Source organism: Amphiura filiformis, chromosome 15 (genome assembly GCF_039555335.1).
Source record: "Amphiura filiformis chromosome 15, Afil_fr2py, whole genome shotgun sequence".
Taxonomy (NCBI): domain Eukaryota; kingdom Metazoa; phylum Echinodermata; class Ophiuroidea; order Amphilepidida; family Amphiuridae; genus Amphiura; species Amphiura filiformis.
Genome location: NC_092642.1, coordinates 15,167,827 through 15,456,184, shown reverse-complemented (window position 1 = coordinate 15,456,184; position 288,358 = coordinate 15,167,827). Strand labels below are relative to the sequence as shown.

Here is a 288,358-nt window from a genome sequence, read left to right as displayed (position 1 = left end):
GTCAAAAAAAAAAAAAAAGGGGGGCGCCTTGAAATTTTTGAGATCTCGAAAGGGGGGCCCCGAAAAATTTTCGTGATGAAATTTTTTTGTATCAGCCCCCCCAACAAGTGTTTATGAATGGTACCTAATGATCCAGAGGTTTTTCTTTGTGATTAAGGTTACGTAATGTTTTGACGAAATCTGTCCTCAAATTTGATACTAGTAGATAGGCCCTACATTCAAAATCTTCTGGAAATAAATATCGTAGGCAGAAAATTCACAGTGCATCTTAAAGGTCTAAGTATTCTTATTTTAGTAATCGTTTTATTCTGAGCCAAATGGAAACATTTGTTGCCAGTCCATTTTTTGTATTAAGCACCGTGTCTTTTTTAAATTTTGGAAAGATTTTACTATCAACGGATTTCATTTAAATTACGGACACGCGTTGCTAACACATTAGAGAAATAATGCTGACATGTAAAATGGGAATAAGCGGTTCCTGATTTCTTTTATGACTTCATAAACTTCGTGATTTCATATCCCTGGTGATTGTCAGTGCTTCACACTTATCAAAAAGGAATTGGTTAAAATGCTTCTATTTTCAATGTTGAGTTAACTTGTGTACTTTTAAGGGGGTACTATACCCATTTCATTTTGATGTACCACTTTTTGGCTTCTACCTTTAAAAACATGCCACCAATAGAATGAGATTTGCCCCTTCATTTTGCATACCACTTTGTCCAATTTTTTTCTCATTTCTTCACAAAATGCAACAACAACAAAAAAAAGCAATGGGTGTAGTACCCCCTTAACCATCGACATCATTTCAATGAAACCTAATCAAGCCACGGGTAAAAATTAAGTACTAAGATGGTTTAAAAACACTTTGCAGGTGTTTTTATATATTTTTTAATTATATGGGTGAAGAACATATTAATGTACTTCATACATTTGCCAGAAAAATAGAAGATATATTGATGAAAATCATGTTATCCGGTAACCTTAATGCTGCAAATTATCGGTTCAGTTGCTCTAGATGCTACATTCTGTCACCATGGTTACAATCATCAGTTTGTGTTTTCATTTAAGAACATTGGGGCTTAATTTATTGCTTTGTTGGAAATTGACTCTATTTTGAAAATATGAAAGCATCTAAACATCCAAGATCTAAACATGCTGTCTAACTTTTACATCAATAAAACATTTTATAGATAATATCTATTTAATTATGGAAAATATTGAGACCATTCATTATATCTAGAACCAAATACAAGGAGGATCTTCCTATGGTGTATGAACTAAGAATGGATTAGATTCTTATGTTTATATTCACATTTAGGATTCTTTGCCTAGAAAATCGGCTACATTCAGGGTTATGACTTTTTTTTTTAGTCTTGGAAATAAATGTCTTTTGTTTCAATCCTTGAAAATAAATTGGTTTCAAAACAAACTAAGAACCGGTGTCTAAATTGATTGAATGCATACATGTAGTGGTATTGAGCTGTTGCAATCCATACACCACATATGGAAGACTTAACCATAATCTTAAACAGGGAGTGTGAACTTCAAATGGGGTTACCTGATGGGCAACTACATTTGAAATTCACACTCCCTGTGTGGAGGATTAAGGTCATGTCTTCCATAGGGAGAATCAAAATCACATGCACACAGGCGTATCTCTTCTCCAATTTCTCTTCTATTTTTGATACCCGGGGGTGCGTGCCCGTTTAAAAAGGGCTGTATACGCCACTGAAAAGCACAGAGTGCACAGGTGTATTTTTGCTTACCAACCAAGATAAATACAAAACTGACAAATGATCAGTCAACAAACTGTTATACCAAGGGAAAGCTTTTGCATTTATTACAGATTACAGACAAAATATTACGCCTCCTTAACGGAGACACACAATCTTTTCTTCTTTATAATAATAATACGATACAACAATAATATTCCAAGTCAGGCACAAAGAACATACCTTACAATGTATCTAAAAGTGCCCAGTAAAAGTAAGAACAATGAATGAAAACCACTATACAAACAATTTACATGACACACAGCCGTGCACTGTTCAAGCAAAAAACCATGAACATATCTATTTATAATAAGTATCATCTTTTCTCTTATCAAAGTGAACTACTTGAATGTTACACTATGCATGGACTATTCCTGCGTTTAAAAAAACAAACGGAATGATCCTAAATAATTTTATCGCTATCATCTTCAAACCACATATTAGAAGCAATTAATTAATAATTATCTTATGAAAAGTTTGGATATTTAATCCCCTTTTCTATTTCTTCTTATTATAATACAAGCGTATGGCAATCACATGTTATCTGAGAGAATATATAACAGCTCTGTGAGCTACAAAAAAATTGCTCCATCCCTCCACAAGCTACTTTTAATACTTTCTTGACCTTTTTATATATATATTTTTTTGACACAACAAACAAGTTTTTTTAATTTTAATAATAATGATAATAATAACTACACATATTATCTACATGTACAATAATATCTAGCAAGTAGATTAATCAAATGGCATTGACTGGGTCATCATTTTTGTCTATCAAGGATATTTGCCTTTGCTCTGGCTATTGTCAAACAGCAGAGTCCGACAAAATATGTTGAATTCTTTTTCTTATGGCCAAGAAGCTATGCCTCTAAAAAGCAATATGTGACCGTCACTTAATTTTTTCTTTGAAAAACCAAGCTTAAAGTACCAAATATTTCAAATACAGGTTCAGATGCAACAGTTATTGATGCCTTCAAAAAGCAACTGCCGGTGCCATGTCAGAACGACGACACTGCTGTCAGAACCGCCGGTTTAACCATGCTCCATTGTTCTGAACAACAGAAACCAGGCTCACTTGCCGGTTCTGTCCTGGCAGTCGACCGGCGATTGGGTTTTGAAGCTACCCCTAACCACATGATTACATTCCTAACAAACGGACATTATTCAACTGCAGGCACCGCAAGCACAAACAAAGAACCTTTACATCGGAACTATTGAATCATTATCTTAGACAGGCACAACTCTGGCCACACAATGGGCTTATCCAGTTGATATGCATGCACCTTATGGAAGACATGATCTTCATCTTGCACAAAGGGGTGTAGATTTCAAATTTCACCCATTCAGGTATACACCCTTTGAAATTCACACTCCCTGTGTGGGAGATTAAGGTCATGTCTTCCATATGGGGTGTATGGATTTCAACTTGAATAGCCCAATGTTTGCATGTTACTCATGGAAGGAGGTAGCATACATCCAGATTACATGTATACATGGAATAGCAACTATATACTGATAAGATGTGTTCAAATGTCACCAAGTCCAGTAGAGTATTCTTTTATATATTACAGCTCTGCAGGTCTTCAGATTATTCATTTCTGATCACAAATACACCAAGAACAATAATCTTCCAAATGCAGACCAATATTTCAATAACCAGAAGCCCTTCTAGTCCAGTATTTGTGAACCTTAGAATATGAACTGTAAACTTCAATAAATAATGTTTCACTTTACAGGGTGGCCTAGTAAAAGCCCTTTTAACTCTACTGTTCCTTGGAACATTTTCACACTTCTCTATCACAGTTCATTTAAGAATTCTTACTATTAAAAAAACACCTTGCAGAAACTTGACACAAACATGATGAAACCAGTCAATGCCATTTTTTAAAGCTTAAATGCTTTGATTCAAAGCTGGTTTGATGAGGAGACATTGAATGAGGTATTATGTGATACAGAAAAAGATGACATAATGTACAGATGAAGTGTGAGTGAGCTAATACTAAACTTGGTGTACTGGCTTATCTTTGCAATGTTGCTATGTAACCAAACCCTCAGAGCAAGACAGCCCCTTTTGACATTCCAGTTTAAATCCATGCACCCCCTATGGAAGACATGATTTGAATCTTTCACACAGGGAGTGTGGATTTCAAACGTAGTCACCCATTCAGGCAACCCCATTTGAAATTCACACTCCCTGTACGGGAGATTAAGGTTATGTCTTCCATAGGGGTACAGATTTTAACTGGAATAATCCACTGGGACCAGTTCTTGTGATATTCTTTGACTAATCCATTCCATTAAATTCATGGGTACATGGAATGACCACAGAAGATACCATGAAATGAATGCTATAATAATATTTGTGAAACCTTTTCTTTATAATCAAAAACAAAATTAAAAAGACTAGTTTGCATCTGACGTCAGGGCAAAGGTGCAGCGTGATTGATTGCTGACCTGTGCAATACAGCATTTTTAGTCTGGTTGACAGGACATCATACGCCAACTAGTCCTTTTAAATTGGTCTCAAATTATACCAATCACTACAATTAAAACCAAGAATTGAAATTAAAGTGAGTCAATGACACAAACCAATAATAAAAAGTGTGACCTCAAAATGTATTATACATCCAATATCTTAAAAAATGTGTTTCAGTACAACTTAAATGGGTGCAGACACCGACCCTCATGAATATGCAAAAATTCTCTATGCATACAAAACATGGGGACTTTGCCTGTTAGGGCCTTATCTGTGGCCCTTTAATCTATGGACATACATGCACTTTCTGATGGAATATAATTTAAAACATGCCTTAAATTAATGAACAGTGATTAGAAACACTCCGGAGGTGGTGTGCAACACAATTCTTTAAATGTATTTCTACTATGTGCACCAATTGAAGACAATGAACCCAAAGAATATGGTGAAAATAGAAACATGGTAAGTGATTCAAGAATTAAACCACAAAATTATCATTATTGTGCTCCAACAGTTTCAGAGAGAATTCACATCACATTAGTACACCACATTTTCATTACATAACAATCATGTATTGTTTTGAATTATTTCTAAAATGTTATGATATAATAGCTGCTGATAAATAGAAGCTAAGAGAAAAAGTCTCATGTTTTATGAAACATATCCTTCATGCCACATAGCAACAGTACAAACATAAACCAGTATTATGAAATGACACACACCAGCCACGATGTTAAAGTTAGAGAGAACACATGCTATACTCCGTGTACTAAAGTGAAGAGGAAGAGTTTCACACCAATAATTCCCAGAATGGTGAACTTTCACCTTTGCCCTCAAAGTGTGACCTTATATAAATTACATCTTTATTTTGGATTATAAAATCACTACTAATTATTTAAAAAAATATTATGGCACTTATTTTTTCTGATCAGCTCAAATGACCCTTTTTGGGATATCCCATAATCCTTTGCGAGCGATTGAACCATTAACATATGTCTTGTTGATGTGTGCATCGTTACAGCGTAACACAGTGTGATCTGCGCAGTAGCAATGTTCGCTAACAATTAGAGCATTGGCGTGACGTAAATGTGATTCCAACGTAAAGACTGATGGGATGTAGCGAAAAGGTCAAGGGGACTAGAGGACCCCTTGTTATGCTATGAGAATTAACACGACCACATCTTATACAGAATAAATATCTCTCAAGAAGCATACTTTTCTTTTTCAAATTTTCACAGAAAGCATTTTTTGGTATTCAAATATTACTAAGTGCATATATTAACTCCCATGTGTTTCCTCTAAGTTTAATACTTCCTGAAAAACTCACACAAATTTATATTTCAGCATATAGAACACAAACAGCTGTTTACGCAGTACAAATGAAATCACGCCGCTTGCGACAGTTTGATTGTATTTGATAAGAAACAATGATACATGCAATTACTAGATACTAAACCTTACACCGGTATCCTTTGCCAATAATTTGGACTGACTATGGGTACATAGAAAATGTTACTAATACCCGCAACAGACTGATGTTTGATGAGCCCAACTGGTATTACGATCACATTATTCTTTTCCTAACTTAGTTGGAAGAGAAATAGTCATCCTTGACAGGGATTTGAACCTGGGACCAATCAGGACTCTTGCCATAAAGCATCAGCACACATGATCAATGACACCATCATAAATGTTTAAATGGGTTATTCCAGTTGTAATCCATACATCCCTATAGAACAGATGACCTAACCTTCCACACAGAGTGTTCATCTCCAATGGGATTACCTGAACAGGTGACTCCCATTTGAAATCTACACCCCCTGTGTGAGCGATTGAAGGTCATGTCTTTCAAGAGGGTGTATGGATTTCAACTGGAATAGCCCAATGCTTGTACACTGACCATGCACCTGACACTTTCTGTATTCAATTGTCATTGCACCTGTAAGGTGGTACGATGATCAAAGGAACCGGCGTACTATAACTTAGCGCTAGGCAGCTCATACATAAACTAACACCATGATCGTACACAATCTCTAACTAGAGTACACATTCTATTTGTAATGGTATCGACAAATTCATCACAAATTGATTTGGAGTCGTCGTTATTTTGGATTATGCACACAGCAAACACTGCATCTGGTGAGTAGGTAGGTATATAGTGCTATCAATATTATCATTGGATTAGAAGTTTGGTTTTACTATAGATAGCTTGTACCAATTATTAAGTCATTCAATGACTGCAAGGCTACATGTGACCCGTTACAGGAAAAAGATGTGCCCAAAGTCGGTCATGACTAGTCCAGATTAATTTAGTCCCAGAACAAAATATTCATTTGCTGATATAATCATGTTCTGGGCCTGAACTGGTTAGCTTCTAAATGCTGATGGCAAACTGGATAAAAGAAGCACATGGAAATACTTCACAGCTTTTTTTAATTCATGTGGCTGTGAATCATTCTATTGTGGATCATCCTTCTGACACTTTGAGTGTTTGGATAACTAGAACTGCTGACAGGTCTTTTGTCTACCTCTCTGTTTGTAAACAGACGAGGCCAACAAAAATTGTATTCCTAGCCAAATAGGAAAAAGATGAGGTTTGCACATCCACTTAGCCATGACATACAATCATTTCCAATATACCTGTCCACAAATTCCAGGCTGTCAGAATAGCATTTACGGATTCTTTTGTTCAGGTTTACTTACGTACCAAGACAAAATACCACACTTTTCCACGCTGACATACGGTACTTTTTGCTATAAGGGGTCACATAATGATTAATATTTCAAATCTTCGAGTTCTATTCACAATACATCATTTGTATTCAAAATGGGAAAAACTGCACTTGCCCAATTTGCATTACAATAACAACCATATTCTCCTTGTTCCATGTCTTGCAGGCATGAATGAAGATCCACAAATAAGTTCATCAAGATTGTCAATTACATAAATTTTCCAAGAATTGGTGTACAAATCCGAAATGTGACGTTATGAAACCCTCATTGAGGTACGTAACATCAACTTTTGTATTTGTACAAGAGAATCTTGCAATATTCACAAATAAGACTTTTTATTAAAAAAAAAAAACTTTGTTCAAATTTCAGTTGTGACGATGCTTTAGTTATGATACCTACTGTTAGACAGGTTATTTGATTTTTTGGTTCTGAATAAATGTGGACATGGACTGGCCCACATAGTTAGATACATCACACTCATAATATAAATACATTGTGAAATGCCTACACACACATTAGCACACTAGCTTAACAAGTTACTTGTACCAAAGTTACTCAAAAACACTAACAAATCAAAAGCAATAGATGTGGAGCAACATGTAGTGGCTTGTTGAGACCAACACTTGTGATTCATAAGCATGGCCTGCATATCACTCTTACAACAAAATTTCACATCTAGAAAAGTGGCATTCATTCCACTATTCTATAATATTAGTATACTTCCTAATTTGGCAACAATTTTTAAAAATAATTTATCCACCACGGAGCATTCTTTCAGTTCATGCTTTTGAACTCACAAATTTCGGTCCCAATCAAAAAATATGTACCATCACAAATCTTCATACTATCATTTGTAAAGAGAATTGATGGATAAATTTGACCACTTAGGCCCAACATTTACAAGCATGCAACACATCATGAAGCGCTCACACACATCTGTCTCGTAATTCCAAGTTATGATGAATATCCCACAATGCACTTGGCCCAATTTTAGTCCGGTAATATCTTACAATAGGCCATTCCAGTTGAAATCCACCCACCCCCTAATGGAAGACTTGACCTTAATCTCCTACACAGGGGGTGTAGACTTCAACTAGAGTCGCCCACTCAGGTTACCCAATTTGAAAATCACAATATGTGTGAAAGATTAAGGCCATGCTTTTCATTAGACTGCTGCAATCAGTCGTCAATCGTGTGGATTGACGACTGAGAAAACTACATGGAAAAAAAATGACGGATTTTGCAACAGGATTCCTGTGGCATAGAGCATGCGCAATTGTGTCCAAATCGCACAACCAAAGTCGCATTGAATAGTTTTCAGAAGTCCGTCATGATATGGACCGTAAGATAATCAGTCGTCACTACGAAGCATACACAGTACATGCGAAGTGTAGACGGCTAATTGGAATTAGTCTATGCTTTTCATATGGGGTGTATAGATTTCACCTGAATTCACAATACAGGATTGTTTTCAAGTTGTGTAAAATTTGTTTACACAAAACTGCATCTTGCTTTTTTGTTGATTTCCCATCTGCTTTGATGTTAGAAAAGTCAAATTACAGCATAAAATAGAAGCACCTGGAAAAAATTGTGTTGAGAAATCCCCCTTTGACGACAGACGACCGTGTGATGTGTACGAGTCTTTACAATGCAATGCTGGTGTAGAAATCATGCTAAGATATTCAAAGATTTGTAATGTCACAGATAACCAGTTCATCATAAGCTTACTGTCAGTATATTGGTTTATATCATGCATAAATTATGCAAATCTGTGTAAAAAAATTAATATTCATATAAACCTATCACAAGAACAGGAAGAACAAACGGGCTATTCCAGTTGAAATCCATACACCCCCTGTGGAAGACATGATCTTAATCTTCCACACAGGGGTGGAATGGAATCACCCATTCAAAATTAAGGTCACATCTTCCAGGGTGTATGGATGGAATATCCCAATACTCTGGAATCACCAAACCACATGATATGTCAGTAAATTTATGATGCACCATTTTGAACAACAAAAATTTACACTATGCGAAGGCAAGCATTTTCTTTGTTTTGTTCTACCTCACTAGACATAAAATTAACAACGACAACAGCACAAGTAGATCATTATTATCATTAAGAGCAGAGAATTAATTACTATGTTACACAGTGTCCCACAAAGAATTGGCTTTGTTTCTCCATTTCAAGGCGATGTACAAAAAAAAAATGTTCTGTCGTGATTGGACTTGTGAACTACAAACAGTTTTTGGGTGAAGTGTATGAATTTAAAAAGTGCTATACAAAAGTACAGAACCTAAGTAATTGCAACAGACATATATTACATTTGGCCTCAATTTTCTTTCTGGGACATTATGTAGTCAAGTTTGTTCAGCATTTATCTACTATGTTATTTGGGAACATTCCACCAAACATGGTATCACCCCATTCCTTACTGTTAACCAGTAAGAGGGGATTGATGCTATGCATGGCGTACTGCGTTCACCAACATAACAAACTGGATTAAACATGATTTAATGAAGATCCTTTTTAAATAAAAACTCCAGCAGCTGGATCTAGTTTAGGTTGCACTCCAGTAAGACGGGGCGTAAGTCTGCTTGTTGGTCTGCTTAGCCGGGCCGCTTGTACCTTGTGAGCGTTGGCTAGTTCCGGCGTGCGAGTCTCCCTGTAAGTGTTGGGGTAAGATGCCAGCTGCCGCAGCATTGTGATGTTGCATCACGGGGACAAATGGATGTTGCGGATATCCCGTCGCTGCTGGGTTCATGGGACCCGAAGGGGTGCCGCTGGCAAGGCTTGCAAAGTTGAACGGCGGCGGCGTGCCGTGCCCACCGTGGTAACTCTGCTTGTCGGGAAAGGAGGGCGTGTGAGTTTTGCTACTGTATGACGATCCAGAAATATCAGCTGCCCCTACCACGCTGGCCGATGCCGCTGACGTTCCCGCCACTGAAAGAGAGATGCGAAATTTGTTAAGTTTTGAGCAAAATGACCAACTTGAAAGATGTGAATATGTTTAGAATATGTATGATCAACTTGACAAATTATTTTTTTAATATTAAATAGTTTTATTTCATTTAAATATCATTTAACTGAATTGTTAATCAAACAGCAGGACCTTCTTAAGATTAACTAAATGTTAACATTGTTTCACGACATATCAGAATGTTAATGCAACTTCAAGAAATGAGAAAAAAATCACCTCACAACCAAAATATTAACTAGTGTTACACCAAATCCATGCACGCACACTCAATATGGTGCTGAGGACTATTTCTAATGATATGCTAATCAGATGGTTATCTATCTCATTCATAAATGCACAGTTGAGTACTATCCATCCATGCACTAATAATAATGAGAAGCACATGTTTGGGGATGATGTTTGGTGGGAAAGTAATTTGGCTCCAATCCTCTTATATTTTACTTGTGATACTTTTGATTAACTTGCTGTGCAAGCACAAACACTTGCTTATTTGTTTACATTTCTCTTGTGTTTTTACTCTGGTAAAGGTGTTATTGCATACACTGCTTCAAATATATGTCAAACTACCAATTCTGCTGTGTGGATCATGTTGAAGATTAACAGAACAAACCAAAGATTGATGATGCCCTAAGAAACTAGTTGTTAGACCCCATCCATCCCTGCCCAAAAAACCTTGTTGTAAAATGTTGGAAATCCACCTTTTCTGGTCATTATTTTACCTTTCTATTACTTTTTGACTCTACCCTAGTAAAATTAGTTTCATTTTATAGGATGTCATTGATCTTTTGGTTTGTTCTCTAAGAAACCCTGACGGTGATATTTCATAAAGACTTGTATTGAATTAACAAGTGCCTGACTGTCCAACTATTGTAATGGCTATACCTAGGCTTAGAGAGAAAACGCATCTCGCTTTTTAGTGCTTTCTCGCTTTTAAAAGATTCATTTCTACCACGAAAATCTATTTCTGTGGTGCATGGTTGCATAATTCGACAACCATTGCAACTAAAAAAGCTTAAGTTTGACCTGATTTTCCAGCCTGAATTTGCATCCATTTTCTGGCACATCCAAGCAACATTACAAGTGATATCCTTTATTTACTACACAAATCATTCAGTACATTGACATTTTAAGCTGATTTATGAAGATATATTTGTATATTTTTGGTCACCCGCCAGCATCAGTTCTGCTCAAGCAATGCAATGGTGAAACTCAGAAACAGAGGGCAGTATTTTATTCAGTTATTTTTAATTTCGCCAATTTGGGGGCCTAAATCTTTTTCTTGCATTTTGCAGTTCCCATCTCGCATTTTTTGGTCAAAAAATTGAATTTTTTCTCTAAGCCTAGTTACACCACACTCCTCAATTCAGATTGAAATGCTAGCAATGCCAAATACTACCAGTAATGCATGTCCAGAACATGTAACTCCCAACTTTTCTGATCAATGAGCCTCTTTGTAAATGTAATGAATAATTATCCAAGTTCATATTGCCCAAGCTTCATTGCTTTTAAGGTCAAAGTTATCAAATTGCTGATAAAGTTGAGTATGGGGTCTGTTGATTATCGCTGGCGTATATAGTTTTGACATCACATATGCAAATCCAGCAGTCTCTTTGAGCCCTTAGTTTAGGAGTCTGGAATAGCCATGAAGTCTCCACACTTAAATGAATGTGTGTGTTGTTTAAGAGATTAGTTTAGTTAGAACACTTGCAGTACAATGGTGGCCTTTGTGAAATTTCAACCCCTAATGTTAATGTGTATTACCTGAGTTTCGACTTGCTATATCCACACACGATGATTGGTGTAAAGGAGGAAGGGAAGGGGATTCAAGGGTGCAGAGGAAGGAAGGGAGAAAAGAGAGAACAGTCATTAAGTGATATGCACACACAGCAAACTATGAGAAATAAATAACAATGGTGATGTTGTAAATAATGTCATTTTTGTTTTAGTAATGAGGTAGCAAGTATTGAAGTAGTCACGCTAGAAATTCGACATAGGCACAGAACACAGCCTCATCTCAAGAGAATATACAACTTACACCCAACATGCACTAACAAATAATACTAAGTGAATTGATGTGTTGTGCTTTCTCAGCATACATTTAGTGAATGGAGGGTACAAGATATTTCATTTGGAGTTCAAAATATGATTGAGTTTTCGCAACAAATTTCTGCGAGTGATTTCTGAAAACGCCATCTTGTATTATAATCAGTCGTTGTCAATGGTGACTGTACAAACTGGATTCTACATAATTTGGCCCTAAAACAATGATCTCTGCATCTTTTGGAATAGACCATAATAGTAGTTCAATTATTCTTCTGACGAATATTAATGTTTCAGTCACAATCTGTGAATATATTTGCTTTCCTTTCCCAAGACAATAACTTTTTCAGTGACATAAATGCATCTACTGCTTAAAAATCTGTCTAATATAATTCTCTTATTTTCACTTCAGATCTGCAATCAAAAAGCAGTCTATAGAAAGATTTCTTCTCAGCAACAACCGGAGGTAGTTGAACAGTGCAAAGATAAATGCTAAAGTAAAGCATTAATAGACAGAAATTTGTTTGGTAGAAATCATTTCGTACTTGGTTGATTTACATCAGGATGCAAGAAAACTATATTATTCTACTATGTGGTAGTGTTATATATGACATCATAAATGATTAAGCTCCCGCAAAAATCTTCTACTTAATTAAATTTAATAAAAGTGTGTGATGATTTTGGGGTTGTTAAAATTCAAAACAATTCCCTGGAGAAAAACTAAGGTGATACTAATAGATCAATCGGCAATCAAAAGTCACTTGTGTATAGTTCTTATATGTTTGGTCAACACAGCATTCAAGTTATTGTTAAGGGTGTTTTGTAAAAATGGTTTGTGGTATACCTTACAAGATCAAAATTGAAAAGGAAAGTTGTTGTTTTGCATATCTAATTCCGCTGTAGAAAGAAAAACAAGGCCAAAAATCATACAATTTTTGAGTGCTACTGCTACAAATAAAAAAAAAAGTTTTTGTACTTGTCAAAAATACATTTTTTCTGATTTCTACAACAAAAGATGCATGAGTGGTTATTGTGTTAATTGATACATGCAATGTCCTTCATACTTAGATGTGATCATGTACATATAATTAAAGACAGAGATAAAAACAATTTATCGCGTCTGATGTCACTGTCAATTACGATCCTTGATTGGTTTATACAGGTTAATCAGCGCGCAGAAAGGAAGACCGATCTATCTGGTGCTGATCGGAGAAAAGGAATAGCAGCAAATGGCTAAAAAGTTCGTACTTTTACGAGGCAAAAAGCAGCTTTTCTAGGCATTGTGGACATGGTGCCTTCACCAAAGAAAGTTTCCTACTATAAAGACCTAACTTTGGGGATGGTTTGCATGTCGAAAGGTGCAAAATCAACAATAAGGCGCCCGGTTATAAATCCGCGTTCAGCAAGTCATCATCACGACACTTGTAAACAAACCGTGCTCGAGTTTGATTGACAGGTGACGTCAGACGCGATAAATTGTCTTTATCTTTGTCTTTCATTATAGTCAAAACCAAATTGAGTTGCAGAATTAAAATGCGACATCATGATATAAAGACATAATGTATATGTCCAAATCTTCAATATTAATTTATGATTTGTTCCAAAAGCCAATCAGTTGAAATATTAATGTCTCCTCACTGATTTTCATCATCAGTAGAACGAAAGTGTTACACATCATCTTGGCTTTTTTTTTGCAACATATTCAATAAAAATTCCTGTTTCAAGGAATCACTCCTTTCCTGAAGACAAGGGACAGAATGCATATATACTCCACAAAAAATGAACAAAGTGTTCTTTTTAGTGTTGAGTTATGGTCAATTTATCCATGCAATACCAGTGTTACTACATAAAAACAAAACTATGATAAACAAATTGTATACAATTCAGTCATTAATCAAATAGCACAATATGTACAGTTCTTCCTTAATAGAAGTCAAAATAAGTGGAGAACCGGTGGAATTTCATCATCTATGAAGTCGTATTGACTACTTCCAAGTGCAAGTTCCATACAATGCTGCCATTTTTACTAGGGCATCAACACCCCATGTTTACTGTTAAAAGAGGATGATCATGCACACAATTAACCATGTGCGGACTGTGCCTGGGCTTTGTATATCTGCACTGAGATCTGAGAACATTTCCTAACTTGTTTTGTGCCAAAACTTTTTAGCACCAAGTACTGTCGTGTGTCATATATTACAGATACCACCCAATTCCAAACATGCATCTTCAGATGCCCACTTATTTCGACCCCTGGATTTCTACAAAAATCTATGTACAAATGAGTCAAGGCTATTTAGGATAAACTCAACATCACAAAACCTTTGCACTTGCTGACGTCCTTATTATAATTACGCTGACAGTCAATCAGGTACTCGCACGTTTACACACTTTAGCGCAACATCAGCAGAGTGCACAAGAGTTTTGAGGGGAGTCAAGGCATGCACTTGACTAATTCAGAATACACAAACAAACAAAAGTAATCAAAGTTGTGCATCCAGTCCAATGTGTCATACCATGCATTTCATTTGAGAATTTAAATACTGATCCAACAGATTTGGTGCTATTGTTACTTATTCTGTGGTTGGGTACAATTTTGGATGTATTAACATTAACGGCAGTGCTACATTCAAACAAGTTGCCCCCTCCCCTCAAAGGTTCATCTCTCAATTTATGGAAATGATACATTGGTATGGACAGAATTTTGCACTGTTATTTCAATTCCATGCTTATGTCAAGTGGCAATAAATTGTGAGTGCAAACATATTTTAGACCAATTTTGAAATTAGAAATCATTTTAGTAATATCCTACTATATCAAAAAATGAAATCAGGTCTCATCCCTGCCAACAAAGCCACATGTTTTGCTTAAGTTTTTCTATGCACCACATCAAGCAAAGCGTCTTCTATTATGGTTTCTCACAAGCAATACAGAAATGTTTATTAGTTGACAGAATGACTCTGGTTAACATTATGACCTCTATGACTCTGGGTCAAATATGACAATGAGTCATAAGTTGACTTATGCCTTTTGAGTCATGACTCAAAATAATTATTGGTCAGCTGAAATTGACTTGCCACTTTGAATGTAACCCAATGGTCACATTGTCGCATGGAATTAAAATCACTCATCAACACAACAATTCAGAAAACTTACCAACGCCTACACCAACGCCAACACCACCTGCTCCTGCTGCCGTCTTCTGTGTTTGCGACACACCGGAATAGCCGCTTTTGCTAAAGTCTTGTGTTTGTGTTAAATCATCATACCCTGTATGTGTGGATGCAGAGTATGAGAAGTGATTACTCACATTATTTACAACATGTACTCATTATTTGGATTTGACTAGTTACTATTTTTGTGATCCGATGAAGCTAAATAATTTTTAAATTTTTTGTTAAATATTCTTGTCTGACCCAGGTGACAACAACAACCTATCAGAATTATGGGTTTTGGTCTTCAATGTTCTCCTCGGTAGAACGAAAGTGTTAAACATCATCTTGGCTGTTGTTGCCTCCTCCCCCACCTACAAATAACAAACTTGATACTTCTTGCCCAATTATTTTTTTATGAGTAGTGATGGATTTGATGGGGTCCAAATTGCTACAAGCACCAAATACAATCCTTGTCAATGACACTTTTGATGTCAATGATGTCATTTTAAAATCAGCATTTGAGTTCTATTTGCCTTGGTGCCCTCTTAAAACATATGAAATAGCGTCATCCATAGCAGCAAAGGTACTTTATTGGACAGACTTTATTTAACAGATAATTATGGAATTCCGTGCAAGTTGGCCCTATCTGTAATAGCTGCCAGGTGTCATATGGGTACAGAATCTGTCAAATGTCTACAGGGCAGCTATTGCCTTCTTGCGCTACCTACTGACCTGTATAAGCACCGTGTGATCCATATGCATTCTGTTGGAATCCAGAATGTAGTGTTGTCACTGGCTGAGACCTGTTAGTTGGCTGCACCTGTCAGGGATAAAATGAAGCAGAGACTTGTTAATTGTCTGCACCTGTCAGGGATTGAATTAAGGTACAGTAAAATAAACTTATAGCTATTTAATTAGCACCCTCCTCTAATAAGTGCCTCAGTGAGCCAATCAGTTGAAATATTAATGTCTCCTCACTGATTTTCATCATCAGTAGAACGAAAGTGTTACACATCATCTTGGCTTGCTTGCATCATATCAATGTTACATTTGGAAAAAGCAGACTTTTCAATAAACTTCAATAGTGACGGGTATCATTTTGATACACTCTAATTTAACTACCCTGACTAAGATAGTATGATTTAAGAAATAAAGGGTAATGATGAATCCATTGGACCAAAATAATGTGTCTGGGGCAGTACAAACATAAATAATGGGTGACACATAGTCAAACCCATTATTTAAACATTTTTACTGCCTCAGACACATTATTTTGGTGCAAAGGAGAAGGCAGCAACTTTTATTTCTATTCTTTTACCACAAAATCAGGGAATAAAAGAGAAAATATCACTTTCCCCCCGAATATTAATAAAAAATAAGTTGTTTACATTAAGGTAAAGGGATATGTGTATCCTCTGTGCCAAGTGACAGCGCGCATCACAGAAATTTTGTACACATAATGCTTTGTGTAGAATGTGTTACGGTGCTATACCCATTATTGCAGAATAAAGGGCATGTGTTTTAAAACAAATCAGAGAGTGCAATTCTGAATAATGGGTTGTCGGCGTAACAGAATATCAAATCAAATACAACAGGGGTGTGAGAGGCCTCAGACCAAAAAAGAGGAAAATTACAAAAACGCTGAAAAAATGCATAAAATCAGGGTAAAAATGCCAAATATGGGCTGAAATAAAAGAAAACACATAAATTTTGGCAAAGAAAAAAAGAGGAAATCAGCTGAAAAGAGGAACTCTCACACCCCTGATACAAAATGATGCCCTTACCGTTGAGACAGATGGGAATACAGCTGCAGCAGCAGGGTTATATTGCAGTCCTGGTGCTGGTATAATACCTGCAGGACCAGCTGAATAGTATGGAAGAGCTCCGTATCCATAGCCTGGTGGGGCTGTAGGGTTAAATAATGCTGCCTGTTGCTGGGCTTGTGGTGTGTGATGACTGCCAGTTGCATGTTGGGCTGAAATCAAAATACACATGCTAAAAATTTACAAACATGCAAATAAAACCTGTTATCTGACCTTGCAAATTTGCAACCTGCTGTTGTTTTTCCCTGTATTTTTTTTTCAATACTGGTCCAAATTTGGCTCAAAAATTCCTCAAATCGACTATTTGTAATACAGAATTGCACATTCTACTTTTCACTGGACCAAAATCGTGACATATGGCTTCTGAGTTCACACTTTTTATGCCATGTATTTAGTGCTGCCAAACCTTTTCATTGCCAAGGCGCAGCGAATTGGCTCGCAAGGCTGCGGTGACTTACTATCAAGTAGTCCAATTTTTAAGACTCCAAAGAAGCACTCAATATACCGGATACATGGGAGGTTTTACCCAAATTTAGAATGCAAATCACAAAGTTGGGCAGAAAAGCACTTGAAAACCCAAATTTCTGGTACTTCATGGTAAGTTACCGACTGATCAATAATTGGTCAAAAACCAATTGTTATTTCAGTTTGAAGCTTCAGAGACCCAAAAACTTTTACAGGAGGAAAATATGTAAAATTACTGCAACAGCTCAACACTTGTAAACCAGCTGTGAAGGAGGATAAATATTGATGTTGCTCACTCCAAATTCAATTTCGGAAAACCAACACTTGACCATGGAATTTAATTGTCAGTTTGTCAGTATATTTAACGATAAAAAGTATGTAACTTCCACTCTACAGACTTTGAAACTTGTTTGATTCCACTGACTATTTGCAATCAAAATTAACACAACACCAATGAAAGAAATCATCACCAAAAAATTGAACCAAGGACTTGTTTTCACTTGACCATGAGTCGCATCATCAACCGGAAGTGACATGGCACGGACCGACAGAATAGCAGTAAGTGATTGCTAAATAGCCCAATTTCGCACCCAAGGCATCACTGCATGAATTGGTGAAATATTAATGAATTGTGTTGCCAAACCTTCATTGGCAGTGGTAACTACCGAAATCAATAAGCTTACCAGGTTGCTGCGTTGGTTGCTGCGCTGTTAACGATGATGCTGCTACCGGCGATGACGCATCTCCTCTTGTAAACTTGCTTGCTTCCGGTACCGAATAAGGTGTTGTTGAGAGCGACGATACATCCCTGCCTGCGTTGAGAGTGGTTGCCGGCTGTTGGAACTGTTGAAGATCGTATGGATAGCCCTATTGAATTAACCGTACAAGAGAGACATATTACTATTATCTAACCTCCCTCAGGGAATGAACCAATCAAGTGCTTTGTGTCACACAACAGAAACCACTACATCAAATAGTTCCTGCAAATTCCATGTTAGTATATTAGTATAAACCAGGACCGTAACCAGGATTTTTTTGGGGAGGGGGGAAATTTTGAAAAAGTGGACATGGGGTGACAGATTTTGAATGAGTGGACTTTTTTCAAAATTTGGCACAAAATACCTCCATTTTTTTGCTCACTACGCTCGAAAAGGGGATTTTTGGGATGGCCCTCCTAGTTACCGGCCCGAGTATAAATATCAATAAATGTAGGTACAGAAAACCTTTACTACGGTGCAAGCAAACATTCCTTTCAACTAAAAATTCCTATTACACTGTCTTTTTAAAAGGCTACAACATCAAATAGTGTCTGGAAATCATTTCAAATGCCATGTTAGTATAATTTCAAATTAGGTGCAAAGACTTCCAATTTTGGTGCATGCAAACATTCCTTTTAACTAAATTAGGTTTAAGTCAAATATTGACAGAAATCAGCTATCTACTCAAAATTCTTACTACATAAGTTAATATCCCTCTATTCCTCCACGGCAGCATCACTTCAAACCAAATATGCATGTTTTACTAAGATTTTGCAACTTAAAAAACAATCCCACTGCAACACACCAAATAATCCTATCGCTATTAGATATTTAAAGCATCTTGCTTCATTTCATTAAATACACTGTATTATATGTAATAAATGCTGTGGGGTGGGGCGTGTGTGACATTTTCAAGGGGGGCGTGGGGTGTGTGTAACATTTTCAAGGGGGGCATTTATCAGAAGTGAACTTTGGATGAAACAAAAAATGGTGTTTATGTAAGCTTAAATCAGCAAAAAGCAGGTCACTTCTATCACCAATGACTTCAGTCTGCCGCTGTGGGGGGGGGGGTGGGCGGGGGCATTTATTAGAGGGGAAGCGTTTATTACAGACAATATGGTATATTTGTATGGCCAGTTGCATCTCTGATTAGCCAGAGATAGTTACCATAGCTGTAGCAGCAGCTTGTGGCATCCTTGACAGCTGCATGTGGAAATCTTCAAAATTATAGAATGGTTGATGAGCCTGTAAACAAACAAACAGAAAACAAACATTAAACATGGCAACTTATAACGTTTTGACAAGTAATTGGCCAATCAGATTACTGCGTCGGTTGTTATGATTGTCAGATGATTAAATCAGTCAATCAGAACCCCACTTCTGTGTTTACGCTGTGCACTCTCAAAATGTAAACAAGTTTCATTCTTCTTTGGCAGAAACTGTAACACTTACCCTAATATAATTCCTAAGACCCCTAATCCTAATTATCCGGGCTAATTAAACGTAAAATGCCCTAAAACCTAACCCTTTTTAGATTAATGACCCTTGGAACTAAAGGGCTGTTCCCTCTTACATTGACATCAACTCAACATTCTTAAACAAATGGTCAATATACTAAGACAAATGCATTCAAAATAATCATCCAATACTGCCCCCCCTTTCCCTTAAATTGATAACTACTTTCATACTACTGTGGTAATTTTTTAGCGTACAATTATTTTAGCGATTTGGCGTGAGAGAGACAATTTATTGGGAATTTGTTATTTTTGTGATTGCTCAATCATGCCCTATATTTCATATCCACAATTATGTATTACATTACTATATATTATTATTATTACCGTACTGACGCGAGTATAGTCCCACCTTCGAGTGAAGTCCCACCCCCAAATTTTCGAAAAAGTTCAGAAATTAAAAAACAAAACAAAAAAAAAAAACAACCATTTTTTGGTGTTTTTTTTGTGTTTTTTTACAAGTTATTTATTTTTTCGCTTTGGAGTGTCCCAGGGTCTGGACCTAAATGCTAGGATCATTCATGGTTGACCTAAAAAAAAAAAAAAAAAAAAAAAAATTCCAAGATGTTTTGTATTTTTAATATGAAACTTGATATTTTGTATTCATGTCATACTCTCTTCATGATATTAAAATGCTTTCAAATTCATTGCCTTTTTATATCATTAATAGAGTATGACATGAATACAAAATATTAATTTTCATGTTAAAAATACAAAACATCTTGAAATTTTTTTTTTTTTAGGTCAACCATGAATGATCCTAACATTTAGGTCTAGGTCCAGGGACACTACAAAGCCGAAAAAATAAAAAACAAAAAATTTTTTTTTTTTTTTTTTTGAAATTGAGTATAGTCCCACCCCCAATTTTGAAAAATGTTCACCCAAAACGGGTGGGACTATACTCAGGCAATCAGTACGGTAATATAAAACCCTTGCAAAAATTACCACAGTATACAAATATTGACTGCTACAAGGAGCATGGTTATATTATAGACCTAATGTGATTCAAAACCATGTTATGACCAGAGGCAGATACTTGAAATATATTTGACAATTTCAGAAAAAGCGAAGTACCGGTAGTTTAAAAAACGTAAAATCGCGACAAATTGCATGCGCAAAATTTACCACTTATAACAGTAGTGCTCTGCCAGTAAATCAAAGTGCCAGCGTATTCTAGTTTTAAATCTGAAGTACAATACAGGTACTTACATATGCGGCAAGGGGCACACCTGCATGACCCATGATATACTGCTGCTGACTGGGAATAAAAGACATTCCTGGGGGTGCCGTGGGAACTTTGGCTGCAAAGACAAAATTACACAACACCACCAATTAGCATCAGATATGAAGAACGTAATACAACTTTGTAATAAAAAAGTGTAAAATTAGACAATAATAATTGCGCACCATCTATTTTGAGGTCATTGTGTGAAATCAGAGGGTTTTGTTTTGGGCAGAGGTATTTTTAGTTGAAATTTATTAAAAATTGCTATTTATGGGAGGCGCCATTTTCAAACACCGTCAGGTAAAGGTGACATCATGATGACCATGCGTCATACATTGAGTAGCTGTACAGTGTACATCCAATTTAACGACAAAGCATTCACCTGAATATGCACTGCCATGAATGGACAATTGACCCATGTGCAAGGCCACAGTGACATCACATGGGATGAACAAGATTATACGGAAAAAATTAATTTAATTGTCTACATATGGTGTGATGTCCTACTGTTATCATTGATAGGCTTGCCCTTTTAAACATCCCATTTAGGTAGGTGCTTGACCTGCGGTCATATTAAGAACCTGTAGATTATTTTAAAGCTTAATATGAAAGCTTGTTCTTCAATTTCAAGTAAAGCATGAGACACACTCACTGTTTGATGCCATTGTTCCCCTGATAGGCGTTGACGTTGTTGTTGTCGTCGTCAGAGCTGCATTGATTGCCGTAGAACTAAATCCAAGTGATGCAGACACTGGTTGTGAGCCTGTATATGATGTCGTCAGCGACGTGGACGCTGTTGATGGGTGGGATGATGCACTGCTCAGACCAGATGGGAGTGACGACTGATGAGCGTTGTGGTCTAATACATGCTGTGGGGAGACAAAGTGAGATAAGTTTGCAAAAACGTCTACTTACCTACACCACCTTTTACTTATTGGGTTGACGCAGCATTCATCACAGTCTAACCTCTTATTCGGTTAAGATGGCCCCAAGTATTGGCTGGAGAAGTTAATTGTGTGTCATTTCGAATTTGGTACGTCCAAGATTAGGTCTGCAACAGACTCTTGAGTATTTGACATAGAATATTTGATACATATCTACGTTATTCACTATTTCCAGTAATGTTTAAGTTAAAATCAATAATATGTTACATACAATATCTAGCAGAAATATATTACCGATTTTACGTCATCAAACATTCGTTAGAACTTAAACATTACTGGAAATAGTATGGGAATAGATTAAATAACATAGATATGTCACAATTTATGTCAAATATTCTATGTGGAATAAAAAGTCTGTAGGGTCACTTATTCAATTATAGGGTAATAACACTTAATGATGGTGATTGAGTGCTGAATGCAACATCAGTTTGTCCTTCTATATACTTCAGAGCATATAATTACGGTGTCAAAGCATAAAAACATGTTTTTCTACAAAGATTACACATCGGATAACAGCGAGATCCGAATTAAAGAGGTCCAGATAGTTTGGAAGTAACAACTGCTAACTCTTGGTAAATAGAAATACAACATTTTGAATGGATTTACTCTGCAAATGGGTTATTCTAGTGTAAATCTATATATCCCTTTTGGAAGACATGACCTTAATTGCCCACACAGGGGGTGTAGACTTCATATGGAGATATCCATTTAGGTAACCCCATTTGAAATTTACACTCCCTGTGTGGAAGAATAATTAAGATCATGTCTTCCATAGGTGGTGTATGGATTTTAATTGGATTAGCCCATTAATGTTGGTGTTTGTGACATGCTTTGACAGTGGAAGCTTCAATTTCACAATGTTTACAATGCGCAATGTAAAATTGCCTTCATAATCCTTTAGCACTTGGAAGAGTTTGTATGTAAAAGGCGATATACGCCATTTCAAACTTTTTGCATTAAGGCAGTCAAAATGTGCCATATAATGCAGCACCCTACTTACAAAAATCCAATGTATGTTTTTGAAAATATGATCAAAAACATATATTATGCACTTTATATCTGACGAGTTAAATTTGCCTATATCTCAAATCGAGCAAATGGATTTATCGGTTTTTGCTCTTCACTGGGTACAAAGACATTGTATTTGTATCATGCAAGGTAACATTGTGAAAACTGGCGATTTCAAAGTCAAATGAGAAGTCGACTATTTCCATACTTGGGACGTTTCTACACAATCTGTGAAACTAATAGCATTATTTCTGACTTCTTTGGAGCAATTTTCCAAGATAATCAGTTGTAAAATGAAAGCTAACAAACACAAAAAGTACACCTTCTGGTCGTAGCTAGCCATCCGCTATACAATTGCAATAAACACAAAAAGAAAGTCCTCTGAGGGGTTAATAATAGTTGCTACAAATGGCTGAATACTATTAGTAATTAGGTTCAGCGTCGGTATAGTACGGGAAATTATCACACTTGAAGTGTCATTTCTTTTGGCTGAACCCAGTAATCCAGTATGACACCGAACACACAATAATTTCCCGTACCAAACCGATGCTGAACCTAATAACAAATTTATCATACCATTAAGTCATTCTAGACATTGAAATAAGTTTTTAAACATTTTAATTTTTGCCAAAACGGGAAAACATTACTAAAATTTAATGACTGTTCCATGTATTACGTCTCACATGCATTTTACATGTGCGGTATATGCGAATCGCCATGCATGTATCTCGCCATATACGTGTATCGTGCTTTCTCAATTGACAATATGTTCTCACCGACTAGATATAAAGCATAAATACGCACTCACAGCCTAGATACGAAAATATATCATGTTAGCCGTGTTCTTTGATGTTTCGCTAAGTGGTATGATAAAACATACAATTGGTAGAAACATGTGTAGAATTTACAAGCTACAGATTGATACCACACAATTGTCAAAAGAAATCCAAATCTTCAGATTTTATGAAAATGGGTGTGATTGCAACATCTGTGAAAAGTATACCCTTTAGTGGGTGTCAACCTTGCACAATGCTCTACAATTTGAAGTGACCAGTCTTTACAGATCGACGAATCCAATTGACTGCTGCTCACTCCAGGCGAGTGTAACATCCGAGGAGTAGCAATTTTACACCTTGTAATGTTTGAATTTGTAACTTTGCCAATCGCATCCATTTTGTAAAGTCAAGATTTCAAATTTGTTTGCCTCAAGTGAGGTATTAATCTGTAATCACGAAATTCCTCATATGTTTTTACATTGTTCTGTATTTAATCAATTGTATCAAATGTTATGACCCCTCAAAGTGATGACTTTCTATTTGTACCATGTTTAATAACGCTGCGCATGAATACAAACCCACACAAGGAAAATAAACAGAAGAATGTTGAGGTAACATTCTTCAACATGATCTTCAATACTATGTATTTGAATAGAGTAACACTAATGGTAGCTTCTTATCCATCTATTGCCTGTAATAATCCTAGTAAATTGATGACAAACTGGATGACTGGTTGAAACTACATCACTGCTGCAAGTCAACATTCCATAAATCAACAATCTTTGATCATTATGTCGACTTTACAAAATTTCAGAGCATTCCACCGATTATATACATATTATCAAACCAGGCACACATTTAATTACCTGGTTGACGCCTGGATGTATCCTATTGTCCAATCCTCCTAATTTGCCTTGGGTCAAAGGTGAAGTCTGTACACTAGTATGTGTGGAATGCGAATTACTACTCGGTGTAGCGCCACCAAGTCCTGCAGAGTTCAAGCTCCCCGAACGGCTATTAGGCGGATGACCGCTATTTTGAAGTTGCACACTACCACCGGCAAGCTGTGAGCTACTGGGCAGTTGGCCTCCTGCCGAGTGCTGTGTCGCGCCCGAAAGCTGCGAGCTGTTCGTAAGTTGTGACCCGCTTGATAATTGAGAGCCACCTTGTAACTGACCACTGGTCAATTGTCCCGAATTGGACAGTTGTCCACCTGATGATAGAACACTTTGGCCGCCCGATGATAGAGCGTTTATTGAGCTTTGGCTACTACTGGACAGTCCGGTTGAGGAATGCGTGCTGGGAACGCCGAGATTTGAATGTACTGATGCGTACACACTGGACGGGTGACTAACTGTGGGGTTGCTGGTACCGTAAACGCCGCTACTGGCTCCTGCATGCACCGTGGATGGGATAGATGCACTAGTTGGCCCATGATATGAGTTTGGTGTCTGCAAAGAATGAAAAAGGAAAAAAAAATGCTTGCTGTTTAAGATCAAACCAGATATGAAAAGTTACACTTAGTTTCGAGTTCCATGAAAAAAAACACTAATAAATACTAACGTTGATGGAAGATATAAATTATCTAAGTGAAAATTGCAGAAAAAGGACATTTCCCATATTTTGCAGGCAAATAACATGAAATGTTCATATGGAAACATGCTTTCCAATTGAATAACTTGTCTGAAAAATTACTTTTTCTTTTGAAATTTCGGACAAAATGAGCTTGTCAAGTCGATTCTTGATTTGATATCTGCTAAGTTGCCCTATGACAAGAACAAATCCTGCAGTTGTTTAGAAACAGTACTTGATTCCTGTCAGAGCAATATTATCTGAAATTGATTTTTTTCGCGCACGCTTCACATGCAAATGTCCCGGGGCAAATGTCATAGTAAAATCGATCTTATAGTAGGTCTCCAATTTGTAAACCAAAACTTGGCCCCTTGAGTACACATGCCTTCCTCACAGTGAGTTTGGGGCCTCCACATTTTGGCCTGGCCCAGGGCCCCCAAAAGGTACATCCGCCCTGAATGTGCTATTCAATTTGAAATCTATACACTCCTGTGGAAGACATGATCTTAATATTTCACAAAGGGAGCATCTATTTCAAATTGAGTTACCTGCATGACTTTCAAGTTTGCACACCGTGTTATGAAAGATTAAGGTCATGTCTTCCATAGGGAGTGTATAGATTTCAACTGGAACAGCGCAATGTGACCCATTTATTAATTTCTAGAGTCACAACAAAGACCTTGTTATACCCAATTCTAAGACAAGAAAGTCCTACCTGTCTTGATGACCCTAGAGATTGCGACGGATGACCAGCTCCATGAGACGATAATCCCATCTGTGAATGAAGACCGCTGTTAGATGACATTCCGCTAGATGATAACGATGATGCAAGACTGGATGGATGAGACGTCAAAGCTGACATAGGCGTCGTATGACTGGATGAATGTGACATTGGTGCGCTGGATAACTGCTTCTCTGGTTTTGCTGGGGAAGAAAGTCAACAAAGGATATTGGTCATGCTAATCTATTTATATCGACAAAATGTTTAAAAAATAACTCAGTAAATGTTGGCATTTATAGAGTGCCTTTCACTAGTATCAATTTTTTTTCCAAAGCGCTTTTCATTTATTTCACCGTCGTCAGAATAGGTCAAATGCTATACAATACCCACAGCATGCTCATACCTTTGGGCAGCGCTAAATGGACAATATTCATAACAGCCCTCCATTTTACCCCTAGGTAGAGAGAAGCCAGTATGGTAAAAGTGCTTTGCCCAAGAGCATAACATGATGGCACCACCGAGACTTGCCGTACCACTTTTTTCATCTTTAATTGATGAAGTACACTGGCAAATAATTTGAGCCGTGTGCGAGATACGACAGATATGAAAGAGTGGCAAGAGACGGGAGACAGACAGGATGACAAAGAGAATGGGGGAGCAGGTGATAGACTGACAGACAGGTAGGAGAGAAAGAGAGGGAGGGAGATGCAAATTTTTGAACAACATTTGATTCACCACAGTTGAGCTACTCCTGAAGTACACTTCGAGGGTTCAGAAGCAGAAAGCAGTAACTCACTATGACCAGCTCTCACAAAATGAGCAAGTTGGCTCCTTGCTTTGGCCCTCAAACAGTGCTGTACGGTGCGACTATTTTAGGCGCATTGGCGACTAGATATTTTCTGATGCGACTAAATATTCAATCCCTGGCGCCAATGGCGCCCAACTGTTGAAGCTTTTAATCGCCAGCAAATGCAAAACATGTATGTAACGTAGCATTCAAGAGTACGAATGTATGCTATGAATATCCATTTATCATGATGTCTTGATGGGGACTTCCTGGAAAACATATAGGCCTACACTGTACATGCTGAGTATGAAGTATGTAGCGTTCAATGGAAATATGTAGATTGAGTACAGCAGCTATGAACATTCAACACACGTGGCTGTTCAGTTGGCGCCTCAGATTTTTTACCTGGGAGCAAAATATGGGCGCCCAAATTTATAAAGTTAGGAGCCATTGGCGCCTCAATCAGTTTTTGCACCGTACAGCACTGCCCTCAAACATCAATATTTCCTCCACAATGTCTTTTGATTTCTATTGAATTTTGTCAGGATTAATGGACTGTATCTTCTATAGTGCCCTGGTGACTTTGCTCATTTTGTGGGAGAAGGTGATTGTGAGATGAGGCTTTGTGGTTCTCAACCCTCAACTTGACCTTTCCAGAACAATAGAAAAGTGAGTTTGTTAGTACTTACTGTCCATAGGAGTAGGCTTTTGTGTCTGCTGCATATATGTACTTCCTTTCAAATCTTGTGTTGGCAATGGAATGGGATCTGGTGTCATCTGAAATAATCAACAACAAAACATTGTGCTATCGTATATGTGACACCCACATAAACATACATATGTAAGGTTTTCTTTTGGGAGCCCACCGCTGGAGAATGCAGCAAAGTTAGACCAAAGCTTGTGAACATTTTGCCAGGATTGTATACATTTCCTCTGCTAGGACAGAGGTTTTAAAATATCAAGATTTCACACCTCATGATTTGTACAATCTCAAGACTTATACAATCTGATGCAAGACGATGTACAAAGTCATGTATGATAAAATAAAATGTAGTCAAACTATATAAGCCTACCCTATTATTATTGATGAAGTGCAATATATTCCTTTCACATTTTTGTTCTATTTAAATGAGTCTATTTGACAAAATGGACGAAAGGCAGACACCCTCCACAAAAACATTACAATACATTGGTCTCACAAAAATACATGTTTGTACAGCTGCCTGTATCAGTAAGTTTCTCAAACTCTAAGTAATGGTTTTGTGAAGGGTGTCTGCCTTTGGTCTATTCACTAAAAAAACTCATTTAGAGGCAAATATGCTTGTAGAAAAATTTCTACGGTATTTAGTTTACTTTTTGGTGCAGCATTTCTAGAAAGTTGACAAAATTCCTAGAATTGATGAATTTTAGATATTTTTTAGAAAACTGAAACTCACCTGTCTATTCTGTGCATTTTGAGCATACACTGAGCGTGACGTCTGATCTAATGCCGATGATATCGTTGGAGTGCTAGTACTGTTGCCCATCAATGTGCTATTCATACTTTGCGTTGGGTATGATGGCTCGCTCACCTTAGTTGTGTACGACAGATGTGAACCCGATGATGGTGGCGGTTCACTCACACTGAAAAATATGATAGACAATGGGATGTTACAGTGTTGAATTCTTAATTTTTCATTTTATTATGAAAGGAGGATTAACTGAGAATGTGAATTACACTGTATTGTATTATTATTAAAGCCATCAAATACAATTTCAGTCAAACTTAAGTTTTGCCAGGAAGGTTTCCTGGTCATATGAAATACTATTAGTAACAACTTGTCAAATACCTTTGCGTGGAGGCGCGCACTGTCTAATATGACTATCCAATATTGTGTGATATTTACACCTGAAAACCAATCAAATTATGTGGATTCTTTACAAGCCACACCCGCTGAATAAGAATTTGGCTTAAAATGACCAGAAAACTTTCCTGACAGTTGTAACTAATAAAATTTAATATTTGGCAAAGAATAACCAAATTAAAATTTGACCAAAATCGTAATTAAGCCTTTAATAACTAACATATCCATATAAAATCACACATTCAACCTTTTTTGTGTGTCATTTAGAAATTGTTATATTAGGAACCACATCTTCTATGCTCACTACCAGATCTGTACACTGTAGAGTCCAAGGTCAGTATCACTTAAGTGCTAAAGTCCTAGATGTGATTTACAAATCCTGCTTCAGTACAAATCTCACAATTCAAATAATACCCAAGCTGCTTCCTAATTTATACGATACCATAAATATTTATGCATGGCACTCACCTATAAGCATCCGATGACAGTGACACACTGACAGCCAATGATGTACTGGGCACGTTGGCGGATGATATTGTCCCTACTTCAAAGTCTGGTAATGATGGCTCCATGTTAATATCCATAGCACCAAACTGGACATCTAATACTCCTAATCCCCTCGCTGGAACCGGACCGGGCATCTCTACTGCTGAAGCTGGAATCTGTTGTATAATGGGAGGAGAAATGAACATTGTACGAAATCTTCAGCAACTTTATGATTTATTACAAAAAGTCAGTTATAAAGTAGCACCAAACCGTCCACAGGATGCGATAGACAACAGTTGCAACGTAGAGCACCCTTGTCTAGGCGGCACCCTTGTCTAGGCCTGCGTACGTAGCGTGTGCCGATACAAAACGGAACATTTGACTACATTTGTAGATATTAGATGGAAGACTAATAAACACTAGATCATTATGACCTCAAACACTTACGCGTACCTTTGTTGACGGCGGTGGTAGTTTCTTTTTGGATGATTTTGATCCCGCAGATGAGGGAACTCTTTGCTGTACTGGCTGCTGATTGGTTGTCAGTTGAGATACGGGGACTGTCGCTGACGGAGGCTCAGGGGGCACTCCACCAAGCTGAAAAATTGGGCAAAAAAGTCAACATTGATTAAAATGTAGAACCCTGCAGGTTTGCTTGAAAACTTAGTATCCTAAATACCATATTCCCTATGACCCCCCCAATAAATGACCCCACATATTTTTTTTTTTTAAAGTAAAAGTGACTGAAATGCAGATATTGCCATGTCATAGCATGCAGGCAAGCTTAAAACTGCCATTTGTTGGGTGTCACCAAACTGGTAGACCTGAAAGTAATTTACAATAAAATTAAAACCTAAACAAGAAGTGAGAAAGAAAACCCTAAACCAAACTTACTTGTTGCACTTGTCCCAATGGCTTGCTAGGCTCTGACACAGGTGGTGGTGGTTTCAGATCTACATATGCACTGAACACACTGCTGCTAGCTGGTCTCTGACCCAGTCCATCTCCGATACTATTTGAGGTACCTCCTACTCTGTTGGAACCCATTCCAGCTGAGCTCCCGATTGCGCTACCCAGTCCGGTTGAACCGCCCATGTTACCAATTCCAGATGATGTACCGATCGTGCCGGCACTACCGATACCCGCACTCCCTATCCCTGAGGTACCTATACTGGTCACACCTATCCCACCAAGACCACCAGATCCACCGAGGCCCCCTGATCCACCGAGGCCCAAGGGCTGATTGTTGACAGATGGTGCTGAGGATGGTTTGGCAAACAACTCTGCAAGGCTGATTCTGTCAAAGAACAATGAAGAAGAAACAAAGATGTTTACTTTGTGCCCGCATCGGGATAAAATGTCTATATATTATGAAGGATGGCGAGGTGTTTAGGTATATGCCACTGGTATAGGCAACACAGTCCAACCTCTTTTACTTTTGCATAGACCTCTTATCCAGCTGTGTGGTCTTTACAGAAAAACGTTCAAGTGGGTTTAATCACAAAAGGTAGCTACTAATGAAAGTACACAGTGGGAATTTTCCATTCAATGATGCTAATTAACATGATTTATCCAGTAAAAATCGTGCAACTAAAAGTAAATACCTACCCACGAGAAATCTCAGGCATGGACGATGATGGCATCCCAGACGAGGGCATTCCAGACGATGGCATTCCAGATGATGGCATCCCACTTGACGGCATCCCAGATGATGGCATCCCAGACGAGGGCATCCCAGATGGCGGCATTCCAGATGATGGCATACCAGATGATGGCATCCCAGATGATGGCATTCCAGACGAGGGCATCCCAGGCGAGGGCGCCAATCCTGCCGCACCAGCCGACAGGGATGCGCCTGCACTCATGGATACCGGGCATTACCTGTGAGAGATGGCGGAGGCATGGCATTGGATTGGGACTCTATACTATCCAGCGTAATCGGTGTTGTCGAAGGCGGCGTTGATGACGCCATAAATACCTTGCTTTCTGTTAACTGCAAGAGATCAAATATAAAGACATCTGTTATACAAACTTGTGTATCCTGACATTTCATATTTTAAGTCAGGAAACATAGTATTAGTAATTTATCATAATATTCAAAGAGGCCATACAAATCTGTGTTCATTATTACCCTTTCTGAAATGCTGCTCGGTATCACACACAAAAACCTTTTAAAATTTCAAGAAGCCCTTGTACAAGTTGCACTACTATTGGTTTTAATTTTTATATATAGTTCTTTTGAATGGGGAAATAATTTAATAGAGGTCACTTACAGCGGTCATCCAATTCGGCTGCCCTACACCCCCTGCGGCACCTGGCCCTGATGTCGCTAGATCAGTACGCCCCCCGCCGTTCAATGCCGCATCCTACCGGTGATAAAATTGTCAAAAAAAAATCAGTGTTTATTTATGTGATGTGTGGGGTGGGAGAGGATGATTAGGTATATACAGATGGAATTAGGAAGGAGGGATGCTATTGGATGAATTACTTCAGCATTGGTTTATACTGCTCAAAATTCTGCTAAATATTCTCATTACTTTCTAAAGTCTTGACTTTATCCATTTAAGTCAAATTGATGATATTGACAAGATTTCTTTATTTTGAATGCTGCACAAAAAGTTCAACTGGTTTTCAAATGGTTCACTTGTACACTGGACTATGAGCATTGCAACGCAGAAAGCCAAAGATATTGGACATTTTGGACTTACATATACTGCACATGATCAGATGTTTTTCAGTAACAGTATCTCATGTCTGAAATGTTCAATGCCCTTGGCTTTACTTGTACACATTACAAATGCCAGGCCATGCTGTTTGAGGCGAGCAATCGCTCTCGCTCACCATCGCTCGCGCAAACTCAATTTCTGGCGAGCGATTTCCAACTCACCATAGACACTAAATATTGGTCACTGTGAATCTCCCAAAATTATCCAAATTTGCATTCAAGTTTCAGCACTTTTGATCGTAATAAATTAACCTTTATCCCTGGAAATGAAAGCGAGGGTGTGCAGTGCGTAAATGTTTCATATTGATAAGAATGATCTTTCAGACCTACATGAAGAGAGTGATTCGACCACTCGCCTAGCATCTTGCTAGCGAGTGATTCACCACTCACCTTACAATTCTAGACGGCAAGGCCTGAATAGGAGATGAAAAGTCATGTGCTAAAAAAAACCAAAACGCCCAACTGACCGACCATACTTGAAAGGTCCTCAAGTCTGTAGAACAGGGTGGTGGTGTTTTTCATCACTTCATAGGCAAGTGTGTGTGTGACTGATTTGAAAATGCACTTTATGTGCTCTAAGCAGTCAAAATTTGATCTGCTTTTATGATCCCTCTAGGGGTGTGATTTTCGGTAATTTTGTGCCCGGCGCATTTGGTGGTAATCGGGTACTGAAATTGCAAAAAAAAAAAATAAATAAAAAATTTCATACTCTATTAATGATATCAAAATGCATTCAAATTCAATGCATTTTTTTTTTTTTTTTTTTTTTTAAATTCGGATACCCGGGCAGTTAATTTCCTGCCCGGGTAATAGGATTATCGGGCGGGACTCGAATTCCCGGGACTCACTCACACCCTTAGATCCCTCGTTCCTTCCATCTGTTAAAGTAAACACTTGTTTATTTTATATAGTCCATGAGCAGAGGAATAGGACTTATCACATGCTAGTGTCTGTACCTGATGGCTTGTGGTTCCTGCATCACCTCAACAAACATGTTTTACAACAAGCTTGAAATCAACATCTCTGATTTGCCAATTTTACCATCCTATATATTTTACAATAGTTGATTTGGGGTGAATTGGACGTACAGAAGTGAAATTATACTCATAAATCACTGTTGCATACCAGCCGTATCAGAGCTGTAACTAATACTCATAGCATTTCAATGCCAATTCGCATAAAAAAAAAAAAAAAAAGGTGTTAAACATTGACCAGTAAGACATTTCGTCGTATGTATCATTGGCCCCTTAACATGTTTAAAGCAAAACCTCTATGTAACCTGTTGGCAGTTTTGTTTTAAACATGTTCAGGGGCCACATGCACATGGAGGTTTTTCCTGCCCAACGACAATTTGTTTCTCCAGAGCATGACTGTAGATGGTTTGTTTAGGTGATGAAGAAGCTCACAAACCTTTTTGGAATAAACACAACAAAGTTGAATTCAGAGACCTTGCTTTTTATCAAATGTATCCAAGCATGCAGGATATTAATTGAAATTAATTAGGTGTGAAGATTTAAACAGACAGAAAGTATCTATAAACCTCCCAACTAAGCTATAAGAATAAAATATTAAAATATATATACAAAGAACTAAAATTCTGTATAAATCCACAATAAAATGAAACAAATGAGGACAAAAGAGTGAAAAACGAAAGGGTCAATAAATAAGGGTTCGGGTAGACCGCTGATGATACCGCTGTAAGTGTAATGATTAAAACAAAAACTGATAATGGTATTTTACACATAATGATAAATTAAGCAAACTTAGGAAATTGCATGATACATACAAGGAAAAAATGCTTCAAAAAGGTTTAACCTCTTCCCAGAACATATCTGGCCAATTCCTGTCCAGATGTATGTCAGATTGTGAAATGCAGGGAATTCCTGTACAGGCCTCAAATTTAATTTGTTGGGGCAACCATTTTCAATGCCAATGGGCTTAGACAAAAATAGGTACTGAGGCCAGAAGTGATGAAGAATGCTTTGATCAGTTGACAAAGATCTGGGGCACCAAGGCAAAAACTGAAGAGCAGGCAATGGCCTCCCTGAAATTTGAGCCCTGTTCCTGTAACTTACTTGCAGGTGCATCTAGCCCAATTACCAGATGCACACCCAAACTTTTTGGATGTGAAATCACACTGTCATACCATAAGTGGCTTGAGATCAGTCAGAGTGATATGGGCTTTTACAGTTGAAATCCCTATGGACAACATAACCGTCACCTCCCAGACATGGGAGTGTGAATTTCAGATGGGGTTACCTGAATGGGCGACTCCATTTGAAATATACACCCCCTGTATGGGAGATTAAGGTCATGTTGTTCATTGAGGGTGTATGAATTTCAACTGGAATAGCCCCATGTTGACAATATTTTTTAGGAATAATATTTACTCCATTCACTCCCAAGTATCATTAATTTAACCCAAATACCCATTTTGAGAACAGGTGATTTGACCAATTCCATTGGCTTCAATCTGCATTAAACATGATTTTCTTGTACTCCTTAGTTGTACGAGGAAGGGGAAATATTTATCAAATCATAACTTACATCACCACTCCAGTCTTCAGCTCCCCAGTCCTCTGTATTAACCATTGAATTATCCCATGCTGACAAATAGACAAGACAAATAATTAGCATAATAAACACTAGGGGGTGATCATTGATTTGGCAGGTAATTTTGAAGCAAAATTGATGAAAGGCTGTAGAGCAGGTCACCCCATTTTACATTCTTTAAGATCAAATGTTGAGCATACATTTTGAAAACCTGTCAAGCACGTTGATATTGACAGCTCTGAAAACAAAAAACATTCATTTCTCAGGAAATTTCCCTGCCATAATCACTAAAATTTGAAATACTTGTTTCAAAATCAATTCATCAATCACCCTATAGGCTTCTTAATCAATCGGTATGACGTGTGATGATTATGTTGAAATCAAAATGGACTTTAAACATCCCTTTATGCAGAAATCATTAAGTTTCTACAACTGGAGAAGATGTGATGCCACTTTATTACTGACATTTAATATCTACATCCATTTCAAATGTTCAGGGAAGAAAGCTTCTTAAATTTTGAATTCCCTATTTATTGAGAGAGCTTCAATTTGAAACCGGTAACTTACTGTTATTTTCTGTCTCTGCTGGTGGATTGGTCCATACATTATCACCTGGTTTAAACGCATCATCCTCAAAGTTACTCCTACAAAGACACAAAATAGACATATCATTTATATTTTCATATAATATGTGTTACAAAATGTCCCTTTTCATATAATACAAGAGGCATAATCTGCATTTAAACACATTCCTGGGATGCTTTTCAATGTGATCTCCTTTTGTGTGTATACACTGTACACTCAATACATGGTAATTTTCCCAGATGCGGATTGGAACGCCGCTTGATGTGCATCACAGGAGATCGTGATCGAGACATTTTTATGATTATCCCGCTCTTGTGTGCAATCACCTAATATTACATGAACTTCCCATTTTAAGAAGGCCAAAATATGCTCCATTCAAATTGGATGCACCACACCAGATATTTTATGTTCCAGACAGTGAAATATAAAAGAATCTAAACCCATCTTTGAAATATAAAAGTTTAACATCTCGAATAACTGCATCTCACAATTAATTTAAGCAACAATCATTTTGTCTTGCTTGTGTCAGTATATCTTGAGTAGCACACAGTTGCCTTTTTAAATACCTCAGGTCTACATTAAGACTTCTAGTGATTGCCTAAAGTAGATTTCATAATTGTTTAAACTTATCATGCTTCAAGCATATTATGAGAGTGAACGCAGAAGTGAAAAATAATCACGCTGATCAGCAATCATGGCAACAAGGTGATTAACCCACCCGTCATCAAGCGTGTAAAAGGAGAAGGTTAGCAACTATTTTAAACTGTTGCAATTTGGTAGTTCGCAGAATCTTGCGAAAGAAAGTGAGCTTGGCAAAAATTGCATTGATCATTTCATAGAGAGTGTGTAGAAGAATTCATATATACTTTTTATAAGTCCTGTGGTTCTTGAGTTATATTGTAAAGAGGGCTGAAACATTCAACAATACTTTTGTAAAACGTACATAACTCACTAACAACAATAAATCAAGCATGTTTATTACGTATATGATTTGTAGAATGAACTTTTGCAAAACATCAAAGTGTTATTTTTCAACAAGTAGACCGCCTAACGATCGTACGCTATTTTGTGCGGTTTGTATTGCAAGGAGATCACTGGCTTGTGCAACGTTATTTTGTGTGGTTTGCATAATTCATTGACCTACAATTTACTCATAGACTAATTTGCAGTCATTTATAATTTTCTCCAGCCAGGGTCAACAGGATTTTTACGTTTTTTGTTGTTTTTTAAAGGAATTTTTATTCTATAATGATAACGACACAATTATAAATAATGTAATTTAACATTGCATGTAGGGCCTATAATGTTGTGTGAGAGCATGGTTTTTGGCATTCAGGGAGATCAAAATGTACAGAATATGGGGTCATTGGTTGAGAGAGTAGATCCGTTTGGATCTAAATTATGGGGGGGCATTGGGTGAGAATGACTTTTTAATGGGGTCTTTGTGTGAGAGCCTAAAGAAGCCTTGAAAATTTAATTTCTAGTTCTAATTGACTTAAAATGGCTTTGTTATTTCATAGTCTTTGGGTGATAGATCTAAAAGAAAAATATGGGGTCTTTGGTTTACACAGCATGTACTGGTAATGGGGTCTTTTGGTGACAGCGATGGTGAAAAAGGGGGTCTTAACAGCCCTACACATATGCGTCACCTCCACAGTGGGAGTGCCCTCCCCCCTCGGATTTCAGCATCTCACATCAAAGCTCCCATTGGGGGCCCCATTCCATTTTTAAAGGAATTTTTATTCTATAATGATAACGACACAAAGGATACTAAATTGATTGAAAAAATGATACCCCTTGCCCCCCCCCCCAAATTTGACATTGCACGTATAACATTCTATGTTCATCAACTGTGACCATTTAATCTAATGATATTAGTTTTATGAGTGTAGATTAGTGGCTAGACATGGGATTGATGGCATCATATCCCACAATGCAAATTGATTAAAGTGACTTTCTGGTGCAGGTGGTGATTACATTTGGCAAAATATCATTAAAACTCCTACTGCACGATGGGTATTGGGTAGGTGTATTATATATTACAATTTCCCCAACAAATTTGCCTGGCCTAATTGAGTGTATTTTGCTCTCAATTTATTTACTCAGAGTATATTAGTCAAAGACATAACAATAGGTGCTAATAACCTGTACACACAGAGTGTGTACTCAATTGAAAAATCAGGAACAATATACCGTGTTTCTAAATCAATGGTATAGTTTTACAGTTTCTCTCTACTATAAGAAACTTTAACCATTAAAACCAATTAACAAACATAACATCAAAAGTAAAACATAATCCGATATAATTTTTCTGTTAAACAAACTTTAACAAAAACGTCACACAATGATACCAACTCTATTACATTTATTCCTGTTTATAAATAATAGCGACTACAAACCAAATTTGAGAATTTGGATAGGCCTATAATTTTTCACAATGAAGGAAGGACAGACGGACGGATCTTCAGACGGAAGCGTTCTTATAATCTCCATTCCATGGCGTACGATAATAATATATTGATTCAAATAATGAAAATCAATTTTTTTGGCTGTTTCGGCCAACAATACATCGCGTACCCGTAAGTGAGGACACCTCTTCTATGCCATCAATAATCACCATCGCTAACATTTTGGTGTGAATCCACAAAATGTCTGTGTTGCGCAGTTAATTTTTGTCACATTTCAAGTTGTACAAACCAACAAATTTGTTAGAATCAAATGCAAGTGTTTTTGCCAAATCATTGCCCTATGTGACGGAATATTAGTACATTACTTGCCAGCTGATTAACATGTACATGAAGTAAATACGAGCTATGTTGTTCCTCCAATGTGAATCCTTAATTGACAGTGGTAGGGTCTTTGTAATAATAAAAATAAATAAATTTTGGATTGATAAAGTGCCTTTCTCCAGATCTTAGAGGACTCAAAGCGCTGTACTTTCGCTGCAATGGTGAATCATCACAATCAGATCGCATCAACTAGGTTGCTGCCTGAACGGCGCACACCTATCCGCATTTAGATTGTAACATCCACCAATTATCTGTGCAGCTCCCCAAATTCCTTTGGGTGAAGGAAGTTTTTGATAACCAAACAACTAATCACCGATTTTTGCGATACAGGAGGAAACCGGAGATCCCGGAGAAAACCTAGAGCGAGCATGGAATCGGGATAAACCAAGTGCACATGAGTCCTTGGGCGCGCCGGGCTTGAACCCGGGACCTCAGTGGTGCAAAGCGAGGGAACACACGCTGCGCTTAACTCGCCCTACCATATACTCACCCAAATTTAGAATTAGTGAAGGACCTTGGTCCCCTTCCTCGCCTTGATGGGCCATTCATGTGATCTGTAAAAACAACCAATAGAAAGACCACATGTTATCTTCTAGAAATATGCTACACTTTTGTTAAGGATTTGTGTTTGTTAGTCCATATCACAAAGTTTTCAAAACATAGCAAAAGATTTTACAAAAAACATAACAAATAATCCACAGCGGGCCCCTATTATTTATGTTAGTATCAATTACTGAAAAGTGAAAAATCATACACATTTCAGAAACTTTATGCAATTTCATGGCCATGATACAGGCATGAGAATGATCATCATGAGAAAACCTGAAGTGTTTGAAAAAAGCCTGAAAAAGTGTGTGAAATTGGGCTAAAAGGGCCAAAAAACGGGCTGAAATTTAAAGAAAGTGCAGAAATTTGGACAACAAAAAAGCCTGGATTCAGGTTTATACCTGAAAATTCTCATGCCTGATGATATAATAGATCATAAAAACACAGCTCAGACCCAAGATTATGGGCTGTTTAAAAACAAATACAATTTAATGAAAAAAAAATCAATTTATGCAAATGAGCTACCAAATTAGCTTATCTTGAGACAAAACCTAGTAGAATTTAAGACCGCCAATTGTCGCCCCTCCACCAAGTCACATCCCTCCGGGACATCACTACATGTATATGCTTTAACAGTTCTGAGAAATTGCACTCAGGGACATTTATACAAATTAGCTACCATATTAGTATATTTTGCGACGAAAACCTAATGAATGACCGCTAATTGCCACCCCGTCCACCAAATCACATCACCATACGCCTTGCCAGTTGAAATTGCACTTGCAAACTTGGACGGAATGATAGACAGACGGACAACCAGGAAACATAATACATCAGATGAAGGCATAAAAACGATCTGATCAATTCAAAATCATTTGTAAAATCTTCCAATTCACTTTTTTTCCACTGCGGATCCACCATCTCATGTGATACCATTATTTTTGGCGCAGAACCACACATTGTTCTTGAAATAATGGTATAGCCCATGTCATTGTTAGGAGATGACAGATGCATGGCAGAAGCAACCCATTAGTCCAAAAAGGGTTCAAGTTGTGGTTTAGGACATAGGTTAGCATTAGGGTTAGTATTAGGTATGGAGTTAGATTACGGTAAAGCCTAAGTTCTCCGTTTTAAGGAAAAAGAAGAAACTTCATGGAATTCAAAGTAGAAAACAGAAAATGGACTTTTGCAACAAAAAGCAAAATTAAAGCTTATTACAGTCTAATTTTCTATACATTCAACAGAAAGCACAAACCAAAAAACATTTCACTGAAATTTGCTCAAATTTATCATTACTTGACTTCAGGGTCATATATTTACAGTATTTTTTCTTTGCTATATCGTTGTTTTCTCCAGGTCAACATGTGAATTCACCTTTTCGGTAAATCCCATAAGCCTTTGCGAGTACACCTGAGAACTCGTCATTTTGCAATGTGCAGTAATGATGTTCGATAAATGATGTGCGCAACGGTGCAGATCGGTGTGACGTAAAATGACGAGTTCTCAGGTTGTTGACAGTGTTTTTTATATGAAAAAAAAAGGTTTCCCGGAGTAGGTAAATTTTTATGGTGATTTTTAGAAAATGGAAAACAACACTGATTTAAGGTGGTATTACACCCTTGATAAATTTAGACATTTTTGCATTTTCTCAAAAATAATAACACACTGGTAACAAAAGTTATGTATATTATAGGGGCAAGGAATCCAGTTACTACATTTTAATTTCAGTGATTCAAGACAATCGGTACGTTATTTATGATAAGAAAAGAGGTGCCGCTAGATTGTACCTCATTTCTTGACACATATAATGAATCACTGAAATTTCAGTGAAGTCATTGGATTCCTTGCCCCTATAATATACATAACTTTTGTTACCAGCTCCAGTGTGCAGTTATTTTTTGAGAAAAATGCAAAATTAGTCACAAAATTTGTTACCACCTTAACATTTACAAAACAGAGAATTTCGGTCTCTAGGTTATGGTAAGTGTTAGGATTACAGTTAAATTAGGTTATGGCTAGGATGACGTTAAGGTTAGGGTAAGGGTTAGGTTCATAACTCAGGGAACAATCCAAAAGTTTTATGATGTCTTAAATAAAAAACGAAAGTGCTTTTGTTAGGAGGGCGACCTCTCCCTCACTCCCTGAAACTCAAATGTGAAATAATGAAATATTTAAATCATCAAAAGATCCAACTTTGACCAACATTTTACATTTTGCAGTTTTTTATGTAATCAGACTTTTTTTACCCCTCCCCTAACAAAAAGACTTTTGTTTATAAGACATCATTAAACTTTTGGCTTTTTCCTTAAGTTACCGGGTTTTCAAATTCATATTTTCGGAATAATGAATATTGACCCTTCTGACAATTGACCTGTAACTGTAAGCACTACAAAAACAATCTTTAAAGGCACAATCAGTGATCCTTGCGAAAGCATTCAAATCTTGGAAATAGCGTCAAAATGAAAGAAAAGTCTATAAAATCATCACTTGGTGTTGTTTTCATATGAAATTTGTTCAAAAAACGGGAAAAAACAGAAGCGCTGAAAACATTTTAATTGCATTTCCCTGTCAGTGTCTGCACGGACAGACTCAAACATTGACAAAAAGATCAAATTTTATCCGTATCAGATTGATTTTGGTCATATCACTTTCAAGGTATATTAGCACACAAAATTGATTTCTAAATGATTTTTTAGATTTTCTGATTAAGCGAATCACCGATAGTACCTTTAATACCTTTATTCTCTAATTGTAAATCATTGTGAAATCCACCTAACGCACTGCCTGTAAAATATAAGATAAAAAGCTTTACAATGACGGTTTCACCAACGACCAAGAACAGGTAACAAGCAAATTAACTGAACTGCTTTAAATCACTCTCCTATGTAACAATATTTTGTTTTTCCTTCCTTATGCCACTATCCTTCCAATTTCTTTCATTCTTTTCCCATCATACTTCTCAGATATGGCCTTAGGCCAGTATATAGTCTCAAATTTTTCCCGTTGCGACAGACAATACGTTATCGGTCGTATACTGCTACAATTGTTGATGTTTATTATGGTTTTCGGTTCATGGCAAAGATTTTCCTCCTTAACGATTAGAATTGTTTGAGACCTTTGTTCTCCATCTCAAAGTTTTTACGCTGCCGCAAATTATTACTACAGCAGCAAAATTGCCTCTGTCGCAACGACCAAATGCACAAAAAATGCTGGACTATATTCTGGCCTACAAAGGGTGTGATATATTGCTACATTAACTCACCAAATCCCCTTCTTCCTCTCCCTCTGCCAGACTCTCCTCCATCCCATCGATTTCTTTCATTCTTTTCCCTTTCTCTGTCTCGGCTGCTGGATTCATTATCACGACCACGCCCTGGGTTAATACAAAATATACAATCGTCCTTGGTTTTAGCATGCTGAAAAGTCATACATTTCAATTTTGAAGTAAACTGGCTATTTTCATACAGCCCAAAAAAAGCATTTAAAATCCTTTATTTTTACCTGCTACAGAATGCATATTGGCAAATCAAACATAAGTAAAGCAGTGAAAATCTATTAACTCAGTGTTCTAAACTGAGTACAAAGTCCTAACGTGATCAATAGCAACTAAAGGGAAGCTTGCAACAGACAGTTGAGTCAATACTACCTGGTCAGGGTATGTTGTCTGTCACTCAGTAAGTTTGGACATTGGTAAGTTAATTGCTCACCAGGTTGGGGTAGAAACATTCAAATAATGCTGCCCCACTTCAAGAAAAATATATAAAATTCTACTTCAATGGTAAATTGATCACACACTGGCTACAGGTCCGTTCATACTACGCCGCACTTGCTTTGAGATGCTTTGCCGATATATCGAGTACTTTTAGCCGCAACTCAATGCAGCTCGTCGCATTTCCAAGTTAAAATGTATTTCACTTTGTTGCGATACAGTGCAGCAACGCATCGCAATTGCGGCATAGTATGAACGGACCTTAAGTATTTCAAATTCAGATGGGGGACATTTGAATTGTGCTGCTAAGCTTCCTGAAAGTGATGAGAAAGAGTACTGTAGTAATTGATGCATTTTGGTATTTCCTGCCAACAGACCTCAGAGGTGGTAGTAGTAGTAGTGTCATCAAAATGGGTTGAGGCATTCAACTATTCTCAAACGTACATCATTGGCCAAAAAGCAGAAATACAAAAGGCATGTTACAATATATTACTCATTTCGATGTCAGGTTTGATTTTGCAAGCATATAATTAGGGATTTGAAGTACTTTACTGTATAATTTGTAAACAAAGCCAAGTGAAGTACAGAAGTGTCTCCCTTTAGGGCGTTTCCTTCAAGTAAGGCATGCAGAGTCACACCAGGGTAAAGGCTTATTAGAGGGATTACACAGAATAAAGCTTATGACTTCACACTAGATCAGTTTGGATGACTTCTTACATTATAAAGGAGTATTCTCCTTTGGTTTGGCAATGAAGGCAAAGTGTTCCATTTTTTCAGTACAAATTACAAGCCAATACTTACCTCTGGCCATCCTGGGAGGTAACTGTCCTCTGTTATTTCTTCCTCGTCCTCTACCACCACCACCAAATCCACCCCTCTCCCTTTCACCATCTCTTTCTCTACCACCGGAATCTCGGAATCCAAATCCATCTCTGTCCTTATCTTTGTCTTTGCCGTCTCTGTCCTTATTGCCCCTGTTATCCCTTCTTTCTCGTCCACCCATGTCTTTATCTGGACCGTTGTCTTTGTTGCTGGTAATAAGATCGGAATTATTTCTGAAGCCTCCCGTCGACACGCCACCACGCTGTTTACTTTTTTTTTGCTACTTACTGTTGCCCATTCTCCCTGCTGTGCAGAAGATAAATTGATAATAAATGTTACAAGTTAGGCATGGATTCACTTTGGGGACAAATTGATAGCTAGTACTAAGGAAACAGTAGTGTTCAATAATTACAATGTAATAATCTTACATTTAGGAACAACCCACCGAAGAACAAACCCAGAATTGTTGCTTACAAAATTTTAAAAGCTGTGAAAGAGCATTGTAGTAATTGATGCATTTTAGTATTTTCTGCCAATAGACCTCAGAGGTGGTAGTAGGTGTTATCAAAATGGGTTGAAGCATTCAACTATTCTCAAACGTACATCATCGGCCAAAAGCATAAATACAAAAGGCATGTTACAAGATACTCATTTCAATATTGATTTGGCTGACTCTGCAAGTATTGTGTTTTACCAAAAGCAACACATTATGGGAAATTATCTGATTTGCTTAGATATCTATACCATCAATAGATAACAATGAATAGACTCGTCTACTGGAAGGCTAGCTTCTTGGGAGTTGATATTCCTTCCATCTCTTTTTCAGGCACATCCCAGTCACAATGGGGGGGGGGGGGCAGAAATTACCATTCTTTGGTGCCACTTTTCTTCTGTCCCAGTTCTCTATGTCCTATGCAGTTACAGAAATGTCCCAAATTTATTGTGAAATTAGGTCTACAGCATTATCCAGCAATTATGCCAAGAGTTTGATTGGTACACATGCAATTATGTGACAGATGCCCCATTACAGCTAAGTTGGCAACATATTTCTTCTCACATTGGTGCGGTGCAAGCAATGAAGCAGCACCCCTAACAAGCAATGAATCAGCACCCCACATTGCCAAACCTGACAATTACTTGTGCAGCCATGATCCTGGAACTTAGCAATGATATTACTAGTTGGTTTCCATGTCACTTACTGCTATTCAAAGTTAGTATAGTATAGCTTTTAGATGCTAATGATTAATCAATAGGGGTGGTTTCATAACTCAACCACTGGCGCCCTGAAGGTCAGGCTGAAGTAGGGTCCGATTCTATCGTTCAGGCAGAACAACATAATGCGGCTAAACAGTCGGATCAACCAGGGTGCTGGCAGTTAGGTTTTGAATCCATAGGGAGAAACATGATCCAATTATGTCAAGTGGTACACTCTTGGTGTCATGGGCTTGGCCATCAGTTAAACTGTTCTCTCACAAGGGTCAACCCATAATTATATGAAGAATACAAACCCAGAATTGTTGCTTACAAAAATGTGAAAGAGCATTAGCTCGAGATACTCTAGCTAAAATACAGGTTTACATTTACTATCTTACATTATCTTGCTGTATTTCAGCTAGAGCTCCAAACGACAAGCTTCCGGGTTTTTTTTGAGAACAATACTGTTACGTAAGATGAAGAAGAAACCCGCCTGGAGCCCGCCCTACTCATTATTTCATTGTACTTATTGCAATTTGCCTCCACACATTACGTAATCAACACAAAGCTTTTGTGAGGATTAGTGAGTGGATAAGAAATTGACAGTGGAGGATACTGAAGGACACGCCGATTGTTAGTTGTCAATCATGAATTGCATAACGTATTAATATTTTACTGCATGGCATTCCGCAAACACCAAGACAAATTATGCCGTATTTTTCCAAAGATCATCTCAAATGAAGTAAGCTGAATGCGATCTGTACTTTTGTAACATTCCGATCGCTTTTGATCACCTATTATCGGCGTAATTTGCTTGAAAACACGTGAGTTCATGTTGTGTAAACATAATTAGCATAGACACAAATGAAATTATGATGCAATACAATGCAATTTGAATGCGCAGCAGATCTATAGAAATAACGTTGCCCGGTTTTATGCAGAATTAGACCCTGTCTGAAGAGCATTGAAGTAATTGATGCATTTGAGTATTTTCTGCCAACAGACCTCAGAGGTGGTAGTAGGTGTTATCAAAATGGGTTTAGGCATTCAACTATTCTCAAACGTACATCATTGGCCATAAGCGTATACAAAATGCATGTTACAAGATACTCAATTCAATATTGATTTGGCAGACTCTGTATTGTGTTTTACCAAAAGCAACAAATTATGGAAAATTATCTGATTTGCTTTGATATCTATAGTCTATACCCTCAATAGATAACAATGAATAGACTCGTCTACTGAAAAGCTAGCTTGTTGGAGTTGATATCCCCTCCATCTCTTTTTCAGGCACATCCCAGTTAGAAGGAGTTAGGAACAGAAATTACCATTCTTTGGTGCCACTTTTCTTCTGTCCCAGTACTGTGATGCAGTCACAGAAGTGTATCAAATTTGTGTGAAATTAAGCGATGCCACAGGAAATGCCACAGCATTATTGAACAATTGTGCAATGCAATTATGTGACAGATGCCCCATTGTAGCGTATGTAAAGTTGGCAACATATTTTGGTGCGGTGCAAACAATAAAGTAGCACCCCACAAGAAATGAATCAGCACCCCCCCCCACACAAGCAAGGAAGTAACAATCCACCTAAGCAATGAAACACCACCCCAAGCAATGAATCAGCACTCCCACATTGTCAAACCTGACAATTACTTATGTAGCCATGATCCTGGAACTTATCAATGATATTACTAGTTGGTTTTGATGTTACTTCAAAGTTAGTATAGCCTTTAGATGCTAATGATTAATCAATAGGGGATGGTTTCATTTATACTCAATCACTGGCACCCTGAAATAGGTACCAATTCTGTTGTTCAGTCAGACAGAAGTCAGAACAACACAATGTGGCTAAACAGCTGGTTTTATCTCTGTACCAGGGTGCCAACAGTAATGTTTGAATCCATAGGGAGAGAGACATCAAAATATGTCAAGTGGTACACTCTTAGCATCATGGGCAAATATCTTGGCCATCAGTTAACCTGATCTCTCACAGGAGACAACCCATCATATTTGAAGAACACCCCCTCCAGGAATTGTTGCTTACAAAAAGGTGTGAAAGAGCATTGAAGTAATTGATGCATTTTAGTATTTTCTGCCAACAGCCCTCAGAGGTGGTAGTAGGTGTTATCAAAATGGGTTGAGGCATTCAACTATTCTCAAACGTTCATCATTGGCCATAAGCATAGATACAAAAGGCATGTTACAAGATACTCAATTGAATATTGATTTGGCAGACTCTGTATTGTGTTTTACCAAAAGCAACAAATTATGGAAAATTATCTGATTTGCTTAGATATCTATATACCATCAATAGATAACAATAAATAGACTCGTCTACTGGAAGGTTAGCTTGTTGGAGTTGATATACCCTCCATCTCTTTTTCAGGTACATCCCAGTTATAAGGAGTTTGGGAACATAAATTACCATTCTTTGGAGCCACTTTTCTTCTGTCCCAGTACCTCCAAGCAGTCACAGAAATGTGCCAAATTTAGCGATGCCACAGGAAATGCCACAGCATTATTCAACAATTGTGCCATGCAATTATGTGACACAATGGGTCACAAAATAGGTACCAATTCTGTTGTTCAGTCAGAAGTCAGAACAACACAATGTGGCTAAACAGCTGGTTTTATCTGTACCAGGGTGCCAGCAGTAATGTTTGAATCCATAGGGAGAGAGACATCAAAATATGTCAAGTGGTACACTCTTAGCATCATGGGCAAATATCTTGGCCATCAGTTAACCTGATCTCTCACAGGAGACAACCCATCATATATTTGAAGAACACCCCCCCCCCCAAGAAATTGTTGCTTACAAAAAGGTGTGAAAGAGCATTGAAGTAATTGATGCATTTTAGTATTTTCTGCCAACAGCCCTCAGAGGTGGTAGTAGGTGTTATCAAAATGGGTTGAGGCATTCAACTTTTCTCAAACGTTCATCATTGGCCATAAGCATAGATACAAAAGGCATGTTACAAGATACTCAATTCAATATTGATTTGGCAGACTCTGTATTGTGTTTTGTAAATACCAAAAGCAACAAATTATGGAAAATTATCTGATTTGCTTAGATATCTATATACCATCAATAGATAACAATAAATAGACTCGTCTACTGGAAGGTTAGCTTGTTGGAGTTGATATACCCTCCATCTCTTTTCAGGTACATCCCAGTTATAAGGAGTTTGGGAACATAAATTACCATTCTTTGGCGCCACTTTTCTTCTGTCCCAGTACCTCCAGGCAGTCACAGAAATGTGCCAAATTTAGCGATGCCACAGGAAATGCCACAGCATTATTCAACAATTGTGCTATGCAATTATGTGACACAATGGGTCACAAAATAGGTACCAATTCTGTTGTTCAGTCAGAAGTCAGAACAACACAATGTGGCTAAACAGCTGGTTTTATCTGTACCAGGGTGCCAGGAGTAATGTTTGAATCCATAGGGAGAGAGACATCAAAATATGTCAAGTGGTACACTCTTAGCATCATGGGCAAATATCTTGGCCATCAGTTAATCTGATCTCTCACAGGAGACAACCCATCATATATTTGAAGAACACCCCCCCCCAGAATTGTTGCTTACAAAAAGGTGTGAAAGAGCATTGAAGTAATTGATGCATTTTAGTATTTTCTGCCAACAGCCCTCAGAGGTGGTAGTAGGTGTTATCAAAATGGGTTGAGGCATTCAACTATTCTCAAACGTTCATCATTGGCCATAAGCATAGATACAAAAGGCATGTTACAAGATACTCAATTCAATAATGATTTGGCAGAATCTGTATTGTGTTTTACCAAAAGCAACAAATTATGGAAAATTATCTGATTTGCTTAGATATCTATATACCATCAATAGATAACAATAATTAAAAAGACTCGTCTACTGGAAGGTTAGCTTGTTGGAGTTGATATACCCTCCATCTCTTTTTCAGGTACATCCCAGTTATAAGGAGTTTGGGAACATAAATTACCATTCTTTGGAGCCACTTTTCTTCTGTCCCAGTACCTCCAGGCAGTCACAGAAATGTGCCAAATTTAGCGATGCCACAGCATTATTCAACAATTGTGCCATGCAATTATGTGACACAATGGGTCACAAAATAGGTACCAATTCTGTTGTTCAGTCAGAAGTCAGAACAACACAATGTCGCTAAACAGCTGGTTTTATCTGTACCAGGGTGCCAGCAGTAATGTTTGAATCCATAGGGGAGAAACATCAAAATATCTCAAGGGGTACACTCTTAGCATCATGGGCAAATATCTTGGCCATCAGTTAACCTGATCTCTCACAGGAGACAACCCATCATATATTTGAAGAACACCCCCCCCCCAAGAATTGTTGCTTACAAAAAGGTGTGAAAGAGCATTGAAGTAATTGATGCATTTTAGTATTTTCTGCCAACAGCCCTCAGAGGTGGTAGTAGGTGTTATCAAAATGGGTTGAGGCATTCAACTATTCTCAAACGTTCATCATTGGCCATAAGCATAGATACAAAAGGCATGTTACAAGATGCTCAATTCAATATTGATTTGGCAGACTCTGTATTGTGTTTTACCAAAAGCAACAAATTATGGAAAATTATCTGATTTGCTTAGATATCTATATACCATCAATAGATAACAATAAATAGTCTCGTCTACTGGAAGGTTAGCTTGTTGGAGTTGATATACCCTCCATCTCTTTTTCAGGTACATCCCAGTTATAAGGAGTTTGGGAACATAAATTACCATTCTTTGGAGCCACTTTTCTTCTGTCCCAGTACCTCCAGGCAGTCACAGAAATGTGCCAAATTTAGCGATGCCACAGCATTATTCAACAATTGTGCCATGCAATTATGTGACACAATGGGTCACAAAATAGGTACCAATTCAGTCAGAAGTCAGAACAACACAATGTCGCTAAACAGCTGGTTTTATCTGTACCAGGGTGCCAGCAGTAATGTTTGAATCCATAGGGAGAGAGACATCAAAATATGTCAAGTGGTACACTCTTAGCATCATGGGCAAATATCTTGGCCATCAGTTAACCTGATCTCTCACAGGAGACCACCCATCATATTTGAAGAACACCCCCCTCCAGGAATTGTTGCTTACAAAAAGGTGTGAAAGAGCATTGAAGTAATTGATGCATTTTAGTATTTTCTGCCAACAGCCCTCAGAGGTGGTAGTAGGTGTTATCAATATGGGTTGAGGCATTCAACTATTCTCAAACGTTCATCATTGGCCATAAGCATAGATACAAAAGGCATGTTACAAGATACTCAATTCAATATTGATTTGGCAGACTCTGTAGTCTGTATTGTGTTTTACCAAAAGCAACAAATTATGGAAAATTATCTGATTTGCTTAGATATCTATATACCATCAATAGATAACAATGAATAGACTCGCTCTACTGGAAGGTTAGCTTGTTGGAGTTGATATTCCTCCATCTCTTTTTCAGGCACATCCCAGTTATAAGGAGTTTGGGAACATAAATTACCATTCTTTGGAGCCACTTTTCTTCTGTCCCAGTACCTCCAAGCAGTCACAGAAATGTGCCAAATTTATCGATGCCACAGGAAATACCACAGCATTATTCAACAATTGTGCCATGCAATTATGTGACACAATGGGTCACAAAATAGGTACCAATTCTGTTGTTCAGTCAGAAGTCAGAACAACACAATGTGGCTAAACAGCTGGTTTTATCTGTACCAGGGTGCCAGCAGTAATGTTTGAATCCATAGGGAGAGAGACATCAAAATATGTCAAGTGGTACACAGTGCTGTACGGTGCAAAAACTGATTGAGGAGCCAATGGCTCCTAACTTTATAAATTTAGGCGCCCAAATTTTGCTCCCAGGTAAAAAATCTGAGGTGCCAACTGAACAGCCACGTGTGTTGAATGTTCATAGCTGCTGTATCCTGATCTACATATTCCCTTTGAATGCTACATACTTCATACGCAGCATGTACAGGGTTAGCGGTGCCTGGTTAAAACAGGGGGTCCAGTGGAAGCTATTTGGACCCATTAACCCCCCATTTAGTCTGAAAACAGGGCGTCCAAACCTAAAAACAAAGGGTCCAAAACTCCAAAATCTTTAAAAATTGAAAAAAAAATAAAAATAATTAAAAAAACCATTAAATTAAATTATTTAATTTAATTTAATTTAATTTAAATTAAATAATTTAATTTAATTTAATTTAATTTAATTTAATTTAATTTAATTTAATTTAATTATTTTATTTCATTTTATATCTATATATTCCATGTCTACCGCCTGCTGCCTTTACTGCCTAGAGAGGGCAGTATATTGTGTTTTTATAAAATCCAAGATGGCGGACTCGATCTCATAAAGTTCGCGATACGGCCAAAAAAGGGCTGAAGTTAGTGTAAATTCTACTTCACAAATCAGTATTGCTGTGTGATTATTAATTATTGAAGTGAATTAGTCCATACTTCACCATTTTAGGGGTTCAGTTGTTTGAAAAATGATGTGCATATTATGCAATTTGGGGCCTAGAATGCCGGACTTTCTGAAAGTTTTGGAAGGCTAAAATAATGACCGGCAACGATATGAACTGAAAATTAACGGCGCCCAGCCTTGGATTTTCCAAAAAACAACGACTTTTTGTGGCCAATTTTGAAAATTAATGACACATTTATGTAAATAAACAGTTAACATTGGTAAATGGGAGGATTTTTTATTTCTACACAGTAAATCAGGCTGCGATTTGGATGCGTCCAGTCGAGATTTTTTGGACCCCTAACCTCCTTGGATTTAGAAATTCAGTGCGTCCAAAATTACCCGTTTTCAAAATTTTGCGTCCAGGACGCAATGACGCACTAAAACGCGAACCCTGAGCATGTACAGTGTAGGCCTTTACGTTTTCCAGGAAGTCCCCATTGAGACATCATGATAAATGCATATTCATAGCATACATTCGTACTCTTGAATGCTACATTACATAGGCCTACATGTTTTGTTTTTGGCGATTAAAAGCTTCAGCAGTTGGTCGCCATTTGCGCCAGGGATTGAATATTTAGTCGCCATCAACAAAAATCTAGTCGCCAATGCGCCTAAAACGGTCGCACCGTACAGCACTGGTGGTACACTCTTAGCATCATGGGCAAATATCTTGGCCATCAGTTAACCTGATCTCTCACAGGAGACAACCCATCATATATTTGAAGAACACCCCCCCCCAGAAATTGTTGCTTACAAAAAGGTGTAAAAGAGCATTGAAGTAATTGATGCATTTTAATATTTTCTGCCAACAGCCCTCAGAGGTGGTAGTAGGTGTTATCAAAATGGGTTGAGGCATTCAACTATTCTCAAACGCTCATCATTGGCTATAAGTATCGATACAAAAGGCATGTTACAAGATACTCAATTCAATATTGATTTGGCAGACTCTGTAGTCTGTATTGTGTTTTACCAAAAGCAACAAATTATGGAAAATTATCTGATTTGCTTAGATATCTATATACCATCAATAGATAACAATAAATAGACTCGCTCTACTGGAAGGTTAGCTTGTTGGAGTTGATATACCATCCATCTCTTTTTCAGGTACATCCCAGTTATAAGGAGTTTGGGAACATAAATTACCATTCTTTGGAGCCACTTTTCTTCTGTCCCAGGCCAGTACCTCCATGCAGTCACAGAAATGTGCCAAATTTAGCGATGCCACAGGAAATGCCACAGCATTATTCAACAATTGTGCCATGCAATTATGTGACACAATGGGTCACAAAATAGGTACCAATTCTGTTGTTCAGTCAGAAGTCAGAACAACACAATGTGGCTAAACAGCTGGTTTTATCTGTACCAGGGTGCCAGCAGTAATGTTTGAATCCATAGGGAGAGAGACATCAAAATATGTCAAGTGGTACACTCTTAGCATCATGGGCAAATATCTTGGCCATCAGTTAACCTGATCTCTCACAGGAGACCACCCATCATATATGTGTACATCCATATCAAAAGGATGCACTTGTCGGCTGCTACATGTGTCTCATTTCACATAATAACTAGGAATAAATACCAGACTCATCTTCGAAGTGGAGGTCACTGCAAATTATCCCAAGTCACATGGTTTAGGAATACAGATAATATTTCTTATACAATTTGACTTGGGATGATTTGAAGTGACCTACACTTGATATGAGTCTTGTATTTATTCCTAGCTATTATGTGAAATGAGACACATGTAGCAGCCGACAAGTGCATCGTTTTGATATGGATGTACACATATGAAGAACACCCCCTCCAGGAATTGTTGCTTACAAAAAGGTGTGAAAGAGCATTGAAGTAATTGATGCATTTTAGTATTTTCTGCCAACAGCCCTCAGAGGTGGTAGTAGGTGTTATCAATATGGGTTGAGGCATTCAACTATTCTCAAACGTTCATCATTGGCCATAAGCATAGATACAAAAGGCATGTTACAAGATACTCAATTCAATATTGATTTGGCAGACTCTGTATTGTGTTTTACCAAAAGCAACAAATTATGGAAAATTATCTGATTTGCTTAGATATCTATACCATCAATAGATAACAATGAATAGACTCGTCTACTGGAAGGTTAGCTTGTTGGAGTTGATATTCCCTCCATCTCTTTTTCAGGCACATCCCAGTTAGAAGGAGTTAGGAACAGAAATTACCATTCTTTGGTGCCACTTTTCTTCTGTCCCAATACCTCCATGCAGTCACAGAAATGTGCCAAATTTGTGTACCATGCAATTATTGGCAATTGTACCATGCAATTATGTGACAGATGCCCCATTGTAGGTATGTAAAGTTTTTTTTCTCATGTTGGTGCGGTGCAAGCAATGAGGCAGCACCCCCCCCCCACAAGCAATGAAGCAGCATCCCATAAGCAATGAAACACCACCAGAAGCAATGAAGCATCATCCCCACATTGCCAAAACTGACAATTACTTGTGCAGCCATGATCCTGAAACTTTATCAATGATATTACTTGTTGGTTTCCATGTCACTTACTGCTATTCAAAGTTAGTATAGTATAGCCTTTAGATGCTAATGATTAATCAATGGGGGATGGTTTCATAACTCAACCACTGGCGCCCTGAAGTAGGGTCCGATTCTATCGTTCAGTCAGAACAACAGAATGTTAAGTTGGCAACATATTTTTCTCATGTTGGTGCGGTGCAAGCAATGAAGCAGCACCCCACAAGAAATGAAGCAGCACCCCACAAGCAATGAAACAGCACCCCTTAAGCAATGAAACAACACCCCAGAGCATCACCCCCAAATTGCCAAACCTGACAATGATCCTGAAACTTTATCAATGATATTACCAGTTGGTTTTGATGTCATTTACTGCTATTCAAAGTTAGTATAGTATAGCCTTTAGATGCTAATGATTAATCAATAGGGGGTGGTTTCATAACTCAACCACTGGCGTCCTGAAGTAGAGCCCGATTCTATCGCTCAGTCAGAACAACATAATGCGGCTTAACAGTCAGTCCTACCAGGGTGCTGGCAGTTAGGTTTTGAATCCATAGGGAGAAACATGATCAAAAGTGGAACACTCTTAGTGTCATGGGCTTGGCCATCAGTTAACCTGATCTCTCACGAGGGACAACCCATCATAAATATGAAGAACACAAACCCAGAATTGTTGCTTCCAAAAAATGTGAAAGAGCATTGAAGTAATTGATGCATTTTAGTATTTTCTGCCAACAGACCTCAGAGGTGGTAGTAGTTGTTATCAAAATGGGGTTGAGGCATTCAACTATTCTCAAACGTACATCATTGGCCAAAAGCATAGATACAAAAGGCAAGATACTCAATTCAATATTGATTTGGCAGACTGTATTGTGTTTTACCAAAAGCAACAAATTATGAAAAATTATCTGATTTGCTTAGATATCTATACCATCAATAGATAACAATGAATAGACTCGTCTACTGGAAGGTTAGCTTGTTGGAGTTGATATTCCCTCCATCTCTTTTTCAGGCACATCCCAGTTATAAGGAGTTAGGAACAGAAATTACCATTCTTTGGTGCCACTTTTCTTCTGTTGCAGTACCTCCATGCAGTCACAGAAATGTGCCAAATTTGTGAACCATGCAATTATTGGCAATTATTCAACAATTGTGCAATGCAATTATGTGACACGATGCCCCATTGTAGGTATGTTAAGTTGGCAACATATTTTTCTCATGTTGGTGCGGTGCAAGCAATGAAGCAGCACCCCCACAAGAAATGAAGCAGCACCCCCACAAGCAATGAAACAGCACCCCATAAGCAATGAAACAACACCCCAGAGCATCACCCCCAAATTGCCAAACCTGACAATGATCCTGAAACTTTATCAATGATATTACCAGTTGGTTTTGATGTCATTTACTGCTATTCAAAGTTAGTATAGTATAGCCTTTAGATGCTAATGATTAATCAATAGGGGGTGGTTTCATAACTCAACCACTGGCGTCCTGAAGTAGAGCCCGATTCTATCGTTCAGTCATAACAAAATGTGGCTAAACAGTCGGTCCTACCAGGGTGCTGGCAGTTAGGTTTTGAATCCATAGAGAGAAATATGATCAAAAGTGGAACACTCTTAGTGTCATGGGCTTGGGCATCGGTTAACTTGATCTCTCACGAGGGATAACCCATCATAAATATGAAGAATACAAACCCAGAATTGTTGCTTACAAAAAAATGTGAAAGAGCATTGAAGTAATTAATGCATTTTAGTATTTTCTGCCAACAGACCTCAGAGGTGGTAGTAGGTGTTATCAAAATGGGTTTAGGCATTCAACTATTCTCAAATGTTCATCATTGGCCATAAGCATAGATACAAAAGGCATGTTACAATATACTCATTTCAGTATTAATTTGGCAGACTCTGTAAGTATTGTGTTTTACCAGAAGCAACACATTGATGGGAAAAGATCTGATTTTGACATGATATGAACACAAGAGGGGATGGGGAGATTTCTAGAACCCTATTTTCAGAAAATCGGCAAGGAAACTGTGGACTTGATAATGGTGCAAACATCTTGGGAATCACTTTTTACATCTGATTATTTTTGTACGGCTTTCCTTTTCGCATGTCATTTCAGAACAAATTTAAAAGCCTGCAAAAATATTTCGTTGTTGGGCAGGAAAAACCTATGTGTCATTGGCCCCTGAACATGTTTAAATGAAAACCTCCTATGTAACATAACCTGTTGGCAGTTTTGTTTCAAACATGTTCAGGGGCCAAAAGCACATCTATAAGGTTTTTCCTAGCCAATGATGATTACAATAAGCTTCAATGTGTAACTGTTTGATACTGTGGATAGACAAAACCCTGCAAAATGTTTCAGAACATGTAAAATTGCGAACAATCAATACTACCAAAATACCCCGCTATACAGTGCTGTGAAAGTGGAAATTTTTACGCTGTATTTATTTTCATGCTTTTTGCATTCCAAGCAGATACCACGAAAATAACGACATGCTAATATATTCCTTTTGTGTATAGGTTAAATGTATGGAAGCTTAGAATACAGAAAAAATTACAGGTGCAAAAATTTCTACTCTTATTTGATTTATTACTAGTTACCTCGTCTCCATCGCCTTTTTTCCAGCAATAAATTGATGGCTCTTTCTGTGTCATAGTTGCTGTCATGGAGTGCTACCAAAACTTCATCTTCACTCTTAGGAACTACATCTTGTACCTATGCATGAAAATGTGTACACACAATGTTACCGTCACAATTCTATTCAATTTATTTTTTATTTCTATTCTTTTCTGATATATTCAACAAATCATATCTCTTTTTCTTCCCTTTTGACTTTCCGCTCAGTTTGTGAGAAAAGGTCTCATAAACTATGTATATGTACAAAATAGAAATTGCTATTTTCAAATGATTATACAACATAACTATAAATGTCAGATGGCTACCTCACTTTCTGCACTGTGAGCATTTCATGAATAACTAAACATCACTAAAGTGTAGCCAGATCTTGATAATTCCTTGAGGAATCCAGTGTAACAGACTGGTGCATTAGTGAATCAAGGTTATCATAATCCAACCGTGCATCACAAACCATATTCAGAGACAATTTTAGCATTATCGGATGAAGATGTGTAATACTAGTGTCTTAGTATATCAAATTACTGTACTATAGACTATACCATTTGATTGCATCTCTTGTAAACATTATTTTATGCTGTACTTCTCCTTTTATCATAATGCGTTATTGGTACGGATATATTTTTGTTGTAGTCTGACCATTATTACCATCTTTCCCACCCCCTCAGGCAACTTCAAATTGCTTGTTGAAAACTGTCATGAAAATGCTACGCATGCGTAAATTTACTGGTTGCATTTGTCACACTCAGTAGGTAAACTGAAACAAAGGGATGGTGCAATATATTGCACTCAATGAAATGAAATCCCATGTTCAGTACTGCAGGCAACATGATAGGTTACCTGCCAACAGCATTGGGGTATTCCAGTTGAAATCCATACACCCCCTATGGAAGACATAACTTTAATCTCCTACACAAGGACTCAGGGAGTGTGAATTTCAAATTAAGTAACCTGCATGGGCAGCTCCATTTGAAATCTACACCCCCCTATGTGGGGGATAAAGGTCACATCTTCCATAGGGGGTGTATGGATTTCAACTGGAATAGCCAATATGTATGCAAGGGGTATTTGATTTTGGTTTGCAACATGGAATTTTTGATGTAACTATCTACAGCACGTTTCAGTAAACAGTTCTGTCTGTTGAGCTGTGCTAAATTATATATTACATGCAATGTTGCATTCAATTTCAGAGACAGTTTACTTTTACAGCAAAGATTGAAACATTACAGCTTGATTGACATTTTGGAGGAGACATCATGAGTTTCATTTCCACCTCCCTCCCTCCAGTCAAATACTCACATTAAAAATGTGTTTAGAGGTTAGCTTTATTATATTACCTTTTGTATGCATTTAAGAATCATTTCTTTTGTGTTTTCTTCATTTGTTCCGTCTGAATACATCTGTGCAAGACGCATCTGATCTGCTGTGGCCTGCAAATAAGAGAAAAACAAAAGGTAAATTACGCTGTTGCTTATAAGGTTGGGATTTCTGATTAGCTGTTACAATCAATATTAGCAACATGCAAATCTTGTTATAGTTTTCAGTACAGTACTTCAGCAGTTTGCCAATTATTACCTATATATAGAAGTGGGGTTCTGATTGGCTAATTGAATGACGTCATCATCACATCGGCACCTCATTCGCTGGTCAAGCTGTGTAGCATCGTTTGACCTAGTTCTTTTTACGCGGTAATCAGACAGAGCAGACAGGCACCGCTGAAGTAACCAATCAATGTACCTGTGTACATGTTGATTCACACATTACCCAAACAGGTGGTGACTGCATACAGACAGACAGGTGTCACAATCTCATCCACTCTTGCCAATGTGACGGACCAGGGGGGGGGCAATACTACCTTAAAAATCTCAATTACATAAGGAAGCTAATGGGAATTGAGGGTGTGTTGAACTCAGCCCTCTATGTATCATATCACTGCCCATCATGTACAATATAATGCATACACATATTCTGAAAACCTCATTGTTTTCTTTAATTTGTTATCCTTTTGTTTTCTATATTCCAAATTCCCATCATTGTTTCGAGTGTCAGCTTTTAATCAAAAAAAAAATATTTTATTAAATCATGCTTAATTGTCTCTCCATGCAATATCAAATTGCTTTTAGCAAGTGCAAAAATGAAGATGCTTTTATGAATATGTCAATACCCTCACTCCACTTTATTCTCATAATCTATTGATATATTTACATGTATTCAAACCAGACAGATAATTACTTGGAAATGTCAGACAGTTGTATTATATTGAAACATGTCTTGTATCAAAGCCACATTTGCTTTTAGTGGGAATTAGCAACATTTTATCTATCTGGGGAAATCCCCTACATTCAATTATGAATCACCATTATATACCCACAGTGGCCATGCAATTTCATAGCATAGGATTTTACATGTATTTTGAAGAGCCAATGCCAAAAAATAGGTTGACTCTTTTTTAGTTACTTGCAGCTGGCTGAAATTTCCTTATATTTTTCCAACAAAGTTACAAATAAAATCCATATAATAATTATAATTATTAAGCCCCTTTACAACAGGAACTGAAAGTTACACGTAGCATGAACATGGTTGAAACACAAAGCCATGTTTCCTGGCAAATCGCTAACTGGGACAAATACAAGTTACTCTGGGTCAATGCACACACTTTGATACCAAGTGCTGAAGTCATGTACTAATGAATAGTCTGCATGTATCACTGGGCCTACTCATGATATCTGCTCAAGACCAGTTCTATGTACATGCATCATACCATGATTACTACAGTAAAGTATTATCATAAATTGGTTCCTACATCCTTAGCAAATACATAACGTCGGAGTTGACAAAAACAAGTGCAATATTATTGCTCATACATTTTGTGATTTATATTGCATGAAATAATTTTACACCGTGAATACTGATCATACTGATGTGCTTGTAATGTTATCCTATACAATCATGAATGTTGAAAAAATTTACCAAGTTGTGACCTAATTACATATTGAGAGATGCACACATTTTATTTATAAAATGTTCTGTATTTAAAAGGGCATTTCACGATCCACAGCCTCACCCCCCACACTTTTTTCAAAAAAGTTTCAATTTTTATACCACTGTAAACTCTAGCTACATAATGTTAATGTACCAAAAATTTCTTGCAGATTAATTCGTTTAGCAAAAATATCGTTCACTTTGCATTTTGTTCTGGTATACAAGAACAAAATTACAACATTGGCCTACGGAGCAGTGTAATACACATAATCATGCATAACTCGCAAACGCAAAAACGGAATCAACCGAAATTTTGGGAGTAAGCTTTTTTCGTGAATATTTACTGAAAAATGTCATAAAAAGAAGATGCTAGGATGATCACAAAATCCTCCTTTATCAAAATTCCTGGATAAGTGTTTCCTTTGAATTGAATTTGTTATATTTATATGTATACATACTATGCACAGCAAAGCATGAAGATAAAAGCATGCTATTGCCACAAGGTACGAATCTCTACACACATAATATTGACCTAGTAAATCCCAATGAGGATCAGAGGTGATAGCACGGGAGGCTTGCTAAGTGCATTATTCATAGATCTAGATAATACATTGATGATGACTATGTACACCTACAGGGCCGAGTACAGGTTTGTCATCACTAAACCTAAGGGACAGATTCTGTTTGCTTTGATATCTGTACTCATCAATAGACATTGATAGACAGTACAGTAGTAGAAAGTTCTTGTTTTTACTGATATTTTTCCCCTTCCTCTGATTTGATACTTCCCTTTATTGGCCTTAATATCTCCGACACACCCTGGTTACGATTTAAATTCCCAACAAAGACTGTGGAACTAAGGCAGACTGTACCATATAGTGTTTTGTACCTCGCATTACGGTCCAACACCCACAAATTTTGCGCAAAATTCTGGGCTGACTCCGCTGCCTTGCAATTGTTGGATTGCGAGTTTTAATTCCGGCGGCGGTGCCATCATGTTGTGCTCTTGGGCAAGGCGGTTTACCTTACTTGCCTCTCTCTACCTAGGGGTGAAATGGGGGAGTTGTTGGGAATATTGTGCACTGAGCACCGCCTTAAAGAGCATTGCATAGCAGCTGACATATATTCTTACCACAGCGGAATATATGTAATTTTTTGGGGGGTGGGGTTTATGAGAAAAACATGAGATTCACCTGATACCCACATCTGCACTAATATGATGAAGGGGATGAGGCTGTCAATCAGCCTTCCACCTTTAAGCACTTATACACTATACAGCACTTGCTAAAAATACTCCAAGAAAATCTGATTTTGAATGGTATGCAATTGGGCGACAGATACCCCATTGCAGGTGTCTTGGCAACACATATCTTGCTATGTTGGTGTGGATGATGCAGCACAAATTGGCAACAGTGACATACTTGGTGCTCAGACAGCTATTCATGCATAATTTATTCCTAATTACCCACATGAACTCATCCTCAATTACAGGTAAATTAAGTAATTCTTGGCCAAGATCAAACACGCATGTTCCAGTTTGGCCAAGAAATACTTAATTTACCTGTAGGAAGGGTGTTTTCAAATAACAAGGTAGCAAGACAAAAGGTTCCATGGACAAATGACTCGCACACAGGGTAGAATTTTGTTTAACTGTTGGATTCTGGCAAGAGCATTTTCAGGGCTTGAAAAAATTTTTAATTTCCCGGGAAGCAAGCTAAATTTCCCAATTTATAGCATGTTTTTATATACAAAAAGACACAATTTCCCTTCAAATTCCAGAATTTTCCTCCAAACACAAACATTTCCTGGGAATGAGCTTCCCGAATTCCTCACTTTTTCGAGCCATGAGCATTTTACAAGAATCTTTAGTGTCTCCCTTGTTTGTGACCTGCTACCATGGCATGAGCGTAGTCTTAAGTTGGTAGTTCAAGACATCCTGGCTGCCACGTATTATTGGGCCAAAAAACCTGAACAGCGTCTCGAACAGCGTCTGGGTTTTGCAATGATTATAAAAATTCTCCTAAAGTCACGCTCATTCTACTTGCAGCAAGTTAATGATTCTTGCCAAATGACTTTTTGAGAGTCAATTAAGATTCACATCAACATGATCAAGTGTGACAGTATTGAGCCTGTTTCTGCTTCTTCAAGCATTTACCATGCATACATGTACAATTGTATCCTTCAAAACATGTTAAATTAATTTCTCTGAAAATGCAGACTAGGCAGCACCAATTTCCTTCTTCCTGTTGTAATGCAATGTTCAAAATACTTGCAAGTATTCCTGGTGAAAACAATGCAATTCATATAATAGCTTGTTTCTTTTGCTTATAGTACATGTATTTGCCATCAATAATAAGCAAATACAGTGCATCTTCCATTTGTTTGCATCCAAATCAGTTGTGGAGGCGAAATGATGTCCTTTTTTATGGCCTCTTTGCTTTCCAATAGTTTAGAAATATTCTTTACACCATAACATTACGCCCTTACCATAATCCCAAGCCCAACCTTAAACCTTTGGTTTAACATTGATTTTATGTTGACTAGGTAATGTTCATATGTCAGGTGTAGAGGGAAAATATTTTTTATGTTATACCTCTGGAATTCAAATATTTGGAACAAAACGTTTTGGGTTTTTTTTAATCCACATACGGTTAAAAAAACCATATACATGTACATTAAACTTGTACATTTATAACATGGTATGAGAATCTAATATTGTTTTCACTTGTAATCACAAATTATTTAGCAAAAACAAATATCAAGTAAGAATAGTCTCATGAGCCAGTCGGATATTCAAATAGGAAGGGGAAGGATTGGCATAGGAAAAGGTGGAGTAACATTTAGTTGAGAATCAAGTGAGCGTTTATATTGTATGGTCCTTGCAGGTTCATACACACTGAAACAAAATCCCATGTGTGCACTGTGCAAGCTTGTTTATCTGCAAATCTAGGTTTATCAAGGGGAGGGGGGATAACCACTATAAACCAGTGGCACTGAACAAGGCATTAGCCAGAGGGGTGTCTTTACGGTGTCCAAAATGGTCCTTGTTCTACAAAATCAGAGTGTCCACTTCCTCTTCACTCCATTATAAAAAATCAGAATTTATAGGGTGTCCAAATTGAAAACAGGGTGTCCAAATGACACCTGGACACCCCTCTGGCTAATGCCTTGGCACTGTAACTTTGAATGTATTCTTTAGCATGTGATTGCCTTGGTGCCCTCGCAAATGCCAAAATGAACTTGGGGGGGAGTGACAGGGAGGTCCCCCATCAGGCAAAATGATGGAAGACTTGTCACTTGTCCCCTGCCTTTTTGAAATTTTACTTTAAGCCAGGGATTTTCGAAAGCGGGCTCGTGTGTACTTTGAAATTTTTGAAAATTTGGGGTGGGACTTTACTTGAAGGTGGGATTATACTAATGATATCAAAATGCATTCAAATTCAATGCATTTTGATATCATTAATTGAGTATGACATGAAAACAAAGTATCAATTTTCACATTAAAAACACAAAACATTGTGCAAATTTAAATTTTTTTTTTTTTTTTTAGGTCAACCATGAATGGGGACACTACAAAACCGAAAAAATAAATAACTAAAACTAGAATTTCGCGGTTCTCGACCTGCGTGGTTCTCGACCTGCGCGGTTCTCGACCTGCGCGGTTCTCGACCTGCGCGGTTCTCGACGCAAAGCGTCGGCCGTAATGCTTCCACCTTGACGCAATCATTTTAACCGGTGCAATTTCACTTGACCCCAAAATGACCTTCACATTCTTTGTCTCACTAAGGTGGCTGTTCCCACCAAATTTCATATAAACCTGCAGCAGTCTATGGCGATTTGACCCCAGATGACCCCGAATGACCTCAAAATGACCTTGACATTTTTGGCTTGTTTCAGTGGTAATCCCCACAAAATTCCATGAACCTGCAACAATCTATGGCAATTTGACCTTGGATGACCCCCAAAATGACCTTGACATTTTTGCCTTGTTTCAGTGGTTATCCCCACAAAATTTCATGAACCTGCGACAATCTATGGCAATTTGACCTCAGATGACCTTGGATGACCCCAAGATGACTTCCTACAGTAGTCGTTCACAGTGCTGTACGGTGCGACCATTTTAGGCGCATTGGCGACTAGAATTTTGCTGATGGCGACTAAATATTCAATCCCTGGCGCCAATGGCGACCAACTGCTGAAGCTTTTAATCGCCAAAAACAAACATGCATTCAAGAGTACGAATGTATGCTATGAATATGCATTTATCATCATGTCTCAATGGGAACTTCCTGGAAAACATATAGGCCTACACTGTACATGCTGCATATGAAGTATGTAGCATTCAATGGGAATATGTAGATCAGAGTACAGCAGCTATGAACATTCAACACACGTGACTGTTCAGTTTACGTTTTTTACCTGGGAGCAAAATTTGGGCGCCTAAATTTATAAAGTTAGGAGCCATTGGCTCCTCAATCAGTTTTTGCACCGTACAGCACTGGTCGTTCACCACCAAATTTCATGAACCTGCAACAATATATGGCCATTTGACCCCAGATGACCTCACAATGACCTTGCGATTATGCAAATTTTGCGCTGAAAAGCAAATCAGGTCAAGAACCTCTGGCTGTGCTACTCTCCACTAAGTTTCATCACTGTAACTCGTACAGATCTCCAGATAATCTCTGCACAGCATAAATTGCAATTTCAGGTACCCGGTTACCCGCCCGAAAAATGCGCCGGGCACAAAATTATCCAAAAATCACTCCCCTAGTTGAAACTACTCCAGAAGGAATTAAAGACCTGGTCAGTGTTTTCCCACGATGATTACAATTCCATCATGAAATGGGTATCGTATGTCCACTACATTTGGGAATGATGAAAATGTCCATCATTGGGCCAGTTCGTAGCAGAATTGCAAATTTGCACATAAAAGAAACCAGCACCACGATATGTGCATTAATGCAAGAATCTGTTCAACCTTTTCACTGTGTTCAGGTCGAATCGACGCCATGATACCAATATGGTTACAGCCAAAGGCTGTTTATTATGAGGTCTGTGATTGGTTTAATTTGGTGGCTTGTTTTATAAGAACAGCACTGATTGGATTATCTTGAATGGCGGGATCGGTGCAATCCCGCGTTTATTTAGGGGGCTAAATCCTTCAAACAGATTAATCCGCACCCAATTACCATTAATCAGATATAAATTATAATGAAATGAACCAGGAAAAGCAGGACATAACAACACATTACATCGTCAAAGCCATGTGAGAATCATTTTTATTTTTTAAAACAAAATATAAAATATGAAGTCTTATTTTCTGCAAAATGTGCAACTTTCAAGATTGACATGCCCGCAAATTAAATACTACAATTTTATAATGAGAGTGGAAAGATTTTTTAGTTTCTTCAGCTTCAAGTGAGATACTCAACTTCACATTTATTGACAATGGACCACGGTCTATGAAGTTTCTGCATAAATTTTCATTTTATAAATAGTTATGACATTCGTCCTTGCATACTGAATATATCATTCAGGATGTCAACCTTGTAATATTGTCGAAATGAAAGGATTGATGATGGAAATGGTGATGCACAGTTGGTTGTCAAGGACCTATTGGGATGAGTAAATATTGTGCCAATAATGTCACAAATTATGTTCCAGATGAAGAAGAAAATTAGATGTTCATGAAAGTTCATCTGTGTTGGTATAAATCATGATTTTGAATGAAACTTTTGATCCAAACACAGGAAATAAATTCTCCCTGTCCTCAAAATTTTCAGATGGTACTACATCTTTCATAAGATCACAACCTGATACAGTCACTCACTCGCTGATGAATATCTGAAAATTCCGAGGTAGGAATTACTTCCTTGTGTTTGGATCAATTCAAAAGTTTAAATCAAAATCAAGAAAATTAGATGTTTGTTACATGAGGTTACATTCTTAATTTGTGCTCTGAAATGAATCGTTAATTAATAGCAGAGCTGCCAACATTGGAATATATGTAAATGCAGAAGATTTCTGCGAAGTGTAAAAAAGCTTCTAGGATGTGGCGCTCTCGCGCCATGGGCAGCGACCCTTGTGTGGGATCAGCGCCTCCAATAGCTCCTGGATGTTAGCTTTTTGAGATCCTTAAAATGCCTTTCCAAAGCTACTCAACTTTTTTTTTTTTGCAAAAGGACAGGAATCTCAGGACAGTGGGCATATATATAATTGATTTTGTTTTGATTTTTTTGCCAGATGGCTGTAAATGCAGAATATTTAGCCAGATGGCTACAAATGCAGAAGATTTAATATGTTTTGCAGAAGATAGAAGATTGTCAGCAAATGAGGAAGTCTTCTACAGGATCAAGAAGGGTTGGCAGCAAGGGTCGCGCTAGGCTGCGTTTTTGCGTCCCGGACCCACCAAAACCCGAATCTCACGCATGAATATTGCAAAAGCAGTGAGTTATTGCGTCGCGTCGTACGCAACAAAAATTCCCACATGTTGTTTTCTATATCCAGGTTTCATAAAACTAGGCTCAAAAGTTTCCTCAACTTGCATTATGCACATCATTTTCAAGCAACTGAACCCTGAAATACCAAATTATGGCCTTATTTACTTCAATAATTAATATTATGCACAGTAATACTGCTTTATGAGTGAAAATTTTGACAGCAAAACAGCTGTGATATCGCGAAAATACGGCGAGATCTCTGGCAGCCATTGTATGTTTACTGGTAACTACAGAAAATAGAGGGCAGTATAAAAAGTATTATTGGGCAGCCAGTGGCGGGCGGTAAATATTAGGTAATTATACTAATTTGATTGAAATAAAAAAATAAAAGGAAAAAAAAAAAAAAGAAAGAAGAAAAAAGAAAGAAAGAAAAGAAAAAAAAAAGAAAAAAAAAAAGAAGAAAAGAAAGAAAAAAAGAAAAGAAAGAAAAAAAGAAAGAAAAAAAAAGAAAGAAAAAAAAAAGAAAGAAAAGAAAAGAAAGTAAAGAAAGAAAAAAGAATGAAAGAAAAACAAACAAAAAATACAATAATATTTAATAAACCCCTGCCCCCCCACCAAAAAAAAAAAATAGTATGGTATTACACAAATAGATTGAATTGGCTAGACAATTATGAATAGTTGGGACCCCCGATATTTCTTTAGGGACCCCCCATTTTTGCATTTTCTGTTCGCTCGGGGGTCCCTTGGGACCCCGAGCTTTTGGATTCTAGCGCTACCCTTGGTTGGCAGCTCTGTAATAGGTGACGTACAAGTTGCAAACCTCGGCTATATGTAAATTATTTGTCGGTCATTCAATTGTTTTGGATGGTGGACAACAATAGATGCCTGCATATTAAGTCCAACATTTTTGTATGTGATTTTCCACAACAACAAATGCCTGCATTTTCAGCTCTTTTCAAGCCTCCTCTGCGATTGGCAATTCTCAACTGCACATTGATGTGGTAATTTTTGTTTGTTCAGTGAAAAAACATTGCCACAAAATTACGGAGTGTTTCTTTCGTATTTCCAATGGCAAAATGTCATGAAACGTTTTCTAAGAAAGCACACTATAAGAACATTTTTAAAATGTTGACATAATGTTATTTTAAACTTTTTATCAGCATCAACACATTTTCTATTTTCAAAAAAATAAAAGTTTTTGAATGTTATGAGAACAGTTTATACCATTTATATAACCTGACACTGAAACATTTCCTGGCAACCTTTTGCAAATAATGTTGAAAACATTTTGTGTTTGCTGGGCTATTAATAAGATAAATCCAGTTAAGGTTAAACAAAGTGTTGAAGGGCTTTACCTCCAGAAAAAATATATTATTACCTTATACGTAAGAAAATATGTCTACTTATCATGTGAAATAAAAAAAACGGAAAAAATTGTGTGAAAATGTGTTTTTAGCCTATTTTTTTAGCTGTTATCAAGCACTATTATTCGATTTGTTTACAAGCGCCAAGCAACTGTCGTCTGGGAGAGTGATTGACATCTTTATTATTAGAGAAGAATGGAATCTGTATAGTTCATGAATATTCATGTAGTATTTACACAACCTGTATCCCAGCCATTTTGCCTAGTTATCGTAATCGCTCATATAAGACGCCCATATGATCCATGGTGTTAAACTGATATTCAACAACTTTATATCTCTCGATCTTTGCGATCCGAAATATTGAATTTCAACTTTAGGCACATCTCTAGCAAGGTAATAAATACCTGTCACAAATAGAGGTCTTGAAATGTTACTTGCAACGTTAAAAATGTGAATAGAGAACAAATCGGGTTCAAACATGCTTCAAAAATATGAAGGTAATTGTCAACGCCTACTACCAGAATAGCCGGAAGAGGGCAGACTTCATAAGGGAGTGTTCATATATTTTAGTGGGGGACAAAGAATTTGGAACTTATTTCGGGAAATTTCCTGGGTTTTTGGTTTTGTTTTTTTATTTTATCTTCCTGTTCGGGTGTTTGGTTGGCACATTTTCGGGCATTTTCATGCACTTTACAGGAGTTTTTCGTGGTTTCTCAGTAGCTGCCGTGTGTACTTTTCCCCACGTACAGGGTATAAATCCCGGGGTATAAATAAATAAATGAATAATAACATATAAAAAAAAGAATCTGGAACTTCAACGTCAAAAAACAAGACAAATTGTACCCTGCTAAAAATATCAACCCATATCCTCTCTGAGAATAAAAATAATAAGACTCCAACCTCACCTGCAAAAAATATTTTTTCGGGGATAATTTGGGATAAGTTCGGGCCTATTTTATTGCGATAATTTTCAAAATCTATAAGGTGTCGTGGGGATGTGCGGCAGATTTGGGGTGCATTTTCAGCCATTTAGTTTAGACTCTGTTGTATTTTTAGCCATGATTTTATTGACCCTCAGTGTTATGAAAATTAGGTTCAAGAAGGGTATTTTCAATAATTTTCTCGAAAAAGTAAATATTTGCGAAAACTTTCAGTCCAAAAGTTGATACAATTTTGGGTCTGTTTTCTTCAAATTTGGTTTAAAATCGCATCGTAGTTTTTCGGAGTCACAGCCTCACATCCTTACCCAAACCAGCTTGAGAAGGTTCCCCGGTGTGTGCAAATTTGTAATTTATAGGCCTACACTCGTTATTTAAGCCTAAAATCAAAGTGTTAATACCATTAACACTGCCATGGCCCGCTTTTTGTCGTGATGACTGGCTTCCAAAATGTAGGCCTATTTTAAATTATAAATCTGGTCCCGCTTAGAGGTGAGTTTTTACCCATGGAGGTCTCTCCTCGGGTTCGTGGATGTGCCACAGTTTTGGGGTAGGCCTACCTTTTCAACGACTATGATGGGTGGGTTTACAGCGAAGACCAACTTTTGGGCGCATTTTGGCAAAAGTGCCCTTAAAAAAGCGCCAAATTAGGCCAAATTTGGATGACTTTGATCCTCAGGGTACAAATGTTTTGAAGAGACCCGCCGAGGTGTTTTTATTTAAAAAATGGTCGGGCCTGCTAAAAACCTCCCGAATCAAGCATGGGTAGGCCTACCAAAATGCCTTGGGACCCCCCCCCCCCCACCCCACCCAGCGCCGGGTCCTACATGACATGATATTCTCCGAGAGCAACGCAAACATTTAGAATAGAATCTACTCAAATGTCTCCAAATGAGGGACACGGTTGAGTGACTCCAACGCAAGTAATTGCTATACTTGGTACTTCAGTCAAGTATCTGAAGTGGATGATGACATTGGACAACAGTTTATGAGTGGATTGAAGGAGATGAGTATACAAAGAGTGTTGGGTGTGCAGTCACCTATGAAAATAAAATCAATAAACCCTAGTCTAAAAGTTTGCGTTGAGGAAAGCCAACAAATATTTGAGCCACGGCGCCGGGAATGTGAAAAGGGGGGGACGGTAGGAGCAACAAATTATTCAGGACGATGCGTGAGATTTTACTCATTTTCCAGCTTTTTATGTGAGATTTATTACGAGGCGTGAGATTATACTACCTTGGCGTGAGACCGTGAGAAAGTGACACAATGCGTGAGACTCACGGCCAATGCGTGAGAGTTGACAGCCCTGCTTGTAGGCCGACCGCGGATGTCTACCGTGATGACAGTAGCGTAGCTGCCGGGGGGCAATTGCAAAATTGCCTATTTGGGCCCCCGCCCCTAGTGCAAGGAAAAAAGAGGGAAAGGGGGGGGAGAGAAAGAGAAAAAAAGAGAGGAGAGGGTGAGAGGAGGGGCAGAGAGATGGGGAATCCAAACGATATGCAATACAGCTCAATAGGCCTACCATATACGATTATGATAAGCCTGGCTCCACTTGTCTATTTGGGCCCCCGCCCCAGTGGGAAATTTGGTGGATATTTGGGCCCCTCCCCATAGGGCCTACAGTCTTGCCCTCCTGGAAAAAATCCCAGCTACGCCGCTGCGTGATGATGTTGCAAAGTTGCGGAAGTTCATTCATAAATTTCCCATTTCCACTCGACAACAACAGACCAGCACGCAGCGCCAAGCAGTAGCTAATCCCCGAGCTAATCAGAGACATGTGCGTTTCTCTTTCAACAGAAAATAATGTGACCATGTGACTGACACGATGTACGCTTCAAATAATTATGCTCTCAAGGCGTCAAAAGTATGATAATGGAAAATATTTATAATGAACACTCCCTTATTTAGCCACACCTTTCTCGTGTTGCCTGGTATATCAGCAAAATCCTACACTATCGCCTTCCCTTGGTAAAATCCCTGATAAAAACTCGTGATATTGAAATTGAATTTCAGCGCCAGAACTTCCGCTCATTCTAGCATCATGGATGGATAGGCTATGCAGTGGCGCCGCTAGGGGGCAGTATTTCCCCAATATTTTTTCTTTCTCATCCAGTTTTTAGGCAAAATCCCCACAATTATGTAATTTTCCACTTTTTATGCAATTTCAAGTGCAATAAGTGCCCTGCCTCAAATTCACTTCCCCGGCCCCATGCCCGAAAAAAATTCTGGTTCCGCCACTACGGGTATGGTTATAGCTAGGGGCGCCCCCCCCGTTGCCCTTGGTTATGCTGGACGATGAGAAATTTAGAGCTTGTTCAATTCCGCCAATTTTAGAAATTTTAAAGGTAGGCCTATATACAGTGTAGGCATGTATATAGCCTATAGAAAACGGATCACAGTCAAATAAAATATAAAAATCGTAGGCCCAATAATTTTACTAATGGCATTTATTGAGCTGCTCACTTCTTGAAAATCCTATGGTTTAATATTGATATTATATAATTGAGCTCCTTGTCAAGCTCCTCAGTAGGCCTACACATAGGAGAGTGACTAACTGAGCTCCCGATATTTTCAGAAATGAAGGCCTGGCCTATTAAATGAATAATTAGGATTGAGGCAGCCTTTTGTTTCATTTTACAGAACTTTTTAATCCCCAAAATTAGTGGTTTTTTTAATGGGGAGTAGGCTTTTAAAACGAAATTCAAATTTGGCAATATTTTCCATTGCTTAATGAATTGATCTGCGTGAAAATGCCTAAACATGTGGCCAGAGCGGGATGACTGGTATAAAAATCTTAACTTGTGAGAAAGGACGAGGCCTATGGGGTTGTATGAGGCTGTGGATCACGAAATGCCCCTTTAATGTGTGCTAGGTAAAGTCATTCTTCCTTTCGACCTGCCAAAATTTAATTTTATTCCCTCCCCCCGCCCCGGCTTGCCAAAAAATTGCTTTCTCGAAAGGCTGTGCAATCAGTACCGGTCTTAGCCTACTAATTATAAGCCAAAATTTCCAATCGCTTGCCTCCCGCCTCGGCCAGCCGAAAATCGCTTGTCCGCACCCCCTGGACTGCCAAATTTTGTGTCCCCCTCCCCTTGGCCTGCCAAAATGCCCCATCCCTTTGCATATAGCCTATATATAGGCATATGCCAATTTTTGGGATTCCCAATTTCCATACCCATACCCATACCTTAAATGGATTTCTAAATATCTACCTGTTGCAAGCGCAGCATTGGCGCTGGATTTTAAGCTAGAAAATACCTAAATATTTTAAAATCCAAACTCGGCAACACCACTTGCCCTCGGCAACACCACTTGGCAAATACAGCCCGTCAGAATAATGTCGTGACGTAAACATGTGTTTTAAAAAGAAATGAGAGTGTCACTTCTGTCCAAAAAAATTCGAATTTTGGCCTTGAGCAGCGACAATCAGAGGTAAGAAAAACACAGTATGACGCAGCTTGAAATATAGAATCACTATATCAATTTTGAAGTTTGTACTTCAAAGCACAAGTCAAACGAGGTGAAATGGTTCGAAAAAAAATTGATTTCGCTGTATCTTTTTATCGCGAAACTAGACAATTTGGCAGCAGCAAGTCGGAAAAATAGCAAATATCTCAATTTTCTGCTATCGAAATGAAAATTTAAATAGCACCTGCATGCAGAAGAGGGTTTATAGAAATAATGTAGGTCAGAATTTTGTCTATGAAATCTTGCACGGAATTATTATTACTGGTTACAAAACGACATACAAGTGGAGGCCATTTTACTTCAAATTCGCCAACATTTTAAGCTTACATAAAAATCGAGACAACCAATATCAAGAATGAATATGCACATTCTTTTATTGACTTGTTTGTAATGTGTCAAGTTCCCAACAAAATCGCCACTTCCAATGAGAAATTATGGCCGTGTTCCCAAAAATCTTGATGCTCGGATATTGAAAAAATTTGAAATGTTTGAAAAGTACATTTCATTTTGAGCCAAGTGGAAAATTCAAGCATAATAATGACCCTTACACTTTCAGCTTTTGGACGTAGTTTGCGTTTGCTCTCTCCGATATTTATTTCCAGAAATAGATAAGTTTAAAGGGGGCTACGTGCATCCCATTTTGCTTCTGAAAATGGCAAAATTGTGTATAACCTTAAGTGTTTCTTACCTTTTTGCCAACATGAGCCTGATGGTCGGCAGCTGACAATTTGCCAGTAGTCTGTGCACTCGTCTTGGACGAGGATTTCTCTCTACCACCTCCACCTCGTGGATTTCCTCGTGTGGAGCCCATTGACGAGGACATCATATACAGTATATACAGAACAATGTATGTACAAATTTCTAGAAAAAGAGAGAAATATATAAAAATATTATAAATATTGTAGTGTAGGAATTTCACTGGTAATACGGTATTTCTTAATGCATCGTGTAATAATAATTATAATAATATTGAACGGCTTTGAGTGTGATACAAGAATATATTGCACGAGATAGAAAAACATTGCACGAGTCGAAGACGAGTACTTCTTGAGACTCAAGTAAGCCGGTACATGTACAAACTTGCTTGAGAAGTTAATCTTCAAATTTGCATGTGATTCACGTTTGAGGCTGTCTACTTGAAGTAGTACACAGCCATTCTTCTTCTACTTCTACGTTGATACTGGAACAGGACCTGTTGAAGGTATACTTGTCCAGGGTGGAAAGGTGATCACATGTGTTCACATCGAAACAACCGTGTAGACAATATTTACAGTGCAAGTAAAAAAATTCAACTGGTGATGAAGCTGGTAGGTCACGATGGGCTGTTGCTGTTGACTGCAGCTGCCAAGTCGTGACCTGAAGTTTGGATCTCTGGGTCTATTTACGATGATCTGCCCACTGTTGATGAGAGTCCAGAGACCATGTTGGAATGCTGCATGAGTTGGGATCTGTACTAGGTAGACTGGAAGATCAGTAGGTTCCAACATCTGATTGTCCTAGGGAAGAACGAAAACTGGTACACATTGGTGCTACTCTGGATGTTGAAGTTAAATGATGTATGACTGGCTGTGCTGACCACGTACTAGCCTGGTTGGTTTTTGCATCTTCTTTGTTGTATTAGGTTGGCCATTCCAGCTTCTGTCGCATTGATGTGACACTTGCTGTCCTGTCATAGTTCCCCATTACAAACATTACTGCTTTTCTCTGTATCACACAAGGCAGGATTTGAAGGTTTGGTTGTGTAAATTTTAAAAAATGGGTGTGTAAATTAAAGATTTGTTTACAAAGCATAGGCCATGTGGACAAACACTGGGTGTCTATAATTTACGACTTTGGGTGTGTAAAACACTCCCTTCACGGCTGGCTGCCTAAGCCCTTGGCCCTACCGTAAGAATTTTCTTCTGAATGCACTGGCTGGGACACATTTAATCTTGTGCCGCGGACACGCAAAGAAAATTCTTATGGTAGGGCCAAGGAAGGAACTATCATCAGGCCATGCCGTTTGAAGCGAGCGATCGCTCTAGCTCGACCAAACTCAATTTCTAGCGAGCGATTTTAAACTCGCCAAAGACACTAAATATCGCTTGCTGCGAATCGCCCAAAATATCAATTTACATGCAAGTTTCAGCACTTCAGTGTATCCTGTATCGATCTACCGCAATAAGTTAGCCTTAAACCCTGGATACGATAGAAAGGTTGTGAAGCTTTGTGAACAGTGTGTAATATTGTTTCATATTAGTATGAATAATTGTTCAGACCTAGCGAGTCATTCGATTAAAATGTAGAGAGTGATTCGACCACTCGCCTAGTATCATGCTAGCGAGTGATTGACCACTCGCCTTTAAAATCTAGACGGCAAGGCCTGTATCATACAGTGTTAGTTTGCATTCAGTCACATAATTTGTTAGGCACTTGAAACTTGATTCTGAGTTTAGCGTCCGCCGCCCGCGTTATGAATTTTGTGCCGCGTTTGAGATGTCAAATCTGAAAATAATTCATTATTGTGCAAATTACTACTAAACCTGAAAGAAAATTTGTTGTGCAAAACTTTTAAATCCCTTCAAAATCTATAGAAAACATTGACAACTAGTGGAAGAATTCATCTAAATATTTGAGCATTAAAAATATACAGATTTTTTGACCCTTGCTCTGTCCAATTATTTCAACTATACCTTTGGGATACCAGGGTAGACTAGAAGTGAACTTACTAGCCATGGACATTGTTTATGTTTATAATTTAAGATAGGAGATACTAGAAAAAAGACCTATTTATAACAAATTGGGCCAATAATAATTATTTCAATGTTCTGCATGATTGTTATTTTTGTATAAATGAATCATACAGAGAGGTTAGTACAAATTGGAGTGAAGAAAACTGATATACTTCGGGATACATTGAGTTTGTTTTAAAACTTGATTTAAACAAAAAGCAAGATAATTATACTTTTATAAACGTTTACCGGTATGTATTTGTGACATTTGGGACCCAAAAAGAATGAACAAAAGTGCATAAGCATTGGTAAAAGGCCGCGTATAATGAAAACTTGAAAATAATGAATAATGAATAATGAAATAGTTGCCTCATTATGAGCTGACAAAAAAGGGACGCTAAACTCGATATCAAGTTTCAAGTGCCTTATACATGTAGGCCAATTCCACCGTTACGGACGTTACAGATACATGCTACTTGCAGCGTTTAAGTGAATAGCACACCTGTTTGCTGTTAGGATAACACTTTATTTCTTAGTATAACAAGTACACACTCTAATGTTCAATATAATGAAGCAATTTTGTTTTGGCTTTCTTAGTATTAGCTACAAAAATTAGAAACGAGCGTTATGGACGTTACGCGAAAGTGCCTGCCTTTTTGACAGATGGTACATATCCTTAAATCTCTGTTCAGTTTGCCCAGACTCCATTTTATGTAAACATGAAAAGCAAATTTGAAATTAATATTCCTGTATCGACTAATCGTCCTACGCTGTTGATTTAGCGTTACGGACGTAACATTATATCTCAAATGTAACGGCCGTAACACTATTACATAATGAAAAAAACTGTCAAGGTGCTTCCTCAGATTTTTTTCTTTACTATCTTGAAGTAGGTCTGACATCAATCTATGGAGGCATGATTAGCAACTTTGAAATAAATGCTCCTGTTTTGAGCAATAATGTTCCAAAATTTATAAACGGACGTTACAAAAGGCACTTTTGGCATGGAATTGGCCTATAGAGAATATTTACGTAAATCTTTAAAATCTCATCAGGATAATCAAAGGAAATAGTCAAATATTTGCATAAAACTGAGATGCGATGCAATACCGGCGATCAGGAGCCCTGTAAATTTGCATTGCCTGTTGCCCAACTTCCCCAACACATCAACATCTATGATCTAGGTACGGATGCACAAAAATTTGTGGGACACGCATTTCACAACCAGGTTTCATCATAAAAAGAGCAAGAAATTTTTTTTTAGGGAGATGGTACCCTCAAACAAAGCCTATTCCCCGAGCCCTAGCGTTCACTAAAAAGATAGTGCAAGGCGCGAGAGCTTCGCTCGCTACGCTTCGCCTTCAATATTTTAACCAGTACTTTTTGGTCCTGGACTGGAGACACAACCCTGCTTTTAAATGCATGTTATGTGCCTGCCTACCATATATTTGAATTGAGAATGGGGCGGAACTATCATAATTGACGCCACAGTCACGTTACATAGCTTGATAATTATTTGGAAGGAACTTTTCTATGGATTAGGAGAGCTATTAAATAAAAAAATAAACAAGTTGGTCTGTAGATTAATTCATAATTGAGTTTTAGTTGACACACAGTCAGTGCTCATGCTCCAGGAGCGCTATAACTCTGTTGCTGGCCATTACGGCGTAGTGGTGTCATGCGGGCATCGTTCATGGTATAAACTGTGGAGTGAACTTGGGCAAGGTGGGTTTAGGTCATGTAGGTTATTAAAGCTCTTCTTAAGTGTTTACCCAGAGATGGAACCGAGACTGTGGGCCATTCTAGTCACTGCCCGGCTGACCGAAAGACAATAGCAATGTACTCTACTCTACTAGCATCAAATAAATGCGTAACTATCGTGTATGTCATGTGTACAAATTCGATGCTATCTTTTTCTCAATATGCAAGTTGCAATACAATGCAACACCCCCTGCGTTTTGCTGGACATACAGCATAGTCATCCATCATTTCGACATTTCATTGCACTTTCACAAGACAAGTTTCATTCAGGATGGATGCAGAATGTTTGAATTTATAAATCATTCATCATGCAATCATGATTCATGTTCAATTATTATTGCACAAAATGTAACTAGTATAAAATCGTCTCTCTCATGTCTGTTTTATAACAAATTGAAACGATATGAAACCTAACGATTTTTAGTATATTGCAGTATACAGATAATCAAAAATTAGACAAAATGCTCCAAAATCAGAGGGGGCATGGCAAGAAATCTGCGACGTGCTGGTGCATGCAATACGGCCTTGCACTATACGAACAAAAACATTGACATGATTGGCAATCATTAGTCCGAATAATCAGACCCAGAACAAAATATTAATTTCTGACATGATCGTGTACTGGGTCTGAACTGTTTCCATATGAAATCTTGATGGCAAATTGGACAATAGAAGCACATGGTTCTACGTGACAGCTTTTTAATCCCTAATTCAGGTTACGTGAATCACGCTATTGTGGACCATCCTTCTGATACTTGAGAGTTTGGACAAGCGGAACAGGTTTTTGTCTACCTCTCTGTTTGTAAACAAACCAGGAGGTCGAAATCGTCCTCCTCGCCGAATACGAAAGTCAGCGTAATAGTACGGCACTAGGCAATCATATGCGTGCACACACACATACACATGAACATGTGACGCCATGCTGAAATCAGCAGAATTTTCTAGATATCTTGAACCTTCTTCTGAACCTTCTGAAGTTGTAGTCAGCAGGGCGAAAACCGCAAATCGCTAACTATTTGGTGACCTGCAAGCTAGAGGTTTTTCTTGAATATGTCTAAAGATGGGGCTGATATAGTGGTTTGAGTGAGGGAATTCCATGCCCTTCCAGTTCTTGGGAAAATGAGTTTTTTTTTTTTTTCTTTTTGATGAATGGAATTTCAATATGTAGGTGGTGGTTTCTTCTCAAACCCGCAGCAGAAGAAGTTTGAATATAGGCTTCTTTGTTGATTCCTACCAACTCATTTTGGATTTTGTAAAACATAGCTAAACGATTTCTCTCCTTCTGACAGCTAGAGTGTCCCATCCGAGATCTTCCAGCATTTGAGTGACACTACTTTCTCTTTGGTAATCCCCTGTGCAAAATCTTGCAGCTTTTCTCTGCACACTTTCAATCTTCTTTATGAGTCCCGCCCTGTATGGGTCCCATGCACCCGCAGCATACTCTAAGACTGGACGCACTAACGTTAGATATGCAGTAGACTTGAAACAGAAAGCATCGATTTCTGCCATACTCACACCGATTATTCTTCTAATGCTAAGGAATATTTTGAGTTCAAATTTACTTTAAATATTACAATAATAAATCTAATAAAACTAATTTGAAATGTAGTGACAATTCAGTTACCTGCTTTTCGGAGTTCACAAAGCCGCAATCACGTGACCTAAGGCAAAAAATTCGCGCTGCCATACTTCCGGGGAGTACGTCATTTTCTATATTGGGGGGATACCAGTTGTTAGGAATTCTTACGACAGAAATTTGTTTTTCCAGAAATGATATAAGAATTTTCTCAAAAATAATTAAAGTATAAATTATCTTTTTGTAGAAATATTCTAACAATCTTAAACCTAAAAGCGAAAACCCGATTCAAAAGTGTAATCTGATATCACACGTGAATTACAAGATGAGCACCCCCGATGATTGGATCCCAAAGTGACTGAAATTAAAATTTAGCGAATATAATTTTCACGGAAGATTTAAAGGTCCAGCTAATTACTCAGCATGGTTCAGCGACCAGTTTTAGTGTCATTGTAATTGTGTGCACGTAACTTCGTGGATTGAATAAAAATAATAAAATAAATAAATAATAAATAAATGAAAGAAAAGAAATGATAATTTATATAAAAATCATTATCGGATTTTGTCTTGTAATCTCTTATGATTTTTGCCCGAATTTTTTATTCAGATTTTCAACAGCCACACGGCCGAGGGCAAAGTATTATTGTTAGGCCGTATAAAATTAGGCCTGATGTTCTGGTTTAGAGGATTTTCATGAATTGTTGCGGGAGGGAGGTTTTTCCCCAATGTAAAATTATAGCATTGGTAGTAGTTTTCTGTCTTTTCCAACATTGCTCGAGGAAAGGAGGAGGCCTTTTTATTTTAATGTGAGATTCTGAGGGACAAACTCCCTAGCGGCCATCCATGTTCGACTAATAGTAATAAACTTTTGTAGACCTATAAAGTTTTCCTGAAGTAGGCCTAGGCCTACTCCAAAGTCTAAAATTTTTGAAAAATCTAAACTTGGAAAAAAAAAGGGAAAAGAACCAAAACTTTAATTTTACACGGCTTTAGGTTGTTCTTCCTTGGAGGTGTATCATAAAGCCCCTAAAAAAATGTAGGCTATAGGCCTACTATAGGCTATATGGCTACCGGTACCTTGGTGGGGGCTGGTGAAAAGGGGGGGCTAAAAAGTTTTGGACTTTAAGAGGGGGACCAAAAAGTTTTAGGTGTTTCGAAAGGGGGGGGCAAAAAGTTTTCCGCGTTTAAAACCCAAAATTTCCACGCGCTCCGCGCGTATTGAGCCTCTCTATCACTCCTCAGTTTAACATGCCATGGGCACGTTTTGGTTTTCAGTACCGTACTTTTTCCTTTCCACCAGGCCCAAGTAGGCCTACAGGTGAATAAAAATGGAAAAACAAAACAAAAAAAACCTAGCTACAAACATGATTATGCACCAATAGTGATCAAAAACTGGGAAAAATACAACTATTAATCAAGAAATTATTGCAAATAAGTTGAATTTCTAGCTATTTAATGTATTTGCACGTAAACTGTACAGTTCAGTTTACTATTTCTTATTGCGGAATTATTTTGTCCACATACACTGTAAAAATTTTTAACTCAATACTGAGTAAAAAGGTCACAGCTTAACAGTTGAGTAAAAAATTACTCAACATTGAGCTCATTATAGGTCACAACTCAACTGTTGAGTAAAAAATTACTCAACATTGAGTAATGTTTTATTCATTTGTTGAGTTGTGACCTATAGAATAGCTATCATAATTTTGAAAGTAAATTGAGTTTATAATCGTTGCTATGGAGAATCTCTCTTTATGGTGACAGTCAGTGGCGGCACCAGGATTTTTACCAGGGGTGGGGTGCTTGAAGTGGGGGGAGAGTGAGTTCGGACCGGGACATGTGGGTCCGTGAAAGCCCAAAAGTGTGCCCCATGCCCGCATTTTGCGCCGCGCCGTCAAGTGTTGAATTAATATTTTTAAATCTTAATTATGATGGAATATTTTACAGAAATTGCATTATTTTTGTCAAATTTTGATCCAAAATAGTATCTTTTTTTCAAAAACCAATCACATCTTCATTGTTCAACATATAAAATGGCCGGATATGCACAGCTTGCCAGTTTGCTTAATATATAGGCCTACATAATTTTAGGTTCTTTTATTTGTTAGATCATAGACCCTGGAAATATTTCCAGGGTCTATGGTTCTTTCAGGGCCTAATAATTTACGCCCGCACTGCGAGCGGTTTGCCGCGAAGGCCCTCACGGGTGCATGGGAACCAGCGGGCCCGCGGGCCCCTGGTGGGGTCCAGGGAAAAGTCCCTGGGGGGGTTCAGGGGCATCGCCCCCGGAAGGTCTGGGGTTTTAGCGTTTTAAAAGCCCAAGGAATCCTATTTTGAGGGGGCACACATTTTGACGTTTTTGCACCGTCAAAGTGACGGACTCTTTCATAAATACTTTCTCAGAGATTTTTCCTTCCACGGGACCTTCCAATTCCCCCGAATGACTGATTTTCCCCCGAATTAGCTCCCAATGGAGGTGCATTTAAATGGGTCATGTTCGCAAAGCTCACAAAATTGTTATTTTGGCCAATAGACGAATCCAACGAGCCAAGTCATGGTCAGGATTTGGTCCGCCATCTTTGGTTTCCCGCTAATAAAAGCCGCCTAACACCTAGAGAAGATGCAAAGACGAGGAGTGTTAAGGGGGTACTACACCCCTCGATAAATTTGTGTCTATTTTTGCATTTTTCTCAAAAACTAATAACACGCTGGTAACAAAAGTTATGTGTATTATAGGGGCAAGGAATCCAATTACTACATTGGAATTTCAGTGACCCAAGACACGCGGTTCGTTATTTATGATGAAGCGGGATTGAATAAAATAAGTATTTCTGAAAATCACTAACTTGCTTGATTATATAAAATTCGCGTTTTTAAAATTAGCGCTAATTGTGATTCACATATAGGCTGAGCGCATGTGCTGACCAATTAAAATTATGAAAATGATGACCAATCATCGTTACGCATTCAGTTCAGAACCGGTTCTGGCTGGTTGACTTGTGGCGTGGTTTTCGCGCAAGCGATGCTTGAGCCATTCTGATTTAGGGGTGGTGCAGATTCTGGTTCTGGTTCTGGTTGAGTCGGCATTGCCAGACATGCTGTACTTCACCAACTGCATTGGATTCAGGATCCGATTCAGACATTAATTTTATTGTCTGAGGGAGGGAGCATATTGTGGGTGAGGTGGTAGTAGGGAGTAGGTGCAGGTAGATTGTTGTTGATGTTTTTGTTGTGATCTCAAAGTTAATAAAACTGGTAGATTGAGACATAAATTTTATTGTGCTTCAGTGTTTTCCTTACAAGGCAGTAGGTGGGGTTCTGTCCCCCACAACTTACCCACGTTTCACTCAAAACTTACAGTGTCCCCCAGGGGACTGGTGTCAACCCGGTTATCCTGACATTAATAATCCATATATATTAGACAAACGGCCGTCCCGCTACAAATTTGGTGTCAGAAGTGGGATACTGGTTGTGTGGGGAGACACATAAGATGAAGTCAATACGAGTGAAGACCCAGGGGGTCTGGAAGGGTGAAGGAGGCATGTTGGATATGGCAACAGGTGGCGAATTAGCAACAGCTGGAGAATTAGCAACGGATGGAGAATTAGCAACGGGTGGAGAATTAGCAGCGGATGGAGAAGCAACGGGTGGAGTATTAGCAACGGATGGAGAATTAGCAACGGGTGGAGAATTAGCGACGGGTGGAGAATTAGCAGCGGGTGGAGAATTAGCGATGTGTGGAGAATTAGCAACAGGTGGAGAATTAGCGACGATTGGAGAATTAGCAACAGGTGGAGAATTAGCGACGGGTGGAGAATTAGCAACAGGTGGAGAATTAGCGACAGGTGGAGAATTAGCGACGGGTGGAGGATTGGAGGAGTCAAGAGGGAAGGAGATGAGGGCCGGGGTTGGCCTGACTGTTGGTAGACAGAGAGATAGTGACCAAATATGGAGAGATGATATTGGCGGGGACAGTGCTTGTGAAAAGAGCATGGAGGGTGGTAATGATAAGCAGATGCAAATGGATGACCAACTACCTAGGTATGTGATAGCTACCCGGAGGATAGGAGTTTATCATAGTGTAATAAGTCAATCTTTTGCAGAGCAATATGAGCAACTCATGTTGTATTGGACGGAAAGGTGTAATTCTGAAAATGGTTGTGAAGAGACGGACGTAGAGAGGCTGTTGTCCAGATCAAAACAAGGTAGACAACAGAAACGTGATACCCAGGGGGAGTGTTTTGACGAAATAAATTATGTGACACGGAGGGAATGTGTGTCCCATTCTGTGAGCACCCAAGTTGAATATTGTGATGAGAAACAGACCCATGGGCAGTGTGTCACCCAGGGGGAAAGTTGTGACAAACCCAAGGGGGTGGATTTGGAACGTTATGAGGTCACCCACGGGGAAAGTTGTGACAAACCCAAGGGGGTGGATGTGGAACGTTATGAGGTCACCCACGGGGACAGTTGTGACAGACCCCAGGGGGTGGATGTGTCACATTACGAGGTCACCCACGGGGAAAGTTGTGACAAGACCCAGGGGATGAGTGTGGCACGTTATGAGGTTACCCAGGAGGAAAGTTGTGACAAGACCCAGGGGATGAGTGTGGCACGTTATGAGGTCACCCAGGAGGAAAGTTGTGACGATACTCAGGGGAGGTGTGTGGCACAGTTAGGTGAACAAAGGAGAGTGTGTCTTGAAACCACCATAGGAAATTGTGAGGTAAATGGAGGCCTGGCTTGGACAGATATGTATGAGCTCGCTGAAAACGAAATTTCTGTCCGTGTAGAACCAGTGAAGGAGATGAGTGATTGTGCTGAGCAGGAGCAGAAAGTATACAGTAATGAAGGGCAACTATGCGATGGTTGTGAACATTTTAGTGGTCGGGTGAGTAATCTACATGTGATATCAGGTGATATGTAGAAGTGTAACTGATGATGGGGCCAATTGTCTGCGTTGTGGCCATCAGTTTGATGTGGTGAACATTAGTAATGATAGAGTTGAGCTGAATAGATATAACTCTCGTGATGGTGTGAACAGAAGTACCCGCGGTGTTATAACTGGTGATACTGAAGCGATTGAATCCAACTCTCGGAGTGATATACAGGGTGTAACAATAAAATTTATACAATTGCATTTTGACTTCTCAGGAAAAAACTAAAAGAGTTATGGCACAAATGTTATATGCAATACAATTATTAATATCTTGGCTAAAAGAAGACGTTTAGTTGGTTTCTTTACTAGCTTGGGTTCAAAAGTTATGTCCGATTAATTAAATCGTCCAGAAAACGTGTTGGGCCACTTTTGCCATGTTTGCGCATATCAAGTTTGAACCGCGTAGATATGCTTATCGTGCCATAAACATCAAAGAACTGACACAAAAGAATTATAAGTGGTGTTTCTTTATATAATTAACATGAACTTAATGATGATATGATATTTCTTTAAAATAAAGGAAGTCGTGAAATTTCTTTCAAATAATCTTATAAAGTAATTTCTCATATCCCTGAGATATCATTTGTAAAACTGAGAACAGTTTTTGCATCCATAAGTACAAACAATAACATTTTGCTGCGCTTCTAGCTGTTCTGGGCGACCACTATTGCCAGCATTTATGTTAACAAATTCTACGTACTTCTCATAGTTCTATGCAGGGGCGGCGCCAGGGTATTTTGATAGGGGGGCAAACATTTTGTGAAATTTGTTATGCGGCGCGACAGCGCTGCCGTCCTGCTTGCGCGACGCAGGGGTGTCTGAGGGGATGTACCCCCCCTCAGAATTTGGAAAAATTTCAAAATGAAAGCACAAATGAAGCCATTTGATGCAAAATTTTCACCCTTTTGGGGGTTATTTATTTATTTTCCAACCGCATATTTGTATCGATTTCATTCACTGGCCCGACTTTCGGCCCGCTGGTTTTAAGCATGGACCTACTCAATTACGTAGTAAATCCAACACTTTTTGGCAACAGAATAAGTTCATGGTACAAATGTGAAAATGGCGAAAATTTGCGATATTGAAGATTATATTGGTGAAATATGGTGCATAGAAAAGTTAAATAAAGTCGCCCGAAAAGGTCCACTTCGCGAGCGTAGCGAGCGAAAAAAAAGCAGGTTTTTTATGCTTTTCAGTCAGAAAAGGCCAAAATTTGCCCACTCGCGAGCGTAGCGAGCGAAAAAATTAGTTCTTTATGCTTTCTTGGTCAAAATTTTAGGGAAAAGTCCAAAACAGGTCCACCTTTTCAAAATCAGCCCCCAATGAATCCTGGCTACTCCCCTGGCCGTATTAAGAAGCCAATTGCTTATTTATATTGGTGCATAATTTTTACACTATCTGTGAGAGGCGTTCTAGTATAGGTTTTGGATATACAATGTGATGAAAGCCCGTAAAAATGTGTGATATCGGACTGAAAGTAAACTTATAATGATTAGGCCTAATTGATGGCACTGATGACACACGACTTGCGTGTGTCGCGTCAGGACAGTGATGTAGCCAGGATTTTTCCAAAATATTTGGGAGAAAAGGCAAGAGAGACCATGTAACTTTTATGGTGGAAAATTTGCCGAAAATGGGCCCAAAATATAAAAACCAACAACTTTAAAACCGCGTAGGTCAGCATTCCACAAGGGGCAAGATACGAAGGGGGAGTTTATGGCCAGGGGAATGGCTCCTTTTCTACTTCTACTTCTCTCCCTTTCTCTCCCCTCCCTTTTCTCTCTCCTTCTTTTCTTTCTCTTTTCCTTCCTTTTACCTCTTTTTTGGAAATCATAGGGGGGCAATTGCCCCCCCCTGCCCCCCCCGTGGCGCCGCCCTGGTTCTATGTAATTGTATATCTTGATGGAAGACATGAGTTTGGAAATGATGAGTAAACAATCGTATGGTTTCTGCATGACTCCATGTGCTACCGAATGTCACAACCATAAAAATACGCTCTTCCAACGTGAATTGGGGTTGAAGTTGTTGAGCTGCAGCCACGATTTCTAGTAAATGAGGTTGTTATGTCAGTGCTTATAGTTGTCACTTTCAAAAACTCAAGGAGATATTCTATTATGTAATCATTTCTACCACTTCGAATACCCCATTGTTTAAAACTACCTATCATAAGAGCACCGTCCAACTGGTCCATGGTTCAACCAGGGGGATGACACTCACCTCATTTGCATGGCAAAATTACCCGTCTCCTCTGCAGCCAATTTGTTTTCGCTCCATCGAAATCAAGCTGGTCACGGAGGAGACTACCTTCCTTTGTGTTTGTTCATTTGTGTATGGAGAGCCCTTCTTGGAGTCCGTTTGGACTTAGGCTACGCTCTCAGCTAGAGTCCGACGCTGTATTGTACTAGAAACACCTTCGCTGTGAATTCGCTAGAGCAAGGAAAATAAAAACTGGTTTCATTACTATCTGTTTTTGAGCTTTTTTGCATGTCTGCGACCATGGTGTTACCACAACTGTCTTTGCGTCATTAACATGTGCTATAGGCCTATCACTACTGAGAGGAAGTTTTGGATTAGAAAACGGACATTTCGATGAGAAACGGCCACTGATGAGAATTTAATTTTCTCATTCTTCTTTTGGATGACAAAATAATAATGTTTATTTTGAGCTCAGCGGGGATTACCAATTTTCACCAGTTTTAATAAGACAATAATGATTGACACACACACCAGGAAGTTTCTCATCCAAAGAATGAGAAAATTTAAATTCTCACCATTTTGGCCGTTTTCTCATCAAAATGTCCGTTTTCTCATCCAAAACTTCCTTTAGTGTATTAAGTTAGCTTAGGCCTATTGATCCTAAATTTGCTGGTAGGGTAAAACTCGTTTTAGGGGGTGTTTAAAAAGTTGGCCACACATGCGTATAGGCCTACATTATCATACTTGAGTGCCCCCCCACCCCCGGTGAAATTTGAGACTCATTTGGTCACCGTCCTAAGCGTCCTTGCCCACACGAGTCGCCCAGGAGTAGGCCCTACCCGGTATTATTAATTATTAGTGCTCGGCCCTAAATACAGTCGCGTATCGTGTTGTCAATTATCGTTACTTGTGTCCATGGATATGACCCTATGTATAAGTAGTCTTCATAGAATTCACACAGTCTATGCCATGTCATTTACGGATACAAAGAGGATAATAATGTTGAGGGCGCCCACAAAATCTTACACCGTCTTACACAATGTTCCAAGGCAAAGTTCAGTTTAATATTTACTCATCGTACAAATACAGACGTTTTATTATGTTATGATGTTGTCTGGATGGGTGGACAGTTGTCACACTGTGGAAAAACAACAACCGGGAATCCGCATTCATTTACAAATAGCATTAAATTAGTATCACATAGTGGCCTCCGTGCAGTGGAAAACCTTAATTCTTTCATCAAAAAGAAATGAAAATGACCAAAAAACCGGATCCACCTGTACGCCTATAAAATGGGCACAGAAATTTGTCTCAAATATGAATGAATTTTAAGAAACATACGGGATATGATGAACCAATGACCTGACGCCATGATAGCAGGATCTATTAGTTGTTTTATATACAATGCATATACCGTGTTGTCATAATACCAATATTTGGCATAATATATAACGACTAATATTTAGTATTGTAAATATGCAGTTCATATGCACAAACGAACACTTATCTTTATGATATTCAGGTTGTTGTACATCTCATATAACATGTCATATAGGAGGTCATATGTGTTGACCTTCTCCTATTGTATTTGTTCATCTGTGTATGGAGAGGATTAGCGCCATTAAACGCCATCATAACTCCATCAGTATTAGGGCGTAGTTCAGTGAACTCACCAGATTGCTATTCCAAGTACTTTGATAAATACAGATAATATGTATTGATGGGTCGAGGCGATTGCATTGAAAACCTAATACATTATTCATAACAGTTACGTAATCAATCGATAGTGCGGACACTTTTCATTTGCAAACGCACCAAAATTCGTGATCTTTTAGCGTTGGAAAAGAAACCACGATGAATGAAAGTGCCCTCTGAAAGAATATCAACAGGGCTATGACACTCTATATCAAAGTACATTTGGAATAGCAATCTGGTGAGTTCACTGAACTACGCCCAAATACTGATGGAGTTTTAATGGCGCTAATCCTCTCCATACACAGATGAACACATACAATATAAGAGAAGGTCAACACATATGACCTCCTATATGACATGTTATATGAGATGTACAACAACCTGAATATCATAAAGATCAGTGTTCGTTTGCGCATATGAACTGCAGGTGGATCCGGTTTTTATTGTCATTTCATTTCTTTTTGATGAAAGAATTAAGGTTTTCCACTGCACGGAGGCCACTATGTGATACTAATTTAATGCTATTTGTAAATGAATGCGGATTCCCGGTTGTTGTTTTTCCACAGTGTGACAACTGTCCACCCATCCAGACAACATCATCACATAATAAAACGTCTGTATTTTTACGATGAGTAAATATTAAACTGAACTTTGCCTTGGAACATTGTGTAAGACGGTGTAAGATTTGTGGGCGCCCTCAACATTATTATCCTCTTTGTATCCGTAAATGACATGGCATAGACTGTGTGAATTCTATGAAGACTACTTATACAAGGGGTCATATCCATGGACACAAGTAACGATAATTGACAACACGATACGCGACTGTATTTAGGGACGCTAACCACTAATAATTAATAATGCCGGGTAGGGCCTACTCCTGGGCGACTCGTGTGGGCAAGGACGCTTAGGACGGTGACCAAATGAGTCTCAAATTTCACCGGGGAGGGGGGAGGGGCACTCAAGTATGATAATGTAGGCCTATACGCATGTGTGGCCAACTTTTTAAACACCCCCTAAAACGAGTTTTACCCTACCAGCAAATTTAGGATCAATAGGCCTAAGCTAACTTAATACACTAAAGGAAGTTTTGGATGAGAAAACGGACATTTTGATGAGAAACGGCCAAAATGGTGAGAATTTAAATTTTCTCATTCTTTTGGATGAGAAACTTCCTGCTGTGTGTGTCAATCATTATTGTCTTATTAAAATCCGGGACTTTGGTTGACCTGTGCTAGACTCCAGCACATGTTAATGACGCAAAGACAGTTGTGGTAACACCATGGTCGCAGACCTGCAAAAAAGCTCAAAAACAGATAGTAATGAAACCAGTTTTATTTTCCTTGCTCTAGCGAGTTCACAGAGAAGGTGTTTCTAGTACAATGCAGCGTCGGACTCTAGCTGAGAGCGTAGCCTGAGTCCAAACGGACTCCAAGAAGGGCTCTCCATACACAAATGAACAAACACAAAGGAAAGTAGTCTCCTCCGTGACCAGCTTGATTTCGATGGAGCGAAACCAAATTGGCTGCAGAGGAGACGGGTAATTTTGCCATGCAAATGAGGTGAGTGCCCTCTCAAGAATAACTACTCTCTGATATCAACTCTCTGGTTCAACTCTACGAGTTCAGTCACTTTTGTAACACTTTAGACAAAAGTGGCCCAAGCGGTTTTAAGACTAGGTTACATAATTGGCCATATCTTCACTTGTATACCATCGATTTTATTGGAACAAAGCTTATCTGGTGGCTAGAGAAATGATCTTAATAGGCATAAAAATATCAAACCAAAAAATAAGCGGCATACTTGTGTCATTCTATTATCAAAATTGTACAAATGTTATTGTTACACCCTGTAGATGATGGAGATAAACAATTGACGCACAATGAGGTGACTACACGGGAGTCTGACAGTGGAGTGGAAGAAGTAGGCCTATGTGTTAGAAACGGAATAGAGAAAGGCGAGAGACATAACAGTAACCATGAACAATGCTGTAAGGTTATGAATAGCATGGAACCTAGCAGGGATGATTGCGGTAGCCTAGACTCGGGCTTCGACGAGATAAACAGCGTAGGAAGTCAGGAGGTAGGAGATGATGAGAAGAGCGTGGTGGAAACTTCTTGTGATGGTGATGACAGTGACTTTGACACCATAAATGATATTCCAAGATCTTTTGGTGATAGAGCCAGGAGTGGTATGATTATGGATGAAAGGTCAATGAGGCATCAGAGGTTATGCAAGAAGAAGGAAAGAAGCCGCAGAGTTAGAAAGCTTGGTTACCCGGTGAAAAAGGTGAGAGGGTCGAGGCCCAAGAAAGGGAAGCTAACACGCACTGAAACAAAATGTGCAGATATGAGTAGAAGAGAGAAGGAGTTAAAGGAAGACGAGGCTTACTTGGGGAAGTTATGGAACAAATATGCGACAGATAAAGCAGACTTGATGGAGAGGGAGGAAGAACACTTGGATGATATACAAGTGTGTGAAGATCAACTGCAAGCACGTGAGCGACAGATGGATGAGGTGGAGCAACAATTGCAAATCGAAACGGCGAAATTACAGTATGTAAAAAGCAAGTGGGACTGTGACAGGAATGAATGGAGTAAAGAACAGGAGAGTGTGATCTCCGAAATCAAAGAAAATCGAGTAAAGTGTGAGAGTGAACGCTCACAGTGGGAGGAAGCTGTGAAGAAATGGAAAAAGAATGTGCAGCTGCAGAAGGAGTCGTATGAACGTGAAGTTGCTCAATTAGAGGAGCAAAAGCGAAGACAGAAAGAGGAAGCGACCAAGTTGAAGGATTGTCGTGAACAGCTTGATCATGATAGAGATGTGTGGGAGGAGACAAAACATGAAGACGTGGAGAGGCTTGATGCCCAAAGGATGGATGATGAGCGGCAAAGAGAAGTTTTAAATGCGAGAGAAATAGAGCTAGATAATAGAGAATCGAAACTGTCACATCGGCGTGCAAAGTTTAAGGCTGAGCGTAGACTGTGTGAGAACACTTTGAGGGAAAGATATGACAAGTTGAATCAAGAAGAACTAGAGTTGCATAAAAGAGAGGTGAATAAGAGAAATGCTAGAGTTAGGCCTAGGCGAGAGGTAAGTCCAATAAAGTTTGATGGTGTGGAACCATGGAAGGATTTTTGCATACATTTTGAAGCATGTAGAGAGTATAACCAGTGGGAGGATGACGAGGTAGTGCTGCAGTTGATAATGAGTTGTAGAGGAAGGGCTTTGGCAGCCTTGAGTTTTCACGATGTTGACCAGAAGGAGATAACCTACAACGAGTTAGTTGATTTAATGAGTCGTGAGTTTGGACCAAGAGAGTGTACGGAGAACTATTTTCAACAGTTGATGATGCGAGAGCAAGAAGAGGGTGAAAGTGTCCGTAGTCTGGGGCATGACATTAAGAAGCTGGTAACTTTGACATTTCCTGAGATGAGCAGAAGAGAACAAGACGAGGTTGCAAAAGGGCATTTTGCAAGAGCAGTTGCAGATTCAGAACTTCGTGAAGAATTGTTTAGGGTGAATGCAAAGAATTTGCAGGAAGCTATTGAGAGCATCGAGAAGTTGGAGTCGTTTAATCGTGCTCAGATGATGTGTGGTGTTGGACACAGTGAGACAGTGGTAGCAAGTAGTTTGTTCAGTTCAGAGCTTGCCGAGTTGGAAAAGAGGCAAAATATGGCGAGTTCGCAGTTGAGTGCATGTATATCAGAGATTGAACAGAGCACACAGGGAAGGAAGATTGAAAGACCTAGTGAGAGTCGGTATTTTAGTGAAAACCAGCAAAGAGAATTGCTGCTTGAAGAAATAGATGTCACTGAAAATCATGATGGAAGCCAGGAGACTGAAGATGATTACCAAGGCTGTGAAGGTAATACACATTATGCTTCTGTCAAGGGATGTAACGAGGAGTTGGTGGTGGCTGATCAGGCTAAGGAGGGAAGGAGAGTAGAAGTTGACAAGAAATGTAATGACAAAGCTTCCAGTAGACCATCACAAATTGGGGGCGAGGGAGAAGAGGTGCTGATACACGAGAGTGATGGTGTTGATGATGCTGAATCAAAGCAGTGGTCAGAAGTATGGAATGATGTTGTTGGAAATATGGGAGAATCATGGGGTGAAGAGGATGAGAGGCACTGTAGACGCAACCCAAACGAGATCGTGATAAACACTGTACATTTCTCTGTGAATGATGCTGGGGGAGAGGATGGTCCGGGTCCGGGAGTCCAGTCAGGAGGAGATACATTGGGCGGTGATGACATTAGAGTGATGAACGATGATGCAGCTAAAGATATAACAGAGTGTCGTGACGATTTGACATTTGCCAGGATTAGGGCGATGCAAATACAAGACGACGTGCTTTCTCCGATCTTGTGGTGGAAGGAGACTAGTGGTGTAAAGCCATCATGGGAGGAAGTGTCAAGATTACCATGGGAAGCCCGGATGTATTGGAAACAGTGGGAATCTCTAGCGATGAGAGAAGGTGTTCTGGTGAGGAGATGGGAGAGTGATAGTGGTACAGTGGTGAAGTGGCTAGTAGTGCTCCCTATGAAACTAAGAGTACGGGTGTTGGAAGATTTGAGTAGTTTGAAAGGTAGCTTATTGTTCGGAGTCCGTCAGAAATACTACTGGATAGGAATGCGAAATGATGTACAAAGTTATTTAAGACATACAGGAGTCGGGGGAACATGGAGTAGAAGTTCAGAAGGTAGCAGAAGGGGTGTGGAAACAGGTAGTAGAGTAGCAGGGGGAGTTAGACGATTAAGGGGAAGTGGTGAGTCCAAAAGGGGAGGAACGGGAAGTAGAGGAACAGTGGATGGAGATGCGAGGAACAGAAGGGTGGAAGGATGTATAAAGATAGGAAGCAAACAAGCAAGGGAAAACATGAGGAGTCCTGAGCATTGCGTAGCAGATACCCTATATAGACCTGGTCAGTTTGTGTACCTTCGTAGTGACCAGAGGCAACAGGTGAGTAGCAGTGGGCAAGGATCCTGCTGGCAAGGGCCATATCAGGTAGTGGCCGAGTTACCCGGCGGAGGTGTTCGTATTCAAAGGGAGATAAGTAGTCGAGCTTGTGTTGTTCATTCAAAGAGATTGAAACTGTATGATGGACCAGCATTTAAGCCCTGGGCTTGTGAAGCCCAGAGTGTAGCGAAAGAAGTGGGGCCATCTGTACACAGACGTACTGAGGTGAATGGAGGACGTATCAGATATCTGACCCCTTTAGTGCCGAGAAGTAATGGAGGGAGAGGTGGCAGGTCAGTTCATGCATAAAGTAGTAGAGGTCTGCTGAATCAGTAGTAGGCCTAACTTAATACTCAAATGACAGAGGGGAGACGAATCCTGATCATGATGGTAGTTGGATATACAAATTATACATATGTATATCAACTCTAAATCGACTGATGGCTAATAGTTTTAATCAAGATGGCAGTTGGATATACATATATAGCTACATGTATATCACCTGAAGATCAGTCGAATCTATACTGTGTAAACAGTGTAATTCTTTTAATCAAGATGGCAGTTGTATATACATAGCTACATGTATATCACCTGAAGATCAGTCGAATCTATACTGTATCCAAGGTGTAATTCTTCAACGGCAGTTGGATATACATGTGTATCCCTACATGTATATCAACCAAACATTTTCGAGTGAATACTTCGATTATGGTGCAGCTATAAAGAGTCTAATTAAATCAACCAGCTTCAAGCCACGAGCCACGAACTCAAAACCAAATACCAATCAGAAGACTGCAGAGGGATCAAGACCACAGAGAAGATTTTTAAAACTTATAATAATTATGTAGTAGATGGACGGTATCGGCGCGTGTTCAATCCCGCTTTGTATTTATGCGTTGTGTGCCGGGGACGTCACACTCTGGGAAGGGGCTGTGAAGCGGGATTGAATAAAATAAGTATTTCTGAAAATCACTAACTTGCTTGATTATATAAAATTCGCGTTTTTAAAATTAGCGCTAATTGTGATTCACATATAGGCTGAGCGCATGTGCTGACCAATTAAAATTATGAAAATGATGACCAATCATCGTTACGCATTCAGTTCAGAACCGGTTCTGGCTGGTTGACTTGTGGCGTGGTTTTCGCGCAAGCGATGCTTGAGCCATTCTGATTTAGGGGTGTTACATTTTGGTGCAGATTCAGGATCCGATTCAGACATCAATTTTATTGTCTGAGGGGGGGGGGAGCATATTGTGGGTGAGGTGGTAGTAGGGAGTAGGTGCAGGTAGATTGTTGTTGATGTTTTTGTTGTGATCTCAAAGTTAATAAAACTATTTGATTGAGACATAAATTTTATTGTGCTTCAGTGTTTTCCTTACAAGGCAGTAGGTGGGGTTCTGTCCCCCACAACTTACCCACGTTTCACTCAAAACTTACAGTGTCCCCCAGGGGACTGGTGTCAACCCGGTTATCCTGACATTAATAATCCATATATATTAGACAAACGGCCGTCCCGCTACAATGATAAGAAATAAGGTACCGCTAGGATGTACCTCATTTCCTATCATATATGCTGAACCGCTTGTCTTGAGTTACTGAAATTTCAGTGTAGTAATTGGATCCCTTGCCCCAATAATATACATAACTTTTGTTACCAGTGTGTTATTATTTTTTGAGAAAAATGCAAAAATAGTCACAAATTTACCACAGGGGCGTAGTACCCCCTTAATAGAATAATATATACAATAGAGGTAATCCTGTCGCATCTATTCATACATAGTCCTTTTGTTCATCCATTTTTGTACATCTAGGCCTATGAATAGATGCGACAGGATTACCTGCGGAATTATCTCTATTGTATTATTCTATAACCCTCCTCGACCTTCTCTAGGAGGCGGCTTTTATTTGCACAACTGTTGGAACTGTATTGTCTTGTAAATCATTCTTTTGTCTACCTGTGTTTTCGCGGAAGGTGTAAAACGGGTGATGGAATGCAGTTTAAAATTTCCTCCAAGGCCGAATCATTTCACATTTTGGATGCATTGTAGCCGACGGGGACCCAACTAAAGGCTTCACACTAGTTTGAAATTTTTGATTGGTTGGTTGACGTAAATCCCTCCTATGCATTATGAGGAGCACCAGAAAATCACTTCTGTAAAAAGTCACAGTATACAAGTCCTTTTTTTTGCAGTTAAAAGTCAATAGTTATGATTTAACTTTTTTGAGTTTATCATGAGTTAAGAAGTTTGTCTCGAGTCTGTGTCAGTAGGCCTAGGTGGAAAGGGGGTGTCATAAAATGTTTCGACCCGAAATAGGCGGGCTGGCTGGGTCGTAAAAAAATTAGCATGCGATAGCGGGGTCACAAAAAAGTTGAGTCCGGAAGAAATTCCAGAAAATGACATCCCCCTTAAAGGCCCATTCGCAGTGATTTGTTCATCCGGACAATCGTTAAAATCATCAAAATTCAGATTTGATACCTTTGTCATTGTCTGATGTGCTAACAAAGCCTGCTAGTGGTTCATCCATTCAAGACAAAATAAGGCATTTTACATGAATCTGTAATTTGTATAGGCCTAGGCCTACTGACAGTATATAAATTGGAGGAGTTTCGGCCCTCTTATAATCAAGACTCCCTCGAGGTGGGGGCCGGCAGTGAAAGAAACACCACCTCCCGCAGGTGAGCTACTATTAATAAAACTAAAACTATGCTTAAGTTCTAGCATCTGCTGCTAAATATAAAAAAATACTGCTGTTTTCATTTTTTTGCAAAATTGTTCAAACTTTCAAAAAAACAAAATGACAATTTTAATGACTTATCCTTCACTTTTAAGTAATTTATAAACAATTTTATTTTATTTGCACTTTCGCTGGGATCACTGAATTGGTCTTTAGGGACCGTTCACAAACACTTGTTAGGGGGGCCTGATGCAAAAAAAATTCATAGCGAAAAATTTTCGGGCCCCCCCCCTTTACATACCTCAAAAATTTCAGGGCCCCCCTTTTTTGACAAGAAAATTTTGGGTCAACCCCATATAGAAAAGCATAAACTCAATTTTCCCAGGAAAATTTGTGGTCATTTTTTTCAGGGCCCTCCCCTTAGGAGGTTCAAAAATGATCAGGGCCCCCCTTTTTGCATCAGCCCCCCATACAAGTGTTTGTGAACGGTCCCTTAATTGATAGGAACTAGTAGAACTGAGTTCGTCTTTTTCAAAGACTCTTCTTGTAAATTTCGGTCTTCAAGAAGGTGAATGACCCGAGCCCAATAGTTTGAAAATATTGAAATAAGATAAGTGCATTATTACCACAGTACTACGCATAACTACAAACACCTGTACATAAGCTGGATACGTGACTGAGTAAATTTTTCTTAGGCTAAATTTACCTTCTTTTAATGAATGTGTTTTATTGATAAACAGAACCGTGGACACGGAATTTGTGAGTGTTTTCAACTATCAAAATCGTGTTTTTTTGTGTCAATTAGCAGATAAAATAAGTTCTTTTTGCACAAGGTGTTAGACAAGATTAAGCTGCAAATCATGACATCAAAATCTAAGAGCAAATTGATCCAAAGCCGTCCAGAACCACCAGGTTTGGAAGACGTGAAAAGTGATTTGGAAAGAGCTCCCAACACCGACGTGGCGTTTACATACTTCGCTTCATCAGCGGATTCAACTTCAAGTGAAGGTGAGTACATGTATAGGGTGACAGGGGAAAAGTGCGTTATTGTTAGGGGCTGTGCAATAATTATGAGCCCCGAAGTGGGTAAAATTTCAAACAGCTCGGCAAAATCGCTTGCCCCCCCTCTCGGCCTGCCAAAAATCGCTTGGCCCCCCCCTCGGCCTGCCAAAAAATCTTTGCCCCCCTTGCACATACCAAATTTTTGGGATCCCAATTTGCAAACTTTAAATGGTCTATAATATACATGTTGCGAGCGCAGCGAGCAGGAAAATTTGCATATAAGCGTTTCCGTACGGTTTTCCTAGCCTAAAAGGCTAGCCTTTTAGAGTTTTATTTAAAAAGCGCCCCAAGAACGAAGTGTGTGCCAAAATTGCTTGCCCCCCCCCCTCTTGGCTTGCCAAAAATTGCTTGCCCCCCCTTTCGGCTCGCCAAAAATTTCTTGCCCCCCCAATTTTACTCTCCCCCCAGGGCTCATAATTATTGCACAGCCCCTTAATATATATAGGTATGCCAGGCAAACCTTAATTAAAACACATTTGCTAGTCAGCCAAATTTGCCTGGAACACAATACATATTTGTAACATAGAAATTTAAAAGAACAGTACATGTAGGTCTACATGTATGTCTGGTTCCATACAGCAATACGCAGTATTGCTGTCTGGTAAGCAGATACGAAACAACCCGTGTAATTCAGACGTCAGCGCAGGTCAAAGTACTATTTTTAGCCTACGTCCCGTATCCTACTATCACTCAAACAAGGAAATCTCTTCACAAGTTCACTCACCTCAATTGCTTTGCGATCCTACTGACTGACAAATGTGACATTTTCGATGTTTGTTCCTTGGAATTTCAGACACGGAGACTTCTACAAATTCGTCCAAAGGGTTGGGGGTAGCATTTTTAACTATCACTAAATGTTTCGGAATCGAGGTCGACTAAAAAGTAGACCATTTCGGGGACTGTAATTGATGTAGATGTCACATTTTGAACAGTGGGCGATAAGTGACCAACTTGGCTTTCAGCACAAGTATTGGGCCTTGCTCAGTGTGAGGTAGGTCAAGGAAACCTACATACATATGTTGTCTATACTTCACTTGACCCAAATATATGATTTTTTATGGTGATGAGACACTCACACATGGAATTCTAGAGGGACAAGAGTAAGATACATGTATAATGAAAATTAATTCTATTTTGTTTAATTTTCTGTAAACTACTTGGTTTTATTTCACTTTTCAGAAACTGGGCAGAAAAGATCCAAATCAAGTGGCAAAGACACTGGCAGTGGCAGCAAATCAGACATTGACATCTGCTATACCAAAGTCATCAAATTTCTGGAGTTAAACGAAGAACTGAAACAATCTCAAGAAAGTCTTCAAGAACAGTGCAATGACCTACAGGAACTGGGACAGGCTGTCAAAGAACAAGTGAAAAGTTTGAGGACTCAGATGACATGATCTTCTGTTGTAATTGATTTAATCATGTAGGAGTCAAGAAACAAAATGCCAAAAACTTGTCAGAAATCAATTATAGAAGGCATTGTTGCTGGGACCAAAACTACAGCATATGTGTGTATGTTCCTGGCACACATGTTGGTCTTGTAACTGTACAGGCATAATTGTGTAAGACTCAGGCATGATGTCAAAGTTGCACAATCGCAATGGCCATTTCAAGTTATGGGATGATTGGGCTATAAAACGGCAGGTGCAGCATTTAGCGGCAACCCTTTCAAGAACTGGTGCCATTTGCTGGAGAAGTAGTGATGTACATGTAGCAGGATTAATTACCATAGAGTTAGGTGAATACAATTTTTGAATGTATTGCCCTGCCCTAGATGTACGCTGTAACTCTGCGTTGCACCATTTGTTATTTGGATTGTTATTCTATAGAAATTTCACATTATAATGCTAACATCACTCACACCTGTATGATTAGTGTCTTTGAAAAGAGCGGTATTTTATTTAATCTATGATCTACAGATATGACAGGTGATGAGTGCAGCCTACTCTTGTGCAGGGCAATAGTCACTCAAAAATTGGATTTATGTCAGGCGGATTTATACTGATATACTGTGAAGCTCCAAAATCTTTCTTTCTTCTTTCTTCTTTAGTAGAACCGTAAAACGGGGTGAATCGGGACAGTTTGGGCATGGCTTTAATTGTATTTTTTTCTTTGTAGCTTCAATTGCCACAGTCATTGGTGCATTTTATGTCCACACATGAGATCTACATACTGGTAATGTTAGATTGAGTGGATTTCAAGTGCTTTACCTCTTTTTTAAAAAAAAGTGACTGTCCCGATTCACCCCGAGTTTAGGGGTGAATCGGGACAACAGAGTAAATAGTATTTGATGAAGGTTTGAATTAGTTTTTGTACCCTTTATCCCCACAAATGAGGTGAATTGGGACATTAAACAAGTATTTAAATACTTCTCTAATAATTTAGAACAATTTAACAATAATTGATGTCATGTTTACTGCCATAACTTGGATGTTCTTTGGTACCCTCAACTGGACTGTACTTGTTACGGTAAAAAAGTAATAAAACTTTTGACCTTCACATTTCATGTTAAAACTTAAGTTTTCATTGTTCTTTTCTTATCACTACTTACATAAGGTAATACTACAGTGTTTCTTACCAAATAAATACTGCATTTCTCCCTAAACAAAAAAAAAAAATACCGATAATCATGTGTCATTTTTAAAGGAAAAAATAACGAGCGAGCTGTGACTTCCAGTCAAAAATGGACAACTCGCACATATTGCAGACAACTGTTAAATGTTCTTGCTACTTGCATGTGATTTTCCATCAATAACAATTATCATGTACATACAGCATAAAGCAAAACAACCTTTGGCCAAACACATTATGGGCAATTTAGCAATACCATACTGGTACCAACTTGCAACCAGTGCCATTAAAAACAACTCACGAATGATTTCTATCAGTCCAACAAATTGAACATTGGCAAACATTTTCCAACTCTAACAGCAATATTCAAAGCATAATTAACTCAATAATTACTGGAACTTCAGGATAAGACTAACAACATTATAGTTCAAATGGTTGTCCTCCAAAACTTTTTTGGGTTAAGGGTGGGTGGCTTTCAAATTTGTTTTTCTAATTTTCTAATTCTAAGTCAAATTATAGAGCTACCCAATGACCTGTGCCCAATGAAGGTGCAAATAGGTCTGTTTTACCAATACATATCTTAATACAAGTATACCATTAAAGATACAACCAAATTAATAACAATATTTTAAAAACAAAGTACATATTTATTTAAAACCTGAAAATCCTTTCAAAAAATTATTTCTGGAATTCTGAAAATTAGGTGTGGTAAAATTTTGTACCGGGACAGTAAAAACTCACTTCCTGTTTTTAAAATTAGTGGTGGGTGGTACCGGTAGAGGACAACTAACTATTACAGGCTTAAGGTGATGCCACATAGAGAATAATCCAAACTTAATACCATTAAAGCTACAGTACATTGTGTCCCAATTCACCCCGTTCTCAAAAGTTCAAATCTGAAAAGTACAAAAATCAACAAAATTAAAAATTTCTTTGGACTAACCAAATTTTCACTTTTACAGCACATGTATGACACTTTTGTGAGGTCCCTGTGCATTTCCAGCTCATTTCCTCCAATGGTTCCACTGGGAGGGATAAAGTTCTGACCACATCATTTTTTTTGAGCAATTGGAGGAAATTTTCATTTTAGTGTCCTGGGCTCCATATTTCCTGTATCACATGTGCAAAGCCACCATTCTGATACTGACAGTCCATTTTTTAACATGGGAAGAGAAACACACAAAACAATCAATTAGGTTTGAAAAATTTGGTGTCAAAAAACTTTTTTGTGTTTTGTCCCGATTCACCCCGGTGTCCCGATTCACCCCGTTTTACGGAACCGAAAAATGCTACTAAGGTCAATCAGCAGCCACCGCCTGACATCTGTGGCTCGTGAGCCACAGTAGCTCTAGTCACTTATTGCTATGGTAATAATCATGTTACATCACTACTTCTACAGGAAATTTACAGTGCTTTTTATGGAAACTAGTGTTGCCAACTGGAGATAATCTGGGTGTAAAATTACAATAGACTACATGTATAAGGCAACCAGCAGCAGCTCTTCAGGAAAGCACAAGGGAACCTTAGATGTTCTTGGATTGGCCATGCTTCCATGCTCATGTGTGTCTGGAACTAGCGATAGAGAAAGGGACCAATGCATATGTGACCCGGCAGCACAAATGAGCCGTAAACTCCCTAAATTGTATTCTGAGTTACGGTGTAAAATGTGTACAAAGGTCATATTCATCGGTAACTTAAGCTGGCCCGACATCCGTCTCATTTCGATAGTCAAAAACTAATCAATAATCCTATTGTTGAAGTGGATAATAAGCTTCTAATAAGCTTCTACCGCCAAACCCGTCCCTCAACATTTTAGAGGGATAGTCATACCATCACGGACCTTACCGTTACCGCTCTCACCCAAGTGCATAATACTCACAAACGAAAAGTCGAGGAACAGCGCATCATATTTAATCTTGGCACACTTCAACCCAATGGGATGAACATTCAATTTAATGTCTTCAACATCAATATTTAACTTTTCACATTACTTTCATCTTTTGCATTTCCTTTCTTTTCTTTTCTTTTCTTCTTTTCTTTTCTTCTTTTCTTTTTTTTTTTTTTTTCTTCTTTTTTCTTTTCTTTTCTCTCTTTCTTTTCTTTTTTTTGTTACTTTACTTTTCTTTTCTTTTCTTTTCTTTTCTTTTCTTTTTTTCTTTTTTTCTTTTCTTTACTTTTCAATTCTTTTCGTCTCTTCATTTCTTTTCTTTTTTCTTCTCTTGTCTTTTCTTTTCTCTTTTCTTTTCTTTTCAGGTTTCTTTTCTTTACTCTATTTTTTCTTTTCTCTTCTCTTCTTTTCTCTTTACTTTACTTTTCTTTCTTTCTTTATTTCCTTCATTTTTCTTTGCAGTAATTTTGATTTTGACCTTTTTGCGTGTCTTCCCCCTTTATGCTTATGCTAGACCTCGCGCCTTTCACTCTATGTTTTCACGCACGATTCCGCACGCGACTCCTCGCGCGTTTCTGTGCTCTCCTCTTCCTTTGTTTTCCAGCACGCAAAAGGTCATCACTTGACAAAGGTCTATGACCGAAAATTCGTGTTTTATTTTGCTACGCAAATAAATTTATACAAATGTGGTTTGACACCAAATATTTCTGCTCTTGGACTCTTTTACTTAAGCTTCTACCTTAGATGGCTATAGAACTTTTAATAGCTCGGGTCTTTGTTTGCTTATATTGCTAAATCCTGTTCAAGTGGTGGGTTACCAGGCATTGTATTTTGTACAGGTATGCATAACCAACAATTAACAATGAGAGAACTTTCTTAAACCTCGTTGACTTGGGGATGATTTGAAATGACTGCCAATTATGACTGTTTTTATATTTATTGCCAACAATGTGGAAAATGAGACACATGTAAAAACGTAAAAAGCTATAATTTTGTTGAAGGAGCAAAGTTTAACAAACCATAACCCGCTTCTGGATATCGTTTGAAGTCAAATGATATACCATTTTAAGTTTATGATGTTTATTTTTAAACACGAAATAAAACAAAATTGACCGGGGAGGAATTTACAGCTCATTCGCCGTGGACGGTCACATATTAGGATGTTAAATCATGTTTTTTCAGTAAAGACCTGGTAAAGGATATGTACAATTTGCTGAAAGTCTTAAAAGAAATTCCTCAAATGATAAATGTGACCTGCTCCCTTGAAATGAGCATCAAGTCTCACGTTGGGAGTTTTGAGATGTTCCAATTGTTGAGTGTGTGTTCTTTTTTTGAAGATACCTGTATTGGCAGTGGAATGTCCTTTGTGAATGGGGACAGAATTGAATGAAGAGTACATCATATTGAGGGCTTAGAGCCAGAACCACCTATGTCCATTTGTTTTCTCAATTACATGTTACTCATATCGGTAACAAATGGACGGTTAATTATGCCCTCCATTATGCAAGTGACTTCTGGGTATATGCATGGTCACTTGAACAGTTAGTTAGATGGAAGAGACCATGCATTGCATATACCCCAAAGTCACTTACATTTTCTTATGGAGGGCAGAATTAACCGTCCATTTGTTACCGAAATGAGTAACATGTAATTGAGAAAACAAATGGACATAGGTGGTTCTTGCTCTAAGCCCTCGATATTATGTCCACATTCACAAAGGACATACCACTGCCAATGCAGATGTCTTCAAACAAAAACAACTCAACATTTGGATTGTCTTGAAACTCCTTACTTGCAACTTAATGCTCATTTTGGTGGGCCATCCTGGGGCGGGGGTGCCCGAGGGGAAACCCCCCTCGGAGTCAGAAAATTGTACAAAATATAGGTCACAAACACCCATTTTCACTCTATTTTATCATAATTTTTAAAACTTCACCTAGGATTATTGTGGGGGTGGGGGGCTGAAAGGTATTCCAGTCCCGCACCAAAATTATTGAGGGGACCGAACCCCCAAGCCCCCTGGTTCCTATGAAAATTGTTGTGAAAGTTGTAGTGATTTCTTACAGCTGTGGAAAGGATAGGAAATTTAGATTCAGCAAGCATAGGGTTATTTACATCATATTTTGTCATCTGTTTATGGTCACATTCAGCCTCAGCACACAATGAGGTATTCTAGTTGAAATCCATACACCCCCTATTGAAGACATGACCTTGATCTTCCACACAAGGAATGAGAATTTCAAATGGAATTACCAGATATTTATGCTATATTTTCTCTTGTGAGTCAGTGAGGTCAGTGCATATATCATTGGGTGTAGCTTCAAATGGTGAACGTTTGCTCAAAGCGATGTCATACACATGGTACATTGGTACACGCACAATGTGCATGTTTAAAGACACTGCATAGATTACACATGCAAATCTCAACGTGCTGTCTTCACTGCCTAGCGGAGATGAAAAATACTCCATAAAAGCATATGAATAGGGTTTAATGTTTCCACAGAGAAGTCCTTCTCAGAGGGCTGAGCTTTCAGAATTCTATCGAGTGCCATCTTTGGCTCTGAAAATGGCACTTGAAAGAGTCTGATAGCTCAGCCCTCTGAAAAGGACTTCTCTTTGGAAAGATTAAACCCTACTCATGTTTAACAACCTTATGTAGAAATGCTGGTGATCCACACAGCAAATAGTCCAATCTGGATGGCAATAAAGTTGATTAAAAAGTGTTTGCATGAGCTCTGGTGACATGGTACACGAAAGGGCACTATTTGAGTTAAGTGAAAATCTGGCTTATTCAAAAGACTACCCAATTTGTACAGTGCCATTCTCTTGGGTCTACAATAGCAGAATACATACAAGTTCTTGTGTCTCTTCATGCTGATTGTATGAAGACAAAATGGCAAATATGATGATGACTAAATGCTTGAAGAGTCCAACTCACAACTTTCTACATGTATATGTAGAGTCATACACAACTCCTTTTATCCTTGGGTCTTGACATGCATGGCAAGATTCTTAATATGGTCGCCTGCACAGGTACACCGTCACCAAGGTACCTGACTGGTACATACAGAGAGTGCCTACACAGTACACAAACAATGCTGCTACTGCATAAAACTCACCAGAAGTGGTACTGCACTGGTACAACACTGGTACTGCACAGTACCAGCCAAGTACCTTGATGACGGTGTACCTGTGCTGCTGTGCAGGCGGCTGCAATAGGAATCTGGTAGTGTCTGACTGGCAATAGACTTTTGGAAATAAAGCAACCAGAATCAGGTGGAAGGGTACAGTAACATTGCAATGGTAGCCTTCTTGGATTATTTCAGAAGCAACCAATAGTCCAATATGAATCGCCTGTTTAAATTATGTCTGATATATAATTGGATTTAAACTTTTAACCACACAACATAAATGATAGCCAGTGAAAACATTTTCACTGACCAACCCATCCAGGATTTGAACCTGGGACCTTCGGTTTACCAGTCCAATGCTCAACCAGCTGAGCTATAAATGAGTCAGCTGGGGAAGAGCAGAAGATTTGTATATAGTAGGTATACAGTTTGATTCTGTTGTGTGGTGAGAAGTTTAAATCCAATTACCCAAATGTTTGAATCACTTTTCTCTGATATTATTGTTAGAATTCCATCTGGTATAAACTTATTCAAAATATACCAATGTAATGGTGTAAATTCATTGTAAAAAAACCCTAATTGATGCAAATGCATCAGGCCGCTATATCTATTCTAGAATTATATCAGGTGGCATGAAATGCCACACACTGAAATCTGCTTCGGCCTCTTCTGATTCTTTCGTCAAACCATATTTTAAAATGCTACTAGTGCCAGACGCTTGCATCAATCTCGACCAAACTTGGCCACAAGAAGCACTGACCCAAGCTCCTTCTAAGTTGTACACAGTTATGCTACTAGTGCAAGGCGCTTAACTTAATTTCGACCAAACGTGGCCATAAGAACCGCTGACCCAAGCTTGATATAAGTTGTACACAGATAGGGGTCAAAGGTCATATAGCGGATATTAGGAGTAATTTAGTGAAAATCGAAACTTTGCCCAGGTCAAAGGTCAGGTAACTGTAACTTTGGGAAAACAATCCCTGGCACTTGGGGAGTATGAAACCGCAAAGGTCATCTGAGGTCAAAGGTCAGGTCATATTTAAAGTTGCCCCTATTGGTCGGTAACTTGGGGGAAAATGATCCATGACACAATAAACCTGCACAGGTCATCCAAGGTTAAAGGTCAGGTCAAATTTGAAGTTGCTCCAATTGGGCTGTAACTCGAGGATAACATTTCCTAGCACTTGGGGAGTATGAAGCGGCAATGGTCAACTGAGGTCAAAGGTCAGGTCAAATTTAAAGTTGCTCCAATCGAGCTGTAACTTGATCGGCCTGTTACTCAGAAAAAACAATCATTGACACTTCATGAGTATAAAACGGCAAAGGTCATTTGAGGTCAAAGGCCAGGTCAAATTTAAAGTTGCTGTGATTGGCCTGTAACTCAGGAAAAACAATCCCTGACACTTCAGGAGTATGAAACTGCAAAGGTAATCCGAGGTCAAAAGTCAGGTCAAATTTGAAGTTGCTCTGATTGAGCTGTAACTTGCAGAAAATGATCCCTGACACTTTAGGACTAACCGTAAAAGTCATATGAAACCGTAAAGGTCATATGAGGTCAATTTTTAAGTTGCTCCCATTGGGCTGTAACTCGGGGGGAAATGACCTCTATAAACAAAATAAACAAAAACTATCCTTCCATTTTTAGCATTTCAACATTTAATATCATCAACTATATCAGCTGCCACCTGATATTTGTGCTTCTTGAAGCACAGTAGCTCTAGTTGTAACTGTATTCAACCTAAGTAGTGCTCACCTTCTTATTCTCTGCTACAGAATTTTCTCATTTTAAACATGTCATCTAAAATGTCCTATTTGCAATGCACATGTTCAACTAAATTATGGCTCACTAAAATTGCCATCAAAACTGGCTTAAAGTAATATTCAGATTTCCTTTTACAACATTAAGCGTACTGCTAGCCGTCCAGCGCGTATTATTTTGCACAAGGTCCAATGCACGCGCTTGACGTCGCGTGCGTATACGCGATGGTTATGCTGTCAAAGGAAGTCTGAATATTACTTTAGGATTATGATCATTTGGATCAAGGCCGTAGCAAGGTCGAAAAATGTGGGGCGGCCATCACAAATGTGGGGCGGCCAACATACAAATATATGCCCATAATGGAATCAAGATATAAAGAAAAACATAACAACTTTCTCAAAAAGTGGGGCGGCCATGGCATCCCCGGCCGCCCCGCTTGCTACGGTCCTGATTTGGATTACAGATGTACACTTTTTGTAATATATTTGTGAATATTCTGAATCATCCAAGTAGATAGATAAATTAAAAATTAAATATCAAACTGTTCATCTCGACTTACTGTTTTGAGTTGGTTACAGTATCACGTCTCATCCTAATGTAATGTTTATAAATTCCTGATTTGGACTTTTACGCCATCATTTTAATAAGTGTCTCGCCCTACAAAAAGAAGACTTGAATTAGGATGAATATGTGACCCATTCTGACAAAACCATGAACAAGTCGCATTTTTTACATTTCATGATTTGACTAAAAATGTAAGCACGGGACAATAAGCTTCAAAATGATACCAAAATTATATACATAGCATCAATACTTTTCAAGATATGGATAATTTTGTAAATAATACCTTGATAATTTTGTCAAATTGTTATTCTAAGTAATGGGCTAATTAGTTTCCTGCTTTACACAGGATTAAATAGGGATTATCATAGTTCAACAGTCAATTATTGATTAAATAAACCTCTTTTTAATAAATACTTTCAAGGATTTGAAAGTCCGCTAAGTCCCAAGGTCAAATACCATGAAATTAAGAATTCCAAAATTTGATTTTTTTATGGGAATGTCATCTTTAAAAGCCTATAACTCAAAAACGTGCCTGGCGATTTGTTCCGGGTTTTGTTGGAGCTGGTCACATATGTTAATCATTCCCAGGAATAGGGGTGTTGCGCTGTCAGCCTGGAGAATACGATCAACAAGGGTTCGAGCCTTGGGCTTGCCTTAGGAATGAATTCTCTTCCTCTCCCAAAATGTTTCTAAGGTTGGAAATCCTACAATTGTGATCAGTTACTTCACTGAATAAAATTGTAGAATTTCTTCTCATCCCCATACACTGCTTAGCACGTGCAGATATAGGTAATGTGTGTGCGACGTCTCATGGTTCAGAGCTGACGTAAAGCTGTTGGTCCCATGTACGAAAAGAGTTAAACCCTGTGCACGTAAAGGTTCCAGGATCGTGCCCGTGAACTGCCAGCAGAAAAACTTAAAATTTTTCCTTTGGTCTTTAATCAACAGACATGATGAACCTCTCCAGTCATGCTTTAATTACCAGGTTTAATTACAGTCAAATTTAAGAGTTTTGATGAAAACTGGGGATCCCTGGTTTTATTCGCCAATTCCCCATAGAGCTGCACAGTTATAGTGGCCAAGTGGTATTCTTTCATTATTACCTCATTATGTCAGCTTAAAATGATCAGAATTAAAACATCCTTGATAGCTGTTACTCACATTAAAAATCAGAAACCACAGCAATTACCTCATTATGTCAGCTTAAAATGATCAGAATTAAAACATCCTTGATAGCTGTTACTCACATTAAAACTCAGAAACCACAGCTTTAAGTTTCAATTGTTCAAACTTGAAAGTTCATCATCTGGTTGTTGCTGAATCCATAATAATCACACAATGTTTGGCCAATATGCTGTAAAACGTGAGGTTCCAGGTCCTATAAGAGAATAACCTTGTTGTATCTGAGAGTTCAAAATCTTCATCAAATTCATGTCCATCTTTAGGTTGTCCATCTCGGCTTGAAGTTGGTGGAACTCGCTGAAATCCTTGGGTAAATGGAATCTCCTGGTACGAACGAAGTTGAGAATGTAGCGAAAGAACCGTGGGTCACTATCTATGATGTAGTTTCTCTCTTGATCTTGTTGAACATTGGGCAACATTTTCCACAGGTTGCCCAGGACCAGGAAGCCATCCGGATATGATCTTCGAGAACGAATAGAATCGTATAAATCACTGCTGTAACGGTTAGTTTTTGCAGAAGGTATTAGGTATTTACCATGAATAGGAAAGATGGTACCTCCAACATTTAACATGAATACTTCCGTTGATGGTTTCTCAGTTTTTTCCAGGTTCAATTTCTGTTCTGGCTCATCTTCAGACTCATCTTCAGACTTTTGATGGTCTTTTAAAGCTTGAATAAGATCAGGAATCTGGTAGAATTCTGCTTCCTCATGCAGCATATCCAGTTCTTGAAAGTTCTCAGGAAGAACAAGTTTGGTTGATCTCAGGAAAGCAAGGACATAGCGGAAAAGGTCGCCATCTCGGTCAATCACAAAGTTGCCTTGTGCATCTTTTGCAGATGGTTGCAGATTACCTTCAATTTCAAACATTTTCGCCAGCATGGATTCGGAGTGTTTGGTCAGCGTGGATCTTGAAGTTGTATAGATCTTCCCACCAACATTTAAGGTGATGATTTCATCTGAGCTTGTATCCATTGTCTTGCGAGATTTGTTGCCTCTGGGTTGGCTGAAGCTCATGTTATCTTACTTTAGGCATGGACAATGCGCTGTGGTTTGTACTTAACTGGTATAGCCTAGTGCAGTGATATGTAGTTATGCCCAATACACATAATGAATGATTTGAACATCACCCTGGTATATCAGTTATCTTGCAATTCTTAAAGGGACACTATTTGGTTTGACACTGAACTGCAGACCCCAGTTTTCTTCACCACATTGTGGGATGTGTGCATGTTTATTGTCAACAAGTGGTGCAATGAAGCACCATGCGTTGGTGAATGAATATGTCAAGAAATGTCAGGATATATATAATCAAAACAAACAGGCCATGCTGCTGCTTTTATGTTCTGCTATTCAAGCAGCACTATTAGTATTACCTTCATAAGTCACAAATAGCAAATCATTTTTGATGGCAATTTCAAACATTTCATAGCATGTTAGGCTAAAAAAAAACCACACCACCAAAATACATGTAATGGTAGTTGGTACAAGATTTATATTAAGGAAATATGCTTGCACGTAAATATTGACCTGTGAATGTAAAATGATCCAAGACGTAGACTAAACCAGATGTATTGTTGTGTTTGGTTTATTTTGAAAATCACAGAAAAACATTTAATGCCTCTTTAAAATAAAATTTTGATCTTTGTATACAGATTAGGGCCCCATTGCCTGTTATCAGCAATTCCAGATACAGTTGCACTCCCTGGTAAACTATTGTAGTCGATCACTGACAATGTAAAATGTTTAAACCAGCAAGTAAAAATCCAAAGCATCAAGTTTATTTTCCTTTTGTCCTGTGTAAGTCTAGATAATCTGTGAACATGCATTTAAAATTACTGAAAAAATATTACAATTTTGAAACAGCACATTTCTTGATAGCTTGTGTTATCAAGTAATAGTATGTGTCTACACCTTAATAACAGTGGGCAACGGGTTATATTTTGGAACAGCACAATTCAAATTTATCACAGACACAACTTTGCACAAGATAATGTTTTAAAAGTAAATTCAAAGAGATAATTTTTTTTCATATTGCATGATCAGATCATAGTACAATTAAAGTTGATCAAATAATTATGATGTGATATGAAATTGAGCTAATAATAGGAACTGTTCTTATGTACATTAGGTCTGTGCAGTGTTCAGGTCATCAAACTGCTGTGTGAGCAGTATGTCCTTCACCCTATGCTCAAAGTGTGCTCAGTGAGCACACTTTGAGCATACGGTGAAGGGCATTTGCCATGCATTATAATGCTGCAATTCAATAGGAACTGTAGAATAAATGTTGCTAGCACTCAAACTTGAAGCCAAGATTGTTTTTCTGTTTGACCCAATTTTATCCAAAAAACGAAAAGTGAAAGGGGTTCTTCGTACAGGGACACCAAGTAGGTAGAATGTTCCAGTATTGTATTCATATTGGGCTTTGATGTTGACATTTTCACAAGATGCACTGCGATTTTGGCCTTGGGCGCATCATATGAAAAATAACACCCCTTTTGTGTGCAGTGTACACAAACAGAATTATAATAATCACAACCACAGAGGATAAAATTAACCATGATAATTATTTTATTCACTTTACCACATCCTCACATTGAGGATTCGACAACAAAACATGAATGAACCTGTTAATGTATGCATCAAGTTCAAATCATATCGTCTTAATGTACGCATACTGCTTAATACCAGATTAGTAGAAACCGTCCCCATATAACATGTCAATTACTGCCTTGTGTGATTTGCCTGGCATGAGTGTGGACAATAGTAAACTCAAGGACGAAAAAAGATAACATACCAATCGCAACCAGTCAAAGTCTCGGCATCAACCGATAATGAGAGCCGATTGTTCCATGAAATGTAACCGCTAGGCATGTACCGTTTTTTAAAACGTCTTTCGCTAAAAACGCAAAGCTCTATCACGTAGGAACACAACGATGGCGTGATTGTTAGACATTAAGGGTAGACGAGGTATTGTTGGTCGAAGCAACCTAAAAATCGATTTTTATTATCTAGATCAATATATTATTGAAAATTAACACCTTGATGTTTTGCAAAAGTTAGTTCTACAAATCGTATACGTTGCAAACTTGCTTAATTTATTGTTGTTAATGAGTTATGAACGTTTTACAAAAGTGTTGTTGTTTCAGCCCTCTTTACAACGTAACTCAAGATCCGCAGCACCTATAAAAGTATATCTGTGATAGTTCAATTCTTCTACACGCTCGCTATGAATTGAGCAATGCAGTTTTTGCCAAAGCTCACTACCATTCGTAAGATGCTGTGAACTACCAAATCACAACAGTTTAAAATAATTAATAACCTTAAGGCATGATAGAACAATCAGCCTTCATGAATATGCATAAATTCACAGCATACAAAACCCAGGGACTTTGGTTGCAATTGGTCTGTAGTAGTCTGTGAGTAAACCATTTGTATTGTATATATTTTGATAACATTGTCCCTCTGTAGTTAATATAATACAAGGGTGTGTGGACACGGACGGTTTGTAATTACCTTGTATTCATCAGTATGCTGTATTCACAATGATATCGTATACCTCATAATTATCAAGTGATTTGAATTATTATTTTATTTTAGCTTAATAATAAATCACCTTAAGGATTACCGTACATATATTATGCAAATGTTTTACATATGCAAATTTTAATACATGGTTCCACTAATAAGAGCTGGGCAAATTGTATACCTAATGTGCATTTTTGTTTAAAGAAGATCGATGAACAATTATGCTGGTTTTCAAGTGCAGTCACAACATTAACATACACACACATACGAATAAGCTTGTATAATTAACTTGCATACAATGTAATTTCCACAGGAGAATGATTAAAAAATAAAGTACCGTATTCGTTCCATTAACCATCCAGGGTGCTTAACAAAATTATTTTGGGTGGGCGCTTATTTTTTACATTGCTTTGGCCAACAAGATGTAAAAAAGGCCCAAAATATTCATCTTTCATTATCATCAGTGTGTCATGTTTCAGACCATGACTCAGATTTGCATGGGCAGTTAATTAACTAATATCAGTTTGCTAATTGTAAAATTACTGGGTGGGCACTTATAGGGGCATGGGCAGTTAATGGTACGCATACGGTAAGTTGTGAGTTGGCTATCTATAAGGAAATGAAAGTGGGGGGAGGGGGAGGGGAAGGTATCTCCAAGGAATTTTTTTTATGAAATCTATTATGGACATTTCTATTCACATATAATTTTGCAGTGCAGATTTCTTACGTCTGAGACGCTGCAATTTGGCAAAATATATTTTGGTTTCTGATATCTGCATATTTACCCTCAAAAGGTCTTGCTTACATGGACATTGTTGCTGCAGGACAGCATTAAAAGCAGGCCCAAAAGGTCCCGTTTTTGAACAACGAACTTATACCATGGTGCAAATGATTTAAAATTGGCTCCTAATATTCCAAGAATCATATCTTGTAATGCCCAGTAATTTGAAAGAAATAACAACAAATTTCCAAAAGATACTCAATATTTGAAAGCAAACTGATCAAATTGGCATAATTATGCTGATTAACCAATCAGTGCACCCTGAACCTTTGTCCCTCGCTTTTACGCCCTGTTCACCTGTACAACTTAAAGGCCCATTCTGTGATTTGCTCATCCGGACGATCGTAAAAATCATCAAAATTCAGATTTTGGTACCTTTGTCATTGTCATAGATGTACTAACATAGCCTGCAGTGGTTCAGCCGAAAGCTGTGTATTTAAGACAAAATAAGACATTTTACATTAAATCTGTAATTTAGATACTGACAGTATCTAAATTAGCTACATGTATTTGAATGGGGCTTCAATTTCGTCAGTACTACTGCTGTTTTCTTCGTTTTTTTTTTGCCAACTTTGTCATTTCAAAAATACCAAATGACAATTTGAATGACTTATCCTTCACTTTTTAGCAATTTATAAACAATTTTAATTTTTTAACACTTGCGCTGGGATCACTGAATGGGTCTTTAATTCTATGAAATGGCCAAATAAATTACCTTTTAAAATGCTGATTTGCACTTCGAATACATTGCATTTTTATTGTTTATGTATGAATTCGTATTTGTTGCTTTCATTTCATAACTTTAATAAGCGTCCCTGGACATAATCGTCTTAAGGGCCTGGGGTTCTAATTAGTTGAAATCCAGTAGACCAAGCCATCTTTCCTTTCATTCTTATATTATACACACACTTGTTACATCTGATGCTTGCTTGAAAGCCTCCCATCAACCACCTTGTTACCATGACAACCCTACCCCTTGTCCATCAAAATGGAGATGCCAATCAAAATGGAGACTTAGTATCGAAGGAAAGTCCATATTAATTTTCTCATTAAACCCATAAGATGTCTTGTTTGCATTTTGTAAACCAAAATGTGTGGTAAGTGGGCTAACTCATTTACATAATCAGAGTATTGTGCAAACTTTACACTGCAGCTCTCATATCAAAAGAGATTGAAATATGAGTATCAAACTCCTTAGGTGCAGAACAGGATCTTAGCTAGCCACCCATCCACCCGTCATTTTGGACAAGAAGTTTGCTCCTGGGACAGGTATGATAAATGCCTCTGACAGATGCCAAATTTTAAAATTAATGCTGCAATAAATTCTATGAACTCAAAACAAAACCAGACTAATAAATCAAGGCTATAGCAATGGGTACTTGAATTGACCATAGACTCTGAAGAACCCTCAGTTTTGGTTCATGTTTTCAGGGTCAAATTTTGGACTGGCAGTTTTGGTGAAAATGAAAGGCACTTGTCAAAACCTAGCTAAGACCCTGGTGGGGAGTAAGGGTCAAGGTCTTCGTTCAGTTTGGAAATAGAATGCGATGAAATCACACTATCCTCTTTAAATTTTGATTTCCTTCTATTCTATTGTGCACCAGAAGTTCTCCATTTATCAGGAAACCCAGTTTTTAAACATCCAGGGTGTAAAAATAACACTGAGCATGGTCACTCTTAGCACCTCTGTGTTGAGATTCAGAAAAATTAAGACACAAAAAACATTTATTCTAGTAAATTTCACACCATGTAGCTTTAAATGTAAACAACTCAATCAAGTGTTGAGTCTGCAGCTCTGGCAATCAATTTATATATATAGCTTAGTTATATTTAAACATGAAATATTACAATGACATATATAGTTGGGATTCATCAAGGTTGGTTTTAAAAAAGCTGATATTAATAAACAGCCAAAATCAGTCAGTAATTCCCAATAGGCCTTTAACTCAGTACCTGCTCACAACTCATCCGAAATTAGTTCAGAAATGTCCTGTGAGAGTTTGTAAGTCTCCCTGTGAGACAAACAAGCCTTGAAATAAGCGGGCGCAGGGAGCAAATTTGCTCTCGTAAAGCCACCAATTGCTCCTGGTCCTTGTAAAATTCACATGAACCAGGAGCAATTTTAAAAACAAATTGCTCCTGGTTCCAGTTTTGCACTTATGCAGTAGTGCTGGTATTGTATGCAGAAAAGGATTACTATTTGAAAATTGCTCCTATTTCTTCAGAAATTGCTCCTGGTTCTTGTAAAATCACAGTGAACCAGGAGCAATGTTCAAAAACACATTGCTCCTGGTTCCAGTCTGCTTATTTCAAGGCCTGGAGACAAAAACACCCCAACTAATCACACACTGGCACCAACGCGCGTTTGATGAATGCGTGGTATGGTAGGATTGTTCACATCAATCACATTACTCTCACTTTATGCAGCGTATTGAATGCGGAGTCCACTGCATGATCAACATGTGTTCAAATCGCCAGAATGTTATTGGTTGAATGTGTTTTGATGGTCTTTCATAATCTGTGCTTTCCATAAAGTCCTCTTTGCAAAGGTCTGTGACTGTGCCAACAACATAAATTGTTCAAGATTTATTTGTCATGAATTGAGCATGATGTGTTGTGCATTTGTAAATACCTCTAAATGAAGACCTAAATATGGATACACACCATACAACCGAGGACACACCTCCGATCGAGGACGCCCTCGGTTTCTTACTATGACCAGAACAATGTAAATGATGCAAAAATGCATATAAGATAGTTCCACTATAGGGGGTATAGGACGTGTCAGGGTTGGATAGTAAGTTGTCTGGTGTGAGGTCCACAGTGTGTGTGAGTCCTCGGTTAGATAGCATTTAATCATATGCAGAATGAGGTCCTTGTTTGGAGGTATTAACAAGAAGGGGGATGTGCGTGTGTGATAATATTCAATTGGTTGACCTATTCCCTGTCGTAGTCAATATGTTATATATACCTTACGTATCGATTCAAGCTTAGTTTGCAGTTGCACACCTGTTATGTGTTGTGATCATTTTGATTATGGTTCTGAACAGAAAGCATGAACCAGTTGACATGGCAACGATCAATTTTGACATCACACTACAACGGCAAACTCCACACACATCTCAAGTAAACCATGTTGTATTGTACTTGCTGGCAAAGTCTGACATCGGAACCACAACCAAAATGATCACAACACAATTCCAATGGTATACACACTGCATATGTGTGCAAATTACCTGTGTGCAAATTACCTGTGTGCAAGTCAAACTGTAAACCAGCAATTTTGCTGGGCACGTAGAGAAATAATCTGGACATAATTTCCTCTCCATGAATGACACACAAACAATACAGTCTGGACTCCTCTAGGGGTAACCCATTTTAGTTAATGGGGACTGCTGCCCTTCTTACAGTGCCTCTGATTGGATAAGTACATGATGTAATCATCTGAATAACCAATCAAAATAGAGCTTTTAGATCTCTTGCCAATTTTAAGCTTAATCCCCTTCAGCTGTACTGACTATTCTTAACATCCCTGGGATTGGCTCAATACATGATATAGCCCTCTTTGTAACCAATTAAAATCATTCAGCCAGTAGTGCCCATTGGGGAAGAAGTATGAATAAAATCAGCATGATTTATAAACTTCCAACTACAACATGTCAATTTTCTCAACTCAAATAGGTCCATTGTGCTCTTTTCCTACATAATGTTGAGAGAGCTGCAGATCTCACACCACCAAATCAGAGTCCCATAGAGATATGTGCTAAATTTGCCTTAAGAAAACATCATTTTTTCTTCACAGGAGCGACTCAGTTTTAAGCGACAGCTATATGGTTGAAATCAGCCCTTGCCTGATCCCTCTGGCTGAGAAAAAATATAGGTTGACCGTCATTATTTTTTACGACTGGCCCTTGAAGTCTACGATGTCCGGGAATTGCCTATTTTACAGGCAAAATCATGCCAGTGTTTCTGTAAAGAAAAGGCTGCTTAAAATCATTAATCGATCTCTCCCATCTGTGGAACCCTTGCAGTATTAACATTACTAATCATGACCAATCCAAATTTTGCCAAAATTATGCAAATTTCTGCTCATTTTAATGCATAAATTGGGAATGCATGTTTTTTTCTGAGAAGTAAAATTAAGGGCGCAAAACCATATAATTCTATTTGGTGGTGTGAAATCTGCACATACAGCATGATTTGGCTTAAATTACACAAGATAGCATTGGCTTGGCTCAATCATGCCCCGAGTGTCATTCTTGAGCACAGCGCGTACAGGAACTCTGAACATTTGTGATACACAGTTGAAGTTTATTCATCAGATGGATGAGGAGTACAATGGGCTATTCCCGTTGCATTGAAATCCATACACCAGATATGGAAGACATGATCCAGGCCTTCATTTTTGAAAATTGCAGCTCTGTTAATCACTCTCCTGAGTGTACTTAGGTGCTCAACAAGGAGCTCAATCTTTTAATATCTGTATTAAAACATAGGGATTCAAGTAGTGAGGGACTCAGTAAATCATACTCCTGAAATGTTGCTAAGGAGAGCTGTAGGAGCTCTGGTGCAATTGAGCTCCTCAAAAACGAAGGTCTGATGACCTTAATCTCTCACAGGGGGGTCTAGATTTTAAATGGAGTCAACCCTATCAGGTACCTCCATTTTGAAATTATACCTCTATAGATTAAGGTCATGTCTTCCATTGGGGTCATATGGATATTAAATGGAATAGCCATATATGGTTGCAATGTAGCATACATCTTGCTTATTATGTGGTGTACAAAGTATAATACACTACCTTTTCATTCTCACTTTCCATGCTGAACACTGATCCAAAAATAATAAACATAAATACAATACATACTGAAGATATCTCTTTAATTTAAAGCCATATTGTAAAATTTGCTGAGGACGCCCTCAAGTTTTGTCAAAATTCTGATTGTGACATGATTGTAATCTACATTAATAAACAAACATACCCTGCAAAATCATGCCTTTAAGTGCTGTATTTGTGCCAAATTTCAATATTTTTAAATAAATCGATGTGTCCCATCGTTTAATTCAAACGATCGAAATATTAGTTGAATGCATACACGATGTTGATGTACTTCCATGGTTTATGGGATGGACATCAGAAGGACGTACCTAAATCACGATTGCCGGAGTGACACACATCGGCAACATTGGCGCTGGAATGAAATTGTAATTTCTTTGCTTTCCCACAGTTGTTCGGTTCAAAATTAAAAGGGGACATTTGTGGAAAAGAAATACTAATGTATTTCTACGGAAATGTTACAATATGGCTTTAACCAAAAACATTAATTTATATCATGATGAACGGCCTCTTGAGTACTTATCTTTAAACAACACTTAATTTTTTTTGCCGGGTTAATATTTATAGCTTAGTGATACACCAGCCAGAATCCAGGACTTACAGTTCATAAGGGCTATTAAAAGGGTAGTTAACTTTGTATTAAAATTTTTTGCCACTTTTTCAATATTTAAAGCAGAGATGCCACTTGCAGGTTTTTAGTGGAAATCAAAACATCTGCATTTTTATTTCTTCAGGGCTGGAACTTCGCCAAGAATCAAATCTCTCGGATTCTTCTGAACAAATTGGCAGAAATCCACAAAGATTCCCATACATTTTGTAAGCCTAAACACTCGTCAAATGAAGGAGAATATAACGATAATCGTAGATATCGCTCTCCAGAATCAAAATGGATTCTCACAATGTGTGACAAAATGTACCCCGATTTCTTTTCAGTCTGTTTTGGGGGAATTTTAGCATAAATTTGTGCGCTTTCAGGCTTTCTTATTAACCAGTCAAAGGTTTTTAAAATTGTTTTTTAGTGGAACCAAGTAGCATCTCTGAAAAAACATTGTTTGGTATTTATAATGGAATTCACATCTGAACTATTTTTACATGATCGAAAGCAAAAACTTAATAACAAAGAGTGTATACCCTTAAGCATTGAGCCCCTGTCATTTGAGGCATATGATGGTGCTTTCTACAATAAACATGTCTGGTTGGCGTCACATTGTTACCGCATGGTTAATAAGTGATCAATAGCGGCGTTGACATCCCCACCTGTCACAATCAGGGCTTGAATATTAGCTTCTCTGTTCACGAATCCCATTGCGGCTAACTGCTCTAGTTGCGACTGGAATCGCACTTCTGGAGGCTGTAGAAATGACAAATGAAGTACAAATCTCAATTAATTCAAGTCAACCCCTTAATGGAACAAACAAAAAGTTTGATGACGTCCTACAAACTAAAGTGGTTTTGTTAGTAGGCTGACCCCTTCCCTCCCCCTCCCTGAAATGTAAGTATGAAATGTTGAAAATTCCAACTGGCAAGACAAACTTTGACCAATATTTTAGCTAGTTTCCTTCAAACGTAATGGACTTTTTGACCCCCTCCCCTCCTAACAAATAGGTATAGGTAGGGTCGCAGTTGGATAGTACCAAACTTGTGTGTTATGGGTTATAATGAAAGACAGAGATAAAAAGACTAGTTTGCGTCTGACATCATCTGTCAATCAAACTCGAGCACTGTTTGTTTACAAGTGTCGTGATGATTTTTTTTGTCAATTTGTTGCTCCGACCCACCCTCCCGGGGGGTTGGTGCTATCTGCCCAACAGGCCATGTTGCTCAATTCCCATATGTGTACATCCATATCGGAGCGGTGCGCTTGTCGGTTGCTGCATGTGTCTCGTTTCGCATGATAGCTGGGAATGGGTGCCGGGCTTGTTTCGGGTGGGGGTTGCTTCGGGTCATCCCCGGGTCACATGGTTTGGGAATATGTTTCTGTATTCCTAGATCAGGTGACTTTGGTATGGTTTGGGGTGGCTTCCGCTTGGGATGGGTCTGGTATTTGTTCCTGCTGCTTATGTGGAATGGGACACGTGTGGCAGCCGATGGGTGCATCGTTTTGGTGTGGATTACATACATGTAATACTATTGGTGAATTTTGTTTTGCGGGTCTGGTAGTTTGCTCACGTTTTGGACGTCTCATCTTCCGATCGGGGGACGTCATTGGTGATGCGGTGTGGGCTGGCGGCACTCCTACTCTCATTCCGGAGTGTGCGGACTTTGCGGTGGTTGGTCATATGCATGATTTGGTGAGTGTGTCCCTTCATCACTGATCGGTGTCTTGGTTTTGCTGTGACGCGTGGTCTGTGATGGTGGACTTTATGGAGGGACATGATCACTAGGTCATGCGTGTGACTGGCTGCTGGGGGAACTGTGCACTGTGGAGGTGGGAGTGGGGATGTTGCTGGTTCATCGTGTTGCTGACGGGGTCTTCCGGTCTGGGGGTGGGACGTCTGGAGAGGGAGTGAATTGTTGGACTTGTGAAGCAGGTTTTTACCAATGGTATGATATCTAACAGTCCTGATGAACTTATTCAAGGGGCTTAAATAAACGTTTTTAAATATCTAATTGTTTTTGATGTAGGGCTTATAAAATGTGCAATATATGTATTTTATATGTTTTTCTGGCGAGTGAAATGAAATGAAATGATTTGAGTTGCTGAACACGGCGGTAAAACTGGGCGCCTTATTGTTAATTATGCACCTACAAACATACAAACCATCTCAAAAGTTAGGTCTTAATAGTAGGAAACTTTCTTTCGCGAAGGCACCATGTCAACAATGGCTAAAAAAGTTGCTTTTTGCCTGGTAAAGGTACGTAATTTTTCTCCATTGACTGCTGTTCCTTTTCTCCGATCGGCACCAGATAAATTGACCTTCCTTGTACGTGCTATTAACCAATCAAGGATCGTAGAGAATTTGATTAACAGTGACGTCAGACGCAAACTAGTCTTTTTATCTCTGTCTGCAACTATAGGTCCACAGTATGTCAGCCTCAGATTACAGCCTCATTTAGGTCCTTGTCCTCCTGTTTGTGTGAGTATGGGCATATGTGTAGGTGCATGTGTGTGTGGTGTGCATTTAGCCTTACCTGTGCAGGAGCACTTCCCATGCCGCCACCCATTCCACCCATGCCTCCACCCATTCCTCCCCCCATTGTCTGTAACATCTGTGCCATAAGTTGTCCCCAATCTGCTCCCGGTCCAAGTGGAGCCATCCCTGGCAGTACACCCCCTAACCCTGGAGCAGGAGGCGACGTTGTGGATGTTGTTGTGCCGGAGGCAGTCGAACTTGGCGTTGTGGTTGTCTCACTGCTACTACTGGTTGTTGTGGTGGTGGAAGTTGATGGGGCATCCTCAGATGTTGATGCGGTTGTGGTTGTTGTGCTACCGGTAGTAGTAGCTGTGGGGACACCTCCTACACCAGGCATACTTCTGTAGGTAAGACACACAAAATCAGAAAGGCTCAGTAAAACTAATGGGAAATGACTTCCTCTACCCTCATACCATCGAAGTCAAATAGGATCAATAAAAAACCCTAAAGGCACCCAAATAAAATCACTAACAAAACAAAAACTCATCCACACAAAGTAAAAGGATGATGGATGACCTTGCATTATTCGGCTCTGTTTGCAATTCTTGGTAAACCCACTATTATTTCACAATGACGTAAACACAGATTTTGCTGGTCCAGTATCGAGTCACAGTCACACACACTAATCTAATCATACAAGATTGCACAGTTCCTCTAAGGATTTTTTTTGTTGGCCAATTTAATTTTTGGACAGGAACTTGTGATCCAGTGGTCCATCTTAGGGCCCATGGCCCCAAGTGGGTAAAACCCTTTTAGACCTTGCGCTAACTATTGGAAGCGCTGGGCCAATCACGCACCATACAGTCTTAGCATGGTTTGTTGACACACTTGCGGTGACATTCATCCATTGAATTACACTGGATGTGACTAGACCTCGACCTAGGCTATATACGATAACTTACCCTGGTAAAAGTCCTGGTGCTTCTGTAGCTAGCTGCTGCATGCCTTGTTGGATCTGCATGATAGCTTCCACTGCCCTTGGGTTTGTTAGTGCTTGTTGTACTTCAGGGTTAGACATCTGCAAGGGTTATCAAAACAAAGCCACAAGTTATAAACATTCTCTAGAGTTGTAATATATTCCATATTACATTGAGAAAAGGTAAAGAACATTGGACCTTGACTATTGTCCAAAATAGGTAATAGAATGGAAGTATTATTGATCTCTTCCTAACTGCATAGTGTGGAGTCAGTGAGCCCGATCAATTGATACCTATACAAAAATAAAGGTAACTCTAAATGAATGTGGAATGCATAATACCACATTTCAGCAATGGTAAATGCAAAATTTAAAAAAAGTTAATTATTTGTTGCTTAAAAAGCAAACAGTACTGGTAATTTATAGTTAGAGAATAAAGGTATTGTTTTTAGCCGCTGGAGTGCATCAATCGTCTCATATAACACGGGTGACATCATTATTTTAAGTAAAACAACGAGGCGGAGCCGAGTTGTTTTACACTAAAAATAATGATGTTGCCCGTGTTATATGAGACGATAGATGCACGACAGCGGCTAAAAACAATACCTTTATTCTCATTCTTAAACACTTCAATTCAAAATAATAAAAATATCATTGTATTACAAATTTTAATAAAATAAAATTCAACATTTTACAAGGAATTACCCAGGGCTTAAAATTTATCAGTCCCGTTGTTGCAGTGCGCCTCCCATTGGTTACAAAAGCGAGTACGCGTATCGCGTCGATGCACACGCGCTAACCCGTGTGATATCGTGTCATATCACATGGGTAAGAACCAATAAGATTGCAGGAACATTCTCAAGTGTTTAAGAATGCACTATATCATCTCCACAAGGCCTTGGCACAATTTACAGATTATTACCGACCACTGTGGGCCTGGCTAGATCACAACAATTTGGTCATTTCAATTGAGCAAACATAAACCACAATAAACCATCCAAACAGGATCAGCTCCCTGAGCTTCTCACATGTATTCCCAGGATAATCAGTGGAATAATTATGTTATACCCTACAAGAGGCATCACATTCTTATGGTTCTCAGTGAGGAGGGTATTCCGTAATTGTACCTAATAAGCAGTAATAATTTTGTCCACAAGAATGTCTTTCATGAGAGCAACTAACACCACTGTTTGGCTCAAACCCACAGGGTCACACATAAAGCATCTTACCAATTGACAGGCATGAGAATGATCATCCATGAAAAAACCTGAAGTGATTTGAAAAAAAAAACCCTGAAAAAGTGTGTAAAATTGGGATAAAAAGGCCAAAAACAGGCTGAAATTCAAAGAAAGTGCGGAAATTTGTCCTGAATTCAGGCTTAAACCTGAAAATTCTCATGCCTGAATTGAGCTAACTTGACTACATTATTGACAATGGGCTATTCCAGATGAAATCCTTCACCCCTATGGAAGACATGACTTTAATTGCCCCACACATGGGGTGTAGATTTCAAATAGAGTCACCCATTCAGATAACCCAATTTGAAATTCACACTCCCTGTGCTGGAGATTAAGGTCATGTTTTCCAAATGGGGTGTATGGATTTCAACTGGAATAGTCCAATGTTTCTCACCTGCTGTACAAACGTAGGAAGCATCTGTGTCATCTGTTGTTGTAATTGAGGATTAGCTGCAAACATGGGGTTGTTACGTATTACCTAAGATGAAAAAAAACAACAATGCAAAATAGTGTTAGTTTAATGTCAGAGAAGTTTATTCCCGCACATCATGCTTTGATCGGTGCATGCTCTACTGAGTATCACTTACATGATATAAACTGATTGGTGCATGACAGAGGCATTCACTAACCACATACTCTTTGTTTATAAAAGATCTACCACAACCATGCTGTTGCGAATCCTAAACATTAAGGGACCAGAGACAACTATAAGCCTTTCCTTGGTATTTATGCAGACTATAGAGTGTGAGCTTAATGAACATTTTGCAATAAAAAGAATATTTTGCCATCTAGTCAGTACCAGGGCCCGGTATGTGTAACTGCTTCGTAAACTTCCTACAGTAGTATGTGATAGACTACTAATACGTATATCGTGTGATATGTCCATTGCGAAGCACATATGACTGTCAAAAGTTTATGATCAAGTTTCGTAAACCGGGCCCAGTTCTCAGCAAATCTGGTAAGGCACTTCCAAGAGTTTAAAGGAAGCAGTTTATAATTAGTGTATAATTTCTGGTTAGTATGTGGAATCAAAATCTAATAAAGATGTTGTTTGTCGTACCTGTTGAGCCATATCTGGGTTTGATGCCATATGCTGCATGAGTGACTGCATGTATGGAGCCTGCATCATATTCTGTACCAAGCTAGGATTGGAACCAATCTGTTGCAATAAACTCTGCATGCCGGGACTGTTGTATACACCAGGACCTGCAACAAAATAAATTTGCACTCAATTGCATCATCTGCTCTTTCCACCTGGTGCAAATTACCTAAAGGTCATATTCTGGTAATGCTGCAAGGCTAAACCCCATCTCTTTTCCTTGGCATTTGGACTACTTAGACATTACTTGATGTGGGGTTTTCCACTCTGCCTGGTGAATTTTCACGCATAAGCCAGAACCCATTTATACATCAACATGAAGAGCCTTCTCTAAGTGCATAATGCAATGCTTCTGCTGGGTTCTGAAACTCCAACCTTGTGATCACAAGTCAAAGCATGTACTACTGCTGCCCACCGTACCCTCTTAGATACAAATGTGACCCATCACATCGAAACAGACCACCTCGCGGCAGAAATGAAAATGGAGATTTAAAACTACTGCTTTTTTAGCTTGAAAATGACACCTTACTTGTTGAAATCAGATACAGTAAAAATGTTTTATGAGGCAAAACAAGCTCAGAATTCTTTTTATTTTCTTTATATTTTTCCATCTTCTTTCATTGTTATCTGCCTCGTAGTGGTCTGTTTCGATGTGATGGGTCACAAATGACTTTCACCCCATCCTTTCCTTAACTTGATTGTTACTTCTGTTCTGAGTTTCAGTACATTAATATTTAAATAGTGTTTTTACAAATCATGTCACAATGCCCTTAAACATTACAGATTGTTGATGCTAAATGTTACCTCCATATAGTCCAGCTGGGCCAGTGGATGTGGAACCCGTAGTAGTAGATGGTGACGTAGCTGAGGTGGTGCTGGTTGTCGGCGAGGTGCCGCTGGTTGTGCGTTGAGATGCTGGTGCCCAGGGGTTGGGTAATGGTTCTGTGTTCTCTCTGCCTTGTTGCTCATTGGTTTCACCTGATGTACACAAACAAACCACAATTAGTAATTAGCTAAGACAACTTGTGCCATAGTTATTGAATAATAGATTATTTTCAAGGATATAGAAAGGAACAGTTATCTTCGCAACAACTTCCTATCTGCCTTCCTCAAAACAGTAACGCCAACGCATACATGTTTTTGTTTAGGTGTGTATCTACACACCGCCTTTACACAAGCATGTCTGTGAAGCAGCGTTTTGATTCAATGTGCGCGATCTAAAGCTGCATTTCACTGGATTTCGCACTGATGTCACCAACTTGAGGAAGGTAAAACGCTATAGAACATATTCCAAATGCAAGCAACCTATACACCCTGACCAACATACTTTGAAATTAATTTTCTTACAAATTTTATGTAGGTACTATAATTTTATTTTTAAATTTCTTAAATAGAAAAATGAAATGCGGCAAAATTGCTCCCAAAAACATGTTTCCACTCTACATGAAACTAACATGTTTGTTTAGCTGTATAAACTACTAAGACAGACACTGACATGATGTGTGACGTTCTTACCTTGATTTCCAGCGAGTTGAGCAAAAGGATTACCTCCTAGCTGTTCCTGTGCTGCATTCAGCATAGGTTCTTGTATATCTGTGTACATTCTCCTCAATGCATTATAGCCACCAGGAATGCTCTACAGATACAAATCAAGATGAGATGGTTACAAGAATGAATCAAAGTACCTGTGACACTTTGTAATTAGAAGTACAATATAGGTGGTTCTTCAAAAGAGAAAGTAAAACTGATACAATTATTCAAAGCCCTTTCATAACAAACTTCAGTTTTCAAAACCGTTTAAGTACATCTTGTTGTACATTCTGCTGAATGTTTTTAGTTCTTAAAGTGACCAAGGCGAGCATTCACATTTGCTTAATTATCTCGTCTTATTTTAAGGGGTACCATACAGATGCATAACCTGTCATGAACTAAGCCCAGACTCAATGCCGAGTAAGGGCCTATTGCCCTCTCAGGATCTATCAAGACCATGACCTCAGCTTGCATTGTACATCTCATATTGGCCCAGATTAGTGCACCAAATTCCGTTTTTGCATGTTCTTCACCCATTTTTGTCAGTGGGCATGGCATTATGCAACTTGATTTTCTTTTGGAAATTGTCCGCCAGTAAAACCTGGATTCTGGTATCTTACCTCCAGAATACTAAGCACTCTATCTTGTGTTCTCATCATTTCTTGAATCATAGCTGGATTATCCTGCAAGCGCCATGCCCCCATACAACCCACATCCCTCTATGACCTGCACACCTACACTGTACTATCTTACCTCCAGATTACTGAGTGCTCTGTCTTGTGTTCTCATCATTTCTTGCATCATAGCTGGATTACGAGCCAACTCCATGGTCTGACGTAACAACTCTGGGTTATTCAACATGTGTGCTATCTCGGGATTACGCTGTAATTGTAATTAAACACAAATGAGTTTAAGGCTACTGTAAGATCATACTTTCTCTGCTGCTAGCTAAAGCAATGACTTCTGTGAATCTCAGCTGATATTGACACACATACACCTCTGTATCACTTTCTTTCTCGAGACACTAAACTGGGACATGTGTTCCTTGAAAGGAGGGCAGAGATGTTTGATCAAAAATGTCCTCGCTGATGGTATGTTCAACAGAATCATCATACTGTCCTTGGAACAGAACAGGAGTGTTGATGTGTCGGGTGGGTGTGTTGTGTGTATGATATTCAAAAATACACCACCCACCCTATGTTACATTGTAAGTTACAGGTACTTTGGAGGACATATGCAAGTTTCTGGTATAGCAGGTACAACTGAAACTGGTGTACTTTCAAATTTCAAGTTAAAGGCCCATTCAGTGATTTGCTCATCCTGACGATTGAAAAAATCATCAAAATTCAGGTTTTGGTACCATTGTCTTTGTCATAGATGTGTTTGAAATATAGCCTTCTAGTGGTTCAGCCAAAAGCTGTGTATTAAAGACAAAAATAAGGCAATTTTCATGAATCTGTAATTTATATACTGACAGTATATAAATGAGCTACACATATTTGAATGGGCCTCATCTTTGTCAATACTGCTGTTTTCCTCATTTTTTGGCAATTGTTTTTTCATTTCAAAAATACCTAATGACAATTTTAATGACTTATCCTTCACTTTTAGGCAATTTATAAGCAATTTAAATTTTTTTTACACTTTCGCTGGTATCACTGAATGGGTCTTTGGAAGTCAAACCAACCCCAACACCATACACACTCCTTACCTCCATAAGGTTTTGCATCTGTGGATTACTCATAATCATATTCCTCATTAAGTCTGGGTTCTGCATCATGCTCTGCACCATGGGATTATCGAGTACTTGTCGCATCATTTCTGGGTTACTCATCAACTGTAAAACAAAAACAAAAATCAACTAAAGAAGTTAAACAACTTGTAGCATGGTGGTTTTATACATGCTCACAAACAACAGGTGCCCATAAACCACCTGTTAAATTACCACCACCTGTAATATTTTTCAAAGTGCTTCTTCTCTGTGGTCTGTGATGAGATAATCATGTGCTGTCAAATCCTTCATGTCGATCTGTCAGTGACTTGACAACAACAGTCGATCACAAAATCAAGTGTATGGTAACGCATATTTACTGTAATACGCTTAAAACCTGAGAAATCCAGAAAAATGAGCGCAAAGTTGTGAACATACCTGTCTCTGCATCTGTTGTTGCATCTCCATAAAGTTCGCTGATCCTAATCCCATCTGTCCTAATCCACCAAATCCTAATCCTCCTCCTCCAAATGGATTAGGCTGTGCTGTTCCTCCTCCTCCACCACTGGTAGTACCAGGACTGGAACCGCTACTGGTGGTTGCTGTGGAGCTGGTTGATGCAGAGGTGTCTGTGGTGGTAGTAGCTCTCTGTGCTGCTTGTTCTTGAGCCTGAAATAAAAAAAAGTTTTAGTTGCTAACTCTTTGATTGATTCAATATTCACAAATTTCATGTTCCTTTTACACTGATATCAAAAGTAAGTGGTTGACATTCAATTTCAAACCCAACCATCAGTCGACCACTGGTATAATGACAGAACTGACAGCTTAACCTCGTTTCATAGATCTGAACAGTAGGTTCTGCCAGAGTTTTGAAGCCATCTCTAACCAATATTAGAATTTAGGTTTCAGACTCAAATTAAATTTGCTGCTAATCACGACACATCTTATGATCTAGATGATTTTGTGTCTACCAATCAACCTCACTTTAATTATCCCAGCCATGATGGGACCAAACATTGGCTGGATATGTGAACAATCCAGACAAGTGGATTATGCATGGAATGACCACAGTGCTGTTATTGGGATAGTAAACACCGTGCTGCACAGATGCCTATATGTGGGAACCTAAATATAAGCATCTGTGCAGCACTGTGCACCGGGAACCTAAATATTTCGAAAGGGGTGTCAAGGAGGCCATTTACATTAGAGTCAACCAACCTTCACTTAACCGTGACGGGGGCCGATACCAGCTACTAAGAGTCTACAATCCAAGTGTTGGGGTCAAGTGTCCAAAAGGTCACTGATCCTAAACTTGGGTTGCCAGTCTCCCGATGAAGGTCGAAGTTACAACCGAAAATTTGAGGTATGTCTAATCTTGTGTTGAGATCAAAAGTTTAAAATCATAAATTAAGATGCCTATATGTTTAAGCGAACAAAAATTACATTTTCCTTGAAGATCGTTTATCCGGATAACCAAGATATCCGTATAAAGAGGTCCAGATATTAAAGCGAGGTTGGATTGTCTGACTATTTACAGCTGCTACTAACCTTATTTGCTGACCTGATGACCAGATGCACTGTCAGACCATCTTTAATAGCTGTGCAGGGAATAAATGATAACAAAAGAGTCAATTTACATTTACCCCAAGGCATGTACCGTATTACGTCAAATAAACATTTTCCCAAGGGAAAAAGTGGGCGTTTATTAGAGGTCATTTTTAGCACAACAATTACCGTTAAAATCATTAGGTAAGCTTAAAAGTCACGCTAAAATGACGAACTATGAACTTTGACACTGACTTTTGGTTCACTTCGGGTTGCCGATGCAGATTTTCGCCATTTATTGCTGCTATTATCAACCATGTGAGCAACTTGGTAAGCTTACTACACAAGATAGCATGGAAATATCGGAATTTTTGAAACATCTTGGTTGAAAAAAGTGGTGGGGGCGTTTATTTGAGGGGGGGGGGGCGACTATTTGATGAAATACAGTATGTGATGTCACTGCAATCAATTTCAAACAAAAAATATATAAATTGTTTGATAGGCTTTTACAATGGGAGTCCATAACAAAAGTAAGTTTTTGGCAGGTTTGCCACCGGACAAGTTTAAGTTCTATACTTGACTGGTGGTTGGTGTTTTGCTATCACTTCCTAGAGCTAGCAATATCTTTGCAGATGTTACAATACCTCAACCACATTTAGAAATGGTATAGATGAATCCAACAAGCCAAGTGATGGTCAGAATTCATTCGCCATTACTGGGTCCCCTCCGAACCAAACCGGTGTTGTGACTGCTCAATTGGGTGAATTAAATCCACTTAATAATCAATGTTAAATAGTATTGTGTTGTAAACTGTCATCATTAGTTTGTCTATGTGTAACACGGGTGATGGAATGCAGTTTGATATCCCCGCCAAGGCAGCAACATTCCACATTTTAGGTGGAATAGACCCAAGAGGGGACCCAACTATGGTTGCCATTGAGGTGTATGGATGCATGAAATTGGATTCGTCTATTACTCCCACTATTAATTACTCCAAAAGGCTATTATTCCAAAGTGGCAATACTCTGAAAATGGTGTTACAAGGATCATTATTCAGAAAGAGCAATTTACTATTCTGAATTATATTTTTAGATACCGTATATGACTCTTTGTAGCAAAAATACACATGTCATTTTTGGAGCAATGATCCTTCAGAATGATAATTTGTGACATAATCAAGGGGAATGAGTCGGATGTCATGTCGCTAATATTGTTTTTGAAATATTGGCAAAAAAACAGTGTTCAAATTCTTTTGTTTTATATTGTTTTCAGCCATTGATAAATTGCACATAACTCAGTAACCAAATTTTAATGGGGTTTGCATCAAAATGTAGCATTGTAAACTGCCAGAAAATGATTAAAAAAATACTAATTGAGAATTGCCGACATGTGACTCATTGCCGTGATCATAGTACATTTGGTGTAAAAACCTGTGCAGAAAAAAAAAGGCCTTTGGAGAAATAACGCTCAAAAGATCAAAGATCGTTCAGAATCAGAATATACATGTAGATCTGCACTGGATATGCAACTCAATTTGAAAATAAGAAATACACCTGTAAGATGATTTACTTACAATGTTGTTCTAATGTTTCAGCATCTTTGAGTATTTTGCCGGCAAATATAAGACAGAGTTGCTCTATTGGGACATTAAACTTCTTGGAAATTTCTTCTTTAAACTGAAAAATAAACAAAATTCAACAATCATTGGTTAATATTGACATAATTAGGCCAAAGTGTTTGGTTGCCCTTCTAAGACAAAAATTTGGAGGGTTGGTAGGTTGATCTTTATTTTATTTTGGCCGCTGAGGGCAACCAAACATAATTTTTGGCCTTATAATAACATGATCTGCAGTTTGTATTTAAATGAAACATTAAAGAAGGCAGCTAGCCATCAATAAATGCCAAGGATTGTTTTCCATTAAATTCCATATGACCCCTCTTTGAATGCAACCGTGAGGGATAGTCTTTTGACTTTTAAGAACTGTTATCAAAACTATATTCCATTCACTGTTAATAGTACTTACTGGGTTATACAACCATGATATGTTCAGATTCCTTAGTGCTCCAGCTTATTTGATGCAGGATGATCTCCAGAGCATTTTGACACCTTTTTTTATTGAAATTGGCCAGGTGCCAGCCCAAAAACTTATTCGGACAGGGTGTCTGAAAATTGTCAGTTTGTATCAAAATATTATTCTATGCCTTATTCTATTGATATTGGTGTTCTTTTATAGATGTTATTGGTGCCAAAGAATCCATTTTTTATTGACGTAACTTTGAAGATAATCGTAGCTGTATGGTATGGTGATACCAACTCTGAAGCTTTTGCGTACGTGCATTTTAACGGCGAATAATGCATCTGCAAGCGTGTTTGCATCTTTTTACTGTGTAATGCAATTCTGCATTTATTCAAGATGGCGAATTTCTTAGACTCCATAGTCGATTTTTGATAAATAAAAGCATGTTATTAATCATGATGAAAGCATTCAGTTGAACTCGAAATTATACTAATATTTATTATATCAAAATACTAGTATAAATTGTTATGAAAAAGTTTATATAATTATATTAGTGACAGTAAAAGTAATGTGTACGTAGGCTTATATTATTGAATGCAACATATTATAATGTCATAATTATATTGGCACTTCAATACTGAACAATTCTGATTTTAGAATCTATCAGTTTATTAATCGCGAAAGTCCGAGTTAAAAATCGACTATGGACTTTGAATTTTAAACAGGACTTTGAACGGGCAAAGTCCCTAACACACACACTGTCAATCATACTTGTTTATCAATCCAATTAAACCGCAAGCAAGTATAGACGCGCTCATGCACCTACTGAGAATTTAATGTTCCCGCCAACAAAGGGCGATATAGTTGTGTACCATATAGTTATTTTAATAACTACATGGTACACAACTATACCACCCTTTGTGTTGGCGGTGCCCGGAGGATTTAAACCATAACAAGATCTGGGCGACCAATCACAAGCCAGATCCATTTAAAGATGCATTACATCATGGCCAATTTTAGTAGGCCAGAAATCCGACAATCTCATCCATAGACAGCCGTGTTAAGCATGTAAACCGCAATCCAAAGTCAGTAGTCCACTTGGGAAGCTAACAAACAGAGGGAGTACGGTGACTGAAAAGATCAGTTGTGAAAATCTATCAATTGTGCACACATTAATTAAATCAGAGTTTTAAGCTTAAATACAATATCCAGAGTATGCACAATGGGCAAGTGGACTACGGAGTACGGAGTAGTCTACGAATTTCGCAAAAAATGTGACATATATTTCTGAGAAAATGCCCATGTTTCTCAAAATTTCTGCCAATTTTCACTCATCTTTTCATGTGACGGAAGTGATGCTAATTTGATAAAGGTACGTTTCTTGCTTTTATGATTATTTTAAAACTCCCTAGAAAAATGGCCATTTCACTGCTTTCAAAAAAATTTTTGACCTTGTTTTTTACCCCATAATTTCCCTTATGTATCAAGCCCTGCCCTCCTTCCAATAGATTAAACCTTGACTCCAAAGTGTTTGGCAACTTTTTAACCATGATGCTAAACAAACCTTTGCATACAAAAGTAAAAATTTAGTTTAGCGTGGCTGTGGGTTGTTTGAAAGTCAGAGCAATTAAGCATCTCACGAATGCACACTAGGATCTACAGTACTGCAGGCCTTGTCTTTTGAGGCGCGCGATCGCGATAACCACCGCGCACCTAAAATTGCATTGAGGAGCGTGATTTATTGTGCACCTGATTTTACTTCGTCTAAAAATAGCCACAAGACACCAGCGACCCGTCCTTACAAAGCTCCGATCGCTTTTCTAAGGGGTGGTGCAATAATTATGTGTACCCGGGGTGAATTATAGGGGGGCAAAGATTTTTGGCAGGCCAAAAGGGGGCAAGCATTTTTGGCAGGTCGAAAGGGGGGTCAAGCGATTTTTGGCAGGTCGAAAGGGGGGGGGGGGGGCAAGCAATTTTTGGCCCTGATATTTTGGGCCCCGTTTTCTACGTTTCGAACAAGTTCAAATATGCAAAATTTCCTTTCGCTCTTTCGCATTATATGTTAAGACAATTTAAGGTTTTAAATTCGGGTTCCCAAAAATCTTGCATGTGTAAGGGGGGGGGCAAAGATTTTTGGCACGTCAAAAGGGGGGGCAAAGGTTTTTGGCACGTCGAAGGGGGGCAAAGGTTTTTGGCACGGCCAAAGGGGGGGCAAGCGATTTTGGCAGACCATTTTGAGAATTCACCCCGGGGTACACATAATTATTGCACCACCCCTAATGGTAACAACACATGAACAATACCACGGGTATCGGCAAAATGTGAAAAATCTACCGCACGCATGATGGTCATTTTTTAAAATTTTCATCAAGTAAATGTGCATGAACTGCACGGTGGATAGCTTAAATGTTTTGACATGTGGAAATCTGACACACTGGGGCGATTGCATGATTTTTGATGTTTTTTATCGGATCTTTTTGGAACTTTTTAAAGACCAAAATCATGCCGAATTCGGTGCAGCTCAAGACATTCCAAACTTGGAAAGTAGAGGCTGCTTATGGGTTCGAAACGGAAGTGAAAGATGGAATTGTTATGGTTACAAGCGTGTACTGTAAAACATGAAAAACCTCAACAAGATACTCATACTGGCCGATCGAGAATCAAAGATGTCAAAACATACGCCCGAGCTCCGAGGGCACAAATTATGTGACAAAATACTCATGTATGATGAGTGATGAACCCCTCGTCTAAGCTTTCCCAGGAGAGCGATGAACCACTCACCTACAGCCAGGGCCTAGCTAGCCACCCGCCTGGCCGTCATTTTAGACGGGAGTTTGCTCCTGGGACGGGCAAAATTAATGCCTTTGACAGATGCTATATTGTAAATTGTATGTTTTGAGAAGCTAATTGACTTTTTTAGTAGACCCAATTTGTAGAACAAGGCCATATCAACACATATTTGAACTCTTTGAACCCCCAATGGGCTATAGACGTCTGGTAAATGTTTTAAGGGTAGACGAGGTATTGTTGGTCGAAGCAAGCTAAAAATCGATTTTCATTATCTAGATCAATATATTATTGAAAATTAACACCTTGATGTTTTGCAAAAGTTCATTCTACAAATCGTATACTTTGCAAACTTGCTTAATTTATTGTTGTTAATTAGTTATGTACGTTTTTACAAAAGTGTTGTTGTTTCAGCCCTCTTTACAACGTAACTCAAGAACCGCAGCACCTATAAAAGTATATCTGTGATATTTTAATTCTTCTACACACTCGCTATGAATTGAGCAATGCAGTTTTTGCCAAAGCTCACTAACATTAAGTAAAATGCTGTGAACTACCAAATCACAACAGTTTAAAATAATTAATAACCTTAAAGATCAAAGTAGGACAGGCAATTTTATTCAAATGACGGGCAACTCTCAATTTCTAGCTAAGACCCTGCCTACAGCTCACCTAACAGTTGTGAGGAGAGCGATTTGTCACTCGCCTGCAATTTTCAAAAGACAAGGCCTGGTACTGTATTCTGGTGCGCAAGTGCGCAACTATTACATTAATTTATCGGCTTGTACATGTAGCTGATCTGTGCTCAAAAAAAGGCCAAGCTGAATCATGGACTTCCAGACATGATCGATCATTCACGCATTCCAACTGCATACATGCATGGCATGTACCTATTCGGCGATCTTTTCCTTTAGACCACCCTCGCTATATGGGGACAAAATTATTACTTTTGTATCAAGATTTACTTTTGCATCAAGTTTAAACAGTTGTCAAACACTGGCTTTGTATTGGAAGGAGGGCAGGGCTTTGATAAATGAGGGAAATTATGGGGTAAAAACAAGGTTAAGGTGGTACTACACCCCTGATAAATTTTGTGACTAATTTTGCATTTTTCTCAAAAAATAACTACACACTGGTCACAAAAGTTAGGTATTTAGGGGTAAGGAATCCAATTACTTCACCGAAAGTTCAGTGATTCAAGACAAGTGGACGTGGTTCATTATGTTATGAAATGAGGTACATTCTAGTGGTACCTCTTTTCTATCATAAATAACGCATACCCGGTACCGTATCGCTTGTCTTGAGTCACTGAAATTCCAGTGTAGTAACTGGATTCCTTGACCCTTATAATATACCGGTACATAACTTTTGTTACCAGTGTGTGATTATTTTTTGAGAAAAATGTAAAAATGGTCACAAATTTATCAAGGGGTGTAGTACCACCTTAAAACTTTTTGAAAACAAATGAAAACGGCTATTCTTCTACGAAGTTTTGTCTTTAAAAAAATATTATAAAAATCATCGGAAAAGCAAGAAACATACCGCAAACCCCCACCCTTTTTATTTTTCCGCCACGCTTTTTAGCCATACACCCTTTTTACCAGAAATCGAACCCCACCCTTTTGTGACCAAAATTTTCAACCAGTGTTCGAAATAAGCACTTATCCTCTTGTCCAAAAATCACTGGGGACAACCATATTGAGCTAAGTATTTATCCCCTGGACAACCACTATTTGGATTCTTTGCACTCAAAACCATGACATATATATTTTGGGGATAACCAAAATGTTTTGAGGACAAGCAGAATTCATGCTTTACTTGTCCTCGGGACAACCTCCATATTTTACTAAATTTCGGACACTGTTTTCAACATTGTAGTTGTCAAATTCGGAAGCTTCGTCGTTACCGCAATTACATAGTCACTTCCGTGTTTTCACAATCTGGACCCGCCATTGTCCATTTCAAAGTATGAATTGATGCAGAATTCATCCTCATCTAACAAACACTTATGATTTTCTTCTTCATCTAAAACATTTGCAAAATTATATTGGCACAATTACTCGCCCCAAAAGGTCCCTGAACGAACTGTGCATCGCTTTTTTCGAAGCCATTTTCATCATCAATTTTGTTTCGTTCAGATGACAACAACATGCGTGAACTTCTGCACATGGCTGACATCCTGAATCGGTTCCGAATTTCGGATACATCTATCTCTACACAGCCGCTGTGGTTCCGCTCACTCCACTTCTAGTGTGGAGCGAGTGGGCCAAAGCAGCTGTGTAGAGACTGACTATTAAATCATCGCCATTCATAAAATTCATGGCTCGTCGATTCTACTATGGGTGACGTTTACGAGTTGAAAACATCAGCAAATTAATTTCCGCAATTTTCATTCAAAATTAAGGGGTACTACACCCTGTGATAAATTTGTGATTATTTTTGCATTTTTCTCAAAAATTAATAACACACTGGTAACAAAAGTTATGTATATTACTGGGGCAAGAAATCCAATTACTACACTGAAATTTTAGTGACTCAAGACAAGCGGTTCAGTATATATGATAGGAAATAAGGTACATCCTAGCGGTACCTCCTTTCTTATCATAAATAACGTATCGCTTGTCTTGAGTCACTGAAATTCCAGTGTAGTAATTGAATTCCTTGCCCCTATATACATAACTTTTGTTACCACTGTGTTATTAGTTTTTGAGAAAAATGCAAAAATAGACACAAATTTATCGAGGGGTGTAGTACCCCCCTTAAGAAATAAAATATGAATGTTTTTGAAGAGATCATCAAATTACTTTATTATAATTTTTTTCCAATTGGTAGCTTTACCCACACGCTTAATTGCTCCCACGCTTTTTAGAAACCCACTCTTTATACAGCAAAATTTTAACCCCACCCCCACCCGATTTTGAATTCCAAACCCCACGCTGTAGAAAGCGTGCCGGACAAACAATGATACCTTCATAAAATTAGCATCACTTCCGTCACATAAAAAGGTGATCTGATGAGTGAAAAGTAGCAAAGACTTTGTGAAATGAGTGGATTTTTTAAAGAAAATACATCACATTCTTCAAGTTATTCGCCATCTTGAATAAATATGCAGAATTGCGTCATGCAGTTAAGGCAGAGTCTTAGCCAGAAATCAGAAACCACTCATCCAAGCAGATACCAAAATTTGACCCTTGTTTATACCCATGGAAGAGTCACTGGGGTCAAATATGTCCTGATTTGGCCTTTACATTTCACTCTGAATTAGTCTCATGTTCATATAACCTTAAAATCATCTGTTTTAGAGCTATCACATCTGTAAAATCCATTAAATCCACCCGTCTAAAATTAGATTAGCCTGTCTTAAAGACGGGTGGACGCATGGCTGGCTAAGACCTTGAGTTAGGGGGTACTACACCCCTAGTCTTGCCAGCAAGACTTCAGTCTTTATCATAAACATAATGACATCTACGGACCTCAGTATGCTGAGTTATAGTTGCTAGAACTAACTACACCCTGGCGATTTTGTGCCTATTTTTGCATTTTTCTAAAAAATTATAGAGCATTTTGATGACAAGTAAGATGTATGTATATTATAGGGGCAAGGACTACTACAACTGCACTGGAAATTTTATTTCAGCACAGACAACAGTTGTGGAGTTACAACTTACAGTCAAAAATGAGGAAAACCAATATTTGATCAATAAATCAATTACTACTTGCCTTGAGTTGCTGAATTTTCAGTGCAGTAGTTGTAGTCCTTTCCCTAGCTATAATATACATATCTTACTTGTCACCAATGCGCTATAATTTTTGAGAAAAATGCAAAAATAGGCACAAAATTGGCCAGGGTGTAGTACCCTTAAAAACTGTCAAATGCGCTTGAAAATGCTTGATATGCGAGTGTAAATCACCATAAAAAACGAGCGTACATCAAACGCTTATGCTACGTGAAAGTTTTGGAGTTTGCATCACCGGTTTTGTATTCTTTTACATGTATGTATATGTATGTACGTCAAAAATTAAATTGCAATAAAAACGTGGTGGGTTTTGGAACAAAATAAAGCTTGGTCAACGAAATAAAAGGTATATTTGTACAGCTAAAAACATGCGTAACCTTGATGCGAAAGTTTGATTTTATCAATTCGTAATTTTAACCTAGATAAGTTATAACTCAGGTGGTAAAAGAACATTGAAGAAAGAAACTGAAAAGATCGCCCTCCCATTCAACATGTTCATTTTCAATCAATCAACCATTACCTTATTTTAAATAGTAGCTTGGATAATCTTAAAATACACAAAACTGATGCCTCAGTTTTAATTTATGCATGGATCATAAGGTCAACTCTTCAAAAAAGCTCTATTTTTTAACAAAAGCTTGTACAATATGCAAGGAAATTGCCTGTCTGGGTGGCGAATTTGGAACTCCTCGGGCGTAAAAAAAATGGCGATGGGTGCAATATCCGCCCACTAACGCCAATTTTACACAAGTTAGAGCCTAAATTTGCCAACATTTCTCAATCGAACTAAATACCTACCTCCTTAACTGACGCATTTTCAGCAATTTCAATCGTTTCCTTGTCTTTTGGGGTTTTAACAACCACTTTAATTTGCTTGATTCCCGAATCTTCTGTTGATTCCGCCATCTTGCTGTTTCGCCTTCCTAAGAATGAGGCATTGTGGGAAGGTTTAAAGCGAAAAAGTAAATTTCCGGGTTTTTATTTACAGTGCTTTTATCTTATGCCTAAAATAAACCATATTATATATATAAAAAAGACCCATATTATTACAATAAAATATATCAGATATGTTTGTAGATTAAAACCCGTAAAATATCAAAAGATATTTGTGAATAGATTTATTTCATAAAAGCACAAAAATTCTTTTTTAGGGATTTCATAGAAAGTATTATAGAAACTATGAATTCTGCAATTTTGTATACTTGCATTGTGTACATGTGAAAGATGATGTAGCACTTGTGCATTGGGGCTATTAGCTGATCCCGGAAGCTCTATGTGTAAACCATGTAAACATAGGCCTACATTGCTTTAATAGTACCATGCAAGTTTACAGAACATAAGGTAGTTCAAACTTTGTAAAATAGAAGTTTATACTTGTAGGAAAGTAAAAAAGAGAGGATGAACAATTATAAGTGCCAGGCATATGCCATTTAATCATTATATAAAATTATTTTGATTAAAATAAATTTAAGCTTGAGTGTAGACATGTCCACATTCCTTATTATAGAGGGCGACATCAATCCAAAAAGGGAAATACAAAAATTTGAAATTTGGACACCAGAAACTTGACGACGTAGTCTAAAATGTGCCGGTACTTTATCCTTGATACAGAAGTCAGCATGCAGTGAAAGTTAGATTTCATAAAATAAAATCGCCTTTGTGTAAAATGGATCGCCGTGGTGAAAAATGATGCATTACATGGTTTTTTTTTAAAACAGACATTTGCCCATAACTTCGCTAATTTTTGACCTACAGACATGGTTGACCCCTCATTTTTTAAGTTAAATAATCACCTTTTTAAACAAAATAATTTCCATGTGAAATATCCTACTTGAAAATTTTGTGAACATGCCGCCTTATCTCCATACTCAGCCTCAGGCAGCTATTTAATAAGTCTACACTGTCTTACTGAACTTTGTTTGGGAATCTTATTCATACTATAGCCAAAATAATAATTTCTCGATCATGATATAGCCAAAATATTAAATTCTCGATCATGAGAGCCAACTTGGCATTGGGTACGCACAGTTATTTGCGTCGCGCGTACTACACAAAGACCGGCACTTACGGCGCAAACACAGCTTTTGAGAATTGACCAATCACACGGTCGATGCTAAGGTCAAGGTTCGGTCATGCAGGTCGCGCGATCACGTTATTCTATGAAAAGTACGCTGACGCAGAAGGTACATCCTCTCATGATCGAGAATTTGTTATTTTGGCTATAGTATGAATGAACTGCGTGCACTGCGTAATATCGCAAGTATAATAGTGGAATGACACAATAGCGCGATCGATTGTGCACGCACAGGAAATGCAGTGGCAGCGCTACCCAAAGCGTGTGTGGTAGGCGCTGTACGCCGACGCAATTGTCATTGCGTGCCTAGTATTGAGCTCTCATGATCGAGAAACTATTATTTTAGCTATATGTGCAAACTACTAGGCCTTTTGCACCGGCCTATTTGGCACAGTGTACATGTACATTGTATGGCGTGAACATGAAATCAGGTTCTGATTGGCTCTTTGACTTCGTATCTTTTTGCTTTAAAAACATCCAGGCCATTTTTTGCTGTATGCGGGCCATTTTTTTTGCAAGTATCGCTAGACTGCACTTTTGTGATTGTGCTTGATATATGTAGATACCTGCCACAGTCTTCTGCACTCATGTAAAATTAGCCACTGGGCTGCTGAGTTTATACTCATGGGTACTCTGGCTAGCATGGCTAGATTGAATCCTTAGCATCATCAACTGCGCAAGTTGTGTGTAATGCTTAGTGAATATGGAAATGCTTAGTGAATATATTGACCGACTGACATGACTGAGGGCGTCAGTCTATTAATACCCATACGCTTTTGTAGAACAGTGAATCATGTACATGCTCAGATACATGTATGTTAATAGGCATAATACACCAGCGATTTTGTACACTGCAAATATAGGTATGTGCGATTCGCTATTCTGTGAAAGGGAGCAATTATAAATTTAGCTTTAGAAATGACCAACAATAAAAGTCCGTTCTTGACACATATTATTGGCGAACTGACAAAAATTTATATTGGCTCGTTCAACCATTGTCATGCTTTTAACTTTTGTACTGGTTGATTCAAGCATTCCTCCCAGTTTAAAGTTCCTCTGGCCTGAACGGATAGGGACACTGGCAATAGTTCTAGATTAGGGCTATAATAATGCCTACACCGCATGAAAATTAGTTAATTTGCATTTTTGAATTTATGCTATGTTAATTGTTATACTTTCTTGTGATTTTCACTGAGTTTTGGAATTGGGGAGGGGGTAACATTCTGCATCACTATTCCCCTGGGCACCACAAGATCACAACTCCTAGCTACACCACTGGTCTACAGTGATTTTCACAGATTTTGACTTTATCTCGAACACTGAAACTGTATGATTTTAAAATTTCTGTTTTCTCACAGATAACATTCACATGCTGTCGATGTAGGTAATCAATGCAGCCAGCTAGATATCCCTAAAACAGTTGTTAGAAAATGCCACTGAATAACAAAGAAAAGGCAGGTTTCCGTGAGATTCTACAGAATCTTAATCAAGATGACCTCATTGCACTCAAAGACACGGTCACCAATAAACTGATTGCTGCAAGAAACAAGAATGGTAAGTGACATGGTGTCGAGTTTTACACACTGCACTTATTGAAGCTGTAATGTATGATTTACTGTCAAAATATAATTTTGTGGTCTCGAAATGCTGAAATAATATTTATAGTAATACCCCAGTTCAAGGTTTCTGTCCATTTTAAGCTAAAATAATGTAAAGCTAAAGTTATCCCTACTGGCTAATTTGGCCGTTTAACATGGACTTCTATGAAGAACTTAATGTCTGAATATGGCATTACATTACATTACATTACATTAGGGGCTATCATTTGCTTTAGAAAGGAGGTCCCAAATATACTGGGAGGTCATACATTTTTTTTTAAAAGTAGGGGGGTCACAGGGTCAGAATTTCGTTTCACAGTGCAAGAATCAATCTTAATTCTGAATCAATCTTAAGAATCAACTTTGATTCACACAAAATCTGTTTTTAAATACGAGAATCTTTGCGAGAATCGATTCTCGAATTCTTGCTGAAATTCTCATAAAATTTAACACAATGACCACACAGTTATGTTCCCCTGGAAAGACACCCTTTTTGGATTTGACCAAAATAGAGCTATGACAGACTCTTGATTTTGATAATTCAGCTCTAAAAGACTGCAAAATTATTTGTTCCTCATATTTCGGTTTTTTCAGGCGACTTTCAACCAGAAAGCCAAGACAGACCCTTGATTTTGACTGGTTGCAGCGCTCCAAAAGTTCCCATTTTACATGTTCATAGTTTGTAGCTCCAAAAGACCCCGCAAAAGACCTCCTTTTACCAGTATGGGGTCAGCTCCCAAAGACCTATCCACCCAGGGCTCGAAATAAGGAGGGCCCAAGGGCCCTCGGCCCCCGAAAATCAGTGAGGGCCCGCAAAAGACACATCCGGCGGCAAGGGTGAAAATAAGAAATGATGAACCAGGAGCTCCTTTTTGCACAAAATGGCCCCTGGTTCACTTCATTCAACATGGAACCAGGGGCCATTTCTAATCAACAAGGGGCCAAAATTTTGTTCTGGATAAGTTCATCATGTATTAATGGCTATGGAATTTAATTTGTGGGTGTAGTGACCAGGGGCAAGTTTCTGAAGTAAAGTGTGGCAATTTTTCTCACTTTTTTGTGGGGTTCATAGGTTAAAACCAATGGCCCAAATTTGGGCCCACAAAAATTTGTGCAGGCCCTCAAACATTTAACATCAAGGGCCCAAATGGCCCTCAGAAATTCTGGCTTATATCGAGGCCTGCATCCACCTTAACATTCTGGTGGTATTAAAAAGCCCTAGATGCTTTACATTTTTCTCATAAATCATGATGTTAAGAAATAACTTATCTTTTTTACAGAGGCTATCCAGGTCATCCTCTTGTACACAGACAATGCTATGCAACTGCTGAAGAGGAAGAAACTAAAACGAGATTATATCTTTGGTTATCTGGCCACTCAAGGTGTTGCAATCTCTCCTAATGCTGAGAAGAATAAACTTATCAGGGCGGTGCTGGCTTACTGGGATACGGATGCACAGTTACTGGCCCTGCCTGATGTAGGTAACATTGCATAATTATAAATTTAATAAATTTATCATCTATGTTGAAAACAATCCTAGAGGCAGGACCAGATTTACCTTTTTCAGGGCCTTCGGCCCACATGGCTAAAATTTAAGACCCCCAGCTGATTATCTGGAATCCTTCCAAATTTGGAGCCCCCTGGATTGAGTAATGGGCCTGGATTCATCCTTGTGGTACTAGTATATCCATTCCTGCCCAGAGGGTTTCACAAAGACATAACACATACATATATGATCAAGGGAATGAGTCACAAGTTTTTACATCATTTCCTGGTGGGTACGAATGCTACGTTTTGATGTCAACACCATCAAAATCGGACATCTGGTTACCAAGTTATGAGCAATTTATCAATGGCTGAAAACAACATAAAACAAAAGAATTTGAACACTGTTTGTGCTATTATCTTTAAAAAACCAATCTTAGGGACATCCGACTCATTCGTCTTGATCATGTCACATAATAGCATATAGCATATTTACACAATTAAACATTTAAGCAAAAGCAATAAGATTGTGATGACAAATCATAAGTTGAAAAGGAATGTTTGAGACAAGATTTGAAGCACTGATACCTGTACGTTGGGGCTGTCTTGGAAAGCCTGTCTGTTGTCTTGGGGTAGCAATGGAGAAAGGCATATCCGTATAAATTGTACAAGATCTTAAGTGCAATAAACAGTAGAGGGATATATCATGTAAATATTCATATATGTGATGCGATCAAGCAAAATCAGTTGGAACTCGGAATATTGATTTTGAGATTAAGACAAAGCAAAAGAAATAGTACCTTTTGTTTCCTCTTGTTTTAGAAATTCTTTAATTGCTCAAATCTTTGGAACTGGTTGTTCTATTTCAATGGAGTTTTGCAAAATTCAGCTTTGTAAATGCTTTTTACTATCGTATAAGGAACTGAAAATCTAATATTTCCGAAATCCGATTGATTTTGCTTGATCGCATCACATGTTATTACCCCCAAATGAAATAAGGCACATTTTACTCAAAAGTTTTTGCTGGCATATCCGTCAGGAGTATCTCCATTTATTTGTAAACCAGACTTGGATTTAACATCCAATAAAATACGGACCCAAAGGGTACCGTTCCAATACATCAAACTTGGCTTAACTTTTCAAGAGAAAATTTCTCAAGAGAAGTTTACATACATTTATTGAGTCAATCCTTTAATATAAATTCCTTAGAAAAGTGCATATACATTAATCCTACTTTCCTGAAGCCGGAAACATTCAGGAAAGTAATCTGGAAATTTGACATATTTCGTTCAACTTCTCATGCACTATTTCTCAAATTTATTAGTTACTTAATTATTACTATTTGTAAACACTTATGCAATTATTTATGGTGATCCAATTATTTTCATATAATTGATTCAAGATAAAATTTGTGGCCCTGTCCCTTTTTACCGCCACAATTTTTGACCTGGATAATCTTACTTTCCCCGTAAATACAGAGTCTGTTCCCATCTACACACAGTGTCCGCTCACCAGAAGATACGGGACCCTCCCGGAATTTCCGAGCCAATTCCTAAATTACTCACCCGTAAGATACGGGGCCCTCCCGGTAATTTCCCGAGCCCATGCCTACATTACTTATCCGTAAAGTACGGAGCCTCTCCGAACAAAGTGTGGCCCAACTTCTCACAGAGAAGTTAACCCAACGCCATATCTTGTATAAGATACGGGCCCTCCAGGGAATTTCCCCGGCCCTTTTGCACACACAAGTGTGGCCCAATCTTCTCTTATCATAGAGAAGTTAACCAAAATTAATTCCTTGAAAGTTACATAAATGAATGCAATGAAGAAATGAATGAATGAATGAAAATGAATGAGTTGCATATGAGTTAATTCCTTGTACAATACATAAATGCATGAAAGAAATGAATGAATGAAAAATGATTTAATGAATGAATATGGGGCCCTCCAGGGTATTACCCCCGAGCCCTTTTGCACACACGCAAGTGTGGCCCCACTTCTTGTGTCGCAAAGAAGTTAACACAAATTCCTCGAAGATACGGGCCCTCCCGGAATTTCCTTGGCCCTTTTGCCCACATGCAAGTGTAGCCCAACTTAATGAATGAATATGGGGCCCTCCAGGGTATTACCCCGAGCCCTTTTGCACACACGCAAGTGTGGCCCCACTTCTTGTGTCGCAAAGAAGTTAACACAAATTCCTCATAAGATACGGGGCCCTCCCGGGAATTTCCTTGGCCCTTTTGCCCACATGCAAGTGTAGCCCAACTTCTTTTTTTGCGGAAGTTAACTCACATTAATTCCTCGTTAGATACGGGGCCCTCCAGGGAATTTCCTTGGCCCTTTTGCACACACACACAAGTGTGGCCCAACTCTTCTTCTTGCAGAGAAGTTAACCCAAATTAATTTCTTGTAAGATACAGGGCCCTCCAGGGTATTCTCGAGCCCTTTCCACACTCGGCAAGTGTGGCCCAACTTCTTAAAAAGAAGTTAACAGCAATGTATTAACCGGCTAGCTACAGAGCCCTTTTTAAAGGGATTTCCTGAACGCCTAGATCTGTATACCCAAATGCGCTTAACCTCTCCAAGAGAAGTTAAAATGTGCACTTCTTGAATCCTCTCCCTTGGTCAGCTACCGCCCTCTTCCTGGTAATTTGCCCATGCCCAGTAGCTACCATTAAAATGCAGACTGCAATACCCCTTAGGTCTATGTACCTCTATGTCCTGTACGATATGGAAGCCTTCCTAGCCAACTACTGCTCCTAAGTAACTGTCCACAAAGGTATTGAATACTGGGATATGACCTAATTTTTTGGGTGTGGTGGGTGGGAAAATTTTCTTCACATTGGAGACCAAACCTACTCCTTTCCATGACAGATAGCAAATGTGCCTAATCCCTGACCAACTGGGCAGTATCACAAGGCTATTGACCACTTCCCATTGGCTACTTCAAACAATAGTCACTAAACCCATTGGCTCTTGCATAAAGCCATTACTATGCAACCAATCAATAAATCAATCATATTGATTTGTCCAAGCACAAGCTTGGACCAGGGTTAGTCTATTTCACAGGGGGTAAATTTGTTTATTGTATAGATACAATAAACTTTATTACCCCAAATGAAATAAGGCACATTTTACTCAAAAGTTTTTGCTGGCATATCCGTCAGAGTATCTCCATTTATTTGTAAACCAGACTTGGATTTAACATCCAATAAAATACGGACCCAAAGGGTACCGTTCCAATACATCAAACTTGGCTTAACTTTTCAAGAGAAAATTTCTCAAGAGAAGTTTACATACATTTATTGAGTCAATCCTTTAATATAAATTCCTTAGAAAAGTGCATATACATTAATCCTACTTTCCTGAAGCCGGAAACATTCAGGAAAGTAATCTGGATATTTGACATATTTCGTTCAACTTCTCATGCACTATTTCTCAAATTTATTAGTTACTAATTATTACTATTTGTAAACACTTATGCAATTATTTATGGTGATCCAATTATTTTCATATAATTGGATTCAAGATAAAATTTGTGGCCCTGTCCTTTTTACCGCTAAACAAATTTATGGCACAGAAATTTGCCCAACCCCCCCCTTTTTTTTTTTTTTTTTTTTTCAATTGTGATTTATGAACCCTAGCTATCCCTTTTGACAGCTTAATTCCCCAGGCTTATTAACACCGGTAAAAACCCTTACAGAAATCACTTGAAAATGTGCACCCTTGATGTCATTGACAAACACAAGGATATTTGAGATTTAATGTATGTCAAATTTTACAAGACACCTTTAAACAAGACACCTTTTGTGTATAAGGAAGAGGTACAAGCTGCACACAGTATATATATTGCGAATAATAGCCAAACCTGTGCCTATTTTTGTTTGTGCACCGAGTTTATCCTCCCCTATGTACAACATGTACTATACTTATACATAGGCTTACTTATTAAGGCCTTGGGCCTAAGAAAAACAATCTTGGTAGCAGCGGACTACTGAAAACTCGAAAACTCCTCTATTTAATAGTATTTTTGGGAGAAAAATTGAGAACGTAGGATGACCCTGGCTTACTACCCCATGGCACCCTGGTGATTGAATTCCTCCTATTATGAAACAACACCCATGCAATTTCCCACCCTTGAACATTGATACATGCTGGTGACTTAAAGGCTCATGCAACAGCTTATCCTAAGCTTCCACTGACGCCCGACCTGAGCCAGTGCGATCCACTCCTGATGACATAACAAGCAAAATGCTGTTTTCGTCAATTCGCAGAAGGCACTCAAATGGATATATTTTTATTCACTAATTAATTAGCTGGGCAAATATTTCCAAATGTGCCCAGTACTACTACTGCCCAGGAAGTGCAGTGAAGTAAATTAACTCCATAACACAGTGATCATTGTAAGGGCGTGCTCAATGTATATAATAAACGATAGAAACGGCAAGAACATACTAGCGAGATTGCTACTTGCAGTGCCTAACTCAATAATTAAAAACCAATATGGCAACTTTGCTTTGGCTGCCAACCTCGTGCCAAGCCAACCCATTTTGCATACCAGTATCTATGCCCAGTACTACTGCCCAGGAAATGAAGTAAAGTAAATTGACTCCATAACAGTGATCGTTGTAAGGCGAGAAGCTCGAGAGCACTCAATGTATAATAGTCATATAATAAACGATAGAAATGACATGAACATACTAGCGAGTTAGGCTACCTGCGGTGCCTAACTCAATAATTACACACAATATGGCAACTTTGCTTTGGCTGCCAAGCCAATGCATTTTGCATGTACCAGTATCTATATATTATCTATCATTTGTTCCCAGAGAATGAGATTATCGGCCATTGTAACGATATAATTAATGGCATTCAATGGTCATTGCTCAGACAACATCATATCATTGGCAAGCTAATATTTTGAGAATGAAAATAAGACTTAAAATTTATATTCTGCAAAAAAACCCAACTGAAGTGATGAGTTCATTCGAACGAGACAGATTTGACCTAGAGAGAGGTTGACGTCATGAAATGACTGTGCCTGCTTTGCCAAAAGGGACTATAAACATTCTCAATGCACATAATGTATACTGTTGTTCACAGACAAAACCTCTGAATTAAGTATTACAAATTAAAATTTTTTTTTTTTTTTTTAATATGGATAAAATCAGCCACTTTTTTTTTTTTCTTATATATTTGCCAATTGCGATCTTCCAATTCATATGTTTATCAATATCATAATAAATATTTGGGCTGATAAAATTTTTTTTTAAATAATTACAGCGTGATCAATCTGAGACTAGCATATAAATCGTGTTAAGTCCACAAACTTGTGTACCTGATTTCCCTGTGCAATATTGCAATGCTATAGTTATTATAGTTTCAGTTGGATGAAATATTACAAAGCAAACTCATAGTAACAATACTGTGTGAGGCTTTGTTTCAAATGAGAACAAAATAGTCTGCATATTATTATGCAGCATTGTTATGGTAAATATTAGTACAACTCATTGTTGCAGCAACCATGTTGCTAATGTCAAACTTGTCAAAGTGATTGTGATTGTGTTACACAAGTATTAAATGAGAGCATGATATAGTGTCCGCTTCATTTACTTACGTCGTCAGCCGGCTACCTTGAAAATTAATTTCGCTTCAAACGGGGGACGAACACGTACGAACTTCACCCACACCATTTCTCTTTTTTCAGGAGAAACATGCATAAAAAGTTGCAACAAGTGTCAACTTGTAATTTAATAATCATTCTCCTCGAATAGAGATGAACTTGTTTTTGCAATAGACGTGCCCTTAAAATACATAATGTCCGCATTGTACACTGAAAGTGTTCCGTCCCACTTCGTCTTGTCCTGCCAGAATCTTGCTTCGGATATATCATTAGATGTGGTATAAATGGTCCAAATAATGTCCAGAACGTATTATATCATTCTTTATATCATCCATGTCACATAGCCTCCATTATTAACTGCGAGCATCAATATGTTGATTCAACCTGAAATAAATCAGAAAAAGAAAACAGAAACTGGGAAGCAACTTGCCGGTCAACCTTACCGCTATGCAAAATTCCTATTTCATTTCGCTGTTGCTACACAAAATTCCTTATCCTACTAACGAGAGGGACAGGAATTTCCTGATGAAATACTGATATGCTTCCAACTTCCCGAAATCTTGTGAATTCCCCGGTGAATTGTTAAGTTTCAATGGGATCATTCTCCAAGCCTCATGAATACCAACATTGAATGACCTCCCATTGATCCCCCAAATGACTACTTCACTTGATGTTACTACCCAAATCCTGTCGCTTTCCCCATTTCCCCTGTCTTACGTACTGGACTCCGGATGACCATGAGTAAAGCCAACATCTTGAACATTTTTAACCTCCTATGCTACGTACCTCTTTTTACCAAGCTCCGAAAACACCTGATACTATTATCTATTGCCTGAATCTGCTGGAACCCCTTTTATCGAGTTGCATGACCATCTGACCTTTATACAATGTCTTCAGGTGACCCTGATAAGCCTGACCCAAGAAATTGTGACTTTGACTGCTCCTTTATTTCCCCAAGTTCCATGCAAACTCCTTGAGCCTTATATCTTATTTGCTCTCCAATTACCTCAAATTCCAATCCCATATTTTCCAACAATCTGTACCTTCTAACCTACATTATGACCTTGAACTTATGAACCATGAATGCTGAGAAAAGAAATTAGGCTCATCATGCTTCACCCTGACTGAACATAATCATTAGGGAGGAGTGACGCACCACAAGCTTCAAAAGTCATAAAATGAAATACCATGCAATTGTTATCCAGTATTGCACAACTGAAATCCAACAGTTGGATTACCAATATAATCTATTTCATGATCCTCACGACAACCTATGGCGATCTGACCCCGAATAATCCAAAACTAACCCTAACCAAATTTCATGAACCTACAAAATCTATAGGCCCTACCAGTTTGAACCCTGATGAACCCGGATTTACCATGACGCTTTTTGTCCAGTTTCCGTGGTCACCCCCAAATTTCATGAACCACCGACCCTCTACCTCTGACCTCTTTTTGCCCTGTTGGGTGATCGCTCTGCAAATTTATTTTGAATTCATTCAACAAAGGAAAAATATTTCTCCCTTGAAAAAGGATATTTATATGATCACATGCACCCTGTCAATCTTATAAATGCATATCGTTACCTATACATTCACCATAGATTTTAAATACCGGTGCATTAACTAATCTGGTAATGTGGCAGTGGCACCCTTTTAAATTTTTCCTTGCTCAGTTCTCCAAAACCCTGGCTCCAAGGCACCCCTTTTATTGAAGGCACAAACCTCACCCTAGCCAAAATGTTTGATTACCAAACCAATATAAAATTTTTATTTACTATATATGGTCTGGGTGCCCTCACTTCTTACCTAGTCAAGTACTTCATTGTCTGATATATTCTTTCTACCTGACAGTATGAATTATTCATGGCACAAATAATTTGCCCAATATTTATTTGTACGTTATCCGACTCACTTTTTTTTTTTTTTTTTTTTTTTGACGCCAAACTGACATGAGCCCATCCCGGGTTGATTGTCTGACCAATTCTCCCTACCTGACACACACCATGACTTATTCATGCCCCCAATAATTTGTCCATTATTTTAATTGAGATCTCATTCAATTTTTGATCCAGTGGATCACATGAGCAACTAATTAATTATTCCTGAATTCTGACAAAACAATTATCGCATCAGCGGTGGCACCTGCACCTTTTTTATTTTTGCCACGCCCATGTTTTCCAAGGCCCCTCCCTAGCCAGTTCGTTTACCCAACCAATTTCCCTACCTAAACCGTCCGAATTATACAGGATACTTATCTTCCAATTTTATTTTATTTATTTGTTTATTTTATTTATTTATTTATTTTTTCCATTCATGATAATTTTTATCTTCTCGTACACAAAGTAAAAAGATGTTATGATCACATGACCGCAACTAAATTAATCACTCATGAATTTGAAATTGATCAAGAGTAGAGCCTATTTACTCCAGCAACCGCAAGTAGTGGAGTTTCAGAACTCGATAGAGTCCATGTTTATAATTAATTTTAACTTTACTTAAAATTTGCTCACCCTGCTTTTGACGTCCATGTCCAAGCAAGTATCCATGTACATAATCACAGTTGTAACCGGCGTTTGCCCAGCTGGCCTTCCCAAATGGAAATACTTGATCCCAACACGCAGATTTCGCCATCATCCGACAGTGATCAACAAATCGATCCCACTCATTGCTGTGACTCGCTGCTACATGTAGCTGCTGCATGGATGCTCGACTGGGGTTTCATTTACACCTCCATATAATTCCATTTCTGCTGAAAGATTCCGCATTCGGTAATTAACAGCCTTGATTGCTGCAGATTTTGCTGGATGAGCGATGTCTTGCCTTCCCGATCGGTTCAAAATTCTGCACCCCTAAATTTCACAAATCCATCAAGGTGTTAAATATTTTGTGTTCCCATGATGGCTGCCATATTCCTATCATCAGTGTTTCTAGATACTAGTTGCTGACATATTTTTGCGATTATGCTTCCTTCGTTCAGAATAATTTATAGCTATTTCTAACCACCTCTGATTATATCATTATAAAAGCAAATACTATTTCCTTGAAAAGAATAAGTTTTCTTTTCCATGGAAATAATTCTGTGTTAGAAAATTTTCTTCACATTGGAGACCAAACCTACTCCTTTCCATGACAGATAGCAAATGTGCCTAATCCCTGACCAACTGGGCAGTATCACAAGGCTATTGACCACTTCCCATTGGCTACTTCAAACAATAGTCACTAAACCCATTGGCTCTTGCATAAAGCCATTACTATGCAACCAATCAATAAATCAATCATATTGATTTGTCCAAGCACAAGCTTGGACCAGGGTTAGTCTATTTCACAGGGGGTAAATTTGTTTATTGTATAGATACAATAAACTTTATTAAACAAGGTGTGAGATTGAGATGTACTTCAGCAACTTCTTGGCTGGATTCAATACTGCAATCAGCGAAGGTCACTTGGTGAACCAAAGCATAGAGTTGTGCACTAACATGCCATTAATGCCTGTTAACATTATTCATTTTAGTACGAGGAAGAAGACGATGACCTCCCTATTCCCCAGGCTGCACCACAACCTAATCATAGGCAGGCTCAGCATGGAGGTGGTGGACATCAGGCTCAAAATGTGAACAGAAATCCAGCACAACCTAATCCTAGGCGGGGTCAGCATGCAGCTGGTGGACAGGCTCTACACGTGAATAGAAATCCTGTGATAGAGTTGGTTGATGTAAGTAGAATCCAGTCATGTTTTTAAGGAATATGATATTAACTATCATGGTCAGCACTTTTTTAAACATTTCTGCACGTTTAATTACAAGTAGTGTCTTTTATAGAAATTGAGACTGACCTGCCCATCCTAAATTTGGCCCTTAAAGCCATTACTTGAAGAAACAGGAGTAGAACTGACCAGTTGTACATGTCCTGTATGGCATATTGGGTGGCCTAGGGAAAATTAATTGTAAGAGTATCCTTGTGCTGAAAGTAAAATTTATTTACTCATGTTACTATCTGACCATTTATTTTATTTATTAGGCTTCATACAAGTAAAATTATTTCACAACATATAAACAGGTGCAAATTCACATCAAAAACAAATTTGAGGAAGACCTGAATAAAATTTGGAAAAAATGAGTGGAAATGCGTATGATTAATTGAGAAAGGAAATATGCCTTTTCTCAAATTTGGTTGTTTTAGATACACCATATTCATGTTACGTATGTACAGTGCTTTGATCTTGGAAATGATTCTTTTCATGTGAATCTTTGTTCAGGATTGATACCCACTAGTCAATGACCAGTGATCCCTCCTTCCCTGGGTGCATCACTATGTAACTAATGTTATCTCTTTTCAGTCTGACGGTGACGATGAAGATGATGTACAGCTAATTCCTCACCACCATGGAGATGCTGGGCAGCCTCATAATATTCACAGAAATCCTGCTATACATGAAGCACCCATACCAGCACCAGCGCCACCAGGACCGCCAGCGACAGCAACAGCAGCGGGGCCACCAGCAACGTCAACTTCAGAAACGCAACAGCTAGCAAAACAGTTTGTCACATGGTTCTTCCAACAATTGAATGCTCTTAATCCTCAAGTAGCGCAAGGTGGTGTTGCCAGTGATTGGGGACCTCAACATTTCTTCAACGATTGTAAACTAAGAATGAACATTCAATCGCAAGATTCAAGAATGGATGAGTTTGATTCAGCAGAGACAGTATCAGAACGATTTCGTAGTCTTGTTCAAACTGAAGGACTGCTATTCAATCCCAATGTTCAAGACGATGGGACAAAGGGAATGAAGGACCCTCATGGTTTGGTGCTTGTGTTTGTATGCGGCACCATCCACAGGGAAGGACTGTGCCTTGGTGTGTTTCAACAGATATTTGGCTTAATACGAGATCCGTTGAATGAAAACAATTGGAAAATTAAATACACAGATGTGATTGTGAAGAGTGAAGCAGTGAATCAAGTACCTAAGTTAGATAGTATGCCAAATTTTCCAGCTCTTACAGGGGTATCATGATAAGAGTGAGATTTAATATACACATTTATAGCTAATTATTTTATTTCAAAAACTATTTTGTTCCAAAAAATAGTGCCCTGTAAGGGTTGCACAGTGTCACAGCAGTCTAAGACTTCCAGTTGTTGGTTTAAAATCCCCACAACGTCAAGGTGTTGTGCACTTAGGCACTTCACCCCTATTGCCTCTCCCCACCCAGGTGCTGGCCTTATTCAATGTCGGGAAGCTTACAGACTCACTGTGGAGGTGTAGTGATCCACCCACATCATCATTTTATGGAATAGCCTGGCCCAAGTCACATTGAAAGAGAGATGTGCACTTTGGCCTGTGAACTCGGGTTCGTCTCCTTTACCTTTTTAGTGCCCTGTGCCTTTTTCATTTTTTGATTTATTTTGTATATAAAAGTAAACTGACTGTGAAGTCTTTAATTATCTTAATTTTATAAATTTTCAACCTAATCCATGTGCCAAAAAGATTAGACCCAAAAAGTCCCCACTAGAATTGCACGACTAAGTGGCCAATACTCGTAGTTGTGACTATTAACGGTAGTCGCGACTTTCAACTATGCCTTGTTGATAGTCTGTAAATAGTACAGTTTGGCAAACTGATTGTTTGAAATCCATACAGATGTTACTGAAATTGTTTTTTATTTGCAAGTTTTCTTTGCGAATTGAAGCTTGATTACATTGATAAGGAACATGGTTTAGTGTTCGGAAGTTAAAACTTGTACTCGCATTTACTGTTCATATTTAATATTTTAAATACCAGAAATAGTAAAAGCAAGTTTTGCAATCTGTTTCAACCTTGTGTGTTTGTATAATTCAAATTTATTGCCTGCATCATTCATTCTAAAACACGTAGTCATTTTATGCATTTTGGAGTCGAAAATGACCTTGAGTTTTTACTCAAATTTTGACCTCCAAATAGTCATCACTAGTTTGATGCTGACTAGTTGACTACAATACTAAAAAGTTGTGCAGTCCTAGTGGTATTCCACCGTATTGGACAAAAAGGACATTTAAAGTATAAGTAGTCACTCATCCGCTATACATGTTTATTACAACTCAATTCAGTTTTTAATATTTTTCACTCTTACTTGAGCAGGGTGCAAAATGAAGTGGGCCCATGAGCCAAATGAAAATTACGACAATTCTCCCCTTTATACTTGCCAACAAAGCCTTGCCCCGCCCCAATTTACCCTCACCCAGGGATCATAATTATTGCAGAGCCCCTTAATGTGCATGGGTAGCAGTTTAGTGTAGATGTAGTGTTGGTTTTATTTACGTCAACATTAGTCGTTTTCCAAAATCAAAGCTTCTGTACTTACTCTGTCATATGCCTGTTGCTGATTTCATAATCTGAAGTCTCATAAAATGTTGCAATATTATTGTAAAACCATTGTTTAATAAAATCTTCAAAATTCCCCTAAATGTAAAGAACTTTTCAATTTGGTATGCTGAAATTTAAAATAAATTTGAATTCCAGCCTGTAGAAAGTTACAAGGGCTCTTGGAATTTATGACACTTATTATTTCATACACTTCTTTTGAGTCAGGAGTATCAAAGGGATTATTATCTGGGATTTTCTGTACAAAATATTTTGAGTAACTGAAGCAACAAATGGTCAACCATAATATTATATAAACTGAGTAACAAAAGTATCCGAACACTTAAAATGAAAACCAATTAGAGGTTAATAACTGCGCATCAGTTATGTGGAGGGCATTGTGTAACCCGAGGGATATTCCGAGGTCCAAAGCAAAATGTTTAGATTTTTCACAATGCCCGACATATTACAGATGCAAAGTTATTAACCTCATTCATAACCGTCACTTTAATCTCATCACCTTACAAAATAACACAAAATTTTGCTCAAAAGTTGATAAAAATAGATGATTTTTACATCTTCCCTTCCAAAAATCGATCAGGCTAAAACAGGACGACCAATAACAAAAGTGCGTAACACAATCTGCGCAAATATGGTAGCGTGCAATTCAAATATGTCTGCCAGTGCGGCGCAGTTTCTCCGGACGCACAACAACACGCATAACGCTGGTCAATTGTGTGCGACATTGGAACATTTACGCATTTTGCGGTCAATTGTGAGATATTAATGACCTCGATTTGCGTTCGCGTTTTTACAAATAACTAAATGTAATTGGATCGCACGCATCACGTTTATTAATGAGGTTATGAATGTCTTAAAGACACTAAAACTTAATTGTAAAATAAAATTCTGTGTACTTTGATACCTTATTTGGCACAATGCGATTGTATTCAAGCTATACGAATTTGAATGACAAATGGTAGAGTTTCAAAAGTGACAAATTTAGATATTTCCTCCTGCTAGGTGATTCTTGCTACCGGTTCAATAAAGCCTGATGAATGAACACCGACTCACTTTTGAAAAGCTATCTTAATTGATTCAAATTGCTATAATTTAGGAAAATAAAGTTGTATCGTACCGAATGAGGTATCAAAATACGCAGAACAAAATTCTCCATCTATCGATTGCTTTATTTTGTAATCAAGTTTAGTGTCTTCAAGAAATGGTTTTTGGTTTAAAGGGCATTTAAGTGATCCACAGCCTCATCCCCCACTTTTCTCAAAAAAAAGTTGAGATTTTTATATCACTGGAAACCTCTGGCTACATAATGTTTATGTACAAAATATTTCTTGCAGATTAATTCGTTTTGCAAAGATATCGTGAAATTTGAATTTCGTTCTGGTGCACCAGAACGAAATTACAACGCATTGTCTATGGAGCAGTGTAATACACATAATCATGCATAACTCATAAGCATAAAAATGAAATTTTGGGTATATGCTTTTTTCGTGTATATGTACTGAAAAATGTCATAAAAAGAGGATGCTAGGATCACGAAATCCTCCTTTAAGTGTTCGTATATTGTTGTGCGCAGTATAGATCTATTGGATCATAATAATATCTCATGTCTATTTCATAAAGCATGTAAATATAAACCCACTTTTATGATAAGTTGCTATCCTCTGTGTCTACTGCTGGCACACAAACTGTACCATACCATTTGATAGCCTTACTCATGCAATGAGAAAATTACGACATACTGCAGTTAATATAATTGAAGCCCAAATTAAAAAGATTAGTTTGCATATGACATACATGTACTATCAAACAGACCAAAAATGCTGTACTGTGCAGGTCAGACACCAATCACGCCACGCCTTAGCCCTGACGTCAGACGCAAACTAGTCTTTTTAATTTGGTCTTCAATAATAGTGTAATTCTATGTTCATTTTGATCTCTAATCTTGTCTTTTATCACATTGCTTTCATTTGTCATTTGTCCGCTTCAGTAGCACACCTTTGCTTATTTCAAAAATGCAAAAATCTGAATTTTGATGAATTTTATGGTGCTGTGGTTGGGCCAGTTACTGATATCCCCTTTAACTAACTCTGGGGTGTGTTTCACTAACACTGACAACGCAGGTCCTTGCACCTATAACCTTTTAAATAGGATTTATGTGTTAGCACTTACAATGGATCTAAAGCCATAAAGGAAGATTTCCATCAAATTTTAATTTTGTTATTTCTTACCCAAAATGCTAAAATAATCACAGGAAAGGTTTCTGTCCATTTTAAACTGAAATATTACCAAGTCCAAGGTAAAGTCAACGAAACCCCACTGGCTGTCTTGGCTGTTTATAGCATTGATTTCTATGGGGGACTTAAAGGAAGGTGACCTTCTTGCCATTACCATATTCGTCGGAGTATAGTCCCACGTTCGAGTATAATAGTCCCAACCCCCAAAATTCCAGTTATATTTATTTTTTTTTCGGTTTGGGGTATCCCTGGACTGAGAGCTAAATGCTAGGATCATTCATGGTTTATTTATAAAAAAATTAAATTCTTGTACATTGTATAATCCCACCCCACCAATTTTGAAAATATTTCACCTCAATACGGGGTGGGACTATACTCGGACAATGGTAATTTTAAAATAATCTATGCTGCTACATGCATGTATATTTGACATCAATACATTGTATATCTATATGGATCTCTTCTGTCCATTTCAACTGCCAATTGTGTTCATTTTTTGCTGATTTAAAAGTCTTCAGATTCTCTTATGTACTGAATGGTTGCGTATGTATTTTAGAAATATTTTATATATCTAAATTTATTTTAGAAAGGTTAGATCTGTGGACATCACCCTACATATATGTATGTGTAAATTGATGAAAAATCATGTGTATTGAAAACCAAATAAAATTTGTGAATGATATGAAATTATGAAGGCATTGTGAGAAACAAGTTTTTATTGAGTTCTGAAAAACAAAGCCTGCATGAAGTAAATTAAAGAGTTTTAATTAAAACCTGGGGATCACTGGGTTTTATTCACCATGTTCACCAATCAAAATACTTAGCGATGGCTGAAATGTCTTGGCATAGGTGAATCATTGATGTATAAACTGCACATATCGTTACATCTCCTTGAGATTTTTGTACACCCTGTGTGAAGCTCCACTCAATAACGATTGGTGAGCTGATACATGTACAATGTACACATTATTAATAATTATAGGTGCTTGAATGAAATGCTTTACTTTGTTTGCTCAGCCCGAAATGAAATGGGGACAAATCGGATAGTGAAAACTAACCTATTTTTATGGAAATCACACATTATTGAAATCGACTCAGTTCAATGTAAATTGGGCTATTCCATACTATGGAAGACATCACCTGTTCTCTCAGGAGATGTCAATTTCAAATGTAATCACCCATTCAGGTACATGTAACCCCATTTGAGATTCACATTCCTGTGTGGAAGATTAAGGTCACATCTCTGAGGGTGTATAGATTTCAACTGTAATAGCTGAATGAGCTCGGCAATCAGGAACTGCATTTGGCTATCAAGGGGAATCAAATGACAATGAGACAAATAAATGAACAAAACATACTATTTTTACTGGAATATATTTATTATGTGAATTGGCTTTCTATATAAAACATGATGATTTCAATCAAAGAAAGATTTTTTTGTTGTTAACAACAAATATTTCTATGTAACTTGCTTATTACATGTATGCATGAATTATCATACATTTATGATACAATATTATAACAATAATAATAATTAAGTACATATTGTCAATGCAGCTGAAATAAAGTACATGTATGAGAAATTCCTGGAAAAATAATCAAGAAGTCAAACTAACATAAACTTGACATTTATAGCTTATAATAAATTCAATCCTGGTAACCCCTATCTCCTATTTACTGATTAATAATCCCACTATTGTAAACCAGGTTCCCTGTAATGTAGGTGTCCTAACCTTTTCTGAACAGAACCGCACTCAACTAAATCTCTCAATCAAATCGTCATCTTCATTTGCACCTTTGTTATCAGGCGGACATCATACATCTTGAAATCGCACCACCATTGTTTCAGTTTCTACACCCTTTTCTGTCCTATATAGAAATTATATACAGTATAAGCCAAATAAACTATTATTTGAAACAATTACAGAAGATAGTTCAAACAAACTTATCAAAATATTTGGTCATAAATTAAAATGAAATATACATTAATAGAAGAGTTCTTAGAAATGAAACTCAGGTGGGGTGAAAAGTAACACAAACATGATTTGTAATTATATATTGTAGTTTACAAGACATCATGATTGTCAGATCTCATTGACCTCTTCAATAAATCCCATAAGCCTTTGCGGGTAGACCTGTGATGTTTACACATCCATGCCCACATCATGACTTTGAAATGCACAGTAACGATGTTCGCTAAACAATGTGCCCATGTGCGTGACGTCAAATACAACATCTCAGGTGCACCTGCAAAGGCTTAAATGGGATTTACCGAAAACGAAAAGGTCAATTGTTCATAATAAGTATATATCAAAACCACAGTACTGATTCACATAAACATGCTCCATTTTGCAAGTGACATTGCTCTATATGGTGCTTTTTGCCAAGTTATGTTGGTGTAAATTTCTGGTCTTTCCTTCATGTAAGCCACCCTAATTAGCCTATTGTCAAGACTTCATTGAGGGATTATGAAGCGTTATTTTAAGCTAAATATCTATACTAATAAAATAATAAGCGGTCTCTATCTGTGTATCTATCTGTCTGTCTGTCCGGCTATGCGTTTCGCCGCACTTCGACGCATCGTGCTGAAATTTTGGATATAGGTAGGTATTGGGAAAAGCATGTTGGCCATGTGGTTTTGAGGGTCATCGGAGGTCAAGGTCAAAGGTCAAAATTTCAAACTTTGTCCAATCAGGCCCAAATTTGGTGGGTGGAATCCTTGATAGGAGGGGAATATAATGCGCGAAATAAAATCAAGGTCAACCGAGGTCAAAGGTCAAAGGTCAAAATTTCAAACTTTGTCCAATCAGGCCCAAATTTGGTGGGTGGAATCCTTGATAGGAGGGGAATATAATGCGCGAAATAAAATCAAGGTCAACCGAGGTCAAAGGTCATTACGGAGGGGTCAAATTTCAAACTTTGTCCAATCGGGCTCAAACTTGGTGGGTCGAAACCTTCGTACGAGGGGAGCATGAAAAACATTATATGGAGGTCATCCGAGGTCAAAGGTCAAAGGTCATGGATTTCAAACTTTGTCCTATCGGGCTCAAAATTGGTGGGTGGAATCCTTGATGCGAGGGGAATATATGCGCAAAATAAAATTGAGGTCAACCGAGGTCTCACAGCAGCAGTGCTCTCACAGCAGCAGGTGCACTAGTATGTTAAATAATCCTTGTCTTGATATACATGAACTCTGTGGAGGCTTACATGAAGGTAATACTGAATTTCATGAGGCCATAGCTTCAAATGGTGGTCATTCACTCAAATATGATGGTATGGCCAATATGTGACTACATTAGGCATAACACACTATAGTCTTGTCCCAGACCCCATAGTTAACAACCTTTAAAACATAATTTATCTTCTTCAGCATTTAATATGTTCACATTTTCATTACATTTCAAATAATGTGGTACCTATATTTAATCCCCATCGTTAATGCTAATTTATCAAATAGTACTAAAATATAATAGATAAAACCTTACTTAGCTACAAATTGAAAATTCTGCATATTTGTTTGACTGATACAAATGTTAGACAAGTGAGTAAAAAAGTCATGTTTGGAAGTTTTGTAGAAACATTCTCTACTGCAACATTTACATTGCTAAAATTCAACCATGAATCAATTTAATGAATTGCTTTACTAATCCTAAAATCTGATACGAGGGAGAATTCACTAGAGTAACAACAGTCATGTTGGAAGATTCTGGTATGACATATCATCAGGTTTTCAGGACCCGGATAAATTGTTTTGGAACCCTTACTAAATGAAGCTCTTGCAGAAACATACTCTACTGTGACGGTTTCACTAACAATCCAAGCATGAATCAATTAAATGAATTGTTTTACTAATCCTAAAATCTGATAAGAGGGAGATTCACTAGGGTAACAAAAGTCATGTTGGAAGATTCTTGTTATATCATCAGGTTTTCAGGACCCTTGTGGAACCCATGCTAATTACTTTACCATGACTGCTTCAGTAACAAGCAAAGCATGAATCAAATACACGAATTGCTTTACTAATCCTAAATCTGATGAGGGAGAATTCACTAGGGTAACAAAAGTTGGAAAGGAAGAGCCTGATATATAAATAATAATTCTCTCAAGTTTTCATGACCCAGGTTCGAAACAGATCAAGTGGACAGCAACCAGGATTGAGCTTTGAGGGGTGCCACAGTATGAACAAAATGACAAAGCATTCATTTTCTTCACTCATTCATCAGATCTACAGACCAAAGTAATGGTTACTTTCAGCTACAACTAATTTGGTCAAAACTGAGTTGTATCACTCAAAATCCTTTTTTTTTCATGAAATGACTTCGATAAAGCTGGTCCATAATATAAATGAGAAGACTTTGTTTGTAGCTTATATATGAGTTACAGATTTTCTTATAAATTGCATTTAATCTACAGCACATGTGATGGAATAATCATATATTCTTAGTCACAAGCAGCTTCACTATCATCATAGAATTAGTTAAATTCCTTTGCCCATTTCTAGTAATGAAATACCTCATAATCAATTATGAATATTATTGACACATTATCATGACCTATAAACAATACACTCATATTACTAATATTTTGGTGTCCTAGATTGTCAGGTGGACACTACATGTATTGAAACATCCGGTGATGAGTGATCACCCTGAACATGTGATTATTGTTTCTTTATTCATTGAAATACAAAGAATGAATGAGAACAACCAGATCTGCATGGATAACATCCACAGCAGCTGAAGGGAGTATCCCATCATGCATTGCAGTGAATCTGCTTGCTCCATAGCAAATGTATACAAAAAATTAGTTAGGGCCGCTTAGATATTGAGAGCTATGGATAGTTTCACAATACTTTAGGGTCATATTTTTCAAACAATATTCTAAGCACCCCTAATTTAACCGAGTAATTGAAAGTCAAAGTGAGGGATTTTGTGTACATTTTCTATGGCAAGTGCAGTATTATCATGGTAATACAAAGCATGATGGGATACTCCTTTTAGCTGCTGTGTATCTGTCATTTTTGTTACAAACTGAAAGCAATCTAAACACCAAAATGTTAATTAAGTATACATCATTCACAGGTCATGCATACTGACATTGAATAGCTATCTGCAATAGCTGCCCTATAGAAACTTGACATTCCTGCATTCTATTATGATGTATGTATACATCTCAAAATATGACATCTGGCAGCTATTACAGATGGGGCTTTCTTGCACTATAATATTTTGCAGTAAACCTTTGATGAGAGCGTATTTTAAGCGTACATCGCGTATTTACTGCGTTGAAACGCACTGATTGGCTGCTGAGGTGATCTGCTGTTTCCAAGTGGAAATTTATTAACTTTGCGCTGTACGCGTTGTTATCAATGACTTTGCAACATCACCGTAGTCATGCTCGTCAATGGTTTACTGCAAAATATTGTAACATACCCCTCAGTAATAAATTAGTAAAGGAAGAATCAATGTGAAATTGGCAAGAAATTGAAATATTAGTCATACCCAGTACTGTAAAAGTGAAATGTTTATGTTAAAAATTTTGAAATACAGGAGATTACCGAATAGGGTGCAACTCTACTACTAAGTTAAGAACCGCTATACCTTTGGCTCCTGTAAGATTGATGCATTCATTTTATGAAGTGCACTGCAGTTTAGTATATGGCTAAAACTGGACAACTACAACTCTTGCCATTCACTGGCCTTAATAATTAGTACAAACAGAGAGAGTACATACTTTGGTCTCATCTTGCAGACTTCACGGAATGATTGGCCCTCGTTTGATGAGCCGACACCTTACTGATATGAACATATCATTATTATCCAAGGTACCAGCTTAAAATGCAATACTGCAAAAATCACAAAATTTAAGGTAAGAAAAATCTCACTTTTACAGTACAGATCACCCAAGTACAGCACCATAGTAATAAAAAGAGTTGAAACCATGTCTGCTTATCTTGGCAAATTACGTAAGCTTTCTCATACATAAAACATTTACAATCATAAGTGCATAGTTATTCATAACAATATTGTGATAATAAATTTGCATTTTTTACATTGATCAACATCCATTCAAGTTCATATACATTTGTAAAGAAATTCAACAATTTTAATTTAGAAAATATTCATCCGTTTACATTATTAATGTATGATGTAGAGGAGCACCAACAGAATTGTGTTAGCCATTTCTGAATAACTACTATAGGTAAATTAAGTAATTCTTGGCCAAGTTCGAACATACCTGTTGTGTCTATGTAACTACTAAGCATGTACATGCTTTCTTCTGTACTCCGTGTGTGTTTATCACAGAGCCACTAGCGTTCCGAGAGATTGAACTTGGCCAAGAATTATCTAATTTATCTGTAGTAATTTGTATTAATTAACCAAAGAGATTTACAATTTTAAAGTCTTAATGTACGATCTTTTTAAATTTTTAGATTTTTCTTTTTTTCTTCTAAAATGATAATATGCAATCATTATGAAAGTTCCCAATACATTTGGACGCGAAAAACATTGGGAATTTGCAAAGAAACAACATCATAAACTTCCCCTCTATCACTCGAAACATCTCGCACTATTTGGATTAGGACAGCGAGTGCGGCCTCAGAGTTAGTCTCCTCACGTGGCCAGTTTGGTTACGCTCCCTCCGCGTGGGGAGGGAGCGTAACCAAGCTAGTTTTGTAGGAGACTACGGTTTGCGACCGTGGCCGACATAAAGTCATAATCTAAAAAATTATGACTTTATGTCGGACCAACAGAAAATCGTCCCGTTTTACTACAAATAGGACGAATTTGACAGTTTGCTCATAGATTTAAGTTAGAACATGTGTAAGTATTATAAATATGCCAAAAAATCTGTTTTGAAAAAAATAAAGGTAAATTCTGAAAAAAGATCGTACATTATGACTTTAAGTGAGTCACTGCTGATCCCTCTAGTGGCATGGCATTTAAGTCATATTGTAGCAATATTTTGATTTTGTGTCAGCTGGTTGTACAAATTTAAAATTTTTTTAATTTACATACAAAAAAAGGTTCATTCCTGTTCCTGGATCACATTTATTAACGTTATTTTTCATTAACAGCGATATGAATTTTGCTCCTTGTCTGATACTGGTGCTTGGCACATCAGAAAATTTGTACGACCAAGTATCATGATTTCTGCATGCACAAACCAGCAACTGAAAAGCCACACAACTTTTACAACTAAATATAGAACCACATGCTTCAAAACTCCACATACTTTGGTTCTAGAGGCAAAATATACATAAGAAGCTTGATAACTATTATAAAGTAATATATTATATAATTGTAAGTAACATAATGAAGCAAATTCATTGGGCTATCACATTTGAAATCCAACCCTTGTGGAAGCGTACACTTAAAATCTCAATTCCAGGTGGAATATTTGTGTCCGTTTCATGCCAAAATTCACACCTTTTCCTCAAGTTTTGGGATGAAACTTGTTGGATCTGGAATAGATAAAACACTTGAATTTGGTTGGATTCCAAAATCTTTTTCACAGAGGGCAAGGATTTCAAATGGAATAGCACATTAAAACTTAACTTAGTAACAACAAAATTACAAAACACTATTCGCCATTCGCACGGTCATCTCAAAACGAGGTTCTACCTGCAAAGAGCATGCTGTGTGTGCATGCGCCTGTCAAACGCATGCTTTAATTACTGCGTACACTTTACAAAAAACAACAACAAAATGCACATGCGCATGCATTTGCAGGGAGGACCTTGTTTTGGTAGCAAGATGGCAGATCCGTCCAAAGAGCGAATTGAGGCAAAGATGTAGCCAATGAAAGTGACAATCATGAAACTCTCTACCAGGCGGGCACAGGCTGACATCTTAGCATTGGATCAATATTGAAATTCAATTTCAATGCCAATCTGTGCCCACTGGGTAATTGTAAGTTGGCTCATAAAGATGAAACTTAACATTTTACAACATGTATATAATAAGTTATCAACAAAATTAGACAGAAGTTGTCTGCCTCCATAGAGCATCAATTGTATAGGCTATGGTAAGCCTCTCAGCATATATTTGTTTTAGGCATGCAACACCATTATGTGGTTTGTTAGACAGAGTCAATAGAATGACCATGAATACCATATTTCGTCAAATAGTCGCCCCCTCCTCAAATAAACACCCCCCACCACTTTTTTCAACCAAGATGTTTCAAAAATGCCGATATTTCCATGCTATCTTGTGTGGTAAGCTTACCAAGTTGCTCACATGGTCGAGAATAGCGTCAATAATTGGCGAAAATCTGGATCAGAAACCCGGAAGTGAGCCAGAAATCAGTGTTTCTAGTTCATAGTTCGTCATTTTAGCGTGTTTTTAGTTTACCTAATGATTTTAACGGGAATTATTGTTCTAAAATTGACCTTGAATAAACGCCCCCCCTTGGGAAAATGTAACGCCCCCGGGGGCGTTTATTTGACGAAATACGGTATATTAGAAGTTTCAACTTTCACTTATTTCATATATTTTTATGTTGAGCTTATAATGTCATGCATCACTTGGCAGAGCATTAATATCTGGCAGATTTCAGACACAGAATGTGATATATTCAGAAGCTTATCAACATTGCCTTGTATTATTTTACATCAATATTGTTATTAATTGTTTAGAAGTTAATGACTGTGCATCAGTTGTTTAGAGGGTATTGTGAAAAATATAATTTTACTTTTGGAACCAAGGATTCCGAGGTCCACGCAAAATGTTTACATTTCTTAAAATACCCAAAATAAAACTGAAGCAAAGTCATTAACCTCATTCATACTTTTAAATATGTATAATATTTTCACATTTGTTTTCAAAACAAAACTATTTTAACTTTTATCTTTCATTTTCTCTTTAAAGGATTGAATAACTGAACCTTACCGACCAATTACAAAGCGCTTTTAATCATGCGATGTACAAATACAGTAGTTGCGTGCACATAAATTGTTTGTTCACCTAGAATACGCATACAGAAGTCATTACTAACCACGGATCAAGTTTATGTTTTGGCATTTTTATGAGTTTGATTGGTTCTCATGCATACATCACATATATTCATGATTACGAGTATTATATATTTGCATGTACTTATATATATGTATATATATATTTCTTTAACTGGGTAATGGTTTTCAATACCATATTCACCTTTAAAATTTGTGCCACAACCAAATATAAAGGTATCCAATTTAAATAACAATATTGATTAAAACAATGGACTATTCAGTTGAAATCCATATATCTCCTATGGAAGACATGACCTTAATCTTCCACACAGGGAGTGTAAATTTCAAATGGGTTAACCTGAATGATCGAGTGACTCCATTTGAAATCTACACCCCCTGTGTGGAAGATTAAGGTCATGTCTTCTATATGGGTGTATGGATGTCAACTGGAATAGCCCAAATTACAGCCAGCCTTAGGATACATCACAATTGCATCTAAGTCTTTATTTTGTTTAATTTACATTTCACTAGTACAAAATTTGGTTATTTCATTAAAAATAGTTTGGCTACATACATACATCTAGTTACTGTTCAGTTAATTCAAAGCACTGTCAAGTTTGGTTTAAAAAAAGGTACACTTGAAGAGATAATGGGATATATAAAATTTATAGTTCTGATAACCAATGTTACCAAAATGTTTGTACAATTAGCTTGCTTTGTACATTATGGCTGAAATATAATTTCTATACCAATCTGGAATAAAGGTACTCAGTTCTGGCTTGGGTTGATAACAATCAAGGCTGACATACTAAAATAAGTTATAATTGATCCAAAATAACATAAACCTGCAAAACTGTCCTGTAAGTAAACCTATTCTCCAATAGATACAGTAAGCTGGAAAGAGGACATACAGGCTGCATCAAAATGATTGGTACCATCAATTTGTATGGTTGTTGAAAAGCCTGCTTATTCCAAATGCAACATAAGGTTTTCTTGATATGACCATAATTTATAGTTTTATGACTGTTTATGACATTAATCAACTCATTTTTTGGATCCTGCGTTGCAATCTGATGTGGCAGTCATGTCCATAATCACTGGAAACAGATGGGTACCAATCATTTTGATATAGCCTGTACTTTTTTTAAGGGCGCATGTTTGAGTGTTTTATACCTATCATGGAGACTCATCACCATAACATTCTTATTACAAGCCTGGATCTGACATGATTGAATCTGTCACCAAACTTAAAATTAACCAGTGATGACCAGAACTGAGTGCCTTTATCCTACACAGCCAGGTTCCTCTTTGTGGTACCTGTTGCTGGACCACAAATTTGTATCTGGACACCACATAGGTTATGTGCTACTTACTGTGTGAAGTACCCATGATGAACACATATGATTGTATTCTACAAACATTCCCTCACTGGTATATCAGACTGTGATTCTGTAACCACACATTTCCAAGGTCTATAGTACCTATAAGGAATCTGACTGTGTTTCCAAATCACCTGACAGCCAGCTAGCTCAGATGATTGAGGTATTTGGTTACAGCATTTCCCACTCTCCTTATATAAACCCTCCCCAATATGCAAAACAATATACCTATACTGCAGTTTATTCTCCATTGAGTCAGTGACACCAGTGCTTCAACATAGCTGTTGCAGAGTTGAAATAGAGAATTAGAATCCATGTTGTATGTAAGCATCAGATATTCTGACAATGCCATGGGTTATATCATCAGTGTCTGTATATATAACTGACATATGCACATTTGATTATGCAGAAGTTTGATGATTGTCTCTTTCACAACTTGTAGGAACCTTCATTTATTTGCTATATACATATACAATGGCAGGCATTGGCAAATAAGGTAGCAAACATTTTGATCAGCATGTTCTTGTAAAAGAGACAATAACTGAGGCACAGACATGTGTGGAAATCTGCTTGTCTGTACATCAAGGGCATGGAGTACTGACAATCACAGTGAACTATGATGACTGCAACATGGGTCATTCAATTTTCATCTGGGTGTAATTCCTTCTACACACTGCACACAGAACAAGAGAGGGAACTACACCCAGAGAAACTGGGTCAAAGACTTGACATCACTGACTCAATGAAGGTAAATAGTACAAAGCATAAAGTCTAAATAAAAACATTATTTACAATGATGACTTAAAAAATCTATAAACTTGTATTGTCATCAAATAGATCCTGGTAGTCAGGTTGTGAGTCCGATTCCTGTCCACACGGTGTTTTTGCTAGTTCACAGCCTGCTGTGGATAATGGTCGCACCTACAGGAGAGATAATCAAGAGCAAAAAGACCACTCGTAAAGTCTGCAAATTGTATTCTGAGTTACAGTGCAAAATGTGCATAAAGGTTGTATTCATATGTACTTCAAGTTGATGCTAAATGTTTCTCTTTTTGATAGTGCTAGCCAAACACCTTTTAAACCAATCATTACTCCTATTGTTGAATTCAAATAAAAAGCCCCAGAAGGATGTATTAAAAGAATATCATCCATCATGTGGCTCCATGTGATGAACATGATACAAAAGTAATCAAGTAACATGTGCAAAGTATCCAATAATACCCTGCCATAATACAAATTATCACACCTCATACATATTCATGAGAGAATATGGCACCAATCACAACTTGACACAACCTAAATATATTAACCTATCCCAGTATCTTACTGGTCAATTAATTTTTACTTCTATCACTACATCATCATCCCCAGTGTCAAAAGTTCATATTCCTATTCAATTTATGAACCATTTTTAAGTGGCTTTAGAAAATTTTACAAAATTTTTGTCGGACCTCCGCAAGTCCCAAAATGCTAAATGTCATGCCAACTTACCTTATGAAATTGTACTAGATCATATAATGATACATGGACCATAGCTTCATTACCAAAGAATTGGTAGCCAGTACCAGATGCATCAATAAGGAAATGTTTCACTCTTTCTTCATCTTTATATGACAATACATAACCCCACACACGCTCACTGACACGGACTAAGAAATGTCCCATGCTCTTGGGCTCTAGAAGCTCCTCTGCCTTCTGCCTTGAGATGATACCTGCAAAGAATGAGAAGAAACTATTTATCAAGTATATCGGTGGATTTGTCAAGAATGTGTGATACTGTATAGCAGGAAAATTTTTTTCTGGGGGCGGGGTTAATTTTTGTACTTTTCATGGCCAAGCAGGCAGCCACAAATTTTTAACCCCTGTGAAAATATTTATTACACATGGTACTTAATGTGAACATATTTGGAAACACAAATTAAATACCCACTAAACTGTCCAGAATTGATAAAATCATGAAAAATATACCCAGTAAAATATCCCACTATATAGTACCTTTTTTCAGCTGGGTTGTGTGCAAGTGATCTACGGTTAAGGAATTATGAAACAAAAGGGCCAAAGGTCAATTTTCAGGTTGCACTGGAGTCACAATTTAAATTTGTTTTGATTTTTTGTAACAATTGAAGCAAAACAAGTCAGATAAAGAATAGTTTGCATTATCTATCTCTGATATCCCAGAGTAGGTTAATACATTTTGTATGGCTAAGAGATCAAAGGTCAATTGTCCTCATTTATCTTCTAATCTTGGTAATTGGCATGTATCAGAGATAGTGTAAGCTATTCTCTTTTCTGAATCACCTAAGCATGGCAAAGACATCCCAGCCACTGATCAGCTGTCTGGACCATTTTAGTTAAAACAATAACTACTCATGATCAGGGTCCTGACTAGGATTTGACAAGTGCCCATCATTTTCAACAAAACTCCTTGTCCAAAATTTGAGATAGTGTAAACTATTCTTTTTCTGAATCACCTAAGCATGACAAAGACATCCCAGCCTGTAACCAATCTACATGTAAGTTAAAACAATTACTACTTGTGATTTGGAAATCCCCCAGCTTAATTGGTGGTCCGGTCCCGATACACCCCTGTATATTTATCTTTCACATCTTCTTACCATGGAACCATTTAGCTGGTTTCTTAGTCAGGTCTAGCCCGGCTCCTTTACTGTATTGCACATCCTTGTACCAATCTATAACTGCTTGTCTGTCTGCTGGTTGGGCAGGACGATTAGCTTCACTTGGTCTGAAACACAAAACACACCAAAATAACAAGTAATTTATAGGATTTTGACTTATTGTTCATCCCGGCATCATCAAGCATTTTGCATGAAATTTATATTGTAGTTTAATTGATGTAACTTACAATAATACTCAAAATGCATCCCAAGTAGATAAATCCATCACATATTCCTAAACCTACCATATTCCATAGCAAAGAAAAGTTAAAATATTGACCTAGGTTATTTTGAAATCTTTTGTGTTATCACCCCCTACATCTGATGCAGGTAGAATGTTTCATGTTTTTTGTTTATAAGGGGACAAACTAAATGTCTGATGATGTCCAATAAACGAAAGTCCTTTTGTTGGGGAGGGGAATAAAATTGTCTATATTACACTTAAAATGCAGGTTATAGTTACAATATCAGTTGATTTATCCATATGGAATTTTCAACATTTCACACTTATGTCTCGGGGAGGGAAGGAGGGGTTCAGCCTCCTAATGAAAGCACTTTCATTTATAGGATGTCAACAGACTTTTGGTTCGTTCCCTAAATAACAACCCTCTACATACTACAGTGAATTGTATTTCATGTTTTGTAGACATAGAACATAGGACTAGATTGGCTGCTGATCCATCACAGGTGACAACAAGTACTTTTAAATACAAGAGGTGCCACTTTTTGCATGAGTAGTATATTTTGAAAATGATAAAGATTTAATTTAGATCATAACAGAGATTTTACTGCCAGTTCCTGTCAGCAATGTTTGTAAACTGGGATGAGAGGACAAAACAGCAGTGGCGTAAAATGGCCAAAAATGGGCTAAAAAGTACAAAAAAGGCCTTGCAAATCTTAAATATCAGGGCAGCCAGTATCCCAGAGAGGAAGGGGGCAAGGGCAGATTTTTCACAGGGGGCTACTGCCCTCTTGCTCCTTCACGCCACTGACTGACAGTACATACTGAATGTTCAGCCTAGTCTATGACAAGAAATTAAAATATGGCTCTATGCTATATTTTGAAATTATGATTGATTTAGCTATTTGTGATGCATTTTGAGTCTTCAGTGAGGTGATTGCGAGTTATATAACATATGAACCTATTTAAAAAATAAATGATGTATATCATGGTTAACTTAAATATCACAGCAAACGTTGTCACTCCATTAACTACGAATGGTGTGCCTGCACTGCAAACTAAACAAAAATTGTGAAGATTGAAGTTAGTAATGTTTTTAGCAATATTTACAACAAAAAAGTGTAACTTGTTCTTGCATTGACTCATTGGGTAGGTTTGTGGAGTCCATGGAGGGATGTAAGATGCTGAGTACGGTCAATTAAGATGAGCCCATGAAGTGGTGGTTAGAGTAGAATAGATTAAAAAAGCAGAGTAGAGTTGAGTAGAGCACAGTGGATTAATGTAGAGTAGAATAGGGTAGAGTAGGATTAAGTATGTAGACTAGTAGATCAGATTAGGTTAAAAAAGTAGATTAGAGTAGACTAAAGAAGAGTTGAATATAGTATGGCAGAGTATAATAATAAAAAGTAGAGTAGAACAGCATTTAGTTAAGTAGAGTAGAATATAATGGAGTAGAGTAGAGTAGAGTAGAGTAGAGTAGAGTAGGATTGAGTAGAGTAGAGTAAGGCAGGGTAGGGTATGGTAGAGTATGATCAAGTAGTATTGAGTAGAGTATGATACAAATAGCACAGAGTAGAGTAGAAAACAGTAGAGAAGGATAGAGTAGGATAAAGTAGGGTAGAGTAGAGCAGAGTAATTAATTCAACAAAATCATTTTAAACTAGTTACAAAATAGTTTAGCTTTAGATATGCAAGGTGCATAACACAATATTTTTATAAGCAAACATAAATAATGCAATATATTACTCCAATGAGACAAACATCCTTGTCTCAGATAGAAGGTTATCTGTCATGCATCAAAATTACGGCATAAAAATAATAAAAATAGTGTTATTAAATCATGTAACAACTTAAAAGAAAATAAAACATAATGGTTAAACTGGGTATTGTAGTGGTGATGATTTGGTATGGGTGATGGTATATGGCATGTGTTGGTATCTACATGTATGATGCATAAACTACCTGATGATGGTGATAGTTTACATTTATCTAAATTGGTAAGGGGTTGCACCCTGGTGCATTGGTGTGTGGTGGTGAGTTCAAGCCCCGACGCAGTCTCTATTTGTTCTAATAAAACAATTGAGCAAACTTGAAATTCTCCAGGGCAAGGAACTCACTGCCTTGGTTACGCGTACAAGAACTCTGGGAGTAGATCTTAGCTGTGATACTTCATTGTGGAATGTACTATAGCATTTCTTAGCAGCAAGTCCCTTCTGTTGCTAAATGGTTTATATACTGCGCCAAGAAAGTATCCTTACACTTGGAAAAATAATCACAATTTCAAAACTGAACCATATTGGGGTAAATTTGTTTTTGTAATAGATACACTATCATAAATTGTTTATAGGTTGTATTGTGTAGGTATTGTTTGTTATTTGTTTATGCATGTTTTAAGCGCTAAGGGACTTGTGTAAAGCGCTATATAAGAGTCGATTATTATTATTATCTAATCCTGCACCTTATGACACCACATTGAATCCAATGTGACCTCCAGAAGTAAAGTTACAAGCAATTGAATAGATGAAGGTCCAGTTTTATAAGTGACAAATTAGAGTCAAGCGGTAGCATGACCAGCAAGTTTTAAAAAAAACGACTGATAAAGAAGAATAAACAGATGCACCGCGGACTATATTTACACGAAACAAAACGCTATTGTTATGTGATATTTTTCGCTGGGTACAAAATATATCTAAAACCATGCTAAATCTTATTTACTGTCCAAAGTGTAATATTTTAATAACTCATTAATTCAAAAAGTTACACCAATCTTACAGTCAATCCGATTGTTTGATAATAAACAAACATTCTTGTATTATTTCACGCGGTATTTCATAGCCAAAATTAGTGTAAAATCATAGCTAATCATACTGATACCCAGAATCTTTCGTCACTGCTACAGCCATACATGGCTGTTACTGTCGCACTACCTTTTGAGATTTACTTTCAAAATATACCCTAGCATTTTCCTGGATACCCTACATACAAATTCTGGATCCCATTCGCCAAAAAATCAAGTTTTTCACAATTCTTTTATTCTTTCCGGACCACAGCATACATTCATATTAATAAATACTCCACTTTCACACTTCGTTATATCGGGACGTCCCCGTGGCGAAGTGGTTAAGGCCATAGACTTCTTATCCACTTTTGAAGTTTTGCCCAAGTTCGAAACTTCCTACCACCTTTTTTTTAAATGTTTTATTAACCAATTTATTGTCATAAATCAAGAATAACACCATTTCGAACATCCATTGCTATTGTGATATTATATTTTTTTTCATCAAACAAACATGTTTGATTTTTTATTCACATTTAGGCCTAGGCCTAGGGCCCACTTTCACCATCCAGATGCTTTCACCATGCCTGACTATCATGATATCTTCGTCATTTAAAACACATTTATCAGTGGCTCTGTTCACAGCTCAGACTGAAATTATATTTGGAATAAATATTATAAATTGTCACAAATTAAAATCACAAACAGCGAAAGATCGCCAACAACTGCCGCTGAATATTGTTATCCAACTAGATTTCCCCACAGGGCTATAAAGAACCACAAACCGCGAAATTTGGATATATACTAGATTGCCCTGCAGGGCTATAAAGAATCACACACCACTAAATATGGATATCCAACAAGCTTAAACTATAAATTAGCTCCCGATAGAGGGCAGGGCTTGATAAGGAAATTAAAATCACAAATCATGAAAGATCGCCGACAACCGCCGCTTAATAGGGATATCCAACTAGATTGCCCCGCAGGGCTACAAAGAACCACAAACCGCGCAATTTGGATATCCAACCAGATTTCCCACATGCCTATCGATTATAAAGAACCACAAACCGCGAAATATGGATATCCAACAAATTAAGACCACAAACCGCGAAAGATCAACAACAACTGCCGCTCAATATTGATATCCAACTAGATTGCCGCAGGGCTATAAAGAACCACAAACCGCGAATTTCGATATGCAACTATTGCCCCACAGGGCTTCAAAGAACCACAAGCCACGAAATATGGATATCCAACAAGCCAGATTATAAATAACCACAAACCGCGAAATATGGATTCCATCAAATTAAGACCACAAACCGCGAAAGATCAACAACAACTGCAGCTCAATATTGATATCCAACTAGATTGCCCCGCAGGGCTATAAAGAACCACAAACAGCGAGATTTGGATATGCAACTAGATTGCCCCACATGGCTACAAAGAACCAGAAACCACGAAATATGGATATCCAACAAGCTTAAACTATAAATTAGCTCCCGATAGAGGGCAGGGCTTGATGAAAACCACAAACCATTTAAAGATCGCCGACAACCGCCGCTAATAGGAATATCGAACTAGGTCACCCGCAGGGCTACAAAGAACCACAAACATTAAAACACGATTATATTGCCTACTAAGGGCATCTAGACGCTTCGTAGTATAGGCTTAAATATAATGCGCATTTACCAGTTCCGACTTGAAGTAGGCCTAAATCGGACTTACTCTCTGTGTCTCTCTGGCATTGTCAACATTGGGTGTGTGTTGTTCATATTTACATTTTCTTTACATATTTACGTTGCCTTGAATAATTAAAATATATTAAAATGTATATTGATCATTGTGTACGCCTCTTAACATTACAGTCACGTGTGACAAGCAAGTTTTAAAATAAACGACTGATAAAGTTTTGTTTAATTATTTATTGTCATGAATCCAGAATTGCAACTTCAAACATCTATTTTTCGTTTTATTTGTTTTATGGAGCACATCCTAACCTGATGATTTTCCAAGCTTGGAGCTGCTTGGCTACATTCATAAAAAGAAAAGAAATCTACCAAAAAACGTTGACAACGTAAAAGAAATCAGCAAGTTTAAAAAACCCACCTCGGCTCACTTTTTGAAACTTGGTCCCATTTTAAACACCAACAGCAAATCAGTGTTTTTATTTTATTTCAACAGAACACAGCGTTTCCAACAAGATTACAAGCCTACGTGTTATTTGTTTAATTCAATCATTAATCATGATTATTATAAAACAAAACACAATAGGATATTGGCTTACCGTGCTACAACAGGATAATAACCTTTCAGGTCGTTCCAGAAAGCTTACAAATTAATATCGCATCTGCACATTAAAGATACATAACACTTCTGGAAATGTTTTAAATTTATATAAATATGATAAAGTTTAAATCAGTACCTTTTACAAATGGGACCAAGTTTCAAAAAGTGAGCCGAGGTGGGTTTTTTAAACTTGCTGATTTCTTTACGTTGTCAACGTTTTTTTGGTAGATTGGCCTATACTTGGCGCAAAAAGATTCCAACAAGCGCAACAAAGAGACTACACAGTTTCTTCAATGAAACTTTATTTAAAGCAGTATTTATTTCAGTTTTTACTTCTCTGTACTTTTCATAAGTTACATTTTATTTGTCAGCTCTTTTGTTTCAGTTTTCTTTTGTTCCTTTTGTTTTAAATTAAAGGCACAAACAAATTAGCCATTTACCACTCTCAAACCAAATGTCTAGTCCGTGGAGTTTTGAATAGGCCAGTGTGTCACTTTTAAAACTGGACCTTTGTCTAATCAAATGCTTGTAACTTTGCTTCTTGAAGTCACATTGGATTCAATGGGGTGTCAAAATGTGCCGGATTAGATAGTGCATCTATTAAAAAAACAAATTTACTCCAATATATGGTTTTGAAATTGTGATTATTTTTCCAAGTGTAAGGATACTTTCTTGGAGCAGTATATTATGGTGTTACAGTGGTTTATGTGTGGCCTACTATAAATCACAATATTTAAAAAAATATTTAGGAACAACACGGAAAAAAAGCTGCAATCTGGCAAGATTTTATAGGCTTCATTACAGTGTATGTATTCCTGCAAAAAGCAAAAGATTTACTTTTTAGTAAATTCTGGGAAAAGGTGAAAGGGATATACAATGTAGTATGAGTATAGCATATGAACTCAAATCAATGCTATGGCTGTGACTTCCATGTAGGACATGTGTCTTTACACTATAAATTATGATTTTATTTCATATTGCAGCAAGGATAGAGTATAGCTAGAATGAATTACAGATGATTTTGTGTCTTTATTTTGAAATTATCTCAATTTTGGCAAATTTCTTGCAATGTAATATGTTCCCAATGCATGACAATGGTAGTATTATGAGTATTAAAGTTAGCAATTTTTTCTTTCATATTCTGTGCAAAATAAAATGTCATAAAATGTATGTGAAGACATAACACAAACTTGAAAATGAAACTGATAGTAAAATAAAATCATGTTAGTATGGCTGTAACTAGTCATCAAGATTTTTTTAGCAGAAAAGGGAGCAAATCAGAGCTAATACAAGATAAAAAAGAAGAGGAAGAAAGACAGAGAGAAAGAAAGAAAGAAAGAAAGAAAGGAAGAACGAGAGAGAGAGAGAAAGAAAGAAAAACAAACGAACAAACAAACGAAAGAAAGAAAGAAAAAAAAAAAAGAAAAAAAAAAGAAAGAAAAACGAAAGAAAGAAAAAGTAAGAAAGAAAGAAAGGGAAAAGGAAAACTTGAAGGAAGACAAAGAAAAAGACAAGAATGATGCAGCTGGATGAAATGGAAGAAGGAGACGAAGAATGAGAGCGGAAAGATAGACAGAGACAGAGAAAGAGGTCTGAAAAGACTGGACACATACAGAGAGGATTAGAGAGAAAGAGATATGATGAAGAGGAGAGAAGAAAGACAAGAGATGAAGATAGTAATATATGGGCGTGGGCTCTCCTTGATTGGCTCCCCTCAACCAGTTTGTTTGATGTCGGTATCAGGCAGGCATACATGTGCAGTGCAACATTCAGACTAGCTCACTGACCTGTCCATAAATTCGTCCAAATCGAACGACTCGCCTTCCCTAGAAATAAAATGAACATTATGTTATTTACAACTTGCTGTTTGAGTTACACATGTAATGTTTTCCATTTTTGATGATATCATCCTGGAAACTGCAAACCAGCTAGCAAATATGAGTTAGTAAAGTTAGTCTTGGGCATTTCTCTTCCATGCAATTGGATATCACAATAGCAAAAATTATCTGCATCAATCATCAACCAAAAGTCACACTCAAATGTGTTCTTACATCCAACCCTGGAAGGAGTGCAAGTGATTTTTGGAATACTGTGGTCCTGTAATCAAGCTTGATAAAACACCAAAAAGGCAAGACAAATTGTGGTCCCAGGAATTGCAATAGATTACATAGGCAATAATATAAGTCCTAATTAGGTGAAGAAATATAACCACCCTTCTACAGGTGGACGCACCTTTCTAGTAAGGTCAGTTGATACAAATCTGACAAAACATATTTTCTAAAAATGTTCAACCAAAATTTATAAATTTGGCCCCAAAACGGCTGATTTTACATGATTCTTGCAGAATTAAAAAAAAATTCTCTAAAATTCTGGGTGGGTCAGGCCTGCAGAACAGGGTTTTTTTTGTCCCCTTAGGGTATCTTTGATATGGTCTCAGATAGGGTATCATTTTACCTGGTTCTGCTCTGGATATATGGTCACATATAAAGCATATTCTCGGAACCTCTGGATCTCACTTAGTTACCCATGCAGTTACGCAGGCATCCACCACATAAAAGAGGTTACTTTGATTAGTAAACTAACATGTATGTTAAATGAATGCAAAATTTCTTAAGTTACGCAATGATCATACATATTGTTATAGTGTTCACTTAAATTCTGTAAAAAAAACCCAATGAATTCAATTAGACAACATACTTGGCCATGTTTGAAATGCAATTAAGCAAAATGTGGTACCAGTTGCGTGATTGTAAATTTCATCCTTTTAAAAAAAATATTATATGTCAGCAAGACAACAATTTATTCCTAAAAATTTTTAATTGAAATATTTTTCAAGATTCATCAGGCAGGCATACACTGTGCAAGATGCAACACACTGACTGACCTGTCCATGTACAGGCCGCTGATTGATCTGTCCAGATATCGTTCTGAAGCGTCGAAATCACCTTCCCTACAAATAAAATGAGCATTAAAGCTTACTCTATGTGTTAACAGTCCATGGTTATGATGGGTATGATATCCTCTTGGAAACTCCAAACCAGCTAGTAAATATGAATTAATTTGGTTAGTTTTTGGCAGTTCTTTTAGCAAGATATTCAATCCATGCAATAGATATGATCATAAATCACCAGACTCCATGGCATTCACCAATCAACATCTCCTGAAATAGTAAATCTTAAAGCAACATTAATTTAGAGACAGGCAAGCTGTTAATTGGATGCAAAATGTTTTATGTTAAGCAATGATCATCCAGTTATGGTGTACACTTTTCTAGAATTACCAATAAATTAAATGAGAGAATTAACATTTTACAATGTTTGCATATTGACCCCATGCACCAACTAAATATGTGAGAAGTTGTGATAATTATCTCCAGGATGACGCGACATGAGAAAATGATATGTAAACCCAACAATATGTGACATGATCTGGTCCAATAAGTCCAAAGAAGGCATTTTTGGAAAGTGTGTTACCATAATTACTACCTTATACAAACATGAGGATATCACATACTGAAAACATTCAAGGTCTAGCATACTTGCTTCTAAAGTTATGAAGTTTTGTGATGTCTATTTTCCTATTTAATTTATAGTTTTTTTACTCCAAATTTTTGCCTTTATCTCAATTTCAAATTCGCCACCTATGGCTTCCATGGACCAGATCTTGTCACATATAATGACACCTCTGTAAGCAGATATCAAGGAAACTCAACTTCTCTGAACATGAAAGTTAACTTTTATATTCACAATGAATGGCTGCTGAGTCAAACAAAGGAATCTCATAATCTGATGTCAGTTTCACATCCCACGTCTCAGGGATATAATTAGCACAACCCAGCTCTCAATGATCTTGCGCCATTAATAGGCTATGATAATATGCTGAAAACTGCATTTAAAATCAATTCTAGAAAATTTTACTTGACTGCATCCAATATATAATGGGCCAGTTCATTTGAAATCCATACACTCTCTATACGGAAAACATAACCTAAGTCTCCCACACATGGGGTGTAGCTTTCAAGTGGAGTCACCCATTCAGGTAACCCCATTTAAAATTCACACTCCCTGTGTGGAAGATTAAGGTCACCTCTTCCATAACAGGTGCATAGATTTCAACTGGAATGGTCCAATGTGATATGATCCAATCACCAGGCCAAAGGCAGTGCACAGCAACCTGACCATTTCCCTAGCACCCTCAATATTTATAACATGTATGAATATGGAATAAAACTTATATTTAGGGGACAAGAGTAAAGATCCATGTAATTGCAAAGGCAACAATCGTAAAGTAATGATTGAGATATAGGAAAATAGGGAGCAAAAAGTAATAAAATATAAATACAAAAATATGCAATAAATCAAGCCTATCACCTGGCAACCAAGAATGCTATGTATGGTTAAATGTTTGGTTTAATTCCTTTCACAAATTAAGCACACTCATAATGCTCTCCTCTGTCACTTATCACTGCATTACTACACACTATAACAATGCGCATGTCATGCAGTTCAGTGACTCGACAACAGCAGATCGCATCAGCAGCCCATCAGAGACAAGTGTGTTTAATGAGCAAGATTTAGTCTTTCCCAAGAAGTCTTTTCAGAAGTGTGTTTAATACTGAGGATACTGTGAAGTACATAGTAAAAAACGCTCTCGTCACAGGTTTACATTTACAATAGGATTTCAGCAATAGTACAGTATGTAAGTTGATGATGTGGTTAATAAACTCAGTTGTTAAATTTGGATCTCTTGGATAGGTAGGATCAGATCATGTCACATATTGTTTTAATTAGGCCCAAAAATGCTGAAATTACACCTTTTTTAATCCCCATGCAAAACAGTCCAATATGGCAGATTTCTCCCTTATCTTCACATACATAAGGTCTACAGAAATGAAGCCTTAGTGTTTCTCCCTTGACTATGCAGGTGACTACTTCACATAATTGACCTCTATGACTTTCAGCACATCATTTTGACCTGCTCTGTAAGTTAGACATACTGAAATGAAGTGTAAACTGTGCATTGCATGCTTGCTATGGATTAGGAGGAAAAAAACAATGCCACTGCACTCAACACTACATGACCTCTGATTGAATGTTAGGTGCAAGTGACCAGGCCTAAAAAAGATATTCTTGGAAATAAGCCAAATTTCCAACAACGGGACAATATTTCCCACAATTTTGTATGTATTGCTTTATTTTGGGATGCAAACTTTCCCTCCAAATGTCAAAATATCCCCACAAATGGCAACATTTCAATGGATACATATTGGCCACATTTTAATGGAAGGAGCTTCTTGAATTCAAAATTTATGTCAGGGATGTGCACATCATCGGCAGACAGCAAGAATGGTGTTTGTATTTCCTTGTCACTTATGGCATTCTTGCATCTTTCCGGAAAGTGCAACAAAATGTTTTATTAGAAAAATTCAGTTATTTGTCACATATGTTCAATTTTAAAATGGACAAATGTGTTAAATGAGGATGAGTTAGATCAAGGAATGAACAACTGGAGCTCATCACATAGAGCGACCAATACTTGATTTTGACCTGTACTGAACAAAAATGGAGGTACATTTTGGTCTCCATGACAACTAAATCACACCATGAAATCTTGGAAACTAGAGTTACTCTGTGGAGTTAATTATGAGTGAGTTAATTTGTTAAAATAAATCAAATACTAAATCATGAAACTGGAATGCATAATGGTGTTGTTTCAAAATGAAAATTCCACTTGCCTTTGATTTGAGCTGTTATGAGAGAAAGAAATAGAGAAGGAGACAATGTTAAAAGAGATGCCAGAAAACTGGGTAGAATATGTGAATCAGTTGTTGTCTGCAAGAATCATAATCTACAATATTATGTTGCTGAATTTCCATACACTGACAAATAAACTGGGCAGACCTCAAAATTCAGTAAGGCCACAAAGGCTATCTCTCTTACCCTTAGACTTGGCATCCTCAATTTCAAAGCATTCTTCGGTATATAGTGGCCTTTGTGCCCTCTTCTCACTGCCTTAAAAATGAAATGAGTGCCCTTGAAAACTGAATTTTGAGGCATTGAACTTACTTGATATTGTTGTTTATCTATATTGGAATATGCTACACAAAAGTCTGCTACATTTTGGCAGCCATCTTGAACTTGGAATTAAATAAGGATGAAACTTGCTTACATTATCACTGCAGATTAAATTCAACTTACTTGAATGCGGGAGGTGGTTCGTTGTTAGAGGGCGGAATTATAGTCTTGCTTTTCATCATTTCTTCAATATTGAGGTTATCAAAGAAGCCACTAAGACGAGCGACGGATCTCTTTGCGTGCCCACCTAGCTCTTTCTCTCTTAGACTTGTCAGCAACCTTGGATCTACGCACTAAAAATGGAAAGAATTATAAGAAACTGGTGAATAAATATTCCATGGTACATGTACACAGAGGAGTATATAATTGTTGGAACACGCTTTTCAATGATGTTGTATGAAGGTCACACTTTATTCTGTATTGAAAAGTGTTCTCCACTGAGTACGCACTCCTCTGGCTCTTAGTATATCACATACGGTACATGATGAATATTGTTTCATAATATAAGCAATAATGTTGTGAGCATATTTTTGAGCACAAAAATTTCTTGAATCCATGTCAAACCCAAAACTTTTGAATATTGCATTCTTTACAGTATTCTAATTGGGCTATTCCATTTTAAATCCACACTACCCCTGTGGAAGATTTTGGAAATATCTTTCACACAGGGAGTATGTTTTTCAAATGTAATTGCTCAAGGTTAATCATTTTGAAACTCATACTCCCCTGTATTATGGCTTTACCTACATCTTCCACAACTGGAGTGAGTATTTCAAATGGAAGTTACCCAATTGTCTATTCCATTCAAAACTCGATACTCCCCCTGTGGAAGACTTTAGCTAAATCTTCCACTGGGGTAGTGTGGATTTTAAATGGAATAGCCCATTTCAACCTATTCCTTACATTGTACATTCCAGATGTTTTCTATCTGGACTCTATTGTTCTCTTCCATCTCCACCTCTTCTTGTTTCAACTTCTGGTAGATCTCCTCTGCTCTTTGCCTCTCCTCTTCTATTCGTTTCGCATCTCTGCCTCTTCTTTCCAATTCTTCTCTTTCCTTGATTTAGAGAAAAATAAATATGAATGTATTGGTTAAAACAAAGTATTGTACTGGAAAACATGATTGAAATTTGCACAAATACTTTCTGTAGTGTCCTCCTTTGATACTGATGGCAATGCTCTTACCTTTCATAACTGCAAAACAAATTCATGTATGTGGAAATTAGATGGTTTTTTTTTCATACCGGTAAATCACATATGTGACATGATCCGGTCCATGGAGGCCAAAGGAGGCATTTTTGATAATTGAGTTATTATAAATTATTATCTCATACAAAATTTAAGCCATGATATACCCAAACACCAAAGTTCTAGCATACATGGTTCTAAAGTTATGCAGTTTTGTGATGTCTATTTTCTTTTGTAATTTTAATGTTTTTTACTCCATATTTTTGCCATTAGCTCAGTATCAAATTTGCGCTTCGGTCTCCATGAACCAGATCGTGTCACATATTACCATAAAAAATGTCACCCTCATCATGAAGGACATTACAAGGGGACTTACTCTGTAGTTCATCACTAGGTAAAACAAACCCAAACAATATCGTATCTTCCTATCACACAAGAATCTTTACGGGAATACAGTCACAGTCTTAAACCGTAATTCATTAACGCCATAATTTTTAATAAATAATAATGGAATAATAAATTAGTAACAACCATCAGTTAGAATTTCTGTCCATTTTATGATGAAATAAATGACAGAAAACCACTACTTTCTTGGTTACTTTAAAATATGGAGCTGTATGGGAGACAAAATGTCATAATGATGACATTAATTCAAAATTGCTTGGTTGTCCTATAAATGAAACACACTTGGCTGCTTCCAACTGCGTGTCAGTTGGGACATGTGTAAACATGAAAGCCAAATAGAAAGCCAAAAAAAAGGTTTGAAAATTAACAACATTCATTTAAAAGATCTAACATTATGGCTTTAATACTTAATCAATTGTCATGAAATTCATTCAAAAAACCAAAATAAATTACTTTCAAATGAGAAATATGTTAATTTAACAAGAAGCACACCTTCAGCAATGGTATGTATAGTTCAAACCACTACTTGCCATATATAGTTATAGTTTATCTCTGTGACTTGTATTCAAACAGGATTTGAAACAACTGTTAACAGGACAGGAAGTGGTTTGACATAACTATCCATGAACTGAATCAAAATGAACATTCAAATTGAATATTTATTGGTAATGTCTACGGCAATCTACTACTATTGAAAAGGTTAGTCAGGAATACATAACGATGCAAGTTGTTAAAGTAAACATTACATGTTGTCATTTTTACATCATGATTAATACTGATGTTGAAAAAATGTACTGACAATATTAATGATTATAGAACTTGAACAAAAATTATGCAAACTTATTATCATATAGGGCCTACCTAAAGGCTGTCGATCTGCGCATATATCATGATTATCCTGTAAATAAAAATTCCCTTTAAAAGGGAAAGCCAGCCTCAATGTAGAAGAGGTCTTGTAATTAGTTTTGGTCAATGTGAAAGGCATTTTTAGGATCACGCTTACATCTACATGACAGTCCACCAAACCATCAACGATGAGAACATGCACACTGAAACAGCAGAAAACATTAATTCCTAATCTCATGTCAACTCTTTTAATTCATTACATGTACTCCAAATTGTTCTGGTCTGTTTGTTTTGTTGTTGTTGTTGTTGTTGTTGTCGTTGGTTTTTTTTGTCTTTTCAGCTTTTTACCCACGATATCTCAATTTCCAATTTTGTAATACCAGAACTTACGAACTCAATATCTTCGCTTAGGAATGTCCGATTTCACTGCTTTCGATATATACACTGCCGGTTTGAGTTAACTTACATGTACATTTTATTTTAAAATAACTTAATTAATTCGCAATGTATAGTTTAAGCCTACTATATTATAATAGATAGTGGCCAGCACATTTATAAAGGACTGGTTACTCACTACAATCTTCACTCTTAAACTGTGTTTTTCTGAATGTGCTGATCATGTTGATTGCTAGTCGGAAACTCCTGCGAAGCTATGGACATGGCATCTTACATACTCCATTCTATAACAGTCTGCCTAGTGCCTTGTGTGTTTTCTCTTCAATCATTTTGTTGAATGTAATTTTATGAATCAAATAGTTATGTGTCATTTTATTTATAATAAAGAAGTTATTAAATTAATAAAGTAAGACAATTTATTTATCTATAAGTGCATGTCAAATGGGGTACATTGTTCAATACTATATGCATAAATTATGCCCATATTATAGCTAGGCCCTAAAAACTTTATTTTGCATCGGATTTTTCCCGTTGAAAAGACAAAACTGATGTTTATGATAGCAACCATTTCATCAATAACATTTTGAGTCATTTTTATCCATAAAGCGACACAGGATATGATAGATAACTACTTTCACATCAATATGGTCCATATGATCACAGATTGTTGAGAATCTGTGATATGATCCGGGATATGATGAAGATTTTGATTCTATAGATCTGTTATCAACATGATATCACGCTGTTCAGTGGTCAAGGAGTAAGGACCCCGGTCAAGGACACTGATATGACATCATAGGTGATGTCAGATTTTCTTCTGCTGACCATATGATGCTATATATATTAACTATTATTGTTACATTTAGGCCTTTAAACTTTTAAAGTCATAATTAATTAGTTCAAACATAACTTTGGTAATACTCACTCGTTTTAGTTCGTTGAAACTGCAAAACATACTTACTTTTACTAAAAAAACAAAATAAAATATTTAAAAAAAAATTTAACCACAAAAAGTAAAAAAAAAAAATCATTCCAATACCACTAAAATATAATCTCTTGAGTAAACTGACCCCAAACCTGAAACAGGTACCAGCCCGAATGGGCTGGCGAAAATGAATCGAGGCATACGATACGCCAGGCATGCGAAGCGACAAACCACCTAATGTGACGCTGCGTCAATTACCCAATCAGGGGATCATAATTTGGTCTACACAGCATACCTAATGGGATATTGCAGTTGAAATCTATACACCCCTTAAGGAAGACATGACCTTAATCTCCCACACCCAGTTTAGCAGGGGGTGTAGATTTCAAATGGAGTTACCCATTTAGGTAACCCCATTTGAAATCTACACCCCCTGTGTGTGAGATTAAGGTCATGTCTTCCATAGGGGGTGTATGGATTTCATGTGGAATAGCACAAATAATTATGTTCTCAAGGCTATCCATTGTGCCACTGAGTGATTATTATATGCTTGATTTGATTGACTGATTATTTGATTGACTGATTATTTGATTGACTGATTGATTGATCAATTGATTTATCAGCTAATTGATCCCTTATTGATCCCTTATTGATTGATTGATTGTTCAGCGTAGTAAAAATTACAATATTTATAACTGTACAAACCCATCAACCCAGATAGTTCTACTTTGAGACAGAGAGGCTAGTCAATGAAATTGATATTACCTTTTGAAAAATTAGGACATCACTACTCAGTTTTAATATTAATGATGACGATGACTTACAAAAATATGAGTTCAATTTTATATGACAGGAATAAACATTCCATAGGCTTACTAGGAAAAAGTAATTTAACACTACATTACGTCTAAAATGTCACAAAAAGTAAATAAATAGCATTGATTCTGGTAATTCTACACTGTTTTGAAAGTAAAATGACATGTTCATGATGTATTTGGTTTTGTGGTGTTGATAGCATAAAACACGCCTATTCTTCTTCCTAACACGCTATATATTTGTGGGCAAAAAGGTATGTATAATAAAAACTAATTTGTTGGTCTGGATGATATGACATCTAAAGCTAGAAATCCAAGGGTCAATGGTTCAAGTCCTGATTGGTCAGAGGATTAGTTCAATTTCGATATGACTTCTAAATATTTTTGAAACATTTGATTAAAAATAAAGCTTTACTCAAAACTGATTACTGCATGGTTTTTAATTTAAAAATTGTCCTGATTTCTGCAGAGTGGCGAGTACACGATAATTATAATATATGTCCCAATTAAATTGTAATGACTATAGAGGGCACTGTCATATTGCACATAATACACAGGGGGCCATTTCACTCAACTTTTAACCCTTCATAACTAATGTAACCATTTGTAAAGTTTCGAATATCCAATACTAGACATAACTTTACGAAGGATCCTTGTAAATTCCTATTATTTATTAAGTGTATCGTGCGTGAATGAGTTTAGTGAAATGGAACTTATTGACTCATCGTAAGTTATGAACGATATCAAGACTTACAAAGCTTTTAAAGTTTAATGAAATGGACCCCAGGTTATATAGGAGCCATTTAAAATAATCTGCTATTCTGCAGTATGCAAAAAGATTTAGTGAATTTATAAATACCATTACTATACCGTAAAAACTCGATAGCTGCATATGGGCTTACTATCGAGCGCTTTTAAAACATGCAAACATAAAATGCCCCATCCACAAAAGTGTAAAAGGTTTTGAGCAAATCAACGATACATTTTTAGTTATATACGAACAAGTAAACCTGCAAATGTGTGTGTCAACCCCATTAGCTCAGTTGGTAAAGTGCTGGACTTTGGTACAATTTCATGTTTTCAAAAGCGCTCGTTAGTAAGCACATATGCTACATGTATAAACTATCGAGTTTTTACGGTACTACATCATGTAACATGTTCATGCTCATTTTTGAAGGAAATATGTAAAAATGCAAAAACGGCATAACTTTAGAATCTGGTACGTCACCCACAAGATGCCCTTTATTCCTTGAGTATGCACCGTTCTCCAAATAATCAGAAGGCATATGACTGGATAGTTATACCAAATTCTAATGTTGCACCCAAAAACCAAACAAACCAACCACATGCGAACAACACCACTCTTATAAATAGACACATCAAAATGAAAAAAAAAATTGACAATACACTGTTACCTGCTGTTCATCAACGTCCTGAAGTGGGCAAGCAGCAAAGAAAAAATGATCGGCAGAACAAAAAGGGTATGATTATAGCTGTTTTGAAGCAAATTATAACATTATATGGCACATTTAAGCAAAATAATTTATGAATCTGGTAAACTTGAATGAAATATGATGCATGTAATGATGTTATTAAAGCAGGCTGATCCACAAATTCACTTAACAAGTCAAGGTGCTTCATGTCTGGCTTCAAGCTCTGTAGCAGTGCCAGGATTTTTTTCAAGAATGAGGTAGCTGTGGTTTCAGAATAAGAAAAGCGGTTTCAATATGCAGGGCTAGAAATCCTATTATTAAGTATTCTGGAGCTCTTATAGTGATATGAACAGAAGAGCAATCTTGATAACTTAGGCGAGTGGGGTGGCAGAGCCATATTTTTTCCAGTTTAACCATTTTAAACTAAAAACTGCAGTGTATTTCTTATTCACAGAAATAAACCCAGGAAGCCAATTATTGTATAATTATATTTCCATATTTCTTATGGTTCTCAAGAGTATAAGGCTGAAAATAAGTTTTCCCTTCCTCCTCAGAAGAATCATGGACATGGAGCAGAAGTGGCACTCATCATAGGCTTAAGAACCGGGGGAGGGGGGACTTACAGGGGCTAAGCTCAATAATTTTGGCTCAGCCCCTACAATAATTCCAGATGAAGCAAAAAAATGTGACACCAGGGAAATTGGGTGTTTTTGACCTACTTTTCGCAAAAAAATTCCTGGGCACCCCCAGGATGGGTCACCAATATGTTTTATTTGGTCAGCCCCCTTAATGTTTCAAATCTTCCTTGGCCAATGCACATTATGTCACGCCTTTGGAAACCTATTATAGAACCCATACCTTTCTTCTTGAGTGCCATTTTTACTCTCAATATTTGAGCATAAACACTGATAGGTCACGCTCCTCCCCTTTGAGATCATGCTCCTCCCCTTTGACTCGTCTAATAAATCACCAGAACTGTAATGGGTTTTTTTTACCAAGGGCCATATGAATGCATCAGATATCTGTAAAAGCACTTTGATCCACAGTATGGAATATCAGGTAAACATAATCCTTGGACATTATCAGGCAAATATAGGACAATAAGGTCAATTACACTGAAAATGATTAATATAGGCCTATTTCAGTAAAGGATAAAAATGTTTTTATCATTTATCACTGTGTGTAAAGTCCATGTTCACTCTCAGTTTCAGTTGATTATTTCCTTCATCCACGAATTCACTTGCAATGTGTGTGTACACTCCATGCATATGGTATTGCTATTATCAAGCTATTCCACTTGAAATTCATACACCCTCTATGGAAGGTGTGACCTTAATATCCCACACAGGGGGTGTGCATTTCAAATGGAATCACCCATTTAGGTAACCCCATTTTAAATTAACACCTGTGTGGAAAATTTAGGATGTGTTTTCCACAGACAGGGGGTGTATGAATTCCAACTGGAATAGCCTGTTATATTAATTAGGACAAATAGGCCAATTACTAGCACAAATTACCAATGTGTTAAAATGCAGTCACTGACTTGTTCTTGTTAAACATGTGTTGAAATACTGGTATTATGTAGGTCAGTCTATTAAAAGAACAACATGCAAGTCCATATTATGCATGATTTATGACTGGGACCTTATTTCACATGTATAGTATTGGAGGGGGAGGGTACTCTGAACAAATGACCATACAGGTTGTGCCACAATTGGATCTCATTTTCGGCTCTTTGATATAACAATTATGGCCCCTCTTCTTGATTAATTTTGGAACTTAAAATGGCTCATTTGATGAGCGTAGGGCTGCTAAGAATACGCAATTGCGTTATTTGCGCCATAATTTGCGTATTTTGGCTCCAATTATTTTTGACATTTTGAAAAAATTATAAAAAAAAAAATTATTTTTTTTTTAGCGATTTTTTTTTCCGCGGATTTGGAGGGTCCCTGGACCTAACATCTAGTGCTACCATCATTAAAAAAAAATTACAAAAAAAAAAAAAAAAATTGGAAAAAAGATACAAAAAATTACAAGTTTGTATCCAAATGGGACCAATTTGTAACTTGTGTTCACTTCAAAAGCTATCTAAGATACAGACTTGTGTACAAAACCAATGCATTTTTTATATCTTCAATAGACTATGCAGTGAACACAAGTTACAAATCGGTCCCATTTGGATACAAACTTGTAATTTTTTTGTATCTTTTTTCCAATTTTTTTAAAATCAACCACAAATGATTGCAGTACTTCACTCTAGGTCAAGGGACTCTCTAAATCCATAAAATTTTTTTTTTTTAACATAATTTTTATTTTTTTATTTTCTTTATTTTTTTTTTTAATATTTTTTTTCAAATTTTTTTTAATGATGGTAGCACTTGATGTTAGGCCTAGGAACTCTCCAAATCGCGGATTTTTGCGTTTTTTGGTAAATCGGGGTGCGTTTTTTGGCCTCCAAAATCGCGTATTCTTAGCAGGCCTAGATGAACGTTTACTAATAGAACCAATTGAATAAACTCAACATAGCGGTATACAATTGAAATGGCTGACATGTTGGTTCTAAGTTCTAAGTGACAGAGGACAGGTCTCTAGTTCAATTCCACAGCCATTCATACCTATCAACTATTTTATAGTATTATCATGCAAATTGCCCTGTGGTACCTTACGGAGGGCAGAATTTTATCTAAATGAGGACAAGTGGCATAGTATTCGATAGGGTCTACACCCTAATTACACCAAACTCATTTTTGAAATTGTGTTAAATTTGGCCAAATACCTGGGTCATATTTATAAAAAATGGGTCAAATTTTCTTATAAAATTGTAGGGTCCACATGATTCTCTGATACATGCCCTACCCAAAATTAACCTGAGTACCCCCCTGGATTTGGACAGGCAAATTATTGCAGATAAAATAGGTCAAGCCACAATCAAGCCTATATAACACTGCATGGTAGTTGCAGGATTTCCTTTTACAACCCTGGTAAATTAACAATTAATCAGGTTGTTGGACCACATAGCTACAAGGTGCCACTAGAATTACATCAATTGTTTTACAAGGATTAACAATGATGGATTACAAACTGGAATAAAGTTTGATTTTTGCTGTCTGATTACTTAATTTAACTCAAACATTTGCGCCAAGCAATATTGAGGTCAAATTTGGTCTTTGTGACACATTTTGGATGTGAAAATCTGTAAATATTTTTAATGCAAGTCTGTTGATATAATGGGATCTCTACTAATAAGCAGTACAAGTGATTCTAATGGACAGATGGGGCACATTTCAGGCCAAATATTAACCAATAACAAGTCACTCGAAAAACTAAAATGGAATTAATACGCACCTTTAGGGTTTCTACCGGATGTCGATTTGTATCTAAATTCCTTCCCACAAGGTAACAGGCATATTGCATTCTGGGAAGGAATTCTGGTACAAATTGTCATCCGAAAGAAACCCTAAAGTTGAGTATTGGGTGGCACTTAACATGTTTTGACAGTTGAAAAATTACATGGAATGAAATAAATACATTTATTAATCAGGTTAGCAACATCCACAAGCATGCAAATGTGGGTGTGGTGTGGGTGTGTGTGCATGCAGAAATGTGCACATGTATACACACCCCTACGTTCATTCTGTAGTGTGTATGTGTATGGCGTGCATGTGCGTATGTGAGGGTTTCAGGTTTTAATGGGACATCGGACATCTAAAAACATAATGCGACATGGAAAATATCACATGCTTAATTAATGTGCAACCCAATCCAGGCCCATCAGCCAGTCCACATGCCTTCCTCGAGGTAGTCAAGTCAAGTAAAATCTCAGTTACATTATGTTAGTTGGATTCCTTGCATCATTTCCTTTCTGAAAATGTATACTTTTATATAACTATCACCATTACTTTTAGAAACAATATCTGAATTACTGCCTCAAGGAAGCCTCACAGACTGAAACTTAAGATGTATATAATTATACACACCATGAAATGCAGCACAAACTGTAAAAAATATAGAAATGTCTTTAATAAGATGATCCTAACTTTGAAGCGTACCATACACACCAGATTACTGATATTTTCAATCTGGAAAGGTTATTTTTAAGGCAAGCTTATGATTGCAATAACTCAAATTTCAAAAGTTGTCAACACTACCTTAACATGAACCAGACTAGAGCACAAATTTAACAGCAGCAACATATGTCACTAGTAAACTACACAATATCAAAATAGGGATATTAATTTCTTGTAACATCTGAATCATTATCATGTAACACCTTCACTATAATGAATCAGGTATATAGTTTCTTTAATTACGCCCATTGTCTTAGTGTGACAATACATGATTAGTTTTCTCACCTTATGTTCTTTGAGAAGCTTTGCCTGGGCTTGAAGCTTCTTCGCTTGCTCTTCCTTCTCCCTCCTTTCTTTTTCAAGCTGCTCTTGTTTCTTCTTCGCTTCTTTCATTGATTTCTCCAATTCAGCCCGTCGCCTCTCCTCGGCTTCAAACAGGCGCGCTTTTTCTTGCGCTAACTTGACAGTTCTTTCTGCCTGTAATTTCAATTGTCTTTCGTTTTCTTGCTTGATCCTTTCTTCTTGTTCCTTCTTTTCTTTGGCAAGTCTTTGTTGTTCTTCTTTAAGCTTTCTCTCTCGTTCCTCTGCCTGTCTCTGTAATTCCTTCTCCTTCTCTGCTTTTTCCTTTGCTATCCTTTGTTCTTCAGCAGCTTTTCTCCTTTTTTCTTCTTCTTCCTTCTTAAGGTTTTCTAGTCTCTGCTTCTCCAAGGCAAGACGTTCCTCCTTTAGTTTAGCGGCTCTCTCTTCCTCCTGTTGTCGTTTTAATTCATCTTTCTTCGCTTTCTCCAATTGTTCTCTCTCTTCCTGGAGCTTCCTATTCCTTTCCTCTTTTTTTCTCCTTTCTTCTTCCACTTTCTTCTCTGCTTCTTTCTTTTTCCTCTCTTCTTCCAACCTTCTTTGTGCTTCTTTTTTCCTTTCTTCCTCTTGAATTCTTTCTTCTTCTTTCTTCTTTTCCATCTCTTTTGCAAGGCGTTCTTGTTCCTCTCTTAGTTTCCTTTCCCTTTCCTCGGCTTTCCTTCTTTCTTCCTCTAATTTGGCTGCTTCACTTGCTAGTCTTTCCTGCTCTTCAAACAGTTTCAACTGTTGTTCTTCCTCTTCCTGTTGTCTCTTCCTTCTTTCCTCTTCTTCCTGAGCACTAGATTACAGAGAAAACAAAACAAACACAATAAGTCCTATGTTAGTTTAAGTTGTAACAGATTGAATACAACATATACAATTAAGGGGTAGTGTGCAGGCCTCGAAATAAAAAAATTCCACTTGTCTGTCGGGAATTCCATGTAGAATACTAGAAATCTACTTGGAGATGAAACCACCGGTTCTGGGCGGTTTCATCCAGTTGGATCCGGTTCTTATTGTTCTAAACAATGGAAGGCGGTTCAACCGTCAGTAACCGCCGATCGAGTTTTGATTTCACCCCTTGCCTAACTTGATATTTTACTTGCCCTGTTCATTGCACATAATGTATTCACCTTAAACCTTACAGAGTTACTATATAGTAGTCACAAGACAATGTGATCCAATACATGTATGACATGCACTGTCTGCATATTATATTGGGCATATGAAGACTGGAGCTGCAGAAAAGCCTAAGTCACATTTTGGTAAAATTGGGTTAAGTAATTTTGAAGCTGCTAGGGGTCAGAAAATATCATGCAAACCTTTTAAAACCAAATTCATAATTTTTAAATGCTTTTTAGGGGGTCAGATTTGATACCACCACATATTTGAGTTGCAGAAGTGCCAAAGTCCAAATGAGTACTATTGATTTTATCAATAATCATCAAGAACAAAATTCTGCACAAAAATATTCTAAAGCCATTTCCAATGTACATACTAAATTTTATTTTCATACCTAGCTCCATTCTTTTCCGAAAATGGACTCACTTCTGCAGCCCAGGTTTTCATATACCAAATGATGTTGTTGATAGATAGCATTTGGTAGAGCTGATTAAAAAACACCATGGTATGGTACTTTTTGCCCGTTTTGTTTTACAGAATGAAACTCACATGGTGCAACTTTTTATTTTTTTCCCTCCATCTGCATATTTTTTTTTAAAAATAGTAAACTTGAAATTTTTTTAACAAATCTAGCATTTTAAATCTAGTTGCCCGCTGGGTTAACATATGAGTGTTTTTGGTTGTCCGATAGATGTCCTGGGCTGCCGAGCAGAGGATGTAGTGTACATATATCTGCAAGCACAATAACAGTTTTTCCGCCTTAAATTGGAGCAAATTAGTTGTATAAGATCGAGTGCTTTTCATTGGTTAAAAATCAATCGACCCACATAGTGTAAATCTAGCTTAAGTTCTGTATGTCCTTTAGTTCTCTAAGACCTCATCCCCTGGCCTCATCCCTTTAGCCAAATTGACCAGTAACCTTTTGAAGCCACTGGAATAGCTTGTTTTGAGCCACCATTCATTTGCCACTTTTTAATTTCAATACTTGTCAGGAGTGATCAATCTTGAGGTCGTTGCCCTCTTCAATATAATACTGCACTGTCACTAGGATCCACAACATGTTCATCTATCAGGGCACACAGTTCTTTTTTAACCCCAATACATTTATACATTCATTGAATGACCTCTGAAAATTTGTGTACAAAAGCTCATACCCTGCAACTTGAGGTCAAATTTTGCACTATGATTGTTTAATTGAGGTTATTGAACTCTGCAATTGGAATGAGGCCATTATGGTCCATTGCGTGTATAGCACACAATTTTCAAGTGTTTATTTTTTCATTTTTCCTGGTTAATTTCAGAACACCAAACGTAAAAGCCTGCAAATATTTTTGACCTATAGGCTTTATCAATTTCTTGTTTGAAACTGAATAAAATAAAAATGCAAACTGTTCAGAATAGGCTGTTAAGAAATTGCGTAAAAATTACTATTGCTAAAATAATCCTGTTATACAGTAGATAACATGCTGCACTCTGCAAATTTGATTGAAATATTTCAAATAACACGCAAGATGTTGCGATAACATCAAGTGTTGTTGACAGTCATTGAAATGTGCTACATGGGAGGTGATCCGCATTGATGCGCATCACTGGGCTACTCCAGTTGAAATCCATACACCCCCTGTGAAAGATGTTACCTTAATATCTCACAGAGGGGGTGTAGATTTTAAATTGAGTCACCCATTCAGGTAACCCCGTTTGAATTTCACACTCCCTGTGTGGATAATTAAGATCATGTATCCATAAGGGGTGTATCGATTTCAGCTGGAATAGCCAATTGCATGATATTACATTACATGTTGAATGCACAAACACTGCCCTATAACGGCATTTTGTAATGCAATGAGTAAGGTGCGCTTCCGTATCACACTACTTGACATGCATGTTACGTACCATGACTGCTTCCCAATATCACTACGCTTGTACTGTTAGTGCGTTAAATTTGTGCTGTGTAGTAGTGTGTACACAGTCTCAACCCCAGGGTCTCGATGTGTACTACGCAAATCCTCACTGATCTGGATTTCGAAGTCCACATTAAAGCGGATTTAGAGCTCCACGTGGAAAGCCACACTATCATGTATGTCTTCCATGTACTTCAATACCGCATGGTCTCTGCCTCCTATCAATATCAGTTAACTATCCACACTTCCCTTTCCTACGTATGCTGTGAATGGGCTATTCCACTTGAAATCCATACACCCCCTATGGAAGACATGACCTTTAACTGTCCACATAAGGAGTGTGAATTTCAAATGGGTTACCTGAATGGGTGACTCCATTTGAAATCTACATCCCCTCTGTGGAAGATTTTATAAGGTATGTTTTCCATGTATGGATGTCAACTGGAATATCCCAATGTGACAAGTTCTTACAGTTTTTGTTTGGCTTCTTCATGGGCCTGCTTAATGGCTTTCTCATGTAATAATTCCTCATGTATGGTAGAGATACGCTTGTCTTGGTCATGTTCACCCATAACCCATACCCACTCTTTGCCATCTTCACCCTGGAGCCAGTCAATGTGTTTATCATCTGTAAACAAACAAACATAAAAACAAACCAATAAGATTATTATTTACATGGCACAACAATTTATTTTATGCTTTCATATTCACTCATATAACCCATACCTTGTCACATGTCTGTCATCTGCAAATAAGCGAACATAAAAACAAACCAATTTTTTTCATCTACTGTAAAAACTCAATAGTTAGCATATGTGCTTACTATCGACCGAGGGCACTCCAACTTTGGAGGTGACACGTATGTAGGGCTGTTAAGACCCCCTTTTTCAGCATCGCTGTCACCCAAAGACCCCATATTTTTTACGAACACATGCTCTGTCACCCAAAGACCCCCTATTTTTCCATTTGATCTGTCACCCAAAGACCCTTACAAGTTCAATATGAACAGCAACTTCCATTTATCACTGATTTTGTTACTTATTTTACAAAATCAAAGAAATTTGAAGCTATTTAGAAATAGAAATCCGATTTTCAAGGTTTCCTGTGGCGCTGTTTGGCTCTCACCCAAAGATTCCATTTAAAAAAGGTCATGTTCTCACCCAATGACCCCATATTTTTTACATTTTGCTCTCACCGAATGCCCCTTAGTTCGAAAGTGCCAGCCCTACACCTATATCCATTTCAAATTGAAGTGCCCCCCCCCCCCGGACTATCGAGTGCTTCTGAAAACATGAAATTGTACCACAGTTTGACTGTTTACCAACTGAGCTAATGGGTTTGACACACAAATTTGCAGGTTTACTTGTTCGTATATAACTATGTGTACCAATGATGGATGGGGCTCTTCATGTTTGCAAGTTTCAAAAGCGTTTTTACGGCATTTCATCTGTTAATTGTATAGCATTTTCAGTAAAGAGATAGCCTGTTCTACATTACAACATGTCATTTAAGTTGCTGTCCCCACATCTCATCAGCAAATAAAACAAGTACAGTACTGTAAATAATTTCTCTGTATTTCCTTTGTAAACAGACAAACAGCAAACAAACACTAAGTTTTATCATTTGAATGTTTCCCAATCTTTATTGTAACCTATCCATGTCTATCAATTGTAAACAGACAAACATAGAAACACACATTCCCAATTTTCAATATCTCTTATCATCACTCACTTGTACCTGATTTTGCTATTTTGATTTAGGCTAAAGATAGCTTTAATCAGAAATAACAATACCAACACACCTAAACAATCGAATAAAAATTATGTCCATGTCGAACTACTGTCTATGGTCGAAAGCTGTTACACACAATATAGATTAACAGTAGGCCCTACCACATTGTGTAACTAGCAAAACTGAATAGAAAGCAACATATATTTCTTAGAATCTTTGTTCAAATTAAACCCAGATTTTGAGGGACCTATTTTAGACATGTCATTTAAAAATAAAATGAATATTTGGGAAAAAGATGTTGGAGTGATAATTAGGTCTTTTAGCAGTACCAAATGACTCAAGAACAGTAAAATTTTCAAAGTTGTTATTTTTGAAATGTCTAGAAAATTTCCTTTAAAATACATACATGAATTGTCTTAATTACAAAAAGCGTTTAATATTTGAGAATACTTTTGGCAAATTGAGCCACAAACGGACACAGCTTCAAAAACTAAATAACTTAGAAGTCAACAAAAAATTGTACATCAATTGAACCTGCAACCATTTTGACATCCGAGATCATATTTTTATCTTCAAAACTGTTTTATCAAAGGAGCTCTGTTTTTCGCAAATAATAGCTAAAAGATATGGCTCTTGCATAAACACTGAATGATTGTTCAAACGACACTTAAAAATACCACCACAGTTGTTGGGGCCCCACTTTTTGTGCGACACCCTGTATACTCCCAATGGCATCACTTTTTTGTTGCACTTTTCAAAAAATAAATTGAACAAAAAATAATAGGTAAATATGAGAGAATTCTATTTACTATATAGTGCCTCAAGACACTCCATATCACCTCAACTTGCTGATGCCATTTAACTCTAGATTGATGAAAGCTGCACAGAATAGACTAGTATTGACTGATGTAGCTAACATTGTCTGGTGCCTTCAGTGTAATATCTCAATTGCATTCATGTTCTGATATTTTCAATTTCCAATAATGGATCTTTGGGAATAGGCATTTTATCAAACTGTTCAGGGAAAATGGGGAAGCTAGGTGATAGAGAAACACATTAGAAACCGGAATTAAGCACATTGGCGATCAACTTTTTAATGATAAAAGAGGAAACTGCATAATAGTCCCAAACAGAAATGTTTGGTAGACTCATAACCGGTGCGATCTTACCTTTCCGATGTTGATTAAGATACTTCTTGCATCGATCCCGAGATGCGGAAAAAACCAATAGTCATTTTGTCCCACATAAATGAATAAATAACAAAACCCCGATCCCCGGTGGACTCACCCAAAGGTGACGTCACACCATATGATAAATCCCTTATCCGACTTGGGATCCCTACTCGGACCAAACTTGTAGGGGGTGGCGGGGTCGGGATAATCAACATCGGAAAGGTAAGATCGCACGGTTATGAGTCTACCAAACATTTCTGTTTGGGACTAGACTCAGTACACCGGTCGATCTTACCGTTCGATGTTGATTAAGATACTTCTTGCATCAACATCTGAAAGATCGATCTAGCAAGTAACCGACGGATGGAGGTACAAGATTGGTCAGCATCTGATCAGGGATCGGGGAGCGGTAGCGATGGTTTTCGCGAGGTCAGAAAATATTTTCCCCAACGGTCGGGAAAACAAAAAGACCACGCGATCACAGACATAAACCTCCTTACTTAATAAGTTTGGTGGTTAAGAATAGCGACACTGGTTCTTACCATGCTGAGTATTCTGTATAGTCTGAAAACCTGGTACCCGACACCACCGTATTATGATCGCCCGAACAATGTCGGTAAACCTCCGCCCGTCTCTGATTACTAACGTAAAGCGGAAGTATCGTAGAGAAGGCGAAGGTGGCTTCGGGACACCGCCTACTAGATCTCCTCAAGGGACAACCGAGCGGTATACCCAAGATGATGAGATAGCTCAGTGTCGAGTGGGTCGTGGGACGCGAAACCTTCGCGATCCCCGGACCCCACCAACACCTGGACCAGCCATTGCGACAGCGGCTGGACCGAAAGGCTCTGTAAGGGTGATGAATGCGGTCGTGAGTCCCTCGCAAGGCTTGTGTTCGGAAGAAATAGTGCTGCAGCGCCTTATCGGACACCCCAGCCTATCTTTGGCTTCAGCCGAACCTTGCCCAACCCTGGGGATTGGAGAGGGACGAATGTCGGTATGCACGCGCCCGTTCAGTAGTCACGAGAACAGAGCGCCCGAAACAGTGTCGCTCCAGTGTTTGTGAACACGGAAGCTAACCTCGAGACCGTGTGCAACTCAGCACCCGCCGTCCGAAGCCAACGCCAAACCGGAAAGCCATCTTGAGAGTTACGTATTTAAGCGTCGCTTTTGGACGGAAGGTCAAAAGGGTGACCCTTAAAGTAATCTAAGACTGTGTTGGGATCCCTTAGGAGGATCACTTTCCTTTTTGGTAGACACTCGTTGAACATACCGTCGAGGCGTAGACTAATAAGGTAACCATCGGCTATGATAGTCGACCCGTCTCGAAACCTCGGTGAATGGAGAGGACAGCTGACTTATAGCTGGCCCCAGTGGCCCGCTGAAGTCTTGCTTGGAACTTTTCTGTCAGAAACTCCGGAACTAGCAGCACAGAGGCTCTAGCGGGAGAGCTATTTGTCTCATTGCACCAAGCGTAGTATGGAGCCAGACTCTGGCTATACGTCACGGAGGGTAGACTTCCGTCTAGCCCCGGCGATGAGAAAAACAGCTTCTGATGAAAAGTATCCCTCCGCTGCTCGTTCCCTGGTAAGGGCCATGCAGCTAACTGCAGGTGCTCTAGTGATAGACTGGGTACCTCCGCTCCGGGCATCCGGAGTAGATCTGGTACCTGGGAATGCCAGCGGCCTTGCCGCTAGCAGAATGACAATGCAGTCTTCCCACCCGATCTTGGCCACCACCCTCATGAGTAGTGAGATCGGAGGGGCAGTCATCCCTGTCATCCCTCCCCAGTCTATGGACAGAGCGTCCACGGTGAATGCTTGGGGGTCCGCGACCCTTGAGCAGTACACCGGCAGTGGATGATTGCGATGAGATGCGAACAGATCTTTCGAGGGGTGGTACATCCCCTTGAAGATCGTCTGAGCGACCTGCGGAGCAAGGGACCATTCTGCTGGTCCCGACACCCTTCCTCGTGACAGATTGTGCGCGAGGATGCTGGTGACGCCCGCGATGTGTATCGCTCTCATCGTAATCTGCCTGAACTTGCACCACCCTATCAGGTGTCGTGCATGCAGGCTCAATCGTGGTGGCCCGGAGTCCCCTTGTCTGTTGGGGTAGGCTACCACGGTTGTGTTATCCGTCAGGACAACGGTATGTGATTCCACGATCACCTCCTCGTAAGCGAGGGAGGTTGATGTGAAACTCTGTCTCTATGGCCCCATAGGCCCGAGCGGAGTCTCCGTGGATGTGGACCCCCAGCCCCGCTTTTGGCGCTATGGTCGTCACTACGTGACATACCGGGGTGCAGGAAACCTGACACCCTGGGTCAAATTGGGCTGATGGGTCCACCACCAGAGTTCTCTCGCGCGATCTCCGACAACGGAACCGCGAGGGATATTGGGTGACGACTGGGCCTGCAAGCAGGCTAGAAGGTGTAGTTGGGTAAGCCTAACGTGAAAGCGGCAGTACAGTACGAGGTCTACCATACTGGCCATTAGGCCTACCACCTTCATCCATGCCACAGCGGGTTTTGCCCGAGACTCGGCCAAGAGTCAGGCACACCGCACCATGTTCGTCCCCCGCTCGGGTGAGAGCACCGCGAACCCCTCCGTGAGGGTGATCTGGGCCCCTACAAATAGTGGTGTCTGCGTCGGGACCACGCTGGACTTTTTGAGCTGATCAAAAATCCAGGGTCCCGCACCCTACGGACTATCAACCCCATGAGACCCGTAGTCTTCAGTGGAGTGCGTCCGTATATGAGCCAAACGTCCAGGTAGCAACTGATGTTGACACCCCTGTGCTTCAGGCGCTGCCACCGCTCTGACCAAGAGTGTTAAACACCCTGGGAGAGATGGACAGGCGGATGGCGGTATCAAAACTGGTAATTTTGATCCTGTACCTAGAAGCGCAGATGCCTCCGATCTTGAGAGGCGATTGGCATATGCAGATAGGCGTCCGAGAGATCTAGCGATGCTGTTCCCATGCCCCTGATGGGGCAGGCTAGCACCGAGGCGAGAGTCCCCATTCTGAACCTCTTGGGCCTGAAGAACGTGTTCAACAGCCTGCGGTTCCGGATGGGGCTCCCGTCGCCGGTCTTCCTTGGAGCCAATGGCTCCAAGATCACCCGTAGAACGGGGGGTAGACCGGGACAATCGCCAGCTTCGTGAGAAGCTGTGTGATCCCTGTCAGTAGTGCCCGACGCTGGGGGCCGTCTGACGGCACTACTGTGGACCTCTGAAATGTGCAGACGAATGTGGGGAGACTGGGTTGCCAGTCTGTAACCCCCACTCACCACTGACCATACCCAGGCGCTCAAAGAGATGGTTTCCCACCTCTGGGTGAAAGCTATAAGCGGTCGTCCACTGGGAGATCCCCTGTGGAAAAACCGCTGAGCCCCCAGGAATGCTCTGCCTAGCTTCCCTTGGAAGAGCGCTTGCTCTTCTTCGGGGCTTGCCAGCTGTTCCTGTGCTACCCTTGCGCCTCCCAGAAATGGGTGCTGCAGAGGTAGTGGGCTCGGGTACTGTTGGTGGTGCACGGCCTGCTGAAGTCGGAGCTCCTACCCATGGTAAGGGCAGTTTCCGACTTCTTCAGAGTGCTCCGTTGGTAGCTTCTTTGCACGGTCCTCCACCGTAGCGCAGAAGCATCCAAAGAGAAAAAGGACCCTGCCTTTCCATCGCGTTGAGCGATTGGAGTGGCAGGCCCCACCCGGGCGCTGAGTGGACACCCTATGGGCTAGGCCCATGGAGCTCTCGTTGAGGCTAGCTGTTAGCACCGCTAATAGGCTCACCTCATGGAAGAGCTCAGATGTTGTCTGAGCGTGATACGCTTGCGACATCTGGGTCCCTCTCGGATCCCCTCGGGTAGGTCCGTGGTCCTCCCGCGTTACATCGCAGAGGAAGCGTGCAAGCACGCGGCGTCATAGCTCTACTGAGCTCGACAGCCCTACAATATCTACCCGTGAGGTTTGCGGGAATGAGAGTGCAGGCGCCCCCTGTGAGGAAGCAGCAGCTGAGCATCCTACTGAAAGGATCCCCTGGTCCTCCTCCATGGACTCCCCCTTAGGGGGTGTCCGGAGGAAGATCAGTGCTGTTGCTCCCCTCGCGGGGCAGCGGGGGGAAGGAGATTGTAGTGATGTCACTACCGGACTCAGCTTCCGACTCCTTTCCCTCGCCCACAGTATCCGTATCATGCTCCGATGATGGCGGTAACTGAGGACGGGCAGCTGAAGACGGGTAAGAAGGCATAACCACTGTGTGGCTCGCCGACTACCTGCCAGCAGAAGAGGGAGTACTCCCGCAAGACCCTGAGGTATCCGCCATGGCACCACTGGGTCCGCATGCTCTCGCAGCCGTCGTCCTAAGCGCTAGCAGCTGCGGGCCTACCCTGATCAAGATCTGGGTTAGCCCCATGCCAGCTGGCCTGGTCAACAGCTGATGTTGGTACTGCGTGGCCATCGCTGGCGACACTTGCCACGGTGCTAGGCCGTGGAAGAAACACCCTGCGGCGGGTACCACAGGGCATACCCAGCCGGCAGCTGACCCTGAAAGGATCCGCCACCAGGGTAACCCCATGGTACTGCAGTACCAGCACCGCCTCCCCCCCTTGTTGCCACAGAGACTGTGGCGACTAAAGCGGTGCTGCGGTACCGGTGCGGTATCAGCGTGGGTACCGTGAGGGTTCCCAACTGTGGACCGCTGTACCCTCGCCACCTGCGTTCCCTGTTTGGGGGATCAAGCTGTGTGCTGGCGTGGTACCGGGCGGTACTAGCATGGGTACCCGTGAGGGTTCCGGCTGTGTACCGCTGTATGCGTGGTTCCAGCGTAGGTGCCCGTGAGGGCTCCCGGCTGTGTACCACTGTACCCATGCCTCACTGCGTTCCCCGCAAGGGGATCAAGCCGCTATCAAGCCGCTATACCGGCTGTCCCCTGGCTAGAGGGAGCTTGCCTAGTACCACGGGTAGCTGAGCGTGCATACCCCCGATCAATCACCTCGCCACCTGAATAGGCAGCGTCAATCAATGGAGCTATGCCCTGTTGATTTGACAGTGATCGATCAAGAGAGGTAATTGACCCATTGCGATAATGGATCACCCACGCTCCGCTGGCTCTCGAGGACATAAGTGGGTTGTTGATCAGCTAGGCTGTTCAAGCTATTTACTGTACCCTCTAGAGCTTCGCCCAAGGTCGCTGTGTGTGGCGGACCACTCACGGCAGCTATGGGCGGGTGCATAGCGGCTACCACTGAAGTCAAGCCGTAGCTCGTCTTTGTAGCTGCCACCGAATGCACCTGGGTCGCTGTCCGTGAGAGACTGCGAGCCCAACCCCTGAATAATCGCCAGCCAGTCCCTGTGGACAGCCAGCAGCTATTCTAGGGCCCAGGGTATCACTCGGCGGTCCCGCCATGGGGCGCTGCCGTGTGACAACCCCAGTTGGTTCTGCTAAGACTACACCCACAGCGTTAGCATGCGGTATCGTCTCTGCTGAACCCATGCATGCTAGGGTTCAACCCAGGCAAGCCCGGGTACCCTTGCATGCTGCCCGTCGCTGGCTACTACTGTGGCTGTTTGAGCCCGTAGATATGCCTGCAACAGGCGGGTGTCCTCCTGCTAAAAACCCGTGAGGATTTTCGCTAGAGGACTGGTATCCTCCTGCTACAAAACCCGCTAGGGTTTTCGCTGGTGGTTACCGCTCTGCTGCCTGCTACTTTGCTCCGGCGTATAGTCAGTGCTTTCGCTGGCTGCTGAGCCTTTGGACGCGCTTAGCAGTCCCGAAGGAACCGCCTGCTTGTCCGGGGACCAGAGCCCCCTTAAGCAGACCTGCCATGACCCATAGGGGCTGTCACAGCAGAATCTACCGTGTCGACTGGTATCCTCCTGCTGCAAAACCCGCTAGGGTTTTCGCTGGTGGTTACCGCTCTGCTGCCTGCTACTTTGCTCCGGCGTATATCAGTGCTTTCGCTGGCTGCTGAGCCTTTGGACGCGCTTAGCAGTCCCGAAGGAACCGCCTGCTTGTCCGGGGACCGGAGCCCCTTAAGCAGACCTGCCATGACCCATAGGGGCTGTCACAGCAGAATCCACCGTGTCGACCTTACCAGTGCCCTTGGTAGATTTCTTCTTCGTCTTATGGCGATGGACGGAGCCTATCCCAATCGTCAAGCTGGAACTCGGAGAGTCCTAAGCAAAAGAAAGACATCTAGAAGATCGTGAGCACTCCCTGTGGGTGAAACAGAGCGGGAGTGGGTCCCGCTCCGTCACCAGGGAAGGGCAAGCCCGACAGGGCCGAGGCGAGCGAGGAGAAAGGGAGGGGCACTACCCCCCCCCCCAACACGCGACTCAAGCCCAGTAAGCAAACCTGAGCACGGAGGCTGGTCGCTAACGTTAGTGGTAAAGTAAGGACTGGCTAACTTTATTACTAAAATGTCAGGCGGGTCCCTACCAATCCCCACCGTATGAATATCTGATTAACTCGTCTTATCGGACGGTAATGAAGACATAACGATAGAGTAATCACCCTAACATAGCAACAATAACCTACCGTACATGAAATACAATGTGTATGTACAAACATCTATTGTAACTTACAGGCTGCAATGGTTGTTTTACGTGGGAAACAAAATGAATGGCGTCAACGGCGGCCATTTTGAATTGCTCGTGTGTCCGTGATACAAGCGGAGGCACGATATGTAGCTAAGTTTTGGATCGTTTTTGTCACTTTTTAGCCAGAAAATGCCGTCAAAACTATCCTCAGCCGAACAATACCGGTTTGGTTTTACCTAAGGTGTGAAACTACAACCGTATATCTCGCCTTTGGTCGAGAAATTGATACACAGTGCTATGAACAATCGATAGGCACGTCTGTGTCAGTCGGAGACCAAGGAGGATAAGGGCGATCATATGGTGTGGCGTCACCTTTTGGGTGAGTCCACCGGGGATCGGGGTTTTTGTTATTTATTCATTTATGTGGGACAAAATGACTATTGGTTTTTCCGCATCTCGGGATCGATGCAAGAAGTATCTTAATCAACATCGGAAGCGGTAAGATCGACCGGTGTACTGAGTCTAGCTGTTTGATGTGATCATTTATAATTTTCAATTCTCGCTATTCACAATAAAGGCGCCGCCAGCAGTTTGCGATGTAATCGTGATGTATCATGGGAAAAGGTCGACATCAAGTCCAGCGCCATATCTGAATATTACCATGCTATTACATTATAAGGAACACGTGACAATATTTTTTAGTTTGTCAATATAGCGGTATTACACGCCAAATCGATAGAGAAAAAATAATTGTGCACATTTCAAATCACATTATTAAGTATTATTGAGTATCGATTCGCGTGTAACACCTTTATTTTGACAAACTAAAAAATATTGTCACGTGTTCCTATGTAATAGCATGGTAATATTCAGTATTGCGCAGACTTGGATGTCGACCTTTTCCCATGATACATGTACATCACGATTACATCGCAAACCGCTGGCGGCGCCCTTATTGTGAATAGTGAGAATTCTAGGCCTTTAAAATACCAACAGCTTGATATGTTAATCATTTATATGTTTTAATGCCATTATACAAGTGTCTACCCCTTGTAAAGATGCAAACAAGAAATAGTGTCATCACTGTTCAACTTTGCTTAAAAATAAATAGCCATCAAACAACTGCAATACCAAGAAAAATAATTAAGAAATAAATCTTAATGGTGGTAGTTGTGTATGGCAACATATGAACCTGACAAATTTGTCATATATTTTTCATGACGGACATGAAACGTAAGAAGTACATTACATATATTTCCATATGATGAGACATCATGTTAGTAGTCAGTTCCTTGACTGAGCACATAACAGCAGTCAAAGGACGTGCTATGTTGCCCAATGAGTTCAGAGCTCTTAGGGGTTCACTTAGATTTTCTGATTCTGTTTAGTACTTTGTCTGTTTAAAGGGGAATTGTTGCATTTCATCACTTATAAGATATTGAGAGCATCATCAACAAAACCAAAAGTACATCAGATGAATATTCTGCTTGTGCTTTGCATTTTCAATTATATTATTGTATGTATTTTGTCCTTATTTCCTGTCAACCATACCACAACTCATTTTCATACTAAATTGTATGTTAGGCAATGTTATTACCATCCTAACATTTCATATGGCTAATAAAAAGGAAAGAAAAGTCATCATCAACCAGTGGTGGCACTGCAGGGAAGGAGGGAGGGGGATTATGACCGTAACAAATGCCACCAGTCAGGACTCATGTGTCCCAATAAAACCAAAATTACGAAAATTCCTACTTTTGCGCACAATTTTTGAATTCCCCCCCTTGAAATTCACTTTGTAACTTATGCCCCCTGAAAACATTCTGGTGCTTGCCACTGCCATCAACATTAAAGTGGGTGACCCCCCACTGACAGCCTCATCTTTCTCTCCCTACCCCCTCTTAAATTACCCCATCAAAATTAGCAGTGGTTAAGTCTCTTACCTCAGAGACTCAACCACGAAAAACAGAGAAAAATTCCTATTTTGTTTTCACCAAAAGACCTAACCAATTTTTTTTGTTCAAGTGTAAATGCAAAATAGAATAGGGAGTGGGGGCGCAAAATATAATTTTTATTTCAGATCCTGTACTCCAAACCTCTGCAAAAATGCCATCCTGACTCCATATACAATCAACGAGCATGACAAGTAGCGCACATGGAGACCTTTAAAATGATGACTGCACAGAATAGCCTGGTAGTGACGGATGATTCTACAATCGTCAGTTGACTTCACATTGACATGATTTGGTTCCAAGTATTTACTTCTATGACATTTAAACAATTACTAAACCAGTGCTACACTATGTTCAATGTAAGATTATCGTTACTATGTTTACAAGAGGTGTTTTGGATTATATAAGCTTGGGGGACTCCAGTAAATACTTGCAAACCTCCTATGGGTGGTTTTGAAAAGCAAAATATGGATCTGTGCGATAGGGTCTAAAATAGCTAGATTTCATAGAAAAAGGAATGTTTTTCTTCTGTACCATCCTCATTTATGGTAAATTTCTGACATCATAGTGACTTAATGTTGGTGCTTACTCGGATATGAATGGAAAGAGGAAGAGGATATTCATGTCTTTAATACTCTGATGGGGGTCACCCCGTCACCCCGAAACACCATCAATCCGAACCCTCGTCAGTCAGAAAACCTGTTAGGGTTAACCCTAACCCTAACAGGTTTTCGGATTGACGGGGGTTCAGATTGACAGTGTTTCATACTGATAGGGTGACCTTACTCTGATATCAATATCAAATCTGTGTACCAATGCACAGACCTTCTAAGGGTCTGACTGATGGCATACATGATCATTATTTCCCCACTTGATGCCTGAGAAAATAGACTCATATAATAGCGACATATTTGGTTGCCAATTTCCTCATTGACAAAGTATACCTTGTAGGTTCTGTCTGTATGGTGTTATTGGTGTAGGAACATACAGTAGTAAATGAACATCTATACATAAGGCTAACAGATGGTAAACTTATACACATATATATCCAATTCAAAAGGAAGTATCTCTGATCTACTTGCCATCTACATACTTCCTTCTGTCTTGGTGTCATTTTATCAGCTTCCCTTATATATTGGCCTAGTTCATAATGTTTGGTAACTCAGTTCGTTACATAACAAAGCTTTACAGAATTTATTCTGTGTATCACAATTAGGGTTAATAATCAAGTAAATCATGTAAAAATAGAAATTGAAAAATTGGGACATTATGCAACATGAAAACCAGTATTCCTTTTAAATCGAAAGGAGCGAACATCACTATATTACAAAAATAAAGAAAATTTGAAGCATGTGTAACTGTCGCACACTCATGCAAATTTAAGCGAGCGTAAGTTGGGACACTTTGTATGCACAGTAACAACAACCGAATCATTTTTACCAATTATAAGCCAACTAAAATATAGTCATGGTATAAATGGGGACATATCCAACATGAAAACCTAATCCCATATATACAGTTGTTACTGTTACTTGCGCATTTGCCCCCTCTGAAATTCACTTTGCCCCCCCCCATGCTCCCCCCTCCCGAAAAAAATTCCTGGCGCTGCCATGCCACTGTTTGACTGTAATAAGGAACCAATAATTGTATTTACATCCTTTTGTTATGAAAACCTGCTGCGTAGTTCATGAAATAAACAACTTACAAAATAAGTGCAAATGTAATAAAGGTCTAAGTGCCCTACCACTTGAGCTCATTATATCGGTCGCATTATATTACGGATGATATTCATTAAACCATATTGATGCGTTATCTCCATACAGATATTGAGTGGGTAGTACATGGTTTACAAAATGTTTCCAAATTACAATAAAATCAAAGGCATGTTTTTCATGATATTTGGAATATGTACAGATGATTGGTTCAATGATGTTGAGATATGCCTAAATCGTTTTTTGACAAGTCAAAGGGAGGAGCAAGCAAGTTTTGGCACACATTTAAGGACACCTTTTAAATAACATGTTCTAAAAGGCTAGGAAAACAGCGCAGAAACTATTAAATAATTAGGCCAATGCAAAATTTCCAGCTCGCTACTCTCACATCTGAACATTTAAGGTTTGCAAATTGGGAATCCACAATTTAGCATGTGCAAAAGGGGGGGGGTATGAAAGATATTTTGGCATGCTGGAGGGGGGGGGGGGGGTTTTTGGCAGCCCAAGGCGGGAAAGTAATTTTTATCAGTGGCACAATGACAAGGGTGTGCTTTGTAATATTGCAAGGCTGTTATCTAAGCACCGGATAAAAACATGATTTTGGAAGCCAAAAAATGCACCATGATTTTTAAAAAACAACATGATTTCCCACCCCCCCCAAATGTTAATTCAATATGTCCCTGGCTGTTCAATATTATAAAAAATCTCATAATTTTTAACTTTTTTTTAAAAGTAGCAGTATTTCTCTGGTTCCAACCTTCAATAACAAGTCTACTTTTTTTTCTTCAATTTTTGTTTAAAAAAAAAGAAAGGCAATTGCACCCTAAAAAACCTGCAATTGCAGCTGCAAAAACCACAATTGCATTTTCCACCAGTGCTTACTTACATGTACATCCCCGGTGGGGTCACTCCCTGGCAGGGGGGACGCATAGGACCGTTACCACAAGTACAAATTACCCACTTTTGCAGTCGATTTCAAGGACAAATCATGAAATTTTACCCCCCTTTTTTACTGCAAAACAAGGACAAAATGGTACTCTGAAACACCCCTATGTTTTAGATTCCGAGGACACATTTGCAATTTTGACCCTATTTCAACATTTCAAGGAAGGGATTTTTTAGGCCTATGAATGCTTTTTTTTCAGTAATTAACAAGGGCATCACAGAATTCAAGTAGTACCCCTTGCATATAAATCAGAACCGAGAACAATATTGATCACGGGATGAGTACAAAGTAGGAAACCAAATTTATTCCTGTGATTTTTTATCTGGCCACAGGATCAGGACAAAATAATAAGAACCCCTTTTTCAATTTCGCAGACATTTGTGCAATAAAACACCCCTATTTTTCCAATTTCACGGACAATTTTGTCCGCGGACATGCCCTAAAAATGACCCTTTTTCCTTGATTTTGGTAACGATCGTGCAGTCAGTATTGCAAGTTGAGTGACCCCACCGGGTGTACATCCTTATTGGAATGTACAAGAAAAACAATGTATTCAAATGAGTACAAACATGCCTAGTATTGGTTCAAGAAATAAACCTTTACTAATCTGTATTGAATTAAACATAAAACTGATCAACTGGACTCACATTTATTTGAGAGGCTATCGCACCTAATCCAAGGTGCATCTTCAGGCCGTCTGATGATCTGGCGGCAAAAGGTCGTTGACCTGTGACAAGGTGGTGTTGCCAGAGGTCGTGGATCTTGAGTCGAACTTCTTAGGAATGTTCTTGATGACAGAATCGTAAGCCCCCGCCAAGTTAATCTGAATCAAGTTGGATTGAACAGATTTGAATCACAATCGCTCCAGCAATGGGATATATGTGCAGTTACTTAGCAGGCAAAGTTTAAGCGTCAAAGAAATATGAGTTGGACCAGATTCAGTCGCAAACTGGGATTTCTTCATGAAGATAAAGACAAAGATATTTATAGCATTCTTAAAAGACGATAATTGCAAAGAGGAATGCTAGAAAAAAAACATACGCTAAACTCATCACAAAATCATGGTACACTTGAAAATGCACTTTTGCATGAAAAAAGCACAGTACAGGAAATTGAAGAATGTTACAGGTAAAGTAATATCCGTTTTGAGCATTTTTAATGTTAACTTGCAGATTGGTCTACATTTTGTTTGCAGTTTTTTTTTAATAAACATGTTTTCAAATAAAATTGGGTAACAAATGCTTCATATTGCACAGTTTCAGTACATTTAATCACCAGCAGTAATATGCTGCTTTATGTAGTCTGAGTTTCCTATAGTGAAAGCTGCACCAGTAAGTTAATCCCTGTGATGGTGAGAATTTCAATTTCGAGTCTTGTGAAAGCTTTCTCCAATTTGTGAAATTAAATTAACCCTGTGAACTGAATTCATTATAATGGTCTTCAAAGACTAGCTATGACTGTGAGCAAAGTCAATGGCACTGAATTGATTTTAACGATAGGCTGTATTACATCTTTCACTCACAAAAGTTGCCAGGACAAGTGCGCACATCCCTACATGCACCTCAAATGCACAAACACACCCCCACAATTAAATGCAGCTATGTCACATGCCATTTCTGTAAACCAAGAACCAGTGTCAGTGCAGTGGGGGTCTTTAGGGGGCATTCCCCCAACTTGACTTTGTCCCCACAGAAAAATATTAGTCAAAATTCCAACATTGATTGATTAAGAGATTACTAAAATTTAGTAAATGTTTCAGAATTCCCATCACCTTGAAATTACTTTGTCTTTAACTGGAGTAAAATATAAAATATGATAATGCCACTGTCAAAACCCCACTGACCACATTTACACTTTTGTCATTTGTTAAGAGTGACGATAACCAAAGTACCTACATGGTTTGTGTATATTATAAGGACAACGTTAATGCAAAAATTATTTGGTTGTCATAGCCAGTACATACGATATAAACAAATGGTCAGTACAAATAAAAATATAGTTTTGGGCCTATTGGTAAGCCTACAAATTGGCGTCCTTTTCTACGACAATTTTGGTATAAAATGGATCAAAATCATACACAAATTTCACTGTAGCCCAACTTTCAAAATGGTATAAAAAAGGTCTGCTTTCAGTTTTAAGAAGGCACACCCCTAACCACCCACCCCTCTGGCAAACACTAGGCACTGAAACATAATTGCAAAATTTTTAACAAGTTAAGACATTTGAAGGATGAGTTTTTGTACCCAACATATTCAAATGTCACTGTATGAATGTATAAAATAATGAGGTCAAGGAACTGTGTCCTTACAGATGAGCATGATTTAGATCTTAGAGTATGGAAGATATCTTACACATCCCTCAATGCATTTCTTCCATTTCAGTTTCTGTACTGATTTGCTATCTAGTGCTACATAGGACAAAAAGTGCCTAAGGTCATGTGTCATATGGTGGGGCACATTTGCGTTACAAGCACTGATTTTGATCATTTGTCCTCTCTAAAACTATACATCTCACTTCAACAAAACTATACATTTTTGGAAAGCTTATGTTCCAAGGAATCCAACTAGGCAAAAATGAAGTTGGTATACAGGGTGCGTAAGAAAATATATAGGGTGATATCATGAAAAAATTAATTTTACTAGTAAATTCATAATTTATTGCATTTGCTACTGATATGGAATACCTCAAATGTAATATAATTTTGTGGCAGGCAACACTATGAGCTGAAATAAAATGTATACTTTTGCCATGTTATGATTGACCAAAGTGGTGATACAGGGTGTGAAAATATACGTAACTTCACGCACAAAATGTTGATTACATTTTTGAAGATATTTTCTTTAGAGTGTATCCTACATTTATTTTAACTGCATATTTGGATTCCTGGGGTAAAAAGCTTTCCAAAAATGTATACTTTTCCTATCTTAGGGTGTATAATTCTCAAGATACGACAATTGAAAGCCAAAACGCATGTCGTGACTGAAAATCTTGGCATTTGTGTGTAAGTGAATAGGAAAAAATTGAGGTTCTTGTGACTTGCGGTTCTCAGTGAATACTTGTTAAACACGATTAGATAAAATTAATAGCTGAATATGAATAATGAATGATCAAGCTTTTATTTGAAGTATGATTTGCAAATATAGCACACAATTTGGCAATGATATCATTTAAAATTCAAAAGGATGCCATGTCTGCCATAGAGAATGCACATACTCCACTACCGCTTATCCACTACCGCTTATCCACCAGGTTTATCTTCGTTAACATTTTGGTATTTTTCACTAATTAAACAAATTGGCATTCCAAATTGACAAACATATTTGAAAATTAGAATAATCAGGCTGTATAATGAGCCCAAACTTGATGCAATTGGACCAAGAATAGCCCTGTGACAACAAGTTAAATCTGAAAGAGGAGAGAAAAATGTAACGTCACCAGGTATTTTGGGGTCCCACCATAAGACACGTGACCCTAAATGAACAGAGCACATATCCAGATCTTGCAAAGATATATTTCCTGATTATCGACCCATGTTTAGTCAGTCCATTCTCAAAATAAAAACACCAAGGGAACCTGTACAAAGTATCGGGAGTGTCATTTGATGAAATGAAGTGATAAACCATGTTGCAAAGGATTCTGGGAAGGGTAAGATAATAGTCCCAAACAAAAATGTTTGGTAGACTCATAACCGGTGCGATCTTACCTTTCCGATGTTGATTAAGATACTTCTTGCATCGATCCCGAGATGCGGAAAAAACCAATAGTCATTTTGTCCCACATAAATGAATAAATAACAAAAACCCCGATCCCCGGTGGACTCACCCAAAAGGTGACGTCACACCATATGATCGCCCCTTATCCGACTTGGGATCCCCTACTCGGACCAAACTTGTAGGGGTGGCGGGGTCGGGATAATCAACATCGGAAAGGTAAGATCGCACGGTTATGAGTCTACCAAACATTTTTGTTTGGGACTAGACTCAGTACACCGGTCGATCTTACCGTTCGATGTTGATTAAGATACTTCTTGCATCAACATCTGAAAGATCGATCTAGCAAGTAACCGACGGATGGAGGTACAAGATTGGTCAGCATCTGATCAGGGATCGGGAGCGGTAGCGATGGTTTTCGCGAGGTCAGAAAATATTTTCCCCAGCGGTCGGGAAACAAAAAGACCACGCGATCACAGACATAAACCTCCTTACTTAATAAGTTTGGTGGTTAAGAATAGCGACACTGGTTCTTACCATGCTGAGTATTCTGTATAGTCTGAAAACCTGGTACCCGTACACCACCGTATTATGATCGCCGAACAATGTCCCGGTAAACCTCCCGCCCGTCTCTGATTACTAACGTAAGCGGAAGTATCGTAGAGAAGGCGAAGGTGGCTTCCGGGACACCGCCTGCTAGATCTCCTCAAGGGACAACCGAGCGGTATACCCAAGATGATGAGATAGCTCGTGTCGAGTGGGTCGTGGGACGCGAAACCTTCGCGATCCCCCGGACCCCACCAACACCTGGACCAGCCATTGCGACAGCGGCTGGACCGAAAGGCTCTGTAAGGGTGATGAATGCGGTCGTGAGTCCCTCGCAAGGCTTGTGTTCGGAAGAAATAGTGCTGCAGCGCCTTATCGGACACCCCAGCCTATCTTTGGCTTCAGCGAACCTTGCCCAACCCTGGGGATTGGAGAGGGACGAATGTCGGTATGCACCGCGCCCGTTCAGTAGTCACGAGAACAGAGCGCCCGAAACAGTGTCGCTCCAGTGTTTGTGAACACGGAAGCTAACCTCGAGACCGTGTGCAACTCAGCACCGCCGTCCCGAAGCCAACGCCAAACCCGAAAGCCATCTTGCGAGTTACGTATTTAAGCGTCGCCTTTGACGGAAGGTCAAAAGGGTGACCCTTAAAGTAATCTAAGACTGTGTTGGGATCCCTTAGGAGGATCACTTTCCTTTTTGGTAGACACTCGTTGAACATACCGTCGAGGCGTAGACTAATAAGGTAACCATCGGCTATGATAGTCGACCCGCCCTCGAAACCTCGGTGAATGGAGAGGACAGCTGACTTATATCTGGCCCCAGTGGCCCGCTGAAGTCTTGCTTGGAACTTCTCTGTCAGAAACTCCGGAACTAGCAGCACAGAGGCTCTAAGCGGAGAGCTATTTGTCTCATTGCACCAAGCGTAGTATGGAGCCAGACTCTGGCTATACGCACGGAGGGTAGACTTCCGTCTAGCCCCGGCGATGAGAAAAACAGCTTCTGATGAAAAGTATCCCTCCGCTGCGTGTTCCCTGGTAAGAGCCATGCAGCTAACTGCAGGTGCTCTAGTGATAGACTGGGTACCTCCGCTCCGGGCATCCGGAGTAGATCTGGTACCTCGGGGAGTGCCAGCGGCTTTGCCGCTAGCAGAATGACAATGCAGTCTTCCCACCCGATCTTGGCCACCACCCTCATGAGTAGTGAGATCGGAGGGACTGCATAAGCTGTCATCCTCCCCAGTCTATGGACAGAGCGCCCACGGTGAATGCTTGGGGGTCCGTGACCCTTGAGCAGTACACCGGCAGTGGATGATTGCGATGATGAGATGCGACCAGATCTTTCGAGGGGTGGTACATCCCCTTGAAGATCGTCTGAGCGACCTGCGGAGCAAGGGACCATTCTGCTGGTCCCGACACCCTTCCTCGTGACAGATTGTGTGCGAGGATGCTGGTGACGCCAGCGATGTGTATCGCTCTCATCGTAATCTGCCTGAACTTGCACCACCCTATCAGGTGTCGTGCATGCAGGCTCAATCGTGGTGACCACGGAGTCCCCTTGTCTGTTGGGGTAGGCTACCACGGTTGTGTTATCCGTCAGGACAACGGTATGTGATTCCACGATCACCTCCTCGTAAGCGAGGGAGGTTGATGTGAAACTCTGTCTCTATGGCCCCATAGGCCCGAGACGGAGTCTCCGTGGATGTGGACCCCCAGCCCCGTTTTGGCGCTTTATGGTCGTCACTACGTGACATACCGGGGTGCAGGAAACCTGACACCCTGGGTCAAATTGGGCTGATGGGTCCACCACCAGAGTTCCTCTCGCGCGATCTCCGACAACGGAACCGCGAGGGATATTGGTGACGACTGGGCCTGCAAGCAGGCTAGAAGGTGTAGTTGGGTAAGCCCTAACGTAGAAAGCGGCAGTACAGTACGAGGTCTACCATACTGGCCATTAGGCCTACCACCTTCATCCATGCCACAGCGGGTTTTGCCCGAGACTCGGCCAAGAGTCAGGCACACCGCACCATGGTCGTCACCCCCTCGGGTGAGAGCACCGCGAACCCCTCCGTGAGGGTGATCTGGGCCCCTACAAATAGTGGTGACTGCGTCGGGACCACGCTGGACTTTTTGAGCTGATCAAAAAATCCAGGGTCCCGCACCCTACGGACTATCAACCCCATGAGACCCGTAGTCTTCAGTGGAGTGCGTCCGTATATGGGCCAAACGTCCAGGTAGCAACTGATGTTGACACCCCTGTGCTTCAGGTACGCTGCCACCGCTCTGACCAAGAGTGTTAAACACCCTGGGAGAGATGGACAGGCCGGATGCCCGGTATCAAAACTGGTAATTTTGATCCTGTACCTAGAAGCGCAGATGCCTCCGATCTTGAGAGGCGATTGGCATATGCAGATAGGCGTCCGAGAAATCTAGCGAGCTTGTTCCCATGCCCCTGATGGAGCAGGCTAGCACCGAGGCGAGAGTCCCCATTCTGAACCTCTTGGGCCTGAAGAACGTGTTCAACAGCCTGCGGTTCCGGATGGGGCTCCCGTCGCCTTGTCTTCCTTGGAGCCAATGGCTCCAAGATCACCCGTAGAACGGGGGTAGACCGGGACAATCGCCCGCTTCGTGAGAAGCTGTGTGATCCCTGTCAGTAGTGCCCGACGCTGGGGGCCGTCTGACGGCACTACTGTGGACCTCTGAAATGTGCAGATGAAAATGTGCAGTAACCCCCACTCACCACTGACCATACCCAGGCGCTCAAAGAGATGGTTTCCCACCTCTGGGTGAAAGCCATAAGCGGTCGTCCACTGGGAGATCCCCTGTGGAAAAACCGCTGAGCCCCCAGGAATGCTCTGCCTAGCTTCCCTTGGAAGAGCGCTTGCTCTTCTTCGGGCTTGCCAGCTGTTCCTGTGCTACCCTTGCGCCTCCCAGAAATGGGTGCTGCAGAGGTAGTGGGCTCGGGTACTGTTGGTGGTGCACGGCCTGCTGAAGTCGGAGCTCCTACCCATGGTAAGGGCAGTTTCCGACCTCTTCAGAGTGCTCCGTTGGTAGCTTCTTTGCACGGTCCTCCACCGTGGCGCAGAAGCATCCAAAGAAAAAGGACCCTGCCTTTCCATCGCGTTGAGCGATTGGAGTGGCAGGCCCCTCCCCGGGCGCTGAGTGGACACCCTATGGGCTAGGCCCATGGAGCTCTCGTTGAGGCTAGCTGTTAGCACCGCTAATAGGCTCACCTCGCGGAAGAGCTCAGATGTTGTCTGGCGTGATACGCTTGCGACATCTGGGTCCCTCTCGGATCCCCTCAGGTAGGTCCGTGGTCCTCCCGCGTTACACGCAGAGAAGCGTGCAAGCACGCGGCGTCATAGCTCTACTGAGCTCGACAGCCCACGATATCTACCCGTGAGGTTTGCGGGAATGAGAGTGCAGGCGTCCCCTGTGAGGAAGCAGCAGCTGAGCATCCTACTGAAAGGATCCCTGGTCCTCCTCCATGGACTCCCCCTTAGGGGGTGTCCGGAGGAAGATCAGTGCTGTTGCTCCCCTCGCTGGGCAGCGGGGAAGGAGACTGTAGTGATGTCACTACCGGACTCAGCTTCCGACTCCTTTCCCTCGCCCCAGTATCCGTATCATGCTCCGATGATGACGGTAACTGAGGACGGGCATCTGAAAGCGGGTAAGAAGGCATAACCACTGTGTGGCTCGCCGACTACCTGCCAGCAGAAGAGGGAGTACTCCGCAAGACCCTGAGGTATCCGCCATGGCACCACTGGGTCCGCAAGATGCTCTCGCAGCCGTCGTCCTAGCGCTAGCAGCTGCGGGCCTACCCTGATCAAGATCTGGGTTAGCCCCATGCCGGCTGGCCTGGTCAACAGCTGATGTTGGTACTGCGTGGCCATCGCTGGCGACACTTGCCACGGTGCTGGGCCGTGGAAGAAACACCCTGCGGCGGGTACCACGGGCATACCCGCCGGCAGCTGACCCTGAAAGGATCCGCCACCAGGGTAACCCCATGGTACTGCAGTACCAGCACCGCCTCCCCTTGTTGCCACAGAGACTGTGGCGACTAAAGCGAGTGCTGCGATACCGGTGCGGTATCAGCGTGGGTACCCGTGAGGGTTCCCAACTGTGGACCGCTGTACCCTCGCCACACTGCGTTCCCTGTTTGGGGATCAAGCTGTGTGCTGGCGTGGTACCGGCGCTGCGGTACTAAGCGTAGGTGCCCGTGAGGGCTCCGGCTGTGTACCACTGTACCCATGCCTCACTGCGTTCCCCGCAAGGGATCAAGCCGTGTATGGGTACCCGCCTACCGGCTGTCCCTTGGCTAGAGGGAGCTTGCCTAGTACCACGGGTAGCTGAGCGTGCATACCCCGATCAATCACCTCGCCACCTGAATAGGCAGCGTCAATCAATGGAGCTATGCCCTGTTGATTTGACAGTGATCGATCAAGAGAGGGTAATTGACCCATTGACGGTAATGGATCACCCACGCTCCGCTGGCTCTCGAGGACATAAGTGGGTTGTTGATCAGCTAGGCTGTTCAAGCTACTCACTGTATCCTCTAGAGCTTCGCCCAAGGTCGCTGTGTGTGGCGGACCACTCACGGCAGCTATGGGCGGGTGCATAGCGGCTACCACTGAAGTCAAGCCGTAGCTCGTCTTTGTAGCTGCCACCGAATGCACCTGGGTCGCTGTCCCGTGAGAGACTGCGAGCCCAACCCCTGAATAATCGCCAGCCAGTCCCTGTGGACAGCCAGCAGCTATTCTAGGGCCCAGGGTATCACTCGGCGGTCCCGCCATGGAACGCTGCCGTGTGACAACCCCAGTTGGTTCTGCTAAGACTACACCTACAGCGTTAGCCGCGGTATCGTCTCTGCTGAACCCATGCATGCTAGGGTTCAACCCAGGCAAGCCCGGGTACCCTTGCATGCTGCCCGTCGCTGGCTACTACTGTGGCTGTTTGAGCCCGTGAGACATGCCTGCAACAGGCGGGTGTCCTCCTGCTAAAAACCCGTGAGGATTTTCGCTAGAGGGCTGGTATCCTCCTGCTACAAAACCCGCTAGGGTTTTCGCTGGTGGTTACCGCTCTGCTGCCTGCTACTTTGCTCCGGACGTATAGTCAGTGCTTTCGCTGGCTGCTGAGCCTTTGGACGCGCTTAGCAGTCCCGAAGGAACCGCCTGCTTGTCCGGGGACCGGAGCCCCTTAAGCAGACCTGCCATGACCCATAGGGGCTGTCACAGCAGAATCTACCGTGATCGACTGGTATCCTCCTGCTGCAAAACCCGCTAGGGTTTTCGCTGGTGGTTACCGCTCTGCTGCCTGCTACTTTGCTCCGACGTATAGTCAGTGCTTTCGCTGGCTGCTGAGCCTTTGGACGCTTAGCAGTCCCGAAGGAACCGCCTGCTTGTCCGGGGACCGGAGCCCCTTAAGCAGACCTGCCATGACCCATAGGGGCTGTCACAGCAGAATCCACCGTGTCGACCTTACCAGTGCCCTTGGTAGATTTCTTCTTCGTCTTATGGCGATGACGGAGCCTATCCCAATCGTCAAGCTGGAACTCGGAGAGTCCTAAGCAAAAGAAAGACATCTAGAAGATCGTGAGCACTCCTGTGGGTGAAACAGAGCGGGTGTGGGTCCCGCTCCGTCACCAGGAAGGGCAAGCCCGACAGGGCCGAGGCGAAGCGAGGAGAAAGGGAGGGGCACTACCCCCCCAACACGCGACTCAAGCCCAGTAAGCAAACCTGAGCACGGAGGCTGGTCGCTAACGTTAGTGGTAAAGTAAGGACTGGCTAACTATATTACTAAAATGTCAGACGGGTCCCTACCAATCCCCACCGTATGAATATCTGATTAACTCGTCTTTATTGGACGGTAATGAAGACATAACGATAGAGTAATCACCCTAACATAGCAACAATAACCTACCGTACATGAAATACAATGTGTATGTACAAACATCTATTGTAACTTACAGGCTGCAATGGTTGTTTTACGTGGGAAACAAAATGAATGGCGCCAACAGCGGCCATTTTGAATTGCTCGTGTGTCCCGTGATACAAACGGAGGCACGATATGTAGCTAAGTTTTTCGCCAGAAAATGCCGTCAAAACTATCCTCAGCCGAACAATACCGGTTTGGTTTTACCTAAGGTGTGAAACTACAACCGTATATCTCGCCTTGGTCGAGAAATTGATACACAGTGCTATGAACAATCGATAGGCACGTCTGTGTCAGTCGGAGACCAAGGAGGATAAGGACGATCATATGGTGTGCGTCACCTTTTGGGTGAGTCCACCGGGGATCGGGGTTTTTGTTATTTATTCATTTATGTGGGACAAAATGACTATTGGTTTTTCCGCATCTCGGGATCGATGCAAGAAGTATCTTAATCAACATCGAAACGGTAAGATCGACCGTGTACTGAGTCTATAATATTCTCTGCGATATAGTTATGGAAGAATAAAAATTGATTTTGCTTTGCAGTATGTGAGTAACGTGACTCACTTTATTTGTTCATCGTCACAATTCATCTGAGGCCAAAACATGTACGTATTTCTAATCATAAAACAAATATTGTGATATCTTTTGTTTACAAGGTTGTAGGATTGGTCTGTTCAATAACAATGATTTTTGTGATGTGTGATCTGTGGCTGCACTTTAATATTAATTGTGTGGTAGTGTGTATCTATAGCCAGGGACAGGCGATTTGCGCGGAACTTTTTTTCCGCGCAATTGGCTATTTTTTTTCCTATGGGCAGTGATACATGATTTGCACTGAAAAAGAGTTCGCGCAATTCGCGCAATTTGCTATTTTTTCGCGCAAATCGCCTGTCCCTGTCTATAGCCTAATTTAATTTAATTAGGTGGGTTTATCTCTTCTCTTGATAATCATAGTTTTCCTCTCACTAGTGGTTTCCTCTGGTTTCCTCTGGTTTCCTCTAGTATCATTATTGATTTCATCCCCAATTTATTTCCTTCAAGTTATGGTTCATGATGCATAACTACATATTATTACCAGGGTGTATTGTGCATGTAGATGATGTAGTATTGTACATTTTGTATCTGAACTGTCCTACATTAGGTTTCATTTGAGGGTGTCAGAGATTTGCATTTTTTATTATACATTACATATTGTTTGATGTGCAGTTTGCACATATATTTATTGATTCCATTGTCTACTGGTGGCCGGGTTAACCTGTTGTCCTCTCTTGTCTGAGGTATGATACAAGCAGTACCTGAAATAAAGGGCGAGACTAGACTGTAAGGGTACTCGTATTCAGCCACAATCATGGACCCTTGCATTTTAGAACCAAAGACATGAAAATTGTGACATTTCTCTACTGAAACTATAGACTTCCACAAATCTGAAAATTAATTGCCACACCGTGGACCTGACATTAGGTCCATAATAGGGGACATATGAAGAGCTTTGTTTCAAAACCCCTTACATCCACTTGCCTAATTTTAAGAACACATCAAAAAATCATCAAAATAATCACTGATATAAGGTGTTTTTCAACAAAAGCAGTTTTTGGCAGGATGCTCATCCTACCCAAGCATCCTGCAAAAACTGCTTTTGTTGCAAACCCCCATATATCAGTGATTTTTTTGATGATTTTTTGATGTGTTCTCAAAAATGGGCAAGTGGATGTAAGGGGTTTTGAAACAAAGCTGTTCATATATAAGGTACTTCTTTCTAAAGCTCCTTTGTGCCCTCTGGAACAGGTCTTGTAACCATGGACATCCATGGTCTTAGTAACTTAAGGTTATTAATTATTTTAAACTGTTGTGATTTGGTAGGTCACATCATCTTACGAATGGTAGTGAGCTTTGGCAAAAAACTGCATTGCTCAATTCATAGCGAGTGTGTAGAAGAATTAAAATATCACAGATATACTTTTATAGGTGCTGCGGTTCTTGAGTTACGTTGTAAAGAGGGCTGAAACAACAACACTTTTGTAAAACGTACATAACTCATTAACAGCAATAAATTAAGCAAGTTTGCAAAGTATACGATTTGTAGAATGACTTTTGCAAAACATCAAGGTGTTATTTTTCAATAATATATTGATCTAGATAATGAAAATCGATTTTTAGGTTGCTTCGACCAACAATACCTCGTCTACCCTTAAGTGTATTTGAGCTCATGAATCATGGTCCATGGTTTTCAGCGAGGTCATAAAAAACCAAAGGAATCTATGCATAAAAACTTCTTTTGCAGAAGACTTGGAATATTGCATTATTTAATATTATGGACCAAGTTATGGATCAAATGCCCCTTGTACAAAATATAGTAGAACACAATATAACACAGTCCTGACCCAGAATGGTTGTTTACCAGTCACCATTATCATAATTAAATGCTGTCTACTGAAGATGACCAGCTTACAGATGTAAGACTCATTCAACAACTTATGCATCAACATGAACCTATTCTCTAATTACAAGTCTATGCACATTGGGTATATGACCTTGCTTATTAAAATAACAGTGTATTATGACGGCGTGTTATTAGGTTGGTGCGTGGCGGTGTGGGCTATATGACGGTGTGAGCGGTGTGTGTGCCAGAGCTATTACATCATCGCTATGGAGATAGATCTGGAGGAGTCATCTTGATTACTCATACGCATCTTTGCTTCTGTCTTTATTATAGTGGTTGGAGTGAACTGTATCGAAAGAAATGTTTGCATAACACTTATTTTCACTTTTGACACTTTTACTGTTACCATGGTAACGTGAAATTAAAAACTTCACAAATTGTCTGTCCAGTAACATGGTAACTAGTGTGTAGGTCAAAACTAATTAAAAATATGGACATGCATCTGCCTAAATCCTTGAAATAAAGATGTTCCAGTTCCTTCAGTGTCTTAATTAGTCCTTGATCATGGAAAAGGCATCAAATTTGCTGAAGAAATGATGTATGAAATCCTAGTGAAATCCTTGACTGCATTTCTTTCTGTCCTAGAATATTGGAACATAATTTTTGAGTCCTTTGAAAATTGAGTCGCATTAAGCTATCATAATACTGAAAACTTCAAAGGTTTAGCATTTTGGTTCTAAGTTTTGAAGTTTTGTGTGTGATGTCTATTCATGATTTTTTACTTCATATTTTTGCCCAAGTTATCTAAATTTCAAATGTGCCACCTTTGGCCTCCATGGACCACGGACCAGATAGTGCCATAAATATTTCCAGGATCTGTGATTAAATCCACACAAGCATGGGATCTAGCAAAGCCTTTAATAAGGTCCATTCATACTACGCCGCAATTGCTTTGCGGTGCATTGCCGCACTGCATCATACTGCAAACTACTGCATTGCTATATCGCAATAAAGTTAAATACAATTTAACTTGGAAATGTAACAAGGTGCTGCAAAAAGAAATCAATATATCAACAACGCAATTGCGAAATAGTATGAACGGACCTTAAGACCTCCATATCTTCAACAGATCATGAAATTATACGTACAATATTGCAAAGATTTGCAATTTATAAGAAATGTTGCAAATATTCACAATTTAAAAAATTAGTGGTGTGAAAATAAAGACTTTCAAAACAATATATAGAGATCTCTCTCTCGGTAGTATTAAACTGACTCATCTCATTGAAGCACTACTACTAGTAGGTCAATCAGATTCCTCCTGCTTTAGAGTGGATACAGATTTGTAAATTGAGATTCAAGATCTTGCTACTTGTCACTACTTTTACATGTCAAAATCACTTCCCAAGTTTTCCCTGCTTTTTAGCCTTACTTATACTGGAATTGTTTTAAGGGCTGGGGTATGAACGTTTGGACAGTATTTATTTTGGGACATTAGAGCACATCAGACATATTGAATTGCATTCTGAATACGAAGAATGTCATTCTGATATCAAATAATTTTCATTTTTTGAAATTCGCAATTTGATACACATTTTATGGCAAATCATTAAAATTGATATTTTTGATATTTAACAGTACTTGAAGTAAACTTTATAAATCTGATGATTTATACTTAAAGTGTATGTAGGTGGGATGAAAAGCCGACGATCAATTGACAATTTTGACCTTTCGTATTGAAGATATGGATTTTTTTCCCAAAACACCAAAAAAAAATTAGGTCTTTTTGGGAAAAAATCCATATCTTCAATATGAAAGGTCAAAATTTTCAATTGACCGTCGGCTTTTCCTCCTGCTACATACACTTTAAAATATATCATTAGATTTATATAATTTACTTCGAGGACTGTTATATATCAAAATTTGAAAAATATCAAATTTTATAATTTGTCATAAAATTTGTATTATATTGTGATTTAAAAAAATGAAAATTATTTGATATCAGAAAGATATGCTTCAGATTCAGAATGCAATTCGATAGGTCTGAGGTGCTCTCATGTCCCACAAAAAATACTGTCGAAACATAATAAACGCTCATTTTGGATCCTTAACACTGTATAAAATAAACTTGTAATGCAGTAACTTTTTGTTGCATGTAAAAAAAGAACAGCTAAGGCTATGGATAGACCTGGAAATGTGGGCATTTTATAACCTCGCTCCCTGGAAATTTCTTGTTTGGAGGGAATTTTAGTTTTGAAAATAAAGAAATACTTTTTTTACAGCCACACATGCTGTGCAAACACTATTTGAAGGCAATGTGATCACAGAAACTGATACAGAAATACTTTTTACAGCTTTTCAAAGGTTTTCCTTTTTCTTTGTAGTCTTATTTACAAAAAAAATAGAAGTATTAGGAATACCACCACTTTCTTTGTAAAAATTGGTCCCTTCCACTGATGGGCAAAAGGAAAACTATTAAAAGCATTAAAATTCAAGAAACTGATATTTAACTGAAGTTATATATTGTTTTACAATATGTCCTTCCATAATATCTTCATGTTGGTTAATTATGATGTGATTTTAATGACATCTCCTAACCCATTTGTCAAGCAAATCAATTTACACTTTTTAATATTCCACTCATATTAAAGTGCTACAAAAGAACATCATTCAATATAAGATGTAAGCCCGGGGTCACTCCCATTGTGGCCTGTACACCATCCGCGATAATGAAAAGCAGTAAAAGGGTCAAGTTTTTGTGGGTAGGCACGATACGCTGTGGCGTATCGCGTTTAGGGTGTCAAAAACATGAAAAATTGGAAAAAGGGTATAAAATTGCAATTTCTAAATACGCGGAAATGAAATTTAGGGTATGAAATTTGATGTTAGGAATGAAATCCCTGTTTAGGGTGTCGTTTTAACCAAGGGTTAAATCCTTGTTTAGGGTGCTTTTCAAAAGTTGATTATCGCGGATGGTGTACAGGCCACAATGGGAGTGACCCCCGGATGTAAGATGACAAAAAATCTACAGGACGAACTGACCCATATTTTGTGTATTAGGGATTTTTTTTGCTGTCATGCAAGTATAGAAACAGCACTGATTTTGCTTTGATTGATCCTGACTAAAATTTACAAAATATGTTAGGGAACAAATGAAATAAACAAAAGTGCTTTTGGAATAGGAGGCTCACCTCACTCCGTCCCTCCCTGTGACATAAGTGTGAACTATTGACAACTCTAATACCAAAAGATCAACTTTGACCGATATTTTAACTAATTTGTTTACAAACTTAATTGGACTTTTTGACCCCCTTCCCCATAGGACATTTGTTTACAGGACATTGTTGAACTTTTGGTTTATCCCCTTAGCAAAAATGTTTAGGTTTTTTCAAGCTTTTTTTATGACTTTTAGGTCCATTTAGCCTCTCCAAGAAAGAGAAATTAAAAAAAAATTCCTGACCAACCTAAAAAAGTCCATCCACCCATATAGAATGGGATGTTTTTTGACTTCTTTTGACCAGTAATGACATATTGCCTATTTTGAATGGATCGTACTGTGATAGTTTCATGAAACAAGGAAATGAATTAAAAATAGGTCTCAATTTAAACAAGATTTTTAATATTATTTTACCAACAAACGATCACTGCTTCATGTTTGGTGTAAAAACATAAGGTGACCTTTCCACGTGCAATTGGCATATCCAAACATCTCAACAGGGCACATCTATGAACACACAGATGTACAACACTTGTAAATTAGCAGAATTAAACAAAATCAAAGAAAGAAATGACAGATTCTGAGTAATTTCAGGTATGAATCACTGAAACTATAGAAATAAATAGTTTTCAGAAACCCATACATACAACCAGCTATTATAATTGTCTGTTTGCCTGGACACCCAAAAGATGTTGCAGAGAACTTAAAAAACAGCATCAACATCACTAAGGAGGTTAAATGCAGTGTTAAAAGTTTGTAGCCAGGGGAGGGGTGAGGGTGGCGGCATTCCCCCATCCACCAAGGTCAAAATCAATAAATTTCCAGTTTCCAGTTCCCAGGTCCCAAATTGCCACAATTGGACTAAGATCACCCAAAATTTTGTATGGTACTTTGCAAAAAGTCAATTTTTTTCAAATATATCTACCAGAAAAAGGTACACTTTTTCAAAAATACACCCCTCCCTCAAAGAATTCCTAGCTATGGGCTTTGCAGTATTAGAGGATGTGAAGACTTGACCTTTTCAATGGAAACCTGTAGCCTTATTAATCTATCCACTCACAAGGGGTAGTGGGCACAAGGACCTGATGACTGGGTGGGGAAGGGGGAACAATCCCCCAGCATCATCTGATTGTGTCACAAAAGCTTGATCAATACACCAAATGACCCCCTTTTTTCATTTTGTTATACCCATTGACCCCCTTTTTGAAAACTACATTAAATTTTTTTTTTTAGCATTAGGCTCCTACATGTACTTCCCATTCTGTTATATACATGTATGCACATACCAGTCGCTTCTAAGTTGAGTGTCAGCCCCCTTGCATTTAATCACACACACACACACTCTTCCTGTCACTATTTGCAGTGATTTGTTTTCCGACGAAATGTATCATGATACAGTCAAACTGGTCTACATTATGATAATTGATCAATTTACTGAAAAGGGAAGAAAACATTTTTCTCTGCAAACAAAATATCATATTAACTGAATGTCACTTTTAATGAACTACTGTGACCTTTTTTACATCTGATATGGTCCGTATACAATGTACATACCTTCTCCAGTCAGTAAAGTAAAATCAAAATTTGAGATTTTCTCAAAAACTGTTAATGTTTGCAGGAATCTGTTATGGTAGTTGGACTCCTTGCATCATTTCCTTTCTGAAAATGTATACTACTTCTCATCATTACATTTAGAAGTGCAATAATAAACATAAGGCAAAAAAAAAATATATATATTGTTGTGTTGCCCTCAAGTGGGAAAATGGGGAAGTTGGGTCGGACGGTCGGATTTCTTTTTTTTTTACTTTTTTTTTTCAAACCTTCAGTTTTGTTGTCAATTTTGACTTCTGGATACCTGTTAGACATCAATTAAAGACTAGTCTTTCAATAAAATATTAATTTTAAGTGAAAAACATTGATTTTTTGATCAAATCTGTAAAAATCATCTTTCAAAAAAAAAAAAAAAGCTGACCCTGATTTTTCAGGATTTAGGGTCGGGCGGTTGAGAGCTGTTGAGGGCAACACAACAATGTTTTTTTTTTTGGCCTTATCTAAATTACTAACCCGAGAAAGGTAGACTATAGGCTAGGCAGGGCATATGTGACACAATCTGATCCAATCAGGCCAAAGTCGGAAATTTTGAAAATTGAGTTACTACCATTACTAACTTGCTCAGGAGGTACACTTCCTGATGTTGATTCCCTTGGCCTCTTGAATACTTGGTGGTAAAGTTATTGACATTTTTTATGCCAATTTTCTTATGTTTTTATTGTTTTTTCTCCTCTCTTTTTGCCTATATCTCAGTTTCATTATTGCCAACTTAGGCCTGATTGGACCAGATCTGGTCACATATGTGCAACACTTGTATATTTACAGAATAATTGACAATAAAATCAACTGTGCCACATTCTCTGAGGCACAAATTTCCAACATCATAAAATGAAATGAGTTCCTGCATCAAATTTAATCAAATATGATCAATGTCATGTGATGAAGCACCAGAGTGAAATGTTGTGAATATCAATAATGTGATATGACCAAAGTAAACTCGTATATTAAAGGGACATCACAACTGTTTTTGTCTACTGATTCCTTCTTCTTTTACACAGATTTGTTTTTGTAGAAGGTGGACCTAACCACCCCCCCCCCTAAAAATTGCCCTTTTGTTGACTTTATGAATGGCTTATCATCAAAAAGTTGTTTTTTAAGTTTAATATCCTTTATTGACATTTAAACATTTTCTGTAAAATGTTTTCTGTTGCTAGATTGCTCTACTGCTCCCCTAAGGTGGTATATGAGATTTCTGGAAATCAGGAAATGCTCTGAGCATTTTCTAAATGACCTAGATATATAATGAAGACCAATAGATATATTGAGAGGGGCTAAAATCACTTTCTCGTTGAACTTAAGGTGGTTTTCATTATAGTCATTGGTCTAAACTGCTCTTCTAATCTATTTTTTGGAAATTAATATTATAAAATTTAGGAGTCTACATGCACTGCAATCAGCTCCTTCAATCTTGTTATAAGACAGTCCATGTATAATTTGACAATGTAGAAAGTGAAACAAGTTATCAAGGTTGATGTACATTATTTTGCTCACATTGGTATCTTAAAAATTTGCCCAATGCGTGGTAGATACATTGTACCTGCATGGATAGTACAAAACGTAACCTCAACCTCCCCCCAATGATTTCATCAAAATCACCTACACTTAGTCATGTTTGTAGGGAAAAGCATACCTAAACCCCCTCAATTACTCTGGCCTAAGGAGATACTGAATCAGTTTGCTTATGGGCCTTAAAATTATGCAGTTGTAATGTGATACATTGTAGGTATTATCAAATGCACAATTTCTGAAACTATTTTCATATCTTTCAATTCCAAATCCAATACTAAGTAAGTCTCACCTTAAAAGTAGCCATGCAGAATATCTCACTTCCCTGGCCAAAAGGACTGGTAAAGAATCCGGAAACCATTGACATGATTACCTGGTCTTTTCAAGTGTTCAACCATAGATCCTCATACTTCCTCTTAGTACCCATACCTATATTAAGTTGCCTATCAAACCAGCTCAATTTTTAAACATCCATATTTTCACTAGTCTATACTCTCTCACAAAATAATTGCCAAAAATGTGGGCAAGTACATTGTATCGAAAACACATTTCAAAATTTAATTTTGATATCCCATTTATTTATGCCAATAAATTTAGTGTCTAATGCTCTTTGGGTGAATAAAACATGTAAAATTATTATTTATTTTATTGAGTACCCAGGTCTGTGTAAAATACACGCCATATTATTATTAAAAACAAGGGGTTTGAAATTATGGTAGTGCAAAAACAGAATGAAACTTTTTTTCAATATGTTTACTTCCTGCACCAAAAAACTTGGACATGGAATTATATTGAAAACAATATATTAAATTTATGCTTCATTTGTTTAAAAAAGCAAAACATTAAACAACAAACCAGTATATGAATGAAATTCCACAGGGTTCTTCACACAATGGGCCATCAAATCATTGTATATAGTGCATTTCACAGAGTTAAGTTCAATGTGTGGTGCGATCATGCAAAACGGGCCTTTTTGTCAAGAAAAATCTGAACATGTTTTGTGTTTAACATTTCCTGATCAGGCAACCATATGCTGAAAATCACATTAAAGTTTGAGGTTCAGTGCCTGGAATGCCATCAATGAACAATGTTCTCAGACCAGTTGCCAGGAATTATTTGGGGACTTTTGTTTTTAAAGTGGACTTTTTTTTTAAATGGACTTTCGCGAAAGTTTGGGAGAATTTGTCATAATGAAGCCCCAATTGAAGCCATCAGTTTCATAGACAATGAATTTGCTTGAAGAGGTGGACTTTTTGGGTGCTGGGATGGGGGGGGCAGGGTTAGCGGTGACCTGCCAAGGCCAGGGGTCCAAATTGGCAAATAAAGGGGTCCAAGCACCTAATTCTACACAGACGCACAAAATAAAGGGGTCCAAATCACGGGGACCTGCCAAATCAAGGAGTCCTGGACCCCAAGACCCTTAAAACGTTACCCCTGGGGGGGGGGGGTCCACCTCCTTGTTGAGTAGAAAGAAGAGATCAATTTAATATACATGTAATATAGCCTATACATTTGGGTTCAAAGTTGTTTGACCAAAACCTTCTTATTTGCTCTTGAAATATATATTTACACATCTTCATGCCATGGTCATCCATCGAGTATCCAACACGAGCAAATTATTTGGCTTGTATAAACACTCAAAAAAGTTATATTTTTTCTTCAAGTGGAATTGAATTTCAAATATTTGGTTCTATATTTGATACACACCCTAGAAACATGTACTTTCAAATGTGTGTTCAGTGCAGGCGGCGAGTGGCATGATAGAGAGAGACGACAAAACTGCTCAGCCGTATGGCACTTTCCATACAATTGGAACACTGAAGTAAATCGGGACTGAATTTCGCAGCTGCCGTGATCACTGGTACGCGCCATTCAATTTGCACACTGAGTGAACAAAGCCTAACCAACACGGCGAATTTAAAACCGTCACAGTGACTCTCACCCAGATACTCACATCAAATTTTACTGTATTTAATTAATTTGAAGGTTAGTTTTGTGGGGTTCATTATCGAACCCCAACGATTTTAGCTTGTATTGATATTATTTATTAACATAGGCCTACTTGTTTGTGATATTTTAAACGTTTTAAAATTTCAAAATAATCCCATTCAATTACACGGCTGACAAAGGAAATTTACTGAATTTAGAGAATGCATGGCGCTCACCACCTGGTTCAGTGTGTATAAGATTGTCTCTAAATTATTTCTGTGATTAGTACTGGTTGTGGTACATGCCACCTCCTATTCAAAGACATGTCTCATTATGTCAGTATCAGAACCACACTATAAAATGTTCATTGCCTAATTTTTGCAATCATAACTATTCAAATACCATGGAGGATTTTTGGATGATGCAAACTTGTGCAGGTCTAATACATCCATCGTGATAATAATCATGTTCAAAAACCCTTCGTGATTTATAGTACACTATGTGGAATCCACAAAGGCTTCTGAAGACTTCACAGAATGTCACTGACTGCTGTGGCCCCAAGTAGGTTCTATGTCCAGGAGAATTTCAAGCTCACTCAATTTGAGCAGAAAAGCAAACTGACATTGCCAGGGTTCGAACTCCTACCCTCACTTATTGGAGTCTAGCACAAGGGTTCTTAATTACCTGTATGCAGGCTACGGTTGGTTTAACACATTTCAAAGATCTGTGTTTTGTGTTTGAGGGCCAATATAATGAACCTGCCAAATACAAACCCCCATTTAGTCCATGGGCTAAAATGGAGCAATTTTTATTTTGGCCTAATTCTGTATTCTTAAAAATGGTGAGCCACCCAATATCACTATAAACAAATGAGTCACTACCCCGGAACCAGGGCCGGATCTAGCCCCGGGCTGCCCACTGAGAATCCCTGGTATAGCACCTTGATCAATTGAGCTAACTAGACTGCTCTTGAATGTTGATGCATCAGTCAGCAAAAATTGGTGGGTACAGTCAACATTTAGAGTCAAATTTTTGGAAGGTCATTTTGGGGTCATCCGGAATCATCCGGAGGTCAAATTACTAAAAACTGTTTTATGAGCATACAGTCAACATTTAGAGCCAAATTTTGGCAGGTCATTTTGGGGTCATCCAAGGTCAAATTAGTAAATACTGTTGTATGGGCATGAAACTTGGTGGATACAGTCAACATATAGAGCCAAATTTTTGGAACGTCATTTCAGGGTCACCAGGGGTCATCTGAGGTCAATTTAGCAAAAAATGTCGGATGAGCATGAAACTAGGTGGGTACAGTCACCATCAGCCAGGTAATCGCGCCCAGCCGAGAACCGCCAAATACGGGTAACCGCCTAGTACTACAATAATTTCCTAAAATGGATGGCAATTTTTATTTTGGCCCACCCTGTATTCTTAACTGTGGCAATTTCTTATTTGGCTGAGCCACTCATGCATTCACTACAACAAACTGGAAGTCATTAGAAATTCTATTTTAATTTGATTAACCCCGGGGATAAACCATGCTAAATTTAATTCAAAACAAATTAACTGAATAATTTGTTAATTCATGTATATAATGGCTATGCTATAAACAAACAAATTATTTGGTTAGAACATTTTTATGATTTTCTGACAATGGTGTTTAGCGCAATTCAGCAATTGTCTGGTGATTTAAACAATGTTTTCTCCAACATGTGGCATTTCAGAGAAATTTTGTATTATTCATGAATATAGACATTGTATTTATATCAAAGGCATGCATTTTCAATTAATATTTTGTGGAAATTTACTCATTAAAAGGGCACCTCTCCCACACGGACACTTTCTGTAATATCTTTTGCAGCATACGTTATCCCTTTATCCCGGGACTTTATCTCCTTGTATGTTGCATCTTCATCTAATTATCTTAATGCATGTCATTAATCATTATTGGCTAAAATGTTCATTTGAAATCACTCAAATTAGGTTAGGTCTAATTCAAAATATATCCAGGCACAAAGCCAGAATGTTTTTGTGGCGGTGCAGATTTTCCATTAATACAGACCTTTTCAATAGAAATCTTCATTATTTCAGGAGTGGTGGGGATAACAGGGGGGATGTGTACCCCCAAATGGCCCATTGTTTGTTCTTTTCAATTTCAGCCACTTTTTGGTCATTCAGGCCGATTGCCCACCCCCATTTCAAGCCTGATTGGCGCTAATGATTCTGGCCAAAAGCAGACCTTACCCCCAAATGGCCCATTGTTTGTTCCCTTCACAATTGATTTCAAGAGCCTACATGGCCAAAAGCAGACCTTACCCCTTGTGGTGAGCAGACATTTGGTAGCAGACATTTTTGCAGATTTATGGGGGTTGCACCCCGCACCCCCTGGCTAAGAATCTGAACCTATCTTTTGACATCAACAGCATGTTTCTGCCCATTACATTGGAAGAGGGACACACCCATTTTGCAAACGTACATTTTGTACATGTAGTACAAGGACCTACATGTAGAGTGACTCTGATCAGCACAATAAATATTCAGAAAATTATTACAAATAAAATATACAGGCCTACATCAATCTACACATTAAGACTTTCAAATGACAACCTTAATTTACAATTTCTTTAATTTTGACAATAACAGAACTGAAAACTATTAACATTTGATTGTTGAAGGATTTTCTACAATCTAAAACTTAAAGGTAATTTCCTAGAGAAAGGCATACACAATGACTGATCTATTTTTAAATTGCAAGTTGAATTGCAACAGTAAGCAGTAAGCACATGGTATTGGTAAACTCCCAATAATACCTGGAAGACATTAACATTTGACATTACTCTATCTTCGCTATTCATATGGTGTAGGCTCATCTCTAGGACCAAACAATTTCCATTTCGTGAAATCCCACAAAACATACATCAAGTACATACATTGTAATTATGGGAAAGAGTGTAAACTACGGGGGTCGCACTATCATAAAAATTCTTAGTCAGAGTGGTCTATTACGTAGACACATAATCTTATTGGACAATCGCATGATTTCGGTTGTCATCTATCAGGCCGTAGACGACCCCACGTCATCATACGCGTAACACACTCATAGAGGTGCGCGTATGTATCGTATTGTATGCATAGACGCAGTGCAGAATACTTGCACGCGCTAACATTGCACGCGAGTTTTTATGATGGTAACTTAATTTTTGCTTTATAAAAATAGTTTACAGTTATTAAAATAATATTTAACTGACTAAGAATGAGAATAAACGATAGGAATTTTTATTTTGACTATCCTCTAACTATGATAGGCGACAGGCAGGTCCAATATTTTTATAAAGTAGTTGCGCTTGGCATCCACTACTCAAAATATTCTCTAATTATGATGGGGATGTGCCTGTCATTAGACCTCTTTTTGAAGTCACATGTACCTGATTGTGACCCCCTCCCATGGCCCAACGTTTTTACACGCCGACTCCTTATTTCACAATTGTACACCAAATGACCCCCTTTTCAATTTGTTATATCCAATGTCCCCATTTTTAAAGCAACATTTTATATATGCACATCAGAATAGGCATCACTTCGGTAAAGTTGAGTTCCCCCGGGTCCTGGTTCAATCCCCTGGTGGTAGCAATATGTTCTTTAGGGACCGTTCACAAAAACTTGTAACCTTTCAGACCTAAAATTATTTACAGAGCCCCCCTTTTTAGCCATGATGAAAAATGAGCATCAACCCCATAGAAAATAGTGTAAACTCTTGTTCTACAAGAAAAATTAAGTTGATTTTTAAAGCCCCCTTCCCTTCAGAGGGATAAAAAATTCTGGGCCCCCCTTTTTGCATCAGCCCGCCGTTACAAGTGTTTGTCAAACAGTCCCTTACCACACAATTCCTGCATCATTTGCACCACTTTTTTGCGCAAATTGTTGGACCCTGCCTATATAGGTTTCACACATGTGCATGCCAACAGCATAAAACAAAACATCATTTAACCAGACATTTACAGGGACATGTACATTCAACCAGCAAATTTCATGTGGCATTTAGGGCTCAAAGAATATGGGCAAATGGGGCAATTCACCCCGATTTGTCTAAAATAGCCCCCCCTCCATAAAATGAGCAAAACTCAATGGAAAGGAGCAAATTTTCTTTAAAAATTTAATTTATAAAATAACTCCATAAAATATGAATTCTTTGAGGCCTGCATGACATGAACAGAAACATGAACCATCTTAAACTACGCAACTGTGCATTGGGCACTTGGTCCCCATATATAGGGGAGCTTAGGGGCCTACTATACCGTTGAATTCCAGCTACAAGCATGACTCTAAATCAGGGTTCTTTTTTTAACGTTAAAGGCGAAAGGAAGACACCCTCAACAAAAACATTACAATAGATTAATTAGTCTTCCAATAATACATGTTTGTACAGCCGCCTGTATCAGTAATATAAGTCTAATATAGTTGCTCAAACTCCAAATAATATTTTTGTGGAGCGTGTCTGCCTTTTGTCTCTTTTATCAAAAAAAAACACCCTCATTTAGAGGCATCTTGTAGATGAAATTCTATGGTACTGAATGTGAAAAGCATGATTTTAATGGGCAAAATATTTTCCAGATAATAATTTTTATGTTTATCATGAAACAGAGTAAAACCTGCCCATCCATATTTTCATTTGATCCCTAGTACATTCCAGGTGTCCGACTGACTGACCTACAGTGCATAGGCCTAGCCTAGCTCACATGCAATTTAATGTGAATTACCTGTATAAAGTCAACCATATTATATCAGCATTATCAGGTTTCATTTATGTGTTTATATTTAGAATCTATTACTTCTATATTGCATATACAAACATGTAGCAAGTATTCTAGAATACTTTGCATGTAGATATAGGCAAAGAAGCTTGTTGTTATGTTTAATATGTTAAGCTTGTATCATCATTACATGTACATGCAGCTTTGAAGAAACAAGCACATCAAAACAAACAAACAAACAAACAAACAAACAACAAACAAAACATACAAAAACATACATGTAGGACCTGCATGTACATATTATATTTTGTACTAACCAAATAAAAACATGGGGCACATGGTCAGGTGGCTGGGGAAAGCAAGAGCACCTGGTCAAGAGCAATGTGCTCCTGGAGCACTAAAATGTAAGTGCTCCAGGAGCACTAAAGGTATAATGCTCCTAGAGCACTGTTTCTTGACAATAACTCAATTAATCATATTGAACTGTGCTAGCAGTGTCATCGCCAGTGAAATATATAATAAATAATATAAGTTCACCTAATAATGAAAGATAGACACATTATGTTGTGAGGCCTACACAGTCATATAGGCCTACATAAGCCTGCACATTATCTAAATCATGATGTGATTTTCATATGGCAATGTCGTATCTTTGAATGCGGATGATTTACCCATTGACACGATATTATCAAACTTTGACACTGACATCACATTTGGTGAGAATTATAAGGCATGCTCATAATAAAGGTAAATAATCAGTGGTGGCGCCACTGGGGGCACAATGAGGGCAAATGCCCCCCAGTCAGAACTCTTGCCCACCCCAGTACTAAACCCAAAATTACGAAAATTTCACATTTTTGCGGCAATTCCCGAAATTCACTTTGCCCCTCAATGCCCCCTCAAAAAATGGCGCCGCCACTGTAAATAATCACAACCATGCACCCAGACCCGACACAAGATCAGACTTCCATTTTTAAGGGGGCAGGAGAAGCAGGGTTTTGATAGGGGTTGCCCCCCTCACTGGCCATGCCACTGCATCCAATTTCTTGCCATAGTTTATTTATTCCAGGTTCTCCATTGTTCTCTACAAATTGAACATTTCACAAATGTAGGCCTGCTGTGGGGGAGTGGAATCAACTTATCCCAAGTGAGCAAGCCTATAAGTATTCAACCTAAAAATAAACCTATCATTTTATAACTTAGGCCCCCTAACAATGTATAAATATTCCTTTTTTTTAAATATCTAAAACGAAACAACCTGCTTTATTTTCACAAAACATACCAAAAATAGCTATATTTTATACCTGCATGCAAAATGTAGACGACAATGGGACCTACAGGGTGAGTCAAAAAAAGTGCAATAGAGCAAAGAATCGATATTTATGTAAGAACCAAGATGAACTTTCCCATTATTGAAAATTTCTATAAATGCCACACTCAATAGCCACCCTCTGTGAAAAAATGAAGTGACTCGCTTTTACCGTTTCATTTTTATGAGTCATTTTACTGCGATACCAAATTCCATTATTTGTCCACGAAGTACCGTGTATTTTGAATGGGAGCACACAATGAACAAAATGCACCAGCTCTGAATCTGACTTTAACTTAAATAAGGTTGATTTTTGAGTTATTTTTATTTCTTTTTTACTGTTCAAAGAAACTTTCTAACATTACTTTAAGTCCTTCATGCCCCACTCGACTCCAACTCCAGTTTTATAAATCCCAATATGTCCAACTTACTGGATATTTTGAAATTCACTCCACTTCATTTCATTTTGACATTTGAAAAACCCGCCTACAAATTTATATGGTTTTGATAGAGAGTAAACATCTTTAAAATAAAGGGAAAATGAAAATAACAACAAATAATGTTTCTTCTCTTCAAACAAGACCAAGGGCAATAACACTTTGGGTGCTCCATTTCATTTAATGCCAATGAGGTTAAGAAAATGGCAGTGGTTCCAAATCTACCTTACACAGACTGGACTGACATTCAAATTTTAGGTGTCTCTTGGACAAACATCAAAATTGGGTATCGCTATAAAATGTGTCATAAAAACAAAACGGTAAATGCTAATTCCTTGATTTTTTCACACAAGATCACTAATGGATATGTTAACTATAAAATGTTTTAAAACCTAAATGGTTCAACTCGGTTCGTTAATAAAAATGAATTCTTTTCTGTATTGCACTTTTTTTGACTCACCCTGTATATGTACAATGTACATTTATATCATCAATAAGTTCACTGCAGCAATAGGGGCCACATATCATTAAACTAAAAGCTAAGTACCATTAGGTGTAATAAAATTACAAAAAAATTGCAAAAAAAAATACAAAGTAGGCTGATCTATCACCTAATCACTCCCTAGTCCCTACAGACTTAGGTTTTTTTAATGCGATCCTACTCATGAAAGTGCTCATCATAATGAAAGGCAAGTACCTTGTAAAAAGGGCTCCCCTTCTAGACCGTGCACTACCTGAATGAGGCAACCTTAATTGCGTTCTGCAGCGACGTGAAATCTCTACCCCTTCCCCTCATTCTTAGCCCTCACTAATGGCAACCATACCCTTACTGCTCCTCCTGGATGACTTTAATTGGCAATGTTAAAACTGAAAATATGATACTATCATAGCCAGCTATAAAGCAAGTACTACATTACACACACATACTTATACTATTAAAACAAAATATGAGATGGTAAAAGCTGTCCTGTTCATATATTTAAATACCAACATAATGTAAATTTTTTTTAAGTACTACTTCAGGGTTTTGTCCATGTACAGGTGTAGCTATATTTGGTGTCATGTACAATCTCTGTTACCTCGCTGAATATACTTCAATCAAAGGGGAAAAAACTACAACTCTTTGCTATATAATAAAAGTACTGATACATTTTTTTACATTCTTTTGTTGTCCCAACTTTTCCATTCAGGGAATGATCTCCATATGTAATTTACCCCATTCAGGAAGCCACATCACTGTTGAAAGAGGTTGCAAGCTTGGACTGCATGCAGTGTATCGAGCTGTTTTGAATTGCGAGAGGTATTACGAGATTTCTCAAAAATTGCCCCCTCAATTTGGACCAAAGTCCAGTTTTAAACATACACAATGTTTATCCATACCCGGGATCCATAGGCCTACACTAATCAGGATTTGAAATTTTTTACGTTAATTCAGCATCTTTTATTTTGGGTAAAAATTCATGATTCATAAAGTTCGCAAACCGGATCATTATTCAAGAAAACAGTTCACAAAGCTAAATGCTGTGTCTAAAATATTACAATATTACAGATTTTTGTCTCTTTTAAAACAGTTTTCCAGCATTAGGCCTAAGGGTTTTAGCAAAATCACTCATAGCCCCTTAGTAAATTTTCCCAAAATCCTACTCACTTTTATTCACTGTATCCACACACATGTACTTACTTTTTTTCTTCTTTTTGTCCTTTTTGTTTTTCTTCTTTTCCTTCTCAAATTTCTTTTCCTCTACATGCCATCTTCTGACTTGTTCTTCTCTCATCTTACAAAAGAGAATATCTTTCTGTTCATCAGATAGTTCTGCTAATAACTCTGGGTCTATGTACATATCCCGAAGTATCTGTTGCAACATGATGGTTGGTGGGTTCTAGTACTGTTGCAGGATAAAAAAAAAATCTGTGAAGAACAAAAGGGAAACATGACGTGAAACTCCCCTATGTTCAGTCCCGGGGGTACTCAAGTTTGGTTTTGGTAGGGACGTGCGCTGAGATTTTGAAGTGGACCCATAAATATACCAATTTTCAAGAAATTTGGACCCATTGATATACCAAAAGTCGAAATTTTCGTCCGAATTTAACCAAAATTGTGAAAATTTTGAAAATTTTGGCTAGATTAAGGAAAAATTGGGCTGTTTTCCGAAAAAATTGAGAAAATTTTGAAAGAAAGGACCCATTCATACATGTATACCAAAATAGGCTTTGAAAAGGGGGTCATTGATATACCAGAAGGCTGAAAATGCTACCCATGTTTGCGGCACGTCCCGTATGGTCATTTGTACTGAGTACCCCGGTTCAGTCCCCTGCAAAAACGCAATTTTTGAAGTAAAAAAGCGAGATCCACAATTTTGAAAAGCGAGATTTTCCAAAAAAATGGCACAAGAAGCTTTAAAATGCCCAAAATACGAAAATCAAAAAAAATTCAGATTAGGTCAGTTTGGATTGTAAACAGAACTGTTAAATTCTGCACACTTTTCCGATGTAGAAGTTCATTTCATGGAATTCGGCGAACTTTATTATGACATAATATGGCAACATTTTTATAGTAACTGCTTGGGAACTTTCTTAAAAAGCGAGATAATTGGTTAATAGCAAGAATCGCGGTGTGAAAAGCGAGATCTCTTTTTTTGCCAGGCCTTACCTATGTTCATTCTCTAAAGCAGAAAATGATATAAAAGCAAAATTTCAACAGTATGCGTGCTTGATGTGAGGTGGGCCTGGGTCCTTAGACCAAAAGCCTGTGAAAATCACTGTCAGCCTGCTGATACGCTCACCAAGGGTGAGTGTTGAAATGTGTAAGCCAATTAAAGTGGCATTTCGAGATCCACAGCCTCATTCCCTCCCCCCCTACTTTTCTCCAAAAAAAGTTGAGACTTTTATACCACAGGAAAACTCAGGCTACATCAGTTTTTTTGCAGATTCATTCACTTGGCAAAATGTCATCAAATTTGTATTTTATTTTCCACTGTTAAAACACGACAAAATATAACACATTATAGCAGTGGCGTGTCCGGGGGGGGGGGCCTTAAGCCCCCTGCACTTTGTTAAAAATCATTAAGCCCTCGGCATAACTCTGAAAACCCCTCTGAGCCCCCCGCAGGAACAGAGCCTGGACACGCCAAGGTATAGTCTAATACACATCATGCATAACACGCAAACGTCGGAATCAAATGAAATTTTGGGAATAAGCTTTTTTCATGGATATTATCTGGAAAATGTCATAAAAAGAGCATGCTAGAATAACAAAATACTCACTTTAAAGCAATAATGTGCATAAAAAATAGATTCCTATTTTAATGTTAATTTCACTGATAGCTTCTGATCGCATTGTCCCCTATTAATTTCGAGCCAAACAAATGAGGTATAAACGAAGAAAATAAGTATTTCACTGCAGCGCCTACAATGTGTATTTAGCTCGCCGATTATTATTATCACAATTATCAGGAGCTTCACGCAGCTGATGGAATTCAAACAAGGCGTTTTGCCAAATAAATAAAAATTATTGGATCGCATGTATCGCGTATATTAATGAGGTTAATATGAATATCTCACAATTGACCGCAAAATGCGTAATTGTTCGAAAGTAAATATTAGTAACCTCCGCGAGCGACGTATTGTACGTCGAACAAACTGTGCGTGCGTTGGCTGCCGTATTAGGATTAAGCGCTACCATATTTGCACAGATTGTGATACACACTTTTGTTATTGGTCGTTCTGTTTTAGCCTGATCGATTTTTGGAAAGGGAAGATGTCAAAATCATCTATTTTTACAAACTTTGGAGCAAATTTTCTGTTATTTTGAACAGTGAAGAGATCAAAGTGACGGGTTATGAATCAAGGTTTTAATAACTTAGCATCGGTAATATTGCTGGGCATTGTGAAAAATCTAAACATTTTGCTTTGGACCTCGGAATATCTCGGGATATTCCTCGGTTCCAAAGGCAAAATGCAAATGTTTAGATTTTTCACAATTAATGCCCTCCAAATAACCGATGTGCAGTTTATATTAACCTCTAAACGTCCTAATGATAAATGAAGATACTGCTGAGTTACAGTTACTGGAACTAGGGCCATAAAGAGCAAGAAGTCAGGAGTTGAATGTTGAAATTTATTTTATATCCTTCATTAATATATTCTCGTTCATTAATTGGTTAAACGAGTATCATGTGACCAAAAATAGTTTTGCTATTTTGCAAAGCAGTCAAAAAGCCGACTCAAAGTGCTATTTCCCGGGATATATTTTTTGCTATACTCCTCTGAGCGTATGACCTCATAGCCGCGTCAAGCAGTTCCTAGTGGTCGGTGCAACTCGCCACATACGCGGGATACCGCTACCGGCTCTGGGGTATTAATGTGTAGCAAGTCGTGTCGTCTTGCGAAGTACACAAGCAGCAGCACTTAGGTGCACCTCGAATAGGGCAATTTTATGACATAATCTGAGTTACATCAGGAACAATATCTTAATATTGACGGCGAAATAACAGAGAACATGGTTACTTGTTTCACGGCGGTATTGTAGAGGTTACAACATTACAACGGTAAGCTTATAGCCACTCAATTGTGTACGTGCTTTGTGCATGTAGGCCTACATGTATTCAATCAAAACAAAGCACGGCAAGCCTAGCCTAGCCTTGATTATGCTAGGGCTTAGCCTACATTTATGCCTAGGCCTATATGTCTATGATAAAGGCCTTTCTATTATTTAACCAATTAATGAACAAAGAATATATTAATGAAGGATATAAAACAAATATTTACTGCTCTAAATTCGGGATCTGGTGGAATCTTTTGCTCCCCTCGGTGAACTGGAGACCGTAAGCCTACTATTTCCCTCGACCTGGTGGTCTCGGGAAATAGTAGGCTCACGGTCTCCAGTTCACCTCGGGGACCAATAGATTCCACCAGATCCCTCATGAGCAGTAAATATTTGTATAATAGACCCTTTGTAGTGCCGTACTATTAGCTCAGCTATTAGGTTGCCTTTCGTATTCGCCGAGGAGGACAATTTCGACCTCCTCGTTTGTTTACAAACAGAGAGGTAAACAAAGGGCCTGTCAAAACTGTTCCGCTTGTCCAAATACTCTAGACAAGTATCAAAAGGATGGTCCACATAGGCTAGCAATAGAGTGATTCACGCAACATGAATAGGGGATTAAAAAACTGTGAAGTAGGACCATGTGCTTCTTTTGTCCAATTGGGCATCAAGATTTCGAATGGAAACAGTTCAGACCCAGAACACGATCATGTCAGAAATTAATATTTTGTTCTGGGTCTGATTATTCAGACTACCGGCCCTTTGGCATATAATAAACAAATTACAAATTAAGTTTACATTTTAAATTTACCGTACATTACATGTCCTGTACTGTATAATAAATTATTCCCTAGTACATTTAATATACTACAATGTGATACCACTTATTACCACACAAATAACACTGCACTATGCACTACAGCATATCAATACACCGTGAACTTGACAATGCAATGCATGAATGACAATTGATTCATTACCTTTTCTTCACCGAGTCGATCGAAGTGAAAATCACTGGAATCTCTATACATTGGTGTGTTTCTGTGGCACCATTAGGTTAACTATAATATCCACATACATCAAGAAATGGTAAGATCCATCTGGTTGAGTCACTGATGACGGAAATCGGAGCAATTTTGTGTGGAGTATTCTCGTATTGTTTGTCATAAGTTTGTCTAACACTTCCGCATTGACCCCGTCAACATTCTCATACCATTGCCTGAGGACACGACTGGGTGGTGGAATTAAATAACGATGGAGTGCACACGGGGGTTGAGAGTGTCGATAAGCCTTGTCCAATTGGTAAAGAGGGCGATGTTGATGCCTATAAATCGAGAAATTGGTAGCAGTGGTACAGATGGATAGCATTTATTTATTCAGGGACCAAAAATAGAATTGTTTACTGAACACCGGGACTGAACAAATCAGGCCTACCTGTCATGAGTCATTACAGCCGTTCCTTGAATCAAGTTTCCCACTCCTAGTAGTTCTGTTTTTCATATGCTTTTTATTTGTTCCCCTTTCACATTCCTCAAGATCAGACTCAACCCAGGCCTGACTCAACCTTTTTGTTTTCTTATGTCATCTTCTCCAATTAGTCTCCGCCCGGAGTCTCCGCCAAAAACTGCGTTTCATGTCCAATAATTGGACTAATTATTAGTCCTCGAAATTGACGAAATAATTTGGATTTTTGACCAAAAATTAGCATTTTACGGCACCCTTAAAAATTATTAATAAATCTTTTTCAACTTCAAGGTGTAGAGGGAACCCTAATGTCTAGGCCTAAATTAGAAAATATAATTGGTTGGTAGTGTTGGAAGCAGTGGTTTAAAATCTCTGAACTTGCCTAAAGTTACCCAATTTTACGGTAGTTAGATTTATTAAGTTTACTTCCAGGATAGACTGTTAAATATAAAAAAAAAAAAAAAGAAAAATATCAAATTTTAATATAATTTGTCATATTAAATTTGTTTATGCGAATTAACGGCAAAAAAATCTCGGTTTAAAATGGACAGAAACCATCGTCATTATTCCAGTAATTTAGTAAAGATTAATATAAATAAAATTTGACGGAAATATGACTTTAAATGTCGGTTATTATAGGCTCTGGACCGGGGGGGGGGGGGACTTTTCCATAGCCACTAAAATTATTGAGGGCCCGCCGTTTGCTGCAATTGCTGCAAAATATTTTGACCTAAGCTTGGTCTTACAATTGATAGGTTTTGACAAAATATTCTGAAAATACGTTTTCAAAAATATTGTGCAATACTAAATTTTCAAACTTGTAAGTGTTTTTAAATAAAAATGAAAACCTATATAACCCGACATTTACTCGTTTTGACAAAACTTAAACACGCTTTTTGAACTTGTTTATCATGTTTATAGCATTTTTGTTTGCTGGGGGTGGTGTTGAAACCTGAAAATTAAAACTTTTGACTGACTGCTTCAGCATTGCCATTTAGGGTCACAAAATGTTTTGTATTTTGTATCTTTCATGTTGCCCCTATTGCTACAAAAGATTGTTTTCTGGATAGAACTCATCAATAGAAGTATTTTGGGGGTTAAATGGTCAAAATCGGTCAAAAACTTTTCGAATTATGAATTTTCAAAGTTTCCCATTCTGACCGGTCATTGGAACGAAATAAAATGACAAGGTCCAAAAATATCAATTGGGAGCAAAATTGGCATAAGCATATATTTACCTTTATATATTTCTTTATTTTAACATAATATGCAAACATGAAACAAGCATATTGTGAAAGTATCAAAGGGTTTCTTATGAAATGGCACTTTACTAGTCAATGGCATAAATTATTTTTTCAAACCGAGGCATTGAAATCATACATTTAGCGAACATTTGCCAAAAATCATCCAAGATGGCCGATATGGCACAAAATCAAAATTGCACTAAGTCCAGGTAAACTTTTTTTTTCACAACCAAAAATTTCGATGTTATTGGGTTTAATATGACCAATTAGTAGGTGCATGCAAATTAAATCTTAAGTGTCATTGAAGGTCATTGACTCATTCACAACAATAGAGGTTATCCACTTCACTCATCATGCTCATGTGTGACTTCTAACAAAAGGTGCTGGTTCCCGTAGTATTCCTCATTCAAAACAATTCAATACATGACCTCGGAGTTACCTGCATGACTTTCGCCTGCTATTTTGAAACAGTTATGGTTGCACATTCAGGTACTTCTTTTGAAAGTTCTAAACAAGGTATAGCCAGCAGCAAGTTGTAGATGGTATGGGCCTATAAGAAAACGTTTAGGGTTGAAATGAGGTGAAAAATACATCAAATGAGCACGAAACTTCACATTTATGTTCAGAAAGGTGTCTTCTTAGCATGATTCGAAAGGAGTATGGAAATTCCAAAGCGAAGCTGGTGATTTAATTTGTAACTCGAGATCTACTTGTTCAATATTTTAACCTTTTTACAGAGGGTATGATAGAGGTATTACTGGCAACTCTGCCCAATTTCAGCTCAGTAGGCCACGTTTTTCACCTGAAATTATTGACATGAATATTTTGTGCCATTCTTGAGCAGTGCTGAACTCAGCCACTGGCAATTAAGCGCACTGTGGCGATGGACCAATTTTGACTCGCACTTAGGGGTGGTGCAATAATTATGTGTAGGCCCCTACCCCGGGGGTGAATTATAGGGGGGGGGCAAAGATTTTTGGCAGGCCAAAGGGGGGGCAAGCATTTTTGGCAGGTCAAAGGGGGGTCAAGCGATTTTTGGCAGGTCGAAAGGGGGGGCAAGCAATTTTTGGCACAGATATTTTGGGCACTGTTTCTATATTACGCCCCAAAAAGGCGTAGGAAAACGTTAGGAACACGTTCAAATATGCAAAATTTCCTGCTCGCTGCGCTCGCACTGTATGATAAGACAATTTAAGGTTTTAAATTCGGGTTCCCCAAAATCTTGCATGTGTAAGGGGGGCTGGCAAAGATTGTTTGGCACATCAAAAGGGGGGCAAAGGTTTTTGGCACGTCGAAAGGGGGGGCAAAGATTTTTGGCACGGCCAGAGGGGGGGGGCAAGCGATTTTGGCAGACCATTTTGAGAATTCACCCCCTGGGGGTACACATAATTATTGCACCACCCTTACAGGAAAATGAAATAAGTTATGTTGCTGTACCAATTTTTACAGAAAAATATTGAAAAAAAAAAGAATGAGATCAATTTAGAAATGTCTGTGCAAGCAGTGCACAGTTGAGCTCCCTGCATGTCTATGGGAGTGTTCTAATCAAGTTGATGGTTCATTGGTCATCCCTACAGTTTAAAAGTATTTAACATATAGGCCTAAAAGTCATACATTTTCAAAGAGGAACTGATTCAAGGAATCCAACTATCACAGCAGAATTCTGACTAAAGGAGCAGTTTTTGAGAAAATCGCCAAATTTGATTTTCCATGCCAATTTTTCGCCCACCATAAAAATACCTAAACTTCCAAATCGATGAAAACTGCATATGTTCTATAGAAAATCTATGCAAATTCAGATTTGATTCGCTTTTCTCAAAAGGTCAGTCATGATCATATTTTCACTTTTCAGAAATCTGCTGTGCTACAGTTGGATTCCTTGGATCATTTTTTGTCTGAAGACTGATGAGTACATATCATCATTACTCTCATAGATAACACATTAGTGTACAAAGCGAATGTAATGCCAAAACGGTACATATGACAGGTAGGTCCAACTATACTTTGTCGGAATCCTTTTGACCTGAGGAATACATTTGTGTCGTTTTTAGCACAATACGAGGGGCAGTCAGTATGTTTTAAGAGTGGACTCGTGATGTCAAATGTGGACTGTTTTCATGGCATTTCTCAATGATTACATAAACACTGTACCTTTGTCTTTCAAACAACACATGCAAAAATTATATCACACACATGATTACGTAACAGCATAATTTTAGCATAAAATCAATGGTCTAGAGTCACCTGGTGAAATTGAGTCGTTTTTGTTCAGGGAAATAAGAGGCTGAAATGAGGTATTGTTGTATTTTTTATATTTTCTCGGGAATTAAAGAATGGAGAATGTTGCCTTTTGGAACAGTAATAGAACACTAACTACCAGTTCATCAAATCATGTTTGTTGGGCTGTAAAGGTTTTAGTTTGTTTAAAATGCATGGTCAAATATGTCTTATTTTTGACAAAAACAAGGCTTTTCTTTCTATACAAATCTTGATATTACCAAAAATAGCAAACGTGGAAATTTAATTTTTTTGGCCCGTTCTGTTGACTAATTTCCAAAAATTAAAACGGGAGTCTCCCTAGAAAATATTTGAATCCGTGATTAAAATATAACTGTTATTCTACCATTGTTTCATTTATACAAAAAGTAGTGGTACAGAGAGAGAGGCCATCGTTTTAATAAGAAATTTATTTTAAAAACTTTTCTGTTCATTTCAAGTTGAGATCATCCATAAAAATTCATATAAATATTTAAATTAAAATTTTCATAGCATTTTGTAATATTTTAGGCCCTATTTACATGGAATTTTGCCATTTTCGTGCATTTCCACCATGTTGTATCGGTCATCCTACCTACGCATGCGCAGATTATTGTTTGATTTGCACCAGTTATCATCGCACTGAGTACTAGCTCTCACACGTGATCAGTCATTATATTTTAGTCTGTTTCATTTTGGAGATAATTAATGTCATTTGTAATAACTGCTTTTTCATTAACGCCATTTTTGCAGAATAATTTTGCTTCCATTCAAGCCCTAAAGTTGTTGAAGTTTCCAGACGTCCCATTTCCACCACAGTTTAATGACAAGTCTCATATTTTACCAAATGCAAACCGAGGACCTAGTGTTTATTCTTGCCAAAAACTAGCCTTATGCCCCTTGTACTTTTTCTGTTCTTGGACATTTTAAACACGTGTCTTTGCTGTAATTTAAAAGGCCCGCCTTTTTGCGTGATTTGGCAGTGTCCCTAGTATATTGATTTTATGCTAATGCTGTTACGTAATCATGTGTATGATATAACTTTTACATGTGTTGTTTGAAAGACAAAGGTACAGTGTTTATGTAATCATTGAGAAATGCCATGAAAACAATCCACATATGACGTCACGAGTCCACTCTTAAAACATACTGACTGCCCCTCGTATATTAACTTCTATTATTTTGTGCGCCGATAGGCATGCATATCTGAATAACATTGGACCCTGTTCTATGGTTCAAGTTTTTTAAACGAATAATCAAAAATTGTATGTTGTAAGGGAACCACACCCCCCAATTTTGGGTATTTGTTACCTCTGTCACCACCTTGCCAGCCGACTATCAAAAGCCCATTCAGTGATCCCAGTGAACGTGTAAAAAATTGAGGGAGCAAGCCAAAGGAGGGCAAGCATTTCTTTTCAGATTGAAAGGGGGAGGGGGAAACGATTTTTGACTTGACATGCACCATTACCTTTTCAACACTCTAAAATTTCCTTTTTGAAATTAGGTCTAAGCCTATTATACAAGATATGATAACAGGGAAAACATTTCGGGGGCGGATGGGGCACATCATCAATTGTTGTTGGGTAGCCTATATAAAATGCTCCCTTTGGAATTGGGGATGATGCGTCTTTGGGAGCTGATGGCGTACCGGTACCGGTAAAAGGAGTCTTTTGGAGCTGCGAGAGGTCAAAATCAAGGGCCTTTCGTAGGCCCTATATACTTGCTAGACTTGATTTACGGAGTTTAGGGTTAGGGTTTAAGGATGGTAATTAATACGTGTACCCCCACCCCCTTGGTGGTGAATAGTAGGGGGATGGCAAAGAATTTTGGCATACCAAAATGGGGAGGAGGTAAACACTTTTTGGACTTTTGGTTAGGGAATATGGTTGTGAGGGCAGTCTTGTAACGAGACTAGTATAGGCCCTAGTCGCTAGTAGTTGTACCAAGTACCCGATTCAGTTATGGCTTGTCATGTGCATCTTTGAGCACCGTGTTTTGGGCCTAAATAAGGTAAAAGTGCCCAAGTCGGGGCCAAAGTTTGCGCGTTGGCATTTTTCGCGCGCGCAAAAAGTCCCTAAAATAGGAACAAAAATATGCCCACTATTAAATACGCCTGCGCTTATATATGCTTCCGCCGCCACTGAAAGCCTACATTTGTTATATGTGACCGTACATCACGAATGACCCGTAAAGTCGGCCCGGTCAATTCTGTTTTATTTCGTGTTTGCCTATCATTTAGCTTTAAAATGGTAGATCATTTGACTTCAAACGATACCCAGAAGTGGGGTTATGGTTTGTTGAACTCTGCTCCTTCAACAAACTGGTACCTTTTTTCGGTTCTACATGTGGCTCTTACTCTCTTTGTCCACATTGCTGGTAATTAATATCAATCAGTCATAATTTGCGGTCATTTCAAATCATCCCCAAGTCAACGAGGTTCAGGAATGTCCTCATTGTCAATTCTTGGTTTTATATAGGCCCACCTAGACAAAATACAATGCTTTGTAACCCACCAGGATTTAGCCAAAGCAAACAAAGAGAGCTATGAAGCTTATTATCCTCTTCAGCAATGGGATTATTGATTGGTTAAAAAGGTGTTTGCCTGGCGCTACCAAAATGAGATACATTTCGCACCAAAATGAGGTACCTATGAATACGACCTTCAAGCACAGAAGTAACTGTAACTCAGAATAGTTTGCCGACATTTCGCACCAAATTGAGGTATCTATGAATACGACCTTCAAGCACAGAAGTAACTGTAACTCTGAATAGTTTGCCGACCTTTCGCACCAAAATTGAGGTACCTATGAATACGACCTTCAAGCACAGAAGTAACTGTAACTCAGAATAGTTTGCCGACATTTCGCACCAAAATGAGGTACCTATGAATACGACCTTCAAGCACAGAAGTAACTGTAACTCAGAATAGTTTGCCGACATTTCGCACCAAATTGAGGTATCTATGAATACGACCTTCAAGCACAGAAGTAACTGTAACTCTGAATAGTTTGCCGACCTTTCGCACCAAAATTGAGGTACCTATGAATACGACCTTCAAGCACAGAAGTAACTGTAACTCAGAATAGTTTGCCGACTTTACGGCTCATTCGTGCGTGGTGTACGGCCACATATTGTCTCTTATTTGTTACACTTGTCTATTTTTATACTCGAGATCTCAGCCCTACACCTGTCAGTCAGTCGATGGGCTCACAGTAGCTTGACATCCAAGACCCGAGTTCTCAACCTTTCTTGGAATGTGACCCTACATCTCGAAAGTCAGACCACTTATGCAGGCATCAACGGGAACCTTGACCCTCCTCAAGACTTCACGATGTTGTTGGTGACAATGCGTCTAATCTGTACCTTGCTGGACTATAAACCATATAGGGTGAATCTTCACCCAATGAGTTTGCAGATGCCGTGAGTCTTTGACTAATCTTATATAATTTATAATAAATTATCGCAAAAGTGTATCTTTGACTAATCTTTGCCCTCATGCATGTCATATAGATTGTTACATATGTTTTTATGCAGATCAGGTGACTCTTGACCTAATATTTGTTTTTTTCTAGTAAACCTTACCAAACTTTTTGTGGACAGAAGGTATTAATCTTTGACTAAAATAATTTTAGAAGAGTGAATCAAGGTGAAGGGCTTGAGGAGAGTAGGCTCAAGACTCCATTTGATGCCTGCATTAAAATAGCTACCGTAACTCTCATCAATTTTGCTTCACACATCAGGTTAAGGGGTTGGGACTACCTGATCTATCTTTCCCAAAGGTGAAATGGGTTTTGTCGGACGGTCGGGATCCCCACATTAATTTGCCAGTATGAAACCCTAACACAAGCAGAGTTACTATTATGTACTAGGCATACCTAAATATAAATAAATAAATATTAGGCATTGCGTGTTCTTTATTGATCATTTAGGGCTCTAACCGCAGCAAAATTGTATATTAAAATATCAGCATTTGTAGGAATAGCAAAAAGAGGATAAGTCAATGAAAAAAAGTACATATGTGATGCGATCAAGCAAAATCAGTCGGAACTTGGAAATATTGATTGTGAGATATAGCCAAACAAGGGAAACATTTCCTTTCGTTTCCTCTTATTTTGCAAACACTTTAATTGCTCGTATCTCTGGAACTGGTTGTTCAATTTCAATGGGGTTTTCTGCAAAATGTAGCTTTGTAAATGTTTTTACTATCCTACAAGAAACTGAAAATGTAATATTTCAGAGTTCCGACCTATTTTGCTTGATCGCATCACATATATGAAAAAATTGGCAAAACGGAAGAAAACAGCAATGTTGATATCGATATAAATATTATGAAGCTCTATTCAATTGCATGTTGCTACACGTGTCCGTACAAACATTAGTCACAAAGTGACATTTTAACCCGATATACATTTGTATGCTGTATTCAGTCTTATCGCTTGCAGAGTATGTTAGCAAAAAATGCAAACATCTGATTTTTTATGATTTTCTGATTTTTGATGATTTTCTGATTAAGTGAATCACTAATAGTGCTATCAACTTTAGACTTTTCAAAAAGATAACTGAAAGGAACTTCTTTTTAGGGTCGCTACTGTACTGTAGAAACCTTTTTGCCAGGTTTCAAAGTTTGGAGTGAGAGGAAAACACAACAACTTTTTATTCGTAATAAATAAATACCCAAAAACAATCACAATTTTGTTAATTGCAAATTTATTTATTTCATGGTTTACAAGGAAACTGAGCACATCAAAGGTAATTTCACATTAAATACAATTGAGAAGGAGAACTATATATTACTACCAGGTATAATGAAATATAAAATCAGCATATTAGTTTTAAATAATAGCACCATGGGTCAGTCCCAGCCTGTACCACTTACATTTACATAGATAGGGAGGTCTGGAGTGCTACAATTAAAGAACCCTGTCATGACAAAATGATATTCTACCAATATAATAAGCTCCTCAGCTATTTTACTTTCTTTCTCTCAAGTTCAATAGAAAATAATCTGTTAAGTTGCCCTTGGTATTTCAAATCAACAAATTTATTGTAAAAATTGAAAATTTGGTTGGCTATGCAGGAATTGACAATCATAGTGGGAGGAGGTTGATGTATCAATTTTGCCCCTCCCCCATCCTGAAAATTGTGGCTGATATGCCGCTCTAACAGATGACTTGAGAAAGATAATAACAGAGACACTCATGTCATGGCAACGCTTTAAATTGAGCAACCCCAGTTTGCACTACCAATTGCACTTCTACCCACTAATCATTTCAACTACATTACATCTTGCGATCACAAATTCAGATCAATATTTGACTAACATAGACTCCTGGCTATAGTATTTATCAGCAACAAGCTACATCATTGGGTTTCAGGACCAGACCCTATCACTGTAACTTGAGATACAGGCTGCAGACTTAAATGTGAGTACATAATTGCTTTTAAGGCTTAAAAAGCAGGTTAATATAAAGTAAGGCAATCCTGATGTATTGTATTATAGCACCATTGCTTTCGTATAAAACTGGCAAGAAAATATCAAAATAAAAAAAATACTGGTGTGTGACAGAAACATTAACACAGGCACTTGTGGTAACCTTTATTTTATATTTAAAACAATCTGTCACAGTGTTAAGATAAACCTTACTATAAGGGGTATGCAGTGTAGTTTCTTGGCTATGGAATGAAAACATGCTTATTTATCTTTAAAATCGCTTCTGTTACATCTTCAAATAATGATTTCATACCTGACAACTATTGTTATAGCCTTTTTATCTACTTTCTACATTTACTTTAAACACACAGTCATCTACAATTTTTGTTTGGGGACTAAATCAAAACTTGACCGGTGGTCAGCCGCCTGTTCCAGGTGGTTCCGTCCGGTTGCTATTGTTCTAAACAATGGAAACCGGGTGGAACAGGGTGGAACCAGTGGTCAACTGCCGGTAGAGTTTTGATTTAATCCCTTGGTGTTTTAAAATTTTTATAAAATTAAAAGTTTTGATTGTGAAGTTAAAAAAAAAATTAGAAAATGTGAAAAATATCACCACTTTAAAAAAAAAAACCAAAAAACCCCCCAAAAACAACTACCAAACATTACCCACCCCATGTACAGTACGAAAATGATTCCTAAACAAATATGCATTAAGGGTCACATCTAGGTCAAAGGTCACAAACATCCAGGGTCACATCACAAAGTCTTCATCAGGTTGCGTCTAATACTGGATCTCATCTGAAAGGTAACAGAAACAGAGGTTTTGATTAGAAGACATACATAAGGTTACACTTAGAAAGAGAATGGACCTATAGATCGATGAAGTTTCATTGGGCCAAAAAAAAGTTGCTTGTTTGTCCACCACCGCCCGCCTCCTCAGATTAAGGCCTGACCGATATTTTTTTTTTATAATTTTTTTTTTGTTGAAAAAAAATAAAATAAAAATAAGTAAAATTCAATTTTTTTTCCTTCAGATTTGGAGTATCTCTGGACCTAGCTAGAGCTAAATGCTAAGATCATTCATGGTTGAATATAAAAAGCCCCAAAAAACATTTTGTGTTTTCAATATGCAAAGTTATAACTTGTGTTCATGTCATAGTCTATTATTTTTAATGACTTCAAAATACATTGGATTTGAAATCATTAAAAGACTATGACATGAACACAAATTATAACTTTAACTGCATTATTAAAGAAACAAAATGTTGTTTTTTTAAGTCACCATGAAGGATTCTAGCATTTAGCTCTAGCTAGGTCCAGGAATACTCCAAATCCCAAAAAAAAATTAAAAAAAAAATCCACCCGCACCAAGCACATCCTCTTTCAAAGCTGTGGAGGACAAACAAACAATTATTTTTTTTGGCCTTAACGTCAAGTTTTGTTCATTGTAATTGACATTTTTGTGTTCCAAGCAGTTAGTTCCAACCAAAGGATTGATTTTATTTGGCAAAACTGGATAATACCTTTTTAATCACACAAGAATAGTACATGTACTGTAGTGCACTGTAACTACAATTTAAATTATGATACTGATTTGAGAAAAATATCTTGTGATTCAAACATTTGGCTCAAATTGGCCTGGGTAACCATGGTAACAACCTACCTCTGGTGAGTCCAAGACATAGTCCCCACTCCTCCAAGGAGATCATACCATCTTGATTGACATCACATTGGGTGAAGAATGGTTTAGTGCAGTGTTCTAATTGCATCAGGGGAGCACGCAGTGATGTCAATTCTTCATGAGTCAAATACCTATGCAAGAAAACAAATATTATTGTCAATCATATGCAAGATATAAGAAGTCACCTCTTGGACTAAAATAATGAAATTGGGAGTAGCCCCTTGTAGGACCTAAAGATGATGCAATGGTCAAAACTTTGCTTTTGCTGAAAGAATTTTGAATTTTTGATAACCTCTTTGCAGGACAATAGCTGGGGTACTCAGTACAAATTACCATACAGGGATGAGCTAAAAACAGGGTTGCATTTTGGCCATTTGGTATATCAATGACGACTTCTTCTAAGCCAACGAATTTGGAGAAAAGTTGTAAACATTTCTTAAACAAGAGCAACCATGCTGCTGAAGTCTTGCCTGAATTTATAAGTTACTTAATTTGAGCCTAGTCAGAGTAATTTTGAAATTTGGCCCCATATGAGTTTTGACCTCAAGTGACCTCTTGCTTTGATTTTAACCCTTCTCCTTGGGTTGATATCCACCAAATTTAACTCCTAAATGACCTTTGACCTCAACATCCTTCCAGGCAATATAAGCCCCCACCAATTGATCATATATTGTTACCAAGTTTGAGTTCCTTAGTGATGATACTTTTCGAATGGCTTCTATTTACGGAACTTTAACCAAATTGATAACTAGAAACAGTGATTGCATATAAACAAAGTTCAGGGGAGACGAAATTGCTCCCGGGAAATTGCTATAACGTTGGGGCCACTTTCAAATTCTTAGCAATAGCAGCACCTCAATCCCTCGATCGAACTAAGAGTACCCCCAGAATGTCATCTGCAATGTTTTGTGCTTCCACAAAGCTTAGGTTATCTGATCATGCCATTGGACATAAGTCCAATAACCCAAATTAAACAATCATAGTGCAAAATTTGACCTCAAGTTGCAGAGTATGAGTTTTTGTACCCAAATTTTCATAGGTCATTCAATGAATGTGCAAATGCATTGGGGTTACAGAATTGTGCACTGATAGATGAGCATGTTGTGAATCTTAGACCCCGTTTACACTAGGGAAAAGTCGTACTTCAACAACGACTTTTTTGAAGTCGAGTTCAGTCCTAAACAGGTACAGTCGTTGTTCAATTACGACCAGAGTCGAGTTCAAAAGTCGTTGTTCAACAATGCTCCTGAGGTTCATTAAGTTGACCTTGTCGTGGTTAAAGTGCGACTTGAATTTGACTTTTTCATGCGTGTTGCTGACCTGGCGAGGTGAATTTCCGGTCTGTTGATTTGTCGGTAAGCATGTGATATCGATAAACAACAGCTCTTGTGTATTTTCGTACATGCACAGCATACTGCAGTGAGTGTACATCCATGCACGAAGTGCATGTCTGATCGTATCTTTTTCGAGTTTTCAAGGATTAGTTTTTGCTAATTTTGCTTTAAATTGATTGACCTGAAATTGAAATGATTCGCAAAGTTCCCAACAACTTCAACAAGGTAGAACCACAAATACTTGGGGTAAAATGTGGACTGAAAATGAGGAACTTGATAATGCTTTTTTTGATGACCACATACAGAGTCGAATTCGTTCGGGCGCATAGTGTAAACACTCAGTAAAAACCACAAACACAAATTAATTTATGCTAATCCTCTGTCTTAATCGAATTTGATGTCGAGTTTGAATTCGACTTTTCTCTAGTCTAAACGGGGTCTAAGTGAAGGTAGGTCTGTGGAAATAGCCTCAAAGCCCAGCCCAGAGGTGTGTCCAGGTGGCTAGAAAACAAACAAAAGGAACCAAACAACTTCTATTAACCAAATCTATTAAATATTAGATTATGTTGTATTTACAAGTCCAGAATTTTACTTACATTTTATACGTTTCAGCAGATTTCATCAGTAATGCTCTGATGCAGGGGACTATGTTATCAATGGCAATGAAGGAACCTATTCTTTGAGTCATGTATATGATCAGCTACTGCAAATGACTACACATCTTGTGGATAAGAGTAAGAGGACCAGAGGTGGTGCAGCAACTGTATTGACACATTACTGATGAAATCTTCAGCATGAATGATGAAACATCTAAAACATGAGTAAAATTCTGGACTTGTACATCATAATCTGATTATTTAATTTAATTATATCAGTCCTGATGAACTTTGAACTTACAAATCTGCTGGGTTGGTGTCTAAACGCCTGAAGTTCCAATGGATTGGTCTCATGAATGGGTTTGGATCTCTCTCTGCCTCTCTCTCTTCATCAACCTCGTCATCACTTAGACCGCCCTCGTTGATGGGTCTCAGTGACAGCTCCAGCATGACTTCACGGAACCATTCTCGCATGCGCTCTGGGAAGGCTTCCATCTCTTTGTCTTCACAAGTTGTTATCTCTGTGGAGGCAAGTATAAACCCACAGTGTATATTGAATTTTAACCCCATTTTTCTTACAGAACCTCTGATTGGTTAATTCCATGATATAATCATCTCAGTAACCAATGAAAATAGAGATTTTAGATCTCTTGGTACTTAAGCTTTATCTCCAGTCAGCCCTAATGACTATTCTTACCATATCTCTGATTGGCTAAATACATGATATAGTCCTCTTTGTAACCAATCAAATTAGTTCTTAGAGGCTGATAATTCTGCCGGTAGTGCCCATAGAGTTAAAGGTGCACCTATATTTTTTTAAATTCCATGATGAAGCTAGTTTGATTTGATTTGATTTATTCGGGTTTCAACAACCCTGTGTTTTGTCATAGTACCTTGTGCGTTGAAGACACCATTACCCATTTTGAAGATATGTTACATCAAATAATCATGCTATATCCATTAAAAAGTATGTAGGGTCCTTAAACCATAATAAACTTTAAATAAATACTTTTGCATAACAGATTATTAAAGAGTAAACAGTTTAAAGAGTAAATAGTTCATATTCCTCTAATAAAATGATCCAGATTTGTATGGTTTGTATACATCAACCACAATATACATGTACCTGGAGACCTACAACTGCTGTTAATTAGGACTGAATAACAAACCCTACAAGGAAGTTTTCAATTGAACAAAGAAATTGTCAAATAATGTAAAACATCATAGTGACCTGTCAAGCAGTATCAACCTAGGGAAATTGGTGTATTAACAGTCATTTCCTCTATTTGCCTAATCAATGTGTCCTAGTTTAATAAGGGTAAGCCTACATTATTTCAAACTTGACCTTTGCATGGTCATTTCAAAATGAGGTTCTAATCTACCCCAATGTGCTTATTGTGTGTGTGTTCACCTGTCAAATGCATGCTTTAGCCTTTAATCGCCATGTACGCTTTGTAAAAGCCTTCTGGCGCATTGCCAGATAAGTACAAGAAATAAAAATGCACTTTTTGCAAATGCATTTGCAAGGAGAACCTCATTTTGGTAGCAAAATGGCATATCCGTGGCTCCGTGCAGAAGGCGAATAGGTTATATATATATATTTTTTCAGAATGTCCATGTTAAGGGTCACTAGCTGTCATTCTTATAAAATCTTAGTCAAGGATAGTTTTTGAGAGTGCATTGACTGCATTCCCTTACAAGCTTTCAACATTTTAGATGTGCGAGTGCCCGTCCTCTTTGGTCCAGACATACTATATTCCACGATGACATGAGACTAGACATCCTTTACCGCCAGGCCCCAAAATAAACAAAACAAACTCAAACTACCCCATACCTTTGCAAACTCCATAGTATTCTACGACAACCTTGGCCAATTCCCCATGACGGGAACACTTCTGACGATGGAATTCACACCAGCTAGTGTAGGTGATGTTCTGAGTGGAGCACACACTGTACTGAGCTGCTTCAGTTGGGCAGATATCCAAACACTTGCAAAATGGATTCCATGAAGCATCCAAAGCACATACTTGGCCTGAACCACAGTCGATGTCTGCACAGGGATCTGTGTGCAGAAGAGAACAAAATTGTTCATGCTTGTGTACAACAGGACAGGAAAAACAGAAAAAAAATCTGTCCCCCAAAAGTGGACCTTTCTGGCGATAACATCATTTATGTGGTGAAAGCATTTAGTGTACTCGCCTCAGGTGCACAAGGTTCCATGTTCAATTCATGGCAATGCTGGCTTGGAAAAATGTATTGACAACATCTGTACATTGAATTCTGACTTCTGCTGTCCCCGCAAATCTAGGAGGAGGGGGAGGAAACAAGTCTAGGAGGGGGAGGACACAAATCTTGGAGGGGAGGAGATAAATCTTGTAGGGAGAGACAAATCTTGGAGGAGGGGAGGAGCCTAATCATCGAAGAGGGGGAGGAGTCAAATCTGAAACAGTGAGGAGACAAATCTTGGAGGGGCAGGAGCATAATCTTGAAGGAAGTGGAGGAGTCAAATCTTGGAGGAGGGGGAAAAGTCAAATACTGAAGGAGGGGGAGGAGAGAAATCTTGGAGGAAGGAATGAAGTCAAATCTTGGTCTTGGAAGAGGGGGGAATCGAATCTTGGTCTTGGAGGGGGGATCCTAATCTTGGAGAAGAGGGTGAGGAGATAAATTTCCAAGGAAAGGGACAAACTCTGGCCCAAGAATGGGAATGAGTGGGGATTGAAATCTTTTGAAACAATAATAATTATATTTAATTGATTAATTCCCGTTCCCTTTTCCCCCACCACGTCTGCTCTTATGTACATACTATTGACGGTATTATGATATCCAGTTTCCTTCTCTTCCTGCGCATCCAGGATCTGTTCCTCCTTGGTATAGGTCAATTTATCCAAGGCATCCTTAGCCTCAGCCAAGTCAGCTACTCCTTCCTCAACTGCCTCCGGCACCTTAGCTTTCTTGTGGCCAGCATGATGTTTCTGCAATGGGAGATAGAAAAGTTTGATCAAATGAGGTAGAACCAAAGAATATTGACTGCCGCGTTTGCGTGCCATCCTTGTGGATGGCAAAACAGTGTACCTTCAGATTATTTTGCTAGGCGTGTCCGATAGTATACAAATGACCATTGTCATGCTGCAAACATTGGTAGCATATTCAGTTTGGGTATATATGGATGGGTCCTTTTTTTTCAAAATTTTCAATAGCCCAATTTTTGTAAAAACTAAGACAATTTGGGTAATAAAATTCAGCCGAAAATTTTGAGATTTGGTTTATCGATGGGTCCAAATTTTTTGAAAAAATGGTATATTGATGGGTCCACTTTCAAATTCTCAGCAGCACACCCCTACCAAAACCAAACTTGAGTACCCCCCCCCCCACCCCTGGGAGCTCCTGCCAAACTTAGATTCAAAGTGTGTGGTTGTTTGCTTTTCTGTTTGTATCATATTTTTGTGCCAAAATCACTTAAGCCTTTAAAAAGACACAAATACGGTACTGTTTATTTCTACACTTTCAATTACACTGTGGGTATGCGTAAGCCTACATGCACTATCTTAAATAATGCTATTTTTTTATTTTCATGTAGGCCTATTATTGTATTCAGTTCGGAGGTCAAGTTGTTTTATTAGTGAATAGCAGACTTGTACCCGAGTCCAGCTCATCCAAGTCCGAGCCGAGCCGAGTCCAGTTGAGTTAATTTTCTTCAAAAAACTTCAAACTTCCCCAATGGAAATTTCCTGGTGCATCCCTTAAAAGGTTAATTCCCTTTTAGAGCAATACAGGCACATGTGTCATGAGTAACATGCCAAAGACTATTAATAACAAAATTCAAGTTCTTGGTTTATGATGCTTTATATGAATATGATACATGGCTCAGGAATGAGACACACACTGGGCTACTAAAACTGCTGACACCGGTGAAATTATGCTTGCTAGTATAGTACTACAATAACACAATGGTATCATCATGTGCATAAAGCTTCCCAGTGATTACTTGCATGAGTATGTTTTGATTATCTATTAAAGGCCCATTCAGTGATTTGCTCATGATTTGTACAAATCATCAAAATTCAGATTTTGGTACCTTTGTCATTGTCATAGATGTGCTAACATTACCTGTGAGTGGTTCAACCGAAAGCTGACACGTATTTAAGACAAAATAAGACATTTACACAAATCTGTAATTTAGATACTGACAGTATCTAAATTAACTACATGTATTTGAATGCGGCTTCAACATCGTCAGTACTGCTGTTTCTCTTTGTTTTTTGCCAAATTTGTCATTTTCTATATTTTCAAAAATACCAAATGATAATTTGAATGACTTATCCTTCACTTTTAAGCTATTTATATTTATAAACAATTTTAATTTTTTACACTTGCGCTGGGATCACTGAATGGGTCTTTAATGAGAGCCGTACACAATTCAACTACGCATACCCGGCCCATGCATTTTCACCTTTTTTTCTTTTCCTCCCTCAAAATAAATAAAAAATATTTAGGGTCGGCACGGCAGTATATTTAGGGTCAGACGGTTTACACCAGTAAAAAATTTGTTTTAATTTGTGGAGCAGCTATTAATTAAGATATAAGCTAAGAGAAATCTTTTTAAGTCTCAGTGCCTATATAAGACTTTCAATAGATAGGAAATAGTGTCTGTGATTGAGTGTCATACTTGAGAGGACAGGAAATACATGTATAGACAATGTACCAGACAATATGTATATCCTCAAGTCTTGTCTAGTCTTCTCACACTAAAATTGTGCTCAATTTATAGAAACGTGGGCAGATTTAGTATATACAAAAATCAAGAACCCTCGGGGGTTGGGGGAGGGGGAGTCTTCTTTCTCTCACCGTTGCTGGTGTAACACACCACTCTTACCATCAACGTTACAATGAAGTTTTGTGCTGTTTTTGTTCAGTAACAAAATAATTTATCAAACAAGTCTCTAAAACAGTGTTCTGTGATTTTAAAGGAAGGTCACCTGTGATATATTTGGAAAATCAAATTCTTAAAAACTTACCTATAACATAAAATGTCGTCCCTTTCAAACATTCATGCAAAAAAGAACACGTAAATGTTCCTTGTAAATGTGACTAATTCCTTATGGAATTATTGCCATTTTATACAGCGTGATTTTGGTAGTCAATCCCAAGTTCCCCACTTTTTCCAGGCATGTTAAGTCTACAGTGTTTTTATGAATGATAATCATCATGATCATGTAATAAATTGATATCAAATGAGAGATCCTATTTTTCTCATTTAACATATTGAAATTAGGAGTTCCAAAACTGTGTATTTCCGAAGATATGATCAAAAAACTGTTGAATTAGTCTAAAATATGGTATACCATATTTGAGACTAATTTGACAGTTTTTTGATGATTTCTCTGGAAATACTAGTACATACCAATTTGGAACACCTAATTTCAGCATAATGAGAAAAATATGAGCTTTCACCTGAAACCAAAATCAGCATTTTGATGGGGTAAAATGAGGGGAAGAGGTTATCAATCAGGTTACCCACCTTTAACATCCTCTTTTATGGTATGATGGGTTGTTATAAAGAAATTTTATCACACTAACATTCTGTAGTCAGAAGTTTCTGATGGTATTAAAACTTAAAACTGTCTTAAAGTGGGGACTGGAGATGAGGCTATGGATCAAAAAATGCCCCTTTAAATTGTGACTTGACTAGTATTGATGGCCTGTGTAGCGAGCAAGGAAGCTATGCAAAAGCACACTTGCCCAGATTGGATACATCATTCATAGGCCTTCAAAAACACATCTACAAGCTTCTACATTGTGTAGTGCCTATGGATACAGGAAGACTTTATGGACAGGAAACTGTTATCACTTCATCATAATATTATCAATGTCGGCCCTATGTCTTTACCGGGGTCTTTGGCATATATATAGACAGGTCCAGCAAATGTGAAATATGAGTTAAGCCTACTATTTACATGTATCTCTATATGTTATTTTAATCACCATTAGGCCAACCCCCCCCCCCCCAAACAAAAACAAACAAACAACTGTTGTCCAAAAATAGCTTAGAAACTTGATGAGTGAAAGTGGTGAGGACAGGTCTTCAGATATTTTAAATGTTTAAAAAGTAGACCCTAATATGATCATAATAGAAAAGACAAGCTTGTTTTCTTCAAATATTGTCTTTGTGCTTTTTTTTACAACATAGTTTATAATAAAATGCCAAAATTGAAAGGAGTTTAGCATAATTTTGAGGGAAAATACTTTGAAATTCACAATGCAAGATGCAAAATGATCCAACTTAACTTCAGTCATGTCTGGCTTTTTATGCAAAATAATAATCTAATAGATGACAGAAATATCTCATGGTGGAAACAGAAACTGACCTTTGACTCATGTTGCTATGGCAACCTATGACACCTGTGCTGTCATCCCGCTACCATATTATCTCTCATAACCACCTCTAATATGCCAATTTATTTTGTTTTTCTCATGACTGGATTTTACATTGATGACACTGTGATTTTTGCAGAATTTCCAAATCGGGGACCTTTTCGCAAAATAAATTTGATTTAAGAAGTGGACTTCTTCGGGCTAATTTGGTCTAACAAGAAAAAGTGGTTTGTTGAAAGTACCTTATGTTGATTTTTCTTAAGGCCTATATGATTTGGACCTTCTTAGCTACATTAATCCTAAAAAGTGAACCATTTTGTCAATTGAGGGTAGGCCTATCACTATACAGTAGACAGACCACAAACAATTAAGGTACCGGTTATATTTCACTGCTGTATATCCTAAACAAAGACAGATAATTATGTCATAATTAGAACAAGCAGCCAATAGCTAGCTGCATCATTTTGATTGGATTTAAAACCTCATTTGTTGAAATTGTTCAAGAAAATAAAGACATGATTACTAGTACCGTATCCAAAAACCCTAGGAAGATGCAAATTCATAAGTTGCAGTTTGCTTCACTGCATGTCCCATAGATGTGTACACAAAGTATTCTCGAATGAGAGAACTAATGCTGGATGCAGAATGCAGATGTTTGCGCCGACTTGGGAACCTTTGCTGCATTCAAGGATTATGTCTGAAACAGCATTATTATTCAAGCCTATAGCCTTTATTTTGAGGACAATTGGGGCACGCGTCTCCGAATCAGTGGAAGAAAATTTAAAGTTTAGAGTTTTAAAGTTTATTAACTTGATAGTATAGTCATGGTCTGGAATCCTATTGGTACAGCACAAACAAGGTACCAGTATACTAGTTTACATTGTATGTTGACATTCTGCTACTTCTGAAGTACATTGGCAGGTCATCGATCATGGCCATGGCCAAGAATTGGAGCTCCCAAGGGCCATGGGAATTCATCACCTAAAATAGCAATGAGTCATACCTGATGACATCCACAGATGTGTGTCAAAGTTTGAGGTGTTTGTTTGTTTGTTTGTTTGTTTGTTTGTTTGTTTGTTTAGGTTTGTGTTTCCTGTAGGTTGTCCATTTTGCTGAACCATGAAATGATATCAGCCTATATTATTAGTGTATTACATATCTTACTTACTTACTCGCTGACCAACCATTTGTCTGAAATGGACATATCTCGAAATGCCACAAAGGTAAGACCAGGGAAGTGGCACTTCCCTGGTAAGACCCCCAAGTGGTGTCAAATTAAAGAGAAAAAAGTAAAGAATAATAAAAATATTTCCCAGCCCGGGGGTGGCACTCAACATTATTTTATTATTATTTTATTAAGGTGTCCCATTTTACCCCGATGCGAAATTGTTGCCGTAAAGAAAGGGTAAAATGGGCCAGCTGGGGGTAAAATGGGACACCATTGATTTACTATGTGATTTTTTTGTTGGGGCAAGATGGGACAGTTTGAGTTAGCACGTCCAGTAAATCAGTCCCATTTTGGCACATTTCTAAAAGAAAACTTTTCTTATAATTATCGAAGAAAAAAAGTAACAATTTTTGTCTTATTTGGTGGCTGTGCAATAATTATGAGCCCGGGAGGGTAAAATTGGGGGGGAAGAAATTTTTGGAGAGCCGAAAGGGGGGGAAGCAATTTTGGCAAGCTGAGAGGGAGGGCAAGTGATTTTTGGCACATATTCTTGGAGCGCCTTCTGCGCCTTTTAAATAAAACACGCTAAAAAGGCTTAGGAAAACCGTACGGAAACGCCTAAATATGCACATTTTCCTACTCGCTGCGCTCGCAACATGTATAGACCATTTGTGAGTGGACGCGCTGAATAAGCCGTAAACTCGCAAATTGTATTCTGAGTTAAAGTGTAAAATGTATGTGAATGTCGTATTCATAGGTGTATCAATTCGTTGCGACAAGTATCTTATCAAAACGCTGTTTAAATCAATCAATAATACTACTGCTGAAGAGGATAATAAGCTTCTACCTATTTCTATAGAATAGTTCTTGTCTTTGTTTGCTTTGGCTAAATCCTGTTCAAGTGGTAGATAACAAAGCATTGTATTTTGTCCAGGTATGTATAATCAACAATGAACAATGAGAGGATATTTCTGAACCTCGTTGACTTGGGGATGATTTGAAATGACCGCCAATTATGACTGTTGGATATTTATTACCAGAAATGTAGAAAAGAGACACATGTAGAACCGATAAAAATACAATTTTGTCGAAGGAACAGAGTTCAACAAATCATAACCCCGCTTTTGAATATCGTTTGAAGTCATATGATATACCATTTTAAAGCTTAGGCCAAAAAAAAAAAAAAAGTACCGTCGGATCCGTAGCGGTCGCTGCGGGACAAGGAATTCAATTTTGCAGTGTTGGTGTCTTTGAAGCAGGTTCAAGTTTGACCCCTATTTTGACCTGTAACCCTCTGTGAGCTTAACCTTTGAGGGCGCTCATCTTAAAATAATGCCAGAAAGGGTATTTCCATCCACACCAAAAAAAAATCAAAATTTGAAAAATTGTGTTCGGAAACCGATTCCGGACACTTTTGATGTCCAAACGATTTTCGGGGAAAAAGCGTCTTGACATCAAAAGTGTTCGAAACCGGTTTCGGACACTTTTGATGTCCAAACGATTTTCGGAAAAAGCGCCTTGACATCGAAAGTGTTCGGAAACCGATTTCGGACACTTTTGATGTCCAAACGACTGTAGTAAAAAAAGCGTCTTGACATCAAAAGTGTTCGGAAACCGATCTCGGACACTTTTGATGTCCAAACGATTTTCGGGAAAAAGCATCTTGACATCCAAAGCGTTCGTAAACAGATTTCGGACACGTTTGATGTCCAAACGATTTTCGGGAAGAAAGCGTCTTGACATCGAAAGTGTTCGGAAACCGATTTCGGACACTTTTGATGTCCAAACGATTTTCGGAAAAAAAGCATCTTGACATCGAAAGTGTTCGGAAACCGATTTCGGACACTTTTGATGTCCAAACGATTTTCGGGAAAAAAGCGTCTTGACATCAAAAGTGTTCGAAACCGATTTCGGACACTTTTGATGTCCAAACGATTTTCGGGAAAAAGCGTCTTGACATCAAAAGTGTTCGAAACCGATTTCGGACACTTTTGATGTCCAAACGATTTTCGGGAAAAAGCGTCTTGACATCAAAAGTGTTCGAAACCGATTTCGGACACTTTTGATGTCCAAACGATTTTCGGGAAAAAGCGTCTTGACATCGAAAGTGTTCGGAAACCGATTTCGGACACTTATGATGTCCACACGATTTTCGGGAAAAAAGCGCCTTGACATAAAGTGTTAAATCCCCTAATTTCCCTTAATTCTTGTCAATTTCCCTTAATTCACCAGAATTTCCCTTACTTCTCTTCAATTTCCCTTAACTTCCCTCAATGTTCCCAATTTCCCCTCAATTTCCCCTCATTTTCCTAAATTTCCCTTAACTTCCCTCTATTTTCCCAAATTTCCCTTAATTCTTGTCAATTTCCCTTAATTCACCTGAATTTCCCATAATTCTCTTCAATTTCCCTTAACTTCCCTCAATGTTCCCAATTTCCCCTCAATTTCCCTCATTTTCCCAAATTTCCCTTAACTGCCCTCTATTTTCCCAAATTTCCCTTCACTGCCCTCTATTTTCCCAAATTTCCCTTAATTCTTGTCAATTTCCCTTAATTCACCTGAATTTCCCTCAATTTCCCTTAATTCTCTTCAATTTCCCTTAACTTCCCTCAATATTCCCAATTCTCCCTCAATTTCCCCTCATTTTCCCAAATTTCCCTTAAATTCCCTCTATTTTCCCAAATTTCCCTTAATTCACCTGAATTTCCCTCAATTTTCCCAAATTTCCCTTAATTCCCCTCAATTTTCCTTAATTGCCCACAAAATCATTTAATTCACCTGAATTTCCCTCAATTTCCCTTAATTCCTTAGCATATTTTGGGACGAAACTCTTTTCCAGTATGGGGCCGGTACCTGCCTTCCCTCTCACCAAGTACCATAGCCATGCGACAAACGATGTTGACGTAACAGCATTTTTTAGAAATTGTTGAAAATCGTGTAATGCCCCTTTAATGACCTAATTAGCATATTTCGGGACGAAACTCTTTTCCAGTATGGGGCGGTATAGGCCCTCCCCTCACCAAGTACCATAGCCATGCGACAAACGATGTTGACGTAACAGCATCTTTTAGCGTTTGTTACCAACGGACTAACGGACGCACGGACTAACGGACGCACGGACTAACGGAGAGACATGGTGACTTATAGAGCACCTGAATTTCCCTCAATTTCCCTTAATTTTCCCAAATTTCCCTTAATTCCCCTCAATTTTCCCCAATTCCCCTCAATTTCCCTTAATTGCCCACAAAATCATTTAATTCACCTGAATTTCCCTCAATTTCCCTTAATTCCTTAGCATATTTCGGGACGAAACTCTTTTCCAGTATGGGGCCGGTACCTGCCTTCCCCCTCACCAAGTACCATAGCCATGCGACAAACGATGTTGACGTAACAGCATTTTTTAGAAATTGTTGAAAATCGTGTAATGCCCCTTTAATGACCTAATTAGCATATTTCGGGATGAAACTCTAGTATTGCCCTGTAGGCACTCTCCCTCACCAAGTACCATAGCCATGCGACAAACGATGTTGACGTAACAGCATCTTTTAGCGTTTGTTACCAACGGACTAACGGACGCACGGACTAACGGACAAACGGACTAACGGAGAGACATGGTGACTTATAGAGCTGCTACCCGCAGCTAAAAAGTGTTTGTTTGCCCAGACATGGGGTAGAAAGGAGTGGGTCGGTAGGTCGATTTCCTTTTTTTTTTTTCTTTTTTTTTTTTTTTAGATGTGTACATGTGTTGCAGCTAGTGGTGTAAGAGAAAATATACGACATTCAGCCTTACATTTTGTACTTGTGTCAAACTTTAATTATAGATTAATGAACGTGTATTACTTGTTGGGAGAGAAATTAGACAAAAATAATGCATGCGTGCTGATGTTGATGCGTAGCGCAAGTGCATTATTTAGTGTAATTTCTCGAGTAACAAGTATTAAAAACATGTTCATTAACCTATTTGAATAGTATTTCCTACACAAGAAGAAAAAAAATGCATCAACCCGCCCAAAAAGCGTGCGAAAGCACTGCGCGTAGTAGGCGGATTGCACATTATATACAACCAATGTACTCTGCATACTTTTCTAACCGCTTTTCTGATTGGCTGCTTTGATCTATGAATGTATTTCAACCTTACATGTACCATATAAAGTTTAACGTCTTTGGCAACAAAATCGGGCTGGAGTACAAAATCCCAGACCATACCTGTACATGTCGTGCTTGGTTCTCTAGCCTATATTGATGTTGATTGATGGTAAAATATTGTTGGCATGGTTGGGGAGGGCTAAATGGGAAAAATGAATGATGTGATTGCCAGGAATAACTTTCAAGTGTCATTTGGCATTTTTATGGGGAAAAACATCATTTTCTTTATTTTTATATCATTGTAAAAAAAAAAAAAAAAAAAAGTGTATGATGTTTTTTGAATTTTTGGGTCGGTCGTGTCTGGGCAAACAAACACTTTTTTTTTTGGCCTTATGGTATATATTTTCTAAACACGAAATAAAACAAAATTGACCGCGGCCGACTTTACGGCTGATTCGCCGCGTCCAGTCACATTTAAGGTTTGCAAATTGGGATCCCAAAAATTTGCCATGTGCAAGGGGGGCAAAGAATTTTTGGCAAACCGAGAGGGGGGGGGCAAGCGATTTTTGGCAGGCCGAGAGGGAGGACAAGCGATTTTTGGCGAGCCGTTTGGAAATTTTACCCCCCTCCCACCCCGGGGGCTCATAATTATTGCACAGCCCCTTAATTGAAAAGGTGGCTTAGAAGTTATTTTTTTAATTTGAGAAACACTAATCCGAGCCATTGATTCAGATATTTAGCCTCAAGTAGTGACCTCTGCTGTATGAAAAAAAAAATGGAATATTTATTTTGATGTGTTAAGGGGGTACTACACCCCTGCCCAATTATGTGCCTATTTTTGCACAATAAATCAATAACTACTTGCCTTGAGTTGCTGAATTTTCAGTGCAGTAGTTGTAGTCCTTGTCCCTATAATATACATATCTTACTTGTCACCAATGCGCTATACTTTTTGACAAAAATGCCCAAAATTGGCCAGGGGTGTAGTACCCCCTTAAGCTTACAGCACTCAGAAGTTCCTTTTGAATGATACTTTTAAATGGTTGGAAATATAAATAGACATTATATCAAAATTATTTTGTTGCAAAAACGGGCAAAATGTGACTATTTTAAGTAGTGGCGTAACTAGGGTTGGTAGCACCCGGGGCAAGTTAACAAAATTGGTGCCCCTACCCCCCACCCAAGAATATCTTAGATGCGGGCAGTGGAGTAGCTAGGGGTTGTGGCACCCAGGGCTAAGGATACATAATTCCCCCCAATTCTTGAAACAATTGCGCGCAGAGCACACTAAATTTTGGATAAATATGGCATAGACCACTATTAATTAATTTTGGTTTATACTAGAATATCGGTCTTATTAAAAATGTTCTTTCAATTGATTTTGTGCTGAAATGCATGCGAAGCTCGTGACAATTTTGACTTTCATCGCTTGGAGGGGCGCTGAATTGCAGAATCGATACTGAATTGATCAATTTGGCACCCCCTAAGGTAAGGGTGGGTGGCGCCCGGGCCCGGGGCACGTTGCCCCCCTGCCCCCTAGCTACGCCAATGATTTTAAGGTATAAAAGTATTTCTGAAATCACTGTCCAAATTACCCTGTGTCCCAATTTGCCCCCAAGTTACCCTACCGCTATCAATAGCACGGGAAGGTTGAAGGTTGTAGGAGCACTGTGTATGCATTGTATTTGTATAGATGCAAATGAGGTTTTTTTTTCAGCAAATCACCATACCGTCTGTATAACAGTTTCACAAGTAAACGATTTCCCGACTATTTCAAATCATGAAATATAAAATAAAAACACATGACATACCTTAGCCAAAGCAACAGCCACCAAACAAAGCAACAGAAAGGTCCTCATTTTGTCGTCAAATCGAGTGCAAACTGGCAGACAGAACTGATGAGGTTCTACACGGAATCGGGCGATGATGAAGAGAGCTTGATGTACAAGAGGACTAGACTGTCTACCACACACTGGCCTAAAAATAACTAACTAATCAAGTCAGGATACGACGTGGCAATGGAATTCCAACTGTGCTGATTTGTATTCTACCCTGTGCTGTGTTGGCAAGTTACTGACATTGGTAACCTGAGTCAGTCTGCTAAAGCCTGTCCGTCCTGTGAAGCTAGTGACTGTTGACACGCTGCACTGGTGCAAAGGGGCAATAGCTCCCGTTTGTTCTGTTTCTAAAAGACTATGGGAAAAAACTTTTGGATGCAAATGAGACTCATTGAGGAATAAGAGCCTGATCGTTGCCAGTTTCTTTCATTTTTCTTTGGAATTGTTCAAAATAAACAAAATCCAGAGTATGATTGTACATGTATTTTGCCAAGTTTAAAAAAAAAGTTTTGCCACACCTGCACCTTTATACCAATTCCTTCAACAATTTTAAAAGATGGCGCTCTTCAAATTTTATAAGCGCTTCTAGCCCGAAACATCATGGCCCTGTCCCTAGTTGTTCCTTCCTCACCATGAGAAGGACAGTGGAAATCGTAGTGACGGAGGTGTGAGTATCTCGGGCTACAGCGCTTCAGGCCAGGCCTGCTTCAGGCCTGGCCCGAGGCCAGGTCTTCAGGCCTGAAGCGATTGACCTTATATTACTTGGAGCAGTCTCATCTTCTCTGCTTGGAGAGCTTTAAATAAAGGCCATACAATCATGCTCCGTGTGGACTGACGTGCCAGGTCTAGCCCCGGGGGTCTAGCGCGCTCATCATGAGCCGTTTTTCGGCAATTTTCCTCCCGGGATTTTCCTATGGGGTTTTCTAAATTTTCAGATTGACGCTATATAGCGCGTCATTAGGTGCCCGTAACCCCATATGAAAATTGCCGAAAAACGGCTTATGCCCCGCGTCTTGATCGGTGCCCCCACGCTCGGGGGGCACTCACTGAAAATAGGTGAAAATTGACCCCGATTTTTCAACTCCCTCTCACCCAATTACCCCCTTTTTTGTTTCACTGAACTCCCTATCACCCAATGACCCCCGTTTTTTGTTTTCCTGTCACCAAAAGACCCCCTAGCTTTTTCATGTTTTTCAACAATTTTGGGGAAATTTCTGACAATATTTCACTGAATGACCCTGATTTTTCTTCGAACATTTTGTATCAACTTTTATATTTTGACTGATAATTTTTCCCAGCCTCACTGAAGTGACCCTTTGGTATTTCGAACTGCTGTCCGCACATCCCCGTCACTTCCAATTCCAAAGTCGAGTGCCCCCCCCCCCGGACCCACGCTACGCCACTGCCATGTGGAGACACACTTGGATTCTGATGGAACCAGGCTCAAACAAAATGCTAAAGCCAGTTTTACGCGACGCAACCGGTTTATTTTTTAATATTCATGCATCGTGTTTTGGCGTACCACAGCATCAAATTAACCGATTTTAGAAATAATACTTAGGCCTATGGCAGGCCTAACTTGATACAAACGTAGAAAACTATTTGGCCAGCGCTTAAAGGCCTACTTCTATGTATAAAGTTTTAATGTTTCGTACTTGAATTGCTATAAATACTCAGCATAACCAATAAAATGTATGACCATTTTGTTGTGACAAATGACACATTGTGAGTAACTAAAACTCTAATTGAATTAAAAAGTGATTTACAGAACAACACACACAAAAAATAAATGCACAATTGACACTGAAAAAAAAACCCCGTAAGTGGCAGGGAAGCATTAAATTGGCATTCAAACATACCAAAATAATCAAGCTTGAATAACGATCATGTCATATTATGTATGTCTCGCATTCTCGAATAATTTTCATTTTGTTTGTTCGTACGTCTAAGCTATCAAGATGCGACACCATCTGATTCATCACATCAAATCTACCATCAGCATACTGCAGTTACTGTCCGTTTTCCTATACACAATACACAGTGCTCTTTCCCATTGACGCGTGACCTCTACAAATAGCCCTACGTTAAAAGTATGGGGATATGACTAGTTAACGTCGCTGTGTGAAAAATAACCGGCCAATATTAAAAGTACTCTTCTAGAGTTATAGAAAATATAGTTTTTTAACATGTCCTAAATTTTTAGCTAATTTAGATTTTTGGAAATATTCGTACTTTGGTGTTTTAGATAATGTTATAGGTAATAGTACATTGCCTAGTTAACGTCGCTGTGTGAAAAATAACCCGCCAATATTAAAAGTACTCTTCTAAAATTCTAGACAATATAGTTTTGTAACATGTCCTAAATTTTTAGTTAATTTAGGTGTTTGGAGAGGGTCGCACTTTTGTGTTTTAGGAAGGATATGTAAACGACAGATAACACCAAAAATATGAAGAAATTATTTCCAAACCGTGTTAAGTCAACAATCATTATGTTGCTCATTTTCAAGAATGCTGGTTTACAAAAAGCAGGCAATTGTCTCATTTCGTGAACAAAGGTACACATACCATTGTTTCCTTTCGTTTCCTTTATAATCGGTTACCCAACTGAAGCTATAATACCAGCTTTATTGCGATATCGCACATGAAAACAGACACTTGTGCACAACCAGAGAAGATCCGATTTAATCAGTTGAGCTGTTTCAATGAGTGTTATCTTGGTTTAATAGCTTTTAATGGGGTTAAGTCCTGCAAAGGTCGAGATGAATTCTACTGTAGACATGACTACATCATGGTATGCCTAGATATCATCTAAATCTAGCAATGCTATCATCAGTAGATAGCATCTAACAATGCTATCATCAGTATAACATCTGAATCTAAAAGTGCTATCATCAGTAGATAGCACCTGATTCCAACATTGTTATCATTAGTAGATGACATCTGATTCTAACAATGCTATAATCAGTAGATATCATCTGATTCTAGCAATGCTATTATCAGTAGATATCATCTGATTCTAACAATGCTATCATCAGTAGATAGCATCTGATTCTAACAACGTAATTATTAGTAGATGGCATCTGATTCTAACAATGCTATCATCAGTAGATAACATCTGATTCTAACAATGCTATCATCAGTAGATATCATCTGATTCTAACAATGCTACCACCAGTAGATATCATTCTGATTGTAGCAATGATATCACCAGTAGATGGCATCTAAATCTAACAATGCTATCATCAGTAGATATCATCTGAATCTAACAATGCTATCATCAGTAGATGGAATCTGAATTTAACAATGCTATCATCAGTAGATGGCATCTGATTTTAACAATGCTACCATCAGTAGATAGCATATGATTATAACTATGCTAACATCAGTAGATATTATCTGAATCTAACAATGCTATCATCAGTAGATAGCATCTGAATTTAACAATGCTCTCATCAGTAGTTAGCATATGATTTTAACAATAATATCATCAGTAGATAAAATCAGATTCTAACAATGTTATCATCAGTAGATATCATGTGATTCTAGCAATGCTATCATCAACAGATATCACCTGATTCTAACAATGCTATCATCAGTAGATATCTGATTCTTACAATGCTATTATTAGTAGATGGCATCTGATTCTACTAATGCTATCATCGGTAGATATCATCTGAATCTAACAATGCTCTCATCAGTAGATGGCATCTGATTCTAACAATGCTATCATCAGTAGATATCATCTGAATTTAGCAATGCTATCATCAGTAGATGGCATCTGATTTTAACAATGCTACCATCAGTAGATAGCATATAATTCGAACTATGCTACCATCAGTAGATAGCATATGATTCTAACAATGCTATCATCAGTAGATATCATCTGAATCTAACAATGCTATCATCAGTAGATATCATCTGAATCTAACAATGCTATCATCAGTAGATGGCATCTAATTTTAACAATGCTACCATCAGTAGATAGCATATGATTCTAACTATGCTAACATCAGTAGATATTATCTGAATCTAACAATGCTATCATCAGTAGATAGCATATGAATCTAACAATGCTATCATCAGTAGATAGCATCTGAATTTAACAATGCTATCATCAGTAGATTGCATCTGATTTTAACAATAATATCATCAGTAGATAACATCAGATTCTAACAATGTTATCATCAGCATGATCAGTAGATATCATGTGATTCTAACAGTGTTATCATCAACAGATAGCACCTGATTCTAACAATGCTATCATCAGTAGATATTTTTACAATGCTAACATCAGTAGATAGCATCTGATTCTACTAATGCTATCATCTGAATCTAACAATGCTCTCATCAGTAGATGGCATCTGATTCTAACAATGCTATCATCAGTAGATATCATCTGATTTTAATAATGCTATCATCAGAAGATAGCATATGATTATAATAATGCTATCATCAGTAGATATCATGATTATAAAAACGCAATCACCAGTAGATAGCACCTGATTATAGTAATGTTATCATCAGCAGATAGCATCTGATTCTAACAATGCTATCATCAGTAGACAGCATATGATTTCAATATTGCTATCATGATCAGAAGATTGGATATGATTCAAGTCCTGCGTCCTAGATGCTAACACCCCGCCCCAACGGCCAATATACGCGCTAGCGAGCAAGAAATGAAAAACACAGGGATCTCTGAAATATTTTGGCCTTGGTTAGAGAAATTCGCTGTCTGACTTTGTCATCAAATAGCATAACGGAACGGTCATTATCTCAAATAACCGGTTATACATGAAGATAGATTATTTAAGTATGACTTTCTGCAGTTGATTCTTGTATTGGACTCTTATTATGAGTTTGAGGGCCAATTTAACAAAATAATAATGTAACAAAACAGTTTTTTATCACGCAAGTTTCTCGAAATCGGTACTGCATTTGTAATCAGTACTGCATTTGGTTCTGATAAATGGTAACATTATTTCTTTGATCGATTTGTAGTACAATACAAAAAAAAAGGGAAAATAATCACTCGGGGTGGTTTTATACGGGGCGCACATTTAAAAAACCAACAACAGCATGGAACGTGTTTTTGATCTTGTGAATATGGTACGTAAAAAGAATATAAACGAAGGATTTTCAAACGGATTCTAAAAATTTGTATAAACACACAAAAATAATGTAAAGCTACATCCAACGCACCAACATTACTCTCACTGCGATATTTGATTGCTGAGAAAACTTGGCTTTTAGAGAAAACTTTATACGTCTTTTATACGTTTCCACATTGAAAGGTTTGGCTACAAAACGATTCTCTTATAAACCATCTATGCACAGTTTCCACCTCGATAGACCTGAGCACACAATTTCGTCCTAGAGCTTCCAAGCAAGTAGTGAATTGTCTCTACACTGTCTTTGATTACACTACACGGTTGAGTGCATAGCATTATAAGAGCTGTGTGAGCTTCTAGCTGGTGGAAAATAGGCATCTGTGATTGGTTTTTGTCAAAACCTCAAGTGTTCCTTTCATCCAATCAGAAATTTTTTGATATCGAACGAAAGCTAATACTCTTCCCCCTTAAAAGGCTTTTTTTCATTGCGCAACAGATAACGCAATTCAATATTTATATCAAGGTCAATGTGGTAAATCTGTTGAAAACGACCTATCCAAGGACAATTGTGACTGGACACTACGAATCAGCCGTAAAGTCGGCCCCGGTCAATTTTGATTTATTTCGTGTTTAGAAAATATATATCATCAGCTTTAAAATAGTATATCATTTGACTTCAAACGATATCCAGAAGCGGGGTTATGGTTTGTTGAACTCTGCTCCTTCAACAAAATTGTACCTTTTTTCGGTTCTACGTGTGTCTCTTTTTCCACATTGCTGGTAATAAAGTCATAATTGGCGGTCATTTCAAATCATCTCCAAGTCAACAAGGTTCAGGAATGTCCTCTCATTGTTATTGTTGGTTATACACAAAGAGCTTGTAATAGAATAGAGTGGCAATAGATTATGTAATGCTTTGTTCGTTTGATGCCGATTAGAGATTGCAACAGGCTATTAATAAATTCTCTTTAAATTGCAAATCTTGTACAAAAAGTTATTACTTTCGCCTGTTTTATCACACAATTGTAAATTCAATGAACTATGACTTTGCTAAAGAGCGCTTACAAATTGATAAGCTTTGTCTAACCTTTAAACATATAAAAGACACTGATAACCACTTTATACACTTACTCACTATTATATGGCCACTGCGATGAGCCTTCTGAGCCGTAAGCATGGTAAGTGCAAGATTGTAAATGAGCATCCACTCACTGCAAATGACTGACCAAACAACGGCCCCGTTTACAATTGAATACATGAATACAAAAGCCACCTAAGTCCATGGGAAGTGATTTTGAGAGAAAAACCCGTGTATCATTTTAATTCCTTCAGTTAGATTTACCTGGTCAATATAGTAAGTTTTACATGCAAATGAGTGGATTAACCTGTATTAGGTATGATGATTAGCATTTCAGGGACTTCGTGGGGTTCATTTTAAATTTTGGACTTAGGTGGTTTTTGAATCATATACAAAGACAACAATGTTAGAATGAGATTACCACTAGTAAGATAATACACAATAAAGCGCACAGGTATGTATAATGTTGATAAGCATTCTGCCATGTAATATAAACCACACACTTTCTTTTATTAAACCCATTTTTTTTCAAAAGTCACTCTCTAGCAATGAATGTGTTACAAGTGGACTTTTGTACATACTGGATTTTAATCAATGTGTTACAAGACTCAAATCATGGAATTGGGTGATTCTTTCATACATGCTATTTTTCACATGCTCAATAGACACAGAGGATGAATTTGAGTTGTTCTTTCACACATATGACAGGCCTATGTAAAGCAACACTTTCCCATGCTTAACTCAATTTGGTTTAAGTATGGACTTAGGTGGCTTTTGTATTCATATATTCAATTTATTGAAACACCTTATACAGTCGAATAAATCTCGTCTCGGGGGAAAAAGGTTAGCAATTAACCTGTTGACAACCAGCATATGTAACCAGTGATATTAAACGATGACGCAGAAAAAGCGCCACACGCCACAGCAATATAGCTTATTACGGACTCCAGTGATTCAAGAAATCATTTTCATGCTAAAACCGGGGCTAAAACCTACCTAAACTAGCTACGCACAGCCTTAAATCGACCGTCAGGAATACACCTTGGATCGCATCTTCCAATGTGATTTGAATAAAGCTTTACAAGAAGCAACAATTTTTCTGCATCTTGTATCACATATTGTAGAATTCTGTACCTGTAGATACAAACTGTCTCACTTTCAACTCACAGCATCCGAAACCTGGACTTCCTGTATTCTGTTCTCTGAAACATTTCTACTACAAAACGTCCATCATGAATTCTAGCAACGATACTGAATCATTCTGTGAATTTACTAAGGATCTGTCCGATCCTGCTTCTGCGTCGACCCTTCTTGTAAATCATATGGAAATTATCGTTAGTTTTATCATCAAACCAATTGTTTCCACATTTGGATTAGTCGGCAACAGTGTCTTTCTGCTAGCGATTTTTCGTATCAAGAGCATGCGGACCGATTTGAATTTCTTTGTCTCGAATCTCGCAGTCGCTGATATGGGATTTTTGGTGACAAATGTGTTCTGGCATAGTATCGGTAGATCTTTTTCACCGATTCGGTTCGACATTCCGTTTTTGAGATCTTTAAGACCGCACGTATCATGTGCCATCATGCCGTTTACCTTAAAAGTGTGGGCTTATTCTTCGCTGGGATTCATTACGATTATATCTTATGAAAGATACTACGCTACGTGCAAACCGATAGAGTACAAAACAATGAAAACGAAGATACATGCCAATAAAATTGCTACATCCGTTTGGGTATTGTCTATCATTCTGTCCGCAACCATATCTGGAATGGTCACGTACCGGGATATTGACTTTTGCATAAGCTGGCCTGATACTCACGAATATCGCAATTTACCTGCTGTAGCTCGCATATGTACTATCCAAAATAAAACAAGCGCCACTATGGCTGGTTTTCTCACCCTCTTTCTCTACGCCATCGCACTTGCCGGTAACTGTATCCTTTTTCTTCTGACTACAATCTCATTGTGGCGTCGCCGTGCGAATAGGAACCAGATTGAAAGGATGAGAATGCAGGTCACGCGCACTCTGATCATCAATAATATTGTCTTCTTTATCTGCCAAACGCCACTGTGTCTTTTTCAAGTTGACGTGATTTTTGACGGGATTGGTTCTGAATTGGATCTGCTGAAGCAGAGCGCGATAGTTACTACATCTGCTGTAGCTTCCACGTTTGCCATAATCAACTCTTGTATTAATCCCTACTTGTTTATCGCATGTAGTAGTCGCTACAGACATGCTATGCGAGATGCGTTGAAGGGGTTATTCTGCGCAAAATAGAATACTGGGAGCTCTGACAACCGTTTAAGGGTCATAAGTAGTAGTCTCATGGTTCCGTTGCCCGGTACTTCTAAACAGAACAAAGTTTGAAATGTCGTAAGTGGATGAAGTACTACGGTTCCGACGTCCGGTATAGCCTACGTCACAAAAATCGTTGTAGAAACTATATTAAATCTATCTGATTAGAACACGGTGAAGTCGAGAAAATAATAGGCCTACGGCAGCAGAAGTGAATCTATTCTACCATTCGTTGATCACGATCACAGAAAAGACAATAAAGAGACTTAAAGGTAGGTGTCCCGATTAGCGCCCTACCGTGTATACGCTGTGCCGTTTTCAGAGTTTGTTTCATTGTTAGTAGAGAGATTGCGAAGAGGTGTTCACTGCAAACGCCATACGGATTACGTATTACGGCATTTAGAACGTCATACATGGTCATAGTGCCGTTCACAGCCAAACTAGCCTCTATACACACCCAGTTTTGTGTCGGTTCTAACGCTCGTCGTTCCTAGTATGTTCGTGATAAGCTGTGATAGCCGCATACAGTCTGAACCGAGACTACATGTAAACGCAATTGCAATAAGCTCATGGTGGCGCTATGCTGAGACAAATATATCTAAAGATATAGGAAGCACCGATTGATTCACCTTGGGTTCACCTGATTCACCAGAGAAGATGAGAATAGATTATCATCTAAACCAATATAAAACCCACCAAGTCCATGGAAAGTGATTCTGAGAAAACTAAAAAAACTGTGTATCATTCCTTCAATTAGATTTACCTGGTAAATAGGACATGTTTTACATGCAAATGAGTGGGTTAAACTGTTTTAAGTATGAGGATTACCATGTTGGGGGTAAATTAAAAAAAAATAGATTCACTATCTAATCTGGTACATATGACACCCCATTGAATCCAATGTGACTACAAGAAGCAAAGTTACAAGCATTTAATTAGACAAAGGTCCAGTTTTGAAAGTGACAAACTGGCCTATTCAAAACTGCACGGACTAGACATCTGGTTTGAGAGTAGTGAATGGCTAATTTATGAGTGTCTATAATTTAAAACAAAAGGAACAAAAGAAAATTGAAAAAGAGCTGACAAATAAAATGAAAAGTACAGAGAAATAAAAACTGAAATAAAAACTGCTTTAAATAAAGCTTCATTGAAGAAACTGTGTTGTCTCTTTGTTGCGCTTGTTGTAATCTTTTTGCGCCTTGTATAGGCCATTTTGTCACCTTTAAAAGTGGACCTTCGTCTATTGCTGGTAACTTTACTTCTTGAGGTCACATTGGATTCAAGGTGGTGTCATAATGTGCAAGATTAGATAGCGCATCTATTAAAAAAACAAATTTACCCCGATATGGTTCAGTTTTGAAATTGTGATTATTTTTCCAAGTGTAAGGATACTTTTTGGCGCAGTATATAAGCAACAATTTCCCATGCTTAACTCAATTTGGCCAAAATATGGACTTGGGTGGGTTTTGTATTCAGGTATTGAATTACTTATGTCGCATTGTCACAAGTAAGGTAACACAATGTGCGAAATGCATGTAAACATATAATTTCATCTATAATGCTTTAGTTGTCTCATTGGGTGTTGATTTCTTTAAGAAATTGTTTAAGCATTGTGTATCGTGGAAGAGATTACATGTGAAAAAGTCGCAAATATCACAATAAAAGTCGTAGATAGTAAAGGCAATCTTTATGGTCCTTCCAAGTCTCTAATCCCAAATCGCATTTAGCATTGTTTTGGCCGGCCACTGAGAAATTAGTCACCATTTAGTAGTTGTAATAGCAAGTAATATTACATTGAAATGCGTTTAAAAGTTTAAAGGACAATAATTCTAATATCAAATTTGTTTTTCCGTTGGGAAATATGTTAAAAAGCATACGCTTAAATTTCAAGGAAACCCGCTCTTTTGGGATTCATTTATATTAAAACAGTAATTAGAAAGTAAAGATGGGGACAAAAGACGGAGATTGGTCAACTGATACATAAAATTCCATAATAGCCCATAGAATCGGCGAAATTTTGATGATTTGACCCGCGATTAAAACCTTTTTAAAACTTCAGATTCTCACGATACCTTTGCTAATGAAGATGGGATAAATGGAGATGGGACAAATTCAACTCAATTTTATACAATTCAAAGTAGTTAATTAATATGCTGTTTCCATCTTACATATATGTAGGTACGTGATAAACAATATGATAGTATAATAATATGAATAAATTAATGTTAAATGAATATGAAGAATATACAAGTGAAAAATAAATACATGTAGACAGGTACACTCAATATGAGTTGAAAATAAGTGAAAAATGAAAAATCACTGCAAAGAGTACGTGAAATAAAGGCCTGTTACCAATACTGACAGTTGCCATGTATTGGGGGGGGGGGGGGGGCAAGAAGGAGAGGGCAAATAAGACCATTTAATCATAATATTGAGAGATGGTGGGAGAGAACAAAACATTACAGGACAAGACAGGACGCGAGATTGGCTATGTTGAGTCAGGGACAAGTCAATTCATATCAGTCATAAAGGAGCGTAATATGTAGGTAAATCATAAAATCAAAGTGGACCTACATGAGAGAACGTGCACATTAGGACAAATCTAATGATATTTGGTTTTAGACTCAATTTTGTTATACACGGTACAGTGGTTAGAACGCTCGTTATTCTTACTTTATAATTACAAGTGGAAAAATAACATGCATACGCAGACAAACCAGAGAGGGGTAGTACTCCGGACATACCTATCTGTGTGGGGACTTGAACCCAGACCTCTCGCTTGCGGGGCGAGCGCTCTAACCACTGAGCTACACAGACTGTCCCTGATAAACTCAAGTCTGGGTAAACAGTACAGACAACACATAGCATACCAGTGTACGAGGTCAATTAATGATGCATCATACACTGGAACATAGAAACATTCAAACATTGCAAACTAGCGCATGAGATCAAATTAATGATGGTTAATCGTTATCCTTAATATATCAATATACAGGGGATAGAAGAATCACGCATCGCACACTAGTACAATTAAACAAATGGAAACATTACATGCATAGGCAGATAAACCAGGGTAAAACTCTGGACATATCTGCGGCACAGTGTCATCGCCCCGATATCTTCATGGTAGAAATCGCCATGGTAGGTTGAATCCACAGCAACGCATGGCCATTTTATTCCGACCTTATGAGACGCATAATTAGCCAAGTGACCTGACTAAGGCTACTGTAGCCGGGGTAATTGATTTCTCGCTGTGTGAGTAAGCGTGTATACGACATTGCGGTCAATAGTCATACTGCCTCCACTGGAGTAGTGAGTGCAGCTATAGCCTGCGCGCTGTAGTCCATACAGGACCAACGCAATATAAAATTAGAATTTTGGTCAGATTTTGAGTTCAAGACGCACGACCTTTTCTCAAGACGCAAGCTAACGACTATCATATCTGTTCAACACGTATTTTCAAGTGTATGAGACCAGACATGCCAGATCTGGTTTCTTGAGACTAAATCATTTACGGGAGATATTCATCATTATCTACCCCGGTATCTGAAGATTTTCGTCTGATATCAAAATCGTGCATAGCAATTCACGTGTATCGATCCCGGGTATTTATTTTAGTATCTCTGCTGCACCAAATAATTATTAGCCAGGCGATGTCGGTGTGTGCGGGGGACTTGAACGCAGACCTCTCGCTTGTATGGAAGGCGGATACCTTCAAAATACGCGTAAGATAATACCCCTAACCTTACAAGCCTAAGATGAAATCTTAGACGTCTAAGATGCAATTTTGGCCCCTGAACATGTATAAAACATTAACAAACTATACGAAACTATACGCAACTTAAGTGTATACATGTTGAGGGGCCATGTGGTCTAACGGTCTTCTTGCGCTCAGGTCTTCACTTACTTTCTTGTGTGTTTACTACATGTACTTCAATGGGATATTATTTGGTGGCGTGCCTCCAAACACAGTGCTCCAAATAACACAGCAAGTTTATAAAGCGTCTGTCGTACATTTTTGGAGAAACGCGATACCGGAAGAAGAAAGTTAACTTGCTTAAACTAAGAGAAAGGAAGGAAGAATTTCAAATCCAATTGCAAAATAGATTTTATATCTTGGAAGATGAACATCTCAACATAAGTGACAGATGCAGCCTGATAACAAACATCATCTTAGAAGCTCCTAGAAGAGGCAGCATCTGTAGCACCTCCAAGTAAAAGTAATACATTTTCGTGAAGTAGAAACAGCAATCAAGGAGATGAAAAAACAAGACACCAGGATTAGATGAGATAACAAAGGATATTCTCGAGGAAGGAGGAAGTGAAGTAATAATCCATCTAGCAAAACTGTTTAACCAAATCACCACCAAAAATGCATCCCACAATCTTGGAAGGAAGCAAAAATCATTCTTCTTCACAAGAAGGGAGACAAAGGAGACATCAAGAACTACAGACCCATTAGTCTTCTCTCACATCCTTACAAAATGTTCACAAAAATTCTTCAAAATAGACTAAAGAAAGAACTGGATGAACATCAACCAGCAGACGGGTTTTAGAGAAGGTTTCTCAACCATGGACCACCTACTTGCAATACACCAACTCATACATGTCATAGAAAAGTGAAACAAATACCAACTTGACTTATGTATTGAATTCACTGATTGCGAGAAAGCATTTGATTCCGTAGAACATCAGGATTTCTTCCAAACACTGAGAGAAATAGGTATAAATGAAGGGTATGTTTGTATTCTGGAGAATATATACAAAGATGCAACATCTCGAATCCATCTGGATAGTGACGGTTCTGAAATTGTTAAGATATTCAGACGAGTTAGACAAAGAGATACGTTGTCACCAAAGATATTCAAAGCAGCTATGGAGGTTATCTTCCAAAACTACCTTTGGATGAAAAAGGAATAAATGCTGATGGAGGAAAAATTAACAGACCTCCGATTTGCAGATGACGTTGCCCTTTACTAACTCATCAGTGAAGGACATGGAAATACAACTTAGTGACTTGAATAAAGAAAGCAAGAAGGTGGGATTGAAAAAGGAAAAACAAAATATATGATAAATATGGCAACAGATGAAAAGATCACCATTGAAGATCAGGAAATTGAAAGCGTTGAGGAGTATAAATATCTGGGCCAGACACGGAGGTTAAAGGATTGTTCGGAAGTAGTATTGAGAAGGATAAAAGCAGGACGGAGTTACTTTGGAAGACATAAAGAAATCTTGTGCAACAAAAATATGCCCATGTCACTCAGAAGGAAAGTATATAATCAATGTGTCCTTCCAACAATGATGTATGGCTCTGAAATATGGTCATTAACTAAATACTTATAAACTAAACTACAATCTGCTCAAAGAGCAATGGAACGGCAAATGTTAAACATCTCACTGCAAGACAAAGTGAGGTGCTCAACCATGCAGACATTTTGAGAAAAATTAAAATAATCAAAATGAAGATGGACTGAACATGTTGCCAGAAGAAATGATAACAGATGGACAAAGAGATTGTTTGAATGGCAACCAGGAATGGGAAAAAGAAGAAGAGGTAGACAGTAGAGGAGGTGGAGAGATGATATCATCATATATTGGTACAACATGCATATGGGCGAGAGTAGCAGTAGATAATAATAATAATAATAATAATAACGGAGGGTTCTTAGTAGGCGCACAATCTTCAAAAGAACTCAAGGCGCACAAACAATAAAGACAAACAAGTTACACATGTGAATCCGGAAAAGCACGAAGAAAAAAAGAAAAAGATGAGTTTTAAGTTGCTTTTTGAACTGAGTAAGCGAATGTGTGTTACGGAGGATGTTTGGAAGTGAATTCCAAACAGCCGGAGCAGCGAAATAAAAGGAGCGTTCACCAGCCGATTTCAATAATCTTTCCGTAAAAGATCGAAGTGATCAAGCTGGTTTGTGCGTGCAGAGCGTAGCAGACAGATAAGTTGGTACGTACCTTCAAAATGCCGAAAAGCAAGAACAGCTAACTTATACTGAATCCGAAATTCTAAAGGCAGCCAGTGAAGCTCATATATGACGGGGGTGATATGCTCATACTCCCTTTTCTTCATGATTAAACGGGCCGCGCAATTTTGTATTCTTTGAAGTCTGTTAAGTTGGTCAGTGGTGATACCAGTCAAGGACGAGTTACAGAAGTCAAGACGTGATGTTATAATTGAATTGACAAGACATGATGTAGCTCTATCAGACAGATAAGACCGAATACATCCAATACGTCTTAAAGATAAAAATGATGAACGACAAACTTCACTGATGTGACTGGACATGGATAACGTTTGATCCAATCTCACCCCAAGGTACTTAACAGACTCCTGTATTTTGATATCAGAATTCAAAATTGTGATGGAATTACTAGCAACCTGCTTAACACGAGAAGCAGTGCCCACCATCATAACCTCGGTCTTATCTGTGTTTAGCATTAGCTTATTGCTATCCATCCAACATAAAATGTCACTGATACATTCCTGAATTGCGATCTTAGTTAGGTATGGAGTGATCATGAGGAGGGCCACGTCCAAAAGTGGATTGACATAGCCTAGATAGATAGTTAGATAGATACCGTCCACCTCTATTATAAGTCACGGTGAATGGTCAATCTTAGACGTCTAAGAATTCTTAGGCGTGTAAAATCTTAGGCGTCTAAGATTTAATTGGCCAGTAATTGTATACGCTTAAGATGATTGGATGTTTGTGATTTCTGGCTCTGTGATTGGTCGATTCAAGTCTACCGCGAAATTCTTAGACGTCTAAGATTTTATTTTGCGCATATATTCCCCTTGTATCAAGGATTCCACCCACCAAGCTTGAGTCCGACCGGACAAAGTTTGAAATTTGACCCCCTCCGTAATGACCTTTGACCTCGGTTGACCTCATTTTACTTCGCGCATATATATTCCCCTTGTATCAATGATTCCACCAACCAAGTTTGGGCCAGATCGGGCAAATCTTGAAATTTTGACCTTTGACCTTGACCTCCGATGACCTTCAAAACCACCCGGTCAACATGCTTTTCCTGAAACCTATCCATATCCGAAATATCGGATTGATGCGTCGAAGCGCGGCGAAACGCATAGCCGGACAGACAGACACACACACAGACGTCGCACAGTGTCATCGCCCCAATATCTCCATGGTAGAAATCGCCATGGTAGGTTGAATCCACAGCCACGAAAGGTCATTTTATTCCGACCTTATGAGACGCATATAATTAGCCAAGTGACCTGACTAAGGCTACTGACAATAGCCGGGGTAATTGATTTATCGCTGTGTGAGTAAGCCTGTATACGACATTGCGGTCAATGGTCATACTGCCTACACTGGAGTATAGCCTGCGCGCTGTAGTCCATACAGGACCAACGCAATATAAAATTAGCGATTTTGGTCAGATTTTGAGTTCAAGACTCACGGCCGTTTCTCAAAGCGCAAACTAACGACTATCATATCTGTTCAACACGTATTTTCAAGTGTATGAGACCAGATCTGGTTTCCTGAGACGAAATCATTTACGGGAGATATTCATCATTTTCTAACCCAGTATCCGAAGATTTTCGTCTGATATCAAAATCGTGCTTAGCAATTCACGTGTATCGATCCCGTGTTTAGTGTCTCTGCTGCACCAAATAATTATTATCCAGGCGATGTCGGTGTGCGTCGCTGGTTATTTGTATACTAGATGTTGACTTTGGGCGATCTTCGTTCTCGTCTTCGTTACGCATATTGTGGAAACACGTCGTCACCAGACGGTGCTTGACAAGATTTGCTAGTTGGTGGTGTGATTTCAGTAGATTTCCTAGTGTGCAGTTTTGTTGCAAAGCGGATATTGCAGTTCCCATTGATGCATTACATTTTAGTCTTTGATTTTAACAACATTATAAATGTATCACTTAACCCATTCTTTTATACGGTTTCTTTTTGATAAGTGATTAATTCGAGAAGAAGTTAACAACAAAACAAGTAATGGCTATGGCGTGTAGAAATTATCTACGAACGAATCTAATCTATTATCTTTTTATTTTTTAAAAGTTAGAGTATCATCCAACGTTGTAATTTTATTTATTTGCACGCGATGGTGTTAAAATGAGTTTTAACTTGGTGTACCACACGTCATAAACCTGATGTTTAAACTGATTTCTTACCGTCGTATTATTGCAAATTCATTTAAAATTTTCACGCGATTGGGGAGCAGGTAAAAGTGACTCTGGGAGCAGCGGAGCGGGGAGACTTTGCAATGTTGCCATTTTTACTGTACATGTTAAAAATCGTTAAAAAAAGCACCCACATTTTGACATCTTATGTGATGGAAATATCAAGGGGGTACACCCCTTGATAAATTTGTGACTTTTTGCATTTTTCTCAAAAAATAAAAACACACTGGTAACAAAAGTTATGTATATTATAGGGGCAAGGAATCCAGTGACTATGTACACTGGAATTTCAGTGCCTCAAGACAAGCGGTACATTATTTATGATAATAAAAGAGGTACCGCTAGAATGTACCTCATTTCTAAACATAATGAACCACTTGTCTTGAATCACTGAAATTTCAGCTCTACTCCCCTTCCCTCTTCACTTCCAATGCTTTCTCCCATCTGTTTCTCTTTCTCCCTGCCCTTACCTTCCCACACACACTCTTTCCCCCCACTCTCTTTCCCCCTCTATCTTCTCATTTTTTTCCAGTAAAAATTGCTTTAGTAAAAGTCATTACAGTCTAAACGCAGGACAACCGTTCTTTTGTTCTGCTTAGTCGCGCTAAAAGTCGATCGATACATGTTAAAATCAGCACAATTCCGAGATACACCTTTTTGCTATGAAATTTATTTTCTCGGTCAAATATAAAGCAAAATTTTTTTTTTCTTCAGTAATGTCAAATAAAAACATAGTGCTTGGATGAACATTTTTTTTAAAAATCCTGGTGTTAAAATTAAACATCAAATTGTGTCTTTTAGTGTGATATTTTTTTTTTTTATAGGCCTTTAGTTCGCCCGTGAGCTTTTTGCAGAATTCATTTTTAGCGTCTCAAACTAATATAGTTTGCTAAAGAAAGATATTTCCCACCTCTGTAAAGCACATCGTGTGGGTCTATATATTATAGTTTTGTCAGAATTTCCGTTTTTATTTTCCCTTTTCCCCTCCATGCTCCGAAAATGTCAAACTTAGTACTTTACCTCGAGAGCAACCAGCACAAATAATCGATATTCCAATTGTTGTCAACCCAGGTCCCTTTTCCATTGAAAACCAGGATTGCCTGACCAGCGATTTGGTAGCCCAAATCCCCAATTCTGGTAAATGAGGTGGATTTTGGAAATTTGCTCCCGTGATAGCCTGCAATTTCAATTTATAGGGGCTATGGATTCCATGATTATGAAAACCATTTTGTCTGTTTGTTTGTTTGTTTGTTTATTTATTTACCTAGGATGAGGTCCATGGGAAAATCCACTGTCCAAACCTAGAAAAATTCGCGTGTTATTAGAGGGATTTTAATTTTCTGTCCCTCCTATCTCCAGGTGAATTTTGAATGACCCCCCCCATCGCGGGTTGGCATTTTCATTACACCCTTCAAACTTGCGTTCGGGTTTGTGTAGGCCTATTTGTCATAATTTAGCGCTATAGGACCTACTTTCTAAATGTATAGCTATAGCCGTGCTATATAAATATTATTAGGTACCGGTATGTAATATTATGTAGGCCTATGGGGGTGGGGTGGGTACTCAACACATTGGAACCATGACTTACAATGCAAGGCTCATTGTTACCATAAATGATTTTTCCTTTAGGTCATTATAATAGGTTGTTATAAACTTCCGTGTTTAACCTTGTATTGTTTTGGCTGCTTCATTATGACTTTCGGTGGGTTTAAGCAATTTCAAACAAACACAAACAAAAGGCACTATACCGAAACACTAGGTAATTTCTTTGCTATATTGAAGTTCTGGCAAAACTGTATCCAGGCCGGGCACCCAGAGATATCGATCCACAATGCTAGTATTTCACGCGTGGATTTGAAATTTTTTCAGCTGGTATTCAAAAATTATGGAATCAAAACGGAAATTCTGACAAAACTATAATATATAGACCCACACGATGTGCTTTACAGAGGTAGGAAATATCTTTCTTTAGCAAACTATATTAGTTTGAGACGCTAAAAAATGAATTCTGCAAAAAGCTCACGGGCGAACTAAAGGCCTATAAAAATCAAAAATATCACACTAAAAGACACAATTTGATGCTTAATTTTAACACCAGGATTTATAAAAAATGTTCATCCAAGCACTATGTTTTTATTTGACATTACTGAAGAAAAAAAAAAAATTTTGCTTTATATTTGACCGAGAAAATAAATTTCATAGCAAAAAGGTGTATCTCGGAATTGTGCTGATTTTAACATGTATCGATCGACTTTTAGCGCGACTAAGCAGAACAAAAGAACGGTTGTCCTGCGTTTAGACTGATTAGCTTATATTGGAAGTCATATAAGTTATAACATGTAAATTATAATGGCCTTCCATCGACTCTGGTACATGGGATTAAGGACATGAATCGATTTTGTTTATAACACCTGAACATGCTGAATCGCCCCTTTTGTAATGTCGAATGCAAATTATTTCGATGGTCTATATTTTTTCACAGCTAAAATAGTCATGGCTTATTCGGTTTTGTAAACCACGTTTTTCAATGTCGATCGAGATGATCGTGAATATTGCACTGCGAAATTTAAGCATTTCTTTTGTATACTTAGATCAGGTAACTTCAAACCAAATGATTTCTTCTTCACACCATGATTACATAAGAAACTAAAATGAAAACCGAATCTCCTTGAAGTTTTTTTAACAAAAGGTAGAAACAAAGATATCGATATCGTGTGAGTCAAGAGTTTAGGCAGGATAATAGGAAATCACGTGACCAAAACCAAAACTAAAACTCAACATTTGAAATGAAGCATAGATGTACATCAAGATACCTACCGGAATAGGAGACTTTACTTTGAATTTCACGCCATATAGGCGATCGTCAGCCGACAGGATGAAGAAATTTAGGCTAAACCACTATCCCTTAGGAATGGGAGAATATATATTTCATGGTGTCAACAGCCAAACTATTCCAGAGTCTGACTCTCTTGAAGAGTCATAAATTTCTTGACTCCGTCGACGACTCTGAATGTAGAGTCAATTGACTCCACGGGTAGAGTCAACTGACTCTCTTATGATAGTCAGGTGACTCCTTTTGAGAGTCAGTGCTAGTTTACTCCACTTTGAGAGTCACTTGACTCCATTCTGGCTATCAGTGGTAAGAATTTGGAAATATCTTCCACAGGGAAAGTATGTTTTTCAAATGTAATTGGTCAGGGTTAATCATTTTGAAACACATACTCCCGCTATGTTATAGCTTTACCTTTATGTTTCACAACTGGAGTGACTAGGCCTATTTCAAATAGAAGATGCCCAATTGTATATCATATTCGAAACTCATACTCTCATACTCTCTCATATCGGGATCGTTTTAAGAACTGGTTGAACACATTTTAGACATTTACCTGTAAGTAACCATTATATTAATGATTTAAGCCGAATATACCGCAACAAGAACTTTTGTGGATCACAATGACTGAAAATCACGTTGATTCTAAAAGCATCGTAATTATCAACGCACAACCTAATAGACTTCAGGAATATACTACCGTCACAGCTTGGATCTCCTCTTCCAATGTCTTTCGGACAAATACTTACAAATAGCAATCTATTTTCTCATTTCACCTATTTCAATTGTGCATTTCGTATTGGAACACATGTAGTTGAAAAAATAAAAAGTATACCACATTTTTGACTCACGGCATCCGAAGCTCGGACTTAATGTATTCTGTTATCTGATAAATTTCTACTACAAAACATCCATCATGAATTCTAGCAACAACCCAGCAAACACACAAAGGTTTTTAAACGTTTTAAATAAGTTATATTTTGGATTTTGGTTTAGGTAAAAAAGTTTTAATAACATTAAAATGTCGGGTTCTATAAAGGTCATAAAATCGTTTTAAAACGTTTTGTATGAAAACACACTACAACAATATTTTTAAAATGTTTCGAAATGTCATTGTAAACTATTTTTGCAAACATTTTTGGCCAAATATTTTGTCAACATTATGTTAAAATATTTGCATCCAGCAAACACAGAAATGTTCTTAAAATGTTTTTTACAAAACGTTTTAATAACATTTAAATGTCGGGTTATTATAAAGGTCGTAAAAATATTTTTAAAACGTTATTGTAAATATTTTGGGCAATCATTTTTGGCAAAATATTTTTTCAACCCCAAAATAACATTCTATTTAGAATGATTTGTACCAAGTTTTCACAAATGTTTTTGGAATGTTATTAAAACGTTTTTATACCCTTTATATAACCCGACATTTAAACGTTTTCTGACAACCTTTTATAACCTTTTGCGAATGATGTCGAAAATGTTTTGTGTTTGCTGGGAAATCATTTTGTAAGCTTTCTGAGGATCTATCCGATCCTGCATCTGCTTCTTGTTAAGGCAAATAAATTGTTTGCTTGCCTGCACCGACCGTCCCAAAATTGACTAAATTCAGAGTCGACCCTTTTGAATCCATTTCTATGGTGTATCTTGCGTATTGAAACGTCTGAAGTGAAGTATTGATGTATCTCCGGGATACATCTTTCCACATGACCAATGTTCACTGCCTACAGACCTATACAGTAGTGAGTCATTAAAAACATCAGACCGACCGATCCACCCCAAAAATCACACTGGAGAGCAAGCAAATAGGAAATTATTTTCAATATTTTGATCTAATTGTTGCCACTGACACTTGGACTAATTGGCAACAGCATCTTTCGTTATTAAACAAGGCGCAAATGTCGTAATAAAAGTCATATATTGTTAACGTAACCTTCACGGTCCTTCAAAGTGTGAAATCCCAAATCGCATTTAACAATGGTTTGGCCATATACAAGTATTCCACTGAGAAATTAGTCACAATGATGAATTTAAAACAAGGTTATATAATATCACTAATAGGGTTGGGCGACGCATGGAAACTTTTTTATTTGTTTGTGTGGTCTGAAAAGACTGCTTTAAAGTAACTGAAATTGACCAATAGCCAAATAACCAAGAGCTACTTATTTACAAGGATTGAAACCTGCAACCTGGGGATATTTTCACTGAGCCAGTGGCTGCTCTTTAAATCCATAGTGTTACGAGCCGTAAAGACTCAAGGCCAATTACACCTTTTCTCAGTTCTCACAAAAATACTGTTTGTTTACAAGCTAACATAATCTGAATCTTTAATGAAAAGTATAATATAATTGACAATTCCTGTACATAAAAATAAATGCATGCACTTTATGAATAACAATGTTACTAATGAATTATACTGTTTACTTATCCGGCAATCTTCTTGTTGTTGATTTCAAAGTTCTGTTGCACTCAATGTTCTGGACGACTGATGTATATCTTGATTCAAACTTGTCCTGCGAAGACCACTGTTCAGCGAAGTCTACTGTAGACTTGAATTTATTCTTTGCGTACAAATCCTTGCACAGATGACAATTTCAAACATGGTGCTGCTCTCACCAATCACTTACTTTCTCCAGGAAACAGGCTTTTTCCACACTGTTCAGCTTATATTGACAGATGTGTTGTTTCATAAACCAGACTTCAGCAAGTCGACAGAAGAATGTTATTCTCTTGGGGAGGATGAGCACTTTTGTGGCTATGCAAAATGACTGGTTTACAGGTACTTTTCTTTGAAGGCACATAGACTACCATCACATTTGAAAGTCTATACAATAACGTTCTTGATCCAAATCTGTCACGGGGAAACTCTCGCCTCTCTCTTTTATACTGAAGTAGTAAAGCAGAAAAATCCCAGCTATTAATAACTCATGACGTTACATTTACCTTTCTATACCCACAGGGATGTTCTATTTCCGATACAATACAATAACAACATTGAGTCACATGGGAATTTCCAAGATATTAATGTTATTGAATCAAAAAGGGGCTTCCCCAAAATGTCATTACACACCATTTTTGCATGATTACTTGAAAGGGGGTTTCCATCTCTCATTTCTCTCATGAAATAGCTTTATATTATAAACAAGATTATATGAAGAAATTAAATTACTCAGGGCACATTACAATAGGGCTAACGAAATTAAGATGCATTTGCACTATGGCCCATGCTCATAATATCAGGTCACAAATCTAGCGCAGTCAGCAATCAAAATAATAATAATAAATGCATAAATTAATCAATATTGAAAATTGCGACATTTGGATTATTCAGCCAGGGGTAAAAAACTGGGCCCTGTGCTATTTGACTGACAGGGCACTTTTCCTTAAATCCACCTTTGAAACCAACGTCGCGCGGGACTATGTTACAGTGTTAGATGATTTTCAGAATTTTCAAAATGAAAATATACATAGATTAGATTAGGTCTGAGATAAATTTTACGATAGCCATTACTTCTTGTTCATTTCTTGTTCAAGATCGATGACGTCCTACAAACGAAACTAGTTTCGTTTAGGGGGGAGGGGGTAAAAATATTCGATTACGTTTGTAAAAAAAACACCGGTCTGATGAAGAATACGGTATATCAATATACAGTAAGCCAAAGAATTAAGGTACCAGTTATGTTCAACCCTGTATATCCTAAATAAAGACAAATATGTCGAAATTAAAACAAACAGCCAATACCTGTAATCTTTAGCTCTGATTTAAGACCTTATTTGTTGAAATTGATTGAGAATTAAAGAACCGGTGATCTAAAACCTAATGAAGAAACGAAATCAAAAGTTGCACTTTTGTGTTCTAAACAATGAAAGCACGACGCTAGTTGTACGTGCTAATCAATGGAAGCACGAACGCTAGTTCTCTTGTTCGCGAGCGCTTTCTGTACCAATCAATAGCTTGCAACAGAGCAAACTGCAACTTTTAAATTAGCATCTTCTTGGGTTT

At 38.4% G+C, this 288,358-nt stretch overlaps 6 protein-coding genes and 1 non-coding gene across 7 annotated transcripts; 2 read left to right on the top strand and 5 right to left on the bottom strand.

The window, feature by feature from the left end:
- Positions 1-1,812: 1,812 nt before the first annotated feature.
- On the bottom strand, positions 1,813-76,984 carry LOC140170734 (uncharacterized). The gene is given in 30 exon segments (XM_072193965.1): positions 1,813-9,931; positions 11,730-11,744; positions 15,165-15,278; positions 15,896-15,983; positions 16,948-17,138; positions 18,135-18,318; positions 19,377-19,454; positions 20,933-21,024; positions 21,601-21,817; positions 24,543-25,127; positions 25,964-26,172; positions 27,446-27,533; positions 28,193-28,379; positions 29,069-29,262; positions 29,540-29,683; positions 29,981-30,383; positions 30,695-30,948; positions 30,951-31,079; positions 31,360-31,452; positions 34,359-34,417; positions 34,932-35,008; positions 38,229-38,292; positions 41,547-41,657; positions 42,795-43,056; positions 43,059-43,121; positions 45,655-45,749; positions 55,579-55,693; positions 56,950-57,042; positions 71,496-71,668; positions 76,904-76,984. Coding segments are annotated over 29 exon segments (4,722 nt in total). The 5' UTR covers positions 71,631-71,668; positions 76,904-76,984; the 3' UTR covers positions 1,813-9,548.
- A 17,068-nt stretch (positions 76,985-94,052) lies between these two features.
- Positions 94,053-96,625, top strand: LOC140172142 (uncharacterized). The gene is made up of 2 exons (XM_072195479.1): positions 94,053-94,331; positions 95,565-96,625. Exons 1-2 carry the CDS (start codon positions 94,184-94,186, stop codon positions 95,780-95,782), a joined length of 366 nt encoding a protein of 121 aa, XP_072051580.1. The 5' UTR covers positions 94,053-94,183; the 3' UTR covers positions 95,783-96,625.
- Positions 96,626-108,027: 11,402 nt separating this feature from the next.
- On the bottom strand, positions 108,028-135,269 carry LOC140171293 (ubiquilin-1-like). Its single transcript, XM_072194522.1, has 13 exons — positions 135,139-135,269; positions 127,372-127,474; positions 125,802-125,851; positions 124,692-124,922; positions 124,254-124,379; positions 123,296-123,424; positions 122,528-122,648; positions 121,817-121,990; positions 120,974-121,119; positions 120,308-120,391; positions 118,662-118,777; positions 117,758-118,100; positions 108,028-115,976 (listed from the first exon to the last, which is right to left on the bottom strand). Exons 1-13 carry the CDS (start codon positions 135,244-135,246, stop codon positions 115,836-115,838), a joined length of 1,872 nt encoding a protein of 623 aa, XP_072050623.1. The 5' UTR covers positions 135,247-135,269; the 3' UTR covers positions 108,028-115,835.
- Positions 135,270-135,557: 288 nt separating this feature from the next.
- Positions 135,558-152,138, top strand: LOC140171292 (uncharacterized protein C3orf38 homolog). Its single transcript, XM_072194521.1, has 5 exons — positions 135,558-135,681; positions 137,773-137,968; positions 139,293-139,489; positions 148,634-148,834; positions 149,459-152,138. The coding sequence occupies exons 2-5, from the start codon at positions 137,845-137,847 to the stop codon at positions 150,131-150,133; spliced, it is 1,197 nt and encodes a 398-aa protein (XP_072050622.1). The 5' UTR covers positions 135,558-135,681; positions 137,773-137,844; the 3' UTR covers positions 150,134-152,138.
- An 8,232-nt stretch (positions 152,139-160,370) lies between these two features.
- LOC140171291 (uncharacterized) lies at positions 160,371-238,597 on the bottom strand. The gene is given in 12 exon segments (XM_072194520.1): positions 160,371-164,967; positions 165,538-165,758; positions 166,662-166,789; positions 173,752-173,790; positions 178,162-178,260; positions 178,262-178,331; positions 178,942-179,095; positions 184,029-184,046; positions 188,399-189,248; positions 191,944-192,100; positions 234,529-234,756; positions 238,371-238,597. Coding segments are annotated over 11 exon segments (2,031 nt in total). The 5' UTR covers positions 234,713-234,756; positions 238,371-238,597; the 3' UTR covers positions 160,371-164,856.
- Positions 238,598-248,423: 9,826 nt separating this feature from the next.
- On the bottom strand, positions 248,424-265,018 carry LOC140171289 (SPARC-like). Its single transcript, XM_072194519.1, has 6 exons — positions 264,834-265,018; positions 254,200-254,368; positions 253,231-253,458; positions 251,698-251,917; positions 249,449-249,597; positions 248,424-248,583 (listed from the first exon to the last, which is right to left on the bottom strand). The coding sequence occupies exons 1-6, from the start codon at positions 264,879-264,881 to the stop codon at positions 248,567-248,569; spliced, it is 831 nt and encodes a 276-aa protein (XP_072050620.1). The 5' UTR covers positions 264,882-265,018; the 3' UTR covers positions 248,424-248,566.
- Positions 265,019-276,091: 11,073 nt separating this feature from the next.
- Trnaa-cgc (transfer RNA alanine (anticodon CGC)) lies at positions 276,092-276,163 on the bottom strand. The gene has a single exon. It is a non-coding gene; the product is annotated as a tRNA-Ala (tRNA).
- Positions 276,164-288,358: the final 12,195 nt, after the last annotated feature.

Excerpts from the sequence above, each read along its gene's own strand:
- LOC140171293 (XM_072194522.1), bottom strand. The coding sequence starts at position 135,246 with ATGGCGGAATCAACAGAAGATTCGGGAATCAAGCAAATTAAAGTGGTT. Across the intron at positions 127,475-135,138 it reads AAAATGCGTCAGTTAAGGAG|TTTAAAGAAGAAATTTCCAA; the intron begins GTAGGTATTTAG and ends TTTATTTTTCAG. Across the intron at positions 123,425-124,253 it reads AGATGCAAAACCTTATGGAG|CGTAATCCCGAGATAGCACA; the intron begins GTAAGGAGTGTG and ends TTACAATTACAG.
- LOC140171292 (XM_072194521.1), top strand. The coding sequence starts at position 137,845 with ATGCCACTGAATAACAAAGAAAAGGCAGGTTTCCGTGAGATTCTACAG. Across the intron at positions 137,969-139,292 it reads TGCTGCAAGAAACAAGAATG|AGGCTATCCAGGTCATCCTC; the intron begins GTAAGTGACATG and ends TCTTTTTTACAG. Across the intron at positions 148,835-149,458 it reads CTGTGATAGAGTTGGTTGAT|TCTGACGGTGACGATGAAGA; the intron begins GTAAGTAGAATC and ends ATCTCTTTTCAG.
- LOC140171289 (XM_072194519.1), bottom strand. The coding sequence starts at position 264,881 with ATGAGGACCTTTCTGTTGCTTTGTTTGGTGGCTGTTGCTTTGGCTAAG. Across the intron at positions 254,369-264,833 it reads TGGCTGTTGCTTTGGCTAAG|AAACATCATGCTGGCCACAA; the intron begins GTATGTCATGTG and ends CTCCCATTGCAG. Across the intron at positions 253,459-254,199 it reads ATATCATAATACCGTCAATA|ATCCCTGTGCAGACATCGAC; the intron begins GTATGTACATAA and ends TTCTGCACACAG.
- LOC140172142 (XM_072195479.1), top strand. The coding sequence starts at position 94,184 with ATGACATCAAAATCTAAGAGCAAATTGATCCAAAGCCGTCCAGAACCA. Across the intron at positions 94,332-95,564 it reads GGATTCAACTTCAAGTGAAG|AAACTGGGCAGAAAAGATCC; the intron begins GTGAGTACATGT and ends TTCACTTTTCAG.